Source organism: Nyctibius grandis, chromosome 4 (assembly GCF_013368605.1).
Source record: "Nyctibius grandis isolate bNycGra1 chromosome 4, bNycGra1.pri, whole genome shotgun sequence".
Lineage (NCBI taxonomy): Eukaryota > Metazoa > Chordata > Aves > Nyctibiiformes > Nyctibiidae > Nyctibius > Nyctibius grandis.
Window position 1 is genome coordinate 5661746 of NC_090661.1, and position 288358 is coordinate 5950103.

At 37.0% G+C, this 288358-nt stretch overlaps 2 protein-coding genes across 3 annotated transcripts; both read left to right on the top strand.

Moving 5' to 3' along the window:
• The first annotated feature begins 43310 nt into the window (after nucleotides 1-43310).
• LUZP2 (leucine zipper protein 2) lies at nucleotides 43311-237367 on the top strand. The gene is made up of 12 exons (XM_068399738.1): nucleotides 43311-43372; nucleotides 128651-128768; nucleotides 130241-130311; nucleotides 133402-133483; nucleotides 141008-141070; nucleotides 171642-171704; nucleotides 174912-174974; nucleotides 193391-193465; nucleotides 197487-197651; nucleotides 223014-223100; nucleotides 236496-236573; nucleotides 237263-237367. Exons 1-12 carry the CDS (start codon nucleotides 43311-43313, stop codon nucleotides 237365-237367), a joined length of 1032 nt encoding a protein of 343 aa, XP_068255839.1.
• Nucleotides 237368-257074: 19707 nt separating this feature from the next.
• On the top strand, nucleotides 257075-264112 carry LOC137662658 (uncharacterized). 2 transcript variants are annotated; one of them, XM_068399278.1, is made up of 2 exons: nucleotides 257075-257179; nucleotides 262369-264112. In XM_068399278.1, the coding sequence occupies exon 2, from the start codon at nucleotides 262557-262559 to the stop codon at nucleotides 263901-263903; it is 1347 nt and encodes a 448-aa protein (XP_068255379.1). In that variant the 5' UTR covers nucleotides 257075-257179; nucleotides 262369-262556; the 3' UTR covers nucleotides 263904-264112. The 2 variants fall into 2 exon arrangements, with proteins under 2 accessions (XP_068255379.1, XP_068255380.1); XM_068399279.1 differs by lacking the exon at nucleotides 257075-257179 and adding an exon at nucleotides 261428-261836.
• Nucleotides 264113-288358: the final 24246 nt, after the last annotated feature.

Sequence of the window (288358 nt, forward strand, 5' to 3'; positions counted from 1 at the left end):
GTGGTTCCCATCTGTGGATTTTCCAACACAGGAGATTTAGGTTTCCATTGCAGGGATCACACAAATCTATGGTCAAGGATCTAGTCAAGGGTGTTCCCCAAATGGGCTTGAAATATCAGTTCAGCTAGGTTAGAGTTTTACATCCATTCCGTACTTTACAGATAACGGAGCATGAATGACTCTTACTTCTCAAAGGGCTGAAAGAATGAAGAACAAACCTTGTCCGTAGTCACAAATAAGTAGAATAGGATTACAGAGACTATACGAACTGTATAATGACCTTGACTTCCCCTTCTGTGATTTGATTACAGTTTGCCAGTAGCATAAACATATCTTTGAGAATCGGTTGAATGTAAAATATCATTTAAACATTTAAAAAGTGAAACTTCGCTGTTTGAACAGTGAAAGACGCAAGGTGTCGTATGTATTAACTTCTAGAGTCTGTTTGTACTATAACTGGTCAAGCTGATAGTTAAGCATCTTCTTGATTACTCAGAATATCTAGGCATGTTGTACCAAAACATATCATGTAAAATTTCAACACAGCAAGGAAAGATGTGTACTGTCTGCAATTCCTTACCAAGAGTAATTTGCAAGTAAATGTAGAAACACTGCACTATATTGTAGGTTTTTATAAATAGTTTTTCAATTTTTCATGTGTTCAGTTGTAGTACTGTGCCAAAAGCTGCTTTCACTGATTATCAAAATTAGTCTTCCTATATCTAGAAATATAAATATGCAATTAGAAGCTTAGTTCCACGCACCTGCTTAAGACACCTTATATTCACTCATAAATTTTGTAGTGTCTCAATCACTTTCTTTTTACAAATGAAGCTGGGATTGTTCTAGGATTTCTACTTGCTTTTAAAACTTGAGCGTTGGCTTTTGGATTTCAACATGTATGACACAACTAGTTTTTGCCCCACCGTTGCCTAGGTGTGGGCAAGCGTAAGTCTGTCTAAGATCTGGTTAAATCCAAGCTGAAAGAGCTTCAGCTGCAGCATAAAGGTTTTTCAGCTTTCCTTTTTACTGATTCCCCAGTGGGAAACACTCTAAGGATGATGTTCTTCAAAGAAGTCCACGTTCGAACACCGGGCTTAAGGTAGAAACATACTAACTGGCTACAGAGCTGTCAAGTATCTACGATAAGAAGTGATATAACAGAATAAACTTACATCCAGGGAAGACTCCTGGAATCCTACTGCTAATGTATGCAGGCAGAGCATCATAGCTCTGTTAAACACAAAACTCCAAAAAGTGACCCCTGGGACTCTAGCTGAACAAACACTAAGATACGGGATCCACCTGTAAGAACTTTTAGTCTTTGTTAGAAGGTAGGACTAAGATAAAATAAAGTGCCAGAGTTAATTACCTGCCCAAGTTATTCATGCAGTGAGGAGATTCACACAAAGTTAATTGGCTTTTTTATAGGTGTTCATTATTTTAGGAGGAATATAAATATCTGCATTGAATAGTCCTGGGAACTAGTGGATTAGAATCCTGTTTAGTTCGACAAAACTTCAACTATTTGCTCTATCTTTAAACACAATAAGCTTTTTTGTTTAGCACTAACACATGTTTAGGAAAAAAAAAAAAAGGAAATTTTACTTGTGCTACTGATTAGATGAGGTGCCAGAAAAAGAAAGAAAGGTTCTTGTATGCATACTTTGAACCAGAGCTACAAGATGAACACAGGAAACTCATGGATTGAAAAACAACATACCTGAGGTTACATAATTGCTATGGTATGCTATGGTGCAGTCAAGAGGAAGAGTCTGGTCTGCAAATATGCAGAAGACACCAAGGTGCTTTACAAAATATTTTTTTTGGTCACCAGCAATTAAGCTGAATAGTTTTAGTGACTGTTAGTGTGCCTGTAGTTCTATAACATTTTTTTATATTATAAAAATCTGGACATGTCTGAAAGAGCACTTCTTCCACGACTCGGTTGGCAGAATATTGTGCCTCCTGTATAAACTGCAAAAATGCCTAATTCATCACCCCTTCCCCACATTAAAGGTCTATAATTAGAATGAATTTTGAATGAGCAATTCTTGATCACTTCACAGGTAGGGAAAAAATTCCTATTTTCCAGGCATCGCAGTACCTGTACTTCTTATGACCCTGCGATATTGTAGAGCATACTTAATCTAGTTGTAATTGAGGTGTTTGGTGAGAAGCATAATGTATACCTACTGAACCAAAAACGTTATCTGTAATTTACTGTGTGGTAATATAGAACATGTTAATACTTAGAGGTGTTTTATAGTGGAGTCTATTGTGTAAAAATAAATAAAAAAGAGACAATTTCTCTACAAAAGAATTTGCAAACAAAACCCATCTGTTCCCTGACAGGGGAAGGAGAGGAAAGAACAAGTCTCTGAGGCTAAGGGAATGAAATCAATTTGCTGAAGGTCAAAGTCTGCTGTCAGGGCAGGAATCAAACCTTAATCTGAGTGTATCGCTTTACTGCCAGAGCAACTGCTCTCTTAATCCCAGATAGCTATTTTTATGGATTATTTCATGGATTTCCTTGAATATTTTCACTATTCATTGCTTTGAAAAGGCTTCAAGAAACTTTTATGTTGAAGGAAAACTTTAACTACTGTGCCATGTGGCAAAGACCCCTGAAAACTTGAACAGGCTGTATCTAAATATACATGACACATACAGTCCCATTTTTAGTGATTTGTACAGGGTCGAAAAGTTGGAATAGATGACCTCTACAGATCTGTTGCAAGCTAAATTATTCTTCGAGACTCTTTTTGGCAAATATTGAAAGTATTACTTGAAAAACCCGAGTCATCATGACAGTAACTTTTGCTTTGATATTTACATGATTTACAAATGCCTGTATCTGTCTTTGGGAGAAACTCCTGCAATGTGGCACTGCACGTGTATTGTACAATATGAAGTTTGCATAATTGCTTGGCTAATTTACTCATTTTCTAATCTAATTTGAACTAGATTGCTTTGTGGTCTATTAATCTTTCTAAATTTGCTTTAAAAGACCTGAAGATACAACCATACTGGGGCAGCTCCAGAAAACAGCTAGCTCTGCTTGCAGGCTGATACGTAGTTTGGGGAAAAAGCTGAACTAAAGACTGGTCTGGAAAGTGAGAGCTAGGTGTAAGAGTGCTACAATTCACTGTAGGAATTATTTTGGTACCTAGTTCAGAAGCAAGAGTGAACCAAATATTACTGTGGGTCAGGCAAGTGGGAGGAGGTTATGACAGAGTTTTTGAATTGTAAAGGTTCATTTAAGATGTGTTTTTTTTTTTTTCCCTCATTGAAACTAATAGGTGAAACTTTTGTGCTCACTCAGGAAATGGAGTTTGTGATGAAGATCATTGTAAGCCAGATTTGTGCCTGTGACGCTGAGTGCTGTGTATCCTAACACCTCTGCCTTTTGATGACAATACTACTTAGCACTATTTGGAAGTTGCTTCTTGAGAACCTGACATGAGTAGAGGTTGTGGTGTATTTCTTCAGCTTCTAGGAGTTTAGCAGACATGGAAGGGTGTGTAAATACATGTCAAAATACTCTTGCAGTGCCCTTGCTTAGTTTGTGAAATGCTTTATGGTCTTCTGGTAAAAAGTTTAGCTCTTGGCTGCCGGATTTTCTATATATTACCAGTTCAGTACGAAATTACTTCTGTGGCTGAACAGCAATGAAGATTTCCCTGATAGTCGAGGAGCTAATTAAGTTGGCTACTTCCATATTGACTCTCCTTTGAGATATAATGTAAAGAAAGAACGATGGTGCAGAAATCCATAACATTCGTGGAAGTTATTGTAGTGACCAAGCCTCTCCATCAAAAAAAAAAGGCTGCTTTGACTGTGCTTATATATTACACCATAACCTCATTTGCATCAGAAAAGCATCTCTATTTTCTGTCTTTCCTCAGTACTTGGTTCTTTTCTCAACCTGTTCATTACTCAACACTCTGCACTTCTCCACTGGAGATTAGACATGCAACAAGGGAGGAACAGACTACATTGTGGGAGCTCCAGCCTCGGAACACGGGATGTCTTTTTACGTAGTCCATCTTATAATTTTTTTGGTGGGGCAATATAAGGCCATAATAAGTAAATGGTGTGATTAGTACCTGGTCCTTCTCCCAGTCATTTATACCATTAGTTCCCATTTTCTACTTTGCAAGTTTGACAAGAAGTTTTCAAGGCAAATTTCTGATTATGCAACTTGTCCAGTAAATAAATTGAGATGTCTTAGATTTGTGGCGGTTTGATGGAGAGTCTAGACTCTCCAAAACCAAACCAAACAAAAAATAGCTGTGACAGGATATTTCAAGTTTATTTCATTCCAGTGCTTGAATTCTGAGTGAATTGGAATGAAATTAAAGGTAGCAAGGGGTATACAGTTGAAATCCTTTAGATAAGAGAATGTTTTATTTAGCGTAGCTGGATAGTGTGCTGTCAAATTGACACAGACCTAGAGATAGTGAGCTGTATTTCAGCTTTGACCCTCACCTTCACCTTCGCTGTGTGAGGGTTTTTTCAGGCTGACAAAGCTGTCGGGATCCCTGTGACAGAGATGGAAAAATGGGCGAGGAGCAAGTAGCAGGCTTCTCTCAGAAGTTATAATTAAGGGGGAGGTATATGAAGCAAGACGCCCCTAGCACAGTTGCGTTTCCTTTTGTAGCAAATCTTTTCCTGTGTACAAGGAGAACTACTTAGATTTTTTTTTTTTTTTTTTTTTTTTTTTTTTTAATTCAGCAGATTAATTCTAAGCCTTGTGAAGGGTTCCTGGACTCCCTCACGTGCTTTCTGTTTAACCATGTTGAAGGTTTTCCAGTTGGAAAGAACTTAATGAAATGATAAGAGTAGATAGCAACAAGGAAGAGGGCATTTGGATTACTACATGCTGTGTTATACAAAATAAGGGAAAACAAAGGAATGTTTTTTTGACTGGAAGAAAACCATTTATTTTTTTATGATACAGAGCCCTCTGAGAAATAGAGGATCCATTTGGGGAATTATAAATAAGACTGAATTGCCAACAGAAGATAGTATTTAAAGAGAAGTTGGAAATGAACATCACTTAAGTATGTTCTATGGTTAAATCTTGGATTGATTTTTTTTTTTTAAATCGCATTCTATTTTATGACATTTATAAGTAAGTTATACTGTTGGTTTGTACATTTAGGAGAAATACTATGTCAGCTTACCATGATTCTCAGTCTCAGCAGTGCCCCATATTTAACCAAAGAGTAGGTTTTGATCTCATATCTGATTAATACATTTCAGGTACCTGAATAAATTTAGAAAGATGGTAATTAACATAATTAATGTACAAGGATGAATTCTGTAATGTGTCAGATGCAGATATGGTTTACCAGATATGCAAACATACAGCATGTGTAACTATTTTACGAGACATGCTCAAAATAGTTTCCTTATAAAAAGTAACATTGTTCAGTTAAAGAAATACACAATGTCAAGCCATACAAGTTCAGTGGCACTTCAGAGGTTTTTGTGAAGTTGAGGGTATAGAGCAAGATGAGCGTGCATCTCCTGACTCTGAATCCTGAGCTTTAACTACTGTCAAGCCCCAGTTCAAAGCCCTGTTTCAATATGAATCAGGGCATGCATCTTTAGCAGGTGAGTTAAAGCTCATCCTTAATTGCACTGCAGGCTTTTGTGAACCAACACCATATTTACTATTGTTTTCCTATTTTTTTCAAATTCTCTGTCCTTCCTGTTAACAATTCTTTTCCTTAGCTTAAGATCTTCAAGCTAGCGAGAAGAACCAAAAACCAGGAGCTTGTTACACCTTTATCAGCTTTAAATCAGCTATCTTCACTATAGCTTTATATTTTCTGTAGAAATGATCTTTATTGTGCTCTTGGTAAGCACAATAAATATTTAGAGCTATGTATTTTGTTACATTATGCATACCCTACTATTATCTTACATGCAAAAATCATTTCATATGCATAAACAGATATATTATCTCAAAATATATACTTCATTTTAAAAAGTAAGAATTGAAAAATTCCTAGTTAAATATTTTTTCAGTTTTTCAAGCAGTCATTGTCTGTAGTAGCTGAACATATGTTGCTGGAATAGCTGATTCTTGTCAGGGCAGCTTTGTGAGAGACAAAGGAAAAGAAATGCAGTTTTATCTTTTGGGGGGGGCAGAGAGGTAGCTATTTTTTTTCAACTTACCATAATGGCAGCAAGGCTAGTTTTAACGTGCAGGGCAATGCTAAATTACAGCTTTATTCAGGTTCTCTGAAATGTTGGTGTTACTTAAGTCATTAATAAAAATACATGGACAAGGTCACGTAAAATACCAGTGCTGATTCTTAAGGTCTTGATGTAGGTTTTTATGTCTAATTGTATAAGATGTAAAAATGGCTTATCCTACTTGTCCTAGTTATCCGAGATTGTATCCAGGTCAGTTGCTGCCTCTCATACAGTACTGAACTCAAAGCATGTGTGCAGCCGATCAAAAGGTGGAGATTCTAGTAGAAAGCTTTTGTATCTGTCCTAGAAACTTCTTCACACAATGGGTAGCTCTTATTCAGGTGGATTGTATAAAGGTGTATGTACTTAAATCATGAGGTTTAATATAGTTGCTATTGCCTGGTTGTGTGGTTGTTGGGGTCTTCTGTGAAAACACAAAGCACAGTAAGCTTCTAAACAAGCATAAAACTTATTTTCTTGTCCCTATGGCTTGACCAAGTGTTCCTTTTTTGATTAATCAGTACTTTTCTCTTTATGACCACAGCTATGAAAGCTATGGAGTTAGTCACTGCTTGCAAGTTGCATCATCTGTGTACGGGGTTTGTTTTGTTTTGTTGGGTTTTTTTGGGTTTTTTTATGTTGTTTTTTTTTAAACATAGGTAATGGTGGTGGTGATAACCCCTTTAAGAAAAAGGGTGGATGGTGGGAAGCCTGATCCTATGTGTCCTTGTGGGCCCTCAGTTCTGCTAGATTGCAGTTGAAACTTGAGGTCCTGTAACAATTTTCAGGACCTTTGTCTTTTGACAGTTGATACTGGAAAAATTCTGATGCTTAGAATCTATTCAGTGTACAGATAATCAGTAATTTTTCTGCAAGGCAAGTCCTGCATATAACAGGTATTAAATTAAAAAATAATAAAAAAAACAGTGGAACTAGGCATGTGCAATCAGCACTGAGAGATGTGTCAGCAAAATGGGACTATAAGAGCAGATTTATCTATGAATTGCTTTGTGTAGGAGATTAAATAGGACATAAATATACATTGGTATGGAAAGAAGGAAAAACAGTAGTAGAAAATCATCTTGCAGAGATGCATTTTTCTGAGGGAAATGCATCCAAATAACACAAAACATAAACATTTACCAATGAATGAGAGAAGAGCTGTATATTGTAAAGATAAGTGACTATTGCAGTGGATCTATACAGCTCAGGCTCAGTCTGGCTGTGGTAGCTGTCTATTCTCCCCCTCCCTGTTTTTTAGCATGTTTGAGTCAAACATCATCTTATCACAACCCATGTGGCGAGGGAAAATTACTTGTGTTTATCTGTGGAAATTTAAACAAAAGAGCTGAAAATGCAGTATTTTAAACCGTATTGGTAATGGCAGGCTTTGATTTCATTATATGCACTTTGTTGTTTGTGTTTGGAAGATATTTGAAATGGCTAGATGGTTTTATGGATCTTCTTGGACCTTCTGATGGCTATATGGTTGTAACTCAGACCATTCTAGTTTTGTGCTTCTGTTCTTTTGTAGGTGACTACCAACTTTCAAACGGTGCTAAGAGCTGTCAAGAAAAATAGTAGGCTTAATTATCAACACCAGAACTGATATTTATGTGGAAGGCTAGTTCTGCTCTCACACTGTTTCTGCATTAGGATGTATTATGAATACTGTAGAATTAATTCTCAGCTTGTCATAGAATTTCAACTTACATATAAAACTTGAGTGTTTCTTCTTTTTGACCACATTTTAAGGTACTAAAATAGTCTGGAGTGTGCTGTGTTGGGGGATACAACAGAATTATTGAATATAAAAGCACTCTTGACCAGAAACAAATTTCAGTTATGATTAAAACTTATTTCACCTTTTACTCTTGGTCAGTGTATTGCCATGCTCTGAAGTGTCAATTTGAGCTGAGCAAGTAATAAATTATATGTGTGTGTGTGCATATATATAAAAAAAACCTCAAAAGAATCAAATGGATGGTATAAAAGAGGGCTCAAAAATATTGCAGACTCAGAAGACTCAAAGGCAGAATAAAAATACAGAAAGCAAAGGTGAAAGATGAACGTTGCACAAAACGTTATGGTAAATAATAAGAAATTTATAAGCAACAAAAGGTCAGTGAAGGACCTCTGCTCAATAGCAGTAGTAATTTATTGACAAAAGGAAGAATAGTACTAAGAAATTAAATGAATTCTTTTTCAGTGCTTGCAAAGGGGAGAATCAGAGTGAAATGCCAGAACCAGTCATAAATTCCCCCAGAGTGAAGAGTATTAGTGAATAAAATAGGGGTTGTGTTAAAACAAGTGCTCTAGAAATTAGAGACTCTGAACCTGAGAGCCGACTAGATTGCACAGCTAAAGCTTGTGAATCTACCTCAGAGCTGTGCTTAGCACAGCTAAGGGAACCTTGGATTGTTTCTTGATTATTTTTATTTATTTTTTTCTCCCCTGGAGGCAGCAACAGTCAGATAATGGCGAGGAGGTTCTGTAGGGTCCTCTCTGTCTCTGAGTGGAGTAGTAGAAAGGAATGCTTTAAGAACATATTAAAGGCTGCCTGCTGCAAGTTCAGAGACAGGCTCTTCACTACCATTAGCTTTCACCCTTCTTGTTCTTGAAGAACCAAACCAGAACTGCTCAGGCTTAGGAGAGACTCTGGTGATCTGAAGCTGTTTATCAACAGCCTTCCAAGTCTGCTTTCCATGACTGGCTGTGGAGAAGTGCAATGAAGCTTGCAGCATTGGCTTCAAAAGCGGTGTACTGCCAACTGTAGTGGAAAGGACTTACCAAAGGACTAAACACACTCAACAGCACTAGGTTTATGAATTGAGTCATCCTAATTCACCTTGTATCCTTTTTTGTAAAGCAGGCTTTCGAAGTGGATATCTGTGGAAACAAAATTTGAAATCCTTTAGTTTTGTTTCCCACGTGAGTGGCAATATACAAATTTATTAATAAAACTTGTGATCAAATGTGATAGCTTTGAAAAACAGTGCATAATTTTGTCTCTGGCGCAGACAGCTCAGCTAAATAAGTTTATCCATGCTTTGATAAGGCATTTAGAGGCAAAAACACTATCCAAATTATTTGGCATTTGTCTGTACTCAGGAGCTTCCAAAACTAATCTTCTGAAATTTCAAGTTACAATTTGCTATACATGGAATTTTAAAGAATCTCCATACATCTTTCAGACAGTCTGAAATTACTGGATGGATCCTGATGTCTGATAGCTTTATTCAGTTAGTGAACTCACAAAGCAAACACATTTGGCTTTTTGGGGATATCGGGAGGAAAGGGGGTGTCACTTTCTGGTTTAGCAAGAGACCTCTGAATTCATTGCAACACTGGAAATGTAAGCTATGGCCAGATAAAACCTTTTCCTATAAAATATTAATTAAAACATAGAAAGATGGGTGGGCCTTCATAAGTTTTTTGATAGTGGAGACAGACAAAGCAGTCTTGTGGTACTAGAAAGCACTTCAAAGGGTAGACAGTCTTGTGCGTATCCTTAGCATGTGCATCAACCTTATTGGCAAATTGAACAAGTGCATTTTTACCGCATTAGGATCACAAGGTGTGAACATTTTATATGTGTGTATATATATATATATATAAACAAAATATGTACATGTATATGTCAAAATTCTCATTTTTAACAACAGGAACTGCATCAATCTTTGGTTAAACACCCTGGGCAATGTTGGTTCTTATTACCTATTATTTTGTAGGTAATACAACCATTGCTCTTCAGTGAATGAAATCGACCTTATGTTAGAAAGCTGAACTTGATGGGAATGTGACGGGAACTTGGTATTCTGTCTTGCTGATGCTGAGCTGCTTTTTTAAGTTGTCAAAGTTTAAACTTTTGACCTCTGCAATGTGGAGAACTGTTTGTGCCGGTTATCTAGAGTTGATTATACCTGGTGCAGGGCTAGGGACACTCTAGAAAACAAAACATCTTGTCCTGAGTACTATGTGCAAAATGAGTTATCCTCTATAGATGATTGTTTTGACTGTTTGAATTACAAGGAGGGTTTAGACTCATCTTTAGGTGTTTATGGTATAGATGTCTCTGTTGAGCTAAGGTGAATCTCACAATAATAGCTTTCCTCTTTGGAATAAGAGGAACAGAGCTGACCACACCATTATAACTGAGATTTTTCGTGATGACTACCTTATTTCATACTGGCAGTGTTTAATGATTACTAAATAGATATAGAAAACTACATCAGATTAGGTTTAGTAAGCATTTTTTTTTCTTTATGACTAATACCACTTAATTTTTTTCACCCCTCTCATTACCAATGAAATTTTTTTCTCCATTCACTGTTTTTTGTTGTATTTTCTTATCTGCCTTGATTTTCTTCCCTCGCTATTCTTTCTGCCTCTACCCTTCCTTTTACCACACCACTTTTTTGGTTCTACTAGGTGGAACATCCACATTGGTGTTTTAATTGGCGAAGAACTGATAAGTAAAACATGGGCTTTCCTCTGCAAAATTAGCAATACATATGTATGTGCCATGAAGGAGAATGCTGGGAAGACTGTGGATACTGTTTTAATTGCTGTTCAATAAATGCGACTAAGTGTGCAGCTAACTAAATGCTTGGGTTTCCTTCTGGGCATCAATAGGAGAGGGAGTTCATTGTGCAGTGTTTCCTTCCCCAAGAACAGCTGGAAGATCACAATATTTAATATTTCAATTTTCCCGGCACAGATGCCTAAAAGCTCTTCTGTTGGTATTATGTTATTTTGGATGCTATTTTCTATGTAGCAAGATTTATTCCATCTCTCTTTTCTGATGCACTTCTAGTTCTGGCAACTGAGTTTGTAGCTTCAACTTTCTTTTCACAGCATTGATTGGGAAGCTGCTGCCTCTACCACATACTAATGCCTGTCAAACACTTGATTCATTCTGTAGTCTGAAAAAGTTTGAGCTCCGCAGCCTGCCAGCATTACCAGAGTGCCATGGACTCCTGTTCCAAGGAACTGTCACGCCATATATCACTCTCGGCTCTCGCGCATCCAGCCGCTTCCCATGTGATCCACTCCTTGGAGAGAGATTCCAGTTGGCACTGCCTGGTCCTTAGCACCAGAGACTCCACTGAAAGAAGGCAGGCAGTGAAACAATTGCCAAAAGTTTTAAATAAGGAAACCATAACTGAATTGAACAGTAAAGCTATGCTTGGGTAATGAATAAACTGTTTCATTCAAATGCAAAATTTGTTGCCTTACTCTATTTGTTAATGAAGGTGACGGGTGCTACTTAACTTATTTGAGATTAAGCAGGGTATATGACAGCTGAAATAGAATAACTGGGAGGATGGCTGTAACTTTGCAGTGTTATTATACATGGTATCATCTGATATGCAACCAGGGTACACACTGGAGGAGGTTGAGCATTAATAAAGAAGAAATGTCCTCATCATCAGCCAAAATCTGTGATATTGTGATGTAAAATCCTCGTTGCTGGAAAAAGAACTGATCCACCCTGAGGTTCCTATTGTTTAATACATTTCAGAAATATAGGATATTGTTAATGTAGTACATTGTTTCTGTGTTGCCAGATTTTTCAGAGATTGTTTAATTCACTGGTGAATAGAATAATTCCTCTAACATTTTAATCTTTAATGCATTTTTGTGAGCCTTAATTATTTTAAGGCCTGATCCCTTGCAATAATTAGTATTTTGCTGATTCAGGTCTTGAGCATATTAGTGGATAACTTCCTCAGCCTTTGTAAAGACTATCTCAATGTTCTCAGTAAAGACATCACAGAAGTGTTAAAAATACTGTTGCATAATAATAGAAACATTCTTAAAACTTAATCCTATATTTGAAGTCTTCAGTAACGATATTTTCCACCTATGTAATAAGGGACTTCAAGTCCATTTATCTCTAAAATTTTCTTTTTAGTGACAGTAAGCAGAAGGGCAGGGAAGGAATATTAAAGAAAAATAACAGCTTGGGACAATGTATCCAATAAAAGAGTCTTTTAAAACTGATGATAGATACTCCTTTTGTTCAATGGTGCCAAACAAGAAAATTGAGATACTGATTAACGATTTGGCAAGGATCTACTGGGTAATGTAGTGTGCTGGAACTTTATATGCATGCCAGCTCCTTTTTGGATCTGGTTAAAGAATAAGCCTTGATTAACAAACAATTTTTTTTTTATTAATTTAATAAATGGTCCTTCTCCTCTGCCCCCTTTTTCCGCAGCAGTCTCTGGCCTTAGTTCTCCTTTGATTGGCATGTTGTGAGCCAATAGTGTTGAGTAAGTAAAGAAGAGAACTTTGCAGAAACCATACATCAAAATCGTCGACAGTTTCTGGGTAGTCCTTAAAGAGCTTCTTTTTTCCAAATTTCTTTCAGAGACAGAGGGATATTTTTTGTTTCCCACAACTTATCTTCCGACTGTAATGACTTAAATAAACCACAAAATTGGAAATACATGGGACCAAGCTGTCTGGTATGAATTGGTTGCGTATGTCTTTCAAAGGACTTGAAATATGGTATCTCTATTTTGTTTGATGTCTTGGACAAAATAGATCTAAAAATAGTACTTGTACTGCCAGATTATGTCTGGAAGGACATGACTTGGTTTAAAAAAAAAAAAGTGTCCAAGGGTGTCATTGTGTTGTGGTAAATTCAGTGTGAGCAGAGTTGGGGAAGAACTTATTGGGTAAAATTTAGGCATTTCAATGTCATTATGACAGTGGTTTTTTGCCTTTGTATAAGGGCTTAAAGGAAGACTGTCTCCTGGGAGTCAATTTGAGCTTAGGGTGTGCTCAGCTTCTGAACATAGATGTGACAAAAAGTCCATCTTCAATGTTTATAGAACATAAGATTCTAAATATGAATATAATAAATATGAATTTATGGTGATTGTTGGGTAAAGTGCCAGACTAGCTGAGATCTTCACAAATAATCCTAAATTTGGGTGGCCTAATTTTAATCTAAATCTTGATGTTAGCATTTCTTTCTAACTAGATCTAGTAGAGAGCTACATCTAATAATTGGAATTAGGCCTATTGATTTTTTTTTTTAAAATAGGTTTTGAACTACCCCAAGCAACTCTGAGGACATCTGTTAAATTAGTGACCTTTCTTCAACTATAATTTGTACTAATCATATTATTCATGCTGAAACGGTTCTATAAAGAACTGTACAATATAGAAGTATACATATGACAATATGTAAGAGTTGTTATGTGCTGCCTTCCAGCATCTTTGTGATTTACAATCTTTTCTCAGCAGGCTTATCCCAAGTGGGCTAGGACTAGGAACACCACTATGCTTAGGAGGCATTGTTTGATTAATGAACACCTATTCTGAGTTATGCATTAGACTTCCTGCCTTTGAGTCTGTCTTAATTAGCTAAATGCAAAGGCTCTCCTATCAGTACATGGACAGATTGTGATATTTTAAAAACAAAAATATGATAAAAAGGATGTTAATCATGTTCAAATAACTAGTGAAAGGATGGCAGATTGTTCAGGGTGTTATTCTTTGGGGACTTTTTGTTCCACATAGATCTGCTTTTTTGCATATCTTATGTATAAGAGAGGTTAGACATGGTATAGTGTTTGATGTATTTGAAGCATGTCCTAGAGACTGATGGAAAAAATAGGGTGTCCTTGAAATGTATGGGAGTTTCCTAAAGGTGGGACCAAATCTTAAATCCTGCCCTAAGGACAGACAGGTGAATCTGATAGTGAGTACTTAGTATTACCGTGGTTTTCAGTACAGTCAGTAGGGTGAAAGGAATTAAAATCCATTCTAGCTGGTAACAACTTTAACTTTATGAGAAAGATCAGGGCTGCTTTGGCATTAGACTAGTTCACTTGCTAACTTAGTTTGATTACGAATCTAGTCTCTCGTCCTTTTAAATAGGGCAGAATAAAGTAACTTTTATTCTACGTTAACTGCTCTGTGCACTTTTCATGTTGAGGGCAGAGGTTTATTCTCTTTCCAAATGCACAAGTGAAAATCTGCAGGAATTTTGTAGTGTCCCAGCGTTTCTAGGGTCATCCTACACAACTCCAGTGTGGCAAACCAGCAGTATTTGAGCAGCAGTTCATGCCAAACTAATTTCCAGGCGTTCACAAGAATGTGTGTATCTTCCTGTAAGCCTTTATCTGCTAGAAGAACTATTCACCTTGACTCTGTGTTTTTTGCTTTGTTTTGTTATACATGCACAAATTAGGAAAAGTCTCTGTATTGAAGAATCTTCAGTTCACTGAAGCTCATACATTGCTCACTACTCCCTCTGTCACATTTAATTTTTCTAATATATCAGTTCTGAGCTCCATCAAAGTGGCATGGAAATTTCAAACATGTCCAGTATTTTTGTAGTTGCTAAAATTGATACAAAACATGTTGCTAAAACTGGTACAAAACATGAATATTCCTCTTTACTCAAATTACTTTTCTGTCATGAATGCCAGTAAGTATGCCAGAAACTTGAATAATGCTTCTGGTAAGCTTAGAATTTATAACTGTAGTTGATCACTTTTCTGAAATCAAAGGCTTTGAAGTCATTACCATCAGAATTGAGAGCGAAGCATTTGCTGCTTTGCTCTTCATTAGACTGAAGAATCTAATCTTTTAATGACTTGTCTCTTTGGTTTGATCTGTTTGAAGCTGGAGGAAAGCTAAGCTGTTAGATTTTTGAGGTGTTATCCACCACCTTTCTACCAGTAAAGTTGCAAAAAATAGTTCAGTTCTTGGCTGTACTAAATATGGTTATAAGAAGAGCAGGGAATTTCGATTTCAGCTTTTTTATATTACTTGTATTGAAGTGCTGGATATATATATTCTAGAAATATTTTAACAGTCTCTAGAGCATTCAAGAAGCAGGGGAGCGAAGGAGGAGCTGTGAGGCATTCAAAATCCACCTTCAGTTCTCCATTATGGATAATAAAAAGGCCTAGTGAAACCAGCTTTAATCTGGACTAGTAAAATATTACGACACTGAGAAATGTGTTGATAGTTGTAAATATGCATTGATAAGGTCTTGCATAGTCAATATTGGTTTTTTGTACTCCAGTGTATTCCTAATGAAAAGAATAACATTGCTTTTAATTGGAGAGGTTTCTGATTCAATATTTCTATTTTTAGAAAGTATTGAGATATTCAGCCTGATTAATGTCTCTATCCAAAGTATGCCCAAACCTGTCTTCCTCAATTGCTTCTTATTCATAAAGTGCTGGCTTGTTCCATGATTTTTAGGTTAGGTGCTGAGAGCCCTGTCTCAGTGTATGCTCTGTGCATCTCAATATGTTGCTAATATCTAAACTCAAAAAGAATAAAGAAACTCATACCAGGCCTTCAGAAAGAGTTTGTTTGCCTTGTCCTGTACCACACAGGAGTACTCCGATAGTATTCTGTTTCCTATAAACTGAAGAGTGCTGAGTCATGGAAAATATGCTTCTGAGGTGAGGAAGGATTTGAACAGGAGTAATCCACTGTCTGGTCAAGGGCTCTGACATTTAACTTGCTTCACAGTGGGTGGAGGGAAAGCATCAACATCACTGTATTGTTTGCCGTTCTATAAGAGAAAATTTAACCCTGTTTGGCTCATTTAAAAAAACCCTTTCCATAGCTAATTTGCAGTCTTTCTTGAGTGGATAGTGGTGCATCTTCTCTGGCTGAAGAACTAGGAAACATTTTATACCTTTCTGATATTTAAGTTGCTTACAAAGACTAAATTTTTTAGTTCTTGAGTTTCCTGGGGTACAACTTTGAGGAATGTATTGTTTTTATTATTATTGCTTTTTCTATTAGGTATGGCTACATCCTTTTAGGACTACGGAAAATACAGCACAGTAGGTACAATGTGCGTACATAAATGTAAAGCACTATGCAATAAATATAGTTCAGGCTTGATTATCAGAATTTGAAGACTTGCCTATACTGGATTTTTGGATTATCTAAATGAAAAAATTCTTAACTGATGTCTCTTTACCTTGCTGTTCCATCAGTTCTTCAATGCTGAACAAAAAAACCCAACCGTAACCTCAGAACTCTTCTGCAGAAATCTTGAATCCTTATCAGTAACATAGTGCTAATTATGTGGTGCTGATAGCTGCCCTTGGTGACCACAGTAACTGTCAGGCAGTCTGGGTAAGATGGTTTCTATTTTCGTGTGAGGAAAGATGACATAAATAATGAACCGAATTGCACCTTTCCTCTCATTTTGTAGCATGGATTTTGATCTGCTACAGTTAAGGGTGTGAGGAATCTGTGTCATGTTAACTTGGGAATTCAGGAATAATGTAGGTGAACAACAGTACTGCTCTCTGAAGCTGTTTTTTTTTTTTTATAGTGTGCTTTTAAAAGAGAAAACATGCAAAACCCTTTAAATTTTTATGTCATTCTTATGACATAATATGGAAAGAAATGTTTTGGATGAGATATTGAATTCCTATTAAAACCCTTGATCCCAAATACTTTATGTTGTTCTGGCTGTTTGAGAAGTGGAAGATAATCTTCTGTTTCTCACATTCATGCTGTATTTGCCATCTCAGTTAATAATTTCTCAATGTTCCTAACACTGTGCTGGGTAACCATGACAGTTGCTCACTAGTCCTCATACATTTTACATTGTAATGGTTCTGTTACCCTCAGGTATTAATTTACATTCAGAAACCTGGCTACATCTTACTTTCATTTTCCTTTGATGCAGTACATGGCTAGTGAAAATCAGATCATTAGTTGGATTTATGGACCCAAAAGCTCTCTCTCTTAAGGCCAGAAAGAAATCTTTTCACTTGCTCTTTTGAAACTGATTCTCCTTGAGCAATTTGAGTATGCTCAAATAACAGTAACAATGGAGATGACTGGTCATCAAGCTTCTGGTTTAATTTTGGAGGTTGTTACTGAAGTAGTTAGACTGATACCTGAGAAAGCGTTTCAGTACTCCATTGCTAGTACAGCAGTTATTTAAGTAAAATTTCATGGTGGCGGCTTTCTATAAATGAATGACTCCTACATCTATATTTGTTTTAGATAAGTTGAAGGTCTTGTCCAAAGCACAAAAAAAGTTTAAGAGGAAGCTTATTTTCTCCGTCCATAGTTAGTCCTCAGCACATCATGAGTAACAGACCAAAATTTGTCACTTTTAATAAAGGAGTAAAGACGCAAGTATTCAGACAGACTTTGTGCTGAACATGAATCCTTCAAATGTGTCATAGGAGGGATCTTAGTGTAAAAAGGAAAAAATTCATCTGCCCACTTGCATGCATTTGTCCATGGAAGAGCTGAGTAGAGTCCATAAAGGGTTCTCCTACATGACTATTCTGTGCTAGATCGTTCTGGTGGGATGTTACTGAAAAGCTGCTTGTTTTAGAGGTTGTCAACAACATAAGATAGCCCAAAGTCGATGCAATTCTGAACAAACAGCTGCGTAAAACAGGCGCTGATCTAGCTATATACAGATGTCAAAGGATACCAGAGACGTATGTTCATTATGGGTACTGGTCCATGGATAATCTGGATTCACATGCAGTGAGCCATGAAGACAAAATTAGGGTTTTCTTAAGTTCTTCAACATTAAGATTAAACTTTTATTTCTTGAAATACCACAGGTATGCATGCCAAAATAAACTTTACTTAGATATTATAGAGGAAAGGCAGGATTGCAATGAGAGATGTCTGTATATAATAAGCAGTGACAGTGGATCGTGGTTTAAGTTGTCAGGGGGCACGGAATTCACAGCTGGATTGTTAACCCCTGTGCAGCAGGATGATGATAATGCTTTTGAAATACTGCCTTTGCTACTAGTAAAAGGTATTGCTAAAGTCAAGTTTTCCACACACAACAATAGATAGATTTGTGTGATAACTTGGCAAGAAAAAAGAGTGAAGTTAGCAATAGACAAGACTGAAAAAGCTCCTAGTGTCCTTATACATGAGATTTCTGAGGAGAAGAGCAACTGCTGCCTAGGCTGTAAGGAAGCTAAGTGCCTGGGGTTGTCTATCTGCTTTTTGTTTACCAATGCATTTAAAGAAGTAAGTGCAAGATGGAGATAATTGGATGGCAAGGCAATGATGTTCATACAGACACCTGACAGACCAGAACATGTAGTAAATACTATAGACCTGATATTCATCACCTGATCTCATAGGCCGATGACTGACTCTTTTGAACACTATTCTGATTTAATGTGACCATTATTGTAAATAAGATGGGGCTAGAATTATTACAACCACCAATTTAAAAGATGCATCATGGACTATCACAGTTATCTATGTTGGTGGGGTTTTTTTTCCCCTATATTCTCAAAGTTACAGAAGCTGAAAATCTTAATTTATTTTAAAATTCAGCTAAACTGAAAATATATCCTAACATCAATCTAAGGTATGTTGATGGACTGATATAATGCTATTTCTGTAAGGAAGTCAAATATTCAGTATGATATCAGACAGAATCAAATATTAATGATGGAATTACTCTATATTAAAATTGTTGCTTCTATCTAGAAAGACACTGTACCCGAATAAGGCAAACGACTCACACTGACATTGTGAGAAGCCTATGCCTCATCAAACATAAAACAACATAAAACCTGGATATGCCATTTTTTTTTTGCATGTAGAAGAGAATGGCTTTTATAAAAGGATCTTTCCAGGATCTGAGAGAAATTATTAAATTGCAACCTGGATGTTATAAAGGTCTATTCTCTAGCTATTTACAGTTATAATATTACACAAGGGAAGTAGTTCTACACCTTATTCTATCACTTGAATCTCTATATAATATATCAACAAGTATTCTGGTGCTTCTTGCAAAAGAATCCATGCAGAATTTGTAAAAATTAGTGCAAAAATGGGAAAAATCAGCTTATTGAGTTAATTTAAAATAATGTAGGAATGCTGTATAGCACTTCCTTTATTTTTTTTTTGAGGTGAAATGCTATTATTAATAAAATAACAAACAAAGAATGGACAGTCCAAACAGTTGAGAGGAATTTGTGAGAACCACTATTTCATGATACATATTTAATGCATGAACTTTGAGCCACATTACTGATGTGGTCACTAACAACAAATGACAGAAAGCTGGTTAGAGCATAAGGTCAAATGATGTTCCAAGAAATATCAAGTGCCTCTGAGTTCTTCAAAAATGCTTTTGATGTTTCTCCAATACTTAAATAACTATGAACTGATAAGGTTGAAGGAGGAAAGCAGAACTAAGTGGTGTATCCACTTCACAGATGGATAGGCAGAGCACTAAAGAGGAAGTGATGTACTGGAGAACCCTGTACAAGCTGGTACGCAGACAAAGTTGTCATACTTGGGTTGCTAAACTTGCTGCATCTCAGAACTACTTGTTCCCAGCATGGAGTGTGGGTTGGTTCTTTGCATGTTTTTTGTTTTAAAAATGATATGATCTTCCAGTCTTTTCTAAATAGCTGTAGCAGGATTATACCCTCTGATGTTTCTTCACAGTGACGTCTTATCTGTGTTAGCTTTTCATTATTGCTAGCTCAGTTTTGTGGTCTTTTTTTTTTTTCCATGTAGCTATTACACTAGGAATCTGGCATAGTGTAGGAGCTTTAGATCCTATTATTTTTCTGCTGTAGTACATAGATTTGGTACCATGTACTGTACTTAATATTTGTTATTGACTCTGTCTTAAAAAAATCCTAAAATTATTATCTGTGTAACTAAATATAAAAGATAATTAAAATTCAAGTGTAATAAAATCTGGTAATCTAAAAATTCTATACGTAACTATATATATTTAACTTGATTTACACTTTAAACACTCCGTACAAACATGTTAGAAGTAGTCATGCTCTTTATTGTTACAAAAGTTTCTTTGCTTTATGTCCAGCTTTAATAAAGTGAAGTCCTCTATACATTTCTTTGACACAACTTACCAAGTTCTGATCTTAAATGACACCATTAGTAAATCAGACATTTCTCTATAGTGAAGAACTTGGCTTTTTTTAACGACAGAAAAAAATCTTCCTCTGAATTGCGGAAAAAAAACATTAATGTATCTTAGCACTATAGAATCAGCTAAAGGACAAATATAGTCTTCATACTCTCTGATCAACTGACATAGTGTACGACAGATGAGCTGATGATTTTTTTTGTGGAGGGGGTTGAACTTTTTCTTTCTTTTCATATTATTGAATATATGTCTTTCCCTTGTATTTTGTTGTTTTTTTACCTACATCTAATTTAATTAGCTTTGAATAAAAGATGTGACTAAACTATTCACACTCTTTGAAAAATTGTCAATGGAAATTTATAACTTGTTTCTGGTTTAGCGGAAAATTTTTGTCATTGACTGCAATAGTGAAGGAAAGACATTTAAATTCTTACTGTTGTATTAGGGATGGGAAATTTGTTTCCAAGACAGCGGTACTGAAGTACACTACAATAATATTTCTCAGAAGTATGAGTGAAAGAGGATGATTGAAGTGGCAAAATTATAGCATTTTTAGTGCATAGATCTCAATGTTCTATAAAGAAATCTGGTCTGAAAGAAATTAAATGTAAAGCAAACGTGCTCAAAGACATACAGGAAGGAAATTCTCTGCTAGTCTCGGTCTCAAGAAATCACATCTATTGAGTCTCTGTTGAATAAATTAAAGGACTTGATTCTGCACACAGACTCTAACCACACCAAGAAACTGCCCAGTAGTTTGAATTAAGCCTTATTCTGTGCAAGTTTGCCACTTATACCTCTGATGATTCATCTGCACTATATGGAATGATGCAGCTGATGATGCGTGCATTCGATGACTTAGTCACACCACTTGAGCGTCTCCGTGGTGCAGTAGCAGACTTTATGTGAATGCCTCCAGCTGCAGAATTTTGGAGTTGCAAATTCCCTAAGCAACCTTATGATGATTCATGCAGTTAATGTTTGTAACCTCTTATAGAACTTAATTTCTAGTGTCTAGCTGACTAATAAATATATCACTGGTGAGGGGAATAAAATTGCAACACCTTCTTTTGTATCAAGTGTTCAAGCATAAAGAACAGTCCCTTTCCTGAAAACTTGGCATATATAAGGAAAGTTTTAGACTTTTTGTATCAACCTCGGTTCTGTCAAGGCAAGCTCATCCTTGTTTTATTTGTGGATTAGTGAGTAGGGTTTCTTATTCAAGATCTGCCATCTAGTTATATGAAACAAAAGATGCCAAGTGCCATAACTGAATAAGTTCTGCTTCTCCCTCACTTCTCTGGAAATAGTAAAGGGGTTAAGGCTATGAGGTAAAGAGAACACACTGAAATTAACATTTAATTTTTTTCCATTTTTGTCTTGTGAAAAAGCTGACTATTATACCTTTAAATTGCAGCTTGCAGAGCTTTAAGCTGTAGAAATCTTACAAGATTTGGACAGGAAGTTAGCATTGTCACATATGGTTCACGCTGTTGTAAATTAAATAGACTTCAAGGTTTGTAGTCATCAGTGATTTGATCTAGTTCCCATGGCAGGTAAAGTGCATGAGCAGAGCTTCAAAGCATTTTTGTTGGCACTACTTCAATCTGATCCTGAATCATAACTTTAACAAAAAAATAAGATACTGAAACAAGAAAAAAATCTAAGGAAGTATCAGCTTGGACCTGGTGTTCCCTTAAGTAAGGAGGCTCTTTTGAACAACTCCCCATAGCCCCCACCCTTTTTTAAAAAGTCAGTGATAAATTTCAAAACATCCAAACCCATTTTGTAACTTTAGATTATCTCCTACATTTTGGAATATGAATGTCCTCAGTAAGAACTGCTTCTGCAAATCTCTAACTGCCTGTGATTTTCTTAGGCTGATTACAGTCCAGTGATGTTGTTTTGGTTTGGGTTTTTTTTAACCTGATGACTGGGACTGCTCCCCCAGAAGAGGGATGTGTAGATAAAGAAAGAGGAAGAGTTTTCTTAGAGTAAAAAAATTCTCTGTGGTGTTTTAGGATACATGATAATTTAATAATCAATGTGTATTTATTTTCAGGATAGCAATTCAGGTGTAATTGATTTTTCAAATATCCATCCTGAATATTGGAGAACAATTCAAAGTTTGCAGTTTTCTGGTAACTTATTCAGCTTTTGTATTAGCAGTTTGCAAGAGACTGACAACTGCTGGAGCAGTCAAAAGCTTGTTCCTTAATTGCTCTAGACTGCACATTAGAAAAATTCATCACTAACTTGAACAAACTGCTTTTGGAAGAGAAGCTGCTTATGATGTCTCATTGTGCAACAACACAGCAGCACTAAGAGTAATCAATAGGGAAATACACTGTTAAATAAAGGCAATTAGAACCCATTAAAATAGAATTTTACAAGGAAAATCCCATCAGTATTTAAGTGACAATTGGAGGTTTCTTTTTTAACAGGAGTATTATTATTCAGAAGGAACAAAAATGTATGAACATAGTTCCCTTTAAAGCCTTCAACACATGCATGCACAAAACATTCGCCTGTATTGGAACGGAGGTGTAGAGTTTTACACGTTAATCTACTAAACATTTCTATTATACAGATATACAATAGTATCACATAAATGAACCTGTAAATTGGTTGGTTTTCAAAGTCTTCCAGAGAACTTGTTTTCTGCTGAGTCTTCAGGCTATATGACTTGGATAGAAGTTGCATGCTGTGTGGAGGTTCAGGTCACCTGGGGCTGGTGGTTATGTTTCAGTGCTGCAGAGGAATACTTCAAGTAGTTTGATGCAAAACAAGGAATCTATCACAGAGACACACGCTTCTAAGAGTGGTATGTGCTCCTACAGCAAAACAGATTTTGGAACCATAGCTTGTTTGCACAGACTGCTCTGCAGGTGGATCTGAGTGGATTTGATATTGAACCTGGGTAAAGGTGAAGTCTTTGGAGACTGTGGAACATGTGAATTAATATGTTTGTGTATGTTCTAAAAGTCTGAATTCCCATGGACATTTGAAAAATCTGTTTTGGGAGTGGAGTGCATCTACTGTGACCTAAACCTAAATGGTCTTGTCGATCCACTCCTCAACAATATATCACTGAGAATCTTTCAGTTGCAGGCTGTGTGTAGTTAGTCTTCTACTTTCTCCTCTCCAGGAGATGAGTAATGACATAAATATGTCACAGTGAATATTCTAGTAATTTCAGAGGCTAAGTGGCTGAATGTTTTAGCCAATGAGTGTTGCTTCAAGATAAGTTAACTGAGGTTCATGCAACTTCCTTCTGTGGATAAAATTTAGTGAGTGGTTTTGTGATACTGTGACTTTGTTCTGGCCCACTGCTGAATAAATTGTATATTTAGAGTTGGAAAATAGAGTACCCTTTCCAGTAAACACTAGTGATTTCATCAAACCAACATAAATACCCATATATAAAGATTAAAAAGCTTAAGATGAATAAATAAATTATCCAGCCTCATAATGAGAGGAAGTCATTAGTTTGTCACTTATTCTTCCTTTATTGTTGTGTCTGATTTCTGGTTGATTGGAGGTGTAATGCTTACCTGTTTTGAAAGGTAGACCTGAACTTACCTCCTCAAACGGTGAAAAATGAGAAATGGGAATGTACTTCTGCTCTTGTGTACGGAGAACAAATAGAGAGGAGAAAAAATCCAGTGCATTGTGACTGCCACTGTAAGGCACAATGAAGCAGTAATCCCTGAAATAAAACTTGTACCTATAACATATAATAAAATCTTTTAGCTCAATATTGGAAAATATCAAAAACATAAGTTATGATCACTTACAATAATGGGACTATTGCTCTCCTTTTATAGCTAGGAGAATTCTTATGCTTAGTTTTTGTTGCCTTTGCCAAAGTGATACCTCAGTTATTTCATCAGTTTAATTTTTAGCAAGAATCAATATGGGGAAAGAATAGCCTGAGATCAGCCAATTCTGCCTTCAGAACTTCCCATCAGCTTTACAATGGGTAACTGTGCAAGTGCTTCATCTACTTTGTGATGGCTTTTCTAGGCAAAACAAATTAATTTATTTGAATAAGTCTATTGACAACAAAACGTTTGTTCCTCCTTCTGTTGAAGGAGCACCAGTTAGTCTTAGTCATGTTGACAATATATGTAAACACAAGATTAAAAAAAAGGGTTCTGGTTTTGTTTAAAAGGAAGAACTGACATGAGGAAAAAGGCAACACATCCATTAAGTGAGAAAGAGGAATAAAAGGAGAGAGAGGTGGGATGTAAGAGAGAATGATCGATTAAAAAAATTTATGTGCTTTTAAAAATAGAGCCAAAGCACTTTTGTTAGACTGGAATAAAGTTATTTGTAAGTTTGAACTCCTAACTTGGAGAAGAAGTATTAGATTGGGGGTATATGAAGGTGAGGACTGAGTTGTCTTACAAAAATTATTCAAGGAAAAAATATACTTTATGTATCGCTCTTAATCAGACAATGAGAGTCCAGATAGACTCGATTACAAGTGGACTATAAGGTCCTTCTTTTTCTTAACAATCCATAAACAATGAGCAATAGCTGTTCTGTCACCTTTCCATGCAGTTATGCTTATCTATATGCATTTCTATCTATAAAAATGTAGACACATTAAGAAAAAATTCGGAGATATCACCCAACTATTCTTTCAAAAATGATTCCGTTTTCTTAGGGTTAATAGACATGAACTGCACCTCAAAGGAAAATACAAGCTAGAAAATGGTTTCATATACCTATAACATAACAGATCTGTAAGGTTTTGAATTAAAGTATAGTTGCAGCAGTAAGTACTTTAATAGCACAATTGTTGTTATTGATTGATCTTATAATAGTAATTTTGTAAAAACATTTGGTAAAGTTTTATGAATTAACTTCAGGACACCAGACAGAATGCCTGTCCAAGCTACCTAAATTACAGTTACTGTAAATGTGTCTTTTAACAGCATTCACTGACTGCACGTAGCAGTCTGGCTACCTCCCCAGGTGCAGATATCCCCAAAAAATAAGCAGACTCACCACAAACTAAATGAGAAATTTTGGTCCAAAGTACTTTAGAGTGTTTCAGGGACAGCACCCTTGCCCTCTCTTCTTTGAAACTCAAGATGAAATTTTCTTTCAGACATAAATGACTACTTTCTCCTTCCTGTTATTATCTTTTCACGTGCACATAAAGTGGGGCTGTCTACCTAGGTTTCTACGCAGCAGAAGATGAGAGGAGTTTTTATGGGTGGGGTTTTTTGTGGTTTTGGGGTCTTTTGTTTTGTTTTTCCTTCCCTGCTTTCTGGCAAATCCACGGGAAAGATTCCCCAGCTCTCCTCTTTGCAGCATGAGGGTAACAGGTATACGTAAGACCCATCAAATGGTGATCAAAGTTGTACTTTGAATACCTTAAATAGGTAACGCTCTCTGCAGTGTGCCAGTCTGTGTTTGAAAAACACATACCTAAGCATTAATTGTAATAAAATGCATAATGGTTATGTTTGTGTTGTGAGACAAGGATCAAACTAGCCTGTGAATGTGTGAGCCTGCCAGAAATAATAACCAACTGCCAGGAATAATAACCCATTAAATTCTCTATAACATCCTGTAGATGAAGCATGTTGAACTAATAATAAAATTAAGTTAGTAAAAGAAGCCAGCCTGGTTAAAAAATGCTGGATATCTTTCTCTGTAAACATAAGTCATATTAACCTTGTAATTCACATGCTATGAATTACTGATCTTTTGTCCCTATATCTAAGAATGGGAAAATTATTTTAGTATTTGGTTTGAGAATTGCTAGAATAATCAAGAAAATACCTTTTCCTATCTCTTGATGACTTAAGGTGGACTGAGAATGAAGGTTATGGAAATGCCAGGGACGAACTCATCCTACTCTTCTTTCACTGAGTGGCTGTGGCTCATGAACACAGACATGACTTACGCTACTGGAATCTGTTATCTTGTGAAGTTAAATGTCCAGTGCTGCAGCTAGTCACTGCAGCTTCGTGAAATCTTGATGTATGCTTCGACAAATAAGAATGCCCTTAAACTCAAAAGTTGTCTTTTGAATTAATTTTCAGGGTTTTTTCAGTATTAGAAAGTTAGAGATGTTTTTATAATTAGGGTTTTTTTGTCTTGTATTTGTAGGAAGGCATTTGCAAATCCTGATATGATAATTCAGGCTGGGATTCAAGAATGAAATTTTGTATGGTAGTCAGTCCAGGAATTTTAAGCTATGTCACTTTTTGGGGGCTATTTTTTATGTGACTCAAGGACCCAGATCCTTAAGGGTCCAATATAAAGGATGTTTATCCCTAGAAGAAGCACTTTGAAGATAGAGGCAGATTTTCCTCTTCCTCCCAGCCCCTCTTGCAGCTGATGCAAAGAACATGGCCATGAGGGTCTGTCTCAGCCCTAGGTCTCATTGCTTTAAATTACATTGGTTCAGCCTCAGGATCAGTAGGTGGAGAAGTCGTCTTGGTGTTCTCCTGCTGTCCTGGGCCATTCTGTATATTGCTCAGCCACAGCATTAAGCAAGTATCTCTATTAAAAAAAAATACTAAAAAAAAAAAATAGATGAAGTAGAAGACAAATGATATCTCATTATCTTGTAAGCGTTTGGCAAAACCCCTCTGAGTGGCTTTAAGGGGAGAAAAAAATAAATTGACTTTATTCATGTGAGTAGTAGGTACCTTTCATGGGTCAAAAACAAGCTAAGGGAAAAAGACTTCAAAAAAACAAAGAGTTGATTACAGCATGGGAAAAAACATTTTGGAATAGGACTTAGAGTACAAAGATAAATTTATTAATGATTTAGGAAGGTATATTAATGTGTGGTAGAGAAATTTTTACAGTAGGTGGGAGACCATTTGGAAAGAACAGAGAAGCTATTCCAGAAGAATTCAACAGAAGCAGATGTCTGGCAGATTTAGGGTTGGCAAATGGGCATCAAAATCTGCATGGTAAAATTTTATAAACTCATAACTGGTAGATCTGAAACTAACTGTAGGAAAAGGACTTCCTAATACTGTAACAGAGCAGTAACTATCTCAACAGCTCAGTAATGCTCCTAGAAAAGAAAGAATGGACACAAATGAAAAAAAAATCATTTAAGTCATTAAAATTACTTTATAAGAATTATAGTGGTAGTATAGCTATGCTACTCCTTGACATAGTATAAGAATAGTAAATCAAATAAATTGAAAATTATTGAGTTTGAGCACGACTTTTAATACTCATTTAATGAGATTTTCTTTCCTTATACAATCTTTTTTTTAATAGAACTGATTTCTGCAGAGTGTTAGACTTTCAGGAATTGATTTACAAAAAAAAAAAGGTTTGAGCACAAATGAATTGTAGCTGTTACTAGAATAGGTTAAGAAAAATAAATACAGGTTTTCAAGTTTGTTTTACTTGGACATAAACAGTAAGCCCCAGAAAGGAAATTAACTGTTAACTGAAATTAACCTGCCTAGGAATCCTGCATGGGGATTCCTGAATATTCCTCTGAAATAATTTAAACAAGCAATTATCCAAAGATTATTCTGTGCCATTCTAACCTAAACAATGGCTTTATGTTCCTGTATTAGGAACTGTTGTCTTCTAGTTTCTGGCTTTGAGAATACACATGAAAGATGAAGCTCTGAAGTGAAGCGTATCGCCTCTGGGATTAGTCCATTATTTGAGGTTAAGCATGTACCTAAATATATGCTGCAGTGATACCTATGTTTTTAAGTTCTATTACAACAGATTATGCTCTACTACAATTTCAAGCTTGCAAAATCCTGGAATAATTGATTCAATGTGAGTTTCATCTGGCATGTGTTAATGTTTGACCATTGTAAAATGCTGAAGCAGAGATGATGTACAACATTCGAACTTTTAGATTTATATAGAGAATATATTTTTATATATATGGAAGCCTCACTAATGGTTACTTACTATGTTTTTACAAAGTAACAAATGCTTTCTGTACATGTTCTAAGATTATCAAGGAAATGTGTACTCTGCAAAAATCTTACTGGGAATTATTTACCTGATAGAGATGGGGTTGGGGGGGGTGGAAGAGGATACACATGGAGAGAATGAATGGAAGAGGAGGAGGAGAGAAGAATTGACAGGCAATTACAGTGAATTTGATGGAGCTGTATTTGTGTTAGTACAGCCTAAAAATGCTAAATTGGAGCGTGAGGGGCAGAACAAAGCCTGTATGCTACCCTGAGAGTCTAGTTACACCAAACCAGCTGTTGCTTACTTAGATGTTATTTACAATGAGATTTTTGTGTAGATGACTAGTACGGCGCTACGCCTCTCCCGAGGAAGTTATGTAGCAGTGTTTATTCATCACCACCTGCTGCTTTGTGAGCAATGAGACTTATAGCCAGTATGTGGCTGAGGAGGATAAATGTCCAAAACCGAGAATGACTAAAGGAGGGGAAAACAAAAAGCGTAAGTCACATACACAGAATTACCTTCTGTCATCAGTAACGTGTCAGCTGGATTTGGAAGGTATGCTGCAAGGCTGTATCGAAAATATAAGCAGTGTCACCTTGTTCAAAATTTAAGTTATGTCAATTTCTGCAGTCTGCGTTTCTATAGAGCTTAATAAGTTAAGGCAAAAAGTGCCAAGGTTTTAATACAGAATTTAACAATGGTTACATATAGAGATCACTGGGCTTCTCTGTTGGTTGTTTGGCCTTGTTTTTGTTTTGGTTTTGGGTTTTTGGGTTGATTTTTGTTTGTTTGTTTGTTTTTAAGACCTTGATTCAAAATTTATCCCTTTCTACAAGTCTGTTTTTGTGCCTTTCCCACTCCCCCCCCCATCCCCAATTAGATAGCTTCTGATCTTTGGAAAAACTGATACACTCTTATTACAAGAGAGATACTGTTAAAATTGTTCTTGAGTCTGGTACATGACATAATCCTGCCAATTGGTTTTTTTGGGGATTGGGGCTGCTAGTTCAATGGATGCTGCATGGTACTGTTTTTCTACATAAAGAACATGTCAGTATGCAGCATCTAAAGCATGTGTTAGACTTTGGATATTGCTCAGCCCTGTTTGCTTCTAGCAAGAGTTGCAGACTGAAATGTTTTGTGAGTACCTGAAGTCCAGTAAGGTACTATTCTGCATATGAGAGGGAAAATAGTGTTTAGAACACCTCGATTTATAGAAACTTGAGCAAAGTGGGTAGGTGACTTTAGAAAGCACTTTCAAACTGGATAAAAGCATGCAAGGATAACAAACCTAGATTACAAACACTTGTGTTATAAGCAATGTTCATCTGTGTGTTCTGTGTATGACCTTTGTGAAGGGCTAGATCGTTTGTCACTGTAGATAGGTTCAAACTTACAAACAGTCGAACTACTCAGGAGATCAAAGAGTTACCCAATGGAGCTTACTTTGTTTCATTTTTATATTAGTTTATTTTTCTCACTTGCCTCATAAGAAAAATAGTAAATTTAATGCACAAAATATCACTTTTTATTGAAGTGGAATTAAGTGCTTCTCTAAAGTAGAATAGCATAATAGCAGGGTTGAGCTGTTTTGTTTTTAAGACATTGTAATTACCCTTAGTGTGAGTATATTTAAATAGTTAGAATGGAAAAATGGAATGAGTACACTAGTTCTGTCTCCTGTTATACAAATCCACCATCGTTACATACGCTATCTAAAATTTACTTACCTCAGAGCGTTTCTGCAATCAGGCTTAGTCAAGCCTACTGAAATTATGGTTCTAAAGGTTTGCCCAAGGTTGGGGAGAAACAATAACATAGTGTTGCATATTGAAGATAATCTGTAACTGTAAAAATATGGTTTGAAGACTTTTGTGTTCAGTACTATTAATGATTCTGAAGCAGGCTGAGTAGTTCCTCTGTGGAAGGATGCAAATGAGAAGTCTGTGATGACTTGGAAGAGTTTAGAGGTCAGTACAGTGATCTCTGGAAGACTTTGGTAAAGGAAGGCATCTTCCCCAGAGGATGGCAAATGACAAAACAGAAGCTAACTACCCTAAATCCTATGTATTATGGTTCTCACTCATGTAGTCTGTTACCAAATTAACTTTTTGGTGGACTTCGCCTTGTCACTTACAGTGCTACACCAGATTGCGCAATTAACGTTTTTGTGTGACAGGTAGTTGCCAGACAGCTTGGGGTGGTAGGGAAAAGCAGATAATTATATGCCTGGTTTTGTGACCTGCAAAACCTCTTCTTTCTATTAAAATCTATGACAGAATGAAGCACAAATTAAGGAACTACAATAGGAAAGTCTTGAACCATCAAACATTAAAGGTCACTTAGTACAAAAGTGTAAAAGTCAAAGAAAATACAGGAAAGTTGGTTGGAGAGGATTTAACTACTTAATGTGGAATGTTATAAGTTGTGGTGTTTCTTAAGCGAATGAGCAAGCTAAAGAACACAAAGTATTAATTTGCTTCTTGTAGATACATACCAATTTTTAAAGTTATTCCTAGTGTTTATGGAACTTTCCATGGTTAAATATTGATTTAAAAAAATTAGCACTTTTATACATTAACCTTCATTAGCTAATGAAAAGTGATTAGCTAAAGGATTATGTAAAAAATTCTTCATAAAGTAAAATGTAATTTAATAGATTTCACAGGGTTGCCAGGGTGAAGATTTAAAATGTCATGATTTTTCCTAGATTAATAACAAATCTGAGTAGAAATGCTCAAATAATGTACTGAGTGAGTTAATCTTTCAGTCACACCTGTTCTGTTATGGGTAAAGATCACCAGCCAAGAAAGTCTCTGTACAGTATGAGTTACATGCTGATAATTCTTTTGTACTTCAGAAATGGTAAACGAACCCTTTCATCACTTCCTGTCCCTTGATTGGATGATATTAAATACTAATATATGCTGCATAGTTTGATTTGCATAAGCTTGATAATAGACTTACCCTTTGGAGAGTCACAAAATAAAAATCAGTGTTGATGACAATTTAGCTGTAAGTTTGGTATTTGAGAAGGGATACAAAGACTGTACTGTTTAATTTCAAGGCAGTAACATGGTACTTCAGTCTTACTCTCCAAGAATCTCAGTAATCTCCTTCTCTAACTGCTGCTTTATTTAAAAATAAAAAAAAAAAAAAACGTAAATCAAAACAAAATGCTCCATTATACCTTCCAGTATAGACAGAATACAAGACTTAGAAGATGAGCAAAAATATGTCACAATAGGTTTGCAGACAATGTGATCTTCTACTTAAAGATGTTATTAAAAAAAAATACATTACTGTTGGGCTTTTTTTGTACTTTTCTTAATTTGATATTCTCAGTTCAGTCATCTTCATATAGGCCAGCCTTATGCTGGGTACCATGGCTAAAAAAAAAAAATAAAATAAAAAAATGAGCCCCATTTGAAGTATACCTCTTGCTTTAGCAGCCTCTCAGCAGCTTATTTTAAAATACAAAACTACCTGCAGCCTTAAATTCAGAGGGGTCTGACTTCTGAGAAAGACACAGAATACAACTTTGGAAAGATGAAGCTAGAAATGTCAGAGAAACAGTTGGTTTCTTCTGGTGTCTTTTTAGTGAAGGTGATGTTAAAAAAGTGCATAAAACCACAAATTCAGGTGAAAATAGATGAGCAGGTGTTTCTGAATACATGATTTCATAATCGTATATTATGTATTTAACGTGTGCAGAAGCTGAAATGTGTATTTTAAGCAGACCTTTGGGAAGCTCAGTATCAGTGAGTGTAGCAATGTATTGTCACCTTTGAAGTTCTGTCTGATTGCATTTGGTCTCTATTTTAGGCAGAGGCAACTTAAATGTCTAAAGTACCCTTAATGTATAGTGCTCTATATCATGATAGATACTCTTTTTTCTCAGCTTAGGCCAGAACAAAGACTCAGTTTTTGTAGCAAATTACACTGTAAAGCACTTTTTCTAGGGGGTTTTATTGAAATGCCACTGTACTTAGGGCTGAATCATCCTACCTCATGCAGAGTTCAAATATATGACTTTTCCACAGAACCTGTTGTGGTTAAAGAGTGGGATTTGAAAGCTGCATAGTTACATCTGTAGATGCCATGTTGCATGCTGTGGTTTAATGCCAACCTTCTTTGCGTGAGCTTTTTGTGACCCACTTCATTGCTATGACAAAAAGATCATATCCCTTCTCCAACCTTCTAGCCAGTGGTTATTCAACAAGAATAGGTGTTAGATCTGTTCCCCATTTCAAGAATCCACATTTCTTGAAAGAAAAGCAGCAATGCACCCAGCCATAAGGTGAGAGAATAGAGTTTGACTTGTATCTGATGTTGTCGTCGTTTCTCCAATTGAGCTTTCCAGCCATTATTATTGGTACATCTTCCTTTTACTTCTGGTTGTAGAAAACAAGGTTAGAGAAGAGAGATGGGAATGGACAAAAGATCTATAGAGATACGTGTTGTTCCTGTGTTACTGTTTAGAGATTCACATGTGACTATTTGGGTAGATATTTCTCCTAAAATCTGAAAGGACAGATCACGAATGAGTGAAAACTCATATTTATGAATGAAAGTAATAAAGTAAAATGTTTTTTTCTGTAGAAAGAAATTGTATCTGTTAAAGAAAAGAAAAATCTATATATGTGTCTAGTTGATTATCATAGGATTTATGTTGCAGTCATTTTAGCATCCATTGAAGCACAGGAATTCCATCTGGGTTTTGGAAATGTGTCTGAACTCTGCTTTTTGGTATTTTGCCTGCTTTGCTTGTTTAAATTTCCACAAAATGAGTGTGCATGGGATGGCGCCTTTCATGCTTCTGAACATGTTTGCCTTCTGTCCTGTGTGGAGCAGGACAGCAATCTGTGTGGCAGGAGAGGGCTCTTCACTTTGCCTTTTTCAGTATAATCATCCACGTTAGTTTTCTAGGTTTTTCAGCTACCTTAAAAGCAGGCTTATTAAATCTTCTTTTTAAATTACTTCTTTGCATTTATAATAGGTTTTGTATTTATGAGAACACAATTTTACATTCTACTCCATCTAAAGAAAACAAATTGGGGAAATATGGTTTTGGAAGCGTGTTCAAAGCTCTTCCCACATCACTTAGGTGGCAAGGTGAGCCAGCAAAACAGAGAGCTTAAGGACTGCAGTTTTAGCCTCTGGGCTCTGCTGAGATCTGTTCATTGAATCAAGGTCTGTTTGATACTAGACCTCATAGGTGACTTATGGCACACCCTAGACTCGACCAGATTCCTAATAATGATGATAAAATGCTGCATTCTATGAAAACTAGCAATGCTATGAAAAGGTGAACAGGGAAAGAAATCTTATGTTGTGCCACTGCTTGGAAATCCTGGTAGGTTGATTTATTTTATTTAAAGACGCAAAAGAAATTCTTGTAAGGTAAATAACAAATTAGGGCTACTATAACTTTTTTTTGTTTTGCTGCTTTTGATAGTCAGGAATGCTGGAGTAAATGTGAAAATTTTGTGGTTATTCAACACAATTTTAAAACTGTCTTTTTCCACCCCTTTGAAATAGCGTTTTTTATTTTGGTGGTGTTGAAAAATTACACCAGTGGAAGACTCTTAAACAATCTTAATATTCTTTGATATTAAAAAAAAAAAAACAAAATGAAGAAATAACATGAAATAATGAAGTTTTCAATTTTTTGTACTAGTATTTTTTTTAATATGGCTAGTGTTTGGCACTAATGACTAATTTTTCCACTAGTGTCTAATTTTGATATACATACAGGCTTTGATTTGAAACTGCAGATCAGTAAAGAAAATTTGAGATAATTCTTAAGTATTATGAAACCTTTCTAGGCCATATTTTGAGAAAATATAAAATAGTGATTTCTCTGAAGTCAGTGGAATCATAAGGGTTTTCATGAGCTCAGTATCTCAGCTCTGAGCTTAAATGTTTACTGCGTGTTTCAGTTTTCACTGTAGATAGGATCACAGATGGCTGTGGAGAAGTACAGCTGCTGTTTTCCTACTGTGATTCCCAGCACTGTATGGGCAGACAAAAGCAATGAGGTAACATCTGAAGTTTTTCAGGTAAACAGAACAAAAGTGTCCTGGTCATACTTGTTTGCTCTGCTTGACAGATACTTTACTCTGTCCATTACTATGCATTTGCGTGGGCTGTATGTTTGAGACCGTTCATGAGATATGCACTAAATGTATATACAATTAAAATGAAAAATAAATGCAGTGACATGGTAGTCTAACACGACTGCTTCGGATTGTACTTACTTTGTGCTTTTATAAAAAAAGTGCAATTGTTCCGTTATAATGCAGAGATCTGCAAGATTTTTTAAGTATGCAATTATAACATAATATTAGTGTGACAATCTCACTGTTGATATAATGTAGCAATTTTCACTGAGTTCCTATTAATTCTGTATTAATGACATTTTGATATCATCTTGATAGTATAAACCTAATGCATGTCATATCTAATAAATTTTTAATTAGAGCTGCACTTCTAGCTTTTCAAAAATCAGCTTTTTAATATTGTATAAGAGAAAACAGTTCAAAATATTAGGAAATTCTCATTATTTCATCAAGGAAATCCAATTATCAGTTAAAGCCTTACAAGCTTTCTTTATTAAGAGAAGTTATGTAGACTTCTTTATGCAAAGGAGAAGGCACATATGTATTTCACTGGTATGAATAAGAGCGCGCAACGTGTTCTATTTGTAGCTTTGTGAAGAAGCCATGGAACATTCTCCTTTGCTCACAGTCTCTTACGATAACATCTTTTGGCAGTAAAAACACTATGACAACTTATATATTATGAAACAACACAGTAAAGCAAACAAAGCATAGAATGAAGTGGAAAACATATTTATGACCATCATAAATAGCTATAGCAGTTTCAGAATGACAAGATATAGGTATGGTTTATGCGTATATCTTCACGCTACTTGTTATTATATTGCATGTTATCTGACTCTCCATTTATACTTTTGAGAGACTACTCCTGATGTTATTTAACGCGAAGTCAGAAATACTTAAGGCAAGATTCCTTATGAGAAGCTTATCAACAGTAGCTTCTCTGTGTGATTTCCACACCCCCCCACCTCCCCGAGTGTCTCAAATTATTTCACACCGTAGGTTCCTGACAGGGAAATGGCAATCAAGTTATATGTGGATTTATCAAAAATGCTTAAGTACTTTGGGTATAGGAGTCTGAGTGGTATGGATCCCAGCTCTGATATTTGGATCGTCTAGATTGGGATGTTTGTAAAGTTCAAGACTGAAATATCCTAATGATGTTGTAATAATTTTCTCTTGGATCACGTTCAATCTCGTTATAGCTGTATGAGACCAAATGCTTTACAATTGATTTAATTGGATTTAATTTCTTTCCACACATGTCTCTTTTTTCTTTTCTTTTCTTTTCTTTTTTTTTTTAAACTGATGGTCAGTTAGGATCCAAATATACTGGGAGATATCATCTGCCCTGCATCTAAGCATATGTACCAACCTACCTACCCTTACTGTTTTAAATTAAGGATGAGGGAGGGGAGAAGGGAAGCTGGGAGCAGTTTTAAATTACTAAAATGTTTTTAAAAAAACATTTGTTCAGATTTTCAAGGGACCTTTATTCGGTGTGTCAATTTCTAAGTGAAAATTTTTGAATGCTCTAATGAATTGATGCTAAAAGAATTGGTGCTAAATATGCTATATTCTAACTAAGAGGAGTCAATTCTTGAAACACTTTTCTTCCACAATAAAAGACACATAGTTTGTTATCAGGCAACTTCAGCCTTATTTAATGTACCAAAAAAGCATTAGAAAAGTCCTCTTGAACTCCAAACTGATTTTAAAATAAAAAAATAAATAATTTAAGAAGGAAACAAGTCCTTAAAGCAATTTTTAGCATACTCTGAGGTCTCTTGAACCTGATACCCAGAATAAGACCATCTACTCTGGAACCAATAAGAATGATTCCTGACCTCTCCAGGGCTACTCAGATGTGACTGAAATTTGTTATTCTTTCCTTGTTTTGTAAAAATGTTATTAAAATACTGTTGCCTAGCCTTTTCAGTTTTTAAACCAATTAGTCTCATAGAGATGGAAAAAAGTTTTTTCTTGATGTTTATTTTGTCTGGAAGGATTATCATGTAGCTTTTGTTTTATAGAAATCAAACTTACCCAACTTAACACAAAATTTATTAAATTAAACAAGAAATTATTTCAGAGTTTAACAATAAATAATTCTTTAATGGACCTGTATGTAGATCATCAAACCACCTTGGTTTGCATGTATTCTTTCTGCCTTCAGTTTTGAATGAATGCTGACTTCAACAGAGTTGAATTTCAGTATGAGAAGGTAGATTTGCCCTGAGGTGTCTGCTGGATATAAGCAAACCTCACCTCTGAGATGCTAAAAAAGGAATTTCAAAGTCAATGACTGCTGACTGAAACACTCTGTTTCTGAAGATGTCCTAACTCCTTTTTCTCAGTGACCTTGGTGAACCTGGTTGGTTGTATGTTTGATTTAGGTCTCAGTTCGTGTAGCTACAGAATGAAAGAAGTCTGTGAAACCTTGGACTTGAAGTGCTTGGTACAGTGGAGTCTAAATGCCACATGTGACAGCATCTACAAGTTGTCAGGGATGACTTGTTTTAGATGTATAAGGAGAGACATTTGTAACAGCTTCTGAAGAAGAAGCTTCCACAGCAAAAATTGTTTCAGGTTTCCTAATACCAAGTAATATCCTGCAGGTCATTTGTAGATGTTGAGGGTTGATCTGGTTCTTGTACTTGGACAATTTACGCAGCAAGAAGTAGATTTCTGTATTTCCCATTTTGGTTTTCGTTTGTTTTTTTTTTTTTTTTTTTCTCCTCCCTTCCCTCTGCCACATACAAACTTAAATGTAAATTTATGGATGAAGAGGTTCAACACTGCTGCCTCTCTGGTCAGTATAGGGAAGTCCAGAAATTCCCAAGTGAGTTGGTTTTGTTGTTGTTCTGTTTTCTGAGATCCTAGAACTGCTTATCATGTAGGTAGTGGTTGGATCAAGACTTGTTGTCACTACTAGAATTACTGCAGCTGTAATATTACATATGTCACGGTTTAAAGCTGGGCTGGTGATTAAACCTGCAGCAGACGTTCTCTGTTAACCCTCCCCCCCGACCCGAAGGGAAAGGGAAAGGGAAAAGGGAGAGAGACTTACGGGTTGGAAAGTTAAAACAGTTTTAATAAACTATAATAATGAAAAAGAGTATAATAATATTGGAATAATCAAATATATACAAATATATATACAAAACCAAGATTGAGCTCCCCCGATGTCGGCAACGTCACCACCAGCACTGCAGGGCAGGCTCCGGGAAGGCCCAGGCTGGGCCTAGCGACGGTCGAGAGCTGGATTCAGGGATGCACAGATCAGGATCGGGGGCAGCAGGAAAACAGACAGAGTCCTCCTTGGACACCGGCCATAGCAGAAAGAGCAAGCCAAGAGCCAGAGAGCGAGACCCTCGTGATCCCCCCGCTTTATACCGAGAATGACGTGTATGGGATGGAATACCCTCGTTGGTCAATTTTGGGTCATCTGCCCTGTCTGCTCCCCCCTGCAGCTGCGACCCCCCTTCGGCTTTTCACTTGTAAGCAGTGAGGAATTCAGCAGTGACCTTGGTTTCTCTAAGAAAAAGTACAGCAAGAGCCTTTCTGCACAACATCCCTACCGGTGCCTCAGCGATAACTACAAACTTCGAGCGTTATCAGTCCTGGAAGCAGACACTGTCTGCAAAACATGTAGTTAGTTTCAGAAAGTGCAGTTACTTAGAGGAGACTCAGCTGAAAGTAAAAATCACTGAAAGGAAAATCGGCCTGGTTTAGGCCAAACCAGGACAACATAAAATGTAGGCTTTCAGTGTGGAATGAAGGTAGGCAGCCCAGATATGTTTAATATTAAATACATAATCATTGCTAGTTTGGACAGTGGAAAAAAGGAGGTGTTTTGCAGAATGAAATAACTTTTTTTTCTGTAATCACATGCACATGAAATTGCTCATTTCTCTGTACTTTAACAGCAAACCTATGTGGGCTGCATATATTTGCTAAAGGTTCAAACGATAATTTGAATTGGAAGTCTAACCTGCTAAAAGCAGGGTTAACAATGAGGTTAAATTTACTTAAATTTACTTCTTTGTTATTTTAATGAACTTGCTTCTGAATTGACAGGTTCTTACATTTAAAAGGGCTTTACCTTGGTAATCTCTTATAAAGTTTAAATGACCTTCAAAAGGACCTTTGCAGCAGTTTTTACTCAACTCTGATGTTTAAACTGTAATTCCAGCACTGTGGTAGCCAGGATTTTTTTTTTCCTTTTTTTCTTGGTACTGAAGTTAGGTGTTATCCTTGGGCAGTTGCATTCCTTTTTAGCTGAATACAAATGAAGTTGATGTATCAATGTGTTGTGAGCTAGTATTCTAACACTGTTTAGTGATATGGTATTTAAACTTTCTGCTAGAAATTTATTTTTTAATACTTCAAAAAATTGAGATGATGGCATACCAGACTTCCTCTGAGATGTTGTGAAAACGATTAGCTAACCATGTGATTCTGAATATTTCTGCTATATGCTTACTTGTAGGAGGTAGCAAATAAATATCCTGCCTCACCTGAAATACGTACTTTTAAATGAAAGTGTAACATACACTCCTAAAGAAGAAACTGCTAGAAACTTTTCCACACTTTTTGCACACTTCTGTCACTCATGAACTTTCCTTTGCCATGCAAGAAAGTATCTAGGGCTTCACCATTCAGAGCAAGTGGATTCCCACAGTGTTTATAAAAGCATGTGTGTTGAAGATTGAGCTGGGAATTAGTCATGCCAAACCTATTATCTCACGAAGTGGTATTGTTAACGTGTCAGGTTTCAATCAAGAGCAGTAATGAGCTGCACGCATTTATTCTATGTACATGTTTATGCTGATTGTGTTTGTACATGTGGATATGAAATATCAGGCCAAGTATATTGAAATGCTTCACCCTCAGACTGATGCTTTGCCTTCCTATTTTGGTAAGTGTGTTTTGCCCTTTGGTAGCTTAACAGATTTGTTAAGGGGTTAGTTAAATCAAGGAGCATTTCCAAAGGCAGAGAAACTCTCCACTGGGGTAGAAGGAATGAGAAGATGAAGTGCGAAAAGCAGGAGAAAAATTGGGAAAAGAAATGTTGCATCTATTTTCAAAGTTAAAGGGCAATCTTTCTTTGAGGGGAGAAATGTGAATAAGAGCTGAAGAAGTGTCTCCTATAAGTCACTTGTCCCTTCTGCTCCTGCTCAACCAGTACTGTCGTCTCAGAACTGGACTTGCACTCATCTCGCATCACTGAAGTCTGCAATGTTAACTAGCTCACAACAATTATCCTTAAGAAGAGAGTACTGATGTCTGTGGTTTTGTACTTCCTGCATTATTTAGGATGTTGTTTATCATACTGCATTTCAGAGATTATATTATTACTTGGGAACTGTGTGTCTGACCAGTCCTTTTAAGACATAGAAATGCAGTATGTTGTATAGAGTGTAAAAATGTATCAAGTTACTGTTCTAGTTATCTAAAATGGTGCTTCAGTTCAACAAAAATATATATACATGTGCATTTTTATTGTGTATGTGAATACTCACACATATACAAAGATACATAAAGCTGGCATTCTCTGCACTGCAGTGGTGACACGATATCTACAGCATAATGTAGTCTACTTCACAGAGCACTGGACATGACATTGGGATGGTTGAGTTCTACCCATAGCTTTGCCTCAGTTGTAAGTTTTTTTCACAAATAAAAAAATTATCAATTGCACTTGTCAAGCACCTTGAAATAAAATGTATAATTTTTTCCAACAGCTGTGCCCTTATTCTTATGACAGCCTTTTGTGCAAAGTCTTGTAAAGGCTTCAACATTTAAAATTTTAGTATTCAACAGCAAGATATGTTAATGGTCTGCTTCGTTATGTATAGAATTTCTCTCTATTAACACATATGCATTCAAAATAACTGAATATAATATACACCATCATTTCATGATTCTTTTTTTATTACCATTTTTTCCAAAGAATGAAGATAAAATTAGGACCCCTGCTAAAGTAGTTACTATATAAATGCAGGCATAAGTGGATGTCTTTCTGCTCTGATGAGCATAAGCTTGTGCTGTATTTTGCAAAAGGAGACAGTTGATTCATTTTCTTCTCTGAAACAGGCAACTGTATTCATACACTATCAGTGTATTTAGCCAAACTTGCAAGAACCTGTGTGACAACTACTCTTTGAAATGTCTTGGAATTTTGCAGTAATAGTTCCATTTTTTCCTTCTTACGTATATTTTCTGTGTATGGTTATTTGTAAAAGAGCATATATAATCACCTTACTTCTGCTTGCTAAGCTAGGAGCAATTATTTATTTAGTAAGACTGTCAATAAATTTGAGCCAAGAAATGGAAAGCCTTTAATTAAAAGAGTGAAAATGATATTTCTTAAGAGTTCTACATGTCTAATGTGTTTATTTGAAATATTTCTGTCCAAGGTCTTTGAAGTTGTTATACATTAATATTTGATCTCACTTTAAGTGTATGCAGCACTAAACAAATTGACTATACAGTCTAAGTCTAAGAAAATCTGCAAACAATTGTCTCCCATTTTTTGGTATGAATATATTAGTCTTTTCTTAAGATGTAGATTATGCTGTTAAAATACATCTCCTCTAAAAAAAAATAAAATAAAAAAAAAACAAACAAAAACCAGACCCTTCAAAACAATAGAAAACTCCAGATCAAGGTCAGTTAGTTGAATATGAGGGAGGGGGCGGAAAGCTGCTTTTTTATGTCTTCAGGCAAAGAGCTTGAGCACAATCAAGTCTGACCAGAGTAGCATCTCAGATTAAGTACTCAGTCCTTAATTATAGAAGTTTGTCCCTAAAAAATGCAGGTTTTCCTTTTGTCCTACCTGTATTTGCTGCTGAGCATTTCTCTTCACAGTAATACAATTTTCTCTGTGCATATCTCAACGTTTAGGGTTGCAATTGCTGCAATCCCTGCTTAGCCACTGCTGCCACCTCCTAAGGGCCTGGCTTTGTACAGGCTGTGCCCAAGTGGAGTGAGAGCCCTCACTCCATCTGTCCTGAGATGGGAAATCCTCTATGCTGAGCCCTTGAGGTGTTCACAGGCTGAAACTGAGCTGTGATGGTCTTTATAGGATATTCACATCAGAGCAGGACTAAAGCAGCAGTGTCAGTAAGTATGGAGCTTCCTAATTGTTCAATCAGTTTAACCAGGATGGAGAAATTATGCAAAGAAAGATAATATGATGTCTGGGTGATATAGCTGTAATGCTGCAGACTACTTGTACTGGAGCCACTGAACCACTTGTGGAGATGGTCTCCCATGCAAGCATGGTAAAACCCTTGAGATGAAACAAAGAGTAGTAGGCCTCTCTATTCCACCTCCCACCCTCCAAAAAAGAGGCAGAGCACTAACAGAATTAAAAAATAATTCCTCAAGTGGCAAAATTTTGAGTTTCCTTAAGCTCACTCAGCATCATTAAGCATAATTTACTCCCTTGATGCACCAATGCCTTCCCCCACCTTCCACCCTGTATGTGTGCACACAAAAGGAAGATGGAAGAAATATTAGCTGCTGACCCATGACTGTGAGGTGCCTGGGAAGGCTGGCTTATTCTGGAAGAGAAAATGACAATCTGACTGCACTTTTTATGACCTTTTTACTATTCTATCATAAGTATCCATGGTAACATGACTGTTTCTTTTGTGCTGGTATGTAGCATCAAAATAACAATAAATGCTGATTTAAATTAATGTGGTTGAATAGAATTTGCTGCCAGGTGTGCTAAAAAACCCCTAGAGTTGGGACACAGGGAAGAAGAGTCAGAAATACATTATTCCTTTTTGGCTATGTATATTGCCTTTTTCTTCTTTTCTCTCCCCTCCCTCTCACTTTGTTACTGAAGAATGTAACCAATAATTTAATTTATTAATTCTATTTGTATGCCATGTGAATACCTTATTAAGGGTCAATACTAATTTCAAAAAGGCTTCCATTCATTTCAAACAGTGAATTTATATTTGTTTTGATGGGCTCCAAAATTACTCAATAAACAGTTGGATGAAATGACACACCAGCTAAAACTATGGAAACTTTTATTTCATGCACGTGATATATAATACTGTTTCTGGATGCCTTTCATGTGACCAGAGAAGCACAGAGATGACCAAAACTCCTCTGTGTAATGATCACACTTCACTTGTAGATAAGTGTTGGGGTTTTTTTAATTGCATAGAAAGGTGGTTCTTGTTTAAATGTTATACTTTTATGTGGTTTGCCATCAGACGAACTTCACTTGTGGCAAGGTAGGGAACACCTAGATTCTGAAAACATCTCTAACCAACACTGATTTATTTAAATCAAGATTAAGATCAGGTGAAATACAAACATGGAAGGCAGGAAAAAGAGTCTTAATGGGTCTGAAGGTTTTATCACTTGCTTCAGGTGATGGAAGGGCTTTTAGAGATGACAATGTTCTGGAAGCTATTTCTGCTCTTACCTTCTACTTGATGTGGTACTGGGGGGGGATTGAATATCTAAATGAAATATAACTTGGGAATTCTTGCTTTGCAAAAGTGGTGACTTTCCAGATGTAGTGGCAGGCTGACCTGGAACTTGAGATTTGCAAGACAGACACCTCTGTATCATCGGTCTTGTCTAGATTCACTTCAAAGAAAGACACTAAATGAAAAATAGTGGTGTTTTTTTCATTGGGTTTTTTTTTGTTTGTTTGTTTGTTTTTTCTTTCCAGGAAGACTTTCTCAGCCCTGTCCTGCTGTAACCTCAGAGTGAAGTGCCAGGCGCCGTGTGCCCAGCCCTCCCCGGCCCCCCTGGGGCGGTGAGTACCGGCTCATCCTCCAGGACCCGGCTGGAGCCGGCGGCTGGGCTGTGGGCTGGCAGTGGCGGCAGCAGCGGCTCCCTGCGCCTCCTGACATCACTCGTGGAGCTCACAGCCCCCTCGGAGCTCTGCCTGTGCCTCCTGACATCACTCCTGGAGCTCCCTGCCTTGCCCGGGCTGTCGGTCTCTCCGCTGTGGCGGAGCTAGGACCCTCCCGCAGCAGGGCGGGCAGCTCCCCAGGCACGGCGAGGCTCAGAGCTGCTGGGGGGAGAGACGAAGAGGAGGGGAAAGAGTCGGTGCGAAGAGGTTAGTGAGGAACGGAACAAACCAGCGGAGCTCCAGCATGAAATTCATCTCTGCTTATTACTTGCTCCCTCTCTTTCCTGCCCTGGTCTTCAGCGCTAGGTGAGTACCGAGAGCTATTTTGCTTAGAGTTCTCCTGTTTTGTTTGCTGTTTGCTTTTTTAGATTCAGTGCTCTCAAGAGGAATAATACAGATTTCAGTCTTTACTGAGTAGTAAGTTTAAAGCAGATATCTTCTCTCATTCTTCTCTCTCCCCCTCCCCCTGCCGATGCTCTGAAAGATACTGAATTTTCTTTTGGTGCTTCTAGCCTTTTTTTAAATGATGTAAAAGAGCTACTCCTGTGTAAATTGACCTACAGCTTGTGTGGTCTAACAAGATAGTAACAAATATAAGCTTTATATATACAGCAGTAAAACCAGATTGGCTTCCTTATTTCTAATGAAACAGAGTCTAACAGCTGAAACTGAGAACATGCCAACATTTTCCCTTATAGAGTGCAAAAAATATAAACATTTCAAAAATCTCAACTCAGTTTAGGTTTCTATAACTGAAGATAGACCTAAGGTTTACCTTTTTTTTACTGTGAAATGCAGGTGAGATGTTGCAGTGTTATCTCAATACCAAGAAACATGTCAAAAAGTTGCTGCATTCTAGAAGCATTCCTTTCTGTGCAAGCGTAATAAATTGCTGAGAAAATATGAACAAAATCTATTGCAGCTTAAAAATAAAACCTGTTCTGACCATGCAGTGTTCTGATTAGATAGTGTGTATTGCTCAGCTGCTCAGAGATAGTGTATTCTTCATGCTGTTGATATAACATGTTCAGCAAAGAAAAGATAAAGCTGAGACACTCTATCCCGTTGTCTTGATGGACACAGATGGAAAGTTAATGCTGAGTGCAGAGCAGATCTGTTATAATGACACTACTTGCAGTTCAGGCTTCTTCATTTCCAGTTCCTTATCAGAAAATAAAGCCCAAATTTTGACTCTGGTATTTCTCTGCTGTGTTAGAAGTTTATAGGGGGCTTATTACTAAGTCCATGAAGCATGTTATCAGAGGATATATGAATAGACATTTATCAAGGAAATGTGTCTTTTCCCTTATTCTTGGTCTCTTCTTGTAAAACCAGCATCAAAGCAGCTTTTGGCAGAAGCATTGCCTGTTTTAAGCCTTAATTATTCACCAAGACTTTAAAAAAAAAAAAAAGGGAAAAAAGTGTGTGTCTGCTAAGTACTCAAAGTCAGGTACAGCAAGAGCACATCTCTGAACATATTCAAACACAGGCAAATAATAACTGTGAAAATCTCCGAGTGGGAAATGGCCTGAATGCAGGGAGAAATCAGGTATATCAAAATGCTTCAATTACTCAATTCACTCTTTTGGAGCGGGTTGTTATTGGTGAGGGAGGGGTCCTTCTTTTTTGGTAACACTTCTGATTTAGGGACTCTACAGTGCCAGTCCATACGAACCACTCCAGTGCTCTCTGAAATATAACACTTGGAGGAAAATTGTAATACATAGTGATTCGATAATTATCCCTTCTGATTTAATAAGTGGTCTAAGGAAACTAGCAGTCAAGTGTGAAACTTCTTGTCAATTCAAATTAATAATTTTACACTCATTTAAGACTGATACATTCTTTGCTAAATTATGCCAGAGTGAAAAAAGGGGAGGAAGCACCAAGCCAGCTTTTTCAGATGTAAGTTTGTATCTTGCGTGAGCTTGTGCAGATTAAACTGTAGTGAAGAGAGATGCAGCAAACTACTCTAAATTTTCATATTTTATTGTTTTTATGAAGTGTCTTACAAACCACTTGAATATTCAGGGGACTAAACTGGGACAAGGTATCTAGTGTAACGCCCTAAAAGCAAGTCCTCATCTTCTTGAGAAAATATTACCTGTATGAAAAATGTACTGTAGCTCACTCTTGATAACTAAAAAAATTCAAGTCCTTCCCCTCCTTTCAAAAAATAGTTGGAAAGAATATGAAGAAGTTGAAGTTGGCATGTGAATACTAATTATGAGCAGTATGACTCAGAGAAGTGGATATACTTTCATAAGGATATAATTTTGTGGCACATGATGATTTATGTTCTTATGTAATTGAGAGATGAAAATGATCAACATGAGAGAAATTCCAGCTGAAATTCCACACAAGTATAGTATGTGTTGCAAAGTGAAATTTTGCTTTTGATACCAGATTGGTCTTCTTGTTAAAAAGGAGACTTAAACTCTACTTTTATAAATCTTCAACTATAAAGTCCTGGACTACTCTATTCAGCAGTTGCTTTCAGTCACTTGATTTTTAACTGGCTATGTAGAACATACAGTAATTCTTCAACAGCACATGACAGAAGTTTAAAAAATGATACAGTGCTATCAATATGCCATCTACTGGAAAGAGATTATGCTTTAATCTCCAGCAGAAGGCAGTTCTGTCTGTGGCAGTTAGTATTTCTCGTAAACATATGGTTAATTCACAGGTTGGACCTAAACAGAGTAGGTTTGTTGGACTAGTTGTGTTTGCAAAAAGCAGGGTCTAACATCCTGCTGTGTGAAATTACTTAGCTAAGGCAAAGCATCAGCCTTGCAGGGTAGAAAGTTTTCCATCATGAGGATTTATTTTTTTAAAAGTTTGTACAGAAGTACAGTATCTCCATTTCATACATTGGCACTGAAATCAGCAAACACAGTACTTGCTGCGGAGGTGGACAGCTGCTGCTTTTTGTCCCTTGTCATGTGGTGATGCCATCTTCTTTGCATCATGTCATGGTGATAGCTTTGGAAGACCTCAGCATGTCTTCAAGCCTAATTGTAAACAAATATGAATTGATGAGTTCAACTATGTTAACACAGCATGGCATCTTTTCTTATTTTGTGGTATTGTTAAAAAAGAGGAAAATACACAGCTATAGCTTTTAAGATTGCATTCATTATTAACTTTTGATTTTCGGAACTGTATGCAGTTAACTTCTCAGCATGGTCTAAAATCATATGTGTGACCCAAATGCCTAACAAATTATAGAAAGTTCATGTGTTTGAAATGAACGATCTTCTCTGTATTACCTAAACTCGGTTTTGGTGTGGCTTTGAGACACAATGGTGACTCTTAATCGTATTTCCACTTGGTTGTAGTGCCAAAGAAGTAACAAGATTGAGGTGTATTTGCCTGTCCAGTTAACTACATACATTTTGATGGAATAAGTAAAAATTACTGTTCTAAAATCAGTCTCATAAAAAGTTAAGGGGAACATTTTTGAAGGTGAATTTAAGTTGGTAAAATTATTCTGAAGCTTGTGGTTTCCTGTCCACTTTTATATTTCCTTGGATGTCTTGGTTTTGACAGATATAATGTAATGGTTGTGTACGTGTTACCTTTTTCATACTACTTCAGAAGTGAGTCCCACTGTACTGAGCACCCAGTGAGCACACATAGTGTATAATAGGCTCATGGTCTGATCCTGCAACCACCTGTGTGCTTTTGTGGCCCCAGACACCTAAACATTCTGACTGGAAAACTATTTGTAGAAAGGAAAGCTTCCATGAAGTCAATCATTGTGGTTAGTAACTAAGACCTGTGGTTCAGATTATCTTGTCTAATGACACTTCCCTACTTTTATCTAAAAGGACAGTTTTCTGAAATCTGACTCAGATTTGTCACCTTCAAAAATGACAAATAACTGTCAGTGACAGTTTTCTGAATATTACTTGAATGTTACTATTGAAAGGATGGATACTTTAGTCTTTGATCACCAATAATTATTTTTTGTCAAGCAGCTTGATGTAAAACAAAGCTTTCCTTTTTTTCCATGACAGCGAATTCTTTTCTGTCCACACATGAAATATGACAGATGCAAGACATTGAATAATTTGATTGAAGTAGAATGCTTTATAGCTGAGAACAGGACCATAAACCCAACAAGTTGCACTTTAGTAACAACAATAATAATGTTACTACTACAGCAACTCATTAAATGGATCTACAAACAACAGGGCTGTAAAAAGCAGAACTCATATTATTTTAGTGGCAGAGAGATGGCTGGTGGTCATTTTTCTAAAAGTGCAGTTCACTGGCAGTCTTACTACACTGATGTTGCAAAGCAATCTGGAATTCATCGGCTTCAGAAGAAGGCCACCTCTGTAGTGTGTAGCAGGGTAGAAGTAGTGTGCTCTTTTCTGTTAGGTGGATGTTGCCTAATGAAGCTGTGGGTGTTGATCTGGTGTATGTCTATTGTTGGTGATAGAAATATAGTGAATTCACTTACCTTATTAAACATAAGAACCTGACTTAAATGCTTGCTTTTTCCCTGGACATATTTTCAAGGTCGACTATTTTCTTTGGTTTTGGTAATTATTTTTTAAGGAATATGAAAATACTAATATCTTTCGCTCAGATGAAGATGTGTGAAGGATTCAGTCTGAGACCTGAAGAAAGATAAAGCAGAATGTCTTTGATGTTGTTATACTGGGGTGGGGGGCGAGAATGTTGAAAATCCTTGTTTCTAGTTCTTAAGCTCTTTCCCATCTTAGAAACACTGGGCTATAATCAGATGTTGCAAGTGACTGTTTTTCATTTGGACTGATAAAAGTGTAGAGGGAACCCTACTGCTTTCTAGATTTTGAGGTGGAAGAATGAGGCTCACTGTGTGCTAATGCCCTCAGCTGTAGCCACACCACTGTTACATGCTCCAGCAAGTAGCCAAGAGCCATTCTCACTTTTGAGATCTCAGGCTAAGGTCCAGCTGTGTCCTTCCTTTTCCCCATGATTGAAGGTGAACTCTGCAGAGTGGTAGTAGGCTACTTCTTTAGCGGAAAAGATGGTGCGTTCTTGCTGTAGGTTTGGTGGATAACAGAGACTGTCTTAATATTGTGCTTTCTGAATTCTTCCAGAAATGCAGGGGCATTAACTCTATCATTTGTCTCCTGCTTAGTATTCCTTTCCTATTTACTATTGCTGTCTGAGTTTTCTGGGCCGTGAAAGATTTTTGATTTCTGACAATGTGGATGATGATGCATGTTTGGTTAATGGCTTGTAAGGACTTATGTTTGAGGTACAGAAGTGGTATTTAACATATGGCTTGCAACCTTACTATACCTGAAGAACCACATGCTTTGTTGTGGACTGTGTTTAAACATAATGGGGCAAATTCACCAGTGGCACAAGTCCATTATTTCAAGGAATGTGTTTAGCTTGATGGCTTTATTTTGATGACTTACAAGCAAGTGCCTAATATAGCAAGCTAGAAGAAACTTGGTGAAACAAAGTCTTTTCATTCTTCTGGGAGAAAAGATGTGAGCTCCCGTGATAGCTTTAAGAAGAACAAAACCAAAAAAACCAACCATCACCACTCTCTCAAACAAACAAACAAAACCCAAACCCAAACAAAAAAAACCCCAACAAACCAATCAAACAAACAAAAGAACCAAACCACCAGATGTGTGGGCAGGAGGAGCTACTTTTCCTCCTCCCCCCTGCACAAAGCCCACGGCCTTAGGGTTGCAGGTCCTGGACTACAAAACTGGCAATGGCAAAACGAGAGACCCTTTTCCTGGCACAAGTGCAGTCACCAACCATACTGCCTTGGAGCATACGGCCACGTGGAATCTGCAGGCTGTGGTACAGAGCAGAGATTTTCTAGGTAGCTTTTAAACAAGGTAAGTGGGGTACCTCTATCTTGTGTAGAAAAGTAACAAGAACCTGCTGCAGGTGGACTTCTTTGGCATCAGAATGAGATTGCTTAAAGCTAGTTTGGGAATCCCTGTACTTGAACTGCCTGATACATGCATATGAGAATATGTGCGTGTGTATACACATACACTCTTCATGCTAACCTTACGTAATAGACTTGCTTCTCCATGTTTGCATCCCTTCTACAATAGGGCAATGGCACATTTCTTCTATCCGTATGTCTTGCACTTGTGGGGGGAGAGAATTTTTTTTTGTCAAAAGTTTTAAATTTTATGGGATTTTCTGCTGTTATGGTAGGGCTAATTTTTGGTTAAGAATGTTGTCCTTGGAAGGGGTATGCTTGCTACGTTATCTTATTATCTGGGCTAAAACTTTTAAAAGTGGTCCACAAATTTAAGCTCAACAACCTAAATTAGAAATCCGGAAAGATGGTCTTTCTCAGTTTGGCCAGAAATACTAAAAATAGATTCTTTTCTGATGTTTTGTCATTTGTGTTTCTGGAATGTGAAAAGAAGAAGAAGAAAAAAAATGGAGGGGAAGAAAGGATGCTGCTAAAAACTTTTTTAACCTTCAGGAAAGGCTTATTTTAGATTTGATCTAATCTACAGTTAAAATATCCTTCAAGTTCGATGTGAGCTCAGATCTTGAGGATCTCTAGAATTCAGTCTTAGTGTAATAGAAGCGTCGGAATTCTGCTTGGTATGCTATGTGTAACGCATTTCTGCCCAGGAGACTTGCCGTGGAGTTACTTTTGACATTTAATGTATTCTTTTTGTTTAGAGAAATCATAACACTGACGCTTTCCTCTTTCTTTCTCATTTATTAATTTATAGCTAAGGCAGAATATGAGGATATCTTAACCTAAACTTGTAATATCTCTTTCTGTGCGATTGGGGGTTTGATATTTTCTGTATTTAACAGAAACCTGTTCACAGATAGTAATCCTTATGATGTACCACTCTGCAGACAAATAAATCTCATTTATGCCACTTGTCAAAAACAGTGTTTCTTCTCATTGTCTAGTTTTGCACAATGGGTGCGCCAGCCGTCTTGTAAGGGTCAGATCTGTAAATAGTCTCTGTATGGAAGACAAGTAATATGTTTGTCAGAAAGAATAAAGATATTTCATACCGTCCTTCAATCTTCATATTGTGTGAAGGTTTGAGATGTGTATTGTTATATTTACTATTTCAAACATATCAGTGGCAAGTACCTTTTAGAAATGCTGAAGAATAAATATGACATAGCATCAAATAGCAGTTTTTGTGTGATACTACAGATTTTTATCCCTTTCCTTCTTGTGCTGTTACTTACTCATCTTACTGCTTACCTCATATTGCTCCCAAGTTCATTAATCTTTACTTTTACTGTTTATTATCTCAGCAATGCTTTTTGTAGCATTCCCTCTGACGTCTCCGCTATGTTTGTTGAAAAAAACAATACTTAGGTGAATCATGAGAGAAATCAATGCGTAAGACTCTTACAAGCTGAAGAAACACGTGTGTACGGAATTTTTCAATATCTTACTTGTCAATATTGATTGATAGCTTCTATGGAAAGCAGCAGAGAAGTGTCAAAAAATTCTAGTGTGTTTTGTATCCATGTGCTGTCTTAGGAAGATGAGGCTAGTATGCTGCAAGCTAGTGTATTTTACCCAAATTATTTTTTCCCCACCCATTTACGTATTGTTGTTATTTATGAATGGTCATATTTGGTCAATTTATGTCCACAATTTTTTTGCAGGAAATAGGTAGGTTTCCTTTTCACTTGCCGATTATGAAAGTGGAAGCTGGTTGAAAAACAGACTTATCCACGGTGGGAGAAATTGCAGCACTTGGAAAACTGAGTGCATGTTTGCTGAATCCTATCTGAGTGCAGAGCTAACACCTTTCCCTTTTAGCTGGAGACAGAGCTGCAGCAGAACATGCTCCTAAGTTCTCCATATAAACTTCTTCCAGGCCACCACACTTTCACCTGACGATGTGTGTTATCACTGGCTTTGCTACTATGTTCTTAATTAGAGAGAAACAAAAGACCTTCTATGAAAGGACTGGCAAATGGGGGTTTATGATGGGGCACAGTCTCTGTCTTTTCACTATAGTATAATGCTTTAACATATTTTCAGTAGTCGTTATTGGTCTTTATAAAACTTAGTTTGGTAGCAGAGCGGGGGGGAAGACACATTACCTATCACTGGTAAACAAAATGTGGTAGTTTACTAGTACTATACAGTTGTTGGAGTCAATATTTGATACTGCTTTTCAGGTGTTTCTGTGGCTTTGTTGATGTGAATGACTAAAGAAGGAGGAGCTGTGACTTTGTACCTCAGAATTGCTTGGCAAACCAGGGGACCTAGATTGACAATAAGCCTAGTAATACAGTGTCCACCTTATGTACACCATCCTCATCATGTCTGAACAATTTTGCTGTCGTGTTTATTTCAGGCTCGCCTGTGGCAGCAAACAAGGTAAAAAATAAAAAAGTGCAATTTTACTGAAATGTGGAAGAGAAAAGAAAAAAATGTGTGGAAAAATTGAACTGACAAGACTGAAAAGCAGCTGTGCTCTGGGTGGCGTTAGACTGTTTGTTGAGGAAGTTTCTTCCTTCTGATGCAGCGTAATGAAATGTGTGCTCAATGTGCAAAGAGAGAATGTCTCTCTTGAAAATGGAGAAATAAAATCAATTTTACTACTGCTTCGCTTACAGCTTTTTTGTAAAGAAATATTTTTCCGGAAGGGGTGAATCTCAGCCAGGGTGCAAATCAAACTGTGTTTAAGTAGCTAAACCTCTGAGCTCCTTTGCTGAAACTGATTGGTTGATGATTAATTCTTATTTTCTGTGCCAAAATATGCAACATAGCCATTATATTCTTACTACTTCTTAGTGACTGGCAGAGTCCATCAGTCCCACTGCAGATCTACCCCTCTATTCTACACAGAGTACAGAAGTTCCTGGCATGTGCTCCTCTGAAAACAGGCACTGTGGCGTTTTTGGTTTTGTTTTTGTTTTTGTTTTGTTCTTCCTTCCATGATGGGAGCCAAGGTTTGCCAAGGGACCAGACATTTTAGAAAGGCTTAATACCTGTAATCTGCAGTGGATTTTCTTTAAGTGAGCTGAATGAGTCTAATCTGATGCCTTTTGAATTTCAAAAGGGGGGCCAGCATGTTGGCTGCACTAACCTTGTGAAAATCTGAACGTGAAGGAGAACTATATGGTTTGAAAATCAGTCTGATATTTAGCTGCTGATGTGTATGGAGGATACCAAATAGTCATGATTGTTAGCAATCCATCCTGACCTCTTTTAGAAAGTCTAGCCTTGCAGCTTGCTTTGTTTCGCTCTCAGTTGAGCAATAAGGTTATTTGGCTTAACGCAAATGGTAAGGCTTGGGAAATGAATCTGTAACCAGGGTGCCTAGACAACAATTGGGAGAGGGGGGACAGAACCCACCACAGCGTTCCTGCTTCCCTTCTGGTTCCTTCATTAAGCATCTCTAACTTTGCAATCAGTGCAGCCTGTGCTATTTAATTTGGTGAAAAATCGGTCTCAAATACTGCTTTCTGCGAGATGTCTGCATTCATACATGAATGACGTATGAAAAAAAATACACTCCTCAAGTGCATGGATAGTGAATAGAGACTTCTCTGCAGTTGCTTTTTTATTTACTTGTAAAACAACTATCTGCTGTTCAGTATACACAGATGTGCTGTATTTGGCTGAGGAAAGCTTATAAAAGCAGACATTTAATTTAATATGTTTCTTTAACTAGTACCTCTCTCTGTCCCTGTTTCAAACATCCTAGTTCCTTCTCTAATTTCTACTCAGCTGGAGCTCTTTTGGCTCAAGGGAAGATTTTTACCTGTTCCTGGAAGCAGAAAGTATTAAATTGCTGTAAAAACTAAATAGTAAAATCTGTTTTAAAGAAATACTAACCAATTCTTCAAATGGACTCAGAAAAACTTGCATTTTAATGTTATGTATGTGGTGTTACCTGTTTCATATATACCTAGACTGACAAAATTTAAATAGCTTCTGAAATATTTAGGAAGAAATACAGGACGTGTACACCAGAACTAAGTGTTTAAGGAATGTGTGTTCCCTTTGTACAAGATGAATCCCCCATCACTGGCTTATAAAATGTAATCTGAAAGGCTTAACCCATTTTCATCCAATAGGTGATGTACAGAAGTTGATACTGCAGTCAGGTTTAAATATTATAGCTTAAATGCATTTACTCTACTGTAGGGACATCATATGTTTGTTTGCTGCTTAAGCTTGATGATTATATCACATGTTAAAATGGTAATTTTATGTGTAATGGAAAATCTTTCCCAATAACATAAGTCATTACAGGAACATGAAGGTTTTTTTTGCACTGGATTAAACCTGTAGAACAACTTGCTGTTGACGAGAGTGGTTGCTACCAGAGGAAGGTGAAAAAAACCTTGAAAGAAGCAGTATGGAATAATTTCATCCGCCTTAAATCTTTCCATGTTCTAGGGAATGAAATTATCCTTAAGGTAGCATGAGCCATTCCTGTAGAAGAATATTCAGAGATACAAAAGAATCTTTGTTCTTGCAAATATTTGCAAGGACCCATCTAGAGAGATAAGTAGACGTGTTTTCAGCAATTCAGTTGGTGACTAAACTGGAAACGAATACACATATCCAAGCAATCCCCCAACCACCTGATTTGCAGGGAAACTCTTAGGAATTTTCACTATACAAAGTTAGAATTGAGAAATTACTGTATCTGTTCTGGGACCTAATAGGATGAGATACGATATCAAAGGGAGATGATGGAAAAACAGACTGATTTGGTATCAGTTAGAAGAAGGTAGTTAAAAAGGGGCATTAAGTGGTGAATTAATAAGTTGGAGTATTGATACTATTCTGCAGATACTCTATTTACCTGCATCTTACCAGAGGCTAGCCACATCCATGTGCTACTCTTTCCATACAAAGATGAAAAAAAAAAAATGCCATGTATGTAGAGTATGAGAAAACAATGGAGGGGAAGAGACTTGTTCTGCTCTGCTTGTTTCTGGTCAGGACTTAGAAATTATGGTATTGGTGTAGGTTTAATTTGCTAAAACAAAAGCTTAAAAAATGATTTAAAGATATGGCTTAAAAGTCTCCTAATAAGAAAGCAATAAAAAGCTATCACTTTCACCTCAATTCTAGGGCAATAGAACACATTCCTCTTGTGCTGCAGATACCTCTGCTCCATATACTTCAAACCTCATAAACGATGTACACCTAATGCTAACTTAAGGGTAAATCTTTCAGTGTTCTACAGATAACACTGTTTTATAGATTGGGGAGGGGGGACAGGGAGGGAATCTCCTTAGTGTTTGTTACTGACCATACACTAATGAGGATGGAGAGAATTCTTACCTGCTTCTTGTTAGTTTAATGAAAAAGAGTGGCAGTGGGAAAGTCTCCTCATCTGGAGCAGATGCCAAAACATTATTGTGGGTGCTGATAAAAAGAAACTAAAGACTGCAAAATTGTATCCCGTTCCATTAGTGTATTTTTTGAATGTAAAAAGATCTCTTTCGCTTGAGGGAAAATGCATAAATATGTATAGTGTATGTGCCTCTGTGTAAAGGATTTTTAACTGTAGACACATAATGAAGTATGAAAAATTGATTTTTGACTATCTTTTCTCAGTGGCTTGAATAGATATGTATACTTCTGCTTGTATTGAATGAAATGCTTCAAAACAGTTGACTCTTTTTTTCAACAGTTAAGGCATCAAATTTGGATACACCTTTTGCAGATAAAAATATCAAATTATTTCTATAGATAACATCGGGCTTTAATTTTTTTATATCCTGCCACTCCCATCAAATGCAAGAAATTATACTGGAGACAAGCATTGTTTCTGGCAGATACTTCAATCTGAAATTACTCTGCCAACTTCCACTTTTTCAGTCTTTTGGTTCAGTCTTGCACTTCAGTATAAAAAAGATAAAAACTTTGTGTAGTTTCCTTGTATTTCAGCAGACTGTCATCTTCATTCTGGTGATGCCATTAGTTGCTGCCATTATGGCATGAGCCTAGTACTGCTGGAAAAGTAACTTGAGAAATTGCCATTGCGTTAAGTGCTTACTCAGCGGTCTGTTGGCTCCGTGGGTTTTTCCCAGCTAGGCTGGGTTATCAGTGTAACCTCTTGTTGCGGCAACATTTGGCACATCCTGATGGCTGTTCCAAACAACTCCCTTGATGTGTGTGAAACAGTGGGTGCTTTTGCCATATACTCTCTTCTCAACTGGCTCTGAAGCTTTCACAAAGTTTGCATGCCAGGTACCCCTCTAAATCTACTTCAGAGAAAGGTCTGAATCTTTTCAGGCCTCAAATCCTTTTATGAACTGGCAGCATTTCATATAACCTCTGAATCCATACTAAAAAAGTTAGTTGTGCTTTTGAAAATGGCTAGGCTTGTAAAATTGGATTTCAAGCATCATTGGACCAAGAGATGGAATAAGCAGAATCCTGCATCTGCTTCTAAGTAATAATAGAAAGAAATAAACTGAGGCAAAAGATTAAAAAAAAATAATGCTTACGCTACTTGGGGTAGCTGGGCTTCGAGGTATCTCTGTAACACCTTTGATAATGAATGAAAATGTCAGTCTTCATTCATACAATTTTTACATACACAGATGACAAGGCATTCAAAAAGTTATCTGTGATTGTAGATATGGAACTACATAAATGACAATGCAATGGTATTATGGGAAAAAGATTTATTAATACTATTTAGGCAATCCATTCGCCTTTGGATGGATATCAGTTGTTATAAACTGGTATGTCTGCATTTAATTAATATGCATTTCCTTACTTGTTTACCATCTTGAGAGTTACTGCTCTTACCTACTGTAATCATACGATAATTATAGAAATAGTAGAAATAGCGATCTCATATGTTTGTGTTTATGCTGATTTACAATGACTGAGGATTTAACACTGTCTTTGAATGGATGTTGTAGTGATTATTTTCTCCTTCCAGTACTTAAGCCATTTGCCTTTTGACCTGTGTTACAGTACACTGTTCTTCAATGGAAGAAAGTAAAGGAAACTCTCTGTCAACGATTAGGATATGTACTTACAGAAACAGCTGGGATTAGAAGATATTGATCTATAAAGTTATATCAAACAATAGTACTACTAACTTCTGCAAGACAGGTAACTGGAGCCAAGAACAGTGTTCATTTTTACCATCATTACTTTGCCTTGCAGTGTCTTTTTCAATTGAGATAATCTGGAATTGATCAAGTGGTCTGTTAGGTTTCAGATTCTTATTTGTGTGGAGGAGAAAGCGAGAAGATTTCTTCTTCTATTTGCTTTCCTTCATTCTCTTACTCCAAAAGACTGTATGGGAATTAGGACATAAAACTTAATTTAAGTGGAAAAATGGATGAAATCTTGCCTCCATAAAAAGTAGCTGTGGGTGTTTTTGGACATGGTTAGCATCACTACCACTTCATTTGATCTGGGTTTTCAGCTTGGCACTAGTCCAAGGATCATTCTTAATATGCTCACATAAATGCCTGTTTCTTAAAATATTCAGAAGATACAGATTTCCATTACACCTTCATTTGGAGTATTGGAAAAAACAAATGATATAAAAACAAATGAATTGGTGGTTTTGGTACATTTCTGACTAAACTAAACTGAAATTCTCCCTGGTTAAATCTGTAAAATGAATGTCCGTTGCTACACCCTAGGATATGTATAAGTGAAGGTTGCTTTTGGAGGTTCAATTGTCTTCCAGATGTTGAAAGAGGAATAATAGAAGAAAATAACTCTTTCAGTAATATATGAAAACATATATATATTTTCATAGTGAACATCAAGATTAATCTTAAAAAAAACAAAACAAAACAAAGAAACCCCCCCCCCCCCCGCAAAAAACCCAAAACAAAACCGAAAAACCCGACAACCCACAAACACTTTAAAAATGAGGTGATTACATAAATGGATATTACAGTGTTAGAAATGTGTTCTGCCCCACCCTTAATCTTTGTTTGCTTAACAATTGCTTAGACATTTTAAAACTTTAGGCCGTGTTCACAAGACCACTGTATTCACAACTATAGACCTCTTCCCATGTGACCATTGGGGTACTTCAATGAAATCGATTTCAGAGTTAATAAACTCAGCCTTAAGTGAATCCATTTATAGACCCTCACACTGCACCAGTTCTTTGCCCACATCTGGTTTGAATTACTATTTTTGTATTTGAATTGAATTACTATTTGGTTAGAGGGCTTCCTTTTATATACAGAAACCTTTCTGGGCAGCTAAAGTGCCTGTATTATAGTGTACGGTTGAGTTTGATACCTGGTTTCAAAATACTAATGGAACAAACAATACAGAACTTTCTACATTATAAGAAACAGCAACAGATTTGTAAGTGTGTCTTACCAATGAAGGAGGACCACAGTCTAAGATATTTTATCTTCAAAACAAAGACTTTTTGTTTTGCAGTCTCTATGGGTCAAGGTCCAAGAAGTTTGCCTTGTTCAGCAGACATGTAGCCCTGGGAATATTAACTGGCTTGGCAGGATTCCACTGGAGTAAAACTCATAACAGACTGTATCTTTAAATCAATTATTTGATCACCCTCAGTAATTACTAACAAAAACACCCATTTGATGCCTTTGGGGTCATTGTACCATTCACTGAGTTCACTGAATCACCATAACTCTTAGAATAATATAAAGGTCCCAGTGGGATCCTCCTAGCATGTATGGAAAGAGAATGAGAAATTGGCACTCAATTTAGCAAAGACAGAACCAAGACAACACTCCAAGATTTTCTGGATGGAGAATTCTTCTCTGAAATGTAAATGAGATGGTTACAGATTATTTTTCAATTTGGCATTTGATATTTAGTTTTAATTTTTCTAAAATAGAAAATTTCACTGGGTTAAGGCTTCTTGTGTGAAAGATGTTTTACTTTTTAATTCTTGTTGCTTTCAATTATCCCTCACTAGAAGAACATAAATATGAGGTTTTACTTAAATTTGCTTTGTGATTTAGATCCCTGAAATTCTGACATACACTAAACCCTAGTTTTTATTTCTTTAAAACCTTTTTTTGCTGATTCACGTCTGATTTACTACTTGCTTTAAAGTTTATGGAACCACAGTAAAGGTGGAATACGTAATATACAGATCTGTCTCCTTTTTTGTTCAACAAATTTCTTGTTTTACAACCTGCTAGCATATTTACTCTGCTGTTCTTGGTTTGGGACCTATGGAAAAAGTTCAAGCATCTTGCTTACTTGGTTCTGGGGCTATGAGGAGAAAAGGCAGACCTTCATACAGATCAGAGTAACTGTCACATGTGTTATGGGAGTAATCTTTCAGGCTTTGCCCACTTTTACTTTTAACATGTTTGATACCCTGAAGGATAATGTTTTTCAGTAGTTTTCTAACTTTGTTTGAATAAAAAGTACAGGAATTAACTGTGTGTTCTCACTGTCCCAACTTTATGGCATCCTGCTGCCAAGCACACAAGGGTGCTCAGGTATACTAAACAGTCTGACTTAACTTCCTTTTATCTTTCTCTGAGAGCCATCACATTCTATGAAATAAAAGGCATTCTGCTTTCATGTTTGTGGGGTTTCTTTTTATTTTCTGAATGATATTTATGACTATCTGAAATGTTTACCCTTAATGGGTATTGAACAGGTGTTACAGTAGTTGTGAAACACCTCTCAAATCTACAGTGTCCCAGGCACATCTTTAACAGCTCTAATTTGTTTGTCACTTGAGTATTTTAAGCCTTTGATGCTTTAAAAGTTGTTTTCCTTTTGTTTTCCTTAATGTTTTCTTCTGAGAGTAGTTCGTAGGATATTGTTAGACCTGTGCATAACATGCGTAGTGAAAACGATGATTGAGAGAATGTTTCAGCACTCATCAAATTAGTACTGATCAACTTAACAGTGTGCCTTCTAATGTGCAAAAGTGAAGAATATAGGCATGGCATAGGCTGTACTTCAATTTATCTTAGAATTCAATAGGCAACTCAAAAGAATAAAGTGCGTATCTAAGTAATTGGGCATTACACATCAACAGGAAGAGTAGTATATCACAGCTGAAGGATGGCTCTGTTGAAAACTGACTCTGGATATTTTAATGTTTAAATTGTGGCTGGATCCGCGCCACTGAGAAAAGAGGAAAACAACACTCCCTATTTAAGAGCCGCTATCTGAGGTCAGTGACTACACTGCAATGTAAGAATCACTGTAGTCCCTTCCAATGGATAAGAAAGAAATGCAGTACTGTGTTTCAGAGTGGAACTGGCTGAAATCATCAGCTGGCATGTGCAACTTTATTCCAGCTATGGATCTGGCCACTAAACAAATGGAGACATCTTTTAATTGTGAGCATTGTATCTTTGCCAGTTCAATTAGCACTTTCAACATTTTGATCCAAATTGGTCTTTAAGACTTGATTCTTAGGCTGAGCTGAGTAAGAAGAGCCAGTGTTTAATGGCAAACATGAAAAATAATGATGTTAGATGACCTCTTGGTTTCCAGAACTAAACTATCCCCTTTGAGGTAACTGCAGCATATAAAACGGAGCTCCCTCCAGACTCCTCATGCAGGAATAGGTTCTAGCCTGTGTGCGGTTTTTCACCCTTCCAGACTGTATTCAGGTTGTGTGATACTGATCAGTCCTAGTGCCTTCCTTCTTACTCACCTGCATAGCTACTTGCAAAGGGTTCCATATTTCTTCTGCAGCAGGCAGAAGACATGGAGATGGAGAAGAGAAAATGAAGTGCTTACATGGGATATAATTATATCTAATACATCTCTTTCTAATCATTCATGATTTTTCACTAATAGAGAAAATTTGTGCTAAGAGTAGGCTGTCACTTTAAGTAAACTGTAGTAACTGAGTCTGCCTTTGTGGGTGATGCTTTTTTGCCTTTACCTGCTTAAGTATTTGCAAAATCTGGAAACACAATTAGGCTGTCAGTATTATTCCCTGATGCTAAATCAGTAGTGGAAGAGCACTAGGAGCAAGTATTTCTCCCGACGACTTTAAGGTGATTTGGGGTACAAGTCCATTTCTGTTTATCCCAGCAAATGGTATGAAGACTCTGAACTAAAGACTAATTTACTTTATAAGATCTTATTGCTGTTACTGTTTTTGATATATTGAGCACTGAAATGTATTCTTTAGTGTTTTCTGAACTTACTCTACATATTATATGGAATGCTTAATGTTTGCTACTAATGAAGCAGTGATTAAACAAGCAGGGCTGTAGGGATCTGTACCGAACATAGCTGGAAGCTAGAAGCGAGGCTCTGTTTTACCACATACTGTTTTACGTCCATACTCTGGTGACCAGTAAGATCTCTCAAGATTTATATCTTTTAGGCTTCCTGTCTTATTTTTTTCTTTGTATTCACTTAGTCCCTGCTTAAAGGAGCTAAAAGTGTTTCTTTTTGAGTGAATTGTGCATGCTTAAGCTTATAGGTATTGCTATCAGTTGGCTTGTGCCGTCTTTTTTTTTTTTGTTGGATGTGGTGTTATGACTGATGCTATGTTAGTTTTTTGTCTGATGTACTTGTAATTGCTACCATGCCTGCCCTTTGAGCATCAGTAAAGAGAGCATACTCTTCTAATTAAAAACATTGCTTTGTGTTGCCATGTGAAAATAACAATTCTCAGATTTCCCTTAGCAGTGCTGGAATGTATACAGATATATTGGGTATAGTGGAATGTGGATATAAGATGCAGTGCTTGAGGGGAAATATAAGGTAGGATGGAGGTAGTTGAGATACAGTATGTAGTAAAAATACTGCAGTACTACCTTTGTGCTACCTTGCAGTCCTTGCCCAGCTCCATTCTACACCATTCAGATTCATTGTGCATGCCTTTGCCTTCAAACCTAGCTTTGGCTAGGAGGAAAGCTTTTTTTAAAGCTTTTTTATTTTTTTTTTTTTTTTGGTTGGGTGTGGTGGCCCCCCCCCCCCCCCCCCCCCAGTGTAGTAGACAGTGTTGTATGCTTCAAGTCCATGGATCTTGGAAATGTATGGGAAAGAACTGCGTCATTAAATTATCTTACATTCAGGGAAATGAGTTGAAAATATTACTGGTTTAGCTTTCATTATAAGATGAAAGGAACAGGGATAGAAAATCAGTTCAGCCTCAGGAATGAGGAGGAGAGAAGGCAGGTAATGGAGTGAGACTGAGATTGAAATCTCATTTATTTCTCTAACAGTGCTATGATACTCAGTGATGTCATTTGTATTAAATACTAGTGTCAGGAAAGATTCACATGGTTTCACTAGGTGACTAACATATGTTGGACACACTGCAGTAAGAGAGAAACTAATGTTTTTTCTCTGAAGGCAAGACTGTAACTTTGGATTTAAATTCCTGCATGAGCTGAATAGTTGAAGAACTTGGTAAACGAAGCACAACTGAAACAACTGGGATGCAAAGGAATGTGTCCTGTTTGTTGCTCTCCTATGGTTTAAGCTTGACGGCTTATGCAGCTCTGCAGAGAAGCAGCATGTCTAGGACCTGTGCATTTGGAAATTCTCATGGTGGGTGTGAAAGATCTGCTCAGATGCTGCCTGGAGAAGGAAGTGGTGCTGAAAATGTGACTTGTAGAAATACAGCTGTTGTTATGCAGTGGAACTATTTCCAACAGGTAACAGAGACAAAGTGCAGTAGCGCTTCTGAAAGAAGTGATAAGTAGTGAAGGATGAAGAGGAACATTGCCTGACAGAAAAGTAGAGATCTGGAAACAAGTGACTTTGTAAAAGACTGAATTATATTATTGGAGTTTCCTTTGAGACCGACATTAACATTTATAGGAAGAGTCATAGAAATAAGAGGAAGAACTGAAACATGAAGTCATATGCATGTGTTTCTCTAATTCAAATAGTGAAGGAATGTAAATCCCTTGAGTTTTCCAGTAAAATGGCAGAAGATCCAGTTTACTACTTTCTTATACTTTACCTTACTAGTATTGAAATATTGGGTCAGAAATGCACTTTTCTTAGCTATAGAGCATTGTCTGGATGGATTTCAGCCCAGGATCAGAGTTATCCAAATACAAATGATTCAAGGGAACTGGATCTTGTACCCATACATTTGTTTTGCTGTGCTCCAACTTGTCAGATGGTCTTAAGTTTGTCTATCTGCACTAGAATCCCTGTTATCCTTATGGCATTTAATGTCATGCTGCTGTTTTTCCCTGCAAAGAAACTTATGGAAAGAGGACGAGAGATTTTTTGAAGGCACAGAATGTGTGATGGAAATGATGGACTCTATCTAAAAAATGCTGAAAGGGACATGCTCATGAAAAAGAATCCTTGTTTTCCTTTTGGATTATTCCACTGGCCTGAGGAAATGACCTTTTTAAATGTTTTTTTGGTAAATGCTGACAGAATAATCTGAGCAGTTTCATTAGATCTATGCTTTGACGGATAATGAGCAAAACTTGTAGAGAGCAAAGTATCAAAAGTTATGTTATTTTGAAGCAGAAAAAAAATACCCTTTTTTTTGAGGTGAAAACGTTAGGGAGATATGATCTGCAGAAATTAACTGAGGAGCAGAGAGATGCTGCGTTTTAAATGGACCGTGAATCAAACCTACACAAAATATCACTTTGGGGTGGTTGTTACTCCATGACATTTTCAGCAGTTGGAAGTACTGTCCAAGTAATGCCTGCCTGGGTGAAATTGGAAGAAGTTATTTGCTTTGTTAAAGGTGGTCAGTGGGCCTTTGTGTTTCTCAGCGTTATGCTGAAGTCAAAGCCCACTTCAACTCTAGTGGAGTCACTCCCTCTCACTCCCCAAATATCCGACTCAGTCAGAATCTCACTGTCACAAAACAGTGAAGAAGCTGTTGTACTTCAGTTACTTTGTCATGAAAGCCTGCGCTATGATTGAAGGACATGGTTTTACCATGGACGCAGTCCTTTTTAGAAAGCCTTTGCACCAGTCGAGTCAGCATTTTTTGGGGAGTGTTGTAAGGGAAATGGTATGGCTGCAATGGTGCCTTTCGGGTACTGATGTGCCTTTGTAGGAAATATTTCCAAGAAAACCCATTTCTCTATTTTCATAATGCCCTAAGTATGCTCATCTGAAATAATGGAAAGTGTTGCTGTTGAAGTTGATGGAAGTGCAATCAGTTACCTGGTGCTTTTTAAGGGCCTTCCTGTTGAAGGACTGAGCATGTTGAAGTTAGTATTTGTATCATATAAAGTGAAAAATTGCAGACACTGAAAACAAACTGTGGTCTCCAGCCAATAAAGTTTTAAGTACTGGTCAGTTAAAACTTACTCTAGGGGTAAAAAAGTTTTAATATTACTAACTTAGAAATTTTAACAGTATTGTTTTATTTTGCAAGTATAAAATGTGGTATGAACATAGTCATTAGCTATTCCTTAAAAACAGAATTCCTCAAGGGATGTTTCCTTTGAGTTACAAAGGAGAACCATACGAGAGAACTGAAATGTCTTAAATTGTCCTTATTCTATTCCTGAAGAACATTAGTAGACTTTAAATTGCAATTACATGGATCTTTCTGAAATCTACAGCTTACATCATCTTTGTCTCTTTAAGTGCCTTTATATCTACACAAGATCGTGTAGTACTTGTAGCTTTGGGTCATAATTGAGTGCAAATGTTAGAAAGGTGTCATCAGCCTTGATAATTCTTGATGTGAGGTGCAAGTGTTACCTACAAAATGTGATCACGTCTGATTCAGACAGAGTATCATCCAACTGACTCAAAAAGAGAGGTATAGCAGGTCTTGTAATTCAACTTGCTTGAATCACTTGTACCTTAAACAAGAGTAGGCTTAGCTCAAAAGGTCTGTAGTGACCCTCATTGTCTCATAAGATAGCTCATAAGATGTTTTCTGAAGGTGATGGCATCAAGAGAAATAGTGGCTCTTCAGAGTCTTGCTTTTTTTTTTTGGCTACTAGTTGTATGTGGTCTCTGAGTAGGCTGAGATGTAAATAAAGGCTTATTTTTACTCATGGTATTGAGAAAATCATGATGCTCCTGAAGTGGTGAAAGTTATCCTAACTCCTTTGTCTGTTCTGTTTGTAGTAGGTGGCAACCTGTGATTGTTTCCAGGCTCATCTGAGCAACCCTCTGCTAAAAAACCCAACCAACGTTATCTTTTCCTTTTAAAGAGATTCTATGCATGACAAATTTAGCTGCTTTGTTACTCAGTTCTCAGACAGTAAACTGACAGAAGGAAGTACCTCTCTTTCTCTGTATCTTGTAAATAATAAAATCTATGTGTAGTAAACTCTTTGGAAACTGGTGTTTATTCTGCTTCCATAGGGGAGACATCAAGAACTCATATCACATGTAGTTCTGTGTACTGTAGAATGATGTGAAATATGTTCGCAAAGTGTCGTTTAGAATGCTTACAGTTTTAAAAAAAAGAAGATCTTTTCTACTTTAATTTAATACTATGAAGGTAAGCCAAATGGTTGTTGGTCCCATAGTGTAGCCTTTATGACTTAATACATATCTCCTTCTGGTAGAAGTACAAAATTCATTTTAATCTTTTATACATGTAATCTCTACTGTGTTGTAGTTTGGGTACAAATCTTTTACAAAGGTATTGCTTTAAAAAAACCCCACCACTAAATATACTTCAGAAATCAGTGTTAGATGAGAGACCTTACTGTTTGAAAGAAAAAAATATAATTGACACCATACTAGCAAAGTCTGCAGATGCAATTGTCAAATTTATGCATATAACCTGTATAATATTTCATTAACAGTATAGATTTGACCTGTGAAATTGCTACAGAGGTCAAGTTAAGGACAAAGATAACAAATCAGTCGAACTACTACTTGTGCTGTGCATTTAACCTGCACAGAATTCATGCAGTAATGAGGACAGGATAAGCCTTTTGAATGAGTTCACCATGGAAAAATCTGCCTTTTAAACTCAAGAATCCAACGATTTTTAGATCACCCACTCTCCTGGTTGATTTTAATGCAGATACATCCCAGCAAAATAACCAGCAGTCAGAAAGGATATATTTTCAAGCTCAATTACTATTAGTATTGCATGCGCAACAGTGCACATTAAACAGCTTCTCCTATAACAAGTAAATGGAAAAAGTGACAAAAGCAGAATTATGCACTGTGAATTTTCAGGCTGCTATCAGTCAGAAGAGTAGTTCAGACCTGCTTTCATAGGTTTTCGGCATTAAGAGCTCTTTGGTTTTGGACATGGCGTATCGTTAATGATCTTTGATGTTAGCAAATTAGCTTTGGATTTATGATGTGCAGTGCAAGTAATCGGAATTTTTTTCTAATGAGTGGAATAATTCCTTTTCTTACAAATTTAAAATCATGACATAGGTGTCCATCCAATGGAAATAAAAGAATGATTAAACATGGGTCATTTATTCCCTCTTTGTTACTTTCTAATGTCACATCAAAGCTATTTTTCATCTCTTTCTTTCCAGATGTAAGTCAGAGTTGTAGTTAAATTTGGCTTGAAAGAACCATTAACGAAAATGTATTTGTATTTTCTCCAGTAAAATACCATTAGATCGATGAGTTATATTTTTTCAGTAGAAATATATAGTTACTGTTGAAAGGACTGTATGAATCAGACTTTCTTGTTTCTTTCCGTTTCAGTGCAGACTTAAATGATATTGTACGATATGATATGTGTTATAGACAAACCTATTTGGTCACAAAGATATCCATTTGATAACTGGGCAGAGGTTTGGCTCTAAAACTGAAGTTGAATTGAGGTAAGACTTCAGGTTAAGAATTCATGGCGCGGAAAAGTATTTGATTGTTGTTTTGACTTTCTTTTCCAATAGAATGCTCAGTATAGCAGAATACTCTGTTTTGTTATTTTTACTTTGTATCTTAAAAGTGTGTGCCTATTATATCCACCTATATTATTGACTAAAAATAAATTGATTACTTTTCTCCTTTTCAGAGGCTGCGTTCCCATTTTAGAAAAAAATTGTTTAGACCAATTGAAATTAATAACTATCTTTTACCAAATAGTATAGATGGCTTTTCTGTGCTGATTGAAATTCTGAAGTATGTCTAGCATGAATAGTCTGATGTGAATGTCTAGTGAATTGGGAAATATAAAACAATTAAAGTTAGTACAGACAGTTCCTGTATCTTTAAAATGTTCATAGTTCTTTTTAAAAATAATCTGTTGGTTACAAGTATACCAGATGACTGTTCTAAAAAGATTACTTCTTGTTGATTGCTAGGAACACTACCAAGTAAAACAAATAGTAAACCCAATTTCATTGCCTTTCATACTCTATGAAACCTCATTATTGTAGCTTTAGAAAACAGAGAGTGATAGTAACGTCCCATACCAGTGACAGTTTACTTGGGTTTATCTACTGAAAAACACTAACTTCAAGCAACAGTAATTTTAGTGAGTGATAAATGACCTTAACAATGAACTTTCTGTTTGGGACCTAACCACAATCTTCTGTGTCTGCTCTTTAAGATTTCAGTTATGTATAACAGCTTTAGTGGCTCACACAGCTAAAGGAGAGAGAATTGCATTCTCTTTCTTTCGGTGCATTATTCCCTGTGGCCTCTTCTACTGGCAGTTGAAGCATTTGAAAGGACTTTTTCCGAACTGCAATTGCAAAGTCACATATATTGTGATCAACGGTGTTCAAATCATGTCACTGAGAATGATTTGGCCTCACACATTTCTGTACAAGATTCATAATAGGTTTTGGGGAACAGTAGGAGGAAGATCTAACTTAATTTCAGCTCCCAATAGGAGAACTTGACTGTCACCTGAAATACATCAAATAAGAATACTACTACTTCCACATCAGTAAGAAATGGTAAATATAGAAATTTGCAATGCGATTTTTACTCCGTGTGGTTTCATTTATGGATGGACACAGCCCCTAAAACACACACATCATTCTGTGAATTGTTAATTTAGTTTTCCTTGGCCACAATTTTTGATGATCTCATTTTTTTTATTATTTTGTAGAATTATTTTTCCTAGCACTATTGCTTATGTAAAAATTCCCAGAGGAAGTAAAGATAAAATGTATTCTCTGTGAGCATTTGCAGCAGAGAATAACAGTAAGAATTATTCTAATGGGGTCAGAGGGAAAGAAACCCTGACACGCATGGTTTTCTCTTGTCTGAACTGTAAATGTACTTGTGCATTTACTGCATGGAGAAAAGTGGAGCGATGGTGGTTTGTTAAAAAATGGGTCTTGACTACCTCTGAGATATAAATGGACATAGTGGAAACAAGCTTTCAGCCCTCCCTGAGGGTCCTCTCACATGCCTGCAACTATGAAGGAGAAGGTTAAGTGAGAGATGGTTGGAGCAGTCAGGACTGTGGAGGCTCTGGACAGCATTGTAGGTTGTTATTGTGAAAGTGTGCATTAGTAGGGATCCCGAGAGATCTGAATTACACTGGAGAATTTTCTAGTTCATGGAAGAGGACTAATTAGGAAAGATAGGAAAATAGCTTTAACGCATGGTACCTCCCCTAGCGCAGCCCATGATTCTTAAAATTACAGCACAGTCTCTTTCAAATAATTTATGTGGGTCAACCACATTTCAGTAACAGGGTTCAAATTTTATATTGTAGAATTTAGAGTACATACAAGTATGAAACAAAGCAAACTAACTTTTATTAATAAAAGGAATGACAATGAAATTGCTTTTTTCCACATAAGAAGAGAATAGTAGTTAAAAAAATCATAGGTATAGATGCAAGTCTGTTTCCTGTATAGCAAACAGTGATGGATATTCTCACGATGTGAGTATCGATGGGATTTTGTAATACCTCAGAGAGATACTGGTTCTTATGTGCTGCTGATGTCTAATGATGCTCTTCTCTTGCTGCTACTTTTCATATCAGATAAAAATTTGTTCAGACTTTTGTTATTTTCACTACGTATTTCTTTTCGTTGTCCTAAAAACCTAACTGGTTTCCTCTTCTGCCCCTGTTTGCTTCATTTGTGATGCCTCTGTTAAGTTATTCACCAGACAGGCATAATAAGGAAAGCCTACTTTTGCAATCTTAGTCAACTCCTAACACACGCAAGGGCTCATAACACGCAAGGGCTCATAACACACGCAAGGCAGAAGTCCAGGCAGGAGCAGTTATATGTAGAAAAAAACTTAGAAAGCACAAAGTTAAAGGCAACTGGCAGATTGGATGGTTTTGATAAAAACAATTTGTGGGATCATTATCAAAATAATTAATCAAAAAACTTCAATTAGATTTTTTTAATTTCTCTTCCTGGGCATGGCTTTGCACAGTTGGTTTGGATTTTTACAGAGAGCAAGAGGTTTGCTTCTTTAAGAAACTATGACATGAATTAACATCCTTCTGTTGTTTTTTTTAATGTCAAATATGTCTTCTAAACCATAATTCCAGAATCATTAAATGTGTTACAAGCTATTATATAGTCTTAGGTGACTTACAACTTGATATGCTGTAATTGAGATCAAATTAATTAGAACTTTTTTCTAAAACTATTTCAACATAGACTTCGAATTTTGTTTGACTCTTGTTTTATTTGTGCTGTTGTATAGGAATGCTATGTGATGTGCACATTCTTGTTGCAATTGACAGAAGGAAGTCTTGATGAAATAGAGCAGACTGCTTTCCAGACTCTTGAATGGTGTAAATTCTGTATTAGAGTGCCAAACAAGAATGTTGGAAAATATAAGAATAGAATTTATGTGGCAATATTTGGCAATGCCTCTCTATGAAGTACAAAAAATATGTACAAAAGTGTAAGACTATGACATTGACAGTTTCAGGGAGAAAAAAGTAATCAACTGTCTAAAATCAATAATGCAATGGAATTATTTTCATTTATTAATGAGCACATCAAGCCAGATGGCATGAGTAATGACTACAAATATAAATGTATTGGTCAGAGACATGCTAAATTGGAGACATTCACCTTGAATGTTTGTTTGTTGACTATGATTTCAAAAAGTGGAAAGCTGGAGATGTTTAAGATTCACTGTGCACTTCAAATTTTTGACAAAAGAAATTGGCAAGTGAAGTTAACAGTACTTAGACTAAAAACGTTCAGAATGCATACTGTAGGACATAGTAATTTGTTGATTGTTTATAGTTAGATGATTAATGCAAAGTAAAAACAAAACCCCAACACGCCTCAGAACCCCAAATCCATTATTTTGTTTGTTATTGAATTCCTGCTTAGTGTCAAGTTGCATCCTGAAATCTTCACTTTAGGAAACCTCAGCTAATGCAGAAAGCTCGTTAGAACTCTGACTCATGTAAGTGTGCAAAACCCCTGCTTTTCTCTGATCATTGCTCTTCAAGTAGAAATTTTGTACCTATAAATTTTATAAATGTTTAGTGTAGACGAATGTTAGGATTCAACTTTTACTTTCTGTAACTAGATGTAAATGACTGAAAATAAGTTTGAAAGGTGATTTTGACAGGTTAACCACTGTGTATTTGTAAGAAACTGAAAAAAGAATTTTGTTGGAAACACAGATTTTGTAACAACTTGATTCTAGACTTAGAATTGACTTATTTATGTGTACATGGTCACTGGGCCTAGAGCTTTTAAAGTGGACTATTTGGCTCTAAAAAATAAAATAAAAAAAATAAAGCATGCTATGTATTCTGGCAATGTACTTCTGAAGTTATATTTAGGCTTTAATATGCAAATGGTTACATTCTAAAAAATTTCCTGAAAGGCAGAAATCACTCAGTTGTTTGCTGCATGATATCTATCTGTGGTGACTTTAGCATTGTGTTGTTCAATATGCACAGTTGAATACCACTTCTCTCAAATAAGAAAGTATACTTACTTACAAGATGCAAATACTTTCAGTCTCTCTTTCCCCTTTATCCTCAATAAGCAATTAAAAAAAGGATATTTGTACCTTAGATGGAGCAAACAGAGCAGCATGCTCTGGGTCACAGGCCTGTACACTACAGAAAGCATTTATTCTAGCCATTCAGCCAGCTTATCTGGAAGCTGCAGCCAGTCCGGAATCTGGAAAATAGCCAGGATTTTGCGTTTTAGTCTGAGGTAAAACAGTAACTTCATTTTTTTTTGTCTAGTGCAGCTTTCAGTTAGAACTTCTGAAAAGTACGAGTTGCTTTCTGATCTAGAGATCTACAGTGAGGGCACATTTGACCCTTGCGCAAGTGTTGTTCATAAACTGTTAAGGTGGGGAAAAAAAAAAACAAACCAAACAAACACCAACAAAAAAACCCCAACCAAAACAAACACACACAAAAACCAGTCGAAAAAAACCCTAAAAATACCGAGTAGAGGAATTCATAAAAACTAGATTTTCTCTCCTGGAGTATTTTGAGATGCCAGCTAAACTTGCTTGTTAATTTTAAGATACAAGCTTGTTTTTCAAGTGCAATATTAAAAATATTGTGGTCTAACTGGTGATTTCAAACATCTCCTCTTTTGGAAAGGCATCTTTTATATATACCTTATTAAGCATTATTTTTTTATATATATGGGGTTTTTTTTCCACCAAGAAGGTGTCAGATCTCATGACTGTACTTTAGTAACTGTTATTAGCATATTGAGTAGTTTAATTAGGACCACATATATATGTGTACTAGATGAGGTTTTGATTCCATGTATATGTATTGGTTTCCAGCTCTTTATGGCTTCTGTGGTTCATTTTACTAATAAATTGTATTGCTTGGCCAATAAGGAGGGTCTTTAATGTGTGATCAAGTTTTCTGACAACAGAAAGTCGCAAATGAGAAGGATGTACTGATGGGAGAAATCATTAGAAAAACGACATGAGGACCTTATCTACTTGTGGAACTTCCTGTGCTCATGCTTTGATTCCTGTATGAGGATGGAAGATGTTAGTGAACAGTGAAGACTGCAAAGTAAAAGATGTGCAAATGTTTGCCTGGTGAGCCACTCTGTACCCCTGTTTTGGGGACCAGTGCCTTCAGATTGTGTGATCCTATACAGCTAAATACAGACACACAAAATGTGCAAGTGTGGCAGATCTTTTAGCAGAATTATTTTGTATCTGTGCAGTAGCTGCACAGGTTTTATCTTTGTCTAACAATACAAGTAGATCTTTAAACTAACAAGCACAACTTGTCAGGGAAGAACTAGGTGTGGACGGCCTGTGACATGACTAAACTAGAAAAGTGCTATGCTAGCTATTTCTACAAAGAGGTGGAGGGGTGGAAATATCTTGTACCTTTAGATCACACATGTAGTAAGATTGTGCAGCCGTAAGCAAATACATAGTGTAAATACACACAAAAATCCCAGCCTGCTTGTCCACTAGCACATCTCAAATGTTTTTTTGTTTTCATGCTGACAGAGTCTGCTAGGGGGTAACAGGGACTGTACTCTGTGTTTTAATAAATGAAATTGTATTCTGATTTTAACAATGCTGCATAAAGAAGTGAAAGTGCTTTGCATTCCTATGACTCTCTAGCACACAGGAAAGCGAGCATCACTGAAACGGGTAGAAAAATCCACACAAGCAGTCTGACTATTCAGTGCTGCTCTGTAGGAAGGAATGAATAATGCTAGTATTTGGCATAATCAAGTAGGTTCCTAAATCATATGCTATTTGGGAAAGCAGACAAAATAAGAACTCTAGAAGAAAAATATAAATTTAAGCAAAACCACTAGTTGTGTGAGTTGATACCAAAGGTTTTTTTACTTTAAAGAAGTCTGCACTGGGTTTGTATGATATTTAGTTTTTTAAAACTTGCTGTTCCATGACAGACATTCTCAAAGGAAAAGGTAATCTGTTATTTCATTAATTGTAGTGAGAAATCTGTGTGGTGTGATTAACAAACATGAACCTGTAATTAAGTAAAAGAGAAAATACTTTTCATGTTAGAATAAAATAGGGAATAAAAAGTGGTCTGACTCTACTTTCCTTTGCTCAAGTTTTCTCTTATTGAAGTCAGTGGAATTGTCCTTATCTACAGGGATCTACATCTCTTTATCTAGTACGTGTATTATAGACATGAAGTACCATATGAAGAAACATTAGAATAGGACTTTTAATATTTTTTTTCCAGATTCAGTGAAATAGAGAGAGGAGTACCTTTACGAGTACAAATCACAGCTAAGAGAGTGTAATGTAAAAGCATGTACATAATGTTTGCACATCCATTTTTCATTTTATGTTTTAACCTTTGTAGGGGGAATAGATGCACAGAACCATGTAGCTACGTAGTGCTATAAATCAAACAAGGGCTAGGAAAGAACATTCTCAGAAATGCTCAAAATTTCAGAATCTGTGTTGAGATGGCTCTAAAGCAGTTGTCAGGACATCCATTGCTCCTGCGTTACGTAGCTTCTACGCATAAAAGCTCAAACCATGTTCTGCGCAAAAGGCATTTAGGTATCCATACAGTTGGATCACACAAACTCTTTTTGGGTAGCTGCTGGGATTTGCAAAGGTACAGTTTATCCTAGTATAAAAATATGTCCTGTTAACTAACTGTTGACTGTGTCATACATAAATTACAGTTTTATGCTAGTGTAGAGGATTTCTCTAAGTACCTTACACTGGTGAAACTATCCTGAGCAAGCAGCTGTGTTCGCTGAGACACAACACCTAATTTCACCTGAATATCTTCTAATAGAAAAGCAATATAGGTAATCTGGGCTTCCAGAAAACTTGCTCAGATTATCTTTATCTCCTTTCTCCCTGTTTGCCTCAGCTTTCCTGTCTCAGATAAAACCTCAGCAACTATCAATACAGATGTTAGCTTTCAGGTAGGTAGTACAACTGTGCAACTGAGGTGATTTCTTCTGTGTAGCTTGTGATCCCAGTGGAGTAGCAATATTCTTGGGTACTAGTAGAGCATCTGGAGAAACCTTGATCCTGGGTATAATAGCATGCGAGATTTCTATAAATAATACTAGTAATACGTGGGGTTGAGAGAGAGAAAAGAATAGCTGTAGCTGGAACTTGACTTTTATAGATAATTGTATATTTTTGTTTATAATTGACATGCACTCAAAGAGGACAATTTAACTTTCCTTTATAACACTAAAGTCTAATTCATACAACCCCTCCAAATGATGGAATACTGACTTCCTTAGCAAGAAGACATTTTAGTTGAAGACTACTAATAGAGAAGGGACCACCCCATGTTTTCATCACTGTCAGTATTATTTTGGGATAGAACTTGTACACTATGTAGGAAAGAATAAAGTACTTCATAGGTTTAAATCCTCTAATTAAGAGCAATTGGGGCCATTCTTTTTGAAAACAGAAGTGCAGCACACTATATTCTGAGGTGGAATATGCTCCACAGTGATATGATAAAACCATAACACAAAATGTGTGTGTGTATACAGCTATAATGCAAATCAAAATTTCCGTATCCAGCTGTAAACCTGGAAGTCTCTTTAGAATCTGTTCCAGTCCGATAATTTTAAATGAGAATATCCCAGCTGCTTGACAATTCATAATTTCTGTTAGAGGGTTCTCAGTGATTTCTCATGGCGGTGGCTTACAAGGGGTTTTTTTGTTGTTGTTGTGTTTGGGTGTTTTTAAACTAACACCTAACAAAAATGAAGGCCCTTTTTATGTTTTGAATTGCTATTATAGTCAGGTAATATCCTCTACTGAAAAGTACTACAAATGTTAGTTTATCAAAGCAATGTCCCCTATAATACTAGTACGCTGGAGGATACTGTAATTTTTGTACCTGCTTTATGAAAGAGAAACCTTCTTACCTAGTGATGTCATTGCACCATCAGCTTTTAAAGGCTACAGAAAGAAGAATGATTACGAATCATAAACATACTGTTGAAATGTTTATCTGCTTACTAATAATTTCACTGTAAAAAGGACATATCATTTTTATCACACTTGATCAGTTTGTTTTAGAAAATAAGGTACTCTAGTTGATATCAAGAGACCCGATTCCTATTTTTAGCTCTACTATGGACCTGCTATCTGACCTTGAGGAAGTTACTGCACTTGTGTATGACTCTCTTGCCCCCCTTGTAATTTGTGATTTGTCTGTTAAGCAATGTAGGGCAGAAATAATTACTTTTCTTAGTATTTGGATTGTGCCTTTCACACAAAGACCTCAATATCAATGTCAGTATTTCAATCCTCCGGGCACTACTGTTGCACAAATAAATAATAGAATGTAACGATGATAATTGAATTTTAGATGGTGAAGCAGAAAGAATACCTGAGCTGTTAGTTTTTAGCAATGAATGATAATGGAGCTTTTATCTTGCTTTTTCTGTGAGTATTAGAAGTAGTTCTCTTCCACGTGTTTATCTGCAAACCTTGATTATAGGAAAAACAAAATCAGAAGTTAATAGCTTTAATCTCTAAGGCTTTGAAACAACAATACATTTATCAATGGGACACCTTATTCCATTGATGATTGTGCTGCATTTGTCCAATTAGATTTTGTTTATCTTTTGAAACAATATAAACTTTGCTTATCTTAAATCATAGACTAACAAGCTCAGCTGTAGTTATAACTGCTCCTTTTTCTCAGCTTTATGAAACACAAACTAATTAAAAGAGATTAAAACTCAGAATTATGTTTTCAGCATACACTGAATGTTATCTTGCTCTGTGTGTGTCTTCAACATAGTATCTTGAAAACCCTTTGGCTTAATTCTAGCAAGTGCTTGTTTTAAATACAAAATGTTTGATTGCTAAGACTGATGCAATAATAGTAGTGTGAAGCAGTTAACCATGGTATTTCATTAGTAGCAAATTTGAATAGACTTTACATAATTTACAAATTAATGTGATTTCTTTATGGATTTGTTCCGATTAAGTTCCACCCCCTTTTTTCCACAATCTAAATGCTTGAGTGTTACTACAGGTAATGCTGTTTCCCTAATAGTAGAATAACACTGATTCAGTCACAGTTATAAAAATAGATTTAGTTCTACAGGTGTATAATAATGTAGAATTATACTGTCAAGACTTTTTGAAGCCAAGGTCTGTCCTATTTCCCATTTATTCTACTGCATACTCTACACTGCCTGCATCAAATTCTTAATACAAAAATTCCTTAGAAAAAGCAATCGGTGAGTGACAGAAAGTTCTTGTTTACTCTGAGGTGCTCTCTGATGTGTATTGTCTCTCTGCAGGAAATCATTAGACATTTTCTGCATGAACACACCAAGGCTGCGAAGTCTTCGGTCACTTTGTTCTTGATGTTCTTGAGTGAGAGCAGAGGGAAATAACAAACGCAAACTAAATACAACATAGTGGTGAAGAGTCCATGCTACCTGTCACTTAAGTGACAGAAAACTTCAGGTGAATCTAGTTAAAGCACAAAATCCATGCAACACAAGAAAAGGCTTTGTCATTCATGAGCAAGATGATCTTAAAAAGTGGCTGAGACTGCTGCATGGTTTTTATCCAGCATGGATTTCAGAAGAGGAAAAAAAAACAGAAAAGTTTAGTGTGACAAGAAAAATAGCTTCAAAAAACCCCACACAACTAGCTCATATTGCTGAATTGTTAGCGATGCAGTGTCAGTGAGATTATTTGAAACAGTGGTGGTTTGCTGATGAAAGTAAAAGTTATGCAATTGCATCAGAATTCACAGGCCTGAAACACTGAAAACTTCAATAAAGTTTGAAAGTTAAGACCAATGATCTGAGTAGCAGAGGTGAAGAATGAAAAGAACAGATGAAGATGAGAGCTCAGAACGGGCTGTTTCAGGATCAGTAAGCAAGTAATGAGCAGAATGGAACAGCGCATCCAGAACCAGACATTGCCAACAGTGACAAATGCAGGAGTTAAACTGCATTAGCCATCTGAAAAAGGTGTCTAAAGAGAAATTAAAATTATTAAAATATACCATCAACCTAGCATGGAAGAGAGGAGGCATCGGCATATTACTGTAAAAGGATTAAAAAGTAAAAGTCAGAAAATCTGCATTTAAAAGCATATTGCGCTTTTCTTTTTTTTTTTTTTGAAGGGTAATAAAATTAGGTTTGACCAAAAGTTAGTAGTACATTAACGTTATCAGTGTCTTAATTTATCTTTGAATATTCAAAAAATATTTAAAGTTAATAACATGAGGAGAGGGAAAAACAAAGTGAAAGGAGAAGTCTGTCCTACTAATAATCACATGCTTCTGTGAAGGAGGATCAGGAAAATTAATATTATGGAAAGAGAAAGATAAAACTCTAAACATAAATGTATGGTGCTGAATAACTATGAAAAGCATAAATATTGCTGGGGAATTTATACCAAACTACCAAGTTAATATTCCAGTGAGTCATCCTTTCAGTCTAAAGACTTGTGTTGTTCATGGTTTTGTATTTTTTTTTCTTATTTGCTCTTTTGCCTTCACGAGTTAGGGTCCCCTACATGGGATTTTGTCAGATCCTGATCTTAGTGCATGCACATGTTTTGGAAACTTCAGTGATTGTTTATGGCATGATAAACCTTTAAGACTTCTTCAAGGGAGAAATTTTCTCTTAATTTCCAGCAGAAGATTGATATATAGGCAAGTGTCAATTTTAGCACACATAATGTCAACTTTGAAAAGTATCAACTCTTCATTTTTGCGTGAATGCTTATTAGTCTCTGAAAAACATCACTTAAGTGAAATTGAACAATAACATTTTAATCACTTCTGCAAATTATAATGGTTTGTCTTATTTCTGTACATACTTGCTGCAAAATGCAGATTACGAAGGGTAAGCAAATCAGAACTTGGGGACTATTTCTATAAATGCTGGATCTCTTCCAAAGGTGCAATTTATTTAATTTCAAGGCATGTCTGAGGATCTGTTTTTACAGGAATGTGTTAGCATCCTCTAAAAGCTATTCTAAGAAAAGGGTTGGACACACTGTCCAACCACCTATGATGTATAATAAAATCTTTCTGTGGCTAGTGTGAAAGGGAGAGGAAGCTTTGGGAGATTTTCAAAGCTAATAGCATTTCCCAATGCCTAGTGTTTTGCCCCTACTCCGTTTGAAAGCTGGAATCACTGTCATCTTGTAGCAAGTTTACATAAAGCCCCCAAGATCTTAGTAATGCAGTTTCATGTAGAGGTGATGTGTGGGAGAAAGGCAGTAAGCACACGCACGTGCGGTTAACATTTAGCTGGTATTGATTTAGTTTATTTTGAAAGGAGTGGAGGACTGATATGGTTGGGAGAAATTTTCATTAGAGAGGTTAGTTTTGAAGTATTGTCCAGCTAATAGTAATAATGATAGTCCAGCTAATAGTAATAATGAGCCGGTCGGCGGCAGCGGCAGCGGCGGCAGCAACTGAGGTTAGTGCAGGGCGAGATCGGGCTGTAGCGGGCGAGCAGTTTCCGTGCTCTGGGGCCCCCCGAGCAGCAGCCCGAGACCCGCTTGGACCTGGAAGTTCCCGGCAACGAATCAGGAGAGGAGGGGGCGTAGCACCACCCCCTGTGATCGGGTGATAAAGAGCCTCTGGGTGGGCAGGGACTAGTCAGTCCCTGAGGGAGTCAGCAGTGACTGTGTGAGTCAGCAGTGACTGTGTGTGTCCTGGGGCGGGGGAGGCCACAGCCGTTTGCAGCTCGTTGGGGAGAGCGCTGACTCTGTCCCAGTGTACAAGGAGAGGAAGGCGCCAAGGAGCTGTGAATCTTCTGCTGTCAGTCGGCAGCAGCGGCGGCAGTGATAGTGACTGAGGTGAGTGTGGGGGAGGGTGAGATTGGGCTGTACTGGGTGGGTTCCATACTCAGGGCCACCCGAGCAGCAGCCCCCGAGTCCCGTCCCAGGAGAGGAGAGGGGGTGGCCAGAGGGACCGTGGGAGATTTGAAGGGCCCCCTGGGGAGCGAGAGCGACCCGGAGCGTGGTGAACAGGAGCGCGCAAACAGGGGCGTGGCAGTTTGCGCAGCAGTTCGCGCAGGCAGGGCGAGCAGAGTAGGCAGGCAGGAAGGTATGGTTTCCACTCGGCGGGGCCCTAAGTCCCTTGCTGGTGCCAGAAAAGACGTGGCAACCCAAACGGAGCTGCTGCAGAAGCATGCGGAGGTGCAGGTGTCAGGCTGCAGGGAGTGCCAGAGCCTGGCCCTGGCACTCGAGGGTAACGGAGACCTGACCTGTGTGAGGTGCGAACAGGTCGACGACCTGATCTCCTTGGTGGCCCAACTCGAGGAGGTGGAAAGGTTAAGGAGTACAAGAGCATCCCAGGACGAGGATGGCGGACAGTGCTGTTCCCTGCCTGTCCTGGGGAAAGCGGACGGGCCTAATGCTCCCCAGGTAGTGGAGGATCCTATTCCTCCTCCACATGGAGCAGGAGGAGACCTAGGGGATGGGGGGGAATGGAGGCAGGTCCCTGCTCAGGGTGGCAGGCGAATCCCATCCCGACCTTTCTCCCCTCCCCACGTCCCCCTGCAGAATAGGTATGAGGCGCTGGAGCCTGAGCATCTTCCTGAGTGTCAGGAAGACACAAATCTACGTGAAAGATCCTCTACGGGTCTACGTAAACAGAAGCAACCAAGTAAGAGGGTTGCAACCAGCTCCAAAAAGGAGAAAAGAAAAGTAATTGTTATAGGTGACTCCCTGCTAAGGGGAACGGAGGGCCCCATATGCAGGCCAGACCCGACTCACAGGGAAGTCTGCTGCCTCCCTGGGGCTCGGGTAAGGGATGTTGCCAGGAGGATTCCTCGACTGGTGAGGTCCTCTGACTACTACCCACTATTAGTATTCCACGTGGGTAGGGATGAGATTGAAGAGAGAAGTCCCAAGGCAATCAAAATGGACTTCAGGGCCCTGGGGCGTTTGGTAAAGGGGGTAGGTGCACAGGTGATATTCTCTTCAACTCCTTTGGTATTTGGTGAAAATAGGAAAAAGACTATGAAAGTACAACAGATTAATATGTGGCTAAGAGACTGGTGCCGTAAGTGGGATTTTGGGTTCTTTGACCACGGGGAGGCTTTCATGGCACCGGGCCTGCTTATGCCGGATGGGGAACAGCTAAATCGGAAGGGGAAAAGGGTTATGGCCCAGAAGTTGGCAGGGCTGGTTAAAAGGTCTTTAAACTAGGTTTGATGGGGGAGGGGGATAAGACCAGGGCAGCCACAAATGAACCTAGGGGTGACAGGCCTGCATCGGGGGCAAGGCCGCTAGCCGAGCTGAAGTGCGTTTACACCAATGCACGCAGTATGGGCAACAAACAGGAAGAGCTAGAAGCCACTGTACAGCAGGAAGGTTATGATGTGGTTGCCATCACAGAAACGTGGTGGGATGACTCTCATGACTGGAGTGCAACTATGGATGGCTATAAGCTCTTTAACAGGGACAGGCGAAGCAGGAGAGGAGGTGGGGTAGCGCTGTATGTTAGGGAGTGCTCGGACTGTGTCGAAATTGAGGAAGATGGTGAGGATGACAAGGTTGAATGTTTATGGGTGAAGATCAGGGGGAAGGTCGGCAGGGCGGACATTACGGTGGGAGTTTGTTATAGACCACCCAACCAGGATGAGCAGGCGGACGAGGCGTTTTACAAGCGGCTGTCAGAAGCTGCCCAGTCGCCGGCCCTTGTACTCGTGGGCGACTTCAACTTGCCAGATGTCTGCTGGAAATACAACATGGCAGAGAGGAAGCAATCTAGGAGGTTCCTAGAATGTGTGGAGGACAACTTCCTCATGCAAGTGGTAAATGAGCCCACTAGAGGAGGGGCCCTGCTTGACCTGTTGTTTGTGAACAGAGAAGGACTAGTGGGAGATGTGAAGGTCGGTGGCCATCTTGGGAGTAGCGACCACGAAATGTTAGAGTTTTCGATAGTGGGGGAAGTAAGGAGGGGCAAGAGTAGAACTTCTGCCTTAGATTTCCGGCGGGCTGACTTTAGCCTGTTTAAGAGGCTGGTGGACCGAGTCCCTTGGGAATCGGTCCTGGAGGGCAAAGGAGTCCAGGAAGGCTGGACATGCTTCAAAAGGGAATTGTTAAATATTCAGGAGCAGGCTGTCCCAGTCTGTAGGAAGGCAAGCCGTCGGGGAAAAAGACCGGCCTGGTTAAACAGGGAACTTAGGCTAGAACTTAAGGAAAAAAAGAGAGCCTACTTGCTCTGGAAGAAGGGTTGGGTAACTTGGGAGGTCTATAGGGACGTGGCCAGGTCATGCAGGGAGAAGATTAGAAGGACCAAAGCTCAATTAGAGCTCAATTTGGCTGCTACAGTCAAAGACAACAAAAAAAGCTTTTACAAATACATCAACAGCAAAAGGAGGGTCAAGGAGAGCCTCCACCACTTGCTGAACGAGGAGGGTAGTGTAGTGTCAGGGGATGAGGAAAAGGCAGAGGTGCTCAATGCCTTCTTTGCTTCGGTCTTTAATGTCAAGACTGGTTGTCCTCAGGAGACTCGGCCCCCAGAGCCTGAAGTTAGGGACGGGGGGCTGTGTGAACCTCCCATGATCCAGGAGGAGATGGTTAGTGACCTGCTGTGCCAGCTGGACACCCACAAGGCTATGGGCCCGGATGGGATTCACCCCAGAGAAATGAAGGAACTGGCAAATGAACTTGCCAAACCACTCTCGATTATCTACCGGCAGTCCTGGTTAACTGGAGAAGTTCCAACTGACTGGAAATTAGCAAACGTAACACCCATCTACAAGAAGGGTCGGAAGGACGATCCAGGGAACTATAGGCCTGTCAGCCTGACCTCTGTGCCAGGCAAGGTGATGGAACAGATCATCCTGAGTGCCATTACACGGCACATGCAGGACAATTGGGGCATCGGGGCCAGCCAACACGGATTCATGAAAGGCAGGTCCTGCTCGACCAACCTGGTCTCCTTCTATGACAAAGTGACCCGCTTAGTAGATGAGGGCAGGGCTGTGGATGTAGTCTATCTAGACTTCAGTAAGGCATTCGACATTGTCTCCCACAGCATCCTCCTGGACAAACTGGCTGCCCGGGGCTTGGATGGGTGGACTCTTCAATAGGTTAAAAACTGGCTGGATGGCCGAGCCCAGAGAGTGGTGGTGAATGGGGCAAAGTCCAACTGGCGGCCGGTCACTAGCGGTGTTCCCCAGGGCTCAGTTCTGGGGCCGGTGCTGTTCAATATCTTTATAGATGATCTAGACGTAGGGATTGAGTGCACCCTCAGCAAATTTGCAGATGACACCAAGCTGGGTGGGAGTGTCGATCTGCTGGAGGGTAGGAAGGCCCTACAGAGGGATTTGGACAGGTTAGATAGATGGGCCGAGACCAACGGCATGAGGTTCAACAAGAACAAGTGCCGGGTCTTATACTTCGGCCACAACAACCCCATGCAGCGCTACAGGCTGGGGGAAGAGTGGTTAGAAAGCAGCCCGGTGGAAAGAGACCTGGGGGTGCTGATCGACAGCCGGCTAAACATGAGCCAGCAGTGTGCCCAGGTGGCCAAGAAGGCCAATGGCATCCTGGCCTCTATTAGGAATAGTGTAGCCAGCCGGTCTAGGGAAGTGATCGTCCCTCTGTACTCGGCACTGGTGAGGCCGCACCTTGAGTACTGTGTCCAGTTGTGGGCCCCGCACTTCAAGAAAGATGTTGAGGTGTTGGAGCGAGTCCAGAGGAGGGCGACCAAGCTGGTGAAGGGTCTGGAGGGTCTGACCTACGAGGAATGGCTGAGGGAGCTGGGGTTGTTTAGCCTGGAGAAGAGGAGGCTCCGAGGTGACTTTATTGCAGTCTACAACTACCTGAAGGGAGGTTGTAGTGAAGTGGGAGTTGGCCTCTTCTCCCAGGCAACTAGCGATAGGACAAGAGGACACAGCCTCAAGCTTTGCCAGGGGAGGTTCAGGTTGGACATCAGGCAGAATTTCTTTTCAGAAAGGGTTATTAGACATTGGAATGGGCTGCCCAGGGAGGTGGTGGAGTCATCATCTCTGGATGTGTTTAAGAAAAGTCTGGACATGGCACTTAGTGCCATGGTCTAGCTGACATGGTGGTGTCAGGGCAACGGTTGGACTCGATGATCCCAGAGGTCTCTTCCAACCTGATTGATTCTGTGATTCTGTGTGATTCTGATTTACCATGCAATAATTATTAGTTAATTAACCAAGACAATAGTTGTAAGAATTTATAAACCTGAAAACTAGGCAAGCAGCAGTTCATCCCTGGGTTTGAGAGTTTCATGAAGCATAAATTCTCAAGTTTAGCACAATAATGTGTTTTGATTTTAATTGAGAGGCTGGTCTTCAAAAAGTCTCTGACCTTTCCTGAAAATCTGTAGTGCATTCTTAGCCAAATAACTTTTTTTTTTTTTTTGCTGCTAAGCAAACATGCAATTATTTTACCTTCTGGTGATAACCCTTTTAGAGTATATTGGCAGCAACTCATGTGGAAGCTAGGAGACACTTTACAAAAACTTAATCTTTAACTATGGAGCTTTAATAATTCAGAAGCCTATAGGCTTTCTGTATTGATTACATATGCAGCTGATTGAGCAAATGTGTATGAGATTATACTTTGCATCAGTACCATAAAATATAGACAAAATTTAATGATTATGTATTATTAATTTCCAACTAATTTTTAGCCTTAATTATATGATATCCTTACTAATATCTACTCTCAGTCTAAAAGCATTGTTGGGCTTTTGCTCTCCTTTTCCTTCCAGTCATTTGGAAGCAGAGTGAGGAGAGCAAGAGATTTTATTATACGAAAACTTGACCATTTTTCTTATACTCTAAACTGACTGCTCTTGTTTTATCTGATCTTTTTTTTTGTGAGAGGAGGGCTGGATTTCTCAAGTGAAAGGACAGCTATTTTGACTGAAATTACTTAGGTGGTAGCGGAGCTACTCTTTTGAGTCAGCAACTTCGTTAGCAGCCAGCACTTAATCTGATATCAAAATAGTGTCAAGCTTCTCCCGTTTTCAGAGGTGCATTTCCTTATATATGCATTAGTGTACTTGATTATGAGGCATATCAAGGAAGTGATCTTGCTGAAGCTTTATCCAAACCCTGATCCTCTCTCTATGTGACTGATTGTACATAATCACTGGTGCTGGCAGGGACAAGGAGAGAGGGTCATGTGGTGACTGTCTGTCTTAAACTCACTCCGGGGGAAAGAGGAAAGGAAAAGATGCTCCTTGCTGTTGTCTTTAATTTGCTAAGCTAGCCAACTTGATATTAATTCTGTGTATGAAGCTGGCAAAAAAATTCCAAATATACTTCCAGAACTGCATGTTGTGATGTATTTTATCTGAACTGAGAGGCAAAAACTTCCAAGATATGTTTAGTGTGTTGTAGCTGCTGGCTCATACTCATGCATAGTATTACATGTTTCCTTTCTGTGCCTGCTGCTGTGTTCATACGTGGGATCTCTGTGCACAGCAGTACAATCCCTGCTGCTGTCTGGTCTTACAGAGTGACCCCTTTGCATCTGTACACATGTGACTTCGATCTGAAACCAGGTCTGTGCTGTTGGCTACAGCTTGCATGTGGCCATAGCTAAACTGTTGTTGGGGTGGTTTCCTGATGGTCATGAGCTTCTCTGGTGACTCTGCTCAATTACAATAGAGGGTGTTGGCAATCTGCACTGATGAAGCAGTTTTACTTTCTTGGATATCTCTTTAAGTCAGATTTGGAGTTCCAGTGGAGAAATCTGAGTAGAATTTCTAGACCTATATTTTTAATTGACTAGATATCATATTGATAACTTTGAAAACAGAATGATATGGGCATTTGGCAGTGCCAAGAAACTTTGAAAAATAAAGGCACTTGCAACTGGTTTCATGAAACTAGTACGCTTTCACTAACTGAATACCACCACCTACATGGCAATGCCCAGGTAATAAAGATTAATTTAGAGATAAGGTTTCGGTTAGATACTATACAGCCAATTTCTTTAGTTTTATTAACATTTTCCAGTCAAAGGTTTCTGAATGTAAATGGATTTTTCTAAGGTTTCTTACTAACAGTCAGCCTGTCAGCACTGAAATATGTGCAGATCTTTGGACTGGTACTGTCACATCAGCAATTAGTGAGGGATTTCATTCTTCTCATTTCAAACTAAAAGCAACATTATTAAAACCCTTTTTAATTGTTCAAGAAACCTGTAAAGCTACAATTAGTAGTAAAAGAGCTGTGTATCTATTACATACAATACTGTAAAGATTCATTTTCCTCTTCCATTATCTGTCAGCTCAAATTACCAGCCTGTTAGTTTATTTATGATAAATGTACTATATTTAATGCAATGGGACAGTCCCTTAATTTGAGCACCTAGCATGGTGTCAGCCTAAATCTCCTTCAGCTGATTTAATTAGCAAAGCTCCATGTTAATCAATTTGCAATTAAACTTTCAGAGTTGTGCTAGGAAAAAAGAATCCCTTCACAAAACAAAAAATTAGATTTAGGCTAGTGATAAAAGTAATTTACATGGGTTTTTTTAGTAAATGTGTTAAACATTTGATGAATTATTCAACACAAGGTGTCTGTAGCAGATTTACAGGTTTTAATGAGCTTTCCTAATTTGACTTCCCATACTAAATTGTGCTATTTCTTGAATATTCATTAATTGAAAAGAATTCATTAGCAAAATATATTCATAGATATATTATCTCTTACTAATAATGGCACTATTTTTTTCCATATTTAATGATTTATTACCTCAGTGATACAGAAAAAACTTTGTTTTTCCTACTATAATTATTTGACTAGTATGCTAATTTCTTTGCTAAGAGTAAAAAGGGGATTATTTTGACTCCTGTTTTCAGAGTTCTCATCTGGATGTGTTTGGTGTTCAGGAATATGGGAGCCAGTTGTAGGTGCTTCCTATTGGTTGCTGTTCTTCCAGCTTGGAGATACCAAGTTCTTTGTATTGCTGCACAGAATGATAAATTTGTGAGGGGACAGAAGTCCTTTCCTGGGATGATCCTTCCCCAATGTAACAGAAGTGCCATTTTCTCAAAACCTGTCTTGGCTTTCTCAGTGAGGCCCTCTGGGCCCTTGTTGTAGTATGTAACACCTAGGGACTACAAAGTGTGCATTCATGGAGTGGATTTATGTTCCTGCCCAATATTCAGCAGTGTTGGTGCTTTACTGTGCCCCAGGAAAATTCCCTGGCAGACTGGAAATGGAATTTGCTGGCTTATCAACTTTTTTCTCTTTATTCCACTTTCTTTGCAAATTCCTCCATGGCTGGGTTTTTGTTGCTTTGGGGGTTTTTTGCTACCTATTGGGTGACTTGAATCTCTGTTAGCTGAAGTGTGCAAAGGAAACTCATTACATTGCTTTTCTAGAGATCATTTTTTCTTTTGCCTTTCAGGCATATGATGCATAAGTCTTTTATGTTCACATATAGTTCACATTACAAAATTTCCATTTTAAATAGTAAATTATTTGTAATGTTGGAAAGGTTACTGTTACTTTAAACTTAAAGTAAATCTGTACTTCTACGATTCTATCGGTTTCATTAGAATTAATTTGAGAAAATTGTTCCCACTGCTACCTGTGAGAGAAGATAAACTGCAAAGTCCTTGTGTTGCATGTAATTATACTTGTTCATGGAAAGATGAAATATCAATCTTATTTTAATATCATAGTGTAACTTTTCCAAGTTCTGCTTTGATGTTCCAGTTTAAGTGAACATCTGAAATAATCCAGCCCATGTATTATCGCATAATTTTATCTTAGTAACTTAGATTTTGTAAACACTCCGTGTGTTTGTAAATGGTGGGAAAGGAGATAAGTAAAAGAAAATACCTCATAGAAAATAATGTAAAGAGATGGTAGCAGAACTCCATTTCCTCTGACTGTTTCACATCCTCTATCTGATATAACCTGTCTTTTTTCAACGTGTTTCTCTAACATTAGGGCAGTCATAATGGCTAGGACGTGCTACACGGGAAATGTGAATTAAGGCAAGTTTGTTGCTTGTAAAGAGCCCTGGTATTTCAAAAGAGCACAGCTAAGCATGTGCTTAACTGGGCTGTTCTGACAGATTAACCATATGCTTATTATTATGCTGATCTGAGATTGTGTGAATTAAATCCTCTCAAATTGGGGATTTGAACATAACTTAGTTTACAGTCAAAAATAAATCCACTCTAGTTTAAAAACTGCATGTACACATGTAACAGTCTATATTTATCTGAAATGTGAAGAAGTAGGATAAACGTATACAGGTGTGGAAAAAAATAAGATGATTTGTGTAGCTCATACATCTGTATTTGCTCAGGTTTCTTCGCTTTCGTTAGGTGTACACAAATCAAACTAGGAGCTTGCTTGTGAATCAGTAGTGAGAACCGAAATCAAATGAAATAATACTCCTTAGAGTTCCTCCTATCTCACGTTTCACTGCATCACTCAAACAGAAGATTTTCCTCGTTTAGGGTTTAATTCTGTGTTTTGTGGTTATTCTAAATCCAGGGTTCCCTGTATGGTGAGCAATCTTTCCCTGTGAGTTTCCAAGATCTTTGTCCCCTTCCATAGATAATTTTTTTCCTTGTTCTTTTTTCTTTTTCCATTTTGTCAGGGGAGTGGCAAGGGTGGTCTTAGGCACACAAGTATCCTGGTAATATTAAGCAGTGCCTTCAAAATAACTTATTCATACGAATTCAGGGAAAAAGAACAGGAGCTCAACATTTTTCTGAAGCGTAATGAGGCCCTGTTTAGAAACTCCTTTCTAGCCTTTTACAGCCACATGGGTATTTCAGGGGTATCTTTCCTCTCCCCACCTCACCCCACCTCTTCTTTCGATTGTCTCGTATCTGTTTATCACAACTGAGGATTTTATCAATTTGCAAAATACTTAAAATTCTTCCTTTTTCTGGAACTTAATGGTTTTACCCAATGGCATGGGTGGATGGGGAAGGGGAATAGTAGGCTAAAGAAGGATTTTTATTATTTGAAGCACTGTGGGTGCTTCAAGTTCTTAATATAGGATTGAATTTTTGACTTTAATCGTTATCTGAAGTTATTGTTTCTTCTTATAAATGTCTTAAAGTTACCAGGGCTGTTAAAATTCTTGATCCCATTTGTATGGCATTGAGATTAGATTCTTCTTCATTGAAGACCTAACTTCAATAACTTCAAGCTTTGTTGTAAAAACCGATGATTTTCTGTCTTTTTTTTTTTCTTTTAAAAGAAATTCCAAAGATCCAAACATGTCCTACAATATTCTCATCAATGTAGCTTGCTTCATTCTATTCCCAGTGTTGTGCCTGAAGTTCAGGAAGAGATGTGTTCAGTAGAATTACATCCACTTCTGAAATACTCCCAAACCAGTCCCGATTCTTGCCTGTGAAGAGATGTTATGTATTCACAGAATTATTCACGTACTTCTTTGCTATGTGTAATGCACATCAACAGTCCCAGTGCTACATTTACAACGTTGAAACCGTAATGCCTTATTAGTTTGAGCATTTGTCTTTCCAAGAAGTGCATCTACCTGCCGATTCTAAAAGGGCCTGGAAAGTTGGGACATCCTATTTTCTTTTGGTGTTGTCCATCTTCTGGGGGTTTTTTTTGTGTGATTGTTTATTTAAACCACATGGTTTTGTTCCTGGATTGCATAGCATCTTCAGGGTAAAGATTAGAATAATTAACTGTGACTAACAAATGACACAATTTTCTATATAAATTTTGAGATAAGTGATGATCTGTTTCAAAATAGTGCTTCATTTCAGAAAACTTTGTTCTTCAAAAATTTTTGTACCTGTAGCCTCCAGGTGCACAGGTGTTTAGAAAAAGAGATGATATAAACCTTAGCAAGAGATAAAATATATCATCTTAAAGCAGGAAATTAATGAAATCCCGCAAATTGTTGTGTAACAAAATAATCAAAACATGTCCACCTTTCTTCAGCCAAATGTGCACTACTTTTCCTTTCTTTAAAATATACTCCAGATGTCAAGTGCTCTGAAACTCTATTTTGTTAATGTAAGTCCTTTTTCATAGAATAGTAATACCCTTGAAGGCCATTTTCTTGTGGTTCGATATGAAATTTTTTAGACAACCTAAGTCTGTTTTCAAAGCTCAGCATTTTTTTTAAGCTAACAGATGAATGAGACACTCTTATACTAAGGGAAAATCTCTTACTACACCTCTGTGGTCCTTCAAAAAGGAGGTGGATGCTCGAGTGTGCATGAACTGTTTTAATGTTTTCTTGAAAGTTATGGGGCAATCAACATCACAAAAGCATATAGAAGATAATATTTAGGAGAAGAAACACTTTTCCCCTGGAGTTAACCACTTGGAAAGGATGAAATCCAAGCTGAATATAAAGCAGTACCTACTTCAGCAATACTTGAAGTTCCACTGGGTGTTCTGGAACCTTTGAGATAAATGCATGGGGTCAAAGCATTGAGTTGAAAATAGCCCAGGTATCAGAGCCATTTCTCTTAAATGCAGATCCATTGTCCTGTTCAGAGGGCACCATTATTTCCTTTTCGTCCTTGAATTTACCGTCACTTTTCTGTGTTTCACTCACTTGCACACCATCAAACAAAAAAAGAAAGCAAAATTCTGAAACCAAGACTCCCATAAAAATTACTTTTTCCTGAGATTAAAAATACTAACTTGTGAATAAACTTTTCAGCAGTTCACAGACATAGAAAAAGAAAATAAATGCCTGGGAGTCAGAATATAGCTAGTTCTTATGTAATGAAAATGAATTCTGTTCAGTTCTGAGCACAGCAGTGGGCCTTGACTGTACAGAATTTGCATTGAGGACACAGGGAACTTCCAGTCCCATCTTTGTTCTCTTCAGAAATCAGAGCACATGCTGAGGTGTCTCTTATTTCTAATGCTCTTTAGATAGTAACTAAATAGGAGAAGCCTGTGGATTTGCTTCAAGTCATCACAGTTTGCTGGTTAAAATATTTTTTTTGCCTGCACTGTATATTACTTGGATGAGAAAATGATACGATTTAGTCACCAATGCCAGTTTTCCATTTTTTTTCCACACAGTGCAATTTTCTCAGAGTCAGTTTTTCAGAAGAGCCTCAGACCTATCTGTTCAGTAATGCTCAGTATGTAGCAGCTACAGTTATAGAGGAGGAAAGCTGCTGGATACTGAAAACTAAAAGGGGAAAAAAAAAAAAAATCCCACATTGATTGAGACTCATCTTGTGGTGGGTAGGAAGGCCTGCTTTCTCCTGTAGTAGGCTTGCATACTAAACTAAAAGCATTGACCAGATTCTGTTGTTTATCCCATTAATAAAAATGAGTGTTTTAAATTTTTTTTGTCAAAATGATTTGTTGCTTGCAAATCCTTAGCTGAAGTTCACTCTTAAACAGTTTCCTATCTAGCTGTAGGGATCTGGGCAAACTTTTTGAAGTCTTGTGTCTTATGTGTTACTTGCCTTGCTTCTACCCTCAGGGACTAGTAGCCTGCTGTCTTCCCCTTGGAGGGCAAGTGAATTTGTGCTGTCTTTGTAGAAACATTGACTTTGGATCTTTGTCTGGGTGCCAGACTCTAATATTCTGACCACGTTCTTCTAGATACTCCATTTGTAGAGGGAGTATTTTTTAATATTACTTGTGTGAAGATATTTTCTATTACACAGGATTTTTGGTTTAGCAGAGGGATACAGCAGTATTCTGAAATCACAAGACAGATGTAAATCATACTTAGCAAAATATAGCAATTGCAATATACAGGTTAATCACAATACCAGTGCAAACTCCTTTACTAATCTTCATAATGTTCTCACTGTCACGACACTGGGCATCCCCAGTCACCGTGAAGGTATATGTGGGTTCAAACCAGATCAAGCCTGTTACTCTTTTTGAAATTCTTTTGTTAGTTGCTCAGGTTTTATACTCTGCGTTGGGCTGAGCCATGTATTTGCTCCCCCTGTGCTGGTCTGGTCAATTCAGGGAGGCATTCACACTTTTAATGAACTCATTTATACCACCAGTTATCCACTCAACTGTGATACAGTCAGTTGATCCACTCAACTGTTGATAGCTGTTTATCTAAAACAAAAGGCCACCCTCTGGTCCCCTTCATGCTATGATAGCTCTCTTTGCAACAGCTGTGGTCGATCATACCCTGTATTATTCCCTGAGCTTCATGGGTGCATCCAACTTGCCCATCTCCTCTGGGCCTTCTCTCATTGTAGGGGTTTATTGGTCAGTCACGCTGGGTCAAGAACTATTTTCAACCTGCATTCTTAAACCTCATTAATAAGAAGTAGTACATATTTTCCTCTGCTTGATTTGTTTTGCTACAGTGGTTTAATAAATGCTGATGATTGAAGATGTTGATTCCATATTTTACATGGTGTTTCTTTTGTTGTTCTCTAGCAGAAAAGAGGAATTCTGCTTTCATTTATATGGCTGGTAATAGGGGTGAGATTGAGCTCTGTTGATAGAATTTGATCTGAAATTTTCCTAGACTGTAACTGCTCATATAAATAAATCAAACCATGAAAAACAGAGCCCTTCACTCCTTTAAATTATATTAATGTAACTGAAGAAAAGGCATGAATTTTCTCAAAAGGTTTTAAAACCTATCTTCCTTTGTACCTTATATACTTAATGTATTTTAATTATTCATTATTACTGTTTTAAATTCACTTATTATTTTCAAAATTACCTAAGTATTGTGTAATTACGTTACTTTTGCACCTCTTTGAATAGCAGATATACTTAAGTGTTAATACAATTTTTCCAAACTCTTCAGGAAAATTCCTTAAATGTTGCAATGAAATGTAGGTTAGAGCGTAAAGTTAAGTTTACAACACTCTGAGACACTATTCAATTTTTCCCACTTACTTGTGGCAAGTAGCACTGGGAAAACATTAAAGGAGGTGTCTAAAGTCATTGTAGCTTTCATGGAACGAGGTGTTTTAGGGACTTCTTTGTGCAGAGGGAAGTAGACCTGTTCCATCCAAGTGGCTTCTGCAGATGAAAAGACTCTGGATCTCCTGAAGCTTCATGTGTTTAGGGTGAATTTTCTAGTAGTACCTAGAGACCAAGTACATCAAGAGAGCCAACACTTCTGAGCACATTTTCCCATTCTTATTCTCTTGTACACTGTTGACTGGCCGTATATGATATTGGAGTTAATCAGATTTTTATTATCTGCTCTTTTACTTGAATAGCTTGCAAATGTTAATGGAAACATTATGTTGGGATAAAGGCTAGGTGCAAATTACCATCACTGATAAAGCAATTGCTATAGAACAGCAAGTTGCCAAAGTAGTATACCAATAGAGACACTTCAGGGTTTGTTCCATTTTTTTTCCTCTGTCTTTATTTTTAAACACATTTTTCAATGAAGATTTGAACTTTTTTAATAATTCCTTTATTCCTGTAATTTTCTTCTGTTTCATTTGGGGTCAGTTATATTTGTATCATCATAATCTGTTTTGGTAGCCAGCCAAAAAATGGGATGTGATTAGCAAGAGAGAACAGTGCTGCACATTCCTGCCTGGAAGAAAGAATTATCTTCAGTATTTTCAGGGTTCTTAGGACCTTTTCTAAGCTGCTTTTCTTCTGTGCCTCTCCTCCTTTCTGTTTTTTTTTTTTTTTCACATAGTTTAGTATCTATGGCAGAAATTAAGTAATTCATGCCTATTTCCCCTGTAATTAGCTGTGTAGAAATATGAATAACTTTATGATGGCTTTGTTTTGGCTTATGCAGTAGCTTTTCTTCTTTCATTCTCTCTGTGTAGTCTTTCTACTGTTTCATTACCTCTCAGTCTTTTCTCCAGTAAAAGTTGCTTTACTTCTGCAGCAACATGTAGGTCATGTTACCGTCCAATGCCATGCCCTGTACTCTTGGCACCAGGGCCGTATCCTTTTGGCACACCTGGGTACCACGTGTTCTGTGTCTGAGGACTCATGGGAGTGTTGTTACTGGTTTACTGACGGGTACCCAAGGAGGCACCCAGCCCATAGGTCAAAAGGTTTGGACAATCCCATTCCAGAGCAATATAATCAAACTACTCTTTATTTTATAAAGTAGCTGATAACGGGGAAGTATATATTTGCATATTGATTATTACAGGAACCATTATATAAACATTGTGGGGGGGACACCCTGTCTAGCTTTGAGAAGAACACTGAGGTGCCTCCTACTTTCAGTATTTTTATTCATGTCAATCAAACACAAACAATTTAAATCTGAAAGTTAGCCAGAAATTGCACCCAAGAGTAATTATTAAGCACGAGAGCATGGAAAAACTAAAAATTCGCTCCCTCATTTTGTTCAGTTGGCTCTAAAACATCTGAACATTCATCACACATGTAGATAAAAAGTGTGTTTAAAACCTAGGATTTGCATACACTGGGCAGCTCAGTATTTCTCTTTTAGTTTTTACACCATTTCTGAAGTAAAAATAAATCAAACTAGACTAATAGAACTAAGAAGTGTCAGGAAATGCTAAATCAGAAATGCCAAAAGTTTTACTTCAGTATTTTTTGATCAAATGAACAGCTTCATTTGGGTGAGGTTAACATTTAATATGTGTGGCTTCCTTGCTTTGATACCTTTAGGAAATGATTTTTTTTTCTTGTAAGCGCTATTCTCCAATTAGCTCATTTAGCTACTTACACAGAACTATTAATTCTGGGATAGTTGAGAGCAGTAGAGTGAATGAGATGTCTGATTTCATCTGTTGATGTTGGTATTACACTTTAGCTGTTGTTTTCTGGAGGAGACTGAAGTTATTGTTTTAGTTTTAAATGAATCAGAGAAAAACGTCCATCATCTATAGCAACTCTGCTGCTGTACGTTGCTCCAAGGCCTTGTTTGAATTAATTTTATATGAAAAGGGCTAAAAAAAACCCCGGCAAAATCTGTTCCATAAGTCATATGTTGGAAGAAAGGCAATGCTGCTATGCTTGGACAAACCGTATTCTTTCTATGTTTCTACTCTGAAATAAAACAGTAGTTATGAGCTCCTCAGATAAGAAATTTTAAGAGAAGATCTTATCTAGATGATAGATTATTGTAATAATCTTTTTTTTTTTTTACCACTTTTATGGTGGTGTGTATCGGAAGGAGTAATGCTAAACAAAGTTCTATAAAAAAAGAACCGGTACTTCAAGAAAGAGTTTTTTCACTGGTATGATACAATGAGGTGAGAATACCAGAGAGAAAACGTCTGTATCTTGAGTTACTTAGAAAACTCGGATCTTTGATTTTATGCTGAATGCCTTTTATTTTTTTTTTTGTGGGATTTACTTTCATTGTAGTCCCTCATGAAAATGAAAGAAGAATTCAAGACAAAGTGAACATGTGGAAGAGGGAAAGACTTTGTTGCGTCTGTGACTAATGGGCTTTATATATAACAATATTAACCACATCTTTTGTTTTTTGTGTTAGCTGAAAGTAAATATAAATCCAGACTGATTAAAAAGTATGGAAGTTCTTCTCGTACAGGTGTGTAACTGCTTGCACAAGGTAGAGCACAGCAGTGACTATGTTCCTTTCATTTAATTCCTAGTGATTCATTGAGACCTTTCTAGTAACCTTTTCTGTTTACAATATGGTATCCCAGCTCTGCAGAAGAGATGTCTGTCTGCAGAAGGCACGTGAGCCTTTTCAAACTCATACCCAAGGAGCTTTTCTTGAGTCTCTTCAGAAGATAAAGTGCACAGTGCTGTGAATTCCTTAGCTTTGAAAAGTATGAGCAAGTATATGAGCCTTCTGTTAAAGTTCACGTTTAGGCTACATACACTCAGAGTGGGAGAAAATGATTATAAACCAAAAAACCTTTCATGAAGCATTTAAGCAAACTTAAAATGTCTACTAATTTTCAGTGGTATGTGCTTTCTTGATTTATTTCTTGTCCTAGTTTTGTCTTGCGTGTTTTCTGGAATGACTAAATGTTGAAGACGACTATTTTTGAGCTGAACTCTATTCTGTAGTTGTAAAACCAACACTTTAAAATTTCCAAGATATTTAATAAATAAAATCTGTTAAAGGGATTTCTTTTCCACTCTAGTTGATCTGTTAATGTTTCTTATTTCTACTGCAAATTCTTGTAAATGCTGATCAACAAGACGAAAAGGATGGTAAATGAAATATTTGTTTCCTGAGGCGTTATCTTCAAATTTCTGTATTGATGCGAAAGATGTGCTCGCGTAGGAAAATAGGTTTCAAACCCCCAAAACCCACAAGAATCCCTCAAATTTGTCCTCTAGAATGAAGCACAATGTCTTTCTTTTTACTCTAGCGTTCTTTGGCCATTGCTGTACTGGTCAATCTGTGTTACCATATCTGTATTAACTCACTGGCTGTCTTTTAAATGGCAATCCTAATCAAAGGTGAGGTTGAATTTTTATAGCTTCTGAAAAGTAAAGATTTCTGGTTTTGTGGAGATGATTTCTGTACTTATTTATAGACTCACCGTCCTTTGTACTTTACCTTTTAGTTACAGAGTGGTCAAGTGTATCAGAGTATTTAACTTCTACTTATATGTGTGTCAAACGTCTGGTACTTTACAAATCTGACCTACATTTTTGATACTGGGGCATGGATTGTTGCTGCAACTATTGCAGCTCGTGTATATGTATAATCTAAAAATGTTTGTGAGATATTTCCAGTTATGTCATTTTCTTGCACTGGAAAGTATGGCATTTCTTATATATTGTTGCTGATCGTTAACTTGGGTGTAGAAGACCTTTATCTGACAGATAAAGAATGTCAAAGTCCCCTTCTGTTTCTCCAGGTGATAATTTGGCAAGGTTTTTATTTTACTGTATGTATGTTAATTTCAGCAGGAATTTTATAAATATTTTTATGAAGTTCTCAGATTATGATTAAAATGTTAAATAACCAACTAAACCCAAAGAAACCTGGGAAGCTTTTTTCTTTAAAGATAATTCTGTGGGTATTTTTTCTTTTTTTTGCATATAGAAAGAGTAACGGTATTTTCAATATGGTCCTGAAATGAAAAAAAGGCATTTTAAATGGAAAAGTAAGTGTTAATTTTTCAAATTAATTTCCAGAGAAGCTGTGGCTGCCCCCTCCCTGGCAGTGTTCAAGGCCAGGTTGGATGGGGCTTGGAGCAACCTGGTCTAGTGGAAAGGTGTCCCTGCCCATGGTAGGGGAGTAGAACTAGAGGATCTTTAAGGTCCCTTCCAACCCAAACCATTCTGTGATTCTATGATGAGTGAATGCATCTAACCTAAACGGCTAATGTCACAGATAGAAAATAATCAGCCAGAATGGTAATTTAACTACTTAGATTTATAAGGAATTTAAATAAATGCCTGGACTGTAGCATTCTCTGCGCTTGTTAAATAGTAATTTTATACTTTGAGAAGCAGTTTGCGGGATGTTCTCAAGCATTCTGATGTACCTTTAACCCGTAGTGTTACAAGCCATATAGTATGTTGTACACAGAGTGGCACGTATTGAGGTCGTCATAAGCTTAGCAAGGTTAAGGTCAGAAAAGTAACCTACTGAGCACTGAAACTCTGGCTAGTCTCCTGTGTGACTTGACGTATCTTAATAACTAACAAAGAATATACCTTAAACTCTTCTTGAGTGTTAACAGGAAAACTATCAAAGCATTCTTACTTCAGGTGACTGTTTTTCTGTGTTTGTTTTATCCAGCATGTGTTCAAAAATGTATTGCTGATTTCAGAAGAAACACTAAGAAACGAATAATTCTAACTAGTGAATGGTGCAACTAAGTTTGTGCTGTGGCAGTTCGTAGTACAGGAGTGAGAAATGAGCCAAAATGATTAACTCTCAAAGCAGACATAGCTTTATATTGACTCCGTTTGTGTAATGTAAATAATTAAATGCTAGCTAATGGATGAAGTAGCTGCATTTTAGATAAAATGTTAAATACAACAGGAAATATGTCTACTGTTGACATCCAGATTGCTGAAGAATATGGACGTGTGCCTAATACACAGTACTTGGCTTTTCAGTTGATGAAAGGGTGGACATTACGATCTCTTAGATTTGTTTATCGGGGAAAAAAATAAAATACTCCATTAAAAACAGAGGAGTAGCAAGAGCTTAAGTGCATGTTAGCAGTCTTTGTAAATGTGAAATCTACAGGGACTTGAGAAGCTCTAAAGTTTACAATCTTTATGGGTATTCATTGTGATGGTATTTGTAAATGTTTGTTTAAACCAAGGAAAAAAACTAAGTTCTTAACAGGAGACAAACAAAGGAGGGAGTTGATGAAACTGACATAGTAGAATATCTTTAGAATATATCTGTTGCATTTTGGTATAATAGTTAAAGAAGTTTAACTCTGCAGAGGACTTATCAATTGTGAAAGCAATGTCATTAAGACATTGAGAGCCATCTGCCATTTAACAAAAATAGCAGAAACTTCCTGAGGAAACATCTGCATGATATTTTTAGAGAGTCTATTTTTCAGAGTGGGACAAGACTAGGAAACTAGAAACTAGCTTCCAGGCTGTAGGATTTATATGTGGAAATGTGTGTGTTTAGGTATATACAAGCTCTAAGATTAAATTACTTAGGAGTGAAATTCTCAATGCACTTTGCCTCCTAGCCATTTAGGTATTTTTTGAAATAATAAAAACATCTTTTCTTCATTTATAATACAGTTGCAGTAAGTGTTAGTCTGAATTCATACAACTCTTTAATTTGTCAGACCACTCTAGATTTTTATTTGCTTGAAATGGATCATTGACTTCTAGGGTGCGAGGATGTTCTGGTTGACTTTGGTTGTTTTCTGGGTAAGAGGCACCAACCAGCGTGTATATAACCTTGGCACAGAGCTTGAGAGTGTGCTACAGCTCAGTAATGTGCTTGAAGAGCACTCTAGGAAAGTTTTATGAATAGCTCCAGATATAACTATCATACCTTTGCTTCCCTAAGAGGAGAAAGTTGCAGCAGCATGAAGTAATGTCATTGGTTGTGTGGTGAGAGTCTTAGTCCATTAAGAGTGTCACTGGCCAAAGTGTCAAAGTAAAAATACTGGAATAATGTAGAAGTTGCCCTATACATCCTATCTTTTGATACTTCTGGGGGGTGTTAGTTTGGATAGCTGTACTGAAATGTGTGAGGATGGTAGACTATTATCTCTAGGAAAAAAATATTTAGAGATAACTATGTATACAATCTTGCCTTTAATGCCCCCTGCCTTTTGAGGCTCTTAGTTTAGTTCCTGGTTTTGGTTTAGTCCCTTTATTCTGTTTTCTTTCATTTCTATATCTCTTTTGCACAAATGGTTTTGTTACTCAGGTTTTCATGATGCAGAACTTGGCTGAACCATAGTAATGTTGCTAAAAGTAGTTCATAGGCTTTTCTCTTTCACTTGCCTTTAATGAGTCCTTTAAAACTTGAAAAATATGAATTCCCTCTCTGATTAAATCTGAAATGTCAAGTGCAACTTCATAATCACATTTCTAAAAGACTAAAAAGGGGAAGAAGAAACTTGAAGAAATTGAAATCAGTAAAAGTAGTTATGTGTATCTGCAATGTATTCTTCCACATGTGTTAGAATTGTTTGAAGATTTATGAAACTATTATAAATAGCTGCAAATGCTCTGTGCAAGGAAGTCTTTCTCCCTCATAGTCATATTATTTTTTAATTCCTATTAAAGAGAATAAGGAGTAGTATTCATCTGGAGAAAGACTGGGTCCAGCACAAAAGCTCTTATTTGGAAATAGTTACAGCTTTGCTTAGCTTGCTTGAAGGGCTTGAAGAGTGAGGATGATATTTGCAATGAACAGCGTGATTTTCGTAGACCCGTTTTCAAAGATGCATGCTGAGCCAAAGCAGACCTGTATCAAAGTTGCTTTAAAGTATTTGGTGGTGCTTTTATCTAGGAAGCAAGAAAAAGCAATTAAAACATACATGAAATTTCTGACTTAGAAGTCAGTGATCCATTTAAATAGATGAAAATGTAGTACACTAGGACAATTTGATGAGTTATGTAAGTGCAATACTTACTGTGACTGTATCATGAAGGAAGAAAAGACATTATCATTATTGTTTGAATAATGTGAAATAAATTAGTGTATTGATTTAAAACATAGTATATGTATTATAGGTGATAACTGCAGGCAATTATATGAGCACTGTTGGCTTATATTTGTAGTAAAGTCAATAACTGATGGAAAATTACTTTCAAATGACCAAGGACTGGCATTTCTGTATATTTTTCCTTCTGCCAAGTGTTTCAGGAAGATTAACATACCCTCTATTAACTAAATTGTCATATTCAAGAAAGTGTCCTATTTTTCTCCTCTCCAAATGAGGAAAACTGCCAAGGATTTTTTCAACTTTTTTCTAGAAAATTACTTTTTTCCTTTAAGTCATGAAATTGCTTGTTTTACTCTTTTTTTGTTTGTTTGTTTAACTTAAGTATCTAAATGCTTTCAATGTCTGTATTTTGTGTTTCATATCCTAGGTCTGTGTTTTTTTGGGAACCCTCAAAGTAAGGCTCTGGGCATTGGAATTTATGGAGGAGGGAACATAATCTGAGCCCATTACTTTAAAATCTGCACATGTGTGGAAAAAAACCAGAGGGTGCATGGCAGTAGAAAATCTCTTGAATTTGTCTGATGAGATGCTGTGCTGAATTTTATAAAATCTTATAAAAGCTAATAAAATCTTGATATCTTCCTGAGAGGATTTGCAGAATCACAGAGTGGCTGAGGTTGGAAGGGGCATCTGGTGATAGCCTTAGTCCAAATTTCTGTTCAAAGCAAGGTCAGTTGGAGCAGGTTGCTCAGGGCTGGTTTGAATATCTACAAGGGTAGAGAGTCCACAAGCTCTCTGGCAACCTGATCTCTCTCGCAATTAAAAAGCTTTTACTTATGTTCAGTTGGAATTTCCTGTATTTCAATCTGTGCCTGTTGCCACTTGTCCTGTCACTGGATACAGATGAGAAAAGTGTGGCTCTGTCTTCTTTACACCCTTCCATCAGGTATTTACACTGGTAAGATGAGCCTTCTCCAGCTGTCTCAGCTTCTCCTTCTATGTTAGATGCTCCAATCCAGTGGAGCCCTTCTACAGATGTTCTTTAGTATGTCCATGTCACTCCTCTACTGGGGAGCCCAGATCTGGACTCAGTACTCCAGTTGCATCTCACCAGTGCTGAGTAGCATCATCTTGCTGGCGACGCTCTTCCTAATGCAGCCCAGGATACTGTTAGCTGTCTTTGCCTCAAGGGCACGTTGCTGTCTTGTGATCAACATTTGGTGTCCATCAGGACTCCCAGGTCTTGTTCTGCAAAGCTGCTTTCCAGCTGGCTGCTTTTCAACCTTCTTCATAAAAGACAGGAAATGCTAAATTTTGATGTTCCCTTTTCACATAGCTTTTTTTCCCTTGCTTTTGCTAAGGATAATTTGAATATCATATGGGATTATTAATCTGCAGTGCTGTTTATCAAATCTTGAAGAGGCTATTTCTCCATTCAGAGCCACAGAGATTCCTTTGCAGAACTGATGACGTTTGCTTTGAGCTTACATTAACTACCAGTTCTGCAAATCAGCCTCTTCAGGAAAACAGTAAAAATGTTAAATTTATCAGCAAGTCTTGCATGGAATCAGGAATTGTGAAAGGAACTTGAAGTTTTATTATGTTATATCCAATGTTAAGCACGCTGGCTGAATTTCTAGATTATTTTTACTTATAATCTGGTTGATTCTTGCATTATATGAAATGTGTTTAGAAAACATTTCAAATATCTTCTAAAATTTTTCTTAAAAATAATTAATTTTTATCCCTTGTTGTAATTGCAATATAGTTGCTGACCTGTATTCTTCCTAGTGAATGAAAAATGATTCCTCTAAAGGGCTAAAATAACACTAATTATTGACCAAATTATTGACCAAATCTCATTTTGGTCAACATCCATATACATGGGTTGTATGCTGCACTTGTCAGAGGTGGACCTTTTAATACAGCATCTGACTGGAAAAATAGCTAAGCATGTTCTGTAAGATCTTGAGCTCTTCTGCACTTGCTGCAACTATTGCTGCAGTGATACTGATAATGAGTATTACGTATTGACATATTAGGAAATGTTAATTGCTATTTTTTAATTGTTGTTTTAATTTTTAATCAGTGGAATAATTATACCCTCAATCTAGAGCTGATCATCATTAAGTGAATATACATATAGGAAATATAAAATAATTATGGATCTGAGCATCTGCTCAAGTGTCACCTTGCAGTCTCTTCTAAAATTCTGGCCAGAAGTCCCATATGCTTCTGAACTCTTATTAACATGAGAAGGTAGAAATTGCCATCCTGTCATGATGCAGAGATGCATAGTCGTCTGTTCTCGGTGGTGGCTACTTCAGAGGAAGGAGTATCTGTACAGGTATGTAGAATAAAATAATTGTAATCATCGCTATTATTTTGAATTTAGATGTTCTAATCCATTTATTTTTCTGTATTTTTGCCATTCACTGAGCTTTTAGGAACAACATAAAATGTGAAAGGAAGAACATGACTAAAATAGAAGCTTGCAAAGTTCTGAGTAAAAGATCACTTTTGTACTCTGTAAAACATTGCACACTTTTTTCCTAAAAAAAAAGCATGCTGAACCAGTCTAAAACAATGCTGTCTTTTTCTCTAGCTTTCATTTTGAAGGGAGGTGAATATGTAGAATAAGCAGTCATTTGCATATTGTAACTATTATAAATGAATGAGTCAAAGATGATCTTGCTGACATATACTGGTGGAATAAATGGGGGTGGAGAGAATCAAGAGGAATCTTAATTTCCTTCTAAATCTAGACAGATTTTGTCTTTCAGAGAACCTCCTCCTGGCCCTCTCCATGCCCCTGTTAAAAGAAGGGGAAGGGGAAAAAAAAAAGAAATAGGGGATATTGAGAGTTCAAAAGAATATATTCTAGGACTACTATTACTTGCTTAATTGAAGCTGGCATGTTGCCTTGTTTACTAGGCAATGTGAAGGACTTCAGCAAGCTCTACCCAGGGCCTCTTACTGCTTTACCTGGTTGTGGGGGACATGGCTTCAGTTTGCAGCCACTGTCTGTGACTTTTATTGAGCCTCCATAAAACAAACTAGCAAAATGCACATTATCTACTGTATTACAGGTATGTTTAGTCTGCGTCAGAGAGACCTTATGTGTGCATATGCTTAAACAAGTTGCAAACCAGTTTTTAGTGAATATTTATTAAAGTCTTCCCAGCTTCTCTAGGCATATTTGGCAGGGTTTTGGTAAAAGGGCTATGCAGGAGTGCCCGGCATGGGAGCAGGCCACAAACTCCTGTGGGCTGCTTTTGCTGGTTCCAGTTGTCTCCAAGACTGATGTAAACGCTCTATTGCATTCCAACACTGCAGCCTGTTAGGGGAGTATGTGGTGTCCCTTTTCAGGCATATCTAAGAGGGGCAGGAAGATGCTGTTGAAGATGCGGAGGAGATGGTCTTGGAAGTTCACTGTTGAAGATGTGCAGTTGTAAAGATTACTGGAAATGTACTCTTGGAAGGAGGTCTTCAGTGCCAAAGTGGGGCATTTCTGAAGCAGCTACAGCCACACATCACCCACATTAGGGCAGGGACACCTCCAAGGGATGGCAGCCTGTGCGTGGGCCACACATACCAGACCAGGGACACCCCTGAGTGACTGCAGCCCATGGAGGACTGATGCTGGGGCAGCAAAAAAGCACCAAGAAGCAAAAAGCAGCAAAGGAAAACTGCTATGCAGTGCCCCCAATCTCCTGTGATGCCTGGGGTGGCTCAAAAATAACCTGTCATGCAGGTAAGGGAAGTTGAGATGAGGTGTGGGGGAAAGAAGGTGTTTGGCGTAGGATGCGTGTGGGGAAGAGGAAGCAAGAGTGTTTCCTGATGTAGTTGTTTGATTTTTTTTTTTTCATGCTCCCCTCTTTTCCCAATACCCAAAACAGTGATCAGAAGTTGGTGTTGATTAACAATAAATTAAATGAAACAAAAATTTCCCAAGCTGAGACAGTTTTGTTCATAACAGCCCCTAGCAAAAGAAACAGCAACTCTTTGATTCAGTTACTTCAGAAGTGGAGCTCCCAGATTCTATGCTGAACATGCAGACATTCCTGACTTAAATTTATATCTAAGCTTGAAAATTATTGATACTATGGTACCTTTGAGAGCTGCAGAAATGAAAAGCCAAATTCAAGGTCAAGTTTTCTGTTCAATTTCTGATTCAATTTATTTATTTAACCTGAAGAAAACTCATGAGATGTAAAACATTTGACTTATAATGTGAGTCTTGAAAGAGGTGATACATTTATACTTGTACAAAAACATTTAATATAAAGGACAGCTGTCAAAAAGCTATTATATAATGAAACCCAGTTCAAAAGGAAAATGTGAGTTCAAATCCAAGATCCCAGTCCAGTTAAATGATAAATGACAAATGCCCTTGAAACCAATGTTTTTTTGAGTCAAGTCACCTTTCTGGAAGTTCTTAATTTCCATGATGAAACACAAATGTGTGAAGTGATGCTCAAAAGTACAAAAAAATTGTATGTAGTTCAATTTTATCCATTCAATACATGTAATATTTTTACACTGTGCATGCATTTTTATTCTTGCATTATGATAAGTCTTTTCAATAACGGTGGCTCAATAAAAACACTGGATTTTTTTTTCCAAATATTTTTTTTATTGAAAGGGAGGCTGTTGGCAGGAATTTGTCTTTCATTTCAGAATGGCAAACAGAACAGCTGAAAGAAGTATTTGTGGCTAACAGGAAAGTCAGTCAGATTCAGGTCTCTCAAAATATTTATTTTTGTAAGTAAAATTGTGTTGGTTATATTTAGTCTAGATGCTTATTTGGTGTTTACCACATCTTTTAAAGCAAATGTTAAGAAACAGATTTCACTTAAATAGGTAACATCAGTTGAAAATCTGGTTTATTGCTTCTTCCCGCCCTTCCTAGAAATTTCATAAACAAGACAATGTTTTACAAATTTTGATTTCAAGGAAGGATTGAGTCATCAGGGCTCATCAGAACATTTTCTTGTGGTTGAGGAAGTTCATATATGTCTGCAAAGACAAATAAGTGCATAGAAATGACTGTTTAATGTAAACAAATGCCGAATCATTGCTTGCCTAAAACTGGCAATATGGTAGCTTCTCTATATGTTTTTTAAACTGTAAGTATATGTAAAGGAATAATAGGGTTATAGAAGAACCATTAGCAGTGCCTGATCTTCTCTGGCAGAAGACAGGGAACTAATTTTTTGATATCTGCAGGCACACAGCTAAAATGTTTCTACTTTGACTCAGTTCTAGTTTAAAGCCTATGATATGCTTCCTCAAATACTGCAGGTTTTTTCTTCTTCTTTTCTAAATGCAGAATGAGTGTTTAAAAGCCAAGTCTTGTATTCCTGTCAGCAAAATATGAACTGGGAATACTCATGAGGTGAGTAGCAGGGTAGTGACTGAAACCATTAGAACTTTATAAAAACTAATTTAGTAAAAATGCAAAAAGCTCTGAGGGATTCTATGATGTACCTAAAAAACAATGCAGAAACAAGAAAAATATTTAAGGCAGTTGGATGGGAAGCACGTGACAGTAATCATGACACTTCAAAAATGCTTCAAAATCCGTTGACATAAATGTACATGTATATGCAGTTATTGTTGTGATTGTATCTGTGTGTATATGTATACCCATACATATATATATATGTTTCCTGATAGGGAAAATATTAGTAATTATAGGAAACACCAGTGCTTTTGAAGAGTCTATGTGAAATATCATGCGATTATTGATTAGCATATGTGTTTCTCTCATGCCATGCTACAGAACACCCTTCCTAGAGGTTGGCAATAGGTGATCATCCAGAATAGGTTGAATTCAGAATGTCAGCATACTCTAAAAAAGGAAAATTAATGAGATAGAGTACTTAAAACCAGATTCTTCTGTGGAAAGCTAGAATGTATATAAGTAGAGTATCCTGTTGATTTGACTAACAGAAAAACTGTAACTGTTTTATGCATATCCAAATGTTACATTCATAAGTGATAAGCAACATAGGTGAAATTCAGTACTTCTGAAAATGTTTTCATTATTGAATTTGAGTGTGTCTCTGCTTCAGTGTGTTCTTGAATCACCCAAAGAGACTTCAGTTTTCAGGGGCCAAGTGCTATGTGAAAGTCAGGTTTCTTTGGGCTTTTTTTTAAGACAGATTCTTTAATCATCTGTACAATAGGTCCAGGTCAGTTCTACAGCTCCTAATTTTATAGCTATTTTCAGAAAATGTATTGCTGTTGAGCTTCCTTTCAGCCCCTTAACCTCCTCTCACTGTTGCAGAAATCTGGCATGATGGTTGTATAGGAAAAAGTTTCTGCTTGTGTATGTCTAATATTGATATTACTCATGCCAAGAAGGGAAATGGAGGAATGGGATATGATAATTTAGTGATGATGAAATATTACTGGGATGTCTTCTGCTCTTAAATTTATGTAAAAGGATAGAGAAAGGTGTTACAAGACTGGTTCTTATATATTGAGGAGTAGCATGGTGACGTAAAAAAATTTTTTCTTTTTTTTGAAGCAACTTTACTTGTCAGAGCAAATATGTACTGGTTTATATAGCTTTGTAGATTAAACTTCCCTGTGGCGATCTGGTGGGCTTGATTGTATTTACAAAAAGTATTTAGACATCAGTCTTGTATATGGTCTAGTCCCGATTGTCTCATTTATCAGTTTAATTCTGGTTCACAAACTTAGTAGTCACTTATTTCGTTCTAGCATAGAGCAGAGCAGAATCAGGACAGATTTTTCCCTTTACAGTTCACTATAAGAATGTGATATCAATATTTTGTCATTTCCAATGGCAAGCCAGTTCTTCTGTACGTGAATGTGGCTCATGAAAAACTACCATTCTGGCAACTTACTGAAGTTAAAAAAAGAAAAATAAATTACCTGATCAAATCATGCCTGATCAAAAATGGGTAAAAAGAGCAAATATTTCTTGATTTTTCAACTTTGTTCTCAGTTTTCTTAAAGGCAGCTGTTCCCCCTCACTGTTTAATTGAGAGAAACCAGGAATATAAGTGACATCACATGGATATTATAAAAATCCAATTGATTTTAGCATGATAAATGTTACGAAAATAAATTATTAGTGTTTGGGGGAGAATTTTTAAATAAAAACATTTTCAATAAGTGAAAGGGGCAAAATACATTAGTGGGAGGGGGAAATTAATAGAATTTCAGTTAAAATTCATTAAATAAAACTATATATGTCTGTTCTATATAATTTCTAGACCTAACCAGAATTTAGAAGCTAACAAAAATCTGATCATTTGTCCTAACGGTTCTAGCGCAGTCCCTGAGGGTTGGGAGGCTTGGGGCAGAGGATAGTGCTGGATGTCACACTTGGTACACTTCATCTTATTGTCTTTGAGGTTTATCTTATCATTGATAATAAGATGTACTCATTAGGAATAGAAAAGGTAGGTAGTATTTGAAAAAAACTGACGAAATCTTGTGTTTGTAAAGGCAACTTCTTCCTGTGGCATCTGGCAAGGCTTTGAAAACATTGGCAAGTTAGGTTGCTTCATCTAATTCTAATGAACTTCTTGAGCTAACTAATCAAACCTCGATGTGCTCTATGTTGTGGGTTTGGGAGGTTTTTTTCTTCGGCCTAATGTTTCTCTAGTTTAGATTTTTCTGTCCTTTCTTCTGCATGTGAATTCCTGCCATATGGATTTTAGTGTCTCATTACGTGTTGGAGGATGTGCAGGAAAGCCTGACAGCAGGCAGCAGAGTGCCCTTGGACAGAGTTTGCTGTAACACTGCCAGTAGTCGTCTTATGTATTTTAATAAACGAGGGTTTCCTCTGTCTCATGCTCAAATACAAGGATAAAAGTACTATAAATAAGGGGTATATTAGTACTCTACTTAAAAAATATTCTTTAGTTAGGAGACTTTGCAATAAATTGGAACATTTTGGAGGGAGATGAAACACTTTTCCTTTTAACAAGGTGTTAAAACTGTTATTCTGCTTCTGCCTTCTTTTAGTTTGCTTTCTTTTATTTCATTACCTGACAGATGCTGTTCCTCTTTCCATTTAGTAAGTATTATGTGTATTCAGTATGGAGTAGAAAATAAAGATTAGATTGGAAGATAGATGGTACTTTAAATAAATGCTTCTAGCTCAATGCTGGGATGGAGGCGGTTTTTGTTACAGGTTACAGATCTATAACAGAGTAACTGACAAATCTGCTCTCTCCTTAGTTCAGACTTTAGGTATGCCTTAGAAATCTGTAGAAATTTGTGTTTTCCTTGATCAGTGTAAGTGCTGAGTATGACTGTCATTTTAGTGGTGCTAGCCATTGTCTTTGATAGATCTTGTTTCTTTTTTATTTGGAAAGAAGCAGGTTATACCATTGTTTTTAGAGACTGAAATAATACTGCCTACATTTCTTCCTGCTGCCAATCTGTAGTTTTCTAAGATTAAAAAAAAAAGAGATTGAGAATGATATGGATTTATATTTCATATCTTTGTCCCCACCGTAATTGCTTGAACTTAAAGCGGGCTTATAGATTCATAATTTGCATAGTATCATATTAGTCTCCTTGATTATGTTTGATATTTCTCTGAAGGTATGATTCATTACCATGGAAATGACAACATAGTCTGTTTTCAAGCTAATTGCTGTATAGAACATCAAAATAAGTTCCTTGAGGTTTAAATTGCTCATACAATTCATATCGGATGTTGATCTATGTTTGCCCAGTATGCCTGGAATACTAATTGTAACAGTAATAAAAATGGTCTGTTTCTACCTTCGGAGACAAGCTGCTGGACTATCAGGAACTTGTGGGCTGAGAACATCTGGAGTAGGTTATGTACAAAGTATTAGACAACCAGGATCTGTATCATTAAGTAACAGATTACAGCATCAAAAATTATCCTTTGTGCCTTTCAGCATAAAGTTAATGATAACAGGTTCCTAACTCCTGCATTTGTATTTTCTGTTCAGCTGCTGGAACCCTGAGGACAACTAATGTCTATATACATTCCTTGGTAGTGTTATGTACCTTCCTTAGTGGGCTGTGGACAGCAGAGCACGCGTATGAACTGAGTACAACAAAAAGAAAGTGCAGAAAACCTGCCTAGCATAATACTGGATCATCTATCAGTCTTTAAATGTATCTTTGGGATTGACAGCAGCGTTGCACTCTGGGGATTATAAAAGTAAAATGAACCATGTTTACTAAAAAGAGACAGGCATTGCAGTGGTTTTTAAATTGAGGGTTTATTTTTCTGTTTCTTCCATGGTCTCTACATCAAGGATTTGCCTGGGTACTCACAGTTCTGCTCCACTGGTATGTAAAGAGAGTAGTGGCAAAAAAAGGCCCAGGCCTTGGATTCCGCTTTCTGTATGTATCGTCCTTCCCTGTACTTTAAATATAACACCTTTCCTACCATTTGGCAGTTTTCATCTTTCAGAGAAAACGTTTGAAAAGAGGATAGGAAAGCACCGTGGGTGGACTTACTTGGCACAGGCTGCTTCACTGGATTTGGACTACTGTGGAGATCCTGTGAATTAAATTTTGTAGGAAAAAATATATATCGTAAGTTTAACAGGAGATTATAGGACCAGGGATAGGTTCTGTCTTGCACTGAATATCTACATATGACAGAGCAGAGGAAGATTGCTCTTTGAGTTTGTTTCATTAAACAAAAGCAATTTCTATGAAAGCTATTCTATGTTAAGATTTCACCATTAAAGCCCTTAGATCCAGATGCTGCTTTTTTCCACTCAGTTTTGTCGGTTTAATGTAAATATTTTTCATGCTGTTCTAATTAAAAACCTACACTCCATAAGGTAAATAGGCAGCTTTGCCAAAGATAGCTTATGCATAAGTGGTAAACAGGCTTTACAGGGGAAAGCTTAAGTATGTAGGGGAGGATATTGCAGTTATCAGGGAGAGTTTCAGTTAACTAGACAACTAGATTGTTTTTTGCTAGAAATAATTTAAAATGTAGCTCACCACCTCTCCCACCAAAAAAAAGAACTGTACCAGTACTCTTTTTTCCTTTTCTTTCTTTCCTCTGAACTCTTTGCTGAAGAGCCTTAGCTTCACAGGTTATTTCAGACTATGCAGTAGAAAATGAACCATGAATGATGAATTAGACATCAGTTTTTGAACACCTAGGGTCCAGTGATCATAATTTCTTCAGTTTGGCTACATTAAAAATAGTAGCATTAAAATACTTAAACTAGACTATATGAACTTAATACTGGACTTTAAAAACAGACTCTAATGTGAATGATAATGGATGAGAATTTAATATATCCTTGGAAACTGGCAGTAGGGAACTATTCAAAGATCTCTAGGGGAAGTGTATAAGCTTTCTGAATACAGCACTAAAAAAAGGTTATGAAACTTGGAAAAAAATACACATGAAGTTAAAATGGAAATTAACCCCTTATAGCTGTCCTCCTCTTAAAAACAAAACACTCTCCCACACCCCTTCTCTAATCCTTGGATGTGTGATACTAGCCAATGGTACCTTGAAAGTGTTAAGATATGAAAACTTGATAATAGCGACTCCCTTTTGTACAGTATTTCTTTAAAAAAGCCAGTGTATAGCTGGGAACAGAGTGCTTCTGACAATAAGTGTCAGCCCTTCCTTCCCCAAAGAAATCTGTATGCTGTATAAAGTATGTTGGAGGAGCTATCTAAGAAACCACATGAGGGGCTCATTCAGTATCTTTTACAGAAGGTGAAGGCTACGATTTTATGGCCAATTCTGAACTATACCAAAGTCCAGATTGCAGATTTTATGACAGATAACAGCTTCAAATATTGCTCTCCTCTAGCTGTTAATTAATGAAAGAGAGCAATTCGCTTTCTTATTCGTAGATCTGAGTATAGAATAGTGCCTTTTGAGCCTAAACACTTTATTTCCTGATGTAGGAGAGAACTGTATTTCACTGGGAAGCTAGTAGAAGTTGGAGGTGTCCCACAGACGAAATCCAGACATAAAGAATACTAGTGTGTATTTGGTTCGTTCTCAGAATCCTCTTGTCTGTCAGGGGTAAATGCATGCCTAGAACATCTTCAGTATGGAGCTCTTCAGTGCCTCCAAAAGTTGGGACTAAATAATAATTAAAAAAAATAAAGTTGAAGAGAAGGTGGACAGAAAAATAATTTTCTTTTAAATTTGTTATCAATATTTGATTGTTTAGCAAAGCTTTGTCATAGTAATGATGGGTAATAAGAGCTCTTTGCAACTGACCCCATAAAAGCAGTGTTAAGTGCTAAGAAATTGGCTGCAGTTAAGAATTCTTGCTCCAGGCTCATGAGCATAGATAGACATTAGGCTGCAAACAGAAAATAATTGACTGCTCCCAGTCCACCTGTCCTTTCTCCTGCTTAGTCTTCTGTAACTAAGCATCAAAGGTCAACTCATTTGAGAAGAACCTAAAAGATGGCTTATCTTCAACAAAGAACTTCTTGTCAAATTGTGTACGTGGCTGCAGACAACCAGGCGTGCTCTGCCTGCAGAATGTGTTGCCTTTAACTGAACTGTGTCGTCTTACACTAGTGGGTAGTCTTGCCTCAGGGCTGATGTAAAACACCAGCATAAAATGCCAAAGCTATCACTCTCCTAGTGGTATGCCTAGTAAGGGTCCTGAGGAGGAGTTAGTAATACTACCACACTTGTTTCTCAAAGCAATGTTAGCAGGGTCCTGCGTACTAATACCAACTGCTATTTTAACAAATGTGTTTAAGGGAGCAAAGACTTCTTTCTCCTTTCCTCAGAATTATTGTGTGGGACCTACTGCAAGTTGGCTGTTGATTTCATAAATTCTTTTTCCTAGTCTTACTTGCCTAAAGAGAGAAGGTAATGGAGCCCAATTATTTATCAACCAAAAAATGACATTCATTTTTCTTACCCTAAAGGTACGTTGGACTCTTGGCACTACCACATGCAATGAAATGAATGTGTCAAAACAAAACAAACAATCTCAAGAGCCAGAAAAGAAACTCTCCATCCTTTCTAGGGTTAGGTTTTTTTACAGCTAATAAGCTGTATTAAACATTTTGTATTTCTAAACATAAACTTTTGAGTATGGGTTAAAAGTAGTGAGGTAGAATGAATAATTATTTTTGATTCATTAGCCAAACAACAACATTCAAATAAATTATATTTCTTTTTTCCTAACCTCCCTCTATCCAATGTTACAAAATCCTTGAAGTGTTCTCTGTGTTATACAGGCTGTGGATTTGTACTACCTTTGAAGTTTAATATATACTTTGAGGGTGACAGAGCGCTGGAACAGGCGGCCCAGGGAGGTTGTGAAGTTTCCCTCTCTGGAGATATTCCAAACCCACCTGGGTGTGACCCTGTGCAATGTGCTTTAGGTGAATCTGCTTTAGCAGGGAGTTGGACTAGATGATCTCTGGAGGTCCCTTCCAACCCTAACCATTCTGTGAAATATGAAGCTAATTAATTACTCTGAAAGGTCAGAAGGTGAAATACCCATTAATCCCATTTATTTGCAGCTGGTTTACTTTGTAGAAAATAGGTTAATATATTGAGAATGGTTTTCTGTTTTTCTTTTTTGACAGAATCATTCACACAAGGGATAGGATTGTTGTACTCCTACAATGATGAATGTATAATTCTCTATAAAATGTGAACAACATCAGCAAGAACTGCTGTGTCATCTCTAAATGCTTTAAAACCTGGTTGCTTTACACTGTTGTCAGAGATAAAAGTTAAAGTAGTTGAAAATATGAACCAAACTCTCCTAATGTACTAACAACTGGGCTGTTGAATATGGAGGATGCAGCTCTTCCTCCTTTGCTCCTGTAGATTTGTCGCTCCTTTTTCCTTCCAGCAACAGCCACTTCGTAAATCAGATCAAATTAAAACAACTTTGAAATTACTAAAACTGCATCATTTAGTATTGTGCTCTCCCTCCTCTCATATTTTTCCTGCTTGAAGTAAAAGTCTAGGTAATTTCAGAAGATGATCCACTGAGTGCAGTATGTGGTTCTCTTTGGAAAACTTCTAGTGATCCAACATGACAGAATGTTGCATCAGTCCCTGGTTTCATATGCACACGCAGGTCTAACAATAGTGAGAACAGTTTTAGTAACAATAAGACTATTTCAGATATAAAGAGTTAGAAATTAATAGTTGTTCCTTTAAGAAAGGACATTGCGGTTTAAGGTGACATGCATTAGTTTAACTGACGGCATAAAGAAAGGAAGTGAAATGCCGTCGTATTTTGGGTACATAAAGTCAAACCTGTGTAGCTGATAAGAGGAAGGCATACTTGTAATGACTATTTCATGTTGTGAAGTGCTATGAGGAAAAATGTTAATTAATATTGCTACTGTTTTCTGCCCTTCCCTTCATAAAATTCATCCCAAAAGAAGCATAAACATATGAATTCCAAAGTGTTTTTTACAATATGAACAAAAGACAGTAAGATAAACAGTTATCACAGAGTTGTGTAATGCCTGTGTAGTTCTTGGTGAGTTTGCTACTAAATTTATGTTGTAAACACTAATTGTTATGCTACCAAACATTTGGATCTGTTTCACTGAAGTAGGTTTCAAAAGGTACTGTCCTTTCAAGTCTACAAGATGTTTATACAAGGTTCAATTTGTCGAATTTTGTTGCTGGAGAGTTTGCTACTGGAAAAATACAGGGTTTTATACATAGCATAAATTCTATAGAAATCTATTAAATATTTCAAAACCTATTGCTCTTACTGTGCTGAATTATCTGGGATTTTTCCGATGGGAATGGAAGCTCTTGACTCATATCAAAGAGTTTCCATTACAATGATTGTCACAAAATCTTTATTATGAGGGTGTGGTGCTCAACCAACTTTGACTTTAAAGCCTGACTTTTGGCAGTAATTAATAACTACTTTTAGTTTTAAGTGAACACAAATTATTGACATGTAAGTATTCACCCAAACAGAAAGTCATAGATCATTATATAGCTCCTAATGCAGCTTCCACTGAGCTCAATGTCAACCACTTTGTTGACGTAAAAGTTAAGTTGGCCTCTTTGCTGTAAGTAATGTGCTGCAACTCTTTCTTATTTTCATGTTTGCATAGTCTTTGAAAACTTGACATATGGGTAAGGATGTACTATATACAGATAAAAGTAATCTCTGTTGGTCCAGAGAATAGGCCTTCTGGTCTGAGACGGCCTGCCACCTCTGTTTGCTACTGTTGTGCTTCGGTTATTTGATCTTAATAACAGTCTCGGTAATTAAACTTCATGCCATAAATAAGCTCTTACAGACAAGCGCGATGATTACTTCCTGAAAAACGTGGACATCGGCCAAGTCTTGCAACAAGAGCAGGGAACAGAAAATACAGGTGAAAGATGTGTTGGCCTTTGAGCAAGCCTGTGAGAATTGGATTCTTCAAGTTTTGATCTTAATAAGTGTTCACACCTCCTAACTCTGCCATTGTGCTGGGTGTTGCTTGTAGCACAAATGAATGGTGTGAAGCATGGAAGTTTGAAGTGTGACTATCCAAAGCTTTTTATCACAAATATCACTTTTGATTTCTGAGCTACATAGGAATGCATAATTTCGTATGTGCAGGCATTTTTTTCTAACTTCTCCCAACTGGGAGTGTATAAATATGTCATCAAGGCTCTACATCACCTCTGTTTCTCTGAAGTTACTGAAGTAAATACATAATTCTTCCCATGATAACGAACAGTACGTATAACTAGACAAGCATGTTTTTGTAAGATTTCAAGTGTTTTCGATTTGGTCCCCAAGAAAAAGAAATATAGCGAAAATACCTTGTATTTTGGCTAGGTGCATTTTTAGATGTAAGGAAATGTATCCTTGTACGTGCAAAGGCTTTTTTCCCCCATGTACAATTCCTTTCTTGGTTTCATGTAAGAAAGAGCACCAGTTGGAAGAAGCACTTGATCTGAAAATGCAGCTGTTATTTCTGATTTTTTGGTTTTGGGGTGGTTTTTTTGTTTTGTTTTTTTTGCTGTTGTTGGTTGGTTTGTTTGTTTGTTTCAGAATAGTGAAGCATTCACTGGGGGAGGGAGCAGAAAGTCAATACTCCAGATTTTGTAGTCAATACAAATCATAAAATGCATATGTTAAATACAGCTTCCACCCTGTAAGCAACTAATCCTTTCTCATATCTAGTAATACCATAATTCACTATAATTAAAATCCTTCATGCATATTTGCTTTAGTTAAACATCTGGGTATAAATACTACAAGGCAAAATACATCACTCTGAGTGGACTTGTCCTTGATAAGTGATCTCATATTGTAATTCCCCTTGAGAAAACCATTCTACAGTTCAGGTACAAGTTAAATCAATAAACCCTTTAAATTGCTGTTGGGGTATACAGGTTATACTCGTTTCCTAACTTTCTTGGAATGTATAGCGGTAAATAGAAGTGTCTCCTTTACAGCCTCCTGAAAGACTGACTACTGTCCACTTTGATTGTGGGAATTTGTAACTAATCTCTGCTAAAGCTTGGATAGTTTCTCACAGTCAGACTGCTCTTCAGCAATGCTTCCAAGTGCAGTAGGAAAGGTTTTTCAAACCAAGTACTTATGCTGGGGGATAGGATCTTTTCCAAGACCCTGTCTGCATTATCTGAGGTCCAGCAACAGCAAAAAAGCTCGGTTGTTTTAAGTTCTGTGTTTCCCGAAAAGCGAGAAACATTTTTAGCTTCCTCAAGGCTAAGCCAATTATCAGAGAGAACTTGAGTATAGTTCAAACTAACCGATGCAAGTTAAGTTACTTAACTGACGAGAGATATTTAAGTGCAATTTGACCTTCACCTCTTTTCATAATGTGGGTAAATCCTTGCACACTTACTGCACAGGAGCACACTCTTCAGAGAGATGAGAATACATGCAGACTAGCTGTCTTAGATATTTCCATTATCTTTATTTTTCTTGGGTAAGGAATTAGGATTATTTTTAAGTTGTGCCTAGAGTTGTTCAGATTTTAATTCCTGAACAATTTTTGAATGGAACTCTTTTCTATTTTATTAATTTTATATGTGAAAACAAATAATCATCTGAATGAAATGATGAAATCTGATACTTTGGACATTTAGGAAAATTTAAATTCTGCAGTAATATTTGTAGACTGGAAGTTGGACAGCATATGTGTATTAGCTGATAACCTGGGAAATCTCTCCAGCAGGAGGTGTGTGAATTTATGTGATCAAAGCATTGCTACTGTAGTGCTACAGCCCATTCTTTCCGATTTTGCTTTGGTTGTTTTTTGAGATCGATTGAGTGTGGATCACAAAAGACAATACAAAACTTACAAAAATGTGTGAAAGTCATGCTAAGAAAAATTACAAGTATAGACAATTTCATTAAGTTATGTCTAATTCTGACCTAATAAAAATAGACTGAATATAGAGTGAAAGAAGCTCTTCTTTTTTAGAAGAGAAACGATACCCAATATATTGAAACCTCCTCCTTGGTTTGCATATATGGTGAATTACAGGCATGTTTATGTACCATTCTCTGAAAGAAACTTTGGTCTCACAAAGTGTATTGATGAAGAAGTTAGCTGTGTATCTTCCATTGATACTGAGAATCTGTGAAATAGAAATGTCATTCAAAGCAGATAAGGAATGACAGTCAAAAATAAGTGTATGGGCACAGCTGTTCTGTGTCAGTTAGGTATTGTCTGAGCAGGTTTAGTTTACACAGTTCTTGATGCAGCTGAAGAATTGCTTATATCACTGGGAGCCTGATAAAAATAAAAACTTTGGAGTGAAGTTGAGGTACAGTTTGTTCCATCTAGAAGATGTACCAGGTGCTGGCTGCTGATGGAGGCATTTGATCCATCTAGAAGACACACCTGGTGCTGGCTGCTGATGGAGGCATATGATGAGGGAAGAGTTAGTGTCTGAGAAAAGGAAAGTCTGTAGGAAGTGAGACGGGCATCTGTTTTCAGCATTTACTTTTTATATCTGCTTATTAACATAGCTGCATTTCAGCAATCCAGAAGGATTTTCTCAACAGCAAACACAAATTTGCATGAAACTTGATAAGAACATTGTTCTTTAGCACTTGATTTGCATTCTGTATGTGGTAAATTTAGCTGTTTCTTCCCTTCCCATGTAATTCTCATTATGATGTATTCAGAAAATAAGAGATGAGTAACTGAGTGTAGTGAGAACTGGCAAACAGGACCATACAAACAGGAACTGAGAGTGATGAGCCTTGGTATGGTCTGTGGATCAACAAATAACAGCGTGTGATGGTTTTGGCTGGGATAGAGTTAATTTTCTTTGTAGTAGCTATTATGGAGCTGTGTTTTGGATTTGTGCTGGAAACAGTGTTGATAATACAGAGATGTTTTTGTTATTGCTGAGCAGTGCTTACACAGAGTCAAGGCCTCTTCTGCTCCTCCCACCACCCCACCAGTGAGTAGGCTGGGGGCGCACAAGAAGTGGGAAGGGGACACAGCAGGGACAACTGACCCCAACTGACCACAGAGATACTCCACACCGCATGGCATCATGCTCAGCCTATAAAGCCAGGGGAAGAAAAGGGAAGGAGGGGTCGTTCGGGGTTATGCCATTTTGTCTTCCCAAGTAACCATTATGCATGATGGAGCCCTGCTTTCCTGGGGATGGCCAAACACCTGCCTGTCCATGGGAAGCAGTGAATGAATTCCTTGTTTTGCTTTGCTTACGTGCACAGCTTTTGCTTTACCTGTTAAACTGTCTTTATCTCAAACCATGAGTCTTCTCACTTTTAGCCTTCTGATTCTCTCACCCATCCCACTGTGGGGGAATGAGCGAGCAACTGCGTGGGGCTTAGTTGCTAGCTGGGGTTAAACAGAAAAAAATTCTGTTTGTGAAGTGCTTTAGGCACTGGACAAGTAAACACAGTGGGAACATTAATGCAAAGAAGGGAGCAAATTGCCTGAATGTTTTGTCATAGACCTTAAGTGTTTTCTGAAATAGAAATGTTAAGTGAAAACCACCAAAGATTTCACTAAGAATTGATCCAAATCTCACCAAAGTCCTACAAACTAGTAAGTTTCAGAATGGATGGACGACATGGTGATTAATAAGTGTAATTCCTATTAACCTAAAATTTCTCTTATAAAACTTTATATCCAAGGTTTTGGAAATACAAATTTATCTTGGAAGAAAATATGTAAATAAACTTAATGTAAAAAAAATAAAGCATGCCTGTTTTGCTGATCTAGTCTATCGTGGTATCCATTGGAGTCTATCCATTCACATGTTATTCTGTTTTTTCAGATATATTACTAATGATTCATTATACTAATGAATCATTATACATATATAATATAATTATATACATAATATTATAATATATATAATATAATATAAATATATATATAATATAATAATTATATACATAATATATAATGATTCATTATACTAATGAATCATCAAGTTATAAATATCACAGGCAGTTTTTATTAGACAATTACATTTTATTAAGCTTAATTGTATGAAGTCTAACTTCATACAGACTTTATAAAGAGAAAAATCAATATGGTTTAGGTATTGGTCCAACGGGAATAACAGCTGTTACTTAACTTACTATGTATCACTTTTTTTTTTAACTTGAGTTTCAGTACATTTTTATGGGAAAGAAGTGTTTCACAGAATAGTGTTGAAATAATATATATAGCTCTGTATATCATCTGTTGAAAGGAGAGCCACAAAGTAGATAGATATTGTGATATATTGCAAAGTTTTCTGCGTACAGCTATTTCCAGATAACTTTTTTGTGGTTGAATTTGAGAGGACTGTATCTCTCTTATACAAATTTGAAATATTTAGGCAAGTGTTAGATAAAGAAATAATTTTTCTTTTATGTCCCTTTCATTTATTTTGCAGTTCTTGTTCTTTAAAATCTACCTAATTTCTTTTTTTTGTTTTCAGCATTTCTCTTTAATGTTTTGGAAGTTAACATCTTTTTGAAATTGCCAGTTCTCTTGCTTCCCAGGTATTTGTGTCTATTCCTCATAATTTGTATTCATCAGTTGTTTAACATTTTGTTACTCCAAATTTCCCTGATATAAATTATGCTGAAAGCAGTTATTTTGTTGTTAAGGAGTCAGAGAGACAGCAGTGGACCTCAAGTTCTTTATTTAGCCCTCTTCATTGCTTACCCAGGACTTGCCAATTCTTCAGAGCTCTTCAGATATTTCTGACTCCCATTTAGATTTCAGTTTACTCTTCAGAACTTCGTATTTATTTTCTGCTGCTTCTATATCTTCTTTTCCACTCAATGACTTTTTTCCAGTTTTTGTGTTTCTACAATCCACATTCTCTCCTATGAGACCATGCCTTGGTCCTTAGCAGATACAGCTGTATTTTTCTCTTCAGCTTGCCTGTCTTTTCTCTTTACTTTCGTTTTTTTACCTGATGATCATATCACATTGAGAAATACAAATGAAGTGACATTATGGCTAAAGTGAAGATAACAGTTTTGGTTTGTTGGTCAATATATGACTCTAACAAGCAATGCATTTTGGGGCTACTATTTAATTGCTTTTAAAAATAGAAATTCAGTACATTTGTAGAATTCAAGAAAAATACCTAATAGAGTAGCAACAAAACTAAATTCAATTGCTTTCAATAGAACAGGGGCCTCCAGTTAAGTACAGCTTATAGGGATGTGGATTTTTATCCAGAACAGCACTTTAGACATAATTAGGCTTTATGAGTATTTTAAGCAAGTGTTTGAAGTTTAGTGAGGACAAAGTTCAAGATATGGAGAATAATTTTTGTAAGTTATATAATCAGAAGTGAAAAAGACTTCCTGAATGTGTCAGTGGAACAGCAGCATCATTGTGCCAATATGAACGAAAAAGTAACAAAGAATTATTTCCATTATTTTTGAATATATTAAGGATCCTAAAGAAATGAGTTGCAGCATGCATGGTCCTGTGTTTTGTTCAAGCACAGGATAATAGTATCTTGAGATAATCTGTTTTCACAGTGGAGTGGACAATGCAAAACAAAAGGTGGTTTGATTCCATAAAGACAAATTTAATGGTAACTTGTTCAATGTTGTCCTTTCTGGCAGAAAATAAACTATACAATTGTTTCTGTCTATTCTGCTTATTGTTCTAATGCCACTATAAAGGGGTGAAGAGCAGGTGCAACAACAAACCTGCTAACAGACTTGCTGAGCGGGTGACTTATGCATTATAAAGAGCTTGGGTTTCACTTTTCTCATTTCATGCCAAATGTTTCCTTTAAAAAGTACTCTTCTGAAGGGTAAATCAGAACATTGTTCTTTTGTATAATTATCTAGCAGATGGATTAAAAAAAGAAAAAGAGGAGGTTTACTGCAGAAAAGCTACCCCCAGATAGTTTTGAAAAGTTTACCAAGAGTCCAAGACAGGTGCTGGTATTTGCCTTGAATGAGGCTTTAATATTGTAAGACCAAGATGACAATGTCAGAAGAGTCAACTAAAACTGACAAATTTTGTACTGATGTCTGGGAGCCAGGATGAGAATTTTTATATGTTTCTTATGTGGCTTTTGTAATAATTTCTATACTGAAAGAAAAAACTGGTTTTATCAGATTATCGATATTGTCTTTTTCAGATAGACGCATGCTTGCTCTGCCACCACTCTGAGCTAGTCAGAAGGCAATTTAACATAGTGCTGACAGTCAGGGAATATGAGACTGTCCTCAGAAGAGCTTGGGTTCCATGGTGTGCTATTATGCCTTTTTTTGGGATCTGCCAATAATGTGTTGATAATAACTGTGCTAGTGGTATCCTTTATTTTATCCTGTTAATTTAGTAGCATCAATTATGCGACAAGTTCGCCTCATGCTCTTGATGCTTTTTATTTTTTTTTTTTAATTCATTCTTTTTACAGTTGTGGGACATCCACAATGTAGCACACTTTACACCCCATCATTTACGAATCTTATAATCAATATGCAATTAATTTATATCTTGTAATAATAGTTTGGTTTGGTGATATATTGACATATTGAAGTAATATTTTACAGTGAGATGTCCTGATGGATTTGAACAAAAATTAAGAAATATTCACCCTCAAAACAAAAGATATGCAGACCTACCCTGTTCTGATTATAACAGAATACACTCAGTCATTCCAGGTCAGCCAGGTTCAGTAGCAAATAGGACTCTGGTACTGGTGATATTCCTTAATCTCAGATGTCAAAGTGCATACGCAAAAATCTAAGTATGAAACTAGCTATATGACTTGCTTACAAAACACCATAAGAAAATAAGGTGTTTAACTTTGATGCCTTTCCAGCCATGAGGTTGTCCTTACTCTCTATGTGCCTAGCATATTTTAGTTCATAACACCATGAAGGAGAAAAAGGAGACAGTAAAATTGGATATGACAGATTTGTTGGCAAGAGTTTCCATGATTCGTGGGAAAAAAGTGAAAAAAGGGAAAACATAGGCTGAAAGTTAGGAAACTTTTTTAATATTCTGATTTTGGTAGACTGTGGAAATACCTTCCAGAGGTGATGACAGAAGTTCCAAGGCTTTGAGCCATTGTGAAACTTAAAGCTGAAACACTATAAACTGTACAACAGAGAACAAGAAGGTCTCAGCAAATGATCATAGAATATTCAATAAAATTTTTCTTTTTGAATTTCTAAGTTTCTGTAACAATGTCAGGAACAGTTTTAATCAAATGGAGGAGTTTTTCATTTCTTCAGTTGAAAAATATTAGTATTTATTTTTTTGTCATGGTCTAGGTTGAATCATATTAGCTTCAGAGCACATGAAAGTAGAGAGGAATAATTATACCGAACAGACTGTTTTTCTCACGTTTGAGCATAACTAATGTAGTAGTTAGGAAACAACAGCAATTTTAAATATTTGGAAATTGGGAAATTGAAAAAATAAATAATTTGGAAATTGGGAATATTTGGAAAAAAAATTGAGACATTTGTTTCTGCAAGACAAACCTAATATAATCATATTTTGTATTAGTAGGGGTTTAAACAGGAAATTTCTTTCTTACAAATTTTAACATATATATATCTCTGCTGCTAGTAACCCAACTATTTTGTTAATACCTGCTGTCTCAAACATGTGAGACAAATAGACTAGAAATGGAGGTGCAGATACATCTTCTCTAAATCCGTAAGCAGAATAAGGATTTTGAAAATCTGTAACTAAAGTTATGTTCAAAGGTGATGTCTTCCTACCAAGTCACTAGGCTTTGGCAGCAGAGGCTGCTCGACGTGAGCGAGCCTGGGTTGGCAGCGCTGGTGTGAGCAGGCAGCCTGCCCGTCTTTATCAGTCTCACTACTCTACTGTCAGTATGACACCTGTGTTTGTTGGTTTACTGTTGCGATCTGGGTATTTGTGAAATTACTACTGTACCCGCTGAATTCAGGTCCCTGTAAGTGCAGAACACTAATTTTCACACTCCTCATTGCTTTGGCTTTTCTCCCTGCCCTAATAAACACTCACAAGATCATCACTTAACTTGTGAAGTCCATAAACCAGATACATGCTTGGTCACCAGGCCATTTTCTTTTTCTTTTCTTGGTGTCTCTGAGCAATTCAGCAGAGTCAGGATTTAATTTCTAGTAACACAGAAGATTCTTAGGTGCTTGTGGTGCTGGGTAGCAACTGGTGAGGAATTTAGCATCTTGGTAGTAAAGGAAGGTTTAGTCAAGCACCTGAGTCCTCTAAGTACTTGTATCACCTTTATCCTGAGTTTAAGATGCTAATTTGAAAAATTATTTACTCATATATTAAAAAAAAAATGGTATAGTTTAGTAATGCAATAAACCTAACTCAGTAGTATTAGATTTTTGAGAAGTTCCACGTGACACAAGGTTGGGTGGCTTATCATCAGGACCAATCACATTTATTTTTAAAAATAGAGTAGGGGAAGTTAATTTAACTAGCTAACCTTATACCATGTTGTTTCCCCTTTCACAGCCAGTGGAAATGTTGAGTGAACTTTAGCAAGTCTAGATCATGCTGTCAGCTGATCTTGCTGTGCATGTTCTTAGCATGATTATAGGATTCCAGCTTGAATTTAAAAAGAATACTCCTGTGGCATGTCTCTGCCTAGAAATGCATTAGCCCTAGGTTAATACATCTCATTTGCTTGCACATTTATACATGTATATGTTGTGTGCGTGTGCGCGCGTGGTTATGTATATAGAATCAAATGATCTGGGACTAATTTATCATCTTGTTACCGCTGGGTTAATAAAAAAGTTTTGCAAATTTCATTTCTAAAACTCGATTATAGCTGATCAGTGAACTTTATTAAATTAGGTTGTTAAACAGTGAAATAGACTTTCAAAAGATACCCATTGACAGTTTTGTCAGGTAAAGTAGAAATATTTCAGTTTTATAACAACTGAGATAACAGCTTAGACAGAAAAAGAGTGAAACTTCCTAGAGATGTCATGATGTTGGTAGGTTTTTTTTTTTTCATTAAACAGCAGAATTAAAGGTAAAATTCCAAAACAACTATGAGATTAAATTGTACAGCTGAGACAGAAATGTTAACCTGACCGTATTGTAAGAGATGTTGGAAAAAAGCATTGCTGAGGAGACTGGTATAACAGTACTGTATTTAAGGGTAATATCGTTGAGGTCATAATCAGAAGTTTTAAATGTGCAGTGGAAAATCAGACCAAAGGTAGTATTATGGACATAAATGATGAAGGATATCAGAACTGGAAAGGGTAATGTTAGCTATCAGAAAAAGAATGGTTTTGGTGTGAATGGATTTCCTATTAAAGACTAAATCCTGTAGAACTGATGTGAAAAGTCAACTCTATGTACAGAGAACAAGTCCATATTTATGCAGTTTATATTTGAGTAGTTGTAAAGAGTTTAATAACTTCCTTTTCAGAAGATGTCTGTTCCATATTACAACTGTATAAATCCAGTAAGGATTCATTGCTCTAGGTAAATTGCCTATTGAATGATAGCTTGAAGAAGAAAAAAAGCTCAACACACTTGTGTGTATGTTTGGGAGGTGGAGTTATTTTTCTGTGGGGTCCATCCACAGGGTTTTGTACAGTCCTTCCTCATGATGTGAACTCTTTGCTTTTGTGACCTGTGCACTTTTCAGTGGATGAATACAAGTTGTTGTTTCCTTTGGGTCATTATTTTCAGTATCACATCATACATGATGATTTAACTTGCAGTTTCATTTCCTGGGGCCAGGTATCTACACCAGCTGCAAGTTTTCAGAAATCTTCTATTGCTCCTTTACTCATTGATGGGAACTGACAGTTGCATCTTTTTGCTGATGAGTCTTTGATTCTACACAGTCAATAGTCTGCCAAAAAGATGCTGGATTGTTTTGGTTTATTTATGATGAGTGCATGAAAAAGGAGGAAATAGATGCAAAGAGCCTGATTCTCTAGCTGCTAGCTGTGTAGGAACCAAGTAAAATGCGCCAAGGCTGCTACCATTTTGTGGGCTATTAAAGTTAGAATAGGTCGGGCACTTAAGTCTACTTGAGCACTCATAACCTGCTATAGTCATATAAGTACAGACAATGTGATTTTTATTTGAACTGTAAATAAATCAAGCCTGGACCACAGGATCATACATTATTTTCAGTAGGTAGGGGTGAAACATTGCAACAAATATTTTGCACAAATTATGAAGGTCAGATAAATAAAAACTTTCCTCAGCTTGCCCTAAATCTCCAAGTTTTGTGTTAATTTCTCCCCTGCCCTCCCCCGCCCCGCCCAAGTGTGAAACGGTGTTTACGTAATGCCCAAATACAAAACACATAACATAAACACCTTTTTGAGTATGGGGAACAGTTGTATCTGACAAAGGCTGGATTTCAGCAAGAGCTTATCTGCTGATCAACTTAATGCTTATGTGATTTTTTCCAAATGTAATTGTTAATTCAGAATTGACTGAAATCAGCTAAAAGTAGTTGAAACTCAGGTCAGATACTATTATAGTACATTATATATATACACACACACTATAATATTGCATACTTTATTTAGATAACCTGATCGTTCTGTTTGTTGATCATTAATAAATTACTTCCTTTCCACTGAATTTCTAGATGAAAAAATGCTTATATTTTTTCAGAGAGAAAAAGCAACATTACAATGCTCTGTTATCATTATAAATTACTTCCATTTTGTTTGCTTATTTTAGTTTAAAGGATTCTTATCTCCAACTTCCAGATATGTTGGTTTAGAATTGTGATGAATCTTTTTCTCACTTGAATATAAACAACATTCATGTGTACACATCTGCCACCAAGAATATTTTCAAAAGATTGCTTTAGAAACACCTATGCAATCGTGCACTTTGCAAGTGTACTCTGTAAGCAGTATTTACTCTTTATGATGCATGAAAAGGTGTACAGTATACGCTTTTCTTAACTATTACTGCTTTAAAAAAATAGCCAAACCCATGAGCCTGTGACCTTCTCATCATCTCATCTAATTTTCTTAGAATTTACAGTAGAATGACCTAACCTATTAATTGCAATTAGAGCAGAAGAATTTTTTGAGAAGAGCGGCTTAAAGAATATAACTGACAAAAGATTTGCTGAAAGAGACATCTATGTAAGTTTGTCTTAAACTGTAGATTGTATTTCAAATTTCTCTTTTGTTTTAAGGGTTGGGTATTTTTTCAGTCAGGGACATTTATGTATCCATAAATAATTGAAATCCTTATAAAAGTTTTATTTCAAACACAGGCTTTGTAAACCTAGTGGGAAAACAAAATCAATTTTACTCTGTCCTGACATAGTACATATTATTCAGTGAGAAATAAACTCAGTCTTTATTTTGAAGACTAAAAGCTTAACTTCTAATATTTAAGGAAATAACAGTCAGAGGTGGAGTGATCGCTGGGGCGAAAGTCTTTCTATTTGCTAGGCATTTGCCTCTGTTGCGTTATCGAAAATTAGAATCTGTTGAAATGTGTACTATAATCTATTAAATCATGTCAGTAAGAATAATAGAAGAGGTAAAACAGCTGACTAAGCTTAAAACTATAAATGAATATCATTCTCTGAAAACAAAGGATATTGGAATTTGCACTGACACTATATCAATAGGCTGATGGTAAAAGCGAAACAATTTGCAATTAAGAGTGCTACGGATGACCTTAACATGCAGAGTATTGCTAAATTGTTCTGTTTCATGATAAACACTTGTAAAAGCATGTTCATGTGCTAAAATGGTAAATATTCATTTTAATCCCAGGTGGATGTGCTGATAATGACACTTTATTTTGCAGAATGGTGTAACTGGTATAACCTAATATTCGGAGAACAGATTTAAACTGTGTATAGTTACATAGTGGAGTTCCTAGGAATGGGTTTAATTTATTTTGACCACATATAATTATACTGCTAAATGAGTAGAGAACCCTGACAGTTTTTGAGGATCAGAAGATTTCAGAAAGTCACTGAGATTTCGTGGTGTTTATGGTGGGGTGGTACCGTGGTGACACGTCACATTCACTAAGTCAGCTTCTTCCAGAACTGTCCTATAGTGCAAAACTGGCATCCAAGTTCAGCATAAGCAAATTGTTCAGTTTAGAGCTTATTTTTCTGGCTGCAAGAATCCCCCGTCTCTCCACACTTGACACTATTCGTCATTGAGTTTAACATTTCTCTCTTTTCCTTCTAAAATTCCTTCTCTTACTTTCTCCCACATGGTGAAGGATGATGCCATCCTTCTTAAAGACCCATATATTTCATTCAGGCAGGAACCTAGATATCGATTAGGTGTTCTTTCAGTTTAAATCTTCTCTGACTTCAAAGGAATTAGGCTGATTAAGTCTTGTTGACATCTGGTCCAATTGCTTTACATCTTGCAGTTTTTTCTTAATTAGGCAAATAATCTTCCTCTAATGAAATCAGAGGAGTTTGCTGATATTCATCAGGACAAAATTCTGTATTTATGATTATATATATTGTGATTTATGTGTTTTCAAATATGAAAGAAATGTTGTTATGTTCTGGTGGAAATAATTTTTTTTATCTAACATTAACTTCAGAAAATACACTATGCTTTTCATATAATAGCACAGCTGCAGAGTGTAGGCATACTGATGTGGAAAAAAAAATTTACTTCTTCCAGAATGGGCTGCCTATCCATACTTACAATTATATTGCATATGTGTGTGAAACCTTCCAAAGAGTGCTCATCAAATACATGGGAGACTCAAATTTGGTTGTTTGAAATTCAGGAAGGGAAGAATAAGAAAACAAACTGACCATGGATCTTTCCTTAAACCCAATCCTGAGAATCTTGTTGATATTAAAGATGTGTAGAAGTGAAGGTATAATCAGTTTTGTGGAAGAATATAGGAATTCTTGAATAATCCAAGTGATTCGTGATTAGACCACTGTGTTTACAAATTTACCTTTTTTCAATTGAATTGCACTTTGGTCTAAACGACACAAGTTTACAATGTAGAAATTGAGGTCACTTTGGTCTAAACGACACAAGTTTACAATGTAGAAATTGAGGTCACCAAAATAGATGGGCTGATCTGAGGGTTTGTTGGCTGTCACAGAGTTGCGGAGTTGAATTTTACTCTCTTTGGATACATGGGGGCACTGTTCTTGGACACAATGCTAAGAGTCAAAGCTTGATATCAGAGATATTATTGTCCAGAATCAAAAACCTTTGTGAATCTAATACTTAATAGATCTGACAGCTATGTTTTGTATCTTCATTCTTCTTTCTTTTTTTTTTTCTTGATTTAAATATTTTTTTTTTTTTTTTTGTTTTTTAATTATAACAGTTCTGAGGGTTTAGTTTGCTTTGTGACTCTCTGTGGTCAGTTTGATGGCTTTTTGTCTCCTCCTTCCTCCTCAGTATGTCATAAAATGGAATATGAAGGTAAATATAAGTGCATGCATATTTAATATTAAATTTAATTTTAAAATTCGGGAAATGTTCTAGTTTATGCAAACTGGTAGATATCAGAATTAACAAGAAAACAGAGTGAAACCTGTGCCAACTGAATACCCATGGGGCAGCATAATTGGCTGCTTGAGACAGATGGTCTTTAAATGCTCAAGCTAAACTGGAATTGGAGAGGAGTGTTACTTTAAAGTGATCAAGACAGAGTGTTACAACTGGCAGGTAATTTTTTTTAAATGCAGAGTTTAACTTTAAACAAAAGCACGACATTTCAATGGCAAACAAGACTATCAAGCCTAACGCACTTTTTGTGATGCTAAAAGAGGAATGGAAGTGATGACCTTACTGAAACTACCTGATTACTTTAGCAGGAGGAAATTCCTCCTTGACCTCTGTCCATCAGCAAAGGAAAATGGGACTGTTCTCTGAAGCTTGTCGGGCTGATTACTCATAATGTTGTTACTGCCGCTGAGGTGAGCTAGCTCTTTTACAGTGATGTATTTAAAATCACGCATAGCTGGAGTGGTAACAAGAAAAAGATAGGATTTTCTATATAAAACAATGCAGGAAATTTTGTTTACGTTGCGTGTAACAACCAGAATGCTAATATTTATGAGGTATTGTAGCACTGGCTAGATTTCATTCACATGACAGTAGGTTCTTTCCTTCAATTTGATAGAAAAATTTGAACAAAACCCTCCATGTAAATAATGCTAAATTCTGGAAGATTCAAAATCTTGGCATACGGATTTTCCTGTAAACCCTGTTTGACTATGTAACCTGTATTTGAGATAATTTATTTTTGATAACATTAGTTATCTGTATCAAGGATAACCAGATTACTTATGAGTGCTGTTCAGTTACTAGTAGGTGAGCATAACTGAGTCCTGGTATTATCTCCGTACCCTGACTTTACCCTGTGTCTTCTTACAATACTTCTTGTTCACTCACTAGAGCTGCAGTTTTTCCTTTCCTCTGGTGGATGAACATAATCAAAATGGTCTGAAACCACAGTTTCTTGAAATAAAGTTCATCCACATAGTGAAAAGCAAAACTTATCAAGAGGATAAAATATTTTACTGACAGCTGAGCTTTTTATCTACCACCTACAGAACGCGTTAGAAAGATTGTAGTTTTTATTTTACTATCGTGGGAAAACTTTAACTTCTTTTGGTATTGGGGGTGGGGGGTGAGTCGTCTTGTTCTTCTTTTCTTTTTCAACTTTCTTCTAAAATAGAAATTCTACTTAAAATGAAACAGTTGACCTAGCAATTGTATTAATGTTTATAAATATGTAAAGGGCAAGTGTCATGAGGATGGAGCCAGGCTCTTCTCAGTGACGTCCATTGACAGGAAAAGGGGCAACGGGTGCAAGCTGGAACACAGGAGGTTCCACGTAAATATGAGGAAAAACTTTACAGTGAGGGTAACTGAACACTGGAACAGGCTGCCCAGAGAGGTTGTGGAGTCTCCTTCTCTGGAGACATTCAAAACCCGCCTGGACGTGTTCCTGTGTGACATGATCTAGGTAATCCTGCTCCGGCAGGGGGATTGGACTAGATGATCTTTCGAGGTCCCTTCCAATCCCTGACATTCTGTGATTCTGTGAAGATCTTCACTGAAAGTGTTGGGTGCTACGTTGCAAACCAAAACACGTCAGTTCTTATTTTGCTGCAGCAAGCATAAACTGGAGATGTTTTGTGTTTCATTAGAGATGCAAACTCAAAGAACTCTATGCTTTTTAATTTGCAACATTCTTTCAAGGCTGAATATAATTATTGCTGAAATGTCAATATAATGTTAAGATTCTTTGCCTAAAGTGTTATGTTGATGAAAGAGACATTTATTCACTTTCATCTATTCTAGGTAACCAAAGTATCATTTAATATAGAATGATTTTCTTTTTTCATAAATGTATCACATTTCATGAGCTGTCTATTGCTAACATAGATAGGACTGATATTAGATAGCATATTTAACTTGCTTTGCTGAGTTTCTTTGCTAAAGCGTGTATCAAAATCCATTAAAGAAACGTTAAGATTCCTGTTTAACTTCAAGGTCTTGTATCTGATAATAAAATAGTACTCATATGTTGCAGAATTGAGGTTTCTTTTTCCCCCTTCTTAGAAGCAGAGGTACAGCAAGGAGGGGAAAAAATAAAATTAAAATTAAGTTGTAGAAGGAATGGATGTGTCAGTTCACTGATCAGTCTTTCTCAAAATGACAATTTTAAATTAAAAAGTACGTTGTTTTAGAATTAACTGTAATGTTTGCTTTTTTTCCTGGAATGAGGCATGAGAATTGGATCTGTATTTCATTCAACCTAAAGCAATATGTGTTGGATTTATTTCATTGTGGATTTTATAAAAACTTTAAAATGTATAGTTACATTTCAAGTAAAAATTACCATTTTAAAAAGGATAGAATATTTTGACTTATCCATTTATTAATAATTAGATTTGATTTCTCTTAGCATATTTGTCAGTTCTCGTTTATACTGTAAGGAGGTTTAAGTGAGGAGAAATTGTGGAATGAAATAAATATTACAAAGTTTAAAGAGATCTGAATCATCCTTCCCTCAAATTACCGGGTGTCACAAAACTTCATACTTGAAAAGTTTTGCTTGGTTTCTTGCATGTGATATCTTTTAAAACAAGAAAAATCTCACACTATGTGACATCACTCATGTTAAATACACCCTTTCTGTCTCCTGTTCATCACAGACAATACACCATTCGCAGTGTTTTCAGACTGATAATTTGTACACTCAGATGCAGCACATCATTTTGACATATAAAACACCTATTTGTCTACGTCAGGAGAAATGAAGTTGTTACAGGCAAACAGGGGGACCTTCCCACACTCCAATTTGTAAGCTATGAAAAGTGTTGGAATTAATTCAATTTAGATGAACCAAGGCTGTTTTCAAATGCATTGAGTAATGTTTTGAGAAGATCTCATGCTTTTATTTTCTGTGTTAGACAGGGCTATGAAGAACTGGAAAGACAGCTGAAAGAAGTCTTTAAGGAAAGGAGCAATATCCTTCGTCAACTGTCAAAGACTTCTAAAGAACTTGAAGGAATTAAAGTAAACCTCCAGGTTAGGTTCTTTTTCGGTTTCTCTAGGATTACTTACCTTGACTTTTTCAGATTGGTCTCTATTTATTACAAAAAATGTTTGTTTTTTTTTTTCTTTTTTAAATATGTGAATAATGATTATTTTGTTTGTCTTGTACTTAACATAAACCCAATGTTTTTACGGAAAATGTAATCCTAATGAGTTGGACGCTTTGTCCACTTACTCAAAAAAATAAAGAAAATAAGAAAATAGAGCATAGTAGAACAAAAAGGAAGGGAAGGAAAAAGAATGAGCTGCCTTAGTAGAGTTACCACACATTTGTCCTGGCAGATACTGTAAAAGTATTTACTTTACAGCTGCATCTTTGCTGATGAGTTACAAATACTCAGCTAGTTTAGCTGCTCACTTTATCTACCTGACATGCCGTCTACATGGACTAACTGGATTTACTGCAGGGCGTTACTCTACATGTTTAGCTGACAAATTGTGCTAGATGAGCCTCCAGCTAGAGCTGAGACACCTCTGCATTTAACTTGGGAGGTTTTGGAGTATCATGGGTAGACTGAAAGGGCAATGGTCGGGTTAACTCTGTAGTCAAATCAGCTTCTCAGAGTGAAAATTAGATTAAAAATCCTGCTCTGGGTTTGAGGTCCTGAAATCACCAGATGTTCACTTAGGAGCACACCTGTCTTTTCCAGATACAGTCTGTTGGTCTGGTGAAAACATTCAGACTTGTTATCAGTTAAGATTTGTCTCTATTTCATGCCATTTTAAAGGACAGTATTTTTCTGACATTGCATTTTTATCTTCATGTTGATGCAAGCTAGACAGGAAAAATATAAGGAGTAACATTCCTATATCTGTTCTCAGAAGAATACTGGTACCGTGTATCAGTACTGTGCTATATTTTTATTCTTATGTTATATTGTCTTATATTCCAGACTTCTCTGGTTCTAATTAATGTGAACTCTTGAATCTTTTCTTCTTTTTTTTTTTTTTTTTCCCCTGAGTGCTTTACCACTCTTTATTATTGTAGGGATTTTCTTCTTACTTTTTAGATAAATGTGCTTCTCCTTGTAACAAAGTTTTTTTTAGAATGAGATTTCTTGTGCAGCACAGTTGAAGGTAGTATTCAGCAAAATTATACTATGAGATATTTTAGACTCTGCAGAGATCCAGATATAGGCAAAGAGCTGTAGTATTATCTTCCGTATATGCACACTTATCTTTGCCATACAATTTTAATACTTTTAGTCATTTGTTTGTTTCTAAATCTACTTATTTTATTTGATTAGCTCTGATTTAATGTTTGAAAAATAGCGATGTACAGTTAGCTGTGCTGAGTTATGGTAAAAGTCAGGCTATTCCTCTGTTTCTCACAAGTTGTAATATCTGTAATTCACTGGGAGCATTTTATGAAAGAGGACCAAATTAATCATTTCACAGATGAATTAAAGATCTCTTTGGTAATAGATTTCTTCCTTTGCTATCAGTCTTTGAAAAATGATGAAGCATCAGCCAAAAATGATGTGCAGAAACTTCTGGAACTGGGCCAAAAGCAAAGGTAAGACCCCCTCCTCCTCCCTACTGTTGCTATTTCCAGGCTGAAAAATGTCAGACTCAGAAATCCCATCTTTCCTTTTACTTTAAACTATAAGCACTACTGAATTGCAGAGTCTGCTGCTTATAACAGTAAAATAAGGGCAGGGAGTGCTATTTTGGGAAGTTTTTGAAACAAGTGACATATTTGCTGATATTGAACATATGTTAGAAAAATATATTAAAATCCTATAATTAGATATCTGCTAAAGAAGGGGATTTTGAATTTCTCAGTAAGGTTTAGTCATGAAATTTTCTCTTAAAAAGAACAAAATCAGAAGTTTTAGATAATGACTAGTGGGTGCTGATGCCCAGTAAATTAAATTATTAAAATATCTCAGTCTCTGAATTTGGAGATGATATTATATATTTATTCAGGCCTCTTAATTAAATATTAATGCATATAGACACTTAAAATCACTAATCATTGTGTAAATGTAAGAATACGTGCACTTGATATCTGTGAGGAAGGCAGCTAGGAGGAGAGAGAAGTAGTCACTTCAAATTATTCACTGAACACATAAGAAATAATGAGTTCCTGTGGCTGGGAATGCAAGTTCCCAGCCCAGTCCTTAGTCTCAAGTCCCTTAGTGCTTCATTGCAAGTAACTTATCATTCTGCTTTTCTTAGTTCTTGGAATTCAGACTGTCAAATAACAACATCAATACAGTTTTAATAACAAGAAAATGTAACTAATATAGGGATTACTTTTGCTGATACAATATTATGTAATGAATGCATATAGATGCATTAATACTTAATGTTTTTCCTTAGAAAAAAAGTTATTTAAAAACTTATTTAATTTCATACTTCTTTTATTGTTAGAGATGCAATACTTAAATCCTGTGTCAATCTTATTGCTGATATTGCATTTAATAGAAGTATATACGAAATTGCATTGCTATAGAGAAGGCTTGTGATAAAATGACCTTCAGTTCTTCAATACACAACAAATAAGATCCTTAATACCATACCCATAGAAGTTGTCACTTTTACTGTGATAGAGAAGGATCAGACACATAAGGATCTTTCATATATTCCAGACAAATCTATTAAATTATGAAAGCAAGACTTCAGCTAATGTCCTATTTAATCACTCATATGCCTTGGGTGCAACTGAAGGTATACATCTCAGCGTCATAGCTGCCCTTGTCACGGATTCCATCCTTCATGAATGTGTTTTTGTAGTGGTTTGATTGTTGTGCAGCTTTTATGAAATAGAGAGATTAATTGATTTAAAAGTTTTAATAGACTGTTTAGTAAATAGATCTTAATTGCAGTGGGAAAATTGAGTCTGCTAAGGGAAAATTTTACTACACTCTACAAGTGTTCTTCCTAATCTCCTCCTTAAATCACCCATTAAAGTCTCTCAAGGTCCACCCAAAAGTACATGCTGACTTTTGCTTCTAAAGGATTCAGCTACTGAGTGTACTGCACAACAGATGTTCCCAGAGACAGCCCCTGGATGGGTGCAATATGCAGTATGCTGCTGAGCAGCCCTCACCCTCCTGCAGAAAACAAAAGGCTTCTACAATGTACTCCAAGAAAATGCCTTGGAGCTACTGTGGGTACTTGACAGCTGTTTACAGGCTTGCCGGATTTTAATTCCAGAGAGGTGTGGAAGTTCAGTGTAAGAAGCAGGTGTTAAAAATGTGCCGAGGAATCCCCCTCATAGAATTTTGCTAAGGAAGGGTCAGTTTACTTGCCAAGAGCCTCAGGCTGTGCTTCATCGGGAGTAAGTGAAGAACAGTGAACATAATTGTATTTGAACCAAAGTTCAAAATATATCCTAATATTAATCTTATAATCTACTTTCTTTGGGCAAAGGTGAGCTGCATTTGGTCTGTGAGCACTACTTTATTGTCTGCAAAGATGGATGATACAGTAAAGTTTAGAGTGCTAAAATCTCAGATTGTGTGAGTAGAGTTCTGCTGACTTCAAATTAGATTATTTTTTTTAAATCCATTTTGTGTGAATTCTTCAGTACTTCCCAAGTTACGAGTAAAACTTGGTCACTTATTCTGATGCCTTAAGTTTTGTTTTTTCTGTGCACCATCAGCACTTCGAAATGATCACATCTGTTTATACAATAAGGGAGCTGTATTGTGCTGATGGTGCATTGGTTTCATGCTACTCAATCACTACTACAATTAAATCTGTTCTGTACTAGTGTCACCGAAATTGCTAAAAGTAGTAGGGTTACCGACTAACAAGGAAGATGACAGCAGCTCACAAGTTCTGTTACTGTACGAATGAGAAGGTTTCCATTCCAGTTTAGTTTTCACTGGCCTAAATTATTATCTGTGTGTAAACCCAGTTCTGTGTTGGTCTTCTGTGAAGTTCTATCTGTGCAAGCAACAGCCCTGCAAAAGTTTGCAGCTGTTCTGAAATATGTCATTCTTCTAATTTGTCACAGCTCCAAACTGTGTCATAGCTGTGGGTAGAAAATGATGGTCATCAGAGGATCTCAACCTGCTGCAGTTCTCACAACTTGGAGAAATTCTCTGATTGCATCTGTAATGCAAAGGTTTTTTTGATACAAATGAAGCCCACTCCAAACAATTATCCTCTTGTTTTTTTTTCTTGTCTAGTTACATGCCAGAATCTTCTTCTGGATTTTGTGTAGCTTGTCTCCAGATAGAGCCAGGTGAAGGCTGAATTTTATCAGAGCATTATGTATTTATTCATTTTAAAATAGGTATAGACTAGTTCTTATTGATAATAGTGTGGACCCATTTCAGTGTGTTTTCAGTAGCCCACTTTCCTCACTTTTTTGGTGCTGATCCTTTTTGCTAGAAATTATATACTGGCAGATGTTTTACACAGCAGGCTATTCAGTAGCTGTAAAAGGTGGCCATTTTCCATCGTAGATAATTTTTGTCTTGCGTTGGCACTGTAGTTCATGGGGTCATTATGATTTTATTAGCAAGACACATAGACACAGCACATCTGTCTGTTACTCTGAATAATTAAAGGTGCCTTTTCTTGGATCTGAAGAGTTATTTCTAATGGACAGTTGTGATGAAGTTTGTGTTCTGTGTTTTCAACAAACTAGGGAAGAAATGAAAACTCTCCAGGAGGCCTTTCAAAAGCAGCTTAATGAGGCGACTGAGAAAGCAGAAAAGCAGCAGGCTACTGTGAGTGATTCCCTGTCCTTCTTTCGTTATTTTTGTTTGTTTCTTCTGTCTTTATTTTAACCCTTTTGCCTTGAGAATTTGTCATTAACTCAAATAGCTGTGCACGTAAAAAACTTGGATTTCAAATGTGTGTTAGTACTCTACAAGCTTCAGAAGAAAGGAGCTTAAAAAAAGTTTGTATGTTCAAAAGCATGAAGATCCCTGTCTTCACTAATTCCTGTGGGATTTCAGTGTGTGTATACGCTTTTGGAGATTTGGGCCTGGAGACTTGCGCCTAGGTCCTTTCCCTGATGAGGTTATCTTTATGGACCCTCATCTATACCAATGTACTCTGTCATACAGCCATTGACTTTTTTGGAATCACTACTGATATTCAGCAACCAAAGAGGTAGTAGAGTGTCCAATTTTGTCCATGGTAGATCTAATTATCACTGTAGGAAGATATTAAGTCCCATTAAGATTTCATGCTTTAATGAAATTCTGTTTCTGGATAAATTGTACAATTGGTTGGATTTTTATGTAGTGGTGTAATGCTGTAGGGCATAAATAGCCACACTTTGCTATTGCAGAAAAAAAAGGTCAAATCATGTTTTCTGATTAGTTCTAAGATTCCCATAACACGAACACCACTGAGCCTAAACTGACTAGATAATCCCCAGAAGTCACTTCAAACCTAAAGTATTCTGTGATTCTAACTCTGAAAAAAGCTGCTAGAAGGACTTATAGATCTATTTTTAGTTCTGTATTGGATAATTACTGCTTTGTTTAGTAATATTTTACTGTCTTCCAGGCTCACAAAACAAGAGTTTTTAAAACCTTGTTGAGATTTTAAAACCTCAAGACAGAGGTTTAAAAATAATTACTAAATTTAGCAAATATTTACAAATGCCTTCTTTTGTATGAATGTGATAGGTATGTAGCTTTAAACCCTTGGTGAACAAGATGTGAGTGTGCATGTTTTACATGCTACCTTCTAATTAGAAACAATGTAGATTTTGAACTAAAATATTCCTTTTGTAGGTTTCTTTCAATTAATGTGATTTTTTGAAAACACTTTTTTCCCCTGTGTTGATCGGAAGTCTGAAGGATAAAGATACTGTTTAACTTATTCTTGTGTCCCCCACAACATATACGTAGTGGATTTTTGGTCCTTGTAATTTTGTCTAGAGGAAAAAAAACACCTCGTTTGTTCCTGAGGGGAGAAAAGAAGTAAGCTGAATGCTGTATTGAACTTGAAAAGAATACCATATTTTTGGGGTCTTTCGTAATAGCCAGAGTAACATATATCCAGGGAAAAAAAAAATATTTGCACTTGTTTTAAGATGGTTTTGTACTGAGGCAAGATATATAGTCCTGAAATAAGAAAAAATGAGAATCTAGTTGTCTCTGCTAGGCACTTGGAACATGCTGGTCTAAAGTCGTCTTTTTTTCAGGTGCACGAGCACATTCCCATTAGCTTTATCAGCACGATGGATTCTAGTCCTATATATTAAAGGTGGAAAACATATTTCGTTATTTAATCTCTGTATTAGATTTTGATATTCAAGATTAATTCAGCTGTGGGTTAAATAAATCTCAAATGTGGTGTATGGATTATTGGCTTTGTTCTTTGTTATATAGCGTTTTTTTTTTTTAACATGAGCAGCAGTGCCTTGTGTAAATTAAGTCCACACCCTAGCACTGGGGAAGAGCACAATATTTGTTCTACACAAATCAAACAAAATCTACCCTTAACTGTGAGCAAAAATATTACCAGTGCAGAAACCAGGAAAAACTCCTCCAAGTTCATAACAGAACTTGGCTTGGAGTGTTGTCAGCTGGTTAGAGAAACTGAATTCTTGAGCTATATTCTAAAACTTGCCAATAATAGAATATTAAATTTGCCACTGATTTTAAGGAAAGCAGAACTGTGTCCTTGGTTTGTGACATTTATTTCTTTATGCCTCAGGGTACAATGTACATAATTAAGCTCACCAATACAGTGAGACCGAATGAAGGTTCAAAAAGTGCTTCAGGATCCTCAGATAAAAGCTGTAATAGAAATGGAAATAAGTATTATCACTGTCACACAGACTTAGTTTACACCTGGTTTCTCCATGTGTTTCATGTTTTTCTGAAAACAATATTAATGCTATGAAAGAAGGTCTAGGTACTTTGAGGCAAGACTAGCTAGAGGATGTGAGCTTGAATTTAATTCTAATTTAATGAATTGTGAGTCTTGTTTCTAATCCAATTTAAGCATATTTTATTTCACAGGATTTGGTGAAGTAAATCTTGATTTTTCATCAGAGTAAATAAGAATAGAATTACATTTCTCAAAGCCACACAAATAAAACACTGGAGGGGGGTTGGAAATAAATATTTCTTTTCTGCACTTGCCAAGAAGTCATAGTACAATGCTTACTGTATGTTAATTGGCTGTGTATATTCAACAGGGAACACCTGCCTGAAGGTGTTCTTTATTAGGTAAATACAAAAGTGTAAGTAAGAATTTACAAGAATTAAGCCAAGTTATATGAAAAATAGCCTAGAAAGTATTCAAGGACTCTGACCAAACCAAAAGAATAAAGGAGATGCCACAGCAGGACTTTACACTTTGCATCCACGTCTTGTGCAATCTATGGTAAGACTCTTCACTACCAGTTGCACAAATGATTCATCAGAAACGACGTTATCGACGTTATTGTGCATGCTTGTCTGTTTTTTTTGGCCCTTTAAGACTAGAGAAGACAAGAATGGTAGGCAGCAAAGAAGTTGCTATTCTGAGGATCCATTGAGTGTTGGTGGGTACAGCCTCTCAGAGAGCAGCCCGTGGAGCTTCTGCTAGGTAGTAACAACTTTCTGAGGGTAGAAGCAACAACTGTAAAGACATTCCTATCCTTTCAGTACTCACCACACTGAGGACTGACCTGGGGGCCCTTAGCAGGAGTGAGCACTCCCTTTCTGGGTCCTTTGTCTTCTGCATCTGTAGCACTAACATATGAAGAACAGCAGCAGTCTGTCTTGGGACAGATCTTTTCTAGAAAATATATGTCAGACCTCAGATAAATTTATGCCTCTTGTTTCAGCTGCTCTATCCAGGATAGTAAAGTGTGCAGAGGAATACTAGTTATGATAAGGATGGTTTAAATTTTAGAGTAGTCCTATGTTGCAAAGTTCAAGGTCAAATACAATCTTCCAGAAAGTCTTCGGTTGTGAGGGAGCTTCTCTACAGACTCCTAGAACTCCCACACTAGAACTATGGATTATCTTGTATATCAAAAAGCATTTCTTAAATAGATAAACCTTGTTAGTTAGAAGCACCATACTGGGTTTAGTTATACAACATGTATATAAATTATGTAAGACATAATTCCAAATAACCTGTTGTCCTCTTTAACAATTGATAAAGGTCGACAGAGCTTTTTGTTCTGCGTTTAATACCAAATGCCTAAGCAATTTATAATAGGTTGTTATGCAGTGAAAAAATTTATTAATAATGTCAAGCTGTATCTCTAGATGTGAAGTGGAACCACTTCTTCTAGAAACAGGATTAGGGACCATGTACTAATTTTCACTTTTGTCACCAAAGAGGCAAAGGGCAAACGACACATGTAACTTGAAAGTGTTTTTTTTCCCGAGTGAATTTTAATAAATAGGGGGTAAGTGGTAATTCTGTACCTCTGCATTAGGTTAACAGGCTCTTAGAGATTTTTGGAGAAGGGCTATTCACTTGGCTGTACTTCACACTAGCTGCTGTTATTTGACGAAATAGTTATTTTTTTAGGAAGTGACTTTCAGGTTTGCAAATTTGTTTCCTATTAACTGCAATTAAAGTGCATAAAAAGAGCTGGATAACTCTGGATGAGGGAGAAAATAAAGAAGGAAACAGGAAATCCTCAAAACTGGTTTGGCTAAGTAGAGTAAGCTTAGTCTGCCTCTTACACTTTTTTCCTATTGGTGTTTTATATCATGCTAGCAATTTTTAAACAGGCATAGTGATGGAATTGTTTGACGATATAATTATAGTACCATCTGTCAAAATAAAGGAGGAAATATGTCTGTGTAAATTCCTTTTTCCCAGTTGCTCAGTGCTCACTACAAAAATAAGAATTAAGTAACACATTATGTATGACTTGTAAAAATAAACAATAAACAACATGGTTATTTAGAAATCAGTAAGGTTTTTTTAGTAATAAAAGACTAACAGAATATGGGGAATTTAATTCAGAGGTATCCACCACCAAACAAGACTCTTAAGAAACATCACAAACTCATGCCTGCAATATTTTTGATAAAAAGATCAGGTGTTCATTTCACTTCAGAAATATTTATTTTGTTTAGTAACAGCTCTTATGACAGGTCCTAAAGTCCTAAATGTCTCTTTGACCAAAATCTGTTTTATTAATTAAAATATAATTTACAACTTAAAAGTTACATTTATCTAATAAACCCTAGTAGGTAAAAATATATTTAGCTTTGCTTTTAAAATTATTTAACACTTTGTAGAACACTTTTTCCCAAAGGAAAGAGTATTTCCTGTGTTTTAGGTAATAGCCTAACCAGTTCTTTCTGGCTTTTGGAGTCAATTCCTACACTATAACTTGAAAATTAGACCATGAAAATTAATATTTAGTATGTTAGGGTTCCTGGGTATTGCCAGAATAGTTAGATGTTAATGAATGCATTCCAATCCCATGTTAATTGCTCATGTTTTAGTCCTGAGCAAGATACAAGAAGTCTGGAGGTAAGCAACTAAGCATACAGCTGAGCTTTGTGTGGTAATGATGTTATATTGGTATTCTTCCATCCTTTGTCTGTAGTGAATAACTAACTATTGTCTGACTGTTAGAATTAGATCACTGCCATCTGCTAAAGCATTCTGTATTTCAAGGGGGGAAAATTTAATTTGAACATTTCAAGGTCACAAACTGCTGTGAGTAAAGGCCGCTGGATGGAAGCTGTTGCCTTTAATAAACGTAATGAGCTCTGAAACACACAAAGCTCTGAGTACCTTGGATGTCTGTCTCCAGGAGACAGAAGCAGTGTCCTTGCTTAATATTGCAAAGTTCAGTCTTAGAACACCAATATATTTTCATTATGTATTTTCAGAATTACAGCTAGATAGTAATTAAAGGTGGACAACATTTGGAAAGTGAATGTCAGACAAGAGCAAAGAGTAGGTAGAAAAGAGGAAGAGATGTAGAAAGTTTCTTATTTTCAATTTTTCAGTTTCTGTGCCTTTGAATTTAGAGCTGAGTATAAATGTCCATTCTTGTTTATTATGCTATCAGGATTTGGTGACTGAAAATAGAATTTTTACATCTCTTCTGGAAGATGGTATTATGCCTTGTCCTTGGGACTGACTAAAAGCAAATGCAAATGGTCTGATACAGAAAAATCTGCCTTAAAGCATGAAATTATAGACATAGATGTACTTAAATGGATAGATCAGGTTATCCCTATATTAGCTTCAGTAGCCAAGCCCTATAAATCCCTCCTATGTAGCTCTCTATAGCTATACTTTACGACTAAGTGGCTTTTCAGCTGTTAGAGATTTAGTAGAAAAGCTTTAAAAATGCTGTTATAATATGAAGGCAAAAATGAATTACTTTCTAATTAATACTGGTTTTATTTTTAAAAAAGGGATTTTTAATTTTTCAAATTATTCAGCTAAGCTAAGCCAGTAAGTTTGCACTGTTTAAGATGTCCATATCAGTGATATCAGATGCATGTATATGTGAATAGTAATTAACAAAAATTACCGGTTTAACTAATGTAGATTGCTGGTTAAATTAACAGTACTGTGGTGTCTTAAATATCTCTCCACTAGAAGAATCAAGCTGATACTTACAGGTTATGTATAGAGAGCACACAGACAATAATTTTGGTATCATATCTCTTTAATTATTCCATATATATTCAGACTTAGCAGTGAAGTGCTTTGAAAGAATATTAATGTTCTCTTGAGAGTTAGGACTAAGATTTAAGGGAGGTCAGTATATTATTTTTGTCAGTATTTAATGGTAGCTGGCACATCTTTTGAGCAGCTGAAAAACCAAAACCCACCATGTGAATAGTTTTTTTTTTCCTTCCCTGATTTCATATTTTGATTGCGACCTTTATTTCTGATTGTGCAAAATCTTCATATTATTATACAATATACATGGACTAAATTTCACTCTTTGTTGAAGTGATTGCTCATCAAATGCTGAATATATTAATCTTCTGTTACAACATCACCCTTAGTGGTAGCTGGATGTGTAGTTAGTATTTCCACAAACAAAACCACTTAGACAAAATTTTGGAAGAGTTTGCAAAAGAAGTTCCAGGTATGCGTGTCAGTCGGCCCTAATCTCACGGTCCCTTACCTACTTCTTTCTTAAGTGATGATAGTGTTCTCTGACTTCTCTTTTGATACAGACGAGAGTGAAGTCAAGTCTGATGATGGTTTTTAAATTACTGACATCTGTCTACTTGAGTGTGGACATGATTCTAAGAACAGCTGTCACATCATGCAGATTCACTGTCATTTTTTATCTGTGGGGCATCCAAACCATTAATCCCTAGGTCAGTGTCTCTGTCATGTAAATCTGTCTTCTTATGGAGGTTTTGTTTTTCTTAACGAGTCTGCTGTAATGTCAGATGAACTATAGTTTCCCATGAATGTAGGTAGGCTTTTTGTGAAAATAGGGTAGAGATGCAGCATGGGGCTTTGGGTGTATATAGGGATGAGGATTTTGCTAATTAAGGTATCCAAGAGCATCCTCCTTTAAAGTGAAAGGAATGTGGTTTTTTAATCCTAGTTGTTATAATTACAACCTCCTTTCTCCCGTTATGTTCCATAAACCAGGAGGAAAGCTTAATCCTGAAAGAAACGTACTGATTTGTAAAAATAATCTTTTAATCTGTGTTTGATTGAATTCAATCTTAAAACTAAGATTGGAATATCTACTTTCCAAGGCAAGTCATTGAATTAAATAGGAACTAGAGACCAGATTTGAATGCTTTCACATATAATACACTTTATTCCACACATGAGTCTGATCAGACTCAAGGGGTTTATCTATTAGGACCAGTGCTGTAGCATTCACATCAAATATCTGCATTAGAAACCTGCCATGATAGACGTTGTGTTCTTAGAGAGTTTAAAAATTTTTTAGATTATAACATCAATTAATATCGTTGTAAAGATCCTTCGTTCTTTGAAGATTACCTGGGACGTCATTGCAAAAAATAAACACTCTCTCTACTGGTACAAAAATAAAGTAAGCCTATTTATGTACAGTGTTTTTCTTCTCTTGATTCTAAGTTTTCTAGTGAATATCATGCTAAATGTTTGTAGATTTAACAAATACCTAACTGTGGCCTACACCAATTTGGTATGTAAGCAGAAGTGGTTTTTTGTTTTTGTTGTGTTTTTTTGTTGTTTGTTTTGTTTTTTTTTTTTAAAGCTGTGAGTAAAGTAAAAAAAATAATTAATAGTTAAACTGATGTTTAGATACACTTCAGCAGCTCACATTCAACATTTCTTTGAACTTGTAGATTAACTTTTTGAAGACTGAAATGGAAAGGAAAAGCAAAATGATCCGTGACCTCCAAAACGAGGTAAGAGGAACATTTGATTGTCATTGTGATTCAGAGTTTATACTGAAAGAGATTATGGTTTGGCTTCATATTTAAAACATATGTTGTAGTAGAAAGATAAAGCTTCAGTGAAATACTGTAAAAGCAAAAGCAAACAAAAATAATGGTGTGCATTTAGAAACAGTATTTCATTGAATGTCACTGTTGGCTCCTTGTTACTGGGTCATAGCTCCATAGTACATCTCTGTAACTTTTGCTGTACATACGAGTTGTGCTTTATCAGAAAGGAATACCTAATTCAGTTCTATAGGTTATTGATACACAGTGAAACTTTATCCACAGTGTTATTGCCTGTTTTAAAAATAAACAGCAAGAGGAGGAGAAAGGAAATACAATCCTAGAATTGAGATTCTTGATAAAATTAACACCCCCCTGTTCCTAAAATGTTTTCTGAAGCTTTGTCATGAATATTAATCCTGAATTGTTCCATTTTCTGTTGTTAGCAAAATGTCCCATTCAGCTTTATGTTACGTTTTAAATGTAAATATCTCTTAATGACTAGAAGTTGACAGATTTAGACCAAGTTAAGATTAGCAACAGATGCTCTATCCCATTAAGTAACCAGTAGTACCCTATCCATAGTAAGTTCTCTCTGATCCAGCAGGAATGAGAATGGGGCTGTTCTACACATTTAGATGAGATGCTATTCAAAGCAAAAAAAATGTCCTTAGTTTCTAAAAGAGAAAGACAGCCCTTGTTGGTTTTATCTTTTTATTTTCTTTTCTTAACTAAACTGTGAGTAGGAAAAGGTTTATAAAAGGAAATAAAATATCAGATTCTAATGACCTATATACTATGTTTCTTTTCTGTAACAGAAGATATATATTTATTTAGTAAGAATTTTTGTCAGGCACTGGCACATCTGGGAAAATTTCATTTTCAAACTGCATTTGCACAACTCTCTTTGGGAAATAATACTAAAGTATTTCTCAGGGACTGGAACAAAATGTGTTTATATTTTCCACATAAAATGTTTTAAAAAAATTAATAATTTGAACAAGTAAAAAATGTGGTCATGCTAGTCTTATGAATATGATATTCTTATTAATATCTTATGAATTCTCTGAGTTTAAGTTTTAAAATGTTTCTATGGGTTCACATCTTCAATATTTATGCATGTAAATACAAACTTTCTCTGTTTAAAAATGCAAAACTTTCCTTTTTTTTTTTCTTTAAACATCTGAGCTGCTTTGAAAGTGCTTCTTGTACTGTGGTAGTGTTCCTGCATTTGTGCCTTTTTCTTTTTTTTTTTTTTTTTAATTTAAGGGACACAAAGGAAACCTCAGCAAGGCTTGCACAATATTTGTAAGATGTATTCTGTAAATAGGTAATGAACTCATGCCGAGTGTAGCCCCAGTTATGGGTAAGCAGCCTGCATAATGTGTGCTGACCAAAGGAAAACATTTCACTTCCAATATGACATTTTTCAAAGAAAGTTAAGGAAATAGTCCAGTTAAAATTCACATAGGGTGATGGTACTGCCTTGGATGGATAGTTTGATCTCAGAACTCAGCCTTGATATTGAGTAATTTTGAAATTTGATCTTGGAATAGAAACTTAAAACACTTGAGCAGCATCATATTTTTTTCCTCCTTATCTTTTTCTCCCCAAACATTTTGGCTAAATTAGGATGCAGATTACCTTTCCATTGCTTCCTTTTGCAGAGAACTTTGCACTTGAAAAGATTTTATTTAGATTAAAAGATTTTATTCAGATGATCTCTTGTTCTTTTTTTTTTATCTGTTCTATTGGATTCTTACATTTTGCTCTTCTAAACTGTTCCGAGTTTGATGGGTATGAAAACTTGATCTGCTTAAAGCACTTCTTTAAACAGTCATCTCTGATGTCTTTGGTCTATGAGAGAGTATATATATGGTCAACCTGAAAAAAATGCACGTTACTTTTTAACTCACAAAGGAAATACTGTCTATTTCAGTTGCGTTATTTAAGCCACAATCTCAGTTGTCTTGATCTACAGTCACAACTGCCTTGTTTTTTTCCTCACCTGTGATCCCTGGATGCTTTGCAATTGAGCCTGCTAATTCTAATAAATCATGTTAGTCCAATCCTATTGACCAGCCATCCAAAATCCTGTCTCTTATTGCACACAAATAAATACTTCATAACTCAACATGCAAACTGTCTGACTGCTAATGATTTTCTTAGGCAGGTCTGTAGACTTCTGTAGCATTTAGTGTATTTATAGCACATTTTAAAATATCTGCTTTGAAAGCAATCTTTCTTTTTGGCACTTAAAGTATTTGTTCCTCAGTTTAAAGACAGAGAGACTAGCAACATTTTATTTCCTGATACCTTCCTGTCTGAAGTTGCAAGAGCTGACTGCATAAACTGGATGTACCAATGTTGCCAGTGTTTGAGGCCTGTCATGGGGCCAACATCTAATTTATATACCTACAATTTTATATTTCCAGTTATGTGTCAGTCTGCTGAGTGACTAAACATCTCCGTCACTACCTAAAATGAATGGGCAATTAAGAATGCTCAGCATTCCTTTGATTCAAACTATAGCTATGTTGACTTGGATACTCACAGATGTACTGACTCACACACATTTTACATATCTGTTTCTCTCTTCTTAGAAGAAAACCCAGGAAGTCAGGTGAAATTCTGCAGTACCTGTGATCAGTGAAAGTACATCATAAATAAATTCAGGCTAGTGGCACGCCCCAAGATTCACTGTGATCTGGTGGATGGCACTCTGGTTGTGACACAGTAGTGTGACTCCTCCCATGTTTTGAATTACAAGAACATAAGAAATGCTCAATGGTCCATCGATCTCAGTATCCTGTCTGTGACAATGGCAGTAGCAAATGCTATTACAGCAGAGTCTGTGAGCCTGCCCCGCTTCCCACAGCATCAGCTGTCACAGCTGTCCATTAATTTATCTAAATCCTTTTTTGATAACATATACCTCCACCACTTTTTATACTGTCAGGTTCCCTCTTACTTCACTGTTTATGTTTAACTTTTAAATTTTTTTAAAGTCCTTTCCTGTTCTTTTTCCTTGAGCAAGTTTTTTCTAAATTCTGAGTTGTTCACTGTGTAGTCTTCTTAGCTTTAGAGAGTCATTCAAGGTTTTTGTGGCTTCTAATACAGCATTTTTGAACAGCTTCTAGGTAGTTTGTATGTTTTTTGGTTATTTGTTTCTTTCAGAATTTGTTAGCATTTGCCTTATTTATACATAGAACTCTCTCATGAGATTATGTGCTGGACTTGTGTGTTTTGCTGTCCTGCCACATTTACTTGTAGCTTCTTTCAGTCAAGTCAACTTTTTCATGTTACAAATGTCTGGTGCTAAATGAAGCTTCAGTCTGGTTGGGGTCTCTACGCTGTATGAAGAATGAAAAAGATTATGATTTCTCTTTAATATCTTGGCAAATCCTTGGAGAATAGATAAACACACAGGGAAAACTTTATATGTAAACTGAGCAGCTGACGTTTTTAAGATCATAAATGTTTGAGGAGTACTTTTCACATGCATCGCCACCATCCTACCGCACCTGGTTGTGATTTTGTCTGAGTTTTCAGGGAAGTGCTTTGACTACAAAACAGCAGAGAAGATGGACAGGGATTTTGCAAGTCACTGAGTGAACAGTTCCTGGAGTCCTGTATAAATGTTGTTTGGGGCATCTGTGCTTGGGGCTTCTCAAAAAGCAAAAAAAAATAGCATATTGAATAATGGTAATTAACCTCAGAGGTAGAGCTCTAATTAAATTAGAGATAATGGTTTATATGAGAAGGAGAACACACCAGGCAAATAAAACAAATTTTCAGTTTCATGAAGCCTTCGGTGATGTTTCCTACTCTAGCTCACCACCTTCTCCTTCCTCCTCTGTATGTCCAAATTACACAGGTTTTAACTATCATTCAATTGGAATTATTCAAAAGGATCAGTCTGATTTGTATTACTCATCTCTTTTAATTAATAAAGTTAAAAAGGAGAAAAATAAAACATTACTGAAGAGAAGAAAAAGACCACATTCTCTAGGGAAATAGTGAATTAGTGTCTATATGTTCTAAATGGAACTACAAAACCTTTCAGTACTTTCTACAAATGTTTTGAATTTGATGTGGGAATAAAAGGGTTAAATCTTGCAGAAGGAATATAATAAAAAAGGCATGACTAAGGGAAAGAGACTTCATATTGTATGCAGCAAGAAGGAAATGAGGTGTAGGAAAAATGCAATAAAGATTTGATCTTCTAGGTTTTCAAAATTGCATGAGAAGTAATAAAGGCCTGTTTCTTCCCCAACCACCCAGACCCAAGTGCCTACCCCCGTGCCCAAGATACAAGGGTTTTGCACACATATATTTAAGAGCAGCAATGATATATAGCTAAATAAAAAGGAAGTAAAAAGTTTGATGCACAAGTACTGACAGTGCTTGCATTCAGGTGATGTATCTGCCATTCTTGCTACCCTGTCCAAACACAATCACATAGATAAATACTGGGAAAGTCTGCTTCTTGTTAGTTTCTAATTGAATCAAATTACCTGAAATATTTCTATTTTTTATATTGTCATCTTGCAAGGTGTTCCGAGAGCTGTAAGAAAAGATTGTGGGCACTGTTTATTTTGCACATATTTTAGGAGGAAACATAGAATAATACTTTCGATTAAAGAAGGAATACGATCCTAGAGTGCCCTGGAAATCAGAAGTTGGAACGTTCTGTTCTTGGCTTAGTCAATTAAACTTTCCTTGAGAGAAATTTGATTTGAGAGCATTGCTTAGTCTTTCTGTGCATCAACTAGTGTGTGGAAAAGGAACCAATAGCTCTATGTACCTAATGGCTTTCTATTAAACTTCTATACTATGTTTGCATATTCCCTAAAAGTAAGTCCACTAATATCAGTTTTTCTGGATTTTTCAGTAATCGTTTTTGAGGGTTTCAGTAAGGACTTAATATTTTGACAAAGATTTGACTGAATTTAAATGGTATGATTTTGAGGAACCATTATGTTATTTAGGTCCTGCCTCCAATCGCTGAATATACAGTATGCTTTAGAAAATCTTGTTTGTAGGATTGGATATGCTATATATTTAAACAATTGATAGCATTTTATGTGTATTTTTAAAAAGTGCTATCTGCATACAGATATATAGAGACAGGTAATAAAAATGGAATTCCTTTCACAGCTAATTTTGTCCTTTCAAATATTGCATTCACCTTCAGTTTATATTGGCAAATTGTGAATTTTGCAATCTCAGCCTCTTCCATGACTGTAAAAATAAGTCCCTATTTAGTTCTGCCCTGCTGCCATTCAGCTTTGCAGTTCAAAGATAGGAATAGACAACAGCAGCCTTTCGACTGAATGCAGCAGCTGCGATGTAGCGTATGAGGAGAGGATGTTGTAAAGAAAAGCAATTTTCAGGCTATTGAAGGCTTTGGGAAAAAACAGTTAACAACAAAAATAGTCCCTGGTGTGGATGAAAAAAAAAGTGCCAGATACAGCACATAGGGATTATGTGTCTAAAAAGCCTGTCTTTTTTAGAGGTCTCTAGGTGCTTCCTGCAATAGCAGAAAAAGTCTGTCAGGCTTCCAGCTGTAACACCAAGTGGATTGTCTTAATGTAGTCTAATAATTGACACATAAACAGATGAGCTTTTGTTTTGAGAAGTTTCTATTATTGACAACGAAACCAAGAGGTCTGGAAATTCAGAAGCACTGGTGGAGCTAAGAAATTTGGCAAAAATGTAGACTAAAATAGATTATGTATAAAATGCTTTGAAAATTTTCAGTTTTGGAGATGGCCTGTTACAGAGTGAGCAGCTCACTTCTACAGTGCCAGTCATATGTCATTTGTGGAAAATGTTGCTAAAATTGCTTTAAAAATGAGGCTAAAGCAGGATGCTGTGTTAACCCTTATATATTAAAGTGATCAGAAAAAACATGGGTCTTAACAATGGTTATTTGGCATTCAGAATGGATCATTTTGGATGCAAATCTAGATACACATATACATAGTGGATTCATTTCTTAAATGAATGTTTGCATTGATGTCTGTTGGTCATTTTGTTTGTCATTCATTTCCTACTCGTACACATTTAAAAGCCATCTTCAGTTAAAGGTAAGTGTCCTGGCTGATGTACACTTATATGCCATTCCCTCGAGAAAAATGAGTCAGGAATTTTCCCTAAAAGTCGATAAATGTGGTATATTCTCTACTGAAAGGTAGTGCAATGTTATTAAACTTTGTCACCTGGATGCTATAGTTGCCTCACATTAGACTTAGAAGTGTGTATTAAAAAAGAAGTTTGCTCTTACTTAAACCATTTAATTACATTTGATTAGATAAGAAATGACTGTCTAGCTTGTCATATTATCTTTGGGCAAAGCGTTTTACAGTATCTCTGTGTATAACTACATTAAGGTATATTAATATCTTTGCAGATTCTATTTACACCAATTCCATGTATTTATAAAGTTGATCCAGTGGTTTATATCAAGCAATATATTTCTTTGCTGTTTAGGCTATGGCAGAACTTTGAAAAACATGAATTCCGTAAAAGATGTATAGTAGTACAGGTAATACAAAGTAAACCAGGAGTGGAAAATTAATTTGACTGTAGCTCTCAGTAATATGTGTTCCTTTTTCGAAGAAGCATATTTTTAAATAACTACCTTGTAAACAGTACTTTTGCTCTATTCATGTATAAATTGTGGTTATAGCTTTAGTGTCGAGTAAATCATCCTAAACCAGAATTTTCTCCAATCTCTTTGTGCTTAGCTGCACTAATAAAAGGTAAAGTCACAGCAGTTTAAAGTCTTACCTGATCTATTGGGAATTTCATGCCCTGCAGGGTGAATTCAGTGGAATTGCATTGAATTACGGTGGGGGGAAAAAAAAAAGAAAAATGAACAAACCTCCCTTAGTGAAGTAGAAATTGAATTTAAAGGCTGTGCAACTGTATCCTGATACTATCCTATAAAGGAGGACATTATACTTCTTTCCTCTCCATATTCTGCAGATAAAAATGACTTTTTTTTTTTTCCTAAGGACAAAAGCCTGTCCTCCTGAGAAGAAAATTGGGTAAAGTCCTGTTACCTCTTTGGGTACTGCATTGGTTCTGAAATTCAGAAGAAAACATCCACAAGTGTCAGAGGCAGGGGAACTGCCCAGGGAAGGTGAATGGGCAGGAAGAGTACAAAAGCAGTTTCAGATATCATATTCTACTGAAAGGCTTTGAATTCAGTATTGTTTCTTGATTGATTACACCTTCTTTTGAAGTAAGAAAAAGGCCTATTTTAAAAAATAATTTGCTTAAAATTGTTCTATGAGGTTTTTTACAGAATGTGATAGGGAAAATGTAGAAATGCAGTTTAATCAGTTGAAAATGGCTCTTAGGGGATAGTGTGAGATCATACAGAAAACAAATCCTACTGCATCAAGATTGTCAGTTAGACATATTTATAGTCATACAGTAGCGACTGCAGTGAATCTTAGAATAAGCTTTTGTTTTTAAAAGTTTTGTTTTCCTGACCTTGTAGACCCTAGAGCATAGACACATTCTCAGTTGCTGTTGAATGATAATCAAAATCAGAACATCAGTTAAGGGAATATAATGGATCTGCTATGTCTGAATCCCTCTCTCCTAGGGACTGCCATATTTATGGATCTTCATTCTTTACATCCAGATCCAGGGTTTAAACAATCTGATTTACAGCCATGAACTACTAGAAAGTGAAAGAGATGTTCAAATAAAGATGTTTAGGTAAAATGTATCCTTAACAAATGAGAAGATTAAAAACTAAATGTATACCTGTTAGGGCTCGCTTTTTATCCTGTATTAGCCACAATGAAAACTGATAGAAATAGAAAACTGTCTGCCTGGATTTTGCCCAATATTCTTTTTCTGTTGTCTTTTCAATCAACAGCAATGTTGAAAATCATAGCAATGTTCTTTTGTAATCTGGCTGAAGTCATTCTGATGTCTTTACTCGTTTTTTTCCAAGGTGCCCAGGATGCTTTATTAAATTCTTGTTTCTGACACCCTCCTTCTTAAGTCCAAAATTCAAAAATGTGTCTGAATTCTTTATTTTTCATACTCATCTAGTCTCAAATCTGTGCAACAGGTATTTATCCCTGAAGATGGTTCTTTTTCAATTGTCATTAGTAGTAAAATATCATCTGCGGAGAAAAGAAAGGGTAATTTCCAATCTGTGCCTTAATTTCCTTTTGTTAGGAAATTGCCATTGGTAATTAGTGCTCCTGAATACTGATGTTACATAGTGGTGTGTCTAAGGCAAAATTCTATAAGCATTTCAAAGATCAGACTGTATAGACCTTTGGGATAAGGGAGTTGCTAGAGTTCTCTGATGATCCATTTCATCTTATTTTTATGCAAGTATGATCAGTATGTTTGAAACTAAAGGTTAAGAATAGAAATTCCTAGTGGTTCCTTCACTACGTCCTATTTCAAAAAGGCAGCAAAACATGAAGTACAAGAGATAATCTTGAATAGTAGTTTAAAAGAGCTGTATTCTGTCCTTTGCATGCATAACTCTCAATGACAACATCACCAGGTAACAGGGGCAGCATGAAACCTAATTAAAATCTTTGCTCTTTGAACTGCTACAGAGAGTGTTGTGAATCTTAGTGTTATCCAAATCAGTGTTTTCCAGCATTACGGTTCTCGAGGGCAAGGCGGCTCAGAGACAAGCTCCAGAGAACTTTAAGCATAGATGAAATTTTATAGTTAATGTAAAACTTTCCCTGAAGCTAGTGTAAATTTTGCCAAACAGGAAAAGAAAAGTGCTGATATAAATTATTCATGTTATGCAGACAAGTGGAAAAGTTTGCTTTTAGTACCAAGATGCTAACATTGCCTAGTGGAAAGACCACTTAAAAGGAAGTTACAATGGTATATGTGGGTAAAGGAAAAGAATGTAAATCCATACTTCAAAATCTTGAGTAGACATTATTGATTTTTATCCTTAGATGAAATAACAAAAGAGCATTTAATAGCCAAATTTCCATGGTTCATAAAGAAAGAGAAGGCGAACTGTTGATTTCATCATTACAAATAATGCTATCAATTACTGATGTTTGTCACTTAGGATCACAAAAGAGACATCACCCTTGAGGACCTCTGAGTCATCCAAATTCAGTATCAGAATATTCTTTTCCTCTGAAAACAGCACACAGCACTTAATAGCATAAGAATTTATGAAGGTATATGTAACAAAAAAATGCATTTAGCTTACTAATTTAAAATGTTGCTTGATAAATTTACGTTGCACCTGGAATGCTCCTGTCCTGGGCTGAGAGCTATCCAGAGGCTGTGAAGCTCAGACTACTAGATTAGTTGTACATGGCTCTCGTAGTTACAACTAGATTTCCATGAAAGTCAATAAGAATTTAGAGAAAAAAGACTGGCAGACCCCAAACTTAACATATTATGGTACACCATGAAAAACTTCCATTGATTTCGAGGGAGAAGGCTTGGAGTGCTTGCATTTTCTTTAGGATCATACTGTTGAATACAGATGCTTATTTGCTAAGTTCAGTGGGAGCAGAAATTGATTTTTAAAAATATTTTTTGCTATTCAGAAGTTTAAATTAAATTGAACTGCTGTTGTTTTGTACTTTTAAATTTTAATCAAGATGAGGTGTAGCTGGAAAATGTCAAGTTTATATGGTGAAGCATTTTTCAACTGAGGACTGATAGCCTGTGACTTCATAAAGATCATAGTTCTCTCCTGAGACTCATTATCCTCTAGCTGTAATTTGATTAAACTAAATACAATATTTGGAATGATAATTCCAATTATGTATGGATATTCAAAGAGGATAAAAAGATAACAATAATAAAATACTTGATTGAAATTAATGTCAGAACTATTCTAGAAAAAAGCTGCACATAAAATTCCTAAGTTGTCAGTCAGGTACTACCTGAGTTAAGGTGTCTGTACGTGCTGTTTGGCTGTAATGTCACTCCACTATGTTGTTCTAAAAGAAGTAGAATCACATGAAACAATTTTTTTTCGACAGCAAAAAGAATTGGTTCTCACCTACTTTGCATCTATTTCAGCCTGAAATCATGCAATATTTTCAAATGCAAATGTGTTTGTCCCTGAAAAAAAAAAATCAGCTGGCTTACGAGGGGTGTTCAAAGTTTGTTCAGCTCAAATAATTATCTATCACTTTTCCTAATGAATGTCTCAGCCTTGCTAGGGAATTGCTTGCCTTAAAAATGTGAAAAAGTTGATTGTTTAGTGCAGTGGGAACAAAACACTCTCAGACTTGACTGGCTTCTTCCTATAAAATCACTGCAGCTGTTCACTATATATTACTCTAGTGGTAGGAAATAGTTCACCCTCAGTGCCCAGTCAACCTCATACTGAGTCTTAAATGTAGAAATTGTGCTATTCTGTGCCAAAATCACCACTTTTCTGTTATCCAGAAACATTTTAAACCACTTAATTCTGGAGTCTTTTCTCCCACACTCTACTCCCTTTTGACACTGTTCAAACATTTTTGGGGCTGCAGATGTTATTGGAGAAGGAAATATTAAACAGATCAATTGACTTGTCACTAATTTTAGGCATAATAGCTCGAGTGAGTTGCATTGATTTTATTTAGTTGTCGTTTAAGTACTGTATTGATCTTAAGAAAGCTGGTTTTATAGCTATGCTATAATTTAAAAATGCAGTTTTCATTGGGCTGCCTTGAAGTGCCCTTGCCATATCTGTCCCAATAATTTTGCCCATTTGTCAAGTTTACCTATAAAAGCTTTCCCATGTAATGAATCTTCTGTTCTTCAGACTGTGATTTCTTAATTTTTACAACTGAAAATGTTTAAAACAACAACTGATAATGCTTGACTTATTCCTTTTTTTAATGATCTCTGTTTTGTGAACAATTGAAAACACACATTGTTTATTAGATGTGGAAATGTTTTAGGAGAAATTATATAAGGGTTTTAGCAAACAGATGCTGCTTAAAGTGTTCCTGAAGGTATTGTCTTAATTTTCTTTTGTGAATAAGGATCTCTGAAGAGTGTTTTGTTTTATCAAATAGACAAATGAACTTGGGAAATATCTGCATGGCTTAAAAAAAATTGTAAAAATGTCAGATTTGTATAGTTCATCCACAAGCTGTGCTATCCTTTAATGTACTGTGATTACTTTCTTTCAAATGTAAAATATTTACTCTATTTCAGACTATAAATTTAGTCCTCTGTGTCAGGTGTCCACTTTCTGATCATGTGCATGTATTTGCGTGTACATATAAATAAAAAACATTCTTTACATATAGATTCAATACATATTTATGTGTGCATAAGAACATAATGTGGTGTTAAAAAATAGCTTAAAGGTACCAAAATGCCAGCAGTTGATTCACTGAAAACTGTGATGGTTCAGTTTCTCTGGATGTGCCCATGAAACTTTTCTCTTTCTAGTACTGATTTGCTGACCTTATTTCTTGTACCAGAACTTCAGGTCTTTCCATGTCACCCTTAAATTATTCTGTTTGTGGCAGACCTCTTGGTCATTATATAAGATTGTTTTTCACTTGACTTCAGTGGAATTTTGCTTATTTATTGAAGGAGATGATTTTATCTTAAATTTAAAGTACTTCAGGATGGCACTGAGCTAGAAAAGCCACGTTTTCAAAATTTGACTCAGCAATTGCCTCAAGTACCAATCTATGGAAATACACCTCTTTAGTCTTTCTTCAAATGGTATCCACCTGCCATCCTTAATTTTGACAATGGATGGCTGGTATTCTGCAAGAACAAGTACCTTTAATCATGAAGGATTTTATGCCAGGGCCATATTGCGAAGCAGCTTACTGGTACAGAGGTCTGCTTGCATAGTAAAATAACATTTCAGTGGAAGACAACGGGATGTACTGTGCAGTGGTGGGCATGGTAGGCTTCGGGTGTATGGCTTTGGGTGCTGTGCCACTGGGAGGCATGAAAAGGGATTCGAGGAGTTTTTCCTATGTAGAAGAATCCCCCGATACAATAAAACGCCAAAAAGTGAAGCATTTCCGTGAGAAAGAGAATAGCCGTTAGCAACTTCCTTCTGTTTGGACAGGTGTTGTTTTTGACTGTTTATTTGCATTTTACACACTGTATTTTGTAACAAGCAAGATGGTAGAAAAAATTGTGATAAAAACAAGGATGTTTTCCTGTTGGGGTGAATGCAGGCGGTAGGATTATCTTTTCTTAATTTCCAGGTTGTCAACTTCTGATAAGAAACTGCTTTCCATTTAAATTAATGTGCATGGACAACAAAAAATATTGGATATTAGACATAGTAAAAGAATTGTGTAAAACAAAATTCCCAGGAGACACGTGATGGTACCTCACTTGATGGCTAGCTGTGGCTTCAGCTTGGCCTAAATGAACAAGTAGGAGTAGACGGATGGTCCGTCAGCCTCTCTGCTTGTACGCTGCTGTGTTGCTTCAGTAGTCACAGAGGCCAGACGAACCCAATTAAGTTTCTGATGTAATTCCCATGTAATGTCTGTATTAAATCAAATGCTTGCTATGCTGTAAATTTCTCATTTTTTCTGCTGCATAGAGTCTGTAGGCAGATTAAACTTAATGGACTTTTTTTTTTTTTCTCCCTGAATTCCCAGTAGCATAATTTGTGCTTTTAAAAGATCTTTTCTTCCTGTGCATTTGAGTGTTAACAGCTATGAGCTTTAGTGTATTTGGTTTGGCCGATGCTAGGCACTCAGCATTTAAACTGTAGATTTTCTGCTGATGAACTCTAAGTCTTAGGAGAAAAGAAGTGAAGATCTGGAACCCGAGAGTTAGGATCTCCTCCTTCATTTGCCAAAAAATAAGCCTCATTAGATCAAGGAAATATTAGCACCCAGGCATGAAATTCATATCCTGTAGCTGTTCAATGGATGTTAATTAGTTTTGGATGAAAGGTGTAACCTGCTGTTTACCAATTGCATTCTTCCTATAGTGATGTCTGCCTTGTTGAATCAGGATGGAGATGCACTAAGATGCCTGATGGGGCAGTAATTAATTCTTGTTATGAAATCCATTTTTTTTGTTCTTTTTTACAGTGCAGTCACCTTATTTTAATTTTACAAGAAGATAAAATGTGGCATGGAAATTCATTATGACAAGTACGTTATTTTTAGCAAAAATGTAAATATGACATAGCAAAGAACCAGTCAAACCCAGAACTGCTGAGACAGATATAAGGATGCAGCAAGTCGATACTCTTCACTGAACTACTGCCAAGTCCTCCTACCTATATAGTATGCCTCCTCGGTATACTCTACAGAATCTGAATTTCTTTTTTAAGCTTCATGCTGCTCCTTTAAGCATCTTTTCAACAACACACAAGAACTGGCTCATATGATTATAGTTAATTGCGTCATTTTCTGAGTCAGAGGGTCACTATTTTTCTGTGGCTGCAAAAGGAGAAAAAATAAAATTTCTTGAACTTTCTATTATTGCAACAAGCAGAAGCAGATCTGGTTTGACTGCTAAAATATGCACAGCTAAAGTAGAAGCAGTATTATGGAATTGCATTTCGCCAAAATACTTGCTTAGGTGAAAAATATATTGTAAATATTTTTCTCTTGGTTGATGCAGGTTCCCAGTGACTGTTGCCAGATCTTGTTTTTTTTTGTTTGGGTAAAGCCCCAACTTCCTTACATTTCATAGAATGATTAGGAGTGGAAGGGACCTTAAAGATCATCTAGTTCCAACCCCCCTGCCACAAGCAGGGACACCTTTCCTCTAGACCAGGTTGCTCAAAGCCTCATCCAACCTGGCCTTGAACACTGCCAGGGAGGGGGCAGCCACAGCTTCTCTGGGCAACCTGTTCCAGTGTCTCACCACCCTCACAGTCAAGAATTTCTTCCTAATATGTAATTTAAATCTGCCTTCTTTCAGTTTAAAACCATTCCCCCTCGTCCTGTCACTCCATGCCCTTGTAAAAAGCCCCTCTCCTGCTTTCCTGTAGGCCCCCTTCAGGTACTGGAAGGCTGCTATGAGGTCTCCCCAGAGCCTTCACTTCTCCAGGCTGAAGAGCCCCAGCTCTCTCAGCCTGTCTTCATAGAAGAGGTGCTCCAGCCCTCTGATCATCTTTGCGGCCCTCCTCTGGGCTTGCTCCAACAGCTCCATGTCCTTCTTATGTTGGGGCCCCCAGAACTGGACACAGTACTGCAGGTGGGGTCTCACTAGAGCAGAGCAGAGGGGCAGAATCACCTCCCTTGCCCTGCTGGCCATGCTGCTTTTGATGCAGCCGAGGATATGGTTGGCTTTGAGAAGTATCCTTAAAGTGTACAAGTGTTTGTTGATTCTCTTATCCGGTTAAGCCATGGTATCAGCATTACCTCCGAGACAGATGCCTTTGCTGCAGCGTGAGTGATGACAGTTTGGTTGGCTATTCTTCTTCACTAGCCTCTAATCAGGATGCTGAATGTTCTGTGCCTTATTTTCCCCTTTCCTTACTTGCCAAATACCTTATTTCTCCGATTAATCAATTATTCCAATCAGTAGGACCAATTCTTCTTAAACAAAGTAAAATGAGATATTATCAGTTGTGTGAAATGTAATAATTGGGAATTAGGACCACATACTTGTCTGGCTTAACAGATTTAATGTCTACATCATGGTTATGTCATGTCTTGGCTGTTAGTATTTCAGAGCATAGTTACTCATATTTGCCAGAAATATGAGTCTATGAATCTATGAATTTAAATCTTGAACCCATGCGAATTTGGATTGACACAGCTTTATCATCGACGTGGGATTTGGATTTTGAGAAGTAATTACGGATTCCAAGACACGCAGCTGTTGAGCAGTAAGTTCATTAAAAGATTGCTCAGCTGAAAATCCAGCTGCATTCAGAAATACTGAAATATATTTTGCAGATTAAAAATATACCACTTTTAAATACTGTGCATAGTCAGCTGTAGCTTTAAGAAGCATTCATGAGAAGTATACCTTCTGTGACCTAGCACCAGATCTCTAAGATAGTTCTGAAAAGTATATGAGCATAAAAGTTATTAAATTTGCTGGGCAGATGCATTACTTGGATTGCCTGCCTATGACTGACAGACCAATATTCTATTTGATATCATCGGATTGGGTAAATTACATTTTTACATCCTTTCTTTTCCAAGACAAGTATTAGTGTGAAATCTGCTGACTGTCAAATCTGCGTTCTTGTCCAAACCTATTAACACTTAGTTTCAACTAAAATAAAAAGGAAAAATCTAATAAGTATTGAAATATAAAGTACGGTTGAATAAAAAAAAAAAGAGAAATTAATTCTACACAGATTTTTGTGGGTACTCTCTTAGGAATAAGTGTCCTGAATGTTTATGTATTTTGTGTAAAATGGAAAAACTTTTATAGAGGGGATTAAAACTTCTATACTCTTTGTTCCATGAGCCTAAAATACCAAAAATTCCAGGGTTAGAGCACCCCTTTGAAAAGATGGCTAGGTGGATATTGGATCTGCACTCATTAAGAAGCCAAGCTTAGATCTTCCACAGTGTCAGTGAGACACAACACAACAGCTCGCATTTTGTGAGTCTGTGAGGTAAAGGTGAGCTGCTGAATGCTGGTGAGGCTGAGACCTGCCCAGAAGCACCGTGTTATTCACATGAGGTTTTAATACTGTGGATTGAAGGACTAGAGAGCAGAGAGAGAGAAGAGGAAGAAGTATTTGTGTATTCGAAGTATTTACCTGTGTGGTTACGCTTTTTGTGTGTGACTTGTTTGCAACTTGGATTTTATACAATGTTGAGAAACACAAACCCCAACAAGACTTACTGTCCGACGCTTGCTTAGCCTTAGATTGATGTAATTCAGTTTAAATAATTTCAGTTCAGCTACCTGACTTTACAGCAGCTATTTGGATATATATTGGAGAAAATACGGATCTCTTGCACTGTTTTCGTGCTTATTGCTTTTTCTCAATTCTTACTAGCTTATTTCACTGTTTTCATGTCACTCCAGAATCTGCACCTAATGAGCACATAGTTGACACACTTGGCCTTTTGCTTCCTGTGTAAGCCTTGTCCTCTCATGGGAGCAATTAACAGTACCGGGCTGTTCTACATCATTTACCTCTCCCTGCCTTTGTAGAGGGGGTATCATTCATATCTTTTGTTTCTGTGTGTGTGCATGGGTTTCCTTAATGTGTTATAGGGATTAATAATATGTATTTGTCCTTTATTTTGCTTTGCCACATTTCCTGGTGCTTTATTCAGATAGCAGACACCTTTAGGATTGTGAAGCCTTTGATGCTGGGGGAATGCTACAACAATGTTCTCCATGGTTATAGCTGCATTTGCCAGCTCCCAGAGTTGAAATCTCAGGCTGAGTCATAAATTTCACGCAGCTGGATGAAAATTTCAGTGTTTGTTAATTCAAGGCTCTACACAGGAATGATGTACCTGGTGCACAGCCTTCTTAAATCACCAGACAGACAATTTAATTACTTCCCCTCCCCTCCTCTTGGTCTTACAGTTTTGTTTTGTTTTATACATAGCTTCGTCATCAATTATCGTGTCAGTATGTACTTGATGTGGTTAGCCCGCACTGCTAACTGATGTCTGGGGGCAGGGGCTGTGTTCAGCTCCTGACTGAAGTTGCACATACAGATGCAGACCTCAAAGGACAGACTGTCTGGCTGAGTCTCTTCTTTCCTGCTTCTCTTCTGGTTTTCCTGGTCTTTCTTAGGATAGGTTTGCCTTCCTCTTTTTATTTTGGGATGTGCAACATTTTAGTCCCAAACAGACGAGGTTTTCAAAGCATCCGTGATAGTTCTCCAGATGCATAAACTTTCTTCAATTTTTCCAGTCCATTAGCATGTAGAGTTTTCCCATCTTAGTTCTGAATCCAGAAGGAATCAGGAGAAAGTGCACCTAGGTATTAATTCTTATGTAATTTTATACATTAGTTACCACATTCAGCAAAATATTTTGTATCATGATGATCTCAAGCAGGAACATAAACATTCCTTATGTACATTCATAGTCCTCTGAATATTTTAGTGGCTTTGATGTTGAGATGGGAGAAATGAAGAGCGCTCTCTTTCTTATTTCACAGATTTTTTTTTTTGTTCTATTTTTAGCATGAAAGGTCCTGTGAAGGTTTAGTTGAATCAATATCAAAATAATTGCTATTATGATTAATATGCCTGTATTCTATCCAGCAAAATAGCAAAGATCATAAATCTAGAAAATGGCAAGTGTCTGTTTCTCATAAAGCATGTTTTTAGGTCTAAAAATACCTTGCCAATGTACATAGGACTGTACTTAAGCTACAGAAAACACAGCCAAACAGATTTTGTAAATACCATTTATCAAACTAACACAGCCAAACAGATTTTGTAAATACCATTTATCAAACTATTGAGTTAAATACAATTTTGAGTGATAATGTATTGACAGTTGATACTGATTTTTCTGCAATGATGAAAGTAAGGAAAAACAGATTTATAGAAAGCTTCTATCTGCAAACAGCTTTCCTGTGCTTAAAAGACAGAGCAGTCTCTAGCCCAGAAAGTAAAAGCATAGCATCATTTTACTGGCTGTATTGTTTTCTGAAGTATGCTTTGTGTGCTCAATATTTTAAACTGTGAATGCTGTTCAAGGACAGATGTAAAAATCATACAAAGTTTTCAAACTTCTTCAGGGAATATTTAAATACTTTGCTAGCACAGCTTTCAAAGTCAGGCCTTGAAAGCAAGGTCTTTTCATTGCTACCTGATGTAGAAAGAATAATTCCTTAGTCCTACTTTACAGACAGTGGCTGTTGTCAGGAGGTGATCACTCAGTAAATCTTACAATTTCCCTTGACATGCATCTTCTGTTCTCTGTTATTAGGTCTCGCCATGCTTTCTAAATGGCTTTCACTTGGATATCTGAAGCAAGGGGGGAAAAAAACAGTAGTCTCAGGGGAAAATCCTGACTCCTTTTCATGGCCACCATGAGCAGCTGCATATATGGGCCATCGTTGGTAGATAAAAGTATCTGGTAATGTTCAGCAGTCCATTTGACTAAGTGGTAGCTCCCATGCAAAAGGTCGGAGTCTTCTGTTGTTGAAACTATAGCTTGGAAACAATATGTGATTTATATGAGCTGTACAACATAACCATGTAATTGCAAGGTTGCAGATTCAACTTCAGATTATTCATGGCTATGTTTACTTTCTATTTAAAAACACGTTTTATCTTGACACGTTTTAACTGTACAGGTCTTTACATCTGTCAAATAACTAACGCATGGTCTGTGAGGTTAAGGTAGGCAAAGATTTTCCCATCTAGCCTCTCCTTCTAGTGTGTATGGAGTTGAATGCATACAGTTTGTAATTGATATCACAAGCTTGTTCTTTCTCCTAATTCATTGTTTCTTTATTACAGCATTTGCAGTGTAACTCCATACATTACTATTTACAAAATACGATGTGTACATTTACACTTGACGTCTCACGAAAGTAAAGATAGTCTAGTAGACTGGCTGAAGCGCATTTAATTTGGAAATTTCCCTAAAAATTTAGGGGTTTTGGTCTTATCAAGACTTGTCAAAGATGATCAAAGGACAGTTGAAATAGATCAGAATGAAACATATTCTCCATTTTCTCCTGTTTTGGGAAGGTGGAAGTATGTCAAAGAAAGGCAAGATGCTGGTTTAAGATGCTAATTCAACATGTGAAGCATTGCAAAATAGGTGGACTCATGGCTGAGGTTCTGACATATAATGTTAATAGTAACTTGAACTGAATGGCCTGATTTATGAAAATAGATTTAGAGGAATGTTTGGTATCAAGCAGTCTGAAACTTCTTTTGTTGCAGAAACAATATGGAACAAAATGTGAAGTTAATCAAGAATTACAGAATATTTTTTTGACGTTTAAATACAGTAAATGGCCCCAGTACTTTGAGGCAAATTACTTTTTGCAGCTTGCACATCAATGCAGGTGTTCAGAGAATATTATCAATAATAGATGACATTTGGAATGTGCACAAAAGCAGGATGCCAGGAGATAACAGTTAAGACTAACAGACTGGTTAGAGAGGAAAAGATTTCTTTTGAATACTGCCTTACTTTTCAGTGTGGATTAAAAGATATCGCAAAGTACTACTAATGTACTTTTCTGAAAAAGGAAGCAAGTGCTTTTCTTCTGTAGGCACAGTTCACTGCCAAATTTTGGAGGTATGTCTTTGCCAAATGCTATAGCCTGTTGGGCAGAGATTCAGAGTGGAAAACAACACGTGTGCTTTGATGCTTTAAATATTTGGGGCTTTGTCCTTTTTAATATAATTCAGAATTGTGGTCTGTGTAATTTCACAGTTATATAGTACAACCTCTATTGTTTAATTATATACTGTCTGAGGTAAATGATCAACAAGTTCCCTTTGTCCTTTGCTGAACATCAATACTGAATCAAGTCATCAACATGAAAAAATGTGATAGTTTATCTACAGAGAAATACATTTTGTGGGAATAAGTTCAAATAACTTTACATTATCACATAAAATACTCCTAAGAATGACTAAGAAAATGTTTATTTTGTAATACTAAATTGTTACCATATTCGGGCATGACTCCAAGTCTTACTGAAACCCTCCCTTGACTTTGAGATACTCACTCAAGTCCATATTCATGGCAACATTAATGAAAAGGAGATATTCCTGTCAGAAATACAGACTGATTAGCAGATGACCAGGCAGATCACCATCTATTCCAGATGTTCTTAGCAGAAGGATGTCCCATGACCTCTTGATTGATTAGGCTGTCTTATAAGTACTGAGAAATGTTGTCTTGAACTTTTCTTATGATGGTCTTCAACTTCTTCAGTTTTTCACTGCAATATTATTTATTGGGTTATTTTTCTGAAAATATTTAGTTACTTTATAGATGTACATTGTTTACTCTTAGAAACCAAGGAAGTTTAAGCTGTACTCAGAGCCTTTTTTTGATTTTTTTCATAAGAACCCTTAGGAGCCCAATACGAAGTATCTATATCTTATCTTGCTTTACTGAGCTTAAATAGGGGGAAACACTTCAATAACATGGAAAAACAGCTTAGTTTAAGCTTAGGGATATACCCCTTTCCTCCTCCCTTCCCAAGAGGAGGGATCCTGGCATAAAAAGATAAGTTCACTATCATGGGTAGGTCAATGATTCCTGAAGAAATAGTGTTAATAGCTCAAAAAATGTCAGTTGGGTCCTCTGAATTAGATCCTACTTCTGACTTCTCTTCATCTTGCTGAATGACTTTTAGGAAATAATTAAAGATTAATGATGATTTGATTAGAGTTCTGTGCCAGTAGAGTAAGAATACCCCTAACTGCCTATGAAAACTGTCCCATGCCTACATTTGCGTTATTAAGTGAGCTGTTTATTGATTTACTCTGTGCTGCTTATAGACAGCACAGTCTCCCTGCTAATGCAACCAGGTCACTTCAAGGCTGAAGATATCTCATGTCCTGCCAGCCTCAAACTTTGGTAGAGCTTGTGTGGCTGTCTGCAGCTGATATAGTAGGACAGTGGAAGGTGTTTAGGTTACGTTTCTGATGTTTTGAAGACACGTGGGTGTGGCTTATTCTTTTGCTACACATATATTGATTGTGACAAATTGCTACCATGATTTGCTTAACAAGATGTAAGAGAATGTGAACTCATTTCTACTTCATATGTTCCAAAGATGGAGCCAGCATTGCATTGCCTCTGATACAAACTCTGCCCTTACAAGAGTCTCATCTTCCAAAGCGTGTAGCACTGGTGATGATGCCTGCATGAAATTTGTGAATTTAAAATAATATTTTAGAAAGTGCTGAAATATCCTAAAGTGAAAATTATTAAACTTCTGGAAATCACTTTGTATTCTGTAAGTGGGGATAGACCATACTAGGACAGAGGCAAGAAGAAGGTATTATCTAGTACCTATTATGTAGGTACTTATCTCTCAGTATATTGAATGAGCACAGCATTCTGGAAGTATGTTTAAGATGTGAATCAATCCAGTAAAACTGCCTAGGGGATATCTATTTCCTGATCGAAAGATATTGTAGTAGCTTCTTGAAAACAGCTGATGTATATTTTAGATGTCTGTAGATTCTACTTCCAAAACTCCTTTTAAAAATTAAATATATTGGCCAAAAAGTTGTGTAACAACAAATACTTGGTGCACTGCTACTGAGAGAATTCAGGAGACAGACCTTATTAATATTAAAGCAAACCTGAGTGATATGACTCCACAGAGAGCAGCATAAATGTATTCCTTAGTCATCTCCTGCCCTTCTCCTTTCATAATGATGCCATTTATGTTTTAAGACAGATGTTGACAGTTCTGGGATGCAAATGTGCAAGGATCTAAAATATGCTTAATGCAGCATTTCATCCCCTGCTGCTGGTACAGCAGAAAAAGTGAAGTTGTAGAACAGAATGTAACCAGTGTGACCCTTCACTTTTCCAATGATAGAGGAGCTTGGCTTTTTGAAAGTCAGAAACGCGTTTTATATTTAGATTATTTTCATTTACATGTTTGATCACATTCAGCATGCTCTTTTCAGCACCAGCTTCTTTTCACCATTCTGTTCACAAATGTCAAACAAATGAAAAGAGCTTCAGGCGAACATCTACCTAACTAGATGTTCTGCTTTACTGATCCTACAAACCATCCGCAGGGGACTCAGCCACCTCTACCAAAGGGAAAGATCAAAGAATTGTCAGGTTTCTTCTCTAGATAATCCTGCGTGGCATAGGCAATTACCCTTCATTTCAGAGATAGATTCTGTAAAATAGGATTCTGTATTTAATACACTACTATGTTTTTAATTAGAATATCTGACATAGAAAGAACTAGAAATGGCATTTGCTTTCCCATAACAAAGTCCTGTTGAAATGACTGGAAAGTAGTAATTGAAAATTAAACCGGACCAATAAATATTTTTGTGTATCATTTTCCTATAAGGAGCTATCTTTACTCAGAGATAAGGAAAATAAATTGCCCTAATCCTTTGCAAACCAAAAGAAAAACACCCTGGGAAAAAAAGAATACTTGGTCCAGTACACTGATTCATTGCTGTAGCATAAAAACCCACTGTTTCTGAGTGATGAGAGATTGAGAGAATTTTTTTCCCCACTGAACTATTTAAAACATGCATAAAAAAGATTGCATGTACCAACATTTGATATTGCATCCTAACCCGATAAACAATAATAGTCATTCAGGAATGTGATTTTTTTCTTAAAAAATTTTTTTTGTTCTATTTGCAAACTCTGACAGAATATTAATACTCAGATGTGTATGTGAAAGTTCAGGTGCAAGTGTGCAAAGTTGCCAAATATCAGTTATTTCAGATAAAAAGAAAAGCTTTGGATTAAGGAAGAGTAAAGTAAGTTTCCAGGTATTATAGAAGCGTCAGTGTACTATAATCTTCCTTTTACAGTGCAGATCTGTTCCCGGTGCTTTTTTTTTTTAATTTTATTTTATTGGTGTATGAAGGTGATAGCAAGGAGACACAAAACTGCTTACAGGTCATAGTGAAGGCTCTAAACTCCACGTGGAAACAGAAGAAATGAGGATAGCTCCCAAATGACTGTTCTCCATGAGCACGTTCTGGGTTAGCATCGTTCTCCAAGTGATTCTAATTGTGAGGGCTGGACAGAAAATAAATCTCACCTTAGATGAGAGCTGTAGAGAAAAACCTATTGTGAGTTGGTGACACTCAATTCAAAATACAGGTTAAAGGGATGAAAAAGAAATGCCACATCTTTAAATGTAGTGCAAATAGTAGTTTAAATGCAGTAGTCGTTACTAAAATTAATGTCTTTGATCAGAATTTTAAAGAACTTTACAGCCGCTTTTTTTTTTTTTTACCTGAAGAAGAGCTAATCCCAGAGACTGCCAGATAGCTGGCGACTGAGAAACTGCATTATGAATTTCTCTTGAATTCAGAGCACAAGTATTTCTAATAACAATCACGAATGATTGAGCCCTAAAGTGACTTGATTCCTTAGATCTCATCATACATTTTTAATATAAAAGACTGCTACAGAAAACCAGCATCTTGGCTTATTCTGTAAAAATGTTAAAGTTTTAAAACACAGCAGCAGTTCTCTAATCCTGCTCAGAATGCTAATGCTTTGTCAGTGACTAACAAGGGTGGAAAATGTCTTAAATCCAACTGCCTTTGAAGAGCACTTAAACACTTCATCTTGGGCAGGGGAGAATAATCTCACACTAGTCTGATACTCTTTTACTTACCTGTGTTCTGAATTAAGTCTCAGACACAAGAAGAGCTACATATATGGCACATGTGGCAGCTAGACAGTAAATTAAAGCTTCCTATTAAGTCATTTAACATTAAACATTTTCAATGCAAGTTATCAATGATTTATGCTTTAGAGACACAAATCCCACTTAAACCATTAATTTTTGTAGGGATGAGTGTTTATGAAGAAGCCAGTGTTTAGACTTTGTGTGGAAACATTAAAAAGTTGAAATATATGGAAAGATTCTGAGAAAAAAAGCATGTGCATGGGGGAGGATAGATCAAAAGGTGAGTTACTTTGTATTTGCATAACAATATTGTTATGCAACAGATGAAATGCATTTTTTAGCTATAGCTGCTGTTTCTCTTTGAGTGGTAGGCAGGCTCACACTTATGCGCCGACCTGTTCCACAGTTAGGATGGAATCAAATCTCAGCATGTGCTACAGTTTTTTTCTGTACTATACTTCCAAGTTTTTTTTCAAGATCAGGTGGGAACGTGACTAAAAATTTACTCTCTGTAATGGATCCAATCCAACATGCTGCAATGTGTTAGCTTGTTACAACTTTAAAAATATATATATTTACCTTCTCACGATTACATTTAGAGAAAGAGATAGAGACTGAAAAAAAATCCCAAATACTCAAAATGTATACTTTTCTTTTTATTATTGTTATTATTATTCTATATCTCCTTACTCTGGGTCATTTAACATTGTGGTGTTATTTGTTGTAGCAATTGTTTCATGATGCAGCAAAGCCGTGGTTGTAGCCATAGCTAAGAGATGTCTTCAGACAGCCTCGTGCCACTTCACTAGCGCAAAGCAAACAAAACTTCCTTAATGGAGAGGTTTGGAGGTGGTGCACAGCAATAATAGAGGGCACCCACGCAAAATTCACGTGGGCTTGAGTAGCAGCGGTGCGTATGGAAGCAGGTGCCTGAAGTTGTCTGTGTTATCATCTGGTAAATGTTAGCTGATAAAGCACAGATAGAAGATAGCAGCGTTGCATTTCATTTTTACACAGTGGGATTATATGGGGCACAACTGCAGGACATACTGTGCCTCAGAGGTAGGGAATTGCTTATTTGCTAGAGCGGAGACTTTCGTATAAAGTTAGGCTGTCACTGTGCATAATTGTCATATATGCACAAAGATGAAGGGATATCAACAAAACCCATTTTTCTCAGGAGAAAGCTCTATATGCTTAGATATATTTCTGACTCTGCCCTTCCTTTTCTCTGTGTGCTTCCCCGGTGCACAAATTATTCTGGATTAATGTTTGGAAGAAGTTGTGGACACAGCACTTCTCAACTAAACAACAAAATTCTGTTCTTGGTTCACTACAAGACTGTGTTGTTGCTTTCCCTGCGTGCCTGGGGCTTCATGGAAATAGTGTGCTTCTAAAGAGTTGTACCTTTGTCCTGTGGCACCCAAAACACAGCTCTTGCTGAAAGCTCAGATAGAAGATTTTCATGTGTTTCTTATCAACTCCTTCAACTCAGCTGGATTACCTGAAATTACGAAGAAAAAAATAGCATCCACTAGTATTAAAAGGGATAGACATGAAGAGGAAAGAAACATATACTGTGTGTTTGGGGAAGCTTGCTCTTATGTGCCTTCTGGGTGTTGCATGTGCCTCCTAAATACATCACAAGCAGAGGTGTTGGAGGACGTTCCTGGGCACAGAGAGGCTGAAGCCTGACTGTGGTGAAAGTGGGCTTTTCCCAGGAATTCAGAGCTAGGAGGACAATGGTGCTTTCTGAGTTCAGATTCAGACAGATCTGAAAAGTGTGCAGTTCATATACACATCGTCAGTACTAAAATACATTGATGGAGCAGAGTCCTTCAGCTGTATGGCACACCTGACTACCGAAAAACTGTGGGGAAAAGAGACCCAAACATCCTCAAGAATATCAAGGCAAACTCCTCTTACAAAAAGTCACAGTGTCTTCGCTGACCATAAAGGCAAGGCAGAACTGCAGTTCTTAAGGTCTTATCTGAAAAACCTCACATAGTAGAGTGCAGCAAACTCAATTTATCTGTCTCAGAAAGATGAAGGGCTGAGCCAGCCTTGCTGGGATTAAAGCTGTTGCACCGTTTCATGCTATATAAGACATTTTTCATCCTCATGAAATACAAAGCTAATGTCCAAAGCAAAATGGGTACCAATACATTGTGATATCAGATAAGCCCAGATATTTGATTTTGGTCTGTTGCTGTCTTCTGATTTCCCTCTTAAGGGTACAGTGAACTGCTTTGGTTTAACAGGAGAGAGAAAACAGTTCATCTTGGCAATTGGCCCTGACACTCCTGCTGAGCAGAGTCCAGGTTTTGTTGTTGTTCTTGAGGTTTTTTGTTGTTGGCTTGTGGTGTTTGTTTTTTTTTTAATAGGATGCCCATAAGAGAGAAATGTTCCAGTGATGAGCCGGGGCTCAGCATGGTTTGCTTTGTGCTATTCATCAAGGGGAGGCAGAGCCAACTTTATCTTGTACGTAGCAAACAACTGCTGTCAGACCTCAGATAAAATGTCTGAATTGAAGTTGATTGCTGGGAATAATTTTCTGAGAGAGAAAGTGATTTTCTTTCCTTGAACATACCTTGTGCCCTCGTGCTTTCAAAGGCTAGCAAGCAAACTAAACTTGTTTTGTACTGATGTTGTCTACAATGTATAGGTTTTTCATCCTGGGTTGAGATCCCGATGCTATTTCAAAGAGGTAATACGGGTGTTTTGAGTTATGAAACGTAAACATGAGAATATTAAAGCACTCATCTGTGTGGCCAGAGGTCAAGATAAACTACTTCAAGAAATGGCATCTGAAAATTTGTGACTTTTGCATCAGTGGCATAATTTTACCCTTCTGGAAGTAGAATATATGACACATCAGTTAAATGTTAATCCTCTTAACTTCAGATTTACAATGATGATAAACCCCTTTAAACTGGACTCAGGGGTAATTTGTCACATTTAACAATGCCTATAAACCGTGACTCATGCCTCATGAGGTGTCTATTGTATATGCTAAATGAGATGGGGATATTATGAAAAATACAATATGTAGCTGTATAATTAATGATTTTAATAAAAGGAGTTTGCAGAAAAGGAAGGAACTAAAACTTCAGCTGTAAAAGTGCTTCTTTTGAGCTTTTAGGTGTATAGTTTGTGCTTTTCTTTTTAAGTCTTTGTCCAAGTTTTCTAACAGGGAGATGGGACTTTAAAAAAAAATTGCTACAAAAAACCCCTGTCACACCTTTCTGCCATTATGCATTGATATTGTAGGGAGTAGGAGAGGGAAGGAGATCTGAATTTTATTGAGATAAAAGTTAGCAAAATTCTTTAACAATATGAAAAGAAAGAACCGTTCACATCATGGTTTTTGTTTTCTAAGAATGCTAAGGTGTTAACGTATCTCTTTTTCTTCCCTCTCTCCCCCTTCTCTGGAGAGGTGATGTGATCAGTCTGTCACAGTAGGGACTGCTGCTTTTGTAATAACATGGCTACATCTTTTCAGATGCTGGGTGATTATTTTGGCCAGCTGCTGACCTTCGATTCAGGAGAATAAATGACAGAAGTAAAGGGATTATTTTCAAAAGTTAGCAGTAGAAAGGAATATATACCCCTCTAGCCAGCAACCAAGGTTTTTTTTTTTTCCTTGCACGTTCCAAAGGCACACAGGCAAAGCAACTGCGATGCTACAGCTTCTTCTGTGTGCTTTTATACCAGTGGGAGATCTTTAGGCAACCTAAATATAGGGTTGCTGTCAATATTCATATAGTGAATTAGGCTTCTGTTAGGTCTGTTCTCATATATTGCAAATAAAATCACAACTCAAAAAAAAAACCGTGAAAGTTATGTCAGTATAAGAGGAAAGGAGAAAAAAATGCCCAGGAACTGACTGATAAATCTATTTAGGAATGAGGCAAAAAGCTGTTTATTTTCAGCATGGAAGCTCTGTGAAGAATATGTTAACAAATCTGACAAGCTGTCATTGAGACTTCTCACTTTTTTGAGGGACACTGATAGACACTGTATTCGCGTGTGGTACTATTTCTTGAGTGTAGGTACCAGGACAGTAAGAATCGACTGCATGGGAAGAGACAACAGGATTCTTGCACATGTGGAATAGACAACAGGACTCTTGCACGTGTGGCAACCACTGACAGCAGTTTTCTGCACCTGAATTTAGGGATGCACTGAAACTACTCGTGGAAATGAGTTAAAAGATTTAGTAAAGTACGAGTGAGGTGCTACAGTAACTTGGCTTAATGATATGATTACATGCAAACAGTCCAGCTAACAGTTTGTGCTATAAGCTTTCCAAGATGTTCAAATACATTAAAATACATATTTAGTTTGAATATAATGGTAACCTTTCTCTAAATCAAAAGGGCCATGCCTAATTAAAATCTTTATTCTACATAATTTTAAAAGAGGCTATTAAAGACATATTTACAGACAATTAATTCTGTCAATTTATATTGGTTTTTAAACTTGAAATGTCAAAAACCTTTTCCATTAAAGTACATCATAACAAAAAAAAAGTTTGAAACAAACACTGTATAAAATTCTAGTCAATTTAACTTTCTTGTTGTTGTTCATTGAAGGATGCTTATAGGAAAATAAGAAATATCATCTTGAATCCTTATCTAAGATTTAGAAGTCAGAACTTCTGTCCTGACCTGATAAGCATTTGTAACCTAAAAATGTCCCTGATTAATTGATCTAACTTTAAATAGCTCCTTTCTAGCAAGCTTACAGAGTAGGTACCTGATCAGACTCTTCATTTTGAAACATTTAATTTGGAATCCTGATCAAGTTAGACTCTGTTATACTTCACATGTTTTTACTGGTATATTCCACTTTCTGCTATAGAAAATTGTCACTGTTAATCAGGATGCAAAGCTATATTTGACAGTGACATGTGATTTGCTAAGTAACATAAAATCACTCAAATTATAAACAAGAAGTTGTCATCTATGTCTGACAAGCTCCTACTTATGCTTTTGATAATTGTAACCTTTAATGCTTGCTCTCGTTTCGAAAAACATTAAGTGCAGATTAAATCATGACTGTTTTGCTTGCCTTCTGGTAACCCTGTTGTTTTTTTTTGTTGCTAGTAGACTGGATAATGAGGCAGGATTAGTAAATCCTGTTAAACCTGGGTAAATGTCCAAAATGGAGTCCCTCTCCTCCTAACTTAAAATATTTTCATCAAGTTTAATTTTTGAACTGTGTTCTTTTCCAGACTACTTTGGCACAAAATGTATAAATTGTGACAACCATCTAATATAATGTTTGTCCTTTCGAGGAATCTGTTCTTCACATTCTGGGTTGCTGCAGGGCCTCCTCAAAACAGCACACCTAGAAGTTACTTGTGAACTGTTAATGTACTAGTAGAAGTGTTTCTTACAGTAGTTTATACTTGGCAAGAGGAAGATAAATGAGTAAAAATGTAAGGATTACAACTCATTTTTACTTTGGTTCTGAAATATGGAGAGCCTGTTACCTAAACCAACCATCAACAGGCTGCAGGGGGACTGGAGGATGATGAAGCTGGTTAGTGAAAACAAAGTGATGACTTGACTTCCTGGGTTAATTAAGTGCAATTTCCTAATGAAGCAGTGCCTTTGGCACATCTGTTTGGCCACCACCCCAAGGGGTGATGCTGATCTTTTATGTGAAACCAATCACATCTACTGTGTGATCGCAGTACAACATAGCTCTTTAGATATAGCCCTGGTGAGCAACAGATGTGCTGGGTGTGCTTCATCTCTTTGGTTTCTGTTTGGTTTATCTTTGTTCATCTCGTATCTGCTACCCAGTTCCTTTTGTGTAGAGCAAGGTGTCTTGTTCTGTATTTCTGCAGTGGTTAGTATAATAAGGTGCTGCTCTGTGATGAGCTACATCATCATTTTCAAATAAAGAACAAAAAGTAATCGGCTCTGAGACTTATGAGAGCAACATTTGTTCTCCCTCCCCACACACCCAGCCCTTTGCAAATCACAGTTTATGAGGCAGAATCTGAGCTGTCTCATTCAAAGTAACACCCAAATTCCTTTTTATTCCATTACAGAACTGTGGGTGCCTGTGTCAAACAGCTGGAAATTATTTATTGTTTTTGCAGTAGTGTGTATTGGCACACAGTAGATAGCCACAGTGAAACATGTGAAATGATGTCATATCTTCTCCTTATTCTGGAATTGTGCAAAGGAGGTTTCAAATGGAATTTTAGTTTCTTTGCATTTGCTTTAATAAGAAAGGTTTTTTCAAGAAAAACTCCAAGATTCTGATTCTGGAAATAAAGCTTCCAGTGTTTCAGTGGGATGTGGACCTACATTTGAACTGATGTCCTGGATGGAATTACCCTTTTTTCCCTAATGTCGACTTGTTCTTGTGCACAATATTCAAGAAAGATATTGCTATTCTGTAATAAATACACATTTCTGAAATGCGGTGGGCTAGGTTTCTGTGTGTGTGTTTACAGTTCGTTAGCACAGGAGAAGTTGGTTTTGGTGTTCATTTCTTTTTCATGTAAGCATGTTATGTCCAGCACATGAAGATCTGCTTATTGAATACTTGTGTTTCTGAACAGTGTTGAAAGATGTCTGTACTGCAGAGAAATCTTTACCCTTGACTGTCAATTATGGGATAATGTGAGTGAGGAATGCAGAAAGAATTACCAGTCTATTGAAAATTCATTTTATCAAGCTTTATTATTTTCCCTGAAAATGAGAAGTAATACATTTAAAACTCGTACATCAAAAAGCATATTGAGTGGGCAAAATGCTATGAGGTAGCTAACCTTCTAAAGTTTTTGATTGCTTGCAGTTCTAAATTATGAAATTTAGCAAAAAGACCCCATGAATTTGATCATCAAGGTCTAGAGATGAGATCTTGGCCCTGTTACTCAGTTGTTATAATGATTTACTGAAAATTATATTGAGCTATGCAGTTGATACCAGGTAAGGATTAGAGGGTGTTTTCTTTCCTTTTTTTTACCTCAACATATCCAATCTAAACTGCTTTCCGTTGCTAGAGTGTTTTGGAAGGTTTCTATGTGCAATCGTGTTCCTGTGAAAGCAGTTTTTGATGCAAAGTCATAGCCTTTTAGAATTCTGTAAGAGAGGATATCGTGCCATGATGCATCTATCTTGTCTTCTTATCTGTGTCTTTGCTGGTGACTTGAAGGTGTTATCCATGTGTAAAACAAAACCAGTATGATCAAATATTTAAAGGGTCCCTTAATATTTTAGTAACTCTCAGTAATAAAACTGTATTTTTTTCCCCTTCTCAGAACAAAAGCCTCAAAAACAAGCTCCTGTCAGGAAACAAGCTTTGTGGTATCCATGCAGAGGAGGTAAGCAAGGTTCCTCTCTATTCTAAATCTAACATAGTCAAAAGAAGCTTGCACCAAAGTCTTTTGTATTGAGGTTCTAGTATACATTATATATTATGTATGTATGGTGAGTGTTCCTCGTCTCAACTCATTTCTGTGACTTCACTAGAAGCAACACAAATGTATTAGAAAGCGAGCTGCACACTCAAGTTTTAGACAAATAAAATATAGTTTGGGCATGCTTCTGAAAAGTATATATAGCTCTGTAGATGTATATTATACATCTGTAACATACATAAAACTGATTTCCTTTCTGTGATCTCAATGCCTAGACTAAAACAGGAATAGCTAAATGCCTTTTTTGAAATTAACTTACAGAGATAGGAAAGGTTTATTATTATTGAGTCCTAGAATATTTGATTACTTCAAGGAAAAAGGGGCCACTTTATGACATATAGGGAAAGAAATCTCCCCTCTACTGAAAAGCAAGCTAGCAAAGATAGTTGATGATACAAAAGCCCTAGTTTTTTGTAAATATATAAATGTACAAATAACTGAATTCGTGTGAGCAGTCGCTTTAGCTATTTAACTTTTCATGAAAGAGGATATTACTGTATATGAATCTGGTTTACTCATTTACATGACTTTAGTAATGTTGTTTTGCATATATAATTTCTGTGAAAATCATTGCACCTTGCCAGAATGAAACAGAAGCGTAACACTTTTCTTCTTGACTAAAATTTTCATAATTATGGTTGAACATGTTTTCTTCATTAAAGACTCTACTTTTAACTTAGAGGTCAAAACTTACGAGGTCAAAGTAGTGATTTCTAGTTATATTAGCTATTTAGCATAACTGAAGGTCTGCAACCGCTGTTTCTGGGAAATCCTCAATGGCAGGAAATAATAGGGCTTTCCAGAGGTTTTTTGCTAGCTTGTCAAAATCTGTGTTATCTTTCTATATCGCTATTGTTGCTTTCAAACATAGTGCAGTATATGAATACAAATATATTTTCTTCCTTTATTTACTGCTTAAAAAAATGGCAGTGTGTACAACATAGCTTTCTGTTTTCCTCTCTTTCTTAACTTTGTTTTTCCTAGCTGCAGAACATCTTGAATGTTTGATAATTAACTTGAAGATCTTTTCCCTGATTATGTCTTCTTTAATATTTGCAACATAAATGTCTTTAAATCTAAGGGCCAAGCCTAAAGATTAAATTAAACTTGGTGTAGTGTGACAGCCTTGCTGTCAGAGAATTTCAGAAAAATAAACTAACTCTCAAGGCAACAGATTGTGAGTGTATTTTAAACCTTAAGAATCTCAGACTTTATGAATCATCCTGGCAAACTGGTGGCTTTTAAGTGGGTTAGTGCCTTCAGAACAAGCAAAGATGCTACAGGAGCATCCTTTTTTTGTTGTCGTTTTGCCAGTTAAGTGGTGTCAGCTAGAGAAACGTAGTGTATTTTCTGCTCTTTAATTAAGCACTATGCTCACCCAGCATAACTACTGTGTGAAATCAGTATCCTGTTAGTTATTAGATTAAATACCCTTCATGGACAGAATTGCCTACCAGTAAGCTCCTGCTTTGATCTGCTCTCTCAGGCTGCATGCAAACCGTTTTAGTGAGCCCTGTGATTCCTTGTTGTCCAGTTGCATAGATGGGAGCCTGCTTGTGACCCTATACAGTTTATATGGCCAGGTTTTCTTCTCCAAAAATTCAGAGGCCTGGAGAGAGGAAGGCAGGGTGGTGCAAACCTCAGGCTTCCCAGGACACAGAGCGCAGCACGTGCCAGGGACATATTCCCAAATGCTGTGGTTTAGAGATCGTTATCAGCCTGTGTCTAATGATGATCTTACCCAGCTGACTGCACTAAAAAGTGTCAGTTTTGCAAGTCCTCTCTCTAGAAGCGCAGAAAAAACACAAAACAACCAAATTTTATCACAAAGAATTACAGATCATATAAGTAATTTTGAGTCATTTATATCACACCCTGAATATATTTAGCTCCATAACTCTTAATTTCTTCACAGGTTTGTGATTTAGGAAATAAGTGATATGTTAATTGTAACTTTTAGATCCCTCAATAGCCATTTTGGGTACCTTGTATGTTACAGAGACTCTTTATATTCTTAAGCACAATTCCTAGAACAATTAAAGTTGGTTAAGGTTTTCTCATTGGTCTCTAGTTGATGTGGAATATATCCCATAGCATTGTCCAGATCAGAGGACAGCGCTATGGGCACTTCCTGCTGCGTAGATGAAATAACAGGAGATATAGTTACAGAAGAAAGAAGTGAATTGAACTGATTGATGTTGGCTATTTGTTTCCAATTTTATGGAATACAGTAACCAATTTGGCCTTCTTAAATATTTAAAACCAGTTCTAAAATTTTATATTTAGATTCATTCATCCTTCCCAAAAGTCTGTTGCTGAATTTGACTACCATCTGTAATATGTTATGTTTATGGACGTGCTGTTTCAGTAAATGTGGAATAGACTTCTAATCCATTCCAAGGAGTTCTGAACATTTGGCATTAATTATTATGTATCAGTTGAGACTGTGAATTTTATTAAAAAGAAACTCTTATTTTGGTAAAGGGTGAAATAATGCTCCTTGGATAGCTGACTGTAGTATTAAAAAAAACCATTTCTATTATATCTTGTTTAAATAAACAAAAGAATGTATAGACCATTATTTAAAATTATTCTAAGGATAAATTTAACAGCCTAAGCTGATATAAATTAGCATAACTCTGCCTATTTTTGGAGGACATGGTCACAAACTGAGAACCTAATTCATTTGAATGCTATCTGGAACTGCCTGCTCATTACAAAGACGAACCTATGCAACACTATGGAAATTTTTTCTCTCTAAGAAAAAGAAGATTCTTTACTTTGAAGGTGATGCCTTCAGTTATGCTTCATGGAAAGTATTAATAACATCTCATGTCTAAAATGTGTAAGCCAAATGGTTATTCACAACAGTACTAATTCATGTATGTTCTTTAAGTGAGTGCCATTTTACATGTTCCTTGATACTTTTGCCTGGTTTAGACATGCTACTCTGAAAAAGCAATTGACTTTCAGTTTGGTTATTTTTCTGCATTTTAAAGCTGATCTGGTTTCTGTTGTTGTCAGAACTTGCTACTTTTTTTTTTTTTCTGATCTTAAAAGCAAATATTTAAAATAAAAAAAAAACCCTGATTTTGTTATCCTTACTTTCAGTCAAAAAAGATCCAAGCCCAGCTGAAAGAACTTCGTTATGGGAAAAAGGATTTGATTTTTAAGGTAAGTTTTATTTCACTACAGTTAGCTAAACTATTGGAGTTAATATAGTGTTGAAGTAATATAGGAGTATGGTAGCTGCCTTCATTACTGTAGTTCTAGGGAATTATTTCCTTCTCACCATAACGAAAAGAGCTCAAAACACCACAGACAGACAATACCATAATGCAATTTTAGAAATATCATCTGTTCTGGCTGCCTTTTTTTTTTTTTTTTTTTTTTTCAAACTGATCTAACAGGGACAGTGCTCTTTATTAAATTGCTTTCTGGGGCAAAGAAGAAAATATTAAAAGCCTAAGAAGTTGTCTGGTGTCTTTGTTTTTAAATAGACAAAGGCAGTGGAAAGTATTTAGTTCATGAATATCTGTATTTACACACTCACATAAAGCAATGTTCTAGTTTCCTGCTGGTGACCAAAACCTCTCACCCTATTCCATAGATTCTGTGATGCATTTTTTGTCTTTCTAACTGAACAACAGAATATTTTACAGGTGGTTCTTGTTGTTTCTTTTATTAGCAGTCCTCCAGGGCAATGTCAATTATCGTTAACACTTAAAGAATATCTTTGTGTTTGTGATAAGCCTGAGTGATAGAATGTTCCTTAGGTCCCTGCATCCAAATTCCTGTTAAAGGCTGAAACATCTTTATCAAAACTGAAGCTTCTAGGAAAAAAATGTAATGTCTGTGGCTTATATAATCCAAATGAATCGCCTGTCTAGCTAGCACATTTAAAAAAAAAAAAAGGGGGGGGCGAAGGACAAAACATAGACATTTTGCTGAAGGACATCAAGTCCTTGTTAACACGAGCTGAAGTTAATCCCTGTTAAAAAAGGAGAAGAGAGATTCAGGTCACCTGACTGGAGGCTGCTAATTGAGTAGTGCTTTTATTCCTGGCATAAAGGATGAAGATAAGTAGCCATCTTCAAAGTGACTAGACTAGAATTACTTACAAAGTAATTCCTCTCAATATGAGGTCCCAATTGCCTTCTGGAAGTATTTAACTCTTTCTGCTGTCTTTCTATTGTATGCATATTACTGTAAAGATTGAATAACGTAAGCCATTTAAAACATACTGTGTGATTTTTATTTTTTTTTTTTTTTCATGCAGAGGTTGATTCCAAGGTTTTTCAGGAACATTTATTTCAGGTCATCATAAGACCCAAACCAGGGGAATAGATTTAGAGATAAAACCTAGGCATATAATACATTTAGGCAGTTAAATTTTAATACCAGCTAGCATTAACAAAAATAACACATTTTTTCTTCAAATTCAGTTTGGCTATAACTGAGAGTCTGAGCAGAGGAAAAGATTTTAGCTTCTAAACTTGCCTGGGTGTGAAAGCTTGTTTTCTTTGGCTGAGGCAGAAGGACTGTTCAGTGCTACTATCTACTTGTTTTCATTATGCTAATATGCAGTGATCCCGAAAATGGATCTGAATTATGCTAGGTTGTGTAGTAATGCTCAGCAGGGGACCTCTCCTGCCCTAAGCTGCCCACCTGGAAACAGCTTACAGAAGCAGAGAAGGAAAACACGGGCATGAAGTGAACAAATAGGAAAGTTTATATGGCTAGTCGCTGGCATATGTAAGGTAAAGTCCACCTTCTCCTGATCCTAGTTCAGTAAATTATGACGATTTAGTGGTTAAGGTATAGATGTAAAAATCAGGGTTTTGTGTTGGAGGGGAGGGAGTTTACTTGAGTTATAACAGAGGCAGTGCGTCTAGTGTGAATGTGAATAGAAGTGGGTCTCATCAGACTGGATCTTGATGTCCGCACTGTAGACTCCATTTCTAATGCTTGGAGAGTCTGGGAAATACATCTTCTCCTAAAGACTATGTCTACATTTGACCACATGAATTATGCCTTAAACTCCTTGACCTACATTGAATAGACATAGTTCTTGATTTTGAAGGCATACTAGGGCCACCAACTCAGATGTAGGTCCCAAGTTACATAGGGTGAGTTCTGCTCTGAATGCACTTGCTTACAAAATATGAAAATGTTACTTGCCTTTTAGGGAAATTATGAACTAATGTAATTAAAAACACTTTAAGAACTTCAGATTGACGATGTTAATGAATTGTGAAGTGGATTCCAAAGTCCCACTGTCCTGGTTTCGTGGGGATAAAATTTATAGAATCACTTTTCTGTTACATGTTGTTTCAGTGTGTGGCCAGCTGTGGGATGGTGATCAAGGCCATTAGCAGTGAAAGCCAGGGCAGCTGACCCAGGCTGGCCCACAGGTGTATCCTATAATATTAATGTCAAGTTCACTATAAATGGGAAAGCTTGCTGAGAATGGCTTTTTGTTCTGTTCTCCTTCCTCTTTCTCCTTCTCCTCTCTTCTCAATGGCTGCTGTCTCTGGAGGGACTTGCTGCCACTCTATGAGCTAAGTATAATTTTGTGTCTTTTGTATTAGCATTGATATTGGTTCTCTGATTTTGTTAAATCTGTTTAAATTTCAGCCCCTAAGTTTCCCTCTTTTCCCAATTCCCTTTCTTGGCTGGGGCGGACTCTTGGGTGATAGAACAACTGGTTATTGTTTAGCCCTGGGTGTGGGCTGAATGTAGACACCCACATACTAAGAACTGCACGTGCAAACACCTGAAACATCTCTTGACCGTGTGCAATTCTCTATGTGACTGCCTGATTTGTTGATTTGATATATCCTTTATGTGTAGTCAGAAATATTTTTGTCAGGTTTATTTGTTCCTGACTAAAGGAAATTTGATTTATGAAGAAAAGGGAAAAGCAAACTTATGCTATCCTTCTAAATAATCATGTGAGATGTGGGAAAGGGTAGGTTCAGTGTGCTGTTTTGAGTGTGTTTCAGGTCTGGAGTAAGAAATACTCAATAAAGTAGAAGCCATATGGTGTAGGTTGGAAAGCTTTTTAAACATGTCTGATCAGAGAGAGGCTGATAGGTTTGGGGAAGAACAGGTGGTATTTAATTTCTAGTTGCTTTGAGACAAGAAACTAAACAGATTTCATGTTATCATTGCTGTTGAGGCTGTTTTGTGAAAGTCTGATTCTTTCTGATAGAAGATCAAAACGGTGGATGGACAGTCTTCTGCCAGCACAGAGCACGAATGGTGTGTGTGTGAATCTCCTGGCTGTTAGTTCCTGTCATATCACAGGACTTCTACCCTCACCTCTTCCACCGCGTTCCCACCCCATTAAACCTTTCGTTTTCTGTGTGCCTTGCTGAGGACTTTAGGATAGCTCTGAACGTTGAAAGTTTCTCATAGCAATTCACCAGCAGGATGTAAACTTCGTATTAGATTTCTAAAGGGCATGAGGGAATGCTTCTGTCCGTGCCCAACTATTGCTTTCTGTGGTGGAATTAATTGTGAAGATATACGTGAACTAAATAGGGGTGGTTTTTTGTTTGCTTTTTGTTTTGCATAACCAACATGAAGAAACTAGTTCTTAAATTCTGGTAGCTATTATTGTCAATGACTCTGTACTGAGTAGAGCTGTGGAAGAAGAAGATGAAGGGGGGAAAAAAGACAGCTTTCTCCTTTAACACTCCAGTGAATTGGTAAATTAAATCTACTTTTAACAATATGTGACAGTAACTTAACAAGTGGTAGTAAATAAAACATGAGTTCATCATGTTTGGCATGTATTTACTCTTCTTATGTTTTCAGTGTTTTGTTATCTAGCTGATTCATTATGTGGCATATGTGTATGTATATCTATATTTTTCTATATCTCTCTCTATGTGATATGCCATACAACACACAAGCAGTGAGAGTCACAGAAGTGATGCACTCAAGGCTATAAAGGTTGTCTGTACCTCTGCTGAGGTTAGAATTTGAGCTCCTGGCTCTTTGTCAGAGTTCAGTCCCTTAAACCATGCAGCGTAGTATCCTTAAAGAGTTGACAAAAGTTGAAATTTGCTTTGTATTACAATGAGAAAAATAAGGAATGATTAATAAAAAATTTCACTCAAGCTTCTTAATTTTATGGCTGCCTTTGAAAGTGGGCACTTACTGGTTCTGAATGAGTCCACTCTTAATTACTATAATTGAATTATGGTCCTAAAACCCTGATTGAGTAAAATACTCTGAAGTTTAAATGCTTTACACTAAATCAAGTTCTACGTTTGTTTCAGGCATTCATAACCACTTGTTTTCAAATTACTCCTACTTCATTAACTGTATTCCCATCATTTGGCTATACTGTCCTAGAAGAAGTCATGTTTTACTAAATTAGAAAAGAATTAAAAATAATTTGTATTTTCGTTGACGAAACAAACGTGTGTGTCTGATAGGAATATGAGATAAAGAAAAATAAATCCAGCAATAACTTTCACTATCATTTTATACAAGTATCTTGTATTTTTGAAATAATTTTCTTTTAAATGTACAGGTGAGAATGGTTCACAGTTATGGCTTGAGTATATCTTTGTTTACTTTTTTTTTGTGATGAATTTCTAAGGATTCTGCTTCAGAGTTTCAGAATTATGAATTTAATCTACTGCTTAATATGTTTTCCCTTTTGTCATTGAAATTCTGAGACAAAATATATTGATAGACAGTCCTAAAAACCCCCAAAACCAGTTCAAATGTGAGCAACAGCTAACTATTCCTAGCCTACCAATGTACTTCATCTTTGTTCCATAGTAGAAGTTAAATTTAAATAAGCAAGTAAATAGCATCTGCCTTACAACAAGTTAGGCAATTTCTAATAAGTGTTCCATGCGTGGTCTTACCATGAGCGAGATGGTCTATAATTATGCATCTTCCTCTGAAGGGCAAACCACGTTTGCTCCAGTTGGGTACATGGTTGTGGCTGGTTCCTGAAGCGTAGCTGTCGAGGTGGCTGCTTACACTGACTGACTGCTTGTCTGTGGCCCTGGGGGTTCCTTAGACCTCTCCACGTGTTTAGAGCCACCAGGTGCCCAGGGAATAGCGTCAAACTAGAGGATGTCCGAGAAGACAAATGCAGGGCTGGGAGGTGGGGGGCATCAGGAAGCAGCAAGGATGGAGGTGCTCAAATAGAGAGGGAAAGGAGAAAGCAGGCGGGGAGGTTAGTGGGAGTTACTGGGAGAGAGGAACAGGGTAGGGAAGAGGAGAATCTTGCCCCCAATACTTGATAACCTCTGCTGCTCCTCACAACGGTCTAGCTTTTGTTTCCATTGTAGTACTCCTGAACCCACGCGTTTCTGTGAAGTGCAGTATCACAAACTGAAACCAAGGTTGTCATTAAACTTCAGTTCTCTTTTATGCTCCTAAATACTGTTTCAGGTGCTGAGTTCTCAATACCTCCAAATGACTAAGCAGTACCATATCAACATCTCAGATTTAGGCTTGTGTTATAATCACTTACACAGACTTCTATGAGAAAGAGAAGGCAGGTTTAAAAATAATGTGTTTTTTTTTCTTTCAAGGACTTGTTTCAGGGAAGTATTTTTGTCTGGGAAACACCTGAATTGATTATATATATAAGGGGCAAAGAACATGTACTTAAAAGTCTGACATTTACAGTTAAAACCATTTTCCAAATTCTTTGAAAAACATAGATCTGCACCAGTCAATTCATCATTTGGATGTGTGAAAAGAATTTTAAACCATGCATTTGATATGGTAAATAGAGTTAAAGAAAAGCAAAATTATGTGAAATTGTTTTCACATCATACTGACTGGATGTGGTAAATATTTATGTCATTCCTCCCTCTAAAATAAAAGTGCTGCCACCATATGTGTTTTCCTCCATATTAGCAGTAGTTAATTACATGCCACAGTAAACCTATTTCCCAGAGTTGCAAAGTATTTAATTCTGTGACACAGACTATAAGATTCTGCATTCCCCACAGAGAGAGGTGAAATGATTACAGAAAAACAAACAAACAAACTCACAAACCCACTGAAGACCTGACTTAGCAGAGAACTTGTGTTAAACATTAAAATATGAATGACCTTGCTGTCTGGGCTTGAAATAATTGATTACATCATTTTCAATCTTTGATAACCTTTTACAGAAGTGCTTTGTGTACTTACACATGGATGAAGATGCGGAAGTTTCAGGTTTTCCAATAAAAATCTGCTAACCATCTGTATACAGCTGGCAGTCAGGCTTAACCCAAATCCAGCCATTTCATAAATGTACATTTACTTCACCCATGATTTGCACCTGCTTGTATTAAAATTGTTATCAACTGCAGAATTCAGCTGACCTTGCATGTTTGAAAAATTAGTCCATTTAACACATTTGAAAGGTTTCTTCATTATGTTCAAAGTAGCATAAAATAACTTATTTCCTTGCAGAAAACTTTCAAAAAAGCAACATTTTTTTCCCTTAAACTTTATTTATGCATTGATTTATTTAGAACAAAAAGAATGTTATCTTTGTCATTGCTTTTACATTGCCCTGTAATGCTAAATGTAACTTCTGTAGCTCAATGTTAAAAGGAGATGATAAGAGAAAACTGAGGGCAGTTTCCCATGGGCCTATCATATCGGCTTCCCTGAGAGAATACTACAACTCGTCTCGCTTTCAGACAGGATCTCTAGCCTGTGGTGTGTTTATTCATCCAATGTGTTTCCTCAGCATCTGCATCTTCTGTGACCTCCTTGGGGAAATTTAGCAATGCTGCTTAGGAAAAACAGAACAACAAAAAAAAAGCTATTATAAAACATCAGTTATAAACATAAGTGTAATCCAAAATATTAGATTTTTTTTTTTTTTTTAGAGATCTTAAATCAGTGACTTTATTAAGGATAATAAGTTCTCTGATTTACAGGCTGATTTCAGCATGTTTCATAACAACTGAATAGAGTCTAGAAGAGGAGACTTACTGGTTATTATACATTTAATGTACAGCATTTTTAAGCATATTGTTTTGAGAGAATAACTATCAAAGATGTCAGATAAGTAAATGTTCCCTAAAAAGTTTCCCTGGACTGTGTCAGAAATGACATGATGAATGAGTAGTAATTAGCAAACTGAACCTCCTGTTAGTTATATTTCTATTTATTTTATGACGTTTTCTATTTGATAAATTTAATCTCATTGGTCCACTGTGGCTTGTATATTATTCTTTGATGATTTTATTAGCAAAAAATGTTCTTTTTCTTTGGATTGAGTTTATTTTTTCTAAAAGCCTTTGCTTTTCTTACAAAGGATGAAGATTAAATGAGAAGTGTCTAAAATACGAGCAGACGCTGATAGGTGATGAAATGAAAAGTCTGAAAATATTCTTACGGACTTTTTCCTTTAAATATATAAATAAGAAAAGTTACTTTATGTTTACTGAGATCAAAACTTCTTATACATATGTGACAATCCCATTAGCACTGGTTCAGTTCTGGCAAAAGCTGTTTTTCTTTAAGAGGCTATGGAAAATAGAAATGAAGTTCCATACTCCCTGGTTCCAAAGTAGATTCAATTATATGTGTGCTATTCTTTCATCATGCTTAGCTAATTTTTTTTTTTTTCAGAAACCTGCAGCAGTTCAAACTCCATGTATTTCTACTGCTTTCGTCTATTCTAGTCAATTAGCCTTAGTAGTAGAAAATGTTTCCTTATACATTTTCAATCTTCCTTACTGAAACTGAAGCCAATTAGTTATCAAGCTATCTCCCATAGACTTGAAAAGTAGATTTTTTTTTTTAGAAAAAACCCTTCCTTTAAAGCAATATTTTGCATATTTTGACATTATTTTCCTGTGTCTCTCACAGTGTTGTTCTTTTTTAGATTAACATATGTATAGGTTTGTTTCCAGTCTTGCTTCTCAGTACATGTTTGCATACCATTAATGCTTTATGTTTATCACATCTGAACTTGTTTACTTTGGTCTCTGTCCATTTGCAGTGCCCTAAAACTGAAGTCCAGCTGGACATTTCACTCAAGCTGAGCAGAGCAAAAGGATTTTTGTAATCTGTACCTACATTCTTCTTGCCTTTTCTACAAAAGCGTGACATATTCAGTGGTGATATCATCTTGAGTCATTCATCCTTAGTGTTCTGTATTCTATATTTGTTTTATTGATTATTCCTGTCAGTATTTAGCATCTTATACTTGTCTTTAGTGAATGTCATCCTATTTTTTCCAGTTAGTCAGGATAAATTTAGCTAAATCCCATCTTCTATGACACACAGTGTTCTGGTTTGATGTCATCAGAATATTTAATGACTATATGTTTAGTTCAGTGTTCAGTTCGTGAATGATATATACCAAATAAAACTCTGTCCCCTAGAGAGGTAGTTTCATTATTCTTTCCAGTACTTTTCCAAAAAATGAATGCTGTAGTAATGGATATACAAGTCATGACCTCTTCAATTTCTGTCTTTCTGAAGATGGGCATCACACTTATTTTTTCCCAGTCTTCGTCCACTCTGCTGAGTCTGTAAGGAACTGAGATCTTAGAGCCTAAAACCACTTCCTAAAGCAATAGAAGTGATGATGCATAACCATGACTAATGGAAAATAATCAAGTGAAAACTCTTATCAATCTGTAACTGGACAGAGTTGTATTAGAGAGAAAAATGATCTTTTGCCTAAAAAAATTTGTCTAATTTAGGACTACTCATAAAAAAAGAGGTACTGTGTACCATAACATTTAAATTTGGCTGAAAAGGGGTGGAGACAGTAGTGGAAACAAATCATATATCAATCCACCAAAAAAATTTAAAATAATTGGGGAAGAAAGGCTTAAATAATACTTTGTTTCAAAGATATCACCTGCAATTTGCCCCAGACCTTGAGAGATTACTTCAGTAGTATTATTCTGAGTAATTATTTCAAACTATGGTTTGTTCTTTTGTGGAAAAGGTCTTTGAGTGTAGGAGACAGCCTCATGGCTGCAAGTATTGCAAAATGCTTTTCTTCATCTGTAGCTCAGAAACTATCATTTTTGCACTAATATTACTAAACACTTGTGAGTAATAGATCCAGTGATTTGGTGGTTATACATGCAGATCAGGTTGTCTGCAAGCCTAGGACTTATGGAGTGGTTTGCATTTCATGCTCTGGTTCCATTTGTATACATTGGTTTGTGCAAAGCCAGATAGTAAGATTGACGTTTTTCTTTCAAAGCGTTTGCAATACAAGGTAATTAAAAAAAAAATCAATAAAGTTTTATGTTTAATAGCTTAATCAGTAGTTAAAGCTCTTTCACAGAAGTTGCTATGTCTGGTGATGTACGACAGCCAGGAGCACATTGCTAGGGAGAGCTGAATTTTCATGTTGCAGTGTGGCAATGTACAGCTATCACTTCGATGACTTGCTTGAAAATAGGTGTGTTTCCTTCAAGGACTGTCCTTGTTTGTTGAAAGTCATCATGATGATATGAAAAAAATTGTAAGTATATTCCTCAAAGCAATTTCATTGATGGCTGAAGGAATGGAATTATATTGTAGGTTTTATTCATGATAGAAGTTGTTGTTATATGAAGATTATTCTATTTATCTGTGGATTTCTAGAATGCAGTAATTTTACAGAACTCAATTTTTACTGTTTTGAGAAAAATAGAATTGAATATGAAGGTTTTATGAGGTTTTTTTTTGCTGATGAATCTGGCAGGCTGCATCCTGAGGAGGATGACAGATGGGCTAGGCTGTGCAGGGTTTTATGGGTTAATGTCCTGAGTGAGAAAAGGTGTTTTCTTTGAGTTCTAAGATAAGAGATTGTGGGATCTTCCTAAAGGTATTTCTGCTCTGTAGTATAATGAGTGTTGTCTTAATCTTCATGGTTTAGGATCCCTATAGCTCTCACTGCATGTGGCAGTTCAGTCTTAGAAACTGCTAGATTTTGTTTTTTCTTTCCAAGTGAGCAGGCTTATGATGCTTTTTGTTTGTTTTTATAAAGTTTTTGTTGATTATTCACTTCGGGATTTTTTTTTCCTTGATCAAGTCAACATGTTTGTACACTTTCAGATATGTATCTGGATGTTACCTACTGTTGGATGTGTAATTTTGGTTTTCAGGTTATCAATTTTTTGTGATTAGATCTGACTACATATTGGATGTACATAAATGTTTTAAGACAGGATATTATTGAGTTGTTTTTCTCAGCAGAAGCTCAGGCCCCTGGGAGAGATAGGAAATTGAAATTTGCTTAGCTGGTTTTTGTAAAATATATTAGGGCTGTTGCATAAATATCTGTGGTTGTTTGGGTCGTATGAGACAGTGTGATTACTTTTCAGATAGCGATCTTGTTGAGATAACATAGCATAGGGACCGTTTCCTCATCTTCTGTTACATGGTCTTTTATCACTGTATGGTGAATGAGTACTTCTTGTTTTCATGAAGCACAAGATTATTTTTAAAATATTTTTTAAAATTCAGTTTCTTTTGTGGTAGGTAATATTTTTTTCCCTGTGAACGGTGGTATAGTCTATTTTCCCAACATTGACAAAAATTTATGTAGAAAGTCTTACCTAGACTATGTGTGTTTTGCCTAGGAAGTAGATGTCACTGTTTACCTTGGCATCTTTTTGGTGGTGCATATTTCCATTTCAAATGCCATATTTTAGCATTTGGTGTATTGTTACTATGATGTTATAATCATTAACATGTTAATGTTGGCACAGTGTGTTAGTAACACAGGAAGGGGCCTGAAGATCTAGACAGAATTGGCTGCTGCTGAAAAACACAAGTTATTTGCAGACATGGGAATTTTTTTAACATAAAGAGATAAGTGACATACAAGAAGGTGGAAGGATGTCATCATATATGTTTCCCAGTAAGGACATTGGATTATTTATTAGCATAATTAATTGATATCTTTATTGAAACAAATCTCCTTTTGCTATTCTATTTTTTTTAATGTTCTCATGCAGTTTTGGAAATCACAGATTTGTGAAATGTATCGTTTCAGTACTTAGTAATTTAGGTCTATTAGTTTATTGTCAGTACTTTTTTTACAACACAGTTTTAAGCATGAAAAATTGTTAAAAGTTTCTATACGGTCCTGAGGATGTGGCCTTAAGGATATGGACTTGTATTAGAAGGTAATGTAGTCTTAAATAGCTGGTCTGAGCTACTGTGTGAGACAAGGCTAGTCGATAACCAGTGTCAGACAAGGTTACTTAAATCCAGCAGCAACAGCTCCATGTTTAACTGGCAGAGTACAGCTATTTAATCAACTTACAGACCTGGGCCAGCTCCCTCTAAAATGAGGAGAGGTTTACTGTTAATATCAAACTGAAATTGATTGGGACTTTGACGTTTTCCAAATGGTTTAATTATAATAAAGATTTTGAGTGTGCCCAGGAGGGTTGAAAAATTTTAAAACTTTGTCATGTGAAGTATTGAAAAATTCCAAACTGCCCAATGATCTGAGGGAAAAAATAGGATTGAAGGAAAGGCATGTAAGAAGCTGAAAGATGAGTGAAAGCCTCATCTTGTGTAAACATACAGCAGGGAAAAGAAGGAATGTTTTCTATGAAAACTCTGGGTCTGGATCCATATGTGCTATATGTCAAAAGGGGGCAGGATGTTGTATGAGCAATGCCAGAAGTACACTTTGAGAGCAATTATTTTGGCACAATCATTTTTCTTCAACATTTAAGCTTCTGCAGTGGTAGGTGCTGTAGAAATTGCCAAGAAAAGTGTCTTTTTTTCTGAAATATTAGAACTGAAAACAGTTTATGCTGAGGATATCAGGACGCGATGTGCTGTCAGCCTAGGTGCATTAAGGGAGGGAATGGTCAGATATAAACATGACAACTTGTGAAAATGAAGAGCAGGCACCAGCAACGGTGCCACGCATGTTAGGTTTCCCTGGAAGCAGAGAGGCTGGAGGAGCAACCAAGGTGGTGCCCTGGATACCAGGTCCTTGGTGGCACCTGGCACATGTTGAAATCCAGAACCAGCTGTTCTCCTGGCCCCGGGGCTCCTTGATGAACCATGTTGTGGGATGATCGCTTGGGAGATCACCCAGCTCCAGGCAATCAGCATCTGGAGCACATTGACATGTATGTCCCAAACTGGATGTGCTTCCTAGCAGAGGCAATTTTGAATACTTCAGCATTTGTTCCAAATCAGATGGAAATAAAAGTTATTTGAGAGGATAGTTCTGCATCACTTAGTCTCCCCCTTGCTTGATCCTGTTTTCTGGGGTATTGCTGACAGCAAATTCAGAGCCATCTACATGATGATCTGTAGCATGAGGTTCTCAAAATAAATACAATAAATTTAATCTGCATTTTGGGAGGGTTTTTGAAATTTCTGTATTACTCATTGTTGGCTGATTTGGAGGCACTTTGCAATAATGAATATGCTGGTGTTAATGAATACTGAATGTGTTGAATGTTTTAGGTTTTACTTGATCAGCTCAATATGAGGTAATGTTTTTGAAATGGAAAGTTTTAAGAAGTTATCTCTTGACAAACACTTTTAAGTTGAGTGATATTGCCAGAAATACTAGTTCTGTTTTCTTTGATTTGTATTTTCCTGGCTGAATTATGCTCTTGACTGGAACGGTCAAATCTTAGAAAGAAGCCTCCAAATCAAAAAGCTGAAGCTTTGGGCAAGATGTGAACTAATCATCTCTCAAGAAAAGAGGAACTAAATGTTTCCAACACACTACTAACAGAGGTGTAGAGCATTCTGCTATGCCTAACAGGGATTTTAAGATGCCTACCCCCTCAGTGTTTGTTCTCTTACTGTTAAAATAAGCAATACAATTGTTTAAACAAGACTTAGAAAAGAAAGAGCAGCATGTTCTTGTAATCATGCAAATTGTTTTTTTGTGGGAAATAAGAACTCGTGCTAAAACCTAAGGTGCTCTGGAGGGAAATCCCCTATGGGAGGTAAAAAGGCAGATCAGGCACAACGGTGAGTGACGTGGCTCTTCGTGCACATCGTCTGAGCCTGTTTCTGCAGAGAAACAGCTATTTTTCTTTAGTTAGAGGCCGAGTACTTTACTAAAACCTTGGCGAACTGCTGTTTTGCTTTCATTGTAACGAGTTTTATGTGAAGGAAAAGCATGAGAGTTGGGGAAGGAAAAGTGAAATTTCAGGTAATAAAAAAGCACAAAGGTTTTAATTCCTTTTTTTAATGTACAGCCAGAATAGTCACAGATGAGAGATAAAAGTATTGTGGCAGTAATAAGCATTAAGAAAATGTACAAGCTGTGAGTCTTTGCAGAAATGATGTTTTTAACTGACTTTTCTTCGTGTTGTAAGTGCTTGAAATATAATTCAGATGTTGCTGAACATCTGGGTACAGCCGCATGTCTGATTAAATGGAATAGCTGCCAAAAACTGTTATTCTCAGTTACATTTAACACCTTGTGCTACAGTAAACAGTACAATTTAGAAGCACGTCTTGTTTTCTAATATACAAATAACGCTTACAGAATAAGCACAGTCAAATTGTGTTTACCAGAGAATTTATTCAAATTTCCGGTTAAGTGCTTTCCAATTAAAAAGTTGTCCTAGTTAGAAAATATAATCAATTATAAAATAAAAAATTGCACAGTAAATATTTTATTTTTTTTCTTAAGCATTTATTTAAGACTTATGCGGGGAAAAAGGGAGTTCAGAATGTCCAATCTATGTAACGTGCGGTTAAACATCACTTAGTCAATCATGTTTTCTAATTAAGCAGAATGTGTGATAATTTTGTGCTCAATAAAGAGCAATCCTTGGTATGAAATACAATACATCCTTGAAAGCTTTGTAATAACCAAATAAAATCCCAGATTACCATGTCTTGAAGTGAAGAAACCCAGTCATGACTATGTTTGTCTCTGCATGTGTAAGTAATCTTTCTAACATGAAGCCATAACCTAGCTTTTTCTGGCAAAAAAAAAAAAAAAGCCTTTCAAATTTTGTATAAGGAAAAGAAAAAAAACACCCCGAAGTTTCTGGGAAAAGAAATGCTAAAAAGCCTTTTAAAACTAACACACTAACAAGTGTGCAGTACTTGTAGTAGCTGTACAGCCATCACCCACCTGACCTGAACCATAACTCTTAATTATTCTGGGGGTGGAATTTATATCCCGCTGTTAAAGTGGAATAGATCTGGGATCAAAGAAGAATGAAATGTTCAGGTGGGCACCACTCCCTCTGTCCTCCCTCTGAACTGCGCACCACATTCAGCCTTTGATCGTACTAAGGGGTCCTGTTTCTGGGACTTCTCAGAAGGAAATTTTTCAATGGGTAATTGTGCTATTGGGTTTGTTAAATTGTACATGGAAATAAGATCACAGCCTGGTTTTGCTGAGCTGTACCTTCAGGAAAAGACTAGTAATTCACCTCACGGGTGACAAGCTTTAGGTTTTGTTTGACTCCTGAGAAGAAATGGCAGGACTTGGAGGAGGAGATGTCTGTGGAAAAGCCTATGGACTAGCAGGTTTGCGAAGAAAGTTCTACCCTATGTTTTCAGGGTAGAATGCCAACAAGAACACTTAACAGAGCTGTATTTGGAGCTTATTTGTAAAGTACCACATTGTTGTCAACAGTACATAATCTAACAGTAATTTACTCATTGTATTTACGTGGGTATGTTTGTCGCAAGAAAGATCACTGAAAGGATTCATTTTTTGGAACAAACAGAAGTTATAACTTCTCCAAAGGTACACAAAAGACCACTAGTGAATGTTTTTTTTTTCTTATGTGACTAAGGAAGTGAGAAGGGTAAAGCTTCTAGCCACTGTTTTTCAGATTACAAAACTTCTCTCTCACCCCCCTGTTTTGTTGCTTTTGTGTGTCTTCAAGGAATACGAATATCTCAACTACCTATATTATATTAACATGATATTGAGAAATTCTTGAACATTCGAAGTCATCATCCCAAAGCTATGTAGGCATTGTATATGCAGAAATTCTCTCTGGTCTCAATTACTTGTTATAAAAAATTCTATGTCAATTTGGATTTCTCTCTGTCTACTTGAAATCAGACTAGTATTTTCTTTTTGCTTTATATATTTATGCCTGGAAGATGTTAAATACGGGCATCTTGTGTAATGTAATTCACAATGAGTAAAGGTGAGTTACATTCATTTAAGTGAGTTAGAAAAATGTACTTCACTGACAGTAATTTCTCAGTGCACTCTTTCAGAGGATGAAAAAATGATTTACCTCACTGTTTCCTTGGTAAGACCTGATTCTATAAGAATGCCTAAGAGAAACTTAATATTTTTAAGATTTTCCAGGCTATGCTTTTTATAGGCACTTTACTCCTTATCAGAATTGGCCTTGTCTAGTCCTACTGGTACTTTGTCCTTTTTATTCAGTATCCCTAAAAAACTTCTGAATTAAAACAGCAGTGAAACTATTGCAATATGAATACAGCCTTCATAGACAGAAATTTTCAGAAAAAAAATTGATTATTCTGTGGTTTTGGGTTTAAGATGTAAATAAATATCACTACTTTCAAGTGAGTGGTTCATCAAAAACTTATTTTTAATGCCAGGATTTTATTCTCACTTGATGTTAGTTGGATTGATATCACTGGCCTATTGGCTCAGTAATCTGTGAAATAAAATAAATATACATGAAAGTTACAGAAAAAGTCCATCAAAATATGACAATGTTACCCAAAATAAGGCTGATAAATGATGCTTTCAGAAAGACTTTATTAATACATATGAGCCTGTCCCTTTGAAGAATACCTTTTCACCATAAACTGAAAAAGTTTTACTTGATGTGAGCAGTGTTATTACAATATGTTAGATTAACTAATTCTTTCTAATGGTAGGGAGCAATTAAAAAAATTAAACACTTGTCCTCCAACTTGATTTTTGATATGGCTGAAGTGTCGTTGAGCACAATGTATTATATAGCACCAGACACTCCCCTGAAAGGAAAGAAGCAGCAGTCACCTGTAACCGTCGTTACCTGCTTCCTATCCACTACCCAGATTTTCAGATGCCTGCACAATGCTTGTGTTGAAGAAAACCAGACATCCTGAAATTCTTAACTTTAGCTCTGGTATTGCACTGATTTAAACCGTAACACAGATGGTGCTGAATGGAGAAGTTGCCTAGTTGTCTGGCCAACCCCATGCAGTAATCCATCATCTCGCATGTGATTCTAATCCTTTAGCAGTGCACAACATCGGAGATGACATCCTGGCCTCTATTTATCATGTAAACATTGTTTTGTATAATTTCCTTTTTAATGGCAATTCAAATTATTTAATTATATATACTGTTTTTCAAATCTTGGTTCTTATTATTTGAAAATGTATTAATTTGTATAAATTTAGTGTAAAAATAGTTTAATAAATATCAATAATTAAAACGTTAATGATGTGAGGAATTACTTGGTCTAGTTCTAATGAGAACTGTCTCTGCATCAGATAGAGCCAAGCTTAATGTTCAGTCTTTCAAACGTTGGCTGGGACCATGTTTATTGTGAGTAATATTATGTACTGTATTTAGTAACAAATACAAATGTTACTGAACTCTAGAAAAATTCTTATATGTTAGTAAGTTTTTTCTCTAATAAGCCAGTGATAAGTCCAGTTAAATTTTGCGAATTCTAATGAAGTGAAACGCTTCTTTCTATATTGGATGCTCTGTTGCCAGACTGAGGAACCAAACCAGTGGTCTGATCTGTGTGTTTGTGTGATAGTGACTGATATCAGGTGTAAGAAACTTGATGCTGTGGAAATTAGGGGCTGCATTCACAAGAGACTTCCCTGCATCTGAGTAAGCATTTGACTTCTGCTTTGAAGCAAGATTGCCTAATCGTACATGGTTTTGACTAATGAAAGTGTGGCTGCTCTGATAAATCCACAGATAAATGCCTAATCCTGTTTTTAAATGCGACTTAGTACTTCTTTACATGAGCAGGGAACTGAAAATTCCAGGCTTTTGTCATTTTATCACCCAGAACAGCCTGTGCATAATGCTAATAAACATCACTTGAGGTATCTGCTGAGGACTACAGGCCTGCCCAAGATAACATGCATCAGCTATGATATGTGCTGGAAGCAGGGTCATTGCCCCAACGCAGAGACCAAGTTAACTGCGTTTCGTAGGGTTTACGCTAAACAGCGTTTATGTTGTGTGACTATACGTTAGGCTATGCTACAGTCAGCAGGGTGCATGTGATCTTGAGAAGTCTGGCAAGAAAACAGTATCCGGCTGGTGATGAACTTCAGAAACCTGATGAGCATGGGGTGGTGCTGAGGGAAAGGGTGCCTGCAAATATTTGGTCAAAATTAAAATGTGTTGCTCTTTAACTGAGAAATGAGAAGTTTATCCAATTATTCTGTATGCATGAAATGTGCATTACCGAATCAGTATTTCAGAGAGAAAAGTTACCTGGTTAGTCCAGTGTCTTTCTCTATGGTTCCCTTCATACACAGGGAAAACAACTAGTGGGCTGTTTTTGCAAATAGGACAGTAAAAGAAACCTGTACCTTATTCCTTTTGGTTGCATTGTAATGTGTCATTAATGACGGGGCTGAGAACTGCAGGAATCTGGGAGCTCCTTCTTCTCTAAAATGGAAAGTTCTTGCAGAGAATATATTTCCCTAAAGCGAGCAGTCTGTGTATCTAGCTCCTAGAGAAAGGGAGAGAAAATAATTTTGTATATTTATTGAGTATTTAAAAGCATCTTCTGAACCCCTGCACTCAGTATATTGCATAAACATTGTAAAAGGCCATATCTCCTCCTGAAGGACTGTGCAGGAAAATGATGTTATGTCATATAAAAAGCCAACAGTCCTTCCGCACAGGATGCAGGCTCCTTGCCCGACTTCAAACGCAAATCTCCCCAAATTCTTTCTCATTATATAGTTGCATAACTAGTTATTCTTGTGAATTTTCCTTTCATATCTCCAGGGAATGAGATGGAGAAATAAATCTGTAGTTAACCCCTTGTAGCATTTCATATAGTGTCTATGTACATGAACATGGCCATGCTTTAAGGCCAGGTTGGATGAGGCTTTGAGCAACCTGGTCTAGAGGGAAGGTGTCCCTGCCTGTGGCAGGGGGGTTGGAACTAGATGATCTTTAAGGTCCCTTCCAACCCAAACCATTCTATGATTTTGGTGTTTTCTAATTTCTCTGTTTATGTCAAGTTATGTTAATGTTAGTATCTCAATGTTTAAAACTACAAAATAGCATTTCAAATCACAAACAAAAGTGAGATAAATGAACAAAATAATAAAAACTGTTTGAATACTTTGAATTTTCCAGAAGGATATTATGGCATAATCCTAAATACTTTATAGTATGGAATTACTTTTGCTACTGACATTGAAATTAGAGTGAACTTGCATTCACATAAATGGAGCAGATTTGAGCCCAGTTCCCACATAAAAAATACACTTTTTCTCAGGAAAAAAATATGTCCCTTGAGGTCTGGTCTTTCTGCAAGCAATTCTGACCGAATTCATACATAATACTTGTAAAATTTATATCCTTTTCTCTCTCACAGGCACTGCATTAAAAAATATAGGAAAAAAATGCATAGTAGATTGCATCAGCTTTTTCTTCTTTATTTCCACAGGCACAACAGCTAACAGATCTGGAGCAAAAACTAGCAGTTGCAAAAGATGAATTGGAAAAGGCAGCCCTTGACAAAGTAAGAAGTGTAATGTAATGTAAGCGTGCTTATCTCTATCAGCTGTGAATGTTTGAGTGTAATTTGACAAAAACAAATGGAAGTCGTGCAATGATTTAGATGTATACTTAATTGTATGTACCTGAGAGTAATGTTACTGAAATCAGTGGAACTAATTATGATGCACGAAGTTAAGTACAACTGCAAAGTTATGCAAGAGGAGAGCAATCAAATTAGAAAGAAACATCTCAAAAACCCACAGAAAGCCAAATGCTGCAATTCTTTATGTGCAAAAGCACGCTAACAAGAATGTGCCTGTAACCAATATGATTTTTATTTGAAGTTTAGTCACAGTTCCAACTAGGAAGCACTATAGAAATGGGTCAGTCTCTAGTTAGGGTGGGACTGGTGTGACAGAGGTAACTCTTCTGTGGGCAGAGGTGCCCGCTCAGGACAGGGAGGCTGGGGGGAACCCCAGGAAGGGGACAAAGCAGGACACGTTCACTCCTGTCAGCTGTGCAACAGGGAAACTTTCTTCTACATTTAGGGTAGCTGAGAAGAAAACATGCAATAGAGAAGCATTTTACCAGAAAGGAAAACACTTCAATACGCTATCAAAGGCTACTTTTTTGGTTTGGTTTTTTAGTATTTTCAGGTTCCGTTAGATATTTAAAAAATGTACATCCCTTGCACTAAAAGCATTTTTCTTTACTCTTCGATATTGCAATCACTGAAATCATCTTCTTGAGAGAGGATTTGCATCCAGCATTGCAAAATGTCATCTATGTAAGCAATGCTCACAGTAGCATTATTCAAACCTTTGTGTGCATCTGGTGACTAAAAATGTTCCTCATTAGTACAATGAACTGAACTGCATCATGTATAAATTTAAAAATTAAACATGTTCCTTCTTTGCTCATATAACACTCACAGACATTGTCTCTCACTAACACCAATATACTGTCTGTGGCAGTGGCAAGACAGCAATGCTTGCTGTAAAATTATTCATTTTTATATAATTATTCATTATAATGCAGACAGTTGTGAAGGAGAAAGCAAAGAACATTTGACATCAGGAACTTTTAATGAGAATGCTATTAAGGGATTCTGTCCACAAATTAAAAGGGGATTTGCAGCACACACAACTGACTTCCTCAACACTCTTTTTTTTTTTTTTTTTCCTATGAAATATTACAGAATTTTAATTTAGGGCTCAGTTATGGTTTCATAGTCTTAGCAGAAGCCCAGTGTCATCTTCCTGCAGATCATCATTGAGAGAGTCTTTGGATGGTGTCATTGCTTACATGCTGCGGAAGCACAGTGGAAATGGCAAACAGGAGTAAGAAAAGCAGTGCAAACTAGAAATATCCACGTTTGACTAGTTTTAACTGCAGAGTAATAAGACCATTAAAGTTGTTAGGTGCCTTTTTCCTCGGGTTAAGAGCTTTTCTGTATGAACTATGAACTGAAAAGAGTTAGAGATGGCCAATGATCCATCCATGTCTTCAGTGAAGACTTGGCCTTAACTGTTTTGACAGTTAGCATGCACAGTTTCAGCTAAAGGAATGGAAGAAATGTGTAAAGCAAAGTGCATTTTTGGAACACGAGCTGTATTTGAAATGGATAATTGAGTGATTGAATCTCAAACTGTGCCTATAAATAGGCATTAATTTGTGTTTTTCTTTTTGGGAGGGTATCATACTTTTCTATTAAATATTAGTTTGCGCTGACAGTGGACTTAGTGTCTCTCGTAAGTCTATATACACTACAGCACTGTTTCTAGGTCCCGTGATGTACCCTTGGAAGACTGACAAATTTTGCATTGCCACAGCCCAAATTGTTCTGTATTGAATCCAACCACATGACAAGAGTATAAACAGATCTAGGAAATCTGAAGACATGTGCATGTTGTGGCAGTACTTTGACCAGCAAGCAGCCTATTTTGACCACAATCACATTTATACAAGGTTATAGAGAACTTTGTCAAACAACATCCCTGGTTCCAATAGTGTTTCCTTAAGTTGTACTCTCCTGCTGCCCATTTGTACATCTCCTACCAGCAAAGTCAAAATTGAATTTTGCTACCAACAGGATAAAAACAAAATAACCTATTCTACTTTTACCTTTGGAATGGCAAAATGGCTGATCATAGCCAAGGCAGAACAAGCACTGGATGACAGGGGTGAGAGATAAGAGGACGAGAAATTATCCAGAGGGATTTCCAGATGGGAAGAGTGTGGTGTCAGATCAGTGTGACTTGCCAGGAGCACCAGGGTCATATAGTGCTATAATGGCAGAGTCCATATTTTCAAGCAAAATTAGACAGCGTGCTACCTCTGCCATTTGGTGTCTGAGCTTATTTTGACTATATCAGATGGTGATTTATGTTCTCTGTGCAGTCACTTCTTGAAAAGGTGGGGGAAAAGACATATTAGATGAAAAGTAGTATGCTAAGATCTTCTGTTGTCCGTTATATATTAAAAGACCCCTGAGTCAGATGGATAAAGTAATCCTTTCCCTTTTGGACTGCCATTAGGTCAGAGGCGTATCAGTCTGACTCAAGGTTCATACATTTTAATAAGTAATTCATACAAAGTGCTGTCCTCTCTGATAATGTAGCATTCCTCCTCACTGCACACTTCTTAAGGGAAAGACATTCAATTTTGTCTGTTTGCAAACAAACCAAACTCTATTCCATCTCCCATTTCTTTGATTTTCCTTATTGTGCTGTTCATTAGTAGTCTTTTTATGGTTGTCTTTGATTCTACTGTTGAAATGTACCTTACTAACTGTTTTTGTTTGTTGATTTTAAAAGAAACATTCAGATTTTCCCAGTTATGAGATACATTCCCTGGTTCCAGTTCAGGGGAAGTTTATCTGATGTAAAACATGGAATATTTTTCGGGTTCTAAAAAAATGCTTGTTTAGCAAATAAACTAAAACAAGGCAGTGTGTGCCCAATGCCATTGGTTAGGATTTCTGTAACTGTGAAATATTTTTATGTTGTATATGTAATATTTCACACAGGTAGTGTGTAATGTTACTTATACAAATATTTTCCATCAACTTTTACCATGGTATACCTTGATTTATCTTCAAAAAATTTTGAAGGTTGAAATGTGCTGATGTAGCCTGTATTTGTAGGCGCATTCTTAATATAAAGAATAAGAGCAAGATTTGTTTGGTTTTTGTTTTTTTTTTTAAGGCCGAATGCTGCCTAACTCCCCCTGAAACGACTATAAGTTACCTCTATGTCTGACATATGACTCTAAGTGTCTTCTGTGATGGAGCAAAGATTTGAAATGAGATTTTTCTCAGTGCTGTAGTTATCTCACTGTTCTTACTGTCTAAACAGACTGCTATTTTCGTTACTACCTCTATCTGTACTTATGTGAGTAAAACACCAGTCTTCTAACATGAGTTGCAAGCACTTCACTGCTTAGAAGTTTTAGTTTGGCTTGATGGACAGTAATTGATCTGGACAACCATATTCTTATATTAAAAGACCATATTAATAAAAATAAACCATATTAATATGGTTTATTTACTATATACTGCAATAACATAATATGCTCATGAGGGAAGTCATCTTTGTTGGATTAAAAGCAATCTTTATAACCTGTGGAAAAATACCAATTATTCCAAATGTTATAAACAAAATTCCATGCAAAGTCAATGTCTTTGCAATACCTGTGAACATTTACTTCCCTGTAACTATTGCATGTAAAAGTCTGGAGACGGTATGATATTTGGTAGACTGTATTCTTGTTTCTTTTAGATAAAATAATATTAAATAATTATTTGCAATAATGTGGATAAAACTGCATCAGGGAAGGAAGAGTGCAATGACTTTCTAGGCAGTTTGATGTGTAATGCACAGTAACCTAATCATATACAAAAACTTCTTTAAACAGCCTTAATTTCTTCCATTAATATGAAAAAGCAGCAGCTGTTCATAAATGTTGGGTTTAATGCAGAGAGAGAAAGTAAGCAATTCTATTCATAATAACACAGAGAACTGATGATTTCTTATTTTCCTCAGGAATCACAGCTGAAAGCTCTGAAGGAGACCGTGCAGCTTTGCCTGTCTTCAGTTCTGCACAATCAGCCGCCCGCTACGAATCTAATCCCTTCAAAACCAACTGAGAAGCTGACATCCCCAGTTACAAAGGGCTCCAAAGTTCCATTTCAAGTGACAAGCACCAAGGTATGGTTTCTCTCTCAGTTGTTTTTTTTTTTTTAAATATCTTTGAAAATTTGTCCTGTAAGGGCATCAAACTGGAACTAAGGAGGATTTTAAATTCATTGAAAGATTAGGATGAATTTTGAGGATAATTCTAAGCCTGTTTCTGATGTCAATAAACTTTTTTTAAAGTTGGGAAGCAGCTGCTTTTTTTTGCTGAGGAACAAAATTCTGTCTATCACTTGCTAAATGGACCATGTCTGCATAAAAAATCTACAAGAAAGATGGATTTGCATCTAAAATAAGTGAGGATGCTAATTCATAGGATTATTTACCTGTCAGGCACTGATAGTGAGTTTGTGTCAATATAGCACTAAACAGTAAGACAGTTTTTGCTCATGGTGTTTTTTTATTGAAAAGAACTGATATAAAAACATAAAACAGTCTGGGAAACCCAAATCAAATTTGCCAAAAGGAATCTGTGGAATTGATAGTATCTATAGAATATTCCAACCATGAAAGTTAAGGAGAAAGCATGAGAAAAAAAAATTGATGAAAAGTGTTCTGATTCAATAGATTCAAGCATTTTAATATAGTCAAGATTTACAGTGATTAACAACTGTCCTGACAATTTTTATCTCCAGGGTTGCATTTTGCTCATGTATTCAACTGATTCAATAGGTATAGAAGAAATCTGTGATTTCAGTTAAAAAAGAGGTTTTACAGAAAATGAGTGAAGGACACTTTAATGTCTTCCTTAAATTCTAAAACTCTTTCCTGAAGTATAAATAAGAATTGCTAAGTCATATCCAATTTGTAATTTTTATATGGCAGCTGTTCTTATTCTCTATTAGTAGAGTCTGAAGCCAAAAATTAGTAATCTTTCTGTATGTAATTAAAATTGAAATATTGTTTCAGAAAGCAGAATATCATTATAAAACTGGATCTCACATTACTACTCTTACAATAATGATTGTCGGATCCTTAATAACTGTTTTACAGGAAGAAACCTTCATTCCCAAAAATGATTATGTCTGGGGACAAAGCACTGTATTAATTAACAGCAGCACAGGGGGATATTAGTGCTCATTGAGATTAAGATCACTGGTTCTATGTGCTGCAGGAGAGTGGACTCTTCTTTTGTAGGTCATGCAGACTGAGCTTCACTTTGGGATCTCAGGAGCACATTTTTCCTAATTAATGTGGCTGTAGAATTGTCTATCTTGTTCTTATTGTCCTTCTTTTCAGGTTGGAAGTGTTTGTGCCTCTGTCATGTACTGACAGATAAGGCCCAACAATCCACCGTGCCTGTGTTTAAGATTGGTGTAGAGTCAGAACCTTTGAAGCATTTGAGGTCTCCGTGGTGTTACACATATTACTATAGTGCAATGAAGAAAACAGGAAGACAGTGTAGAGATTAGAATTAGATTTTTATATATTTTACTGAAACATAAAATACTCTTCCTTCTTTTTTCCATGATCATATAGATTTTGTGTTTGATGTTCCTGTTTGTAAAATGTATCAGTATTTCCATGCTTCAACTTTGAGAACCAACATTTAGTCCTCTGCATCCAAAAGTGCTTGAATAAGTTATGTTGCCTCTTTAATAGACATTGCTCATATTTCTCTGCACTTGGCATATGCCATGAAAACGCCTGAGAAAATAATGGTCTGCAATCCTCGTCTTCCACACATTTGACACCTCATTGTTATAAATCGGTGCATTATCTGTGATTATAAAACCTCTGAAATCTGCTACTGTGAAATAGGTTGTCAAAGAATCATAGTCAGTCCAGAATTATACCTTCTGTGCTTGAGCTGTATTGTAGGAGGCTTTTTTTTTATGATGACATCTGTTCTTATGTATCCTTTCCTTGGCTCTTTCTTCCTCTTATAAACCAACTAACTCTAACTACACTTGTATAGCTTTTTTTTTAAATTAGATTTGCATAAACATTTTGGTATGGCAGGCTAGTATTTGTCTGGTAAATATCTTGTATCAAAGATATTCTCTTTCAGCCTAAAAATTGCTTTCAAAAAACATCAAACTTGTTTTAAATCTGTTGAAGGGTACATCATATGGCATGTGATGCCTGTATCACTTGGGGACAATCATTCCTTGGACTGGGGTGCTTCCTGCTTAAAAAAAAAAAAAAAAGGTGCAAATAAGTAGGTTGTATATTGATATTCATGATTGGTAACCATAATACCTGAACACTTGTTAGAGATGATATTTAGCACAAGAACATGGTGCAGAAAGGATCATTAGGAAAGCATATCGTCAAATTTCTTGGGGAAGTTAATTTAAAAAGTTTATTTCCCAGTGAGGTATTTTGGTCTTTCTAGAGAATGTGATATAAAGCAGCATAAATCAGGTTTAAAAAAATCAGTGCAAATCAGTGCATAGATGTGCCTGAATCACTGCAAATAATTTGTTCTGGGTAGCTTAGTAATTTGGAAGAGTGAGTAGTGATGGGAAATTCTTACATTTAAGTCATAGGAAAAGTTACCTTGAAGTTACCCCATTACAGAGGTGATGAGGAAAGAGTGAAATGAAGAGAAAGGAGGAGGCCTGAAACTCTGCTTTCATTTTTAATCTCCAGATAGATCTGTAGATCCCAGAAAACTAACAGAATAGCTTCAGACTCATGAAAAATTAACCATCTGAATGTAGCAATATATCATCTCATCTCTCTCCCATTGTAGGTCAAGAAAGAAACCTAAATCAGAATAAATTACTTAAGGAAATAATTTCTGTTTTCTAAAATCAGAGCTATTACCATTCATATAATTTATCATAATATTCTGGTATAGATAAAGGTTCTGACCCTTTGAACAAAGAAATTGCAAATTCTTTGCTCAAGAAGCTATGAAACAACACATATATAATTATAGACTTATTTTTGTCCTCATAGGAATGATTAAGAGACTGAAAGATTTTTTTAATGTGCCTGATTATTTTTACTCAACGTGACCTCTGTATAACATGTAAAAAACATAACTCAAGTTAGTTTTCTTTAGGCATTACATTTCAAACTGACATTATGGCATTATGTCAGGAAGAACCCCAAATCTTGTGTGTAATAACCTCACCCCAGAGGCAGAAAGATGGGCAAATGGATTTCTGAACAATAAAAGGTACTAGTCTGAATTTAAAAGGTCTTAGAGAAGTGAATCGGTTATCTGAAGTTCACAATTATGCTTTTTGGTAACGTCTGTTTTCTCTATTTGGAAGAACAAAGCTTTAAAATATAAAATATTTGTGACTCTTCTTTTCCAGTTCTCCATTGATTTTTGCTGCGTACTTCCTCACTGTTGCCTGAATCATTCTCTGCATCTGTCTGATATTTCAGACCATAAAACGAGTGTTCAGATGGCAGAGAGCAGACGGTCCAGTATTGTCTGAGGTATCTTTTTTTAAAGGGTCTGTTTCAAAAAGATCACAAAGTATAAGGTTAGACCTGAAACAATGACAGGTTTTAAACAAAAATTAAGCCTATTTTGTTGGCTGCTATGGTAAATGAAAATTCTATGTAATTATGAAAAACACATAGAGCAAAACTTCTCATTTAATTGAGCTCCAGGGTAATATAAACAAATACAGATACAGCATGGCATGCTAGGAGTTATTTAGAAATTAATTGTGTGCTCACAATTGAGGAAAAAATAGTGTGTATCCTCATGACCTTATCAGAGGAAACAGAGGTTGAACCTAAGGACACATAATATATCACCTGTGGTCAGCTATAAGTAAACAGCAAGAGCATTGAGGGCAGCGAATAGCTTTGTGCTCCATTAAAGCCTGAGGAATTTGGCCTCTGTGGTACCTCAGTGCTTTTCTGCTTTTGGTGCCTCAAACTCTGCTTCTGCCAGAGTTAATGAGATATCACTGGCACCTGCAGTTTCAGTGACCTGTAGATCATCGCATTCAGCACAGGGATTGGAAAACCATAATTAAAAAAAGAAAAAGGCAATTACTAAATGCAGTGTCAGCCACATTTTGTAATACGGAGTAATAACATACAATCATATAACCCTTTCCTAACACATAAACGTTATGAGAAAAAACTAGCATTGAAAAATGACACTATACATTGTTTTAGAATTTAATTTCAAAGAGAGTAAGGAATATGTGTCTCCTTCTAAGGTACTTACCATAGAAATCTCACATACTATGAGTATCTGTAAGACTAATGTAGTAAGAAATTTGTTTTTAAAAAGATAAAAGGTAATTTAATTGCAGAAGCGTGACTAGCATGACCTATTTCTTCATGTAAGTCTTTCCTGTTCTGCTTTTTATAGATGTCTTTGGGCTTATGGACTTTTATTCTCATTATGGTCAACTAGATGCCAACCATAGTGGTGTATTATTGTTAATGATGATTCATAAAAGTATGGCGACTCTTCCTCAGATCTGTTATTTCCAGAATTTGCTTCAGATTATGTTTTTTGCTGTGCCTCAGAAAGCTTCCATGGAACATTTTCTACAGCCCTTTTTCTTCAGTAGCTAATTTTTAATAAAACTTTATTACATGCTGAAAAACGTTTAACACCAGAGATCGTTAAATTGAAAGCTGAAGCTCTTTGCTTTTATTACTTACTTCAAAGAAGTCTTCATTATTAACACATTATCTTGATAGTAAATTCAGTTCAGAGCTTTTTTTCAACTAAGTACAATCAAGGGAAATTGGAAGAAAACCACCTGGCATCTCTTCCTTAGTCCATAACCTAAAAACAATATCATTCTCCTTCAAGTTTTAGTGACACAATCTTTATAATTATCTTCATTTCATTAGCTATTTGACCTCACTCCTCTTTGTCACAGAGTATAAGTAGGTGGACTGGCCCATTACCCCAGGGTTCAACTCTGAAATTAGCAATGGGCCAATGGGCTGAAGAATTAACTGGTAACCATTTATTACTGCTCTTTTTGTGGCTGTTAACTGTGGGTCAGTTTGCCTGTGTATGAAAAATACTCCAAAGTCTCACTCCAAATATCTTCTTTTTTAATTAATGTCTTCACTTATCAGATGTTTCTATAAAGTCTCCCACAATCTAGTACATAATATGTCTCAAATTTTGTGGGTTACTGCTTGACAGTAGTTGAAAAGGGATATGAGTATATAAAATTTAAATTTCCTAAGGGATGTTTTAAATAACCTAAAAACCCCAGATTATTAGGTATGGCTAATGGTCTCGTGTGGACCTGGGGATTAACACAGACAGCTTACATCCATCTTCTCAAATTCTGCTTCAGTCTAAAACCAGGCCCCTGTCCTAGGGCAGCCTCAGGCTTGCTGTGACGCTCAGCAGCTTTCTGGACAAGCTTACTTGTCTTTTTCTCTATCAAAAGCAAGAAAGAGAAGAGAAGATCCCCTTAATTACCTTTCAGATGTTATATTTTTAAAGATATCTTTCCTCACCTACTCATATAAAGTGATATTTTTTTTAAATGGTTCTCTCTCTTCCCCACCCTGGTGACAATGGAGATGACTGGGGAAATGTCCAGTATTTCTAATTTTAGTTAAAGTTGTGTTTAGCAGAAAAATAGTAACACAGTGTTTCATCTTGTGACTTTCCTAGCTGACATGTTTGTTACATGTTCTGTTAAAAAATATGCACATGTGAGCAACGAAAACAAAACTCAATTTATGTGCCTTTGCAGGTGCACATTAGTAAACCTGTTTTAAGATTTTTTATTATTAGCACTTTTTTCTACCGATGTTACATATAGAAGTAGACGTGAAATGTGCAGAGGATCTAATTGATCATTTTAAGTGGCTTACAGACTTGAATGTAATTGTAAAAGTACTTCCAAGGGAATTTTGCTACCCAAGGATATATTAAAGATTTATTTGAAAATTATTAATGTGGGTATCCTGCATACAATATGTATTATTAATCTACTGTTGCAAAGTTTCACTTGATATGTGTATATGGAGCCAAGTGGGAAACATTAGAGATAGTTAAGTGATCCTTTTACTTGATTTGAACAAAGACATGATTTGGAAAATATTCACAAAGAGAATATTGATTGACTCTGGGCATTTTGGCCATAATAGGAATTTTCTGGCAATTTTATTAAAAACATTGCATAGAATTGTAAAGTGTAAGAAATGCAGAATGGACTGGTGATAAACCTAAGGCATTCAAGTTCAATTTAGTCTTGAGCAATTTAAGAAATCACCTACTAGCCTACACCTGAAGTGTCATCAACTTCCAGAATTGTTAAGCTCCCCCTTATTCTACATTTATTATTTTATGTTAAAATAATAATAGGTAAAATGTAAAATAAAAAATAAATAAAATGTTATTTTATTGTCAATGAGAGACTAACATAGTCTGAATGAATGTGCTGTCATATAATGGAAATGCAGACATACAATTAAAACAAAAAAACTTTTAGTATCATGCCTGTATTTGTTCAAATCCTTAAAAGTTAAATGGGTGTGGTTAAATTGAGTGTTTGAAGCAGTGAAAAATGGAGTCACATAATAAATGACTATTGAATCTTTTTTATTACTAAACATGTTGAGGTAGTTTACAGATTATTTGTGGAATCATATTTTCCCATATCTTTTGAAAAATAATAGTTCTCATCTTTGTTGATGGAACTGTGGTAACGATGGTAATCATATTGTCAGGTATTTTTCATAAGAAAAACTGTCTTTGTAAGAAGGGACTTAAAGAAACAGATTATTGGAAGCAGAGTGTGTTGTGGAAAAGCTTCTCTACCAGGATTCCTACCTTTTCTTAAATCAATAAGAAAGCCTTTTTTAAGACCTGATTGGGGAAAAAAGTCAAAGTCTCGAAAGAAAAAGAGCTTCTTCAAGTGACCTCATTTATGAAATTCAGCTCATGGTTCAGAGTGGTTCCATCTTCACCTAGTTGGTCCTCCTGGAGTCTGTAACTCTTCTGGGGTTGGGCATCTTTGGCTTTGTTTTCCTGAAAATACAGATGTTCATGTCTGTGACTGTAACTTCAGCAGCTGCTTTGTTCATCTGGGGAGACTGTAATTGCCTATAAAGCATATTCTGATGGTGTGTATTATGGCTGCTCTGAAGTGTAAGAAGTGTTATACAATGTTCATTATTCCACAGCTAATTGCTTTTTTCTTTGTGATGGCTGTAGAAAATCAGGTCTGTTATTGAAGGAATGTGTTTATTTGGTTGCTTTAGTTTCTTAAGTATTATAACATCAAAAACCCCCCACCTTAAGATCTTAACAGTTTTATAAAAGAAAGTTTTGATACTTTGTCCTCTGCAGTGAAGGGTAGCCTGTTTTAAAACTTTAGAAATGGTGGGAAAATGAAGAGAAGTAGAAGGTGTATTTATACATGTAGTTGTACCCTTGAGTACTCACCCATCTCTCTAGACATCCTTGAACTTTGCATACTACAAAATATTAGGTATTCGAATGTGCCCACTCTATAAGAAAAAATGATTGTAAAATTTATCTGTTATTAAGGGAATGTGAAATTATAGGTTTAGATATAATGTAATACAGGTTAATTACTTGTATAAACATATTAACAAATCTCTCTAATAATATTTATGTATGATGATCCTACAAAAAATTCTCATTTTCAAACCTAATTAATTCTATTTCTTTTTCTTGTTGTTTTAGTTACAGATACTCTTACAACAGACATCTAGAGTCACTGCTAAACAAATGGTTATTTGAAGAAATTTGAAGTGAAATGATCCATATCAAGTCAGCTAATTGCATTCTGGCATTAGAAATAAATGTTCATGAGTAATTAGGCCACTCAAAAATAGACTTCTGCAGTCTCTAATACCATGTTGGAGTAATATTTTGGCATCAGTGAAAGTTGCTTTACATTGTGTATTTATTATATCGTCATACACACTAAGGACAGAAGAAAACCTTGTGGACATCTAGTCTCACCTGGCATACTTGCCACAAAAGTTTTTCTATAAAAATGTTGATGTATACCTTGAAAATTTTATTCTACCAGTTCACTGCTTGTACAAAAACTCCTTAATAATGCTTTCATACATGTCCTCAGTACCAGAAATTCAGAAAAAAGGAGTTATAAACACATAACTCAGACCTTATCTCCTATCTTGCATGTTGCAATCCAGTGTAACTGAAGTTCGGATTCTGCCTGTTCTTATATGGACATTTATTAGCAGAAAAAAACCCTAGGTAACTCTCCCTCTCCCTCTGTAATCCATTGTTCAGATAGGCAGAATTACAACCATCCCTTAATATGTATTACCCTTAAGCGTATTTTCATTTTTAGATATTAGATAAAAGAGCTGAACAGACAAAAACTACACCAGGACAGTAAATTTCATTACACAATAATTTAGCAACTGACATATTGTATCGTCATTGCTGAGCGCTCCTAGAAGCGTTCTCCTGCTCTGAGGAAAACACCACCTGAGGCTCTAGGACTTTGCTGTCCAGCCCATTATTATTTATTATTTAAATTGGACTAATGTGAGTCAAGCTCTTTCCAAATACATGGGATAATGCATTTTGTACTTTGAAAAGCCTGCATGAAAATGGCTTTCCCTGTGAAGTCAATACATCATGACTGACTCCAGTGCAGCCCTGGTAAATTACATACTGGCATGTAATCCAGGCAGCAGCCCAAAATGATAAAGAAAAAGGACACAGATAAGCACTGTGATAAGTGACGTACTACTAAGTCAAAAGTTACTAAGAAAAAATATGATGAAAAAAATGATGTGGAAACAAATTCATGCATTAGTAAAGAGTATGGCCAACAGCTGTCTCTTTCCCTTGTAAATCTTGCCTCTTCTCTACTATGAAGATTGCCGCTACGCTGATGAAATTTGGGTTTAGACTACCTTTATTTCTAAATTACTTGCTACAGGAATCATTAGGCATAGGATCAAGAGTTATGGAAAACTGAAAGGTGGAGATGTCAAAACTTACACTTTTCTAATTATAGTCTTTTTTTTTTTAATTTTCTTTTTTAATTTTAGATTTTATAATGACACCTACCTGTTTAATATTTTACAATCACTTTATGCAAAGGGTCCTAGGAGTACTAGGTGATTATGTGTCTTTTGTAGAAGGGCTTTAAAAACACTTTGTATTTGTGGGAATACAAATATACATCTCAGGTATCTATAAATTGTCAGAAAACACACCCTCCAAAGCAGAAGTGCTATAAGCTACAGTTAACGGCATTTATAATGTCTGATTTTATGTACAAGTATTACTGTGCTGTTTATTTAGGCATCGTATTAACATGGCTATGTAACAGTCAGTTTGGAAATATGTGATGGCATTCCAGCAGGGATGTGTTTCCTGCGGTTTTAGTACCCTTAAAGTATTGAGCAGCAGGGGACTGAATTGTATAATTCTTAGTAAGCTGGCATAACTGTAGAGAGTAGTAAGGGCTTTACAATTTTTATTTTTCTCTTCATAAATTTTATGTTCCCATTACAGTAATAAGGGGCAAACAATAACCCCAGCTGTCTTTAATGTAGCTGTCCTGAGCATCCAGAGCAGTCCAGCTTCGGCTGATAGAAAAACCAGCAGAAACAGCCGAAGCAGCAAGGAGAACTAGCAGCCTAGCTGGTTTAAAGCAAGCTGTCTAGCCCCAGCGACATGCTGCTCAGTATTTTCTGATTCTCCTTGCTTTGTAGGAAGATTCTGCAGCCATTGCTGCTTTTATTTTTTTTATTTTTTTTCAGGACATTTTTAGATTTTTCCAGTAGTTAGTTACTTGATTAGAAAAGCTCTCAACAGGAATGGAGATGAATGTTTGTGATATCAGCAGACCTGTGAGGGACATGTGGCCCCATTTGCCAGGAGCAGATGATAAACTATGCTTGTAAGTACAACTAGTAGCTTACAGGCAATAAAGGGATTAATTCCTTTTAGATAGGAGTGCAATAAAAAACTCATTGCATTTCTAAAATGTTCATTCTTCCATAGAAACACACATGTATCAAGCAGACCTGGGTGTTAAAATGCAAAAAAACCCAGTATAACCTCTTTTTCCTCTGTTTCTCCTGCTATATTTGCCATCGCTTCCCCTGCCCCCAGTATTGCCAACATTGTTGCTAGTGCTTCTGCTTTAAAGAACTCAAAAATACAGCTGCACAGTGCATCTACAACCTCTATACCCCTTCCCATCTCTAAACCTCTGTGGAGTACTTAAAAGATTTTTGCTGACATCTTTAGTTCCTTTAATCCCTTTTACTGTGAGGTTACTTCAAGTGCATGAAGTATGGGCTTGTTTAATTATTTGAACTTTTTATTTATAATCTCTGCTGTATTATAGACCCTGATATGAAGTCCATAAGAATTTATCCTATTTCTTTCCTGTTTTATCTTGAAAATATATAACTACTGCTTCAATTTCTTTTCACAAATTCTTCTGCTGTGAAGGAAAGTCTGTAACTGAAATTTCAACCACTAGGTTTAACTTAAATTATTCTGACTTTGAATAGGGTGCTCATTCTGTATTTTTGAATTGCAAGGTCATATTCTTGGTCCAAAGTAAAGATTTTTTTTTTTTATTCGTCAAGTTACCTAGATCTGTCACCTATCAAGCATAATTAGAATGAAAATATAAATGGTTATACATATGTTTATTACAGAAATAAGATTTTTTTATTATGTGCATTTATCTGTAGGGATTTTTGTGTTATTTTCTCTTTTCTGATCAAATAATCTGCCTTTCAATAACCACTGAAAGTTCACAATCCATTCCTCTGTGCTTGTATACAAACGGGTTCTTCTGTGCCTGTACAGTAAGCAACATCAGTTATTCATGCACAGCACAAAGAAAATCTGTCCTGCTGCCAACAACAAATGTGTCATGAGTTTTTGTTCATAGCTTATCTGGGAGAAAAAGTTATTAATAAGAAAATTTATTCAGTTGTTGTTACTAATATTCATATTGTGAAACTCTTTTAGTCGATGAATGTTAGAGATGTCTCATCTCTGGGTCAGAATTGTGTTAGCTGCTCATAGAATCCGACACAGAAGAGTAACAAAATGTATTCGCAGGTGAGATTGTGATTGTTTATACAGACAATTGCTCAAATTTGTTCAGTTACCTGAAGAAAATCTACATTTCTATTTAGCAGATAGACTAGTCACAACAAAAAAATGATAAACAGATGAACAGATTGTATTTCATCTGACACATTTCTAAATCTAAACTTTGCTTGATTTTGTTTTACAGTGAAAAGGCTGTGCTGAATGAAAAAGGGATGGGTGATTCAAGGAATTAAAAAAAAAAAAAAAAAGCCCAGGTAGAAGTGTGGAAAGAAGTAAAATAATCTTAATAATTTAACACTGGGAGAGAAACCTTTTAGCTTTAAGGATGCCTTTGAATTCCAGTGGCTAAAAATTGTGCATAATTCAGAAGAAAACTTACATGAAAGCTTGAGTTTATTCTTCGTAAACTATTTTGCATATGAAAAGATCAATATGGGGCTGTGGAATACCTCATCACTGAAGAAATGTGAATAGGGTAAGAAGTAAATCCTTCACGATCGTAAGGCTGTGCACTTGTACTAGCTGACAACTTGGCCTCTGTACTTAAAGGGGGTCTATAAGAAAGATGGGGACAAACTTTTTAGCAGGGCCTGTAGCGATAGGACAAGGGGTAATGGTTTTAAACTAAAAGAGGGTAGATTTAGACTAGATATAAGGGAAGAAATTTTTTACAATGAGGGTGGTGAGACACTGGCACAGGTTGCCCAGAGAGGTGGTGGATGCCCCATCCCTGGAAACATTCAAGGTCAGGTTGGACAGGGCTCTGAGCAACCTGATCTGGTTGAAGATGTCCCTGCTCATTGTAGGGGGGTTGGATTAGATGACCTTTAGAGGTCCCTTCCAATCCAAACCATTCTATGGTTCTATGTTTCTAAATTGTCACTGAACGAGCATGGGTGTATTACATGTAGAGAGAAAAGAGCTGTTCTTTCCTTGGGCTTTGTGCTGTGAGTTGTGTCCTTGCTCCTGCCATACAGTGCTTCTAAGGGAGGGCCAATAACCAAAGCAAACCTGTTCCCCCCCTGTTCTTACAAAGGTAGGAAAATAAAAACTGAAGATGGTCCTCAGAAGATCATTTCCCTTTGAAAGTTGAAAGGAGATATTTAGTATCCTTAGTAGCATGTTACACTCATCAGTTTTTTGCAGTTTAGCCAATTGTTTCCCATTGTTTATTCTTTTTAAATTGCTGTACTATTGAATGAATTCCAAAGGCACACAGGATGATACAGTGACTACAGAGTACCTTACAAATTAAGTATTTGCATGTTGGCTTTGTCTGCTATCCAGTAAATTGCAGACTCCAGAGTACAGACAAGTATTCTGAGCCAGAGTCCTTCTAGCTCGGTACCTGGGCTAGAACTTGAGCTCAGTTGTGCAAATGTTAACCTTGAGGGAACGAACTGCCCTCTTAATTTCCAATTGTGAATGTAATATCATAGTTTGGACCATCATGAAGTTTAGCAGAGCTGTGGTTCCAAGATATGAGACATTTGAAAAAAAAAATATATGTGATTTGGTGATTCCATGGTTCATCTTCCTTCATGTTTCTGCCACAATGAGGCAGAGCACTGGCCTAGAGAACTGCAAAGACAGAAAGAAAAGGTTAATGTCTAGCTCCCGCTGCAAATCAAGTGGGAGAAAAACGTGAAAAAACAACAACACAAGGCATGATTTTAAGATTAGACTAGCCTCAGTAGAGTTGTGTAAAATTGTTTCAATGTGAATTTAGAGCCAAAAATAGCAGAAGAACATCAGCTAGCTTTCGTTTGAAGTAATCTACAAAACAAAGTTACTGACTTGCATAAAAAATTCTGTTGAAAGGCAGTAAAGTGGTTACATAAGTGCCAAAAGCAATTAAACTTGGTCAAGGTGAACTTTCATCCTCAAACAATAAAATTGTGCCTAGATATTTACAGTGTATTCAGTGTACTATATCACACATGCTGATCTGAGATCTCCAATCACAGCAAGCAAGCCTAACTCTCTATTAGGAAGACATTTAAAAAAAAACAGCTTATCTGCAGATACATCATTTAGAGATTAAAATGTATATATTCTTTCTTGAAGAAGTTTTGGTGTGTGGGGTTTTCTTTTTTTTCCTCAGAGTGCTAGGATCTCTAGAGAGAAATGTTGGAATATGGATGTGGTAGATATCTTAGCACATAATACAAATGAAATCCAGACCCACCCTGCTATGCAGTATAGTACTTGTACAAATGATGTGCTCTGCAGTTGGATGTTTTTATTTTTTTTACTTTTTAATAGAGCATATTTCTAAAGTTTTGATATTCCTATGCAGAATGTAAACTGCAGTTTACTTACCATCCTGATTTATATCTGTTTCCATCTTTATATTTGAAATGCATGTGAAGTCTCAGGAAGCCTAAAATGTATTCACTCACTTCACAGGTTTAGGGCCTAAAAGAATACTTCTATATTTTTGGAGACGGAATTATTTCTGTATTTTACCACAATATTCTTAGTTTTGATGGACTGCTATTTCACTTATTGTTCCTGTGTGGGGTCAGCCATGTGAAATGCAGCACGGGTAAGTGAATGGAACAAAGTTCTATTCCTATTATTTCCACTAATTAAGTGATCCTGCAGTTTGCCATGCGGTACTTCTGCTTTCTCATCTGTGAAATAAGGGACAGTGTCTGCTGCAAAACACGGTAGGAGAGCTATTTTGAGCATGCTGTTTGTTATCAGGTCCACACTTTTTCATTGTTCCAAATAAGTTTCAATTTATGATGTGACAAGCAAGAATTAAAAACAGAGAGATGAGATGGAGACAACCTCATGCAAATAACTCTATCTGCTGTTGTTAGTGACATGCACATTCATTATCAAAATATATTATATTTGGTCTTCTTTTATTTATCATTTGTCTCTAATGTCTCCCTTTTTTTTTTAATATTACACTAGTTGCCTTTTTTCTTATATGCTTTCTGACATCTTGTCCTTAATTTCTGAGTTTGTGGGAGTGGTTTGAGTTTCTGGGGTGGGGTTTTTTGTTTGTTTTTGTTTTTTTTTTAATGAACAGCACTATCTAATTGATGAATTTTCAGTTACCCTCAGGCTCTGATTTGCATAGGTCAGTTAGTGCTCTGTATCTTTGTAATCCTTCAGCTACTGTGACCTCTAATTTGCTTATGAATCTGGGTTGGTCTTTGCAGGTGACGGTACAAGTAGGTAGAAAGTATAATATCCAGAAATGGAGTGAATGTTCTGGTGGTACTGAGAGGAGCTGTAGGGGATTCTGCAGCCTCGAGTTACATACTCAGGACTATGTCTTCAAGGTGCACTGGGGAAAAATATTTTAATGCCTGTTATTTATAGTTAGAAAGACCTACTGGAAATAAAGTTCACGCAATACGTTGCTAGACGGTCATAAAAAGACCCTGCAAGTCATGCTGACGTTTACTCTCTCTTTCTTGGATTTCAAAAATGTACTCAGAAATAAGATTTGAAGGACACTTTTGTTAGTGTAAGGCCAAAAAACAGTAGAGCTAATCCTGCTTTTTAAAAATTTTTTAGAAAAATATTGATATCCAAGTGCTTTGTATCAGGTCTGTAGCATAGACAATATTCCACAGAACTGATCCTTTGAATAATTACAGGATATGAAAAGTAGATAGAGCTTTTACTGTGTTCAAACCCAGTTATTTCTCAAGTTGCCCCCAATTCTTTTGCTTGCCTTAGAGAAACAACAAATTAGAGCTTTATAATTGAAATACAAATGATTAATGATACAGATGCCAGAAGTCTATTACTAAGTCCTTTAACAGCCCAATAATTCAAGAAAGTCTTCATGTGCTACATGGCAAATCCAGTCATATTTCTAGACCAACTACATAGAGCCTTCAGTAATAAATGTCATTCTTGGCCATTTTAGAGGTTATTCTAGTTTTCCTTTTATCTAGGTAATATAGGTTTAGGTGTACTGGGTGCCATAAAGTGCTTTGACAGCAGTTTAGCAATGATATTTTTATGCTCTTGAATATATCCAACGACATATACACACCTATATGATATAAATAAAGGTTTTAGGATCCACTTCTCTTGAGATATTCATGCAAAGGCTGTCTGTGGACCTTAACAGCACATTATCAGATGAATTATAAAACTCTTTGCAGCATAACTTTATGGTAACCCAGTGACCTAACTGGAGTGTCATGAGATCTGAACTGAGGACTGAAACCCTGTAGTACTACACAAACATTTTCTTTAAAATCCATGACAGAATAGGAAATTAATCGAAGGGAAATCTCAGAACAGAAAGGTCATAGAGAAAGGCTGCATTTGGGGATTTAAAAAAATAGAGGCAAGAGATGCCTTATAGGTATCCCACCCTTTTTAGTAAGGCACCGAGCCTGCTCAGCTTCCACTGGAATTGCTATGGTGGAGCCTAGGAGTTTGCAGGACCAAACCCCGAGTGTGTTATCAACAGCTTTCTCACAGCAGTCAGTTCTCCTCAAAATACATCATATGTATGCAGCTCACACTTCACTACATCATTAGAGGCAGCACCAGCCTTTGGAAAATGTTTGTATCATTAGCCCAGTTGACTTCAAAGAAAGCAAATTGTATCGCAATAGAGCATTTCTCTTGCCTCTAAAAATCAGGATTAACAAAAGCTGTGCCTACAGATGGAGTGGAAGAGATCTAATAGGACTTGTTAAATTTCCTACCTGGATTATATGAAGTGTAATTTAGTTTTTATTCTTTAAGGCACACACTTTCATATATTGGTATACACTCATAAAATAAGAGATGTTTTTTAGAAGAGTTTTCTCCTCTTTACATGTCAGCCAAATGATTAAAGTGAGACAGAAGCTGTAGACAGCTATGGGAACACTTACCCGGTTACAAAGAAGATCCCAACAGATATACATATAAAGCAAATATTTTACTGATTCCACTGGCTGCGCTTATGGAATGCAGTGTCACTCGCTGATGATAATACTGAAACCTTGTATTGCTTTTTACTGACAAGATGTAATTTCCATTTCCATGGGTTCATTTTACAGATTCTTATATACAAATTTTAGCCTGGTATTTGTGGTAGCATACTTTGTTTAAGTTTGCTATATGAATAACAAGTTTGGATATTTTTAGCAAAGACAGACCTGTTTGGTTTTGGCAGAATGTAAACCAAGTGTCCTTTAAATTCACTTTGTAATTATGTCCTCTACTAAAATAGAGCAGGTAAACAATAGACTAAATTACTACAGGTAATAAATAAGAAATTATGTAGACCCATGATGCTACATGTGTTGCATTTTTCATTGGATTAGCATAAAATTACTGGGCACAGGTGCTTTTGTAATTGGGACTCATTTGGAAAATGTTAGTGTTCAGTGACCCTCAAAGTTAAATAGCTGTTTTTTGTGGTGTTATTATGATGCAGTCCCATTTCAAGCAATGCCGGAATGCCATCTGTCCTCCCATTTCAATAGTTTTTCTTACATTACAGAAGACTCCTGTACGCATTTAACTGCAGATTTCAGTTCTGTCATCTGCAGAAAATTACAAATGCTGTTTTTATTAAGAATCTTTCTTGTAACTGCACAAGTTCTCATCATCCAAAAGAGTACGGCAGTAGAAGAATTGGCCAGTACACAGAATGCTCTTGAATACCCTCCATATTAGTAAATTTCAGACTTATACAGGTTAGTTCTCTTATCACTGGAATCAAGCTGCACTTTAAATGATGGGGTTTTTTTTGTTTGTTTGTTTACTTTGGTTTTAAGTCATAAGGAGGCACACTAAAAAAAAAAAAATGCAAGCTAGAAAAATCTGGCAGCCAGAATGATCTTACAGAACAAATTTAGCTTGTCAGAATGTACCCAAACTGAAATTCTGCTGGGTTATCTTAGGTCTTATATAGATCTAATGGGAGTGATTAAAGATTTCCATGGCTGTAAGAGCCTTAAGGAAATGCTGTCTGATTAGTTCTAGACTTTGGGCTGTTCTTTGGCCAGTTGTGATTTTCTTCAGCCTATTAATGTGAAAGAGAAGTAAAATTAGTCTAAGCATAAGCTGTTTGGGACCAGCAATGTTTTTGGGGGAGGTGGTATATGGAGGTATTCGCAGCTTTAGAGATAGTAACAAGTGTAAACTGCAATGCACCGTTACATTGAAAGTTAAAATACCTTTGTTGTTTTAACTTTCTTTCTAATTTTTTTCACACAAAAGCTTCTAATAATAGAAGAGTGAAGTATAAAAGAAGAGAACATAGAATTGCTACAGTGAACCAGTAAAGACTAAAAAAGTTGTGAGTAATCAAATAGCTTTTAATGCTCCGCGCTCAGATTATTACACATTTATACAACCTCAAAAGGGATTGGTGTCAGTCCTATTCTACACTCTGCTAAGAGGGAAGTAGAATTGTCTTTTTTTTTCTGCTTTATTTCTATTTAGAGCACTTGATAGCCTGGGCATTATAAACATTTACTTTGGAAACTACTGCATAGGCTATTCAAGACATGTACAGCTTTAGAACGGAACAAGTGCTTCACAGTGAAGAGTTTATTTGATTAATTTGTCTGTTTTTTCCTGTAAGTCATCATAAGCTGTGCACAAGTAGGTTTTTTTTCTGCTACTATTCTTATTATTAGGAAATATTCTAAGACATAAGGGCCATTCAACTCCTGTTAAAAATAAATTTTTTTTTTAAAAAAAGCAGGAAGTTGCTTCCTTACTGTCCTTTGTGCAAGTGAATGTCTACTCTCATAACCAGAGTATTGGAAAATATAAAATGCGTACTGTTAAAAAAACCCCAAATCCCCCACAAAAGAATAATAGGTGCTCTGGGGAATTTAGTGATCTTCAAATCTAAACATATCAGCAATTGTAATAACAGTTTGTTCAACACTAACTGTGTCTTCTGGAAGAAAACATAGGAAAACACATACAAAAAAGAATAAACACATCAATTTCTCTAACTCATGAAATTGTCACCTTGTGGTACTTATAAAATGATCAGATTGTTTTTTTCTTAAATATTGGAAGCATGACTTTTAATATAATTTATTGATTTTTCTTTTTATCTTGTCAGTTAAGAAGAATAAGAACCACGCCATTAGCATGACCTGATTAGAAAATGAATTTTTTAATTAGACTGATGATATTTAATATCAATCTTGTGCTATCTCTTTCTTCTCTCACACTTGTGGGTACGCATACACACATGTGCAATTATAACTAAATTAATATTATTTATATCAAGACTACATAGCATTCTATATATTAGATATTATAAATTATATATAATTATATATGCATACCTGTGGGGTATGTGTGCACTAAGCACTATTTAGAACTACATAGATTCTTTTATGGTGGTTGTTATTGATTAAAATATAATTTGGACTGTAAACGTTTAGCCTCACTAGGTTCCTAAATTGTGTGATATATGGGGTTCTCTTTAGTGCTTAATATTCCTGAACAGCCTACCTAGCAGCTGACTCCAATAATTTCAGTTTTGCATTGTCTCATATGTTTCATACAAATATATATATGGCTGCTATGTGACAAGGAGATGGAGATGTTTGGTCCTCAGCTTAATGTAGATTATTAATTATGGGTTTCACAAGGTCAGTACAAGGAAAAGTTTTATTTCCAGTTAATTTAGGTAATTTTAGCTCTCTTATATAATCTTACCAGAATTTTGTTTTGTTTACTTTTGCTTAATCTTCTCAAAGCATGTGACTTAGATATTTTCTATCTTGTTTGCAGGTAAACATAAGTAAATACATCATTTTGACTCTGTGTTGAAAACTGAGGTACAATGAATTATCACAGAGCTCTTCTTATTGATCCCGAGAAACTGATTGCATACATTTTCATGAGGATTTTTCCTTGACTGCATGGAAATATAAATAAGAAACTACAGTCGTTACAAAAAAGTGAGGCAACTGAAAATGTTGGTTTAAGGTTCTACTAGAAAACATGTATTTAAATTATCTGAAATAAGCAACGCTTTCAAAATATGCTGTGTTAGAAAAAAACAGCAGAATTCAGAGCACAATGATAAACAGATGTGGCTTCTTTTTGTTTCTGCATAACTAGATATTTTGGGAATTGCTTTAAATTGTCACCCATTGCCTATTTAGATGCCCTAGAATAGCTCTTCAGCTATTTCTGTAGAAGGGCACTGCTCTCCCGCAAGTCGTGTCTCCTTTACCAGCCCCTTCAGCTGTCTTGGAGGCATTTGGGTATTAACTTAAACATCAGATGCCTGAGCATAGGTAATGGAATTCCACTCCATACTGTAACTGCAAATACATTTTGTATATTACCAGAAGAAGGTGACCAATTACTATTTTTATCTTCTGTTTCTGTGTTTCTTTCTTATCTTTAACCCTATTTGTGAGTTGGCTACCCATCATGCTGGACTCCCCTGGAGAGGGTGCTTTGCTCTGGTCTCTGACAGTAGACTGTCCTCCTCCAGATCTCTGGAGTTCAGCACTACACTGGCTCTCATGTAGAAAGGATGTTCAATTAGAGATGAGTTCCACTGGTTTGAGGTGGTTAGTAACTAGTTTATTCCCCAAGGAGAGTTACTGTAACTGGAAGAGTTATGTATTAGGAAATACTACAAACAGTGCTTGAAAACTTCAAAGGTATCTTCCCTAGCTCTTGACAAATGAGAATTTGAATTCTTTTTTTTTTCTTTTAGAGTAGTTTTTTCAGGATGGGAAGGACCTCAGAATGCTTAACTAAGAAAAATTTTAAACCAATAATGTACATATATTGAACATAGTATACTGCTGGGAGGCGGCTGCATGTGTGAGGGAAAATTCTGCACTTGCAGTAATGTTACGAAAAGGATAATTCAGGAAATTAACATCTAAATACATCATCGATCATCCCAAATGATCTATTTGAAAGAACAAGTCCTTTCCCTCTGATGGATGTTCAGCCACTTGAGGTTATTGTAAATGTTCATCTTGGAGAAATTCCATTACAACCAACACAAATGCATGTGAAATGTGAGGAAAAAAATAATGTGGTCTTTTGGCATCCATGTTAAAGGTGTCCTAATAATTTTCACTTCTAATGGGAGTGAGGTTGTCCTAGATTACTTGCAAAACTTCTGATTGTTGTGCTCAATGCTCAGTGCTGGCATAATATATACCAGTAAGCAGCTATTTTCCACCATAAAGATATTTGAATATAGTGAAAATAGAAAAAATAAATAATCAAGGGCAATTCTGTTTACTTAAGAAACAGTATGAAGAAGCTTAAAGATCTGGTACAATGTAGGATTTGCAGTCCTTTGAGAAGACTTGCCGTATATAAATGTAACTCTGTAGATGTGCATTAAATAGACATAAAAACTGAGCTATATCTCTCCCACTTATTGTTGAATAATTTTGACTCTGCAATAGAGAAAAGCAAGTTACCTCTGCTGTAAACACAAATATATATATATACGTATACAATGACTATCACTGTCACAGAAATATATAGGGTGATTACTGTTATTAAAATTGGACTTCTCATTTATTTCTGCATGTGAGTTAAACTGTGGAAGATTTTAAAGTCAGGGTATAAAGAAATGCGATACAATTATTTCCTTTATACTATACATAGATATTAATACATATTTATCTGTGATTTCTGGTATGGAAAGATGTAATAGAAACTCAATTACTTTAAAATGTCTGAAATGTGTAGGGCTAGGAGGGCAAGTCAGAAGTCCATCACAGAATCCAAAACGCTGCTGTGAAATTCTGTAATTGGAAATGGTGCTACTCAAAAAAGAGGGGGGAAGGAAAAGGTCATATAGGATTGGCACCTTTTTCTTGACCAAAATAAATATGAGGCATTACATAGCAGTTGGCTTCTGTGCGCCTGTGATATACAGACAAAGTCCCTGGTTTCCAGGAGCAGTCAGACAGAACTGACTTTGGAAAGGAGATATTTCTGGCTCTTACATTATACACCTTGCCCAGAAAAGCTCTGACAACTTCATCCACCTGCTACGTACAAAACTGCTCTAGTTTTTCACTGTAAGTGCTACAAATCCTTGAGCAATTTTGGGTTTCCTAGACATGACAGTAAGCCATTTCCATCCCAAAGGAATAAGACATCTCCCAGAAGAACACAAACTGAGAACGCTGGGAAGCAGGGATGACTCAGGCCTTGGTTGTTTCCTATTTGTAGCCCCTTTGCAGACCACCCGTTCAGTAACCTCACTGGAGGTGGGTGAATAGAAGCAACCCCCAGCCCAGGTGTCCATTCAACATGCCAGATGGATGTCATGAAGTGCAGCCAGGCGCAGCAGGCACAGGGTAGCAAGTCTTTGCTGTAGGTAGTTTTTGAATGTTTGTAGATTAGGCCAATGAAGCCCTCAGTAGCAAAAAATGTGTTTCTGGGCAAACTCCAATGGTTTCTGCATTTAAAGTTTATCAAAACAGGCTATGAATATGTGTATCAGAACATTGCCCGTTATTAGAGAAAAATCATTATGTCTGTCATAGAACTGATTTGGGTTTTTTTTTGGTCCTTGGGTATCATGAACTTGCACTCTGCCAGAAATGGCTTAGTTTGTTTGCTTACCTTCAAAATGCTGTGCAATCTTCCTGTTAGATCAGTATGAGTATCCTTAAATACTTTTTTTAAACATGGAAATTGAATATCACTAGAAACCATTAGTGTAGAAATGAGTGATCTGTGACAGTCTAAGTAACAGGACATAAATACGTTGATGGAACCCATATTTGTGTTGGCAGGTTATCTGGCAAGCAGTCCTGTCAATAGCACTCTGGCATCTCACATGAACGAATGCTGACTAGGGAGTAAGAGTTGTGCAGCCATGCCAAAAATCCATGTGGGAAGAAATAAGATCTGATAAGACAGTTTCTAATATAGGAAAGAATTGAACTACATACCAAAGTCAAAAAACCTTTTGAAAGATGGAATTTAGTTGACCTAACTTTGCAGTTTTATTTAGCAGTTAAGATGAGGATATTATAACAACAATGCATGCTTTGAGGAGAAAATTTGTTTGATATTAGAAATGAAAAATATATAAAGCATAACTGAAGGAAATTTCAAAGGCATGAAGCAGAATTGGGCTCTGTCATTTATTCCAGTGCAAACTTTGGAAGAGAACTCAAAGAAATGAGGAGTTTGGCTTGCTTCTCTGTCATAAGTATTCTGCAATTCTGCAAGCAAAGCACACACCAACGGAGTCTAGTTTCGTCTGCAAGCACATACATTAAATGCATTGTAAACAATTGTGCTTATTTCAAGTATCTGAAATGCAAAGCTTGGTTTTTAGTCAAGCTTGTAGGGTCTCACCAGGAAGATGCTGTCATTTCTAAATTATTTCAAAGAAAAACAATAAAAGGGTTGATGATCCTTGAAAAAATGTTTGCATGTGAAATCCTGCATAGAAAAGCTTTGAGGATGGTTCGGAAAGCTTTAAGCAAATTGGGAAGGAATTCAGAAACTATTTCCAAACCATTTCACTCTGGAACATTTGATGGCATTTTTATTAGGTAAGCTGTCAATCTAGTAAATAGGCTTCATTCAGACAAATAATAGCATATTCATTTTTTATTAGGAGAGATTATTTTTAATAACAAAGGATCTTGTTTGCAAAGTCTGTCTCAAAGTCTCCCACATCATCAGCAGATAAGCCTTCAAAATTCTTACTTTTTGTTTTGATTTTTTTTTTTCCCCCATGTAAGAAGTGAGTCTTACTGTCAAAATATTATAGGTCAAAAGTACCTACATAAGATGCAAGAAAGCCCTGTGATGTTCTGGCCCAAAGGACAGACTTCAAATCTACAGGACCCAGCCAGGGCCTGGCAAGACACCTTCTTGCCCTCTGTTCTGCTGTCCTCATTTGGCCACTCCGAGAAGCGTGATGGAACTCAAGACATGCAGATCAATGTCAGCGTAGGGTGACAATATGAAAAATAATTGGAGATGACGGTTATGCAATAGTTGAAGTGACGAGATGTTTATCAATTAGAAACCAGACAGGGAACAAAGCAGACCCATCACTGTTCCCCAGCTTGGCCGGCATCTGAGCAGTGCAGCTGTGGCAAGTGATTTGTAAAGGCTGTTACAGAGTCTGCTCATAGTGGTTAAGACAATCATATGAAAACTGAAACTCCTCAAAAAATGTTATATTTTGTTTTTGGAGAGAAAAAAGAGCAAGACTTCTAGGATATAATATTGTACTTGACTATTCTGAATATTAAAGAGGATGAGAATTGGAAATTTTCCTGTTTTCCACTTTCCTAGAGGTAGGAAATGCTGTAAGCAGTTGAAAACTTGAGACCGCAAAAGTGTTTTCTTGATGACAGCCTCACCTAAATATCCCCAACTTCCCCTTTTTTTCTGTAGAAATGAGTACAACATGCTGAGAAATTGGGTATATATGCTGCGTGTATAATTTGCTAAGGTACAATCTTGAGCAGGAGTCAAATTCTGAAACTAGAAGCACTATGCATAGACATTTATTCTCCTGAATTAATAAGGCTTCAAGCTGGCTGGTTTTCCTGGCATCCCATGGGGATTTACTGGTTCAAGGAGTCAAGTAATCAGGTAAATGTGTGTGCTATCATTCATTGTACATATGCCTCTCTTATTCAATGGAAAAGAATTAGGTTTGCAGAACTGTAATAATTCTTTCAGTCCAAACAGGCAAATCATTCATTACTGGTATGAAATGACATTCATTATTTAACAAAACAATTTTTTTTATTGATTGCTTTAATATGTTCACTTCCTCATCGCTTTTTCTAGTAGTCATTTACTCTATAAAACTAACAATTCTTCACTGAAGAGCTATTAAAGAGAGACTATTGCAAACAGTAACTAGCCAGGTTTGTTTTCTCCTGTTTTCCATCATTTTTGAAAACTTTGCATTCGCTAGTAATTCAATGCAGTGTAAGTGACATGAGGAAAGGATGGTTCAAGCTTTCAAAACTGGTGTTTGAAGTTCTAACTTTTCTTTGCAGAGAAATTAATTTGATTTGTTCCCTGTCCCCATTCCCCTGAAGAGTTTTAAGATGTCTTGAAGACAATCTGATGGAAGCCAAGACCCTAAGGATAGTGACAAACTCTTCATGATCTGAAACTTATAACAAAAAAGAGAGGCTCATCAATGCTGTTTTTAAATTTGATTATTTTCTGGGAATATATTGTATCAGAGTAAGAATAAGTCATTTTTAGCAAAGGTATATTTTGGAAACACTTATAAATCTTACGTAATTTACATTCCTTCCATGAATTTCAGTGGACTTTGAATTAGACACTAGAAGAAGAATGGTTTTTAAACAAATAATTCTGCAGAACTAAGAATCACAAGGTGGTCATAACGATAATCTCATGACTATCAGTAAATTATGATGCATCCAGCTGTTTTAGTTACTTTATGTCTCAGCAGAGGATGCAGTTGTGGTGTACAGGCAATGATACATGTATCAGGATATCCAGTTAATTTAGCAATACATTTTCCAGATTTTATGGGTCATTTCCTTTTGAAATAATTCCTTGTCATGTTGTGCCATGGTCTAGTATTTAAGGCTGCAAAATTGTGAAGTTATTGAGCTAAACTAAAAATACTGAGGTATAATAAATACAGTGCAAGCTCTATATAAAAATAGCAGTGCATATTCTTCCTGTTCACGTCCCTTTGAATCTTAAAAGTTGCAGGAAATATGGAAAAAAATGCCTAAAACAGCCAATATTTCAGTGGAAGGAAATTCACTGCTTGTATAAAGTGGTAGCCTGGACTGTGGAGTAACTGCTCCATATTGCAGTCCATTTTGAGTGTAAGGAGGTAAGTGAAAGGCATGAAATGGAACACGTTTTGCCAGCTCGCAATGACGTGAGGTCCCAGCAGGGAGAGACTGTAGACAGCTGAAGTCAGCTAAAGCAGTTCATAAACGGCTTCAACTCGGGGCTTAAATCTTTCCAAGCATCCACAAGAGTCAGAAAAATATGAGTTTTGCAAATGCCTTTTTTTTTCCTCCTTTACCCCCCACCATCCGAATGCTTGCATGAAAGAAAATATAATTTAATTTGTACTTCATTTGATTTTGCTTAACATACAAAAAAATATACTATCAAGTCACTTGTGTGTGGTCAGTTTTCAGGTAGAAAGTCTTGATTACTTATGTGAAAGTAATCTTTTACACGGGAGTGGTTTAATGAGAATGAATATTAAACCATTCTCTTTACAAAATTGGCAGAAAATGCAGCGTATAAAGTAGTTAACAGTTTGCAATATCTGACCTCTTGGTTTCTTGTCGTTATCCTGATTTTTTTCAAACGTGACTTTTCTGAAATTTTATCTATATTAACTGTTTATTTTATTTTCTTTCTTTATTTCCCGTGTCCAGCGAAACGCCTCAGCAGAGAAAGAGAATCTTCACACGGCCTCAAGAAAGGAGGAAAATCAGAGCATCCAGGACTGCGATTCTCAAGATGTAAGCTTAGCTCGCCTAGAAATCAGGGTCTAATCTAGGTTGTACGAAATATCAATGCCTTAGGCGATTATCGATGTGACTTACTTTTCCTAGTCAAGCTGGTACATACATTTTATAAGCCACCTATATTCTGCATTGAAGTGCTGAGGAGCAAATGCTCTTTGCTGTCAATCTGTGCAGGTATACTCTCTGGCTTTCTTTTGAAGGCTACTTAATAGAACATGTAGAGCTGTTGTGGGAAGAGCAGCAGTGGAAAAGATGGGATTTGATGTTTAACCATTTCAAGAATTGGCTTCCTCCTGGTTGAGGAGCTGCTGCATTACAGCGAGATGCAGAACCTTTTCTACATATTGTTTCCACTAATAATCAGGCACAGCTGTCACAGGTGCTTCATTTGATAAAACAAAACCTTTGGGGAGATATAAGAGGTGACAGTGTAATAGTTAAAAGTATGTAATCTCATCCACTGCCAGTCTAGGACAGCCGCAAGCTTTGTTTTTCTTCTGACACGTCTGACAAAGCCAAATCTGCTGCTTTTACTGAGGCGAAACTTTCATTCAAACAGCACGGTGGGAGCTGCTAACAGAAATCCCAAATGCATGTGTTATGGCTGTAATTATAATGATACAAATACAACAGGAAAAAATAGAAAGAACGAGAGACAAAATTTGTTGAGAGAGTGTATTGCCTGCTCAATAGTCCAACCACCATAGTGCTCCCTTGACTAATTTGGAGGTGAAATACAGAAGGCAGCAGGAAAAAGCCTGTCACAACGGCTCTTGAATGGACTACTGAACACATTACCTACCTCCAAATATAACAAACTCATCTGGAGGTAGCTGGGTAGCTTAGAATCATAGAATAGTTTGGATTGGAAAGGACCTTTAAATTTCATCTAGTCCGACCCCCCTGCAATGAGCAGGGGTGTCTTCAACTAGATCAGGTTGCTCAGAGTCCCATCCAACCTGACCTTGGATGTTTCCAGGGATGGGACATCCAGCATCTCTCTGGGCAACCTGTGCCAGTGTTTCACCACCCTCATTGTAAAAAAATTCTTCCTTATACCTAGTCTGAATCTACCTTCTTTTAGTTTAAAACCATTACCCGCTGTTCTATCGCAGCAGGCCCTGCTAAAAAGTTTGTCCCCATCTTTCTTATAAGCCCCCTTTAAGTATTGAAAGGCCACAATGAGGTCTCCTCGGAGCCTTCTCTTCTCGAGGTTGAGCAACCCTAACTCTCTCAACCTTTCTTCATAGGAGAGGTGTTCCATCTCTTTGATTATTTTTGTGGCCCTCCTCTGGACTCATGGGCAGGTCCATGTCTTTCTTATGCTGAGGCCTCCAGCTTGCTGGTAGCGATCATAGCAATGTGTAGCAATGTGAAGAAAAGTCTGGAAAACAAATCTTAGATAATTAAGTATCCAACAAATTGTAAAAAGCTGTATATATTGTCCATGTATTACAAATATATTACTAATTTTATTAATTATCAATTATAAGTGAATTCCCCTCTACTGCATCTTCTAGAGGGGGTCAGAGACAACCAGAAATTTTGTGTCCATGACAAGAGTGCGTAATTTGTTGTTGCAGCTTTCCTAACATCTAAAGATGAAGGAAACTTAATTTCTTACCAATAAAAATGGAAGAAGGAGAAGAAATAATAAGATGTAAAATTCTGAAGTCAGAGTGAAGTCCATTTAAGTTATGACTAGAGGTTGGTTACCACCTGGGAAAGTTATGGAAAGTTTGATAGAATATAGTTTACTTTAGGTAGAAGCTGAATTTATTCAGGCTGGATATTTGTGGAAAGAGGTTCAAGAAATTTTTTTTTTTTTTTTACAGAAGTGAATATATTAAAGCAGAGAGAAAAAAAAATAGTCGTTAAAGCATTTCACAAATCAAGAGAGTATTTAATTTCTGTATCAAATAATGCAATGAAAGACACCTAAAGGATGCATTTTTTTCATAGAAGTGTGGATTTAGTTATTTTGACTAGGGGGTGGTGGTGGCTTTTTGTGCTTCTAGCAACTAGTATTTTCAGCCGTTTAGTCAGCATGGTATGCTGTTTAGTATGAAAAATTTGTATGAGAAAGCAGAAGATGACTCCAACTGGAGTTACAACTCTTGAAGAGTGGAAGTAATTTTTCATTATTCAAGTTAAATTAAAGTTTAACCTTATTCCCTGCCTTCATCTAAGTAAGGTTATGATTCAAAGAAAAATAAATTAGGCTATATATCTAAATTTGAGTAATAGGATTAAGTTTTATATCATTTAATCTCTCAATTATCATATATTAAGACTAGCTCTGTATTCTGTTGGACTCACATTTCCTTTAAATTTTAAATCTTTAAGGTTTGTTAAATCTGTATTGAACAAAACTTCCTGTATGGAGGAAAAAGTAGGAAAATTAGAGGAAGCATACCACAGGGGTAGTCAAATTCACTGTGCCTTGCTAGATTATGTTCCTTATTGGAAAATTAAGCAGGCTATAGTTTTATCAGTCTTATTTTGCTTTTAAACAAGAAATTGCTAGAAATTCATTTTCCAACTGAAGAATGGGTATATAATGGAATATTCATGGTTGCATTCTGTTAGCATTAAAAAAAAAAAGTCTAGGATTCACACTAACACACAAAAAGGTGCTCGTGAAGTTTCATTGTACTGTGCTTGCAGTGTCTGTTGAAGGAATGGCTTTGAGAGCCAAGTTACAAAAAAGATTGTTAGGAGAGCTGCACCTCCAAGCAAGGAAGCCATAAAACATACTATTTATCCCAATTAGAAACAGAATCTTTGGTACAATTATAAACTTTCAGGACATGTTCTCTTACGTCAAGTGGGACTTTTAGGTGTATCTTTTTTTATATATAAGAAAATTGTTCAGTCCACTTTTTTTTTTAATAAACAAAACCAATTGATTGGTATGATTCAAAGCAAATTCCAGGAGTTAGTTCTCTGTGCCGATAGCTGCAAAGCAATACACAGCCAGGAGCTATTTTGAAGAGCAACAACCTGCGTAGTACAGCAGCACGGCCTCTGGCATGCAGGACAAACTGCAACAGTCCTGTCCTAAAAGTGAGAGGAGATCTACGAATATAGCTCAGGTAATACACAATATACATAATATTTTAGAGAAATACTTATTTTCAAATTGTGGCTGCACTCAAAGTACTGGAATTTTCTTGCCAGAGTGGCATTAAATAATTCTCTCAAGAGAATGTCTCTATTTCTATGCTATCATCCCCACACTGACCCCTGATGTTTTATGAGAATTCCTTCTGCACTTGCAGGATTCCACACCTGAATTTTGACAATGGCTCATTTGGAGCCTGTCACAGGAGTATAAAACATCCCAGTTTGTCAGAATCCCCTGATTTCCCTTTAAATACCACACTAACTTCAGTTATGAAAATGGGAAAGTTTTCTTGTAAACCAAGGATTGATTAAAGAAAGGCAGTAAAATTTTAAAAGATGACTAAAGCATTAAAATACGTTTTTCACAACTGTTCCAACTCTTTTACAAGTCTAAGGACCTACCTTGAACACTTTTTGTCCTGTGGGTTGCTCACAGTGATGCGTAATTTTCTTGGTGGTTGTTTAAGTTGAAACTTTTTTCTTTTTCTTACGTGCACTGTCCATCTGAACATGGGCTGCATGGATCATAAAAATAGAGCAGATGACCACATTGGGCTAGCAACCTCTTCCCACTTTTTATTATTATTTTATATCTTATGTTAACAGATATATATTTTTTTAGAGACAAGGAAGAATTCAAATTAATTAGTTTTGAGAAATGAACTAATAATATTTCTTTCCACAATTAACCCTCATATGATGACTTTAGAAATAAACACCTTAAATCCTGAAAGAAGTAGGAGCAATTTATTTTCCTAAAGGATCATATTACTTCAATAATACAAAGCTGTAATTTGTACCTATGAAAACTGTCACTTTTAGAAAACTCCAGACTTGGGAATACATTACAGTTTTTCTTATATTTTTATAATTACTTGGTGTTGTGTATGTGTTTATCTGAAGTTTTTATAGCTGCTGAACTCCCAATGAAGGAAGTAAAGGCTGGAAGGTTGAGAACATATGACAGGTTCTCATGTGCCATTTGTTTAAGAAAAATAAATGAAAGCTGAGGCCAACATAAAAGACCAGGACCTTAATGAATATGCTTAAAATGCTGTTACTTAGAAACCTAATATTTCAGCAACATTTTCTTAGAACTTTGTGAAGATCCTCTGATTGTGTCTCTGACAAAATGTGATTTATATTTTGGAAGAATTACTGTAACAAAGACTGATTGGAGAAACACATGCAATCTTTCACTTGTTAAGGCAAAAAATAAAGGGAAATAGCTAGTTGCTGATCTCAACTGACATTTTTTAGTCTGTATGGCTAAGCATCCCTCTCTCTGTCTCAAATTTGTAATCCTACTGCAATTTCTTCTTTATACTTTTATGCATGTTCATAACAATTAATGTAGTTTACATTGGGATGGGTACAAAAGAAGATTTGTTTACAAATGAGATACAGGCAGGACAAATTATATTAGCATATTTTGAAATTAGATATTGCTGATACCTTACCTGTCATGAAATTCGACATGGGAACTGAAGCAGACAGGAGTAGGTATGATATCCTGTAATACAACATCTTCATCATTTCAAATCATCCGAAATTTGTCAAAGACCAAAAAAATCTTAACTTCAATTGTCTTTTAAAAGTTTACATTATTAGATTATTATTCTTTTATTAGAGGAATCTTGTCAATACTGTTTTTTCTTAGTCTTGTCCAGAGATGTTTTCCCTATGACTGGCTCCTGAAAGCCTCTGTGCAGAACCAGAGTTCTGGAGAGCTCTTTTCCCTGTATCATTTCCCTTTTCCCTCTTCCCAAAATCTTTTGGGAGTTTTTTCTTGGCTTTAACACAAGAATGCACTTTGTCCCTTTTTCATATCAAATAATTCTTATGCGTGTAACACGTCATTTAAAACCATTTATTTGGTAGTGCTAAAACATCAAACAATTTATAAAGCGATTCTTTGTTCTCTGTTCTCATCTTAGATTTCTTTCTCTTTGTCCTTGTAGAGACTTCTCGGATAAATAAAAGTGATAGTGCTTTTATTTACTGCCTTAATTTCCTGCGGTAAACAAACACTGCAAGTTTATTAATCATTCAGTGACAAAGGACACTGAGTATTGGAGCAAAACATGTACACGTTTCTAAGCAACCACAGCATTTTTCTTCATTTTTCTCTATCAGATTCAATTGCAGAGCTTCGATCACAGTGTACTCTCCCATTGCTTTCCTAAGGGAGTAATGAGAGACAAAAGAAATCATCATTATAACAAAATTTCAACCTGATAAAATTCTTAAAGTGAATTCAGTAATTCTGTTCCCTAAGTGAGGACTATGAAGGTCATAAGAAGTTGTATCATCTTAGTTTAACCATCCACTCAGTGCACTGTACTCTAAAATAGGAGAAGGATATGAAAAACTGCAGAGGTGGCTTATGAAAACATACATGCACACTTCATGTACATCTTGCTCCATACCTTTCTTCTAAACAATGAGAGTGAAAAGAGATTGAAATGCAGATCTGTAATAAATTCATGAGCAAATCTGACAAAACATGTCCTTGAATAAACTGTGGACCTAACTTGACTAATGACGACCAAAATATCTAGTTTCTCAGCTGACCTAACCGCGCCATCCTTTGCTCCCATACCTGATTTAGTTTCTTCAGAACTAGCTCAGCACTTTCTCCTCCATCCTACTCTACAAACGTTCTGCGTATCTGCTTTGGTGCCTGCTGAAGCCAAAAGGAGGTCACAAACGTTCTGCGTATCTGCTTTGGTGCCTGCTGAAGCCAAAAGGAGGTCTGTAGTGATGCGAAGGAATGCTGAAGCTGCAATGTTTGGTCTACCAAATCTGTATGATTCCTTTTAGCGGAAGCAGAATTATTTTCTAACTGTAAAACCTGGATACAATGTCACTTATTTAAACTTCTTGATTTCCTGTCCACTTCTGATATGTTGGATGATTATTTGAGCAATAAAGCCAGTTCTTATTTGCTGTGTTGATGCAGTGGAATACCCTTCTAGTTACATTGTTCAGCAGTTTGCAGATCAAATTGCGTAGTTTAATAGCCAAGGGACATGCTGAATTTTAACTGGCTTTCTGAAAATTCTTTTTAAATGAGGATGCACGCTTGGCTGATCCACCTTTGTAATTTATACATCCAGCTGTGGAGCTCTCCAGCTCTGCTCTATAATTCACTAGGTGAATTGAATACTGTAACTTCTAAAATTTTGTGTATTTTACTGATCAAGCTGCATATTTTATAACCAGAATTTCACATAAAGACTTTTTTTTCTCTTGTATATGCAAAATGTATTGCTTAAGGCAAAATGCACTTCTGTCACGGTTTAAAGCTGGGCCGGCTATTAACCCAGTGGCAGATGCTCTCTGTTAACCCTCTCCCCCCCGACCCTAAGGGAAAGGGAAAAGGGAGAGAGACTTACGGGTTGGAAAGTTAAAACAGTTTTAATAAACTATAATAATGAAAAAGAATATAATAATAATAATAGAAATAATCAAATATATACAAATATATACAAAACCAAGATCGAGAGCTTGGAAATCCTCCTCAGGCAGAGTTGCTCCCCCCAGCATGGGCAGAGGGGAAAATGCAGTAGCTCCCCCTGCCATCACACCTGCAGGCTTTTAACTGGAGAATTGGCAAAGCTGGTACCAATCAGTGGGAGACAGGAGGGCCCGTCCCTCCTGGGCCCCACCTCCAGGAGGCAGTGGGTTAGTGATAAATAGGAAAGTGAGAATGACGTGTATGGGATGGAATACCTCGTTGGTCAATCTTGGGTCACCTGCTCCTCCCTGCTCCTCCCTGCTCCTCCCTGCTCCTCCCTGCTCCTCCCTGCTCCTCCCTGCTCCTCCCTGCTCCTCCCTGCAGGTGCGACCCCCCTTCGGCTCTTCACTCGTAAGCAGTGAGGAATTTAGCAGTGACCTTGGTTTCTCTAAGACTAATTGGCCTGGTTTGGGCCAAACCAGGACATTCCACCCCCTTGTATGAAAATTTTATTTTGCAAACACAGATGTGTTTCTTAAAGTTTATGTAGAGCAAGTAACAAGCATTCAACATCACTAAATTTGGTCTAACTGTTTCTCTACTATGTAGAAGAAAATCACAATAAGACTTCTGTTGTGCTTAGTTACAAAAATTGTAAATGTTGGCCAAGTCAAATTTTAAGGAGATGTTAAGAAGAAACTATGCGATTTGAAAAGAGTTAATAACAGTGAAAACAGTGAAATGGCATGACCAACTATCAAACGCACTTGAAAGTTTCCAGAATTTGTTTTTCCTGAAGTATTTTCCTTGGGAAAGGCTTAGCTTTCACTACTTGGAATTCCGAGTGTTGTGTGTTAGAGGTTTTAAAGTTGACTGTTCAAATGTTAGATCCTTCTTGATGTTTTATGATAAAAATACAGCATATGTAATTTATTGAATATAATGTTTGTCTTACAAATATGCCCATAATTACAAAATATATGGCAGACATACTGGAAATACCAGTCAGAACAACTTAATGGCAAAGTAAAGAATGCTTCCACACATAAAATATAGAGATTATTCTGTCAAATTAATTAATTCATGCGTGAAATTCTGGGATCTGTCACTGATTGTTCGAGACAACACATTAAATTATTATAATTTTTATTAAAATAAGGGAATATTAAGGAAAGGGGAGACGAGAGGAGGCAGGACTCTAAGCTTCAGAGAAATCCATCTTTCTGTCTTGGTTCACTGCTCTGAGTCATAAAACTACTTCAAGAACTAGTCATCATTTACTTAATAACTGTCTATTTGGATAAAGACCGGCTGTGATTATGAGTATTGAAGGTTTGCTTCCTGAATCTAGAAAAAGGGGATTCCTTGTATGAGCACATGTTAATGAAGGTATGGCGAAATGTACTTGATAGAGAAGTTCTTAGGAGCTGAAGAAAATATCTATAGGAGAACCCCTCTTCATCTGTGATGAACCTGTGTATGTGATAGTTGCAGCTAAAGATTTGATAAATGTTAAGTTTAGCTGGGTGAGCAAAACAATGAAATGGTCCAAATGCTCTTTCCAATTTGGTGAGGTAGGTGTTGGCTGTGGCCAATGAATAGAGCAAATACTAATTGAATCTCCAAAACATCAGGGATTGTGCTTCTGAATGAGATCAGGGTTAGTCTACCATCACCGCTCCCTTTGAAACCACCAACCTCAGGCTTCTTAAGGGAAGGCAGAAGAAGGTCCCTTCCAACCCAAACCATTCTATGATTCTATGAAGTTTATCCTTAACACGGGTAGTTAAGGATAAACTGCCCGTTTTGTTCTAAATGCCAATGGCAGGAAAAAGACTTCAGCGCTGAAGTTAGAATTTGAGAATATTGTTGGGTTTTTTGCCGTTGGTTTCATAAATGCAAAAGAATATGCTGAATTTTTTTAGTCTTGTATGAAAAGTTCATTATAAGACAGCTTTTCACCATGCTAACAATAATTTGCACTTTTTAAGATATTGCAAGTTTTAGTCATTCAGTGTTTTTCAGCTAGATCAAAGCATGTGTGTTGAATTATCTTCGTACTTCATAGCTTCCCAGGTATTCAGTCTTGCCCACCTCTGCACTGTCCTCTGCCTCTTGATCTACATTCTTTATCCACCTGTCACTTCAGGCACAAACAAGAAAATAGCCGACATTATTTGTATTATTGTGTTGACCCTAGATCCACATACTACCCTTCTGGATGCCCAGAAAGACATTAGCTAAGGGACAAAGGGCTATCATCTAGATAACAGCACCTTCATCTCCCCCTGGATATTTAAAATTTTTCTTTTTTTTTTTAATTTTTGGTATGCAGCTAAAAAGCCTGGCTGAACATCTCTGGAAGCAGTAAGAAGGGGGACAGGCAAAAAATTATTTCATATATATTCCAAACTTTAAATCATTACACTGAGGTTGAGATATGAGACTGCGTTGTCTGCAGAGTTACCTGGGACATGTTCAGAGTCTCCACATGGTGACAGAACAGTGGTGCCTGTTCCCTGCCTTCCCATGAAGCCAGAACAGATTTAAAACTCTTCTGTGACCAATAGAGATTATGTGCAGACAAAACTCTTTCATCCTCTGTGCGATGTTCCCACTCCTCTTCACACAGCTTTCTGCACCACAGTTGGGGAAACAGTCCATATTGTGAAATGGCATGATTACACTTGGTATGAAAACCAGAGCACCCTTGAGGTATTGCTGATGAGATTTTAAATATTACAACCTGCTTTGTTATGATGGTACAAGAGGATTCAATCGAGCTGCATTAAACAGGACTGACTTGAAGCCTTTTTTTTCTGGGACTTATTGCTTTTTTTTTCTTTACCTTTTGAATATTCTTTCTACTTGGATGCTTTTAGTCTTTTGTTATAGTCTTAGCATTTTATTAGCTTTCCTTGTAGTAATATTTGCAAAAAAAAATGTTCATTCTTTGGAAAAAAGGCAATTGATCTTCTCAGAGAGAAATGGGGAAGCTGTTTTTGCCCAGGTGTATGTATCTCTGTACAAGAGGATGTTGAGGGGGGGGATCGTTTTGTACTGTGCTTCCTCCTCCTTGGTGGTGCGAGGCGTGAAGATGGTGGGTTACGAGGAATAAGGGTGTGCTCTGCTCTATTCAGTGGCATTAGAGGGTTTGTGCATGAGCTGGAAATGTAAGCGTCCTGCATAGAGGCTTTCACTGTTGGCATCTTCCCGTTCCTCTCCCCTTCCTCACCCTCCCATCTCCAAACAGGGCAGCTGGAGTGCCTGCTCTTGTGGGGGAAACACACAGGTATGAGTTCACCCTCTTGTCCCTGATGTGCTGAAATCTTGATTTAAAGCTTGGCAAAATCCCAGTAGCTCTTCCAGCAGGCACTTCTAAAATCTCATCTTCATAAAATAGAAAAGCCACACTGACAACATTTCAACCCCTTTATTTTCCGAAAGCAATTATTTTTGCTTTTTGCTAGTTTCCACCATGTCAAGCTATCATTCTGTATTTTTGTAATTGGTGTACCTCTCACAGGAGTGAATCTGACAGACAGAGAGACTCACACAGAAGAGCAAACAAAACAATCTTTCCACCACTAGCAAAAAAAAAAATAAATTTAATATTTGGATTTTTTTGTCTGTATGTCACTCATGGCTGTGAAAGGTGTTCTAGTGCATTGGTTTTATATTTCCCCACTTGTCTGAGGTTGTGTTTAGCTGAGGGAAAGGGAGTGTGTATGTTTGTATATTCATGTGTTTATATATACATATACCTGCACACATATATATACACACCTGTGTGTTTGTATGTATATATAAGCACATAAATATGCACACAGGTGTATATATCTATATGCATGTGTTTGTATATATGTATGAGGGTGTACATGTATGGGATTCAGTTCAGGTTGTGTTAAACTCAGTTTACAGTTGTAGCAGGAGATGCTGTTGTGCCCACCTGTGTCAGCTTTAGGAACTGAACTGACGCAAAGCCGAGAGCCAGTGGACGTGTACAGCTCAGCACAGTGACTGGTTCCCATTCTGGCTATCGAACCGCCGTTGACTGATGGCATATTGAAAGTCATCACTGCTGTTCAACATGTAATTTATTTGTTAATGATATACAAGGTTTTACTGCGACAAGGAATCAATAATGAATGCTTTATACTTTAACAACATAAAGACCTAGGAGCCGTTTTGTTTAGAAAAATGTCCCATTTTACTGTCTTTCTCCAGCAGTGATCCATATGGTGTGTTACTAAAAAAGAAAACAACTGTGAGTGAACAAATATGAAATATCACAGACACAAATCTTCACTTCTGTTTTCCTACCAAGATGGCCTTTGGTATCTGGTCTATGAAAAGAGTATGAAAGATTAGTCACTTATAAAGCATTGTTTTTATCATTAGCTTTTATTTTCTCTAAGGTAACCTTTTCTTTTCTTCTTTTGTATATGTCTTAAATGATTGACCAATGTTTTTATTAATTTCAATTAATATTTTTTGATTCCTATTTCGTATGTATTGTCTTGGTGAAGTACATTACCTGAATTTTTTCAGTATATGCAGTTAGAGTAAATGATGGATTTGTAAATGATCTTATATTTCATTAGAGTTACTTCTGTCCTCTTTGTTACACAATCTGAAATGCTGTTCTTTTTTTTGACCTGTAACATCTTTTGTCCTCAATCTGCTCACCTAGAAGTCTCTGAAACCCTCAAATTTTTCTAAACATGACTAAGCTGGAAACATTTTTTTAATCTAGCTCACTAGTAAATATATTAAATACAAGTTCTGTCAGGACCACACTTTTAAGATTTAGAAGTATTAAAATGTTATTAAAAATTTCTACTCTCTGTCATCTCGCTCTTTAGTCTTTATCTAGAACATAAACCACATGTTGTTATTTGATTTTTTTCATAAAAGGAGGAGTAGGTGCTTTATCAATAGATTTTTTTTTTTTATCAATACTACCCTGATTATTCCCTATAATGTAATATTAATCCAACTTTTATTAGCTATTGTGTATAGTGGGAAAAATTTGAAAAGGAGTCCCCACCATCAGTCACTTCTGTTGCACCGTCTCAGAGGCTCACTTCAGTAGCTTAAACATGACTAAAACCCCCCCGAAGTACTGTAAAATCCTGGGCAGTACCACTGTCTCTCTGGAAGCTTTCAGAAGGGAGGCAGCTGTCTCCTCTCCAAGTAGTTTTCTTAATAACATGTTTCACTTTTGTATTCACACCTGTTCGTAGATCAACTTTGCTGCAGGCAAGGGACTGTCAGAATATCTCAAGTGCGAAAACTTAATGAATTTTCTTCCCCCTTGTCAGTCTCTTACTTTTTAATTAACTCCAATTTAATGTAATTTCTACTGAAAGGATATTTATAAAATTTCTTGATATTTAATTTACATGTTAGGGTGTTATTTTCAGTGTTCCCTGCTGAGTGATGTAATTTTTATTGTGTCACAATTTAAGGATGAATTCAGATTTACTTTCCATTTTCTTAAAAAAATCTGTGAAAAAAAATGCTTCAAAACATACCATTTAGAGATTTTTTTCTCTTTTGGTTCATGATGCCTTTGCTCTCCTAGACACAAATAGCTTATTCTATCCTAGATCAATATTATCAACCATAATATAAAAAAAGAAAAAAAAAAGTTGCAGAAACGCCAGCAAGCCTTGTAGTGGATATTATTGGGAGTTTCTTGTTGAAGGCACGTTTGCATTCACAGCCCTATGAGAAAAGCTCATGTCCATATACTAATAATTTTTTAACTTTTTTCATTAATATATTAGATTACGTCTGAGGTGTAAAAAAATATTCTATCTAGGCTTGACTTAGCTTCAAAAATCTTCAAGGGCTTATACTAAACAGGAAGCATTTCCAAGGAAAAGTTATGTTAAAATGTAATGTAAACAAAATTCCTGTTGTATTGGGAAGAGTCTTGATGAGTTAAAAAACACTCATTTCTTTTCACTTCATTTAAATGTATCCATTTTAATAGCAAAACAAGTAGAGAAATTCCAATGTGAATCCATTTTAAAGTAATGACCAAAGATTATCAATATTTTACTGTATTTCACATTTTCATTTCTTTGCCTATGGCATCATTAATCCCACTCCTGAAGGGACTTTAATTACAGCAGAAATTTCAGTGCTGCATAAATCTTTGCTTAAGACTCGTAACACGAGATCTCTTTGGTTCAGAAATCTACTGTGTCATTAATTTTATTTATACTGTTCAGCTCTTTTTTCCCTCATATTAAAAAGCATATTTGCAAAGAAAATCACATTATTGCTGGAATAAAATTACAACACTGAACCTAACGAGCTTTTCTGTACCTTGAGAGTCATCTGACTTCCCCATTCAGGGAATCTTTATACATATCCCCACTCAGGGATTATTATACATAAGAGATCTAGCAGTTTAGACAAGGGAATAGTAATAGAGGAGTCCTAACTGTAACGTTAGTTTTTAGCTGTTTGTTATTATTTCATCACCCATAACAGACAATTATAATTACTTATGTGTTCCATGGGATAACTGTAGGAATAAACTTCACTATTTGTGATGAGATTTAAACATGAGGAAAAAAAAGCTAGATAAGTGTTAAGTTGTTAAACTTGCAGCCACGTTAGGCTATTATAGGGACAATGGGAGTGTGGGATTTGCTTAGCTATGAAAACTTTGGTTTTGTTCGATTTCATTAACTAGGCTAAAAAAAAACCCCTGGGATTTTTTTAGGAAAAACATGAATATTTTAGGAAAAATACAAAGTAGTTATCTCTGACATTTGTATTAACAGGTTGGCAAGACGTGTTTGGGGAATCGCAATAATTCAACATCTCGTTTGAAGACAGCAGAAACGGAGACAAGCTTTCAGGTATTCTGTTTCTGAGGAACTCTCGGGTTTTTATTAAAAGCTCTTGTAAAGCAGGCAATTACTTGAAGTATAGTTACGCATTCTACGCTAGCGCTTTTGAAACAGAACTGCTTACTCTGTTCAGACTTTAACTATACCTTATTGCAATTCATCTGTTCAGAATGGCTCCTGGTTCATAACAATTTGCAAAACAATATAATACTTGAAGAACTGGACTCTCCTAGTAGTCAAATTACTTAATTTAATAACGTGATGTCCGTAGCACTAGGAACAGGAGAATGGAGACATTTCCAAAATAATTATATACCTGCGATTATATGAAGCTGCATTCAGCCATGATACCAACGGAAAAGTCTTAAGCAAGTTGTACATCTGAGCTCTTCATTTGGTAGACTGAGAGAGAAAGATAAAAATCACCACAATTTTAAAGCAGCGCCAGACTTGTATGGTTTTGCACTGTCAAAGATTGTTAAATATGCTTCCTATAGCAGAGATCAGAATCCCTTTCTAGATGCAGTTGACAAATATCATATTCTGTTATAGTAGTTTAAGACTGGTACATCGGTTTAACAGAAATACAGCTCTGTGTGCACTATTGCCATGGATTTTTAACATACTTTTTAATTTGCTTATGTATGTGCATGTTGTGTATACAATGCTTACACTGATGCTATTTTCACCTTCAACAGAAGTTGCACAGCCCTCCGTGGACTAAACCCGAAGATAAAAAATCACCTGAAAGAGATGAGAAAAAATTTGAAGAGTCTGTTAGTACAAAAGAAAAAAAACTCTAAACACTACTAATCTACATTAAAAATGCCCATCACTTGCTTCCATTTACATATTCTTTTTAGTCCAGAGGCATGAAATGTACCAGGTTTCTAAAGCATGCATTTTTCACTATTTTATGAATGTTTGTAAATTAGTCTAGAATAGACCAGCTAGTACCTTTCAGCAATAATACAAAATGGATGTTTGAAGAAATGCTTTGTAATACAGTCTGCGTTTCAGGCTCTTGTTCTTCATGTTCAGTAACTGCATACTATAAATTAGTTTCTTTGTAAACAACAGCCATCCTCAAGTATTTTCTCAGTCTGTTCTTTTTCATGTACCTTTATGGCAGATTAGGTTTTAAATCAAGTTAAGGGGCAGTTAATGTGGGGAAAAAAAATATTTGTGTAAACATAGTTGAAGTACAATACAACTCATAAGACTAACTGTAAAAAACGGAATAGTAGGGGTCCATGTATACTTACCTTTCAGTAATACCATTTCAAATCTGCTTACTCAAACAATAAAAGTTGTTTGGTTGGTTGTTTTTTTTTTCTAACTTCTATCACAGCTAGTCTGTTTTTGAGCACTGAAGTGTTGATAGAAGTGGAGAGTTAAAAGGATGGAAATAGAGTCATGGCTTTTAGAATTCAAGCAACAAATTTTGCAGGTGGAACTGAGTTAAAATTTTACAGCTTGAGTACCAGTCATGGGAAGTACCAGTCATTCCATCCCTTATATTTGTGCTGATCTCAACAGGATAAATATACTTTAAATGATAAAACCCCATTTTGTCCATTACAAGTGGTCTTTGGTCACTACAGCAGACAGAAGCAGTTTGGTTGGGTAAGCTCTGTGACTTCCAGGGTTCTTCCAGTTTCGCATGGGTCACATGCTCTATGACAAGAAAGCAGAAAGGAAGGGAGGAGAAGGAAGAGTGAAAACTTTTGCTGCTTTGTGTGTATGTCATTACTGGTCTAATTTAGGAATTCACATGCCTCATCTTGTTGAGATGCAAATCTTTTGAGAACTAGTGCCTTAGGAACAGTTAATTGCCTGAAGGGATGCTTTCATGCTTTCCTCTTCATGAAGTGTTTTAAGCTGTTGTTACTTGTAAACTCTCGCCTTTCTCTTACTATGCACAGCAGCACATTACAACTCTTACCGGATTGAAAGTAGTTTGCTTATATACTAGTTTGCTTGTCCTTGCTTTTGAATCAGTTTAAAAAGCAAATAAGCAAATCTTTTATTTCATTTAGTGGTGCTCTCTGCTCCAGTTTTATCTTTTAAGATTTTACCTCTCATCCAACAGCTGTCTGTTCCTTGCTGGTGTGAATAATATTTCACCCTGTCGTCTTGTATATGTTCCTCTACTCAAAGGTAGATATTGCAGAATAGTAGGTTTCTCTGCCTGGAGAAATTTCAACATTTTTAAAAGAAACTCATGAGCTGACCAAATGATGGCAAAGTTGCACTAGTATCAAAGTGTAAAGATTATCCATGTTAAGTGTCAAAAGAAGTGAAATCCTGGCCACAAAAATGATCATAAAAGAGATGTGGCTTTTCATATCTGGTCCTAAATGAATTGTCATCAAATCACACTTTCCAAGTACAATATGAATTTGTTTCAGGCAAATGTGGGCCACATAGCAGACACTTACTGTGTTTCAGTTGTAGCCTCAACAAACCCGGCTGAAGAAAGTCTGCTGTATTTCAGAATTTTCAGTGAGCCAGAGACTTGTGATCCTGCCGTATCTACAGCTGCCACTAATTTCCAGTTACGTCAAAACCAACATTTCTTTGCATATGACACACCTCAATTGAAATATCTGAGGTATGGGCTGAAAAGGTCACTGAAACTGTTTGTCATCCATCTAGAAAGGACAAGGATCTCCAAGTATGTGTCCCAGAGGAATGAGGTAAGCTGTCCTATTTGCCATTTGTTTCACCTTTCTAAAGAATCCAGCAGTGCTGACAGCGTATCTACTCTTGCTCTAACTGCTTGTTACTGCTGTGTCAAGGGGTGGCTTGGGGTTGGTGTCCATAACATGAAAAAACTCTACCTTATAAATCAGCAACAATATAGGTTTTTTTTTTTTTAAAAACATACGTGAAACCAATGAATGGTTGAGCAGCCCTCTGCTTTCTGGGAATGTGCATCATTTCATTGGTATTTCACCACTAGATAATTAATGTAATAATCTGTTTACCATCAGAAAAACAACATGAAATATCAGGGTGGGTGGAGTGTTGTGAGATTATTTTTTGTTTTGTTTTGTTTCCAAAAGGTTTATTGTTAAAGATTTCCTCTAACCATGGGATCATGATCTGGGGTATATTTGCATGCATGTATGTGTTCACTTTTGTATGTCCCTTTTCCTAAGTGATGGTGAAGATCAGGTGAGACAGAACTGAATAAAGCCATGTTGATGGGGAGAATTGATCCTCCTGTTTTGATTAAAGCTGTAGAAATCAATTATGTCTAGTGTGAGGATTACTTGACTACCTTCAGATGGGTCATTGATTGCCACTTGTTTTCAGTGTGATTAAGAGTTTTGCTTCTTGAAAATGATGACTGGAGGAATCCCTGCTTATCTTCATACCTACTATTTTTAGAATAATCCACATAATGATACAGAATTAAGAAAAATAATGATAGAAAAATTAATCTTTTATCTATAAATGTTGTAGGTATATCTGATATGTTTTGTCAGTACAGCTTAACAAATATTGCTATTCTGAAGATTCTAGTCTTGTACCAAGAGGTTGGTACACATCTAAAGTAAAATCTATCCTTGATGTTTGTATCTCAGAGAACTGCAGTTCAAAACATATTAACATCTTTTCAGTTTGAGAGGAAACTTCTTTTCAATTTGTACATGGAAAAGAGAAAAAAATATTTTAGAGAGTACAATGGGAAGTATAAGAGTTTGTGTGGTAAAAGTCAAGGATTTTAAAAAGAAATTTAAAAAAAACCCCTCATAATAATACTTCCAAGCATTAACATTGCTTGCCACTAGCAAAGGTGTGTATATTTTCCCTCAGTGGATCAATAACCATTCTTTCATTCCAGTCGTGAGTGTGAGTAGTTTCACATCCCAGCACTGGGATGAAGATAAGCAGACCTTGCTATTTCCCCTGGTTACTCAACATTATAAAGAACATGGTCATAAAGGAACTTCGATTTATACAATGTAAGCCACAGTCGCACATACTTGATCTCTCTAGAATACTCTAAAACTCTTTTATGGTCAGGTTCAGAGAGAACTGTGGCACTGGGTCTGTCTCCCTGTGAGGACTCATCATACCACAGGGCTGCATATTTTAAGAAGATGTTTTGTAATTCTGTACAGTTGCCTGGCAACCAGGTCATGGACCATATCCTTCTCTTTGCAAATAAGCATTACACGTAAGGAGAAAAAACGCTTTTCTATTACATATTCCGAAGTTTAACAGTTAAAAGCAATTTAATTTCCAGTTTAAGAGCAGGTCAAATATATTCTTTTTTTGTGTGAGGATATGGATGGATTTTAGATTGTTTCAAACTTTAAACTTCCATTTCAATTTTAATTTTGCACACTAGACTTCTCTGAATTAATCTCTCTATCCATCTGTATCTATGTGCATATGTATTTGTAAGCATACATGCATATTAAATATATGTAGACACATAAATTTACATGTAAATATACATATACATTTATGAGTGTATATATAAATTACAAATTCTGGAGTGAAATTTCATCCATGGTCAGATATTACTTTGCATTATAAAGCTTGTAACTAAGAGGTGTTCACTTTACCAAAATGAGGAGGATCAAGGCAATGTCTGTATATAAAAGTAGACCACTAAATTCCTCCAGTTTTCTTGTTGAAAAGCTATAGAAATGTTTAAGCCTATTGTGTTTAAAATAGGTCATTTTCTCCAGGAGAACATGGTAGATCATTTTGCTAGAGTGAAAATATGTATTTCATTAGATTTGATTTCTGTTTTAATCATTAGGACGTCTTGGTGCTTCCCTGCTTAAGAATTAAGATAGTGAAATCCAGTCTATTGTTGACCTTTCACACAGAATTTTATATAAAGACAGCGTTTTTCATTCAGTTATACAATAACCTGTGACGTTTGTAGTTTTTTTCAGTAATAACAGGCTATGAAAAGCCAAAAATTACAACAGCAGTCCTTTTCAGAGGCATATGTTATAAAGTGGTCAGAAGGACTGACTTTTCTATTTAAAAAAGAATTTCTTTGAATATGAACAGAGGGTGCTCTCACTGAGTCTTAGAACATTAAACTTAAGATACACTGAGTTCTGTGTTGCTGCCTGACCTTGTGGCTTTGGGAAGACCATCTGACTCTCACTTCTGTAAGCACTTCGGTACAAATGATATAATACAGTACTTTCTACAATGTGAATAGATCAATATAGGATAAGATAGTTTACTTTCATTTTTAAAGTCAGATCCTCAGATTAAAAAATGTTATAGAAGCATATGAAATATTATTGCTATTTGCTTGTTAAAAAAAATAATCAAGTTAAATCTCTTAAAGGGAAGATCCAGAAATGGGTGGATTTCCAGAAAAATCTCAAAACAGTTTAATAATAGATAGAAATACCTATTTTATTTGTCTGTGTTCTATTCTGTGTATTTTGAGCATTCTTTTTTCTATGTATGTTGACAAGGTGTCTGTAAGAAAAAGTCTCATTTTGGCTCCACTTACAACCAAAAAAAAGAAAACCATTTCATCATGAAAATAGATAGCAAAGACTGACTGCATTTGCAATCCTGCTTGGTAGTTGCCATTTAATTTTACTTTAAAGTTGACCAAGCAGTCAACGTGGTTAGCACACTTGTGATTAAATATATATTAAAATGTGCTGCTATGCAAGAATTATCAATTTATTCAAATGAATAGATAAAAAAAAAAAACCACAATAGACTTAATTATTAGTCATACCCAGAGACCACTAACTCGTTCTTCCAAAATATTCTTAAAAGTGCTGTGAATCAAGACTATAAATTAATGATCTATAAACCGAACTTGATTCTACTGTAATATTTTAGTACAGGTTGTTTTGCCCTAATTCAAGCCATGAAACAACTTGTATCTAAAGTAAATCACATATGTAAATTATCAGACCAACAAAACTTTCCTCACAGTCAGTGTTCTCTAACTGAAAATATTTGTTCCTTAAATTTCTGTAAGTTATTTTCAAGTGCAATAGTATTTGAGATTTACTTCAATGCTTTCACCTTGGTTTGCACAGTAGAACGAGAGTCCCAAAACTCTTTATACACTGACTCAGAAAAGTAAGAAAGTTAACAAGAATTTTGTTTTTCCACAGCACGTTCAACCTTGTACTACAGCAATGATGTAGTGATGTCTTTGTACTTAGTAATAATGATTAACTGTTAAATTTTATAGATTTGCATACTTTAATTAACACTAGTTGCAAGAGATTAGAGTTATGTATTGGTACCTAGTGACCAAGCTATGTTGAACTAAATGAAAGTAAACAAAAGTGACTGTTCATTTGAAATCACCATCAGAAATGTAGGTAGTGGTTGGGTGAAGTAGGGGGGAAGCCTTCTGATTATGTACGGATACGGGACACTTCACAGATGGTCAGAAGAACCACTGACCAAAATTAGCCGAACATATAGAAAATAGAGAAAATCATATCTCCTGAATAAGACACAACGAGAAAGAGTTTGAAAACAAGTCTGTTTGCTGCTCAGGTGTCTTCTCCTTTGCACTTGTCCTCAGCCCATCAGTTTTCCATCGATACGAGGGCCAAGTGGAAATCTGGACATCCATCCTCTGCAGCTCACCCAAAAAAGTCTTCCAGCAGCCAGGAGCCATCCTGTGGGCTGCTCCCTGTGCTTTGCAGCAAGCTTTTCTCTTGACTGCCCTGCAGACTGGCTTCTAGCTCACTAGCTTTCTCTTTCTTCTCTTGCTTTCACCCAGCAGGCACTATTGAAACTTTGCCAAGGTCCCTTCTCCTCTAGGAAAGAGAGGGCAGCCTTTATGTCTGTAAATTGTTTTAACTCTGCATAACCTACAGTAGCATCACAAATGATGAACACAGGCAAAATCCACTTTGATGGGCTTTGATCCCACCAGCCACGGATTTCGAACTGTAAATTTTCCAGCCTTGCAACCATGGCAAAAAACCCTGACAACAGACTTGTGACAAAATGTTTATCCTTGACATGTTTCCGGTCATTACTAAGGTAAGTTAAAGAACTGAAAGGTCATTAATCTTTTTTAATTATTATTTTTAAGCCTGAAAAAAAAAGTCTGTTTTCCCTGAGCTTATATTGGATATGAGTTAAATTATTTTGAATGACATTAAAGGAAAGGTGGACCTGCGGTAGAAGTCTGAAATGGAAATAACAATTCAAATAATTAAAGCTAGGAGCTTCCGAAATCAGGGCCTTATAATTGGAAGTGTTGAATGCTCCTAAAACAGGCAGTTCTTCGATTCCCAAGATTAAGTTAACGCAGGTAGTATCGGGTCTGTTATTTTATTCATGCAATCCTGCCAGTTCACAGGTGCACCTAAAAACAGAAGAGCAAGGTTGTAGATATAATGATACACGTAGGTGTACATGCATGCGCATTGCAAGCTTACTGCCTCACCCTATGCAATGTTAAATTGGTGAGTGTTTAACTAAAACTATACAATAATTAGCAAATATATAGAAACCTGGATATTTGTCATGTGTATGTCTTGCTTTGTAGCTGTAACTTATTAGGAATACTTATGATTAACATGATGACAAGCAAATAATATTTTGGTATATGAAGAAACATTTGGTTGAACATCTGTCTTTGTCAAATATTGACCTGTAGTATGAAGTGATGTAACGTTCAGAAGAATTTCATTTTCTGCATCAGATAATATCCTCTCACTTTCTTCTTCCTGTCTTTCTGTCTTTTCTGCTGTCAAGCTGTCAGCTGAAGTGTCGGTTTCAAGGATTATGTTGCTATTAAATCCTGCTACAGTAGGAGCTAACACAATGCAGTGGTCACGTCCCATTGAGAAAAGACATTTTCTGTTGGTACGTTTATTCATGTTCCTCAGGTCACTGAACTTGGATAACCGATTTGGCACAGACTGTGCTGGACGAGCATCTGACATCCTGGTTGAGGTATCGTGTCATAAGCTATTAGTGTTGAAGCCCAGTGTTATCTCGGGTGCCATGGCAGGCATACTGCTGAGCAAATACTGCTATGGCACTTGTTCTGTAATTAAAGACAACGTTAAACAGAATCGGATGTGGTAAGCAGTAGATTCCATGTTATTTTCTATGAAAGCCTTTAAAATTACTGCCCTTTTCAGGATTGTAAATCTTGACAAAGTTAACAAAACGTGTTCAACACACTTTCTTTACTGCCTGTTAAAAAAGGAGAACTTATTTACATCTCTCCTGTCATATGGGAAGACACGCTGTTTAAAAAGTCTTATCTAGCAGATAAGAAGGTAGAATTTCACTTTTGGTAAATTTTCCTACCTTGAAATGTACTGTCATTCTTGATTGAAAAAAAAAACCAAACCACAAAACCAAAACATTTTTAAAAGTGAAAATTCTACAAACTTGAAATCTGGAAATAGTAAAATATTGTTTTAGTAATGTCAAATGATTAGCAGAGAAAACACAAATGATGCAACACAATACATGCAGGTATATAATATTTATATATACATCCATTAATTTATATTATATAATACATTACATTATATGTTACATAATATATAAGTATATATTACTATAAACTATATAATATGTAATATTTAGATATAGCCCATAAAGTATTTAATATTTTATAGGCAGTATATTCTGTTATAACATTTATAATGTATTCTTATATAGTGTGTTGAGTCAAGAATTTTGCCGCTTTTAAAATCTTTTAGAAAAGAGAAGGGATATTCCTCTGCCTTGTGTGTAAATATATATATATATACTGCATTTCAAAAGGAAGTATCTCATCTCACAAACATTCATGTTAAATTTGCTCCTATGTTCCATGTGGGTGAAAGTGAGCAAATCTGGACCGTATGAATGCGATTGCAAACTATTTTAAAACCATATGATACGTATTAATGTGTAACTAAAAAAAAAGAGGAATTTTTACTGTTACAGATTAACATAGAATCATAGGGTTTACAGATTTAAAAAAAAAACAAACATTTAAACATCTTGGACATTTATATTCCTGAGTAAGAGTGGTCTTTGGTTTTGGAGATCAGTATGTACTTGGAACCCTTCCTCATTTCTCTGTCTTTCTTCATCATGGGTCATTGAAGACTTAGAACCGGATTTCCTGGGTGGGTATTTTTCTACGTCTTATTAATATGAGTGTCAGAATTTAAAATCTGAACACCAGCTACTTCAAAAATTCAGTGTGAATTTGGCAGGTGGAATTTACCTCCTGTTAATCAGGCTTTTAATTTAGGTTCCTAAATTTAAACCCAAACAAATATGCGATTCCAACTTTAGCTTTAGTTCTCTGTTAGCTTAACTGTCATTTTCAAGACAGAATTTGTTAAGTAATGTTGATTAACAAAATTAATACTCCAAAATTGACCCCTTTTCATCTTAATTCCATTATGTCACTAATGAAGGATACCAGAATTTTGGTAGTTTTAATTAAAAGTGCTTCTTAATCAATGAACATCCCTAAGCTAAATAATTGCTTTACAGCTCTGATATAATTTCTGATTGCTAATAATAAAACATCCATTACTTCTAAAAGTTAACACACTCAACTATACGGGCTTTAGCTGCTGATAAATTGACCTATTTCTTAGGTTATTCATATGCCGACTATAAAGTGGTTATATGTTATTTGAGGAAAATCTAACACTTTAAAAAATCTTGTTGTGGTGTCATTGCTCTGCAGATGTGACAGGCAAAGGCTCACTGCAAGTAATGAAATTATATTGCTTTTACCTTTTCCAGTGCAGATGAGATGACTGCCATCTGTAAGAAATTCCCTCATGGCCTAACGTTCAGCTAAATTTAGTGGTACCAGCTGGGTCTTGTTTTCAGGGCATAAGAACCTTAATATCGTAGGACTGTCTTTGATGGGACAAATGGTACTGCACCAGAAATGAATCTGTCATTGCCAGTCCTTGGTGCACATATCACAACTCTGTATTATAAAGTATGTTAAAACAAGCCTGATTTTTTACTTTGTGTGTTGCTCTGCATTAGCATCCTGCAGTACCCTGAAGGTGCCTTCTTATGTCTTTGCATCCTTCTCATCTCCTGATGGACCCGGGCGATCAAAAAGGAAGTTGAAGCTGGATTTATTTCATGCATAATATGTGAGATCTAATTTCTTATTATTCCTGAATCAGGACATAATGTATTTGGTGGAAATAATGTAGTCAGTGCTCTTTAAAACTGTTCAGTGATTGATACATCTGTCTTGTTCCTTTCCTCATTTCCTTCTCCCTCTTTCAAATACCATTTTAACTAGGAAAAAAATGTGCTTGAAAAAAGAAATGAATATCGTTCAGGAAACATACTTGATTTATGTGAATTATTGTGTATAGAAAAATAATTCACTAACTCAGAAAAGTCTGCCAGAGTAAAATCCCCAAAAATGGCTGAGAAATTCTTCTTGTTTCCCTGGGTTTGCAAAGCTTTCATAGATCCAAATTTTAATTGCTGAATGAAGAACAGTAAAGGAGAGAAGATGTAGACAATGACTCAGTGATCCTATGTTTTTTTTAATGACTGAAATGCTAAATAATGAATTCGGGTTCATTTTATGGAGTTGTGCCTTTTATTTTCACAGCTGAAAGCAAGGAAAATAATTTGGACAATGACTTCTGAGAAAAAGTATTTGTTTTGTCAGTTGGTATAGGTCTAGTCCTTCTAGCATGCAGCCAGGTAAGGAGAATGCTACATCACAGCAATGAAGAAAAAACGTGTGTGTTGCTCTTCTCATAGCAGTTAGTAACGGTGTCGGCGGCAGGTCAACACCCTTTTCAGAATATGCGGTTCTTAACATAGCAAGAACATTTTCTTTTAAGATTGTAAAGCAGTTTATTAACTTGGGAGTCGGATAGGATGTAGTTTTCATAGCAAGCAAAAAAGCATGAAAGATTCAACTACTCTTATAATTACATGCCTGTAAAGACAGATTAAATCATGGTGCCAAAGAGAGGGGGTTTGTGTATTACATCTTTCAGTGTTAATCTATTTACAATATTCCATGAAGCTAGAAGGACCATAGAAAAGAACTTTGAAACATGAGTGTAGATACATACAAGTAAGTTACTAAACATTTCTTTTATACTTTGCAGTCTATTTTTAATTCATAAATATATATGTTGTCATGTGTGCACACCCACCCACAAACCCTTCCATGCTTCAACAGTAGAGAGAATGCAAGTAGTGTAATAACACAGACTTAAACAAGCAGTCACAGGCCAAGTGATAAGATTGTTATCTCTCAAAAATCGGCTTTTTAAAGTGGGGCTGGAAATATTTTACATGATAACCATATGTTAGTGCTCTTGGAGGAATCCAACCAACCAGACACTACAGTAGAAAATGGTCTTGCTAGGCTGCAAATTCAGTCAACAACTATTACAGGAGCACTTGAAGGCTTTTCTCTAGTCATAAATTTTTTAGTGGAACTATTATTCCCCTTCCCAGGTTCTTGTACAGTGAAATATTCTTACTGAACCTTAAATTTGTGAACACATCAGCATGCTGCACTCCGATATTCATCAGAAATATCCTGGCCTCCTTGTTTTGCAGGCTTGGACCTATCACGTTGGCTGCACCCCTATCAGTAAGAGGTCTTGGATTTACTTCAAAATTAAAATATTTTCTTCCTCCAAAAGGTAAAGCTCAAATGCACCAAAACTTATGTGGTTTGTGCACTTTTACTCTGCCTCCCTTTTCTGAGAGCTTAGCTGACGTCAAGAGAACCAAGCTTGAAAACCCATAAAGTGCTATTCATCCAAGGCTAACAATGTGTTGGCCTGAGTGGGTATATATAGCGATATGCTATTAGACAGCCAGTTCACTGCTGTGGCCAATGTTTCTTATTTCCCACTGTAGGACACAGGAGCCTTAGTCATATACTGGAAGTTTATTTTGCTGCAGGTAGTACTAAAACCAAATACAAAAGGGCTGTCCCCACCGCAATCTGTGAAATATGTTTTGCAAGATGGTGTTTGTTGCACGTGTGTTGCAATGTCTGCGGGCAGAATTAGACCTTTCAGCAGTCTTGTGAAGTCCAAATAAAAAAGAAAATAGAAGACGTTAGTTTTTTTTCCTGATTCTTTTTTCTTAAGTATTTAAAGAAGGGGGAAAAAAATGAAAACCAAAAAAAAAAAAAACCCAAAAAAACATCAAAAAACCTCACAGTATGATGGGTTTGAGAGAGGAATCAGCTTGTGTGTTTTGGGATTTTTTCCTGGGGAATATCACTGTTTTCAGCTGTGAGAGTCAGAAGCCTTACAAAAAATCTTGAGCAGGTTACACTTAGGGTGTGTGAGGCAGGAAGCAATAGATTTGACCTGCCACAGTAATAGGCTTGTTGTCAATTGCACAGCAAAAGGTAAGTCTTGAGGAGCATGCAGCACAAGGGGAGAATACAGAGAAGACAAGAAAAAAAATCAAACCAAAAAAAATGCGTCTCCACATGGTAAAAAGAATGCCCTGGTTTTCCAGTCTGATGCTTATTATTACTGTTCAATGAGACACTAAAACCAAGTGTCAAAGTACAGGCAGTGTTTTTCTTCATTCTGCATCTTTGAAGAACCTGTTTTATTCTTTTTTCATGTTTCTCATTCCACAGAGGAACAGCAAGGTGATTCACACTGTCATTTCCTGGGACGCAGGTACACCAGAAGCAGCTCCGCTGTCATTTTTCAAGGTGCTTTTAGGCACACCCTGCTTCTCTCTTTATCTTTCATCATCTGTTGTAGTTGGGAAGAGTTGTTTTAAACTGGTAGCTGTCCTAGCATGTATCTCTCCAAATTAAAGGACGGTTCAGCTGGTGGGATGTTACTGCCCAGCACACACATGGTGCCGGCTTTCTTCTGCTTTCCTCCAGCCCCACGCTGGGGAAGAGGGGAGAGCACCTGTGAAAGCAGCCATATATTTTTGGGGCGATTAAGACGGCGGTGTGGGAAGGCAGCTTGTGACTGATGTTACAATGAAATGTATTAAAAAGTCAGCCCAGCAATTTTGAGTGCCAGCTTTCTCCTGTCACCTCCGATTGCATTTCTAGGTGAACATCCTTCGTGTTGTGTTGAGCAGAAAAAGGAAAAAATCCCAAATCATGGGTTACTAGTGAGGGAATAAAAGAAAAGCTTTCCTCTCCAATCTGTTTCTTTTAGTTAAAAATGGTTTTAATGTAAGCAGAAGAAAGCAGACATTATCTCCCTGTTATTGTTCTAGCTGGCAAGGTTGAACAGCTCTAATCCATAATATCTGTAATATCTCATTAATTTAGAACTCATATTTCTTGTTTTTCTCCTTTCTTGCAGTCCTCGTTAATTACAGTCTCATCTATAGAAGCAAAGAATATTCTCAAATAATGCAAAGGAACATCTTTTTCATGTTAATTAAGCAAAGGAGTGGGGAAAGAATGAGAAATTGCCATGTGTTGCACATACCAGCGAGGAGGCAATCATGCTGTTGAGGATTATACAGGCTGAGCGGTAATTCATGCACTCTTCCCTTTCTGGTACAACAACTTTTATGTTTTGTGGCAGTTATAGGACCTGAAACTTGTACTTTCTACTCCCCAAAATGGCATGTTAGGAGGGCTGAGCTTGGCTTGGTTTACATGGGATTTATGTGACATTAATAATGAAGTTTTATCCTGTCAGCACTTCACAGAGCCTAAAGGGCTTGGGACTGAACATGAGAATCTTTGACAATCATAATAACAGCTCATCTTGATTATATATTAGGAAATAAGTGTTACATCTGTTACATCTATCCCTGTCTTCCTCTGAGCTCTAGATATAAAAATAGCTACATTTCTATAGTACAAATATTAACAACAGCACGTTATCAGAGAGAACACACACAGCTGCGGAGATACTCTATACAATTTCCCTAAGCACATATAAAACATTTCACAACAACTAATGTCTTGGACAGACTGGCTGGGCCAGCAGCACTGGCAGGGCAAGGAATTCTGTAAAAATACCTTAAATTTTTTCAAGATTATATATACTGGACCCACTGCAAGGAAGGAAATGACATTTGGAGGAACAGAGAGCTACTATGGATTATCTTTTCAGCATCCTTTATTATCACAGAACAAAGGTTGCTGACCAAAGATCATAATCAGATGCTTCAAAGAACAGAGCAACAGATTTTTTAATAGTATTTGTCTGTAGAAATTCCTACATTTTTAAATAATCCTCTGGTACCAGTTGTCAAAGATTTGCTTGGACCTTGAAGTAAGAGTTAATACTATTTCCAAAACTCTTGGCTGTCTAGTATCAAAAGAAAGTTTAATTTTAACTGAATTCTTGGGGAGGAAAAGAATTTTCTTTCTTTATCTTACTCAGCAGTTTAATTGAATGCAAAAGAATATCTGTTTGTAAATATCAGAATAAATCTTGGTTCAATTCCACTAAACATTTTTACCTCACAGACAGTTTATAAACTTTAAACATATTCAATTTATTTATTTACCTTTTGAAATTGTCTACTCTTCCATTTCATTAAACATTGGTGTTCCTGTTTTAAGAGACAGGTAGTGCAAAGCTGTTTTTTTTTCGCTTACCTTTGTTACTTGGTAATTTCTTAAGATTAAAAAAAAAAAGTAAAGTGAAGAAATTAGAGGGTTTTTTTCAACATTCTTACTTTTCAGATAAAGCATTTAAAAACATGAAAGTATTTATTTTTCTTATTTTTTAAAAAAAATTTTTTAGTCAAGATAAACAAGAAGTATTCAGTTCTTGTGAAGTGTGCTTTTTCGTCTCTGTATGTATCTGCTGAAGAAATTTTTGGTCCTGTTGGCCCATTTCAGCCAAATTTGTTGGAGGAGTCAAGGACTCAGATACTCAAAGCTTCTGTAAGTTTTAGGAAAATAATCGTTGATACAGGAGAGAAAGTCTAAAACTGTTCAGAGGGCTTTGACATGCCTCTCTCCCCTGAAAAGAAGAGGAGGTTAAACGAGGGTTTGCAGCTTCTTGTACTCAAAAGTCAACCAGCTTTCAAATTCAGATCCCAAGACAACCAGGCTTTCTTGGGTTTGATGCTATAATGAATAATTTGTTTGGTTTCTTGAGCTGAGTTCCAGGGATGGAAAGGGAAAGGAACATACAGAGAAGAGGAGAGAAGACATGTGGAAGTCTAAAATAGACACATAAGAAGCAGAAATTTTTTCCTTTTGATAATCCAAAACCAAATAACCAAACACAGAAGCTTCCAGTTGGAAGGGATTTCTTGCATAGGGAGGAAAAATATTTGTGCACTATTTCAAAACTAAGTCTGTTGTTAGTATGCTCCCACTATGGTTAAAAGCCTCTGAATATTCTGGTGACATTGCCATAATTTGTTTGAATGTTTCTTTATGTCAGTTTGATTTTGACTTGAAATAAAGTTTTGGGTTTCTCTTGCCAAGGTGAAATTAAGTTGGAAATATTTTGTTGTTAAGTTGGCAATATTTTGTTTCCATTTGACATTTCTAGTAAAAGTGAAGAGGGTGAGAGCTGGAGATCAGTTGCATCATGGATTGTTCTTACTTCAGTGGCAGGGAAAGTCAAATGTGTTAGTTCAAATACCTCACAACTCACCCTGCTATTCTTACTATCTTGACCTTAATCATTCTGCCACCTTTTACAGAGTCTTTTCTTCGGTAATGTAAACATGGACATTGAGCAGTTTGCTGGATTATGGTCTACAGATCAAAATTCATAACCATGGGAGAGTCTTAAGGAAGGTATTTCAGAGAAAGGCCTATCACTATACTGTCAAATCAATTGAATGTTAAATGTTAATAGTGTCGTTCAAATGACAATTAAGTCTCTCCAAGCAATTTAATTTTTATTTTTATTAAATTGCATTTTAAAACCAGAGGTTGTACATTTACTTCTCAGCTACTATGTTTTTACAGATTTTTATTCACTATATACTTTTTTTTTGTCTGAGCAAATTTATAGTCATCAATGAGCAAAGAAAGAGGATGAAATTCTTTTGTCCGACATTCTACTGGCTTATTATCAAATTATTGTGGTCTATTAATGAGTCAGCACTTATGAAAAAAATCTCACTATATTTTTCACATTTATGCAGAAGCCTTGGTATTCAGAGTCAGCTTTTGCAAGAAGTTAATCATCAAAGGAAAATACTGGTGGTTTATATTACCTTTCAAATTCTTCCCAATTTCTAAGCTCTGTTGTACTTTCTAATCATCTTTTTCTAAATTATAAAGTAAACTCTTTCTTTGAAGTTGTCTAAATATACCTCCCACGATCAGCTCCTGTATAACACACAGAGCGTGAGGGATTCCAGTGCATTCAGCTACAAAACATACTACTCATTCATTTCTTATCCTCTGTAACCGTGAGCTCCTATGGGTACTTTTCTTGAATTAGAGAGTTGGTAAAACTTGGAACAAACATTCCTCCTCTTTTCCCATGTAAAAATTTTACCTATTTCACCTGAAATCATGGGGCATACTGATGCTGGGAAAATACACTCACTGGCACCCTCACCTCTCCCTGCCCTGTCCATTAATGGGTGCAGTGCACTTGGGTGTGGGAGTCATCGTGAGGGAATGCCACAGTCACAGGCAGGTCCGTATCTCCAACAAGAGGCTTTGAGTGGATCATTCCCAGGGTCCAGTGTGAAATTCCTTATGCACTTTAGTACAAGCACCTGTCAAAGGAAAGAGTACTGGTTACTGTGCCAACATTGGCATGACTCCACCCCTCTTGATGCATTTCGGGGACTGGATTTTGGATTATCTTTACCTGGTCCTATGGAGTGAATTCCCATCAGTAGCTGGGGGGCAATAGGTGCCACCTTTGGAGAAATATCATGATTTAGTTTCATCCAAAATTAATCCATCTGTTGTGTTTGGAGATTTAATGTTAAACTAAGCAGCCTAAAGGCAGGTGGTACAGAGATTCACTTTAACAGTATAGTCCTGATGTGAAATAAAATGGTGATGTAGATGTACCTAAAGAGACACATCAGTTGGCTCCATCAATAGAAGGCTTGCTATGTTCTTCAGAAAGTAGGACGAAAGTATAAATGGTGAAACTTAAATCAGACCTTTGAAAATTCTCTGGGAGTTTACAATCCGAGGATCTTTCCTCCATCCAGTGAAGTAAGTATTTCTCTTTAATGAGAAAGTTGAGCTGTGAATATTCTGCCAGCTGGATGTAGGTTATGTTTTTAAGATTTGCATCTACAATTAAGCAATATTTGTGGTGATTAAAAAAGAATTATATTTATGCCCTCGACTTATCTTTGTCAGCCAATGAAATTAGTTTATAAGTAGTTCAATCCTGTCAAATTTGGCATGTCATCAGCATTGTAATACCCTGCTTTAGAGCTTTAAAGAGGCTTGAAATAACATTTCTTATTTTGAAAATGAATGAGCCAGTCTTTGGTTCAAACTCTGTGTTTAGGAATAATGTAAAAGGGGAGTTTGAACTGTGTGAAAACCACTGTGCAAAATTTAAGGGCTGCATGCATAGCTAGTGTCTATTTCATAGCTCTTTTCTTTTTAATGCTCTGTATGTTTTTATTTTCTGCAAATTCTTCATCCAGTTACATGAAGGTTTATGCTGCGTTAAAATTATTAGCAGAGCTCTGCCCCTTATCGCCTTCTGGAAGACCTTTAATTTGCCAAACGTGCTTAGTAAAAATGATTTTGCAACCTAATACAAGGGAAAGGATGCAGACAGGTAGCATTAGGTTATTTTGGTTGAACCCTCATTTTAAGACATCTCTAAACTACTTCTACTTTCATAGTATTAGGAAGGCTTTGGTAAAGGTGATCAAATTTTTTTTTTATTATGGAATTATTTCCTTTTAACTTGTATGTTTTAAAAAGCAATGCACAGTTTGACTGTAAAATTCAGTATCGTTCACTCTACCTTCAAAACAGAACAGACAAGTCCTTTGATGTGACGAACCATGGTGCAGAACAAATAGTCTAACCCGACTAATAAAGGAACGATCTGGCTTCAGGTCTTATTCAACAGAGATTTCCACTGAAATGGCTGCAGCTGTTTCTGTGAGAATCTGAAATAAATAGCCTACCTTCTGTAGCTGCTGAGTAGCATACAAAGTAAAGATTCCGGCAACTCAGGACTGGTATTTTAACTTAAGATGCACATAGCTAAACTAATGGGCAATATCCATTATAGTAAGTTTTATCCCCATGTGTGAAAGTGGGTGAGAATTATACAACTGAAAATGATTCAGAGAAGCAGAAAATATCACAGATGAGAAAAACTGACCCAAAACACAATGGACCAATTTTATTATGATTGATCATGATCAGAAGTAACTTTATGAAATTAAATTATTCCTCAGAGCAGTCCCAAATATATTCTGTATGCCTTCCCAGACACCTGAGGTAAGCTCACATCCATCTTTGTATAGCCTTTGGAAAACATATGTGTTTTAGTTCTAGGGATGGATAATCCTAGCAGCCTCTCGCAACAAAGACATGAGAGAAAGGAGAGAAGTGGAGTGAACCAGGAGCTCAAACGGTCTGTGCAGCCTCTGTGCAAAGCCAAGCAACATACTAGCAGCTCTGGACCTGAACACGAGGCAGAGGGGATCTGTGGTAAGACTCTTGACGCCTGGCATGAAGGTAATTTTTTTTATAGGGAATCCTTTGTCTGAAGGAGTTGTGATTCCAATTGGAGTTACCCTTTCAGCAGCCAACATATGTTTTCAAATTTGCAAAACATACTTTTTTAATGTGAGACATGATGTGATGGCATCTGAATCCATCCGGCCAGCATCTGCAGCTTCTAGGCACGGATACCTCCTGGCAGTGCAGCCCTGCTCTCCCTCCTGGGTGCCCCCCACCTCTCTGTACCCCCTGACAGGTCTATCGTCACAGTTACCTGGGTCTGCATGTCTCTGTTTCAAACTCAGGTTCTGTATGCTCAGCAAACCTAAAGGTCATTGTTTGTCTGATTTTTTTCCTTGGTGCACTCTCTCAAAATAATCTGAGACAACAAATATAAACAACTTTTGACAGTTAATTTGTCCTAGAAATCAATCCAGAAATCTCTAGTAACCTACATTAAATGTCCTAGTTCCTTACTAGGACATAAATCTCTGGAATGCCATTAATACAAACAGACTGCCTGTGTCAAGTAATCTGCTTTTCATTTAAAAACATCACAGATATTTCTCACATTCTTCACATGTAGCAAAACTCTCTATTTCATTATAATCATGTTCCTATCCCTCACCACTGACTTCAGTGTAATTTATATCTCACCCTGGTGCAAAGCAGAAATTGTTTTTGATGGTTCTATCTTTATGTAGATGGGAATTAGCAGAACTTTATATAAATTGCAAGGAATGTTGTACAAAATTCTTCTTGAAGTCAAACACATATTCAATGTTTGACTTCAAGAAGCAAATTACAAACTGATTTAGGACAGCAAAGTTAATATGAAAAGTGTGCTATGCTTGTCAGAGTGTAAAAAACTCATGAAACAAACTTAAGTATTTTTTGTGGAGGCTTCATTTAGAATTATATCTCACTGGGGAAGTCTTAAAAACACATTGGAAAACATATGAAGCGCTTTCAAAATGTGTGTGTGGACAGCACGGAGATATGTGAAAGCCTAATGATAGAAAAGTGTACTCACACAACGTATGCAGCCGTGAGGCTTCTCGGAACTTAAATCTACTTAGACACTGTAATCTATTTCTTTTGAAAATAGTTGCATATAGTTCAGCTTAAATTCCAATTTAAATTTCATTAACTGGCTTAAACTGGTTAGTTAAATATTTATTCATTTTTGGAAACTTGTAATTTTTTTTTGCTTTTAATAAATCAGGAACTCTACTTTTAATCATGTTATGCTCTGTAATGAACATTCAACACTTGTAAGCATGTCACAACTACGGCAAGAAACAAGTGTCTACAGAAAAATATAAGAAGTTTCTTGCTCTGAAATTTTTATGCATCTACTTTGAGGGGACAAAAGTTATGGTTTTTAGCAACAGTTTTATTTGTGAATGAGACAATTTTCTTCACAGGTTATACTACAGTATGTAGAGGGGTTTTTGGAGCAGAATGGTCATGTAATGAGCCAGAAGTATGAGAGTATGGAGTGAAGGCCTAGCTGCGTGAGAAGATTCATGTAGCTAGTGTCAACAAGCCGACCTTCGAGAGATGAGGAAAAACAGCAGCTGAGCAAACAAGAATTGAGGGAGTAGCCGGTGGGAGCCGAACACGGAGGAGAAGAAACAAGAACTGATGGAGCCAATTAAGGAAGGACCAGTGGCAGAGCAGTGACCAATCAACACATCAAAGAAGAGTATGTTTAGTAATATTAACGAATAGCAATGCACATGCTTACAGCCAGGGAAAGTACAAAATGTATAAAAGGGACAGCTTATGCTTAATAAATGTCTTCACTTTGATTCACATTGGATTTTGTGGAGGCGTGTTCCTTCTCCTCAGATGGTGACCCTGATGAGACACTGATCGACGGCAAGTTCGGGGAATAGCCCAGAAGGAGGTACACCGGCTGGAGTACGGCTCAGCAGGTCTGAAGACCGGGGCGAGACGGAGGACGACTCGCAAGAAAAGAAAAGAACGTTGCAACGGGACACTTAGTGAGGTGAGCAGCCGGGGGAAAAAGGAGATGGGCCAAAATATTTCTAAAGAAGAAAGTGCGATAGTAAGGCTTCTCCTACATATCCTCTCTAAGAGAGGAGTGAAACATGATGAGCATTTGCTCCGGAGACTGTTAGTTTGGTGTCGAGAGCATGGGTTCCCTTCGGACCCCCAGAGCGCTTTTAAGGTGGACACTTGGGAAGATATTGGAAAGGGTTTATGGGAAGCAATAAGCAGTGGGGAAAAGGAGGCAATAGAACTGGCAACTGCATGGAGGGCTGTTCTTACTGCTCTTCAAGAAATGAAAGCAGAGAGGGCTGTTGCAGCAGGGGCTTTTACGGCTCTGCGTCCAACAGAGGTTAACCCTGGGGCGAGAGGTCTTCGTGTTTTTGGTCAGCCGCCAATACCGGTTTTTTCAAACCCCTCCGCACCACCAGAAGAGCAGGAGAAAATTGAAATACCCCCTAAACCAACAGGGGAGCCCCCTAAACCGGAGGAAATGGAGGTTGATGAGCATCAGCCCGAGCCCACCCCCCCACCCTTCAAGCCTCCGCGAGCCGCCAATCTCGCAAATCGCGCCGAATACGAATATCCCCCTCTGCCCCCGTCGTCTCCCCCATCGCCTGCCGGCGGTCCAGGGAAATTTAAGGATCCGGTGGCTTGGGCGGAAAAATTGTTAGCAAAATTACAAGACCTGGAAAGACAGACGACCTTAACTGAGCGACAGCATAAGGAGGAGCAGAGGAGAGAAGAAGAAAGGGAACGCCTACGCGGGGGGGCCAGGGGGGCCGGGGGGGGTGCTGAGGCGGCTGGGACTAGCCGCATGAGAAATATGGATGGGAATGTTGGTATGCACTCTGTCATGGGGGACGGGGGAGGAGACGATCCGCGATTACGGTGGCGAGGAGTTATACGGAATGTGCTAGTGGAGGGGGAGATTCTGCCCACAGCTTTCCCAGTTATTTTGGGAAATCGGAGAGAACCACCGCACTGGGTAGGATTACAGTGGGAGATTGTTAAGGAGGCACGGAAAGCGGTACAACAAAATGGGTTGCATGCACCTTATACCCAAGCATTTATAAATAGTATCTTTATGTCTATGCTTTTAACACCTTTTGATTTTAAGCAATTGATGGCGATGATTTTAACCCCGATGCAGGAACTCTTGTGGCGGACGAGGTGGCATGACGCAGCACAGGCTGCAGCGGTGGAAAACCTGGGGAGGGGAGATAATGATCCTCTTTTAGGGATAACATTTGACCAACTGGTGGGAGAAGGGCAGTTTAGTGATCCACAACGACAGGCACGACTTAGACCAGAAGCCTTGGCACTTACTGCCACCTTAGCCCGAGAGGCTTTTAAAACCCTCCCAGAAGATGGGAAAGTAATTCCTGCCTATACAAAAATAAGGCAAGGTCCATCTGAGCCTTATATGACATTTTTAGAAAGATTGCGTGAAGCATTGGAAAGGGCATCGCTGACCGATGTAGCTCGAGAGGCGTTGCTAATGTCGTTGGCAGTCGACAATGCTAATCCTACTTGTAAGCGCATTTTACAGACATTACCCAAAAATTCTAGCCTGGCAGAAATGATGGATGCGTGTGAGCGCGTAGGAACAACGGAAGAAACAGCAGGATACATGGCGTCAGCCTTTGCGGCTGCGGTGAAACCTCTAGTACGATCAGGGAGAGGCGATCAGGGACCAAAATGTTACAACTGTGGCAAACCGGGACACCTTAAGGCTCAATGCCGAGTAAAAAGTCACGAGTTTGCAGGGACCTGCAATCGCTGCCGGAAATACGGTCACCGTGCAGATGAATGCCGATCTAGATTCACTAAGCAGGGAACTTGGCTGGGAAACGGGGGGGCGAGCGCGAGGAGACCCAGCGCGATGACACAAAACAGGTCTTCCACCCGGGCTGCCTGGATGGCGTCGCCGCCGCCACAAGAGGGAGTGCTGGGGTCGACATTGCCACAGCAGTAGAGGTGACTCTGATAGACCCGCAAGTACAATGTATACCCACCGATATGAAAGGCCCACTGGGTCACGGGTTGAGTGCCTTACTTATCGGGCGATCCTCTACGACCCGAAAAGGTCTTTTCGTTTTACCCGGTATAATCGATGCCGATTTTACAGGGGTCATATCTATTATGGTATGGACCCCCCTGCCACCAATTCATATACCCAAAGGAGAAAAAATTGGACAACTGGTCCCCTTTAAATCAGCTGTGCCCACAGCTGGGAATCAGATAAGAGGGGCTGGGGGTTTTGGATCAACAGGCCAGGCTGACATTTATCTGGCAATGGATATCAGTAAGGCAAAACCAACAGAACGGGTAACACTAAAAGAACCTGGTGGGAAAACTTGCGTGGTAATTATGCTGATTGATACTGGAGCAGACGTTACAATAATCAGTCAAGCAGCGTGGCCTCATTCGTGGCCATTGGAGATCCCCCCTACGCCCATTTTGGGGGTCGGGGGAATACAGACCACTAAAATCAGTACAAATGTGATTTGTTGCAAATTGCAGGATGGGAGTACCTGTACAGTAAGACCATATGTGATGCCTGTCCCCATTTGTTTACTGGGGAGAGATGCATTAAGTCAATTAGGGGCACGCTTGGTAACTAACAGTGAGGGTTTTTAGAGGCGGCCATTGATGAAGGGCGACCAATCCTAAAACTAACCTGGAAAACAGAAACCCCAGTTTGGGTTGATCAATGGCCGCTGTCTGCAGAAAAAATCACCCACCTCGAAAGCTTGGTACAGGAGCAACTGGAAAAAGGTCATATTGAGCCCACAACAAGCCCATGGAACACCCCAATATTTACTATTCCGAAAAAAAGTGGCAAACGGCGTTTGTTACATGACCTTCGAAAAATCAATGAGGTCATGGATGATATGGGAACCCTACAACCAGGGCTCCCATCCCCCAATATGATCCCTAAAGACTGGGACATTTTAATCATTGACTTAAAAGATTGTTTCTTCACCATCCCTTTGCACCCTGATGACTATCAGAAATTTGCTTTTTCGGTGCCATCAGTGAACAAAGCTGCACCTATGAAACGCTATCATTGGGTTGTGTTACCACAGGGAATGAAAAATTCACCGACAATGTGTCAAATGTATGTGGCCTGGGCACTTGCTCCTGTGCGAAGGAATTTTCCAAATTTGATTATATACCATTATATGGATGACATTCTAATAGCAGGGAAACAATTGGATAAAAAACAATTGATTCATACACTGCAGACTGAACTAGCAAAAGGTGGATTGCAAATAGCTCCAGAAAAGGTACAACAGGAGGAAAACTGGAAGTACCTTGGGTGGGAAATTACCAAAACAACTGTTAGACCCCAAAAACTAGAAATTCGTGTGAATATCAGTACTTTAAATGATGTACAAAAACTGTTGGGAGACCTCAATTGGGTGCGAACCCTGTGTGGTCTCACCAATGCTGAATTGGCACCTTTGATGCAATTGCTAAAGGGAGGAGGCTGTGCAGATGCCCCCCGCACATTGACACAGGAAGCTGAGCAGGCATTGAAACACCTGAGTACCAAAATAGCTATGGCATACACTCACCGTTGGGACCCAGATTACAGTATTGGAGTATTGGTTATCAATCACGATCGCCACCCCCTGGCATTAATTATGCAGTGGGTGACTGACAAGGATCCTCTACATGTGCTGGAATGGATCTTTTTGCCTATGCAACCAAAACGTACCATCACTACGAAAGTAGAGGCCATAGCACAACTTGTAATGAAAGGAAGGCAGAGGGTTGTAGAGATAGCAGGCGTCGAACCTGCTTTTTTGGTTATTCCACTGGTTGCAGAGTATCTACAATGGGCATTACAAAATTCCATACCATTACAAGTTGCGTTATTGGATTATAGGGGCGAGTTGAAGGTACATCTACCCCCTCACAAATACTTCTCCGTGCTGCAATTGGGTCAATGGGAAGAATTACCAAAAAGGTCAGAACGTCCGGTCAGTGGTGTCACCGTTTTTACAGATGCTGGAGGCAAAGCTCAAAAAGCAGCACTAACATGGTTAGACAATGGGAAGTGGCATGATGTAATTTTATCTGACATTCAAGGGTCTACACAACAATTAGAATTGCGAGCTGTGGTGGAGGTCTTCAGGCGATGGAACACAGCACCTGTTAATGTGGTATGTGACTCTTTATATGTCGTAGGGATTGTCCAGAGGATGGAGCGTGCTCTGCTCAAAGAGATAGCTAATGAACAACTATACCAACTTTTTCATGAATTATGGCTTTTGCTGACAGAGCGACTGCATCCATATTTCATCACACATATCCGTAGTCACACAGGACTCCTGGAAGGCTTAGCTGAAGGCAATGCTCGGGCAGACAAACTTGTCGCACCTGCCTGGGCTGCGCCTTCAATTGATCGCTTCGCTCAAGCACAACGATCTCATGCCTTTTTCCATCAATCTGCTAAGGTACTGCGGCGTCAGTTTGGGCTACGCAGTGCAGATGCACGTGGGATAGTCCAGTCCTGTCCAGACTGTCAACATCTTGGGGGTGGTTTAGCACCTGGTGTCAACCCCCGCGGTACTGGACCGTTGGAGATATGGCAAATGGATGTAACACACATCCCCGAATTTGGACGGCTGAAATATGTCCACGTGAGTGTTGACTGTTTCTCCCTTGCTACCTGGGCTACAGCACAAACAGGCGAATCCAGCAAACACGTTCAACGACACATGCGTTCTGCTATTGCAGCCCTGGGCATTCCACAGACGATTAAAACGGACAATGGCCCAGGCTATGTGGCACGCGCCACACAGGACTTTTTCCAGCTGTGGGGTATAACACATATAACAGGTGTCCCACATTCACCAACGGGACAAGCTATTGTGGAGCGCATGAATCAAACTCTGAAACACCTTTTACAAAAACAAAAAGGGGGAGAGCCAGGGCTATCTCCTCCTGACAGGTTGTGTAAAGCGCTTTATGTACTAAACTTTTTACGCTTGCCACAGGACTACTCTGTACCTCCAGCAGTAAAACATGGTGCAGGGTTAAAGGGAGGTATGGAGGCTTTTCAGAAAGAACAGGAACAAGCCAAAGTGATGGTAAAAAATGGGGTGACTGGTGTGTGGGAAGGTCCAATGAAATTAATAACGTTGGGTCGAGGGTATGCATGTGTCGTTACAGATACAGGAGCCAAATGGGTACCAGCTAAGTGGGTGAAGCCGTGGCTACAAAAACAACCTGAACTACAGGAGCCAACTCAGGATCTGCCTCGGAACACTGACCTCTCGAGAGATCCAGTGCCCTGACTGCGGGAAGTGTGAAAAAAGGTTTGCGTGGGAGGTATAGAAAAGGGAGCAAAAGGCGCAGTCATGATAAAGCAAGGGGTTGTTTTTTCTGTGTTAAGCCTGCTTTGGATCCTGGACCTGACAAAAGGTCATCAACCGATAGTCCTTCCACCTACACCATGGAAGGGGAGTCACAACGTTTGGGTGACTCTGATGCGGAGCTTGAACCAGACGCAGTTTTGTGCCTCCTTAGCTCAGCCTGAACAACCCTTTCATACATTTCTAGTGGGGGTCCCCTTAAACAGATCTGAAAGTAAGGAGATAGTGGCAGGGTTGAATGTGCTGAAACAGAGCCTCTGTGAGAATGCAATGAAATGTGGCGAACATTGGGATTTATGGGACGATAGCTTGCCTGTCAATCCCTTAGAGCCCCAAGAACTTGACATCCTAGGAACTTTAGAGGCAGAATCTTGTGTGTTTTTCAATTACACAGAGGGATCAAACATTTATCAGAACGACATAAAGAGATTACAAAATGTCACACCCAGTAATCCATTGTGGCAAAATGAATCTATCTGGTGTGCAAACGTAGGGCGTAGTCGAACAGAGCCAGCACCGGATTTGGCCATGCCTAGAAAATTACCAGAAGGTTTATTCCTAATTTGTGGAGATAGGGCTTGGCCAGGGCTGCCCAGTAAAAAACTGGGAGGTCCGTGTACCATAGGTAAATTAAGCTTACTAATGCCTACACGAAAGGTCATATTAAATCACACTAACCTACACAAGATTAAAAGAAGTGTCACTACCTTAGGGAAAGAATGTAAAGATGAGGTAGAACTATGGTCTAGGACCAAAGTAGTTCTTTCTTCTATTTTTGCACCGGGTGTGGCTGCTGCACAAGGACTAACACAATTGCGAAATTTAGCTTGCTGGGTTGCAAAAAGAGCTGATCAAACTTCTAGAATTTTAGGAACATTAGCCAATGATGTAGATAGTATCCGACATGCTACCTTACAAAATAGAGCTGCTATAGATTTTTTATTATTAGTGCACGGTCACGGATGTCAGGAGTTTGATGGGATGTGTTGCATGGATCTGAACGATCATTCCAGGTCAATTCATAAACAGATCAAAGAGCTCATGGATGCCACACAGAAAATACGGGAACAGCATGGGTTCCTGGATGACTGGTTGGGTAATTTGGGAATTGGAGGGTGGCTGGTCGGATTGATTAAAATGCTATTGATGGGATTGTTTGTGATTTGTATTATCATCCTTGTATTACCGTGTTTATTCTCCTGCTTGCAAAGGGCCCTGCAGCGGACAATAAACACGGCCTTTCTGGCTCAAGAAAAGAAAGGGGGAATTGTAGAGGGGTTTTTGGAGCAGAATGGTCATGTAATGAGCCAGAAGTATGAGAGTATGGAGTGAAGGCCTAGCTGCGTGAGAAGATTCATGTAGCTAGTGTCAACAAGCCGACCTTCGAGAGATGAGGAAAAACAGCAGCTGAGCAAACAAGAATTGAGGGAGTAGCCGGTGGGAGCCGAACACGGAGGAGAAGAAACAAGAACTGATGGAGCCAATTAAGGAAGGACCAGTGGCAGAGCAGTGACCAATCAACACATCAAAGAAGAGTATGTTTAGTAATATTAACGAATAGCAATGCACATGCTTACAGCCAGGGAAAGTACAAAATGTATAAAAGGGACAGCTTATGCTTAATAAATGTCTTCACTTTGATTCACATTGGATTTTGTGGAGGCGTGTTCCTTCTCCTCAACAGTACAGTTCTATTTGATTTTTTAAATATGCAAAAAATTTATAGCACACCAGGTATGTTTTAAATATTTATTTTCAATAGCTGATCTGGGCTGGGATGCACCAGTTTACTGTACCAGTATTTTGAAGGTACTAGTGGTTATTGCAGCGATCAACACGCTCCATGGGCCAACCCTCCAGCCTTAACGTAAAGATAAACATCACTAAAACGACGTGTCCCTCTTCCACAACACAGAAATGCAAAATATCCCTTTGCACATTAACTGTAATGCCCCTAAAATTTTCACTGAAATAACTGGACTTTTTTAGTTACATTAGCAGTCAAAACCTAATCCAGCATTTAAAGAGCACACGTACAGTGCAGTATTTCTCACTGCAGAGGTGGTCAAGCTATGTAAATGCTGGATCGTTTGCTAGAGGTCAGAGCAACTGTTAATGGCAGGTTTCATAATTTCCTCTGTACATGTTGGCATCCCCCAGGAACGTAAGTACTGCTGTGCTCAGGGCTTTGCCCAAGATAGAGGTGGAGGGGGAAGATTTTGGAGGAAAACAAACCATCTCTCATCACTGCTCAGAACTGCAGGCAGGTCAAGTCTTTGCCACCATTGAAGTCTCAGATTTTTCCCTATGTTTCGCCTTTCTGACAATGCCAGCGCTTTATGCTTGTTTAATTTCTATCCAAAACCGAACAGGAATGATTTTTTGTTCTTGGTAGAAAATCATAAATGATCAATGAGAGGAGATGATTCTGGCCCTGTGGACCCAAGAAGTTGTGCAGGTTCCCAGGGGCAGAGCAGAGCTCCTCGGCAGGGACATATCAGCACTCCTCTTGGTGCACAGAGATGCTGACTCTCATTTTGAAGATTTTGTCTGTGAAACCGCTACTTCACTGAAAAAAAGAAGGAGGGGAGAGGAGGGAGCAGGTTTCTAAAGACCGAAAAGTAGCTGGGTATTTGCCATGTGTGTTCATTCTAGCAAGAGAATGGATGAGATGAGTTATTTACAACACTTCAAAGATGCCTTGTGTTACTAGAGTCAGGCAAAGGTTTGAAGCAGTCTCTTTGTGACTCCTTATGATTCTCAGACTTTTATTTCTGGGCCCTTTGACAAAGTCAGGCTGAGGTAGTCTAAGGAGTTGAGCTGTGAGAAGCTGACTTCAAAGGCAGACAAGACGAGACTAAAATTTTGGGCCAGGGCAGAGAGGGAGCAGAAAAAAGAGGAAGAAGAAGTAGAAAGGAGCTTCAGAAGAGACAGAAAATGGACGTACAGGACATTTGGGAAAAAAAAATATGTATTTGAAGGAGGTGCAAAAGAGAATTGAGGCAAAAGGGTATTCACAACATGGTTTTGAGAGCAATGAGGAGATTTCTTATCCCCTAGTGACTGCCTAACAGTTTCCACTGACTGCCATGTGGAGTTCCCTCTGCCTACGTGATGAAAACTCACACGTAAATTCGGTGTAAATCTAAACTGCTTATCATACGGGCACCCTTGGCTTTCCCCATGAATGCACAAAGACCAAAATGATGTTTTATCTGTAGGGCCTCCAGCACTGCCCAGAGATATGTGACATAATGATGTAGCACCTTAATGTTCACCTCCTTGTTCTCTCTCATTAAATACATGCAAACAGAAAATCGGAAGGGAAGGAGAAGTGTCTCTCTTTTTCAAAGAATATAGTATGCGAATGGACAAAATACTCAGATGTGACCAGAACAAGGTGGTACAGGTATGCCTTGAGAGCTGATTTATGCAAATCCAAGTCGGCCCTTTCCTTGATATACAAGAGGAGAAAAGAACCACCCCCCACTGCTGTTTGTTTTGGTGCCTGATCCAAAGTATAAGCTTTTATCAGGTCTCGTTAGAGCAGAGAATATTTAAAACCAGAAAATATGTAAAGCTGTCCTTTGCAGTAGGTGGTTGGTAATAAATTGTCCTGTCACTGGCTGGAGGGTCTCCAGGCAAAATCATTCTGGAGTCACCCTAACCGCAGAAGATTCGACACTTCACTCTACGTATTGTACTTTGCTTTGCAGCACTGTCCAGTGAGTTTTGCTCATGTACTCTTCCTCTTCACAACAGCTTGTGGAATCATTTGTGAATTTATTTGGTCGAATAGCAGTCTTCCCCCATTAAAGTCTGGCCTACAGTCTTTACAGAGCGTTGCTCGGGAGCTTAAGAGCGTTTTAATTCAGACTTTATTTAAATGAAATTGTAAAACTAGCCTAAAAAAAATAAACTAGATTATAAAAAATAAACTATATTATAAAGTTAATCTGGTAAACCTTCAGGAGTGCTCGTGCAGCCCACCCATGGCAAAATCTCCTGAGTCCCAAATGCTGCTGAGGGCCATGAACAGGACAGCCAACTGTCTGGGAAAGCATTTGCCCAAAAGTCATCCTTTAAAAAGAGGAAGATGAATGTCAACCAGATTAAATGAGCATGAGGGAATTGCAGTTTGCTGATTTTGACACAAAGGAGAAGCGTGGGTGAGGGTCGGGGGGCCACTGGCAGTGGGACGGGCACGTGCAATGCCACGTCCCCCATCCGCAGCCTGAGGCACCCAGCACTGCTGGTGGGGTTGCTGGTAACCCCCAGGTTCTGGGCTGCATGTGCCAGCACAGCCTCTCAGATGAGGTGCTGAGGGGCACTGAGAAACTGGCAGGTGCATATAAGTTTTTTATAAAAGTCTAGTGTTATTTGTTGCATTGCTGATATGGATTGCAAATGTTTTGTTCCCTGCTTGCTGGTTAATTACGTCATTAATAAACTGCTTCAGTACTGACCTAGTTTATACTACAGGAACTGAGCAGATTTTATCTGTGATATAAATCCACACATCCGTCTTTCTTCTCTGAGTTACAGCGCACTGTTTCATAAATTTTGATTTGCATACCCATGTAAGACAAATCGTTTGCAAGCACCGCCAAACATGCTAAGGTGGAGAAGAAGAACATTTTTGAATTATTATTTCTTTTTGAAGCTGATGTGAAACTAATTCAGAGCCTGAAGGAAGGAAAAAAAATAGAATGAGTGGTTCAATGGGGAAAAAAGAAAAACTCATCTCACATCCTGACCGAGGCTCTGAACATCAGCCTGCCCTTCCTGGGGGTTAGAGGAAGTCCATCCAAATTCAGCAAAACATTGTCCAGATTTTTTTTTGGTGGAAAATTTATTTGTACATATACGAAAACACAATTCTCGGGTGAAGTTGTGTTGTAGTATGGGAGGCAATGGATGTTGCTAATTAATGTGCACTAAATGGGAAAATTGAATTATCCTCTGTCGTAGGCTGTTGGACTCTAACTTCTGTAGAATACGACAACTCTCAGTTTATGGATGAAAGAGAATTTCTTTCTGACGTTTGCACGCAGAACCACGGGCCCAGCAGGAAGTAAAATCTGCAATACAGAATGTCTGATACTGGCCTTAGGAAAACTTTATATCAAATGTTTCATATGTTTGCTCTGCTTTTGCCAAGAAGTAATTTGTATTTTAACTGGGTAGCATAGAAAGTGAGGGACAGGAGGAAGATTAGCCTTCAGTGGAACAATGAGATCTCACCACCCTTTTGCATGTTGAATCAGCCCACCCTAAAGAAGGGAAGTCAGTGTCAGACTCTGGCCTTCATCTCAAAGGTAATGTATGGATAGTGAATTTACTTAAATCATCTTGGAGAACACAGTTCAGCAGTGAGGTTGAAATCAGGGGAAAAAAGGAAGATCATTAAGTCAGAAAGAGTAAATGTATAAATTTGATACACAGTGTAAACCTGTTAGAAAATCAATTACAAATTGCTTCAAACAAGGAACAAAATGATGCTCGTGCTGTTTTTAGTGACTGTCCCCTTCTCAAAATGCGATGCCTGTGCACTGCTGGGGAGGTTGGGAATTCCCTGGGGCAGGGTAGGTCACTGCCTTCCTCTTACTTACCCAATACTTGCCCCCCAAAAAGAAGCTTTTGAAATGTAGGTGGAGAAAGTCCTGGAGCCAAATGACACTTCAGCAATAACACAGTTGATGGGAAAAAAAGACACGTCTGTACCTCATGTTTGTTGTTTTTGGTCTTCTCCCCAGTGGGAAAAATGTTTATTCATTTTAGTATGTCTCCTCCTGAATAACAAGCAGAAAAGCACTTACATCATTGATAATGGCTATTGTGCTTTTTTTTCCTCTGTGATATGTCCAGATTTTAATGTCAGTTATCTCAGAGCTGAAATTATGGAAAATTGAGCCTGCAGCACATGCAGTTTGCAGTGTGTGTTGTCACTGCTTTCAAGGGCGGCATTTCAAGTGAAAGCTGTGGTGCTTGCTCTCCCCAGAAAACCGGAGCAATCGCCTGTTGTTACACTCTAATCTCAGCATGTAGAGACTCAGCCATTAAGCTCCTATCAAGGTTAATTAAAGTTTTGAAGGCAAAGGTTTGAAATGCAGTCATGCTAGTGAGAAACACATTTCCTCTAAGGATTAAATACAAGTCAGTGGCTGGAACACTTTTCAGCTCCCTGTTAATTCAAGTCTTGGTCCAGGTGACTTTTACTCAGCAGAACAAGACCTGAAGGGCTCAGGACACACACCTGGTGAGCTGGGATCCTAACTCTAGCTAAAGCCCCATAAATTAACCAGGAGCTGTCAACTAGCAGAACAGGATCAAATGAAAATATAACAATAAACTGTTTAACAATTCTAAGATCTACAACAATGAGAAAGGAATTGAAAGTCGGATAAAAATATTCACTATGATCTAAGAGTATTTGCATAATCTTTTAAAAACAAACTAAGTGCTTTTCCATTCATTTTTTTTCCTTTGTTTGTCCAAATAGGGTGAATATTCGTAAAAATCCATTTTTAACAGATCTATTTCACCATCTTGGTCTTTCTACAATGAAACGGAAGATTCAGCATTTGAAATGCCACGGAAGAAGGATATTAGCGAACTGAATGCTAACAATTTCATACAGATGTCTGCTTATCATGCAAATAGTTTATTTAGATGCAAAGACACATTAGAATCCAGTGATCGGAAAGTGAAAAATGGTAGTTACTTCATGTTGTTCCAGTGTATGTGATCAGAATTTCAGTGTGTTTCCTTTAGTACATCAGACAGCAACACTGAAATAAGCAACAAAAATGAGGGATACTCAGTGTACACAAAGGAGTCTTGATTTCTGGTGTAGTGGGTATTGGTGGTAGATGACTGGCTGCAGAAGAACAGATGCTTTTAAATCAGCAGACCATTATGCAAACAGCTGTTAACAAGACAAAGCATCTAATTTCACCTACTGTACTCTTAATTTTACTCCTACTATGCTGATCACATGCCGATTTCAATGTGACATTTAAAAGGAGGCCTCAGCTGGTTTATGTAGTACCTTATAACCCCTGATTTGCAAAAGGCCAACTGACTGATATTGCTTTCGAATTTCCAGAAAATAATACAGTTTATAACCTTCTGTGGAACATGAATGGGTTTTCATTAAATCTTAAACCTAACCTGGTTCTTGACCTTTCCCCAATATCACACCTATTATTTTTCTCTCTAAATGATGCTCAAGCCCTAAATGTTGGTATGTCACTTTTATCTATTACTCTTCTTGAAGATGACTTAACCATCCTAATACCTAGTGTAAAGGCCTTGCTTTTGCACAGAGCTGTTGATAGGATGCATAATGAAGTTCCTCCATTTAAGGACGAGTCAGATAACCGAGTGTCTTGTCAGCACGTAGTCCACAGCAGAGCACCGTTCTCTGTGTGCTAAACAGACCACAAAATGTTTCAGCTCCTGGAAAACACATCATTTATTCGTACTAGACCAAGTTATTTCTGAAAGCAACAGATGAAAGCGGAAGTCTTTTCCTTGACAAAGACAGGCTTTTGACTGGCGCAAGTACCTGCAAGCAGAGAAAAAAAGCAATTTAGAAAGGCCTTTCTGATATTTCTGAGTGATCTTGTGTTCAAGGGAACCACTCTACATGTCAAACTAAAGTCTATTGTTCACCATGTTCAATATAAGTATCCAATTTTGGTTTCACTTCCTCCTGCATTATTACTTATCAAAGCTTAACTGATCATGCTGCCTTTGAGGGGGTGGATGGATGCCCTCCTCCACAGCAGCCTGGGACCGTGCAGGAGGCAACTGCTCTCGGCTGCCCGTCACCAGCGATCACCATCCTGGTGGCTCCACCAGCCTAAAAGGACGGCAGCATCAGAGGGTGCTTGTGGCCACGTCCCAACTCTGTGCAGTGCAATACAAAACAAGGGCTTTCTCCATGTGTCGTGTGTTCATGTGTACCTCTGTAACTCTGAGAAGCATATAACATAAATGTGTAATTCCATGCTCTCTAACAAGTTGCTATTGAAAAATCTGAATATATGGTTTGATCTGCTTTGTATTTCACTGATGTCAAAAGGACAAGGATAACAGATGGCATTTCATCCTCTGTGTAAATGGACAGTTGGGGGCTGAGCAGCAGAAAGATAAAAGACAAACTGATAAAAGATTGGTGTGAGCAGTGTTATTTTTTCTGCTTTTTGTAATTGTTTTGCAGCGTCTTAGGCAGTTGCTTAGGCCTTAAGGTATTAAAGTTTATATATCACTACTGCAAATTTCTCTCCTTGAGAGTAGAAGCTGCCAAGCAGAAAGAAGGGGAAAGGTAACAGAATTATGCTTCGTGATCAGGCTACTTTTTATAAGCCCCTGTTGTTTTTTCTGCAGTGTACACCCAGTATCAATTACTGTAATCACAGTGGAGACTGTGTGAATCCATCAGAGAGAAAGTCTATAAACATGATAAAGTGATGGCGCATTGTCCTCACTACCAGTTTATCTATTTTTTTTTCTTTTTCCTCTCTCATAGGTGACAGTGGTGATAAAAAAAACATCTGAGGCAATGTGTTGTCCTAACCCCAGTCGTTCTTACAGCATATTTATGTGTTTAAGAAGTCAGTGGTGTCATCAAAGGGATGCCTAACTAGAAAGCAAGGCGATTTATTAGGGTGGAACAGAAGAATGTAAATTTTTTTCTACCTTTTGTGTTCTTATGTCTTATTAATGAATAAAAAAGCACTGAACAGACTTAAAATAAAAATGTGATGTTTGTCCAAGGAGTTGTTACATGGCTTTACATCTATTTACATGCATGCTTGAATACCTAAACTCATCAGCATAAAAGTTTTGCATTCTTAGTTTAACCCTCCAGAACAACTATAGTGTATATACATACTCTCGGCTTATTTTTCTTGATTTATGTCCACTGAAACCCTTACGGATTTTACTGGATTTGGGATTAGACTCCAAAAGTGTGGCTGTAATACCTGTTATTGATAAGCATATGAACCGTGTTCCTCATCCAACATCTCTGACAGTACCAACACAGACAGAAACGTTCTTCGGAGGAAACAGATATTGTTCTCTTGACACAATTTCACCCTGTGCATGAGTATAAATAATTTTCTGCATACTCTTACTGAGGAATAGTTGTGCCTGTGACGTGATGGAGTAGTTTTTGCCCTGGTGAGAACAGCTGTATGCAGAAGTGAAATAACAGCAGGAGGAGCTGCTTGCAGAGATATGATTGCCTCGGAATCATCCCAAAAATGTTAAAGTCACTGGTTCTGTCTTTATTTTATCAGCATTTACGTTTTCTGTTTCTATCTGGCTGTGCTTAGCTTGGCACGATGGACACTGTGACTGATATTCTCTCACCTAAGTGCTAGCTTTTGCCAGGTTGGGTGTGAAAATTGTGTCCACGGGATGCTCAGTTGATTTAAGTAAAATTGTCTGGGATGCCAGACATGAGCCAGCATCAGACCTGAGAGATGCACTGTGTACGTGTCTGAACCTTGTGGATCCTACCCTGAAAGCTGTGCAAAAAAAAAGCCAATATCAAAAAGAGCACAGCAACCTCAGCCAGATTTTCAGTTTGTGGTGTTAAATATATATACAAGGGTGGTAACCGATGAGTGTGTGGGGACACAGCATCAAAGAACGAATACCCTCGGTGAGGGAATGTTTCTCTCTCATCATTTCTCCTTCCGCTGTTGGTACTTTTCCTACTATACTGCACCTGCTGCTATAGTGACATTTATAAATTTGGAATTAGGACCCATCCTCCTGACCCAGAAAGCTTAGGTTTAATTGAGATAGTGCAAACAGTCAATAAGTGAAAGGCTGGAGACAAGTTTTATGACAAACTAATCAGACTGGTGGAGAGGTGGTGAAGTGTGGCCTCCTTCTGCTGTCAACACTGCTGCTCTTTGACAAACACTTTCCTCTAGCAGAGACTTTTATTACATTTGGAAAAGATAGAATCATAGAATCATAGAATTGTTTAGGTTGGAAAAGACCTTTAAGATCATCAAGTCCAACCATTAACCCAGCACTCCCAAGTCCACCACTAAACCATGTCCCTACACACCACATCTACATGATTTTTAAAGAGCTTCAGGGATGGTGACTCAATCATCATCCAGACTTACATTTGGGTTCAGTGCATTGGAAACCTGAATGCTGTAAATCACTACAGTTTTAATTGGTTTCACAATTTACATCAGATGTGCATTTATTTACTACCTGAGTCAAACAGCCCATAAAGAATGATGTTTATCCCAAGTGACCTGATTAGGAGGAGGGAAGGTGCCAGCAGAGACTAACAAAAGAGCTAATATTATCAGGGAGGCTTCTCATCAGGGCTTGATAGGAATCAGAAGCAAATCACTGGAAGTCCTGCTATGAAGCAAAACAAAAATTACTCAGGGCTTTGCTGAGATGGCTGCTCAGGACTGGAGAAAGTACATTAAGGAATAAGTTAGCAGTGTTTGTTTGATATTTACTTAGAAAAGCTGGAAATGATTAGGCAGAAGAGCAGCAGAAGTGTTTGCTTAGCAATTTCTTTTCCAGTGTTGGACTGGAGGGCAGAAAAGGTAGAAGAGAAACTCCCAGAAGGGGGATGTAGGTAGTTGCTGTATTGAAGGTAGGGGAAAGAGACAATTCTTGAGTGAAGCAGCTAGTAGAGGGCTAATTTTGCTGCTAGGGCACTAGCCCTCTCCCCAGGCAATAGGAAAGATTTGGGATTTCTGGGATTCAGCAGCTTTTTGTCCTGGTTATGCATGACAGGTACGGTATACAGTTGATGCTGTGAGATGCCTGTGCTTGTTTTTCCTCCCCTTCTCCTCTGCACACAGCTAAAGTTAATACAGTCAGGATCAACTCCTCAGTTGGCTGAAGAAGAAAATCTTTGAGGAGCTGCTTTGGTAAAAGCACATGGTCGCACATTCCCTATGGACGGTGGGAGGGGGACACAGCCCCAGCTCCCTCCAGGGGTCATTTGCCCCACAACATGGGTTTGGACAGGATGAATTCAAGCTATTCAAGATGGAGTCTAGACACGCAGGTAAAAGGCAAAACAATAAGCCACCAGCAGAGTATGATCAGTTCTGGAAGGTGAAAACTCTACTAAACTGGAGAAGAAGCAGGGACAGCAAGATCAGGTACTGTAAGGAAGATGAATATGAAAACTCCTTTCTAAAGATCTCAGGTTTTGGAACATAATCCCCAAAAATCTCCTTAAATCACACTAGATGTAATTGTCGTGTGTCTCACAGGTCATCTGGGACCATTTCTTTTACCAGTTGAACCTCCCACAGGTTCATTTACTACATAAAGAATTTGCATTTCAATGCAGAGATTAAAAAGCAGTTTTCATACTAACCATGGAAAATAAGCTCCTGTAAATGAATCCTTTGGTCCCTGAGGAACATTGGAGAAAAAAAAAATGTTTATTAATGAAGGAAACTGCTTGCTGAACTCCAGCCCCAAGAAGTTTCTTCTGTCAGCACAGGTTGAGTGTGCTGCATACATGTTCATGAAGGATAACCTTGGGGCTGTACACAGGCCAAATAGATTGATGTCTCATAAGCAAAACCTCTGCCCTGAAAACTGCCATTTTCCACAGCTCCCTGGCCCCAAGTGCCACTGAGGGCACAGGGCGAGGGTTAGGGTGGACACAGCATTGTGCTCCTGGGCCCTGCCCTCCTGTGCTGAGCCATGCTGGCAGTAGCCTCCAGTCAGGGCTCCAGCTTCAGGTGGCTGAGTAAGTCTGGAGTAAAAAGCCACTTCCTCTCAGAAAATAGTCTGGTAGCAACTGCCAAAGTCATATTTCAAAGAAGCAGCAACTGTAGGTCTAATTTCCAAAATATCCAAGACGAGTGTTCATCTTAAATACCCAAAACAGACAAGACCTCAAAGCAAAGTAACAACTGCCTGACGTCTCTACACTGTGGTACAAGTGGGCTAAGTGAACAGAAATTAGGCATAGAAGTAATTTGCTTTACTGATTCTTACCCTATTTTATATGGAGAGAGAGAGAGAGATTCCTGATTCCTTGTAGTAAGACATCTCCCTTGAGTAACGCAAGGCTGACCCGCTCGCAGTTCGTGGTGCTCGCAACTCCCCTGCTCCCTCAAGTTGTACAGCACAAAAGCACTTACGGTATTTCCTCCCTCCTACAGCTTTTCTTTCTCCTGGACATAATAAAAATAAGGATATAAAGGAGATGGATTTTGTTCTAACTGCTCTGTGTATAAACACGCGATTTCAGTCTGCAGGGGTTTTCCTTTGGTATCCATCACACTAAGCACGCAGTGAAGGGGCAAAATGCACAAAAAAAAGTAACCAAGCCAGCGAGAAAGTGTAGTGGCTTGTTTATTAAATTAAGAAAAAAATATGAAGATTTTTTTTTTTTTCCGGGAGGTATGGAGCAGTGTTGGCTTCTAAAACTTGTTATTGGCACTGGTTCAGCAAGTGCCAACAGAATACAGAAAAAAAAAAGCTGAGAACAAAATGTTTACATCAGTGGTTCTTTAAATGACGAAGTAATACCAGCTGCATTACCATGTGCTTATAATTCACTAGTGCTTAAACAAGATACATCAACCAGGGCTTTACAATCAAATACAATGCTAAACTGTAGTTTTCTATATGATAGGCCATTTAATAAAATAATTCTACTCCACCTCCAGTCCCAATTATGGCTGCAGTCAACAGGAGATGGAAAGCAATTTTGTTCCTGACACATAAGTAAGTTTTAAAGTGATTCGGTATGCTGATTAAGTTATTCATAACAAAACAAATGCACATATTGTCATTAATTTTACCTTGAAGCACCAAAGTACATCCACTTCAGAATATATGGTATTTTGTTTTTATTTATTGATATTGCAAGGCAGTGCTATGAATGCGACAGCTTTGGTATGAGCCATAAAACTAATCTGTAATAATCAAATTGGAAGCAGCTGTGGATGCAGTTTAAACTGAAAAACATATCTTTTAATTATCTACATTATCTTCTTTGGCAATTCATGCTGGATTCAATATATGTAGCTAGTTTTTCTAAGAATTCTAGGAACTGCATATACAGACAAGAGTGATATTAGTTTTAAATATAAGTGAGCAGTAGCCCAGAATGTTTTCAAGGAATCTTGGAAAATTTAGCCTTGAAGAGCCCTTTGGAGGTCATGTGGTCCTGCCTGCCTTAAGCTGGGCCAATGTGAAAGCTGATCAGGTTGCTCAAGGCATTGTCCTGTTAAATTTTGAGTTTCCAAAATGGAGATTGCACAATAGAGAAATTCCTCCTGGGGAAACTTGTCTCAGCACTTGAGGAATCCTTGTCATTTTATGATTTTTTTTTCTCTTTCCTAACTGGAATATCCCTTGTATTGACTGCTAACTGTTGACTCACATCTTTTTTCCATGTGTGTTTAGTGTATAATATATAACACTTCGCATTTTCCCAGAGTGTCACATCAAAAGAAAACTTCAGTTAACCAGTTCTCATTCTACCAGTGACAGCATGTAACACCAATTTCAGACTCATTTCAGATTAGTACAGAAATTAGGTCTATGGAGCTCTTACATGTATTTGGTCGGTGTGACTGGAGCCACATGGGTTTTTTTTTTTTGTTCTTTACAATGCTAGGGCTTGGACATGCTGAACAGTCAAGGCTGTTCAGTCCATGACCGTGGGTGCTGCTGGGAGGGAATACTTCCCTTCTTGGTGCTCCTACCCATCCTACAGCAACTCCTTTGCATGCTACAGCCTGCGTTCAGGGCATCTGCTAAGGATGGAGAAAAGGGAGCAGGTGAAGAAATAAAGAGGCCTCCCTTTTTTATTGGAAAATAAAATCGTATTCTGTGAGAGGGAACAGCTGGCAGGAGGTTATAGCCAATGGCGGGGTGCAGCCAGATTTACAGTTATGGCTAAGTTACAGATGTATCTGTGAATTTATACTCTGCAGACGAGCTTTTACCACTCTAACGAGAACCCATGTACTCTGGAGCATTATTGTAACATTATTTAATAAAAATCACATTGATGGGTCTTCCTTTTGCCTTGTGGTGTGACTATAGTATTTTGCTTTTTGTTTAGCCATATGCTTTATCACTACAGTTGATGTTGTTTGCAAGCCTGTTGCATTTCAGAGAAGAAATTACTTCTGAATAAGAAAGCAGCTCGTTACCCATGGCACGCAGCAAAATGAAAATCATATTTTTTTTTTTGTCTTGAGGCTCTTTGTATCTTAATTCTCCAAATGGCTTAGATACTACAGTTGTATAAAATAAGCCGTGCTTGATACACATACAAAAATGATTGCAGCTACTTCTTTTAAGCTGTTTACTTACACGTCCCTTAGAAAAACTGGAAGAATGTGTGCTAACTTTACATGAACTTGTTTTATTGAAAATGTCATGGATGTTTATGAAACCACACTTAACTAATATAAAACATACAAAACTGTGATCTAGAAAGAACAGTAAAATAAAGTTTAAGAACCTGGTTAAAAAAAGAGTTAGAACTGAAATGTAGTTTGACCTAAGCTAGAAAATACCCACAATAACTGTGGACAGAAATCTATTAAAGTGAAAATCTGTAAATCCCTCTGGTTATTTTAATAACCTAATAAATTTCAGCACTTGTGTCTGAGAGTTTATTATGATTTAATATATCTGCCTTGCCACATTTGTTGTCTAATTTAACAACGTATCATCAATTTCTACGAATTATATGTGTTGTAAACTGAATAATTCAAGAACTGAAACACACAAACAATGAATGTCTTAAGGTTATTGTTTCATTTTTCTTTTCATAGATTCTTTTCCTGAGATTGTGGATCTCAAAATTATAGGAGAACTTTATATATATTTTTCACTCTCTGTTTAAAAAATTTAATTTTTTTTTTTTTGAGATATAACAGGAGTTTGACAAGCAATACCTTTTTCTTGGTCAAGGACTATCTCATAACAATATTTCTCTTCCAAATTGTGGTTTTGACACATCCTAAAAACAGACCACAAGATAGAAAAGCATAATAAATCTCTGTTTATCTACGAGCATGTCGTTTCAGTGTGTGCCATCTGAACTTCGGGGAAGTTTATCTATATTTCCTTTAGTGGTGAATCGGGTAGTGCTGTCAAAACCTACTCACCTCTGTCAAATGCACGTAGTGGTTTTTTTACTAGCAATGTCTTTTGTAATCGTACTAGTTTATCCACTATTTTTTTTCTTGGAAAGTATCTTATTTTGCAGAATCTGAATCTCCAGTGACTAAAAAAAATAGTGATTGCACATGAGTAGTTACTTGGTTACAGTAACACTGCAGGCATTGTTACACATCCATTACCCAAGGACATGTATTCCTTCAATAATATTTTAGACAAAGAGATTATAGGTATAGAAAAGAATTAGAATAGAAAACTTCTGAGTTACTGTAATATGAGGTTAGTGTGGACGAACAAAAGAAGTGTTATTATCTCAACTTTTGAAGACAGTTGTATATACGTGGATTTCCCAAGGGATCACAGGGACTACGTTCTCCATTTAGAGCAGAGTGCTGAGCTAATTCTTGTCCATTGTGGCCATCCCAGAAAGGACAAACATTACTCTCAAACTGTTTTATAATTCTTCCACTTTTTACTTGCCACTTTAAATTTGTGAAAAACTTCAGTTACATTTGAGTGTCTTTATCTGTGAGTATTCCTACAGCATTAATCCTTAAGAGCGACACCGAACAAAAACACCCTAAGAAAAGATTTCTCTGAATGAGAAGCCTGCTCTCAGCAGGAAGAACAGATCTATAAATTTTTTTTCTCCTTTATTTCACAATATGTGACAAAAAAACAACTTTTCAGTGAAAAAGCCAGGGTGGTTGAGGATACTATTTTGCACAATCTTTCACTAAGCTTAACTGTGATTTCATTAGCATTTGTAGGTGTAGAACAGAACCTGACTCAGGTTCTGAGTCAGGCCTGACTCAGGCCTTAGTGATGCTCATTACAGCCTTTCATGGCTGATAATCACATCGTTTTAAAAACAATGACATCTTAACAGCCAAAAGAAGCTGAATTGTACAATTGTGCTTTCCTATTTTTAGTCATAAGCAGCTGAGAAGGCATCAAGCCCCAAGCAAAGTTCTACTATGAAAAAATTCATCATAGATCTCTCTAAAGCTTGTTTCTGCTGCAAGTACATTTTAATTATCTTCACCACTTGGTGAATTAGAATAAACTCTTGAGAAGGGAGGGAGGAGATAAAACACAGCATAGTATAGCACTTGTCAGACCAAGAAATCCCTGAAAAGTAACAAAGGTCTTCTTATCAGCTTTGTAGGTTGATGTTAAATTATTAACTTTGACTTATAACTGTTATTAAAAATACTAAAAAACCCACCTTTATGTAGTTTATTTATTAAAAGATTTCATAGCAACTTCAGGATGTGAAAACTCTCTTTTAGGAGCAGGAAGTTCAAAGGTATAGCTAAGATCACATGGGACAGACTTTTAAAAATGTATACGCTATCATGATATGAAGAATCTTGGTTCCTAGGGACGATGAAATACAAGCTTTGGAAAATCCGAAGGAGCCAAGTAATGACTTGGTGTTCAGACTGTGAGATTTTCAGCTCTTAGAAAGCTAAAAGACTCACTTCTTGAAAGACTGCCAGGAAACATTCACAGTGGGTTTTGTCTTAGTCTCAGTGTGTTTAAAAACAATACGTACTGTATTGGGCCAAATACAGTAATCTGATAGATATTTAGCTGGGAACGTCTTCCTTAGATGTGACATTATAGATGTAATTGTGTCATATGTGGCTAGCTAATGAAAATGGACACACTACATCTCTCTGATATTTTTCCTGCTGACATGAGACTTAAAAATCTTATTAAAACTACTGGGTTTATTGAAAAGTAGAAAACTAAATATATGAATGCAAGCCAAAGGTCTTACCAGGAGAAAAAAAAAAAAAGAAAAAAGAAAAGAAACACCTGCTCTGTTTATTTTTAATTACACCACACGCTGGTCTTACATGACAGGTGAGAAAGAGAAGACTTTTTGGCATTGCATCAAATGAATTAATACACAGTGTAAATGCATCAGGAAGCACACATTTCAGTGGGGCTAGGGTTTTTTGTTTGTTTGTGTAACAAGAGAGCAAAATTTCTGTATGGCTTATGTGTTCTGGCACACAGCTTGGAAAAAGGCATTCTGTGAGTGCCTGCTCCCGCAAACCATACAGGAATTTAAATCAACATATTCTTATTCATTTCTCTTCAAGTAAAGAGTATGTGCTGGTTACTAGCTAGCAGTGTCCTCTTCCTTTTAAGTATTTTGGTTTAACAGGTTTATTGCCTGGAGCCACATGCATCCAAGGGTCCATACCACATCCTGACAATTAGTTGCTTATGACAACCTGGATTTTTCTGAGAAGGTTCAAGCACTCGTGTTTTCTCACTGGCTGTGGAAGTACTACATAAGCATGCTGGCTGTGCAAATTGTACCAATTTTTTCCATCTCTCCTGCTGCAATACGTGAACTCTGATTGAAAGAAAGGTATGTGTTATGGCCCGAAAGATATGGGAGCTCTGGGATTGAGATAGGAGGATCTGGATTCAGCCTCCTAATCTGGCCAGGACAGAATATTGCCTTGAATCCTTTCTCTCCAAGTTCAGAGGAATACTCTGTACGCTATGCCAGGCTGAACTGGCTCTCCAGCTGTGTCTTCAGTTTTGCTCTTCAAATGGTTAGAAGTTTCTGTCATGTGTAGTCTTAAGAAAGCCAGTTAGAATTTAGTTTAACATTAAAAATTGCAGTATTGATGTCAACAGGCTAAAATATGGCAAAAATTATTTCTAATCACTTGGGGTACCAGAAATTTATCTTATAAACCAATAAAACAGGACCTGAACACTTTTGTGCTGCACAGCTCTAAACACGTCAATCACACTGCATGTGAGTGAGCAGAATGACACACAAACAATATCATTTTCTCTCAAAACCCAAGAAATATTAAGTGTCTCACATCCAGAAGACACTATTTGATTAGATATTTTCCTTATTGAGATGTTGGACACCAGCAGAAAGGATATGAAAAACAAGAGAGAAGTTGTCATTTTGCTGCTGTATAAAGCTTTGGTGTGCTCGGGACTTGAACACAGTGAGCAGGTCAGGTCTTCTCACCTCAGGAAGGTCCCTGTGGAGCCAGAAAAGGGACAGTGAAGTGATTTCAGGGACGGAGCAGCTGCCTTGGGAAGGGAGATTGAAAGGCTGGGATTCCTGGTGAGGAGAGAGGAAGGCTGAGGGGGGATTGCCTGAGTTCACGAAACCCTGGTGGTGGTGTGGATGGTGAACGTGGCACTGATATTCACCAAATCACACTGGCTCGGTTTAAAACAAGTGAAAGGAGGTACACAGTGTTTAACAAATTTCAGTAAATGTTTGTCCTGGGAGGCTGCTGTGGAGGTGCAGTGTCAGCAGGGTCAAAAAAGGGGTTATTCAGAGATACTGAAAAGGGACACCGGGGTGCGCTCTCTACAGCAATTGTGGACTGTTGAAGGTACAGGGGGAAAATAGATGGCGGAGGGGTCACATCCATGTGCACTGCACAACTACCTGGGTACCACCAGTTACCTCCTGTGCTGGGGACAAAGCACAAGCCTAGATGGACTCGGGGCCATTTCTAAAGTTCTTATATTTTTATGTTTTCACCCTCTGAAGCAGCACAATATCTGGGTGAGTGCACACTGATTATCACCTGGAGCTGTTGCTGCCCAGGTGAGTGCAATGCTCCCTGATGCAAAGTGCCACCACCTGTCCGTGAAAGCTGGGGGCTGGGGCACAGCTCTAGTTTGGCTGGTAGCTGAGCCTCTGGTTGAGGCTCTGGTTTTGTTTCTGCTTTCAGAAGTGCCCTTTTGAGCTCAGTATTTTCAGGCTTTCCTTTCACTGGACCGACGGGGAGTGTGCTTCTGCAGGTGCTCGTTTTGGCTGCTCATATGCAAACAGGTACACAAGCTAAGCCTGGTGATGGTAATGGAGTTGTTTCTAGTATTTCTGTTGTGAAACCATGTTGTGTTCCTTCACTCCTGGAGAGGAGTTGGCTCTCCTGTTTCTTGGGGGCATTTGCTGCTTTCTGTTAGTTCAGTTGTGTCCGGTTCCCCTCTGCTCATTGCACAGAGCTTTGCTTGGCTTGTTCTCCTTAATGCCCCTGGTGCTTGGCTTTACATGATCTCTTTGTTATGTTCCTCTGCTGCCTTCCCCCAGATCTCCTTGCTATTGATATGTGGGCTTCACTTGTTCTGGGAAAATCTTGTCCTGAATAAATTGCTTTTCTTGTAGGTGGGTCTAAGGAAGCGGAGGGAGTGGCCTCTTCCCTCCCCACTTCTTGGTTAAAAAAAAGCCTTCAAGTTAGTAGATAGGTAGGTAGTAAAAAATCTATAGATGAAAAAAAGTCTTACCCTGCAGAGGCTGGAAAATCAGGGTGTTCTGTGTCTGTATATTAATTGATGTGGAGCTTGTTCTCAATAGCATTCAAAATGCAGATCTGGAAAATGACAATAAACTGAGCACAGTCTATCATAGATGTCTCTGGTGAAGGGGGTCTGATACCTGAGAGCAGGCTGTGCTGCAATACCCTTCCCAAATGTATTTTTTTCCTTCTGTTTACCTCGGACAGTTGTGATAGTAGAGATAGTGAAATTTGATTAATATGAAAAGCAAATCATGCATGAACATTACAGATGTGTAGCTTTGTGCAACAAAATTATGTTTTGAAGCAAAATACTCTATAGATGTCATACAGAAATGTATATTTGCCTTATCCTTCAAAACTTTTTATGGATAGACTTTTACATTCATTATCTTCCAAGAATAGAAAACAGTGGTATTTCATTTGCATTAACTGAATGAATGTTTTCGGTTTGATTTCCTCTTTAAAATCATTTTGTGTCATTCTATGGTATCTTGAAAATTTGGGTAGATTTCTAGTAATGGTTGCTGCATAAATTTAGCTGTACTTCATTGCTAGTGCCTGCCAATCAAGATTTTGCATGTAAAAATACCTCAGCTACTATCTTATGAGGGGCAGCAGTGTTTTATAGACAAAAACAGAATCTAGAAGAGTGTTTTTCATAGTTATTAAGTGTTGCAATTAAAATTTTATTTCTAGCTAATAGCATGAAATGCTTTTGGGATAGGAAATGCTGTATATACTGAATTAGAGCTATCATCCCAGGCAGGTGGCCTGGGATGGTTTATTGCAGGACTGGGTATGTGACTGACAGACTGTATCAAAATAGCGGGTGGAAAAGGGTGATATTCATCTAAACAAGTGTGTGTTTTCAGGCTACAAACACGCTCTCCTAGTCCAGAGCGAATTCTTAGCAGTTATGAGTCCTATCTAGCAAACATCAGAATAATTCCTTCATTCTATTAAAAAAGAAAAAAACCCACAAACCCTATTTTGATCAGCTCCAATTTTACTCTTACTCTGGGGGAGTATTTGCCTTTGCTGCCAAACGCAAACATTTCTGTGCGAAATTTTAATTTTATAGGCTTGACTGTTCTGTGTACGATGTCTTTGTCATAGTACCCAGAAGCTTTAAACACACCTGTTAGTGAATTTTGATGCAGCTCGTGTGCTATTGGAGTATTTTCCTTATTCCTTGTAAACTGACTATCTGAAATTATCAAATAAACAGTATTTCCAGGTTTTTTAATGTTTGGAGGGGAAAGATAAGAGAATTTTCATTATAGACCTTAAAGAATGCATTTTCACTATAATTTGCAAAGTGTCTGGAGCAGAAGCTGTGGATGAATCTCCTTGTCTTTTTTTTTTTTTTAAGTTGATTTATTTATAATTTGTTATGGAGCTTGTTCCTGATCATGTCATACTTGATGCTTGCTCTTACTGGTGTACATGATGGCTCTGTCAAGCAGTGTGGGTCTGAGTTTTGGAGAGGGACAGTGGTTTTCCATTTGTGAGTGAAATTTGTGTCCACACACTAAAGTCTGTACCTTTATTTTGTGTTAAAGAGTATATTAGTCTTCACTTGTGTTGCTGCATGTACAGGTTGATTATCTTTTCTATACCTCAACTTTTCACCTTAAATAATTGCAGTCAAGTTTGTTTCAATTTTATTGACAACACGCTACTAAATATGTAGAGTCATTCCTGCTGAATTTTATTTGGGTCATACTGGCAATAAATAAAACTGCTGGGTGCTCAGAAGTCTCTGATCAGTATTAAATTTTTACTTTTATAAAAGTACAGTGAATTTTTATTTCATAAGTCTCATAAAAGACATTTTATGAGTCTGAGCCTGTACACAGCAAGAAAAGCTATTTCAGACTTGCATCCCAACTAGCAATAGGAATTAGGGCATGTCTTGTGAGATAGCATTTTTATCTTGGTATTTTTGAAATCCCTGTTTTTATATCAGAGATAGGCAAATCAAAAGCTCATCCAGACAGGTTAATTAGGGAGTGAATGAGAATTAATTAACTTGCATTGAACCACATTGAAAGCAGTGTTACTATCTGAACTAAACGTAAGCCTTGTCTCAGGTGGTTTTTTGTCTATAAATTTCAATCAAAGTGTAAAAGCTGCTTCATAATTTTGGATTGAAAGCCAAACGCTTTCATTGAATGAACGCAAGACATGAAGTCACTTAGGTGTTCAAGTGTGCGTTGTTATGATGGAGTTAAAGAATACGAGAATCCAACGCTTTTTGTTCTTCTGCAGGATTAGATTGCCTCCATGATAAGCCTATAATGAAGTACACTTCTCGGAAAGGTGGAAATCTGCAATTTGCTCAAGAGAGAGAGTGGAAGAGCCTGTCTCATAGGAGGTGGGTAGGGACTGGAATTCCAGCAGGCTGATATTACAATGAAAACTATAAAAGGAAATGTTTCTCAAGTTCAACTAAATGAATAATTCCAAATAAGCCTAAGCAAAATGATGGATTGTGATTTTTATTCATCTGTAGTGATAATGAAAAAAATCTGGGTTTATGTTTTTATTCATGTGGAAAACACCTGACAAATATTGCTCTTAATTTTTATGCTTTCTATAATGTAAAAGTGCAAAAATTATCTTTATTATCCAGTTGTGATCCAGGTTCCCTGCCACATTGTTTTTAGCAGAGGTTTTTCACTACCTGAATTCTCAGTAGTTCTCACATATGGAGTGATGTACTGCTCAGTGTTTCTCCAGGTGGTTTTAGTTAACACTAGACAACAGACTGAACACATTTTACATCTGCCTTTGTTTTCCACTTATCCTTTTAATAGGACAGAATCTACAACAGTGTATAATGAACTATACAATTAAATAAAGCAACTGTGATGTGTTGTCCCACTTACAAGGATAAAGATTAAGATATTCAAGGTTCAAAGCTCTAAAATTCGAATTTCTTAGAGGTAAACACTTCTATTGTAGAACTGGAAATATATTTCTTCTGGGGGGATCTTTGTCTTGTTTCTAGTTTCAGTTGTGTCTGTAACTTTCATTTTTCTTCCTAGAACATCCTTATCTTTCACTATTTTAGTCATCTGTAGTTCTTATCCTACTTTACATTCAGGAAAGAAACCCCTTGAATGTATTAGGAGATGAATTAATTTATTTTCCATCAGTTTATTCAATGATTATTCTCCTTATCTTATGAAAGGGTATCAAAGCTATCAGTTAACTTAATTTTCCTAAAGTGTTAGTTTTATTTAGTACTAGTCTCCTCTCCTGCTATACAGAAAGGACTGAGGTGACTCTCTTGCATTTCTTGGGGCTTACGTTTCGTACTGTCTGTAGCTAGAAAATGCTGCAGGAAACAATTTCAAGCTCATGAATGGCAGGAATGTTAACTGGGAAAAGAACAGTGGTAGAAACTCCAAGTAGTAGCTGGTTACTACTGCCATTTTTGTGGTACGTGTACTAGAGTCAATGTTGCTCAGTGGCCTTAACAACAGTGGGTTTGCAGACAGTGAACTGAAGGAGGGTGGTCAAAGTGCAGGTCTGCTAGTCAGTTTGGGGGCTGCTGGTCAGAGGAACCTGGCTGGTTGGAGATATGGGCTGACATGAACCTCATGAAGTTCAACAAAGGTCAATGTGAAGTCATCCATGTGGAGTGATATAATGCCATGTAACAACAAGCAGTGTACTGTCTGGGTAGGAAGAAGTTTTGCTGTAGAAAAGGAGTTGGGAGTCATGGTGAACAAGTCAAACAAGAGTCATCAATGTAAGGTTACAGGGAGGAAGGCTGGTCACATATTGTGCTATGTTAGCCAGGATAGATGGCAGGGATATAATTCTTGCCCTGTGTTCAGCACTTCTGAAGCAGCACCTGGAGTACTGTGTCCAGTTTTGGGCTCCCCAGTGAGAGACTGATATATTGGGGCAAGACCCGTGATGGGACACCAAGATGTTCAGGGGGCTGGAGCAAGTTACACATGAGGAGAGGCTGAGAGAGCCAGGTGGCTTCAGCTTCAGGAAGATAAGTGTAAGGAGTGACCTTAGCATTGTATAATGCACTGTAATGTGATGAGGGACAAGGAATATGATTAAGAAAGTGGGAAATTGCTGTTAGGTGTAAGGTTTTCATCACTATGAGGGTGATGAAACACCAGAACAGGCTGCCCAGAGAGGCTGAATAATGCCATCCTTGGAGTTATTCAACAGTTAGGCAACAGCTTGAACAAGCACTGGATGACAGGCTAGAAGTGACATCCAATGATACTTTCCAAACTAAATTATCCTGTAGTCTAGAATAAGTGAAAAAATTCAGAGATTATTACAAACACCTATGAATATCAATTTTATTCCTCTTTTTTTTTTTTATTTCCTCCTATATCTTGGTATTGTGACAAGTCATTAAACAGCAGTAGAACTGCTATGAATATTTGATGTTAATTATAAGTCTGAGAGGAGAATATCTTCTGAAAAACCATTTTTTTTTAATAAAAGATCACTAAAGTGTATACAAGCAGTGTTTTTATTATAACTATATTTAGGATAAATCCTATTATACTGAATAGTCTTGCAGTCGTGGTATTACTCATTATGGATGGGGAAATTCGGGTTTAGCAATTCCATTCATGAATACTCCAAAAACGAAGTGTCTGAAAGGTGGCAGAAACGGATGTTGACTGATCCACTTTTATGAAAGCTGTTTGAAAAAAGTTCTATTGTGTTATTCTGCTCCTGGAAAAAGGTCATCCTGAAGCAGTATTTTACTTGAGGAGCTGTTCTCTGGCTCTACAGCCATGTGAATTTTATGCCTTTTAAGAATGTCTGGGTAAGATTTCCTATGTTTGCTTTGGGTTCCCATTCACTCTTAACCAGTAGATGGAGATGACAAGACATAAGTACTTAAGAGGGAAGAAGCTTCTCAGAGGAGAAAGGAGGAACTTTGCTGTCCTACCTTAGGGGGGAAAAGCAGAGTGAACTACCTTGCCATTTCCTCCTTTATTCTGGAAAAGGAGGACCACATTATTGATATTTTGGTGACCAAGCTGATGTGTGAAAGCTTCTGCCTGCCTCAACACAGACCTTGCTTTATACATGCATTCAGAATGTCAATCAGATCAATTTTATTACCCCTAAGCACATCATAAATATTGCATGCTCTGGACTAGGAATATAAGATGCTTTTACTCTAGCCTCATAAAACATTTGAGAGAAGTGAGGACTGTGAATATTAAGTCTGACTAATCTGCCTAAAGTGTACCTGGCTGTTAAAACGCTGTGGTGTAGTTCCCTTACAAACACAAAGCAGACTCTTGTTGAATTCAGGGGTTTAAATTATTTTACTTCTCTTAATTTTTTTAACACCGCCCATCCAGCCTTGTTACTCTGATTTCACAGGAGCTGTGTCAAAGAAACTGCCTTGGTGTTAACAATTTGGTTCGCTTTATTCTCCTGCAGGTAGCTGTTAAATTAATATTTGCCAAAATGCTTCTTGTTTTTTCTCCGTAGATCAAGTACTCCAGAAATTAGATGATCCATATTGTGATTTGTTTCTTTTAAACTTTGAATGTCTTTAAAGAGCTGTGTGAGAAATATTTTTGCGCAGCAGTAATTTTAGCAGGAAAAGCTTCATGTAAGCTTGCCTTTTCCCTAACATGGTTTTGACAAATTACTCAGGTGTGACTGACATTCAGTTTTCCAAAGATGACTTGTAGAGCACTTAGTAGGTTGTTATCTTACATAAGTGCTTTAATCATGTTACTGTATTTGAAACCAGTGCCAGAGGGATGACAAGATGGCATGTAAAATCTAAGTATATAAGTTCTGACTCCTTTAAAGAAATTTTCTCAATTCATTAAAATAGTTATATGTGATTGGTTGCAAAAACAAAAATAACACCCTGTTGTGGGCAGGTAATTGGAGGGGTTTGTGGCTGTATCAGTTTCTTAAAGCTCTTACTCTGCTCTTTGCTATAAATATTTATCCATGTATTTCTTCCCCAGAAAGGTGAGGACTAGTTTTACAAAAATACATAAACTTCACCCCTGCCAGACAGTGGATCTTAAGCTTTTCCTTTGGAGAAACTGTTATTTCTGTGATAATTCTTCTAAGCTAAGCATCAACAACAGGGGATAGTGTGGTGTTAATGAAACTATTACAGCGTGGCTCAAAAAACAGTTGCGTCGCGGGGCACAGAGTGTTTGTGAAGTGGGTCACCTTCAAGCAAGAGCGGTGTTCTGCAGGGCTCTGTCCTAGATCTGCTTCTGTTGGACGTTATTGTTAACGGATGCAACAGGTGAAGGGCTGGGAGTTTGCCTGTGA

Coding starts and splice junctions, on each gene's coding strand:
- LUZP2 (XM_068399738.1), top strand. CDS start 43,311: ATGAAATTCATCTCTGCTTATTACTTGCTCCCTCTCTTTCCTGCCCTG. Junction 193,466..197,486: donor AAAAGGCAGCCCTTGACAAA/GTAAGAAGTGTA, acceptor TATTTTCCTCAG/GAATCACAGCTGAAAGCTCT. Junction 197,652..223,013: donor TTCAAGTGACAAGCACCAAG/GTATGGTTTCTC, acceptor TCCCGTGTCCAG/CGAAACGCCTCAGCAGAGAA.
- LOC137662658 (XM_068399278.1), top strand. CDS start 262,557: ATGATAAAGCAAGGGGTTGTTTTTTCTGTGTTAAGCCTGCTTTGGATC.